This window comes from Pelodiscus sinensis, chromosome 24, assembly GCF_052426305.1.
Source record: "Pelodiscus sinensis isolate ZL-2025 chromosome 24, ASM5242630v1, whole genome shotgun sequence".
NCBI lineage: Eukaryota > Metazoa > Chordata > Testudines > Trionychidae > Pelodiscus > Pelodiscus sinensis.
In genome coordinates, this window is record NC_143075.1 from 23,990,591 (window position 1) to 24,274,114 (window position 283,524).

At 54.2% G+C, this 283,524-nt stretch overlaps 3 protein-coding genes across 3 annotated transcripts; 2 read left to right on the plus strand and 1 right to left on the minus strand.

Annotated features, from left to right (window-relative positions):
* Positions 1-31,052: 31,052 nt before the first annotated feature.
* EPHA8 (EPH receptor A8) lies at positions 31,053-153,883 on the plus strand. The gene is made up of 17 exons (XM_075906308.2): positions 31,053-31,269; positions 54,100-54,164; positions 80,080-80,743; positions 106,539-106,694; positions 120,099-120,434; positions 123,520-123,644; positions 123,801-123,963; positions 125,204-125,300; positions 128,130-128,197; positions 129,755-129,880; positions 130,730-130,915; positions 132,964-133,025; positions 133,916-134,125; positions 146,501-146,650; positions 147,201-147,391; positions 148,343-148,498; positions 151,726-153,883. Exons 1-17 carry the CDS (start codon positions 31,194-31,196, stop codon positions 151,838-151,840), a joined length of 2,946 nt encoding a protein of 981 aa, XP_075762423.2. The 5' UTR covers positions 31,053-31,193; the 3' UTR covers positions 151,841-153,883.
* A 53,541-nt stretch (positions 153,884-207,424) lies between these two features.
* On the minus strand, positions 207,425-220,916 carry LOC102460921 (uncharacterized). The gene is given in 7 exon segments (XM_089773044.1): positions 207,425-210,404; positions 210,406-211,628; positions 211,630-211,658; positions 211,875-211,988; positions 215,401-215,601; positions 218,604-218,713; positions 220,363-220,916. Coding segments are annotated over 5 exon segments (1,833 nt in total). The 5' UTR covers positions 215,588-215,601; positions 218,604-218,713; positions 220,363-220,916; the 3' UTR covers positions 207,425-210,124.
* Positions 220,917-220,949: 33 nt separating this feature from the next.
* ZNF436 (zinc finger protein 436) lies at positions 220,950-233,172 on the plus strand. The gene is made up of 3 exons (XM_075906115.2): positions 220,950-221,069; positions 224,428-224,600; positions 230,633-233,172. The coding sequence occupies exons 2-3, from the start codon at positions 224,462-224,464 to the stop codon at positions 231,826-231,828; spliced, it is 1,335 nt and encodes a 444-aa protein (XP_075762230.2). The 5' UTR covers positions 220,950-221,069; positions 224,428-224,461; the 3' UTR covers positions 231,829-233,172.
* The last annotated feature ends 50,352 nt before the right edge of the window (positions 233,173-283,524 follow it).

Here is a 283,524-nt window from a genome sequence, read left to right on the forward strand (position 1 = left end):
AGGGCGGACGCCTGAGGGCTGCCAGCAGGGAACACAGGGATAGGCCACTGGCCAGGTGATCTGCTGCAGCCAAGAAGAGACTAGGAAGGATGTATAAAGAGTCTATGTGGTCGACTCCATCTTGGTACTCAGCTCAGCACTTCATCCCAGAGAGCCTGCATCGAGAACTGGGAGATTCGATGCATGTAATGTACTATCCTTTAACAACCTTATCCTCAGGCTTTTCTTTCTTGTAGCAATAAACCTTTAGATGTTAGATTCAAAAGGATTGGCTCAGCGTGATTTGTGGGTAAGGTCCAGAGGGTAAATTGACCAGGGATCTGTGGCTGGTTTCTTGGAACCAGACAGAACTCGTCTGGGGTAGGTGGGATTGGGTTCTATAACCCCCCACCTGTGTATGAGATCCGGGGCCATCTGGGGCACGGATATTGCTGGGGTGTCAGAGGGGTTTTGCTCGTGAGGCTTCAGGCAGGCTGCTGAAGTGCTCTGTGGGTCTGGTTTGTGGCTTGTTTGGAGAGGTCACCAGTCTAGAGACTGTAAGGAGCCCCGAAGTTGAGCAATTTGCCCTGAGCGGACGCCCTCAGCTGTGCCCAGACACGGCCCGGTCCGTCACAAATATCTCCAGTAATGGAGATTCCACAACCTCCCTAGGTAATTTATTCCAGTATTTAACCACCCTGGCAGGTAGGAGTTTTTTCCTAATGTCCAACCTAAACCTCCCTTGCTGCAGTTTAAGCCCATTACTTCTTGTCCTATCCTCAGAGTCCAAGGAGAACAATTCTTCTCCCTCCTCCCAGTGACACCCTTTTTAGGTACTTGAAAACCACTCTCATGTTCCCCTCTCAATCTTCTCCTTTCCAAACTAAACAAGCCCAATTCCTTCAGTCTTCCCTCCTAACTCATGGTTTCTAGACCTTTAATCATTCTTGTTGCTCTTCTCTGGACCTTCTCCAATTTCTCCACATCTTTCTTGAAATGCAGTGCCCAGAACTGGACACAAAACTCCAATGGAGGCCTCATCAGCACAGAGCAGAGCGGAAGAATGACTTCTCATGTCTTGCTCACAACACTCCTGTTAATGCAGCCCAGAATCATGTTGGCTTTTTTTGCAACAGCATCACACTGACGACTCATATTTAGCTTGTGGTCCACTATGACCCCTAGATCCCTCTCTGCCGTACTCGCTTCCCATTCTGTATGTGTGAAACTGATTGTTCCTTCCTAAGTGGAGCACTTTGCATTTGTCTTTATTAAACTTCATCCTATTTACCTCAGAACTGAACTGTGTTTCTCAACCAGTGGTACAGGTATCCTTAGGTGTACTCAAGACAAGTCTGGGGGGGGGCGATGTCAACACATCTGAAATTTTGGAGAAAACTGAATTTTTGTTTTACGTTTTATAGCGCTTTATTATTTTGTACATTTTACACCCAAAAATTTCATTGCCTGCCTGGCTATGATTAAGTTATTTAAACAAATGTTTTGCAATGGTAGAAAAAAAATGGTGTGTCTGAAAACTGTAGGTATTGGGGGTACTTATAATTTTTTTAAAAAGGAGTACTTAATAAAAAAAAAGGTTGGAAAACAGTGCTCTAGTTTGTCCAGATGATTTTGAATTATGACCACAGCCTCCAAACAACTCGCAACCCCTCCCAGCTTGGGATCATCTGCAAACTTAGTAAGCGTCCTCTCTATGCCAGTATCTAAATCATTGGTGAAGATATTAAACAGAACTTGCCCCAAAACAGACCCCTGCGGAACCCCACTTGTTATGCCCTTACAGCATGACTGTGAACTATTAATAACTATGCTCTGCGAATGGCTATCCAGCCAGCTATGCACCCACCTTAAATGCTCATTGAAGTTGTATTTGCCTAGTTTATTGATAAGGTCATGCGAGACCGGGTCATGGACTGGAACACAGGAAGCAGGAGTTGAAAGCCAGGGGTGAGAGCCAGAGCCAGGCATCAAGGCCTGGGCTGCAGCTGGGGTGAGGCACAGAAACCGAGATCTGGACAAGACAGGACTCCGGAGCCAGTCAAGAACTCAGGATCTGCTAGAGCAGCCAGCCCGTCATTCACTCAGCTGCTCAGGCCATTTCCTGCACCTCTTTCCGGCATAAATAGCAAGTCTTATGCAATTGGAGAGGCCAGACATCTCCTCCAATCAGGGGCTTCCAGTCACATGGCCTGCTGGTCTCAGCAAGCTGTTGGGTGGGAGCCATTCTGAGGGGTGCATGGTCAAAATCTTCCAGTTACAAAAGGGCAGTCACCCTGGAAACCAGTTGGGGCCACGGGGAGCAAATACACTCCTGGGATGGAGCAGAGATAAAGTTCCAGAAAGTGGAAGACGTAACCAGGGACTGAGCACCGGGAGGAATCCGATGGGGAAAGAAAACGGAGGTGACATCGATCACGAAACGATAGAGCTCCTGAGTCTAAGGAAAAGAGGTGAGAGGAGCACAACAACTGGAGGGGACTTCAGAAAGGCCACCTCAGCAATCTCATGGTTAAAATCCAACAGCTCTCGAGGAAAGGAGATTAAAGGTGCAACTGCAAACTATTCCAACACAAAGGGAAGACGTGGGGAAGAGAAAGAGCCCACCAGGAGCTCTTTAATTACTTGAAAATAAAATAGAAATCCACAGAAAGTGGAAGCGCGGACAAACCACTAAGGGGAAAAAGCAGCACAAGCTGCAGGTACAAAACGTAAGGCTAAGGTGCAAAAGGAGTTGCACCGAGCAAGGGACGTGAGAGGCAATAGCAAGAGGCTCTTTAGACGTATTAGGAGCAAGAGAAAGATGAAGTGTGGGGCCTGTACTTAGCAGGAAAGGGGAGTTAACAGCTGAGACATCAGGAAAGCTCAGGTGCTCAACGCCTATTTTGCTTCAGCCATCACTGAAAATAGGAATGTTGACCAGAGACTCAACCCAGCCGGTATTAATGACAAGGGAAGGAAGTGAGCCACGGCAGGGAGAGAAGAGGTTAAAGACTATTCAGATAAGTCTGATGTATTCAAGTCAGCAAGGCCCGAGGAAGTTCATTCCAGGGTATTTGAGGAACTAGCTGAAGCAATATTGGTGTCATTAGCAATTATCTTTCAGAATTCCTGGGGGACCTGAGAGATCCCAGAACACTGGTGAAGGGCAAACTTAGCATCTATCTTTAAAAAGGGAAACAAACCAAACCTGAAGAATTATAGACCAGTCAGCCTGACTTCAGTACCAAGAGATACTGGAGCAAATTATTAAACAATCAATTTCTAAGTAGTGGAGGACTGATAGCATTATAAGGAATAGTCAGCATAGATTTGCAAAGAACAAATCCTGCCAAACCAACTTAATTTCCTTCTGTGATAGGGTCACTGACCTAGTGGATGGGGAAGCCGTAGAAGTGATGTGCCTTGCTTTTTTGTAATGTTTTTGACACAGTTTCCCATGTCAGTCTCATAAGCAGACGGGAGAAATGCCATTTGGATGAAATTGCGCTAAGGTGACTGTACAACTGGTTGAAAGCCGGCTCTCAAAGAGCCATTCTCGGTGGGTATCTGTCATGTGGGGAGGGTGTATCTAATGGACTCCCAGGGGGGTCAGTCCTGGGCCAAGTTCTACTCAATTTTTTCATTAATTCATGGCCAATGAAGTAGAGTGTGCTCACAGAAATGTGTCGATGACGCCAAGCTGGGATGGTTGCAAGTAGCTTAGGAGGACAAGCTTAACATTCAAAATGACCTTGACAAATTGGAGATTTGATCTGAGTTCAGTACGGTGAAATTCAGTAAAGACAAGTGAAAAGTACTTCACCTGGGGAGGAAAAGTCAAATGCACAGCTAGAAAATGTCTGTGTGGCCGTGCTGCTGAAAGGCCTCTAGGGGCACAGAGACCCAGACTGAATACGAGTTGTCAATGTGATGCAGCTACAAAAAAGGTGAAGATTCTGGCGTGTATTAGCAAGAGTGTGGTATGTGAGACACAGGAGGAAACTGTCCCTCTCGGCTCTGCGCTAATGAGGCCCCAGCTGGAGCCCTGTGCCCTGTTCTAGGCTCTGCTCTTTAGGAAAGATGAGGGCCCATGGACGAGAGCAGCAGAAACGAGAGCAGGGTTAGAAAGCAGGACCCGTGGGGAAAGGTTATACAAACTCTGTTTAATTTTGAGACTGGAAGACTGAGGGTACGTCTGCACTGCAGAGATCTTCTGGGACAGCTTATTTCAAAATAGCACGTCTACACCCAAAAAGCGCAACCAAGTAGCGATTTGCTATTTCAAAAGACCGTCCACATGGATCGGTTGCTCTCTCGCAGTTAAGGCCTCCCGGAACCCGTTTGGGCAGGGCATTGGGTCCGCAATGCTGCTTGAGGCTATCTGAGATGTGTGCTTAAAGAGAGCCCCCTGGACGGCCATTTCTCAGGTTCTTCTCCTGCTTGCCTACCTCTCGGAGGCTGCGTCTAGGCTGCAGGCTTCTTTCCGAAGAAGCTTTTCCAGAAGAGATCTTCCAAAAAAGCTTCTTCCAAAAGAGAGCGTCCACCCTGCAAAAGTGCATCGAAACAGCCATCTGCTTTTTCAAAAGAGTGTCCAATGGCCGCTCTCTCGCATGTCAGCTGTGATCGCTATGGGCAGAGTGGCCACCAGGGCACCTGTGCTTTTTCCTCTTTCCTCTTCCTCCGAAAGAACTCCTCTTCCCCGGCCACACGCGCCTTTTTGCGAAGGCTCTTTCGGGAAAAGGCTTCTTCCTCGCAGAATGAGGATTCCCAACGCCGGAAAACCCGCCTCTGTTCTTTCGATTTTCTTGCAGGAGAATGTGATTGCAACGTGGACGTTCCTCAAGTTTTGTCGGGGGAAAATGGCCGTTTTTCCAACAAAACTCTGTAGTGCCGACGTACCCTGAAGGGCAGGAAAGCATTTCCACTGTGTGCTTTGGTTGCCCTGTGTTTGGACTCCACAGCACTCCCAGCTATGGAGCTGGAGCTGCCTCTGGGCATGCGATACCTCTGACTGTCATGCTGCAGTTTCTGCCGTCTGCCCTCCGGGAACATGACCCTGAGTTGCTTGATGAGACCCTCGACATGTGTCTGGGAGCGCAGCTCTTTCAGACGCCCTCCACTGGTGCAGCGGGACACCAATTCCGACTGGTGGGACTGGCTCTTCATGGAGGGGTGGAAACCAGCAGTGGCTCCAGAACTTCCGCATGAGGAAGGAGACGCTCCTGAAGCTGTGTGCCCGGCTCGCCCCTGGACAGGACATGCAGATGAGACCCGCATCCCCCCAGAGAAGCGAGTCGCCATCGTGATTTGGAAGCTCAGCACACCAGACAGTTACCGATCCATCGGGAACCAGTTCGGCATAAGGAAGTCGATCATCAGGGCCCTCGTCATGCAGGTATGGGGCTTTCGGTCTGGGAGTACTGGAAAGGGGAACCCGGGGGTGGGGGATGGGGCGTGGGGGAAGCCTCATTCACCGGGTGGTTCTTCAGTCCCACCCTCACACAGGGAGGCAGGCTTCATGGGGGTGGCTCCTGGTGTGTTTGGAGGGGAAGGCAGGGAGGGCTCTGGGACCCCTTTGATTCTCTGGTTTGTTTGTTTGTTTGTCTCCTTCTGCAGGCGGTGAGGGCCACCAACACCGTCCTGCTGCGCAGGGTCATCTGCCTCAGCAACGTGGACCCCATCGTCGCCGGCTTTGCTGCCCTCAGCTTCCCCTTTGCAGGGGGGCTTTGGACAGTACCCACATCCCCATCTGGGGCCCTGACTGTACATCAGCTGGAAGGGAAACTTTTTGATGGTCTTCAGGCCCTGGTCGACCACCATGGCCAGTTTATGGACATCTTTGTAGGCTTGTCGGGGGAGGCGCATGATGTTAGTGTTTTAGAATCACAGAATCACAGAGCACTAGGACTGGAAGGGACCTCGAGAGGTCATTGAGTCCAGTCCCTGTCCTCACAGCAGGATCCAGCACCATAGACCATCCCTGACAGGTGTCTGTCCAACCTGCTCTTGAATATCTCCAGAGATGGAGATTCCACAACCTCCCTAGGCAACTTATTCCAGTGTTTAACCATCCTGACAGGTAGGAAGTTTTCCCTAATGTCCAACATAAAAACATAAGAATGGCCAGACTGGGTCAGACTAAAGGTCCATCTAGCCCAGTATCCTGTCTGCTGACAGTGGCCAATACCAGATGCCCCAGAGGGAGGGATCACAATAGGTAATCCTCACGTAATCCCTCCCTTGTTACCCACCTCCAGAGAAACAGAGACTAGGGACACCATTCCTACCCATCCTGGCTAATAGCCATTAATGGACTTAACCTCCATGAATTGATCTAGTTCTCCTTTAAGCCCTGTTATAGTCGAAGCCTTCGCAACCTCATCAGGCAAGGAGTTCCACGAGTTGACCTTGCATTGCGTGAAGAAGAACTTCCTTTTATTTGTTTTAAACCTGCTGCCCATTAATTCCATTTCATGGCCCCTAGTTCTTATGTCATGGGAACGAGTAAATAACTTTTCCTTATTCACTTTTTCCACACCAGTCATGATTTTATAGACCTCGATCATATTCCCCTTAGTCTCCTCTTTTCTAAATTGAAAAGTCCCAGTCTTTTTAATCTCTCTTCATATGGGACCTGTTCCAAACCCTTAATCATTTTTGTGTTGCCCTTTTCTGAACGTTTTCCAAAGCCAGTATATCTTTTTTGAGATGAGGTGATCACATCTGGTTTTATATAGAGGCAACAAGATATTTTCTGTCTTATTCTCTATCCCTTTTCTAATGACTCCTAACAACCTAAATCTCTCTTGCTGCACTTTAAGCCCATTGCTTCTTGTTCTGTCCTCAGAGGCCAAGGAGAACAATTTTCCTCCCTCCTCCCTGTGGGTACATCTACACTAGCCCCCTAGTTCAAACTAGGGAGGCTAATGAGGGTGACCGAAATAGCTAACGAAGCTTGGGATTTAAATATCCCACGCTTGATTAGCATATTCCCGGCCGGTCGTCATTTTGGAAACTGACTAGCCCGAAGTAACTGCCCGTGTCTACACGCGGCAGAGAAGCGCGATTCCAAGATAAACCCCTTAGTTCGAATTAACAGTTAAACCTCATGGCTGTGTCTAGACTGGCAAGTTTTTCTGCAAAAGCAGCCGCTTTTGTGGAAAAACTTGCCAGCTGTCTACACTGGCCACTTGAATTTGTGCAAGAACACTGACGATCTAATGTAAGATTGTCAGTGTTCTTGTGCAAATAGTATGATGCTCCCGCTCAGGAAATAGCCCTCTTGTGCAAACGCTTTTGCGCAAGAGGACCAGTGTAGACAGGTAAAAACTGTTTTGAGCAAAGAAGCCCCGATGGCGAAAATGGTGATCAGGGCTTTCTTGCGCAAAACCGCGTCTAGATTGGCACGGACGCTTTTCCTCAAAAAGTGCTTTTGTGCAAAAGCATCCGTGACAATCTAGATGCTCTTTTCTGCAAATGCTTTTAACAGAAAAACTTTTCCGTTGAAAGCATTTGTGGAAAATCATGCCAGTCTAGACGCAGCCATGAGGTTTAACTGTTAATTCGAACTAAGGGGTTTATATCGGTATCTTGCTTCTCTGCCATGTCTAGACGTGGGCAGTTACTTCGGGCTAGTCAGTTTCCAAAATGGCAACCGGCCAGGAATATGCTAATCAAGTGCAGGATATTTAAATCCCAAGCTTCGTTAGCAATTTCGGTCGCCCTCATTAGTCTCCCTAGTTTGAACTAGGGGGCTAGTGTAGACTTACCCTGTGACACCCTTTTAGATACCTGAGAACTGCTATCATGTTCCCTCTTAGTCTCCTCCTTTCCAAGCTAAACAAACCCAATTCCTTCAGCCTTCCCTTATAGCTCATGGTTTCTAGACCTTTCAGCATTCTTGTTGCTCTTCTCTGGATCTTCTCCAATTTCTCCACATCTTTCTTGAAATGTGGTGCCCAGAACTGGACACAAGACTCCAACGAGGCCTAATGAGTGCAGAGCAGAGCAGAAGAATGACTTCTCATGTCTATCTCACCACACTCCTGTGAATGCAGCCCAGAATCATGGTTGCTTTTTTTGCACCAGCGTCGCACTGTTGACTCGCTTGTGGTCCACTCTGACTCCTAGGTCCCTTTTTGCAGGACTCCTTCCTAGACAGTTTTCCACAGCTCCAGCCTATTCCACACACTGGAGGCCGTCACTGTCTTCCCCGAGCACAGCATTGGTGTCGGGGACATGGACATGCCACTTTGCATCATGGGGGATGCGGCCTGACCTCTCATGGCGTGGCTCATGAAGCCATATACTGAACACCTTGACCCCAGCAAGGAACACTTCAATGCCAGCCTGGGAGGGCCACGTGCAGGCAGCATGTGCCTTCGGGCATCTCAGGGTGAGTTCAGGTGCCTCCTGACCGCCTGGATGTGGGGGAGCAGAACATCCCCTGGTGGTGCCCGCATGTTGTGTGTTCCACAACATAGTGGAGAGGAGGGGGCAGTGGCCAGCTGGGAGGGCAGAGCTTTTGAGCAGCCACACACAGCTGCCATCTGGCAGGCCCATCGGGTGGGAGTGCACAACCGGGAGGCCTTGTGGGAGAGTTTCTCACAAGGACCCCAGTGACTCTCTCCCCACTGTGTCTTGCCCCTCTCTGCCTTTCCTCCAAAACCCCTCCCTTCCCCCTCTCACTCCCCAGCAGACACAATACAAAAACTGGCTGGTTGATGAAAACAGATGGGAGTTGTGATTTACTGGGGTAGAAGTACCGGGGGAGGGAACGGGGAAGAGAACTTAGGAGGGGGAGAAGCTCAGGGCTGGGGCTGGGAGTGGTGCATGGCTCAGGGACCTTGAGGGTGAGGGGATTTGGGGAGATTAGTGGGATAAGCAGGAAGGGGGCTGGAGCAGGATCAGGCATGGGAGGTGGGGCAGGACATGGAGCTGGGGCAGGGGCAGGACCAGGAGCTGGGGCAGGGGCAGGACCAGGACCAGGAGCTGGGGCAGGGGTAGGGGCAGCTGGGGCAGGGGTAGGGGCAGGAGCTGGCTCTGGGTGGATGAGGGGAGACTGCATGGTCACACACATGTTGCGTCCCTGCTGTAGCAACTCCCTCCAGGTCTTTCTCCACTACTGCGTGTCCTCCCAGACCTTCTGGGCCAGCATCTCATGCAGGTCCTGGAATATGGACACGTGCTTCCTCATCAGGTCTTCCTGGGCCCTCTGACACCTGTGGTTCCCCCGTGGTCAGGCGGCTGGCCTGGGTGGTGTTGCCCACCCCCCTCTCACAGCTGGTCTGGCCGGGGAGCATAGAGACGGTCAGTCGTCCCTGGAGACACCGTCCCTGAATCCCTGCCCTCATCAGGGAGCCGAGACCGACAGTTCTCAGGTCAGAGGAAGGTGATGTCCTGGGAGCAAGGCCATGTGTGGCCTGGACAACAGGCTCTGTCTTACAGGGTCCCAAACACCCCCAGGAACCATGCTTCCTGCCCCCCCCCCCCCAATCCCTGGGACAAGCAAGCATGGGAAATTGCCAGCCACACTGGGATCCGATGGCTGGGAGGGAGGCCTCGAGCTGCCTGCACTTCTATCGGTGCCGCACACACGCTGGCTCTGGCAGTGGTGGCTTCCCAAGGGAAGAGACCTTGTATCCCTGGCTGCTGGGGGAGAGGGGGGGAGCAGCAGACACACTGTGCCTGGCAGCGCTGGCCCCAGGAGTGGATGCTGCTCTTGTGTCGTGTGCAGCACTCCAGAGTCTCTCTGTGTGTCTGTGTCCTTGTCACCTGCCTCCTTCTAGCGGTGGCTCGTGGTAGGAGGGCGTGTCCCCCTGCCAGGGGTCAGAAGTGTGGGTGCCCTCCCGAGAGTCTGTGAGCAGGAGCCCAGGGGTGCTCCATGGCTGCCTCCTGGGGCTGCGTGGCACGGACTGGCACTGCCCATGCAACTACGTGCAAGTGCTGCAGCACGAGGTCCAGGCCAAGCGATGATCACACCACAGCCCCTCAGCACCCTCCACCCCTGCCCTGTGTGTGTGAGAAAACTAAGAGCGCTCACTGATGATCCCTCCCCAGCCTCGGAGGATGCCTGGGAGACATCCAGGCTGCAGGATGTCCAGGGTGAGCATGGTCACTGTGCTGGCCGTGTCAGGGTTCCCCTCCTCCTCCTGCTCTTTCTCATCCCTGGCTGTGACCTCCGGGTGGGCTACGATGGGTGTCTCAAGCCCCGAGTCCACTACCAGGGGTGGGGAAGGGGCTGCACTGCCCCTCAGGATGTGGTGCAGCTCTTCAAAATAGGGACGGGAGTGGGGCTCTGCCCCGGAGCGGGAGCTGTGTTCCCTCGCCATGGTGCAGGCCTGGCAGAGCTCTTTAACTTTGCTCCGGACCTGCTCCTCGGTGGCCAGGCTATCGGCCATCCTGCCGTAGATATCGGCATTGCACCATCTGAAGTGGAGATCCCGGAGTTTCTCTCCTCACCCCACACCTCGATGAGGGCCAGGATCTCCCCCCAAAGGCAGGACGGCGCATGCCTCTTACGGCAGCTGGCAGGCTCCTGGGAGCCGTAGAGTGATCCCTGGGATGGCCAGGAGACAGGAGGTGCTGAAGACCCAGGGGAGCTGGCCAGGAGACAGGTGGTGCTGAAGACCCAGGGGAGCTGGCCAGGAGACAGGAGGTGCTGAAGACCCAGGGGAGCTGGCCAGGAGACAGGTGGTGCTGAAGACCCAGAAGGGCCTGCCCCTGGTTCTACCCTTTGCTCTCTGTGCACCTTTGAGGGATGAACCAATAACTCGCATACTGTTGGGAGGATGTTTCTGAGTCACTGTCCTCAGCGACAGGTCCCAGGTCCCTGGGGGGAAGAGTAATAGAGATGTAGCCGTGTTAGTCTAGTCTTGCTGAAACAAAAGACAGGACTATGTAGCACTTTAAAGACTAACAAGATGGTTTATTAGGTGATGAGCTTTCGTGGGCCAGGCCGCGGAAAGGCCAAGCGGGGAGAAGGGCTGCCGTATGCTCTATGCCACGGGTTTGGCACCTAGCCATGGCTGAGAAACAGGAGACTGGTGCCCTGGAGTGGTTGGCCCATGTGGCTCTGCCCGGCGCGAGGGGCACACGTGTGTGGAGATCAACCAACAGGGGCCTGAGACGCAGCACAAGGACCCTCGTGGGCAGAGGCCCTGGCCATTGTCCCTGCCCTGGGCTCAGCCACGGCAAGCAGGGCAAGGGGTGGGTCTGGGAGCAGCATCTGGAGCTGAGCCAGCAGTGCGGGGCTGAGGGATCCTGTTGCCTGAAGCCCAGGTGCAGGAGGAGGCTGTGATCAGCCTGGTGAAGAACTGGGACTGCACAGCCACCCCATGTGTGTGACGTGATTCCACACCCAGCCACCCTGGGCTGCTGCCACCTCGGCACCGCCCAGCCATGTGCCCCGGGCTCAGTTCATATGACATGGGCACAGTCAGGACGGGCCGCAGTGACTCTGGTGCTCGAGGCGGGGAATTATCACCTGCCTGGTAAGTGCTCGGTTCACACAAGAGCGCTTCCACCCCAACGGCCTCGGCTTCACTCATCACACAGCTCAAATAGCACCATCCGAAAGCACCCTGAAAGATCATCCCAACACCACGGGGTGATGGGGGCAGCAGCAGTTTTCCGGTGGCCTGTCTCGGAGATTCAGATCCGTGTCGTCTTGCCCCTAGAAAATCTCAACTTCTCCAAAGCGAACTCTCTAACTAACCTTTTCAAAAGTCACTCAAAGAAAACATCACACCTAGTAACGTCTGACAGGCCAACCACTTCCCTGGCCCCCACACCGAGCTCCCGATTGCTACTGCTCGGTACAGCCGCTCTAGCCAGGAACGTACAGGCTCGGCAGCCACCCTCTCTTCATTCTCATGCATCCGTAGCGTTGTAGTTGTGCAGCTGGGGTTGTCTGCCTAAGCGAGGCCAATTGCTTTCTCGCTCCACGGCAGCCTCAGTTCCAGTGTCTGGGGCTAAATACACAAGCTGGCTGTGGGCTGTCAAGGCCAGCTCTCTTGGAACAGCCTCGTTTGCTTCTCGGTGACACAGCTGCAAATCAACCATTGCGCCCGGAGCATGTCCCCACTGCAGCTGAGAGTGAATCGGGACTGAGCTCTGTGACTGTACCAAGGACACCAGCTGTAAAAAAATACAGCCCACTCCCACCTGGTAGAGTCAGCACCAGATGCCAGCAGTCCTGCCTGCCAAGGCTGTGATTGAATTACAGGAGGCGGGAAGGACGTAAGGAGGGAGAAAACGGCAGCAGAGGAGAGGAGGGAGAGACAGCTGAGTGGAGCAGCAAGATGGAGTGCGTGGGGTACCTCTGCCATGTGGCACAGGAAAGGAAAGAACAGGCATCTCGCCACGAAAGCCAGAGAAAAGTGAGTGGAGAGAAGTGGAAGGAAGGGGAAATGGAGAGGAGGAAAGGGGAGGCCAGGGGACAAATGGGGCAGAACCAAATGAGCAGAGTTAAAGTAAATGTAGAAAACCTGACTGTTGGAGTCTCACTCCATGTGGCCCACCCCTTGGGATGGTTGATTTGACTGTGGGCCCCTGGCATCTGGCCCAGAGCTGTGGGCGGGAGGCAGGATGGAGAGCAGTAGGTTGTTGCTCTGGGCATTTGAGCCTTGGTGCTTTTTAAAGTTACGTTGTTGTTGTTTGCGGAAGCCCTTATTCAGACTGTCCGTCTGTCTGGCGTGTAGGGTGATTGGCCGGCAGCTCTCAGCTGATCAGTCGCCCCACATGTCAGACAGAGCAGAGCCACAATGGTAAAGACAAAATAGTTTCCTTTTGTAGACCACAGAGCTTTATGTTTTATGTGCTTAATGGGTAGTGTGGGAATGAATGTTAAACGACTGTAACTCTGCCGGCCGGCTGCCCTTCGCTGGAGTGCGGGGAAGAACAGGCTTCTAGGCCCTTCATACAGATCCATCAGGCAAACTGCTTGTGATTGTGTCTGATGTTGAGACAGAAAGAGATCAGCAGGGTCCTTGTGATTCAGCACAATCACACTGTTGCTCTTAGGTGTAGTTAGAAGATGGATTGTGTTATAAAGAAAACACAATGAATGAATTAAAAGTTTGTATTGGCAGAAGTTTTGGCTGAAAATAGATTGATCCCTTTGTATGGACAATTGAATCCCTTTTCCCATGTGTGAAGTGACTGTGTAGTGCCTGGGTAGTGGGCTTGAAATGTGAGTGTTTGGAGAAGAGGTTGTAAAATTCAGAGTCGCTAAGCTGCCATCAATTGGGCCCAATACAAAGCAGACTGATGGAGGACATATGGACGGCCTACTGGAAAGCCTTGAAATAACACTGGGAAGGAGGCACCAATACACTGATGTCAGATGGCAAAGAAGAACGACTTCCAGATAAACAGGTGTTAAAATGGTGATTAATGAAGAACTGAGGCAGCAAAATGTATAAACCTGAATGGGAGAAAAGTCCTATAAAAGATGGAGCGTCTTGATGAATCTCTGGGTCTTGTCTTGTCAACATTAGAGCATCGGTCCAGACTGAGAGAAGCCCCTGCTCCTCCCCGTCACATTTAACTTGCCTGGCCAGTGAGTTCATGTGAGTAACAAACTGGGAACTTTAAGCCATGACGAGACTTTGTGGCTACGTCTAGACTGGCATGATTTTCTGCAAATGCATTTAACGGAAAAGTTTTTCCGTTAAAAGCATTTGCGGAAAAGAGCGTCTAGATTGGCACGGACGCTTTTGCGCAAAAGCACTTTTTGAGGAAAAGCGTCCGTGCCAATCTAGACGCGGTTTTGCACAAGAAAGCCCCGATCGCCATTTTCGCCATCGGGGCTTTTTTGCGCAAAACAGTTTTTAGCTGTCTACACTGGCCCTCTTGCGCAAAAACATTTCTGGAAAAGGGCTTTTGCCTGAACGGGAATGTCAAAGCTTTTGCGCAAGAAGCATTGATTTCGGACAGTAGAACGTCAGTGCTTTTGTGCAAATTCAAGCGGCCAGTGTAGACAGCTGGCAAGTTTTTCCACAAAAGCAGCATCGAGTCCAGCCCCCCACTCAAAGCAGGACCAATCCCAACTAAATAGACCCAGCCAGGGCTTTGTCAGGCCTCTACGGCCCTGCTAGCCCACAGGGCAGAGCCAGGAACAAATCACTTAGAGGAGACCAAAGCCCTTGGGAGGCTGGAGAGTGTCTGGTTGCGCCGGGCTGGGCAGGGCAGGTTCATGGTAGGCGCATTCCCCAGGGTACCCCTTTGGAGCAGGCTATAATGCCCAGGACAAAGCATACCCTCTCCACACCTGGGTGCACGAGGGTTCTGCCTGGCACTTGCAGCCAGCAGCGTGGAGCTGCAGCCCTGTTTCAGAGGGGCAGCCCCACCCTGCTAGCGACTCTGTGCCCTCTCTGGCCAGCCCATTCCAGCAGAGAGACCGGCTAGAACTGACAACAGTGACATTGCTGGGGACTGTGGGGGCTGCTGGGCACGTGTGTAAGCTCTGGGTTCCCCCCAGCACATGGGTCCGTTATCTCCTTCCTGCAGGTACCTGGGCCTCCCGTTCTCTGGGCACGAAGGGCTTCTCCCAAGCAGGAGGACCCATCGTTCCCCCCTCTGGAGTTTCCTCCCTTTGTGTTGTTATTTCTCTCCCCCACCCTTGCTGCATGCTCCACTGCCACGTCCTTCCATCAGTGTCTCTCCCTGCCGAGCCCTTCGCTCCTGTCTCCCTCTTACCATAGCATGGAGAGACGGCAAAGCTCCCCTGCCCTGGCTACTGCGACTGAATGCTGAGTCCTCCCACTCTCAACGCAGCTGGCCCTCACTGCTGTCCAGGGGAGAGGCTGAGGCAGGATGGGAAGGAAGGATGCTCAGCTCTTGGCCTCCTGTCTGATCTGTCTGGCTGGATGTTCATCATCAAACTGCTTCACCAGCTGCCTGGCCTTAGGCTGGGACTGCCAAACCAGGAGTCGGGTTATTAACCCAGGCAGAGCTGGGTGGAGTGGGACATCTGACAGGTCTGGCAAGGTATGTCCCCTCTCTCCCAAGTCACCCTGATGCAGTGCAGGGTTGGTTTGGGGTGGGGCCTGAGACCTTTTCTCATGACTCTTACTGACATATCCTGGCTATGCTGCGTTAATAATACATCTGAGCTGCACAATCGCTCTCTAGCTTTAGCCCTAGCTCTAGCTTAGAATCATAGAATCATAGAACTGGAAGAGACCTCAGAAGGTCAAGTCCAGCCCCCTGCTCTAGGCAGGACCAATCCCAACTAAATCAACCCAGCCAGGCTATAAGTCTTTGTCAAGCCGAGACTTAAACACCTCTAGGGATGGAGACTCCACTACTTCTCTAGGTAACCCATTGCAGTGCTTCACCCCCTCCTAGGGAAATAGTTTTTCCTACTATCCAACCTGGACCTCTCCCACCACAACTTGAGCCCATTGCTCCTTGTTCTGCCATCTGTCACTACTGAGAACAGCCTCTCGCCAGCCTCTTTGGAACCTCCCTTCAGGAAGTTGAAGGCTGCTCTCAAATCCCCCCTCACTCTTCGCTTCTGCAGCTTGCTAAGCAGGATTATGCCAGAAACATTAAACACAAATCTTGTAACAGGGATAGAGGCTAAACTGAGCCATGCCATAATCCTGCTCACTTATGGTAATTCTTAGTGACCAGCAAATGAACTACCTGCATTTGCTGAAGCAAACATAACAAATAGACTTACCAAAATCAAGATATATTCATTCTGTGTCTTGGTACAAGACAGGGAATTAACTTCACAGACCAGTCCCTGCTATGCCAGTGCAAAGCAAAGCAAAGGAAGGGACAGAATAACACGTTGGGAACCTGTAACAAACAGGGTGGGGGTTAGTGGCTTATAGAGAGATGTGCAACTAGTTAAACCACCATATCAATAATACCATTGAAAAGAATAACTTGTGGAGCACACCTTCTATGTAAAATGAATGGAACATCAATGCATGAGAGAGCCTTCTGGAGACTGGTATCAAATGGAACCCTTTCCCTGTACTGAATTGTTATGCAATACACCTGACTGACACTAGCCTCACAAATAAATTTTATAATGAATCAAAATATGGTCAAACAATTTGCTATACTATTTATCAACAAATTGGCGAGCCAGCCAGGAGCCATCTAGCATACACATCGGTCATGCCAAACAGTGTGGATGCAACATAACTGCTTGGAAGGGGAGAACATTCCATAAGCCGTGAGATCCTAGTGGTCCTCGGGGAGCCTAAAAATCCATTTGCCATGAAAAACATGGTTAGTTGCATTTTTACAGAGACTCTTTAGTTTTTACATTTACCAGAACCTCCTTTATCTGGCTCAGCATGGGGCTGAGTTCTCCCGCCATTGTCATCCTCTGGTGGGTGATGGTTCAGTTAATATGGAGAAACAGCTAATGGAGGTTTAGATGTATGGGGTACACCAATAAAACATCATTTTCAGCTGATACTGAGATATCATGGGTAGGGAAACTAAAGTTCAGCATTTCATTTTAATTATGGAAAATGTGGAAGGGGGGTTCCAAAGAGGATGGAGAGAGGCTGTTCTCACCGGTGACAGGTAAAAAAACAAGACGCAATGGTCTCTAGTTGCAGTGGGGGAGGTCTAGGTTGTATGTTAGGAAAAACGATTTCCCTAGAAGGGTGGTGAAGCACGGAAATCGGTTACCCAAGGAGCTGATGGAATCTCCATCCTCATAGGTTTTTGAGGCCAGGCTTGACAATGCTGTCTGGGATGATTTAGTTGGGTTTGTTCCTGCCTTGAGTGGGGGTTGGATTAGCTGGCCTCCTGAGGCCTCTTCCAACCCTTGTCTTCTATTATTCTATGCACTGCATCTGGCCCCATGAACTTGTGCATGTCCAGCTTTTCTAACTAGTCCTTAGTTCGTTCTTTCACTATTGAGGGCTACTCCCCTCCTCCCCATACTGTGCTGCCCCGTGCAGCAGTCTGGGAGCTGAGCTTGTCTGTGAAGACAGAGGCAAAAAAAGCCATTCAGTCCTTTAGCTTTTCTTACATCATTTTTCACTAGATTGCTTCCCCCAATTTAGAAAAGGTCCTGCCCTTTCCCTGACCACCTTGTCATTTCTAACATGCCTGTGGAAACCTCTCGTTGCCTTTCAAGTCCTTTGATAGCTGCAATTCTGATTGTGCTTTGGCGTTTCTGATTACAACCCTGTGTGCTTGAGCAACAATTCTATCCTCCTCCTTAGTCATCTGTTCTAGTTTGCGCTTCTTGTAGGCTTCCTTTGTGTATGTAAGTGCATTGAAGATTTCTGTTCAACCAAGGTGGTCACCTGCCATATTTTATTTTCTTTCTGTACATCGGAATATGTTCCTGTGCCCTCCATAAGTCTTCTTTAAAATACAGTCAGCTTTTCTGGACGCCTTTGCCCCTCATGTAAGCCTCCCCATCAGTTCCCTGAGGGCATCAAAGTCTGTTTTCTGAAGTCCAGGGTCCGTATTCTGCTGCTCTCCTTTCTTCCTTTGGTCAGGATCCTAAACTCAAGCATCTCATGGTCACTGCTGCTCAGGTTGCCACCAATTTCTTCTTCCCCTACCAATTCCTCCCTGTTAATGAGCAGCAGGTCAAGAGGAACACAGCACCTGCTTGGTGTGACAGACCGGGCTGTGTCTGGGCAGAGCTGAGGGCATCTGCTCAGGGTGAATTGCTCAACTTCGGGGCTCCTTACAGCCCCCAGACTAGTGACCTCTCCAAACAGGCCACAAACCAGTCCCACAGAGCGCTTCAGCAGCCTGCCTGAAGCCTCACGAGCAAAACCCCTCCGACACCCCAGCAATATCCATGCCCCAGATGGCCCTGGGCCTCATACACAGATGGGGGGGTCCTAGCACCCAATCCCACCTACCCTGAAGGAGTTCTGTCCGGTTCCAAGAAACCAGCCACAGATCCCTGGTCAATTTACCCTCTGGACCTTACCCACAAATCACGCTGGGCCAATCCTTTAGAATCTATCCTCTAATGGTTTATTACCACAAGAAAGAAAAGCATTAGAGTGAGGTTGCTAAAGTATCGTACATTACATGCATTGAATCTCCCAGTTCTCGGTGCAGGCTCTAGCAGAGATGTTACAGCTGCTGGCTTAAAAGTCCTTGTTGCACATCCTAGATCGGGATGGGTCCACAGTTCTTTCCGGCCCTTCGGCCCTTTCCGGCCCTTCGGCCCATCCCTACACTGCTGCCTCTGGGATGAAGTGCTGAGATGAGTACCAAGATGGAGTCAGCCACATGGCCTCTTTATCCCTCCTTCCTCGTCTCTTCTTGGCTGCAGCAGGTCACCTGGCCAGCGGCCTATCCCTGTGTTCCTTGCTGGCAGCCCTTAGGTGTCAGTCCTCATGCTTTAGGTGTGTCCTTGGCCCATTGAGAGCCATTGTCCCACAGGGCCTCGCTGATTAGCATTTCCATAGGCCAGGCCCTGCCCAATGCTCAACCACATACAGAGAAATATTCAGTATCCACACAGATTACAGATTCCTACCTACACACACAGACATTATACAATCACATGACTAGCGTACATAGGATTAGCAGACAGTGAGCTTCTATTCAACACTTCACATGGCCCATTTTGGGGGCCAACACCCCCACCTATGGGTGCAGCAGTGATCTGGCTGCTTCCCTCAAATTCGGTCACGTGACACTTGGTTCCTCCAGCACTTGCACCAGGAAGTTATCCCCAACACTCTCCAAAAGTGTCCTGGATTCTCTGTGCGCTGCAGTACTGCTCTTCCAGAAGATGATTGAAGTCCCCCGTGATAACCAGGGCCTGTGATCTGGAAACTTTGTTAGCTGTCCAAAGAAAGCCTCGTCTAGCTCATCCTCCTGATCTGGTGGCCTGTGGCAGATGCCTACCACAATATCACCCTTGTTATTCTTGCCTATAAACTTAACCCAAAGACTCTCAACCGGCTTTTCTCCAGTTTCATTCTAGAGCTGTGAGCAATTATACTGCTCCCTTAGCTATAGTGCAGCTCCACCGCTTGTCCTTCCTGACCTGTGACAGTGCTCCAGTCATGCGAGTTACCCTCTCAGTCTCTGCTATTCAAATCACGCAATAGTTGACTGTGCCAGGACATCCAATTCTTCCCGTGCTTGTTTCCCAGGCTTCTTGCGTTCATGTACAGGCACTTACGATAACTAGCCGCTTGCCCTACTTTCTCAGTAGGAATCAGGAGGCCTCCCCTGTTGCACCCTTCCCCTGTGTTTCCTCCCAGTAGCCCACTTCCCCACTTCCCTCGAAGCTTATGTCTCCATTCCCTGGCAAACCTAGTGAAAAGCCCATTTCAGTAGGTTAGCAAGCCTGACTATGAAGATGCTCTTCCCTCTCTTCATTAGGTGGATCATAAGAACACAAGAAAGGCCAGACTGGGTCAGACCAAAGGTCCATCTAGTCCAGTGTCCTGCCTTCTGATGGTGGCTAATTCCAGGTGCCCCAGAGGGAGTGAACAGAACAGGGACTCATTAAGTGATCCCTCCCCTGTCATCCATTTCCAGCCTCTGACAAACAGAGGCTAGGGACACCATTCCTGCCCATCCTGACTAATAGCCATTGATGCAGCTAATCTCCATGAATTTATCTAGTTCTTTCTTGAACCCTGTTAAAGTCCTGGTCTTCACAGCATCCTCTGGCAAGGAGTTCCACAGGTTGACAGTGCGCTGTGTGAAGAAAAACTTCCTTTTGTTTGTTTTAAACCTGCTACCTATTCATTTAATTTGGTGACCCCTAGTTTTAGGTTATGGGAATAAGTAAATAACTTTTCCTTATTCACTTTTTCCACACCAGTCATGATTTTAGGGACCTCTATCATATCTCCTTTAGTCTCCTCTTTTCTAAGCAGAAAAGTCAGTCTTTTTATTTTGTCTTCATATGGGACCCGTTCCAAACCCCTCATAATTTTGTTGCCCTTTTCTGAACCTTTTCCAATGCCAATAGATCTTTTTTGAGATGAGGCGACCACATCTGCACACAGGATTCAAGACGTGGGTGTACCATGATAGAGGCAATATGATATTCTGCTTTGGTCTTAACTGTTTTGAGCCGTTTAGTATCATCTCCAAATTTTGCCACCTCCCTGTTTACCCTTTTCTCAAGATCATTTACAAATATGTTGAATGAAAGAAATAATATTTTTCAATTCACCTCCCAGAAGTAATGTAATGCAATCTCTTTATTATGAAAATGCAACTTGCAAATGTTGAAATGTTTTATACATAACTGCACTCAAATCAATGTAAAACTTTAATGCCTACAAGACCAATCAGTCCTACATTTAGTTCAGCCAATCCCTAAGACAAACAAGTTTGGGAGAGTATTCTATCCACTTCCTATTTCCCCTGTCCCCAAAGAGTTCCCACTCCGGTGTTTACGTGGCACTTTAACAGTTGGCATTGCAAGGTATTTACATGCCTGATATGCTAAACATGCCCCTCCATGCCCCTCTAAACATCCACCATACCAGAAGACATGTTTCCAGGTTGATGACTCATTAAAACACAGAATGTGTTAATTAAATGTGTGACTGAACTCTTTGGGGGAGAAGTGTATTTCTCCAGCACTGGTTTACCCGCATTCTGCCATATATTCCATGTGATCGTAATCTCAGATGATGACTCAGCACATATTGTTTGTTTGAAGAACACTTTCACTGCAGATTTGACAAAATGCAACAACGGTACCAACATGAGGTTTCTAAAGATAGAAACAGCACTCAGGGCTACAGAACCCAAATCAACAAAAAAGAAATTCAGCCTTCTGAGGGCGGCATCTGACTCGGATGATGAAAGTGAGCGTGTGTTGGTCCACATGGCTTTGAACTGTTGTCGAGCAGAACCCCTCATCAGCATGAATGCAGGTCCTCTGGAGTGGTGGTCGAAGCATGAAGGGGCATGTGATTCTTTAGCTCATCTGGCATGTATGTATCTTGTGATACCGTCTACACCAATGCCATGCAAAGTCTGCTCTCACTTTCATCTGACGTTCTGAACATGAACATTATCTCCTGCAAATGTAAACAAACTTATTTGTCTGAGTGATTGGCTGAATCAGAATTGGGACTAACTGGACTTGTAGTCTCTAAAACAGAGGCGGGAAAATTCCAGCTCGCAGATCAGATCTGGTCCACATGGTTACTCCCTGGCAGGCCCCCACCTCCATGTTTACCTGCCTCTCTGCTCTTGGTGGCCGCAAATCGCCATTTGTGGCCAATGCAAGTGGCAGGAAGCGGCATCCCGGTTCACAACACTTCCCGCCACTCGTATTGACCATCAATACCGATTTGTGGCCAAGCAGAGCTGTGATCCTCCGATACCTGCGGCGGCGCAGGTAAACACAGCAGCAGTGGCCACCAGGGACTAGCTCCATGGGCTACCATTGTTTTATTGAGCTCCCCTGCTCTAATGGTTTACATCATTCTATTTTTGAATGCAATTAATTTTGTGTCCCTAATTCTACATTTGTAAGTTTAATGTTCATGATAAAGAGATCGCACTGCAGTACTTGCATTGGGTGAACTGAAAAATGCTATTTCTTTTGGTTTTTTACAGTGCAAATATTTGTAATCAAAATAAATATGTGAGCACTGTACACTTTTTATTCTGTGTTGTAATTGAAATAGATGTATTTGGAAATGTAGAAAACGTCCAAATTTATTTAAATAAATGGTATCCTATTATTATTTAACATTGCAATTAATTGCATGATTAATCACAATTAATTTTTAATTGACAGCCCTAGATTTTAATAAACTTGTTTGTACCTTTATTAAATATTAAACTATAGTGATAAGTTATAAGTTTAACTCTTAAAAGCTTGAGTAAAAATTCTGTTGCTAACTTCTTTGCTAAAACAGAGTGCTTGGAGGGAGGAGCAATACATCTCACAGATGATTGTGAGCATTGTTTTAGCAGTCAAGCACTATATTTATTATAGAAAACTAGACATGCACAAGTTAAGGAGGTAAAAACGTTGGTGCAAAACCTACAAAAAGGGTTTCAAATGGATATTTGTGCTAAAGAACTGGGGAAATCAGAAGAGAAGCATAGCTGGTGTTATGCAAGATTTGGCACCTATTATGCTGTAAAGATACAAAGTTTCTCTGAGTATGAAGCAGGGCCAAGCAATTGAGCACTACCGTAAGCAGCACATTAGTAGAATGCTGCGGCTGGGTGGCAGCTGGCTGCGTCGGTGGCTGGCAAACGACAGGTGCTACAAGCGGAGCTGCACTTGGTTGTGTGGAAGGGGTAGGTCAGGTACTGCCTGGTGCTGGGCCACTCCAGGGCTCTAATTTCCTGGAGCCGCCTGGCAGAGGCCCTGCTTCGCTTCTCTGTGATGGAGCCAGGAGGCCTGGCGGGGTTGGCTCAAATATTGGCGCCATTACCTGAGCCACCCTGGGCTCGGCAGGTTCCATGTGGTGGCTCCCTCCTGTGCAGCACAACATGCAAGATGCAGCTGGACATGCAGCAGGGGCTTCCCCTTTCGCTGCTTGGCTTCAGGAGTGGTGAAGCAGCTGCATGCTCCCCCCCACGCCCCCCCAGGCTATTTTAGAGCAGTCCCATCCTACTACAGCCCAGAACGTGAGAGTTACTCCCCTTCCTGCCCCCAGCGCACCCGAGCACCTACTGTGCTCCCCAGGGAGATCCCCCAGACCACTGCAGCCCCATGGCCTGGCCTGTGCTCCGAACCCCCTGGGAAGCTCCACTCCGCAAGAGAGAAGATAAGCCAGGTGGGAGCAGCAGCGTGGTGGAAAGGCCACGAGCACCGTTACGATCCAGCAGTCAGCGTTTCTCCCCCCGAGAACACGGGATCCCCTGCTGGCTTGTCCGCCCTCTGCCCCGCCCCGTAATGGGAAGCAGGGCAGCCACTGAAGAGCTGCTGAGCATTTCAATCCGTTTCCTATCCTCGCTGACAAGGGAACGAGGGATGTTACCAAAAGGCCTCTTAGCCCCTCCCGCTTCGTCAGCCGGCACTCCGGGCTTCTGTTTGTCTGAGCTCCGATTCCAGCCCTCGCCGCTAACCAGGCGCAATTCCGATAAGATTCTTTTTAATATAAAGGACATTAACAGGCAGCGCGGCTGGTAATGACAAGGGAGAGGAGAGCGCCAGGCCTCGGCAGCCCTGCCTGAATTAATCATGTGCTGATTGAGGTGCTTGCCAAGGCCCCGCGCTCCCTGGAGAGCCCACCGGAGCAACGCCCGGGGCCTGGAGAAGGGGCAGCTCCCTCGCTGGGGGCGTTCATGAGAGGAGCAGGCTGCCTCCTCCCTCAGGGAATTGAAGGCCTGGGAAGGGAGCTGAGCGCACTCAGCAGGCACCTTCTGGGGCTCACGGGAGCAGCCGAGCTGGCGGGCCGCCCGCACTGCCGGGGTGACTCTCCCCCGTGACGGCGGCAAGGCCCCCAGGGGGAAACGCCGGCACTTCTTCCTCTCTGGCCGGAGCAGCTTTGGTGCAAGCAGGAGCCAGCCTGGCAGGGGGCACCTGGGACAGGCAGAGCGTCCCCGAGCCCAGCTAGCTCCAGCTGGTGGGAGGCTCTCTGAGGCCCCTGCAGGCTGGGTGCAAGGGCAGCGCGCCCCCACCCTGGAACCCAGCCAGCTCCTGGCCTGGCCTGGCCTGGAGAGGCACGTTGCTGCCTGCACGGGCGCCGCGCTGGCAGAGGGCGGCGTCCCCACAGAGCCCCCGAGGACCCTGCTCAGAAATGGCACTTTAGCCTGCTTGCATGGGGGAGGGGGGGGGGCTCTCGCATCTCCATCGGCATCCTGGTAGGGAAAGCTCCAGAGCAGCACGAGGCTTGTTTTCATTTAAGTCTTGCCTTTGCCCTGATGAGCACGCTCCTGCAGGCTGCTCCTTCCACCCAGCCAGGGGGGGGGCTCCTTTTGCAGGTCTGCTCCTGACAGAGTGTGACAGAGGCCAGCACAACCCGGAGAGCTCACACTCTGAGGGCCCCACGTCGGATCCAGGGTGATGTGGGGGCAGGGCTGCCACCAGCAGCAGTGAGCGATCTGGCCTCAGTCTGCTCTGCTCCGCCTCTTTCTGGCTCCCCGGTCCGTCCCCCGAGCAAGGCTGGACTCCCGCAGGTTGGGGTGGGGCGGGTGGGGCCAGACTACTTGCTGCTGCCAGCCCCAGGCCCCTGCGAACCCCCCAGGCTGTGCTGGACCCTGTGCCCCTGGAACCACGCGTCCTCCAAAGCGTGGAGCCTGGGGCCGTTGCCCTGGCTCTGCGTGGTCCAGTTCTGGGTCCCACCCAACATCATACAAGCCTGGGGCCAGGTCTGTGGAAGGTCACCATGTCTGCCCATAGGCATCCCATTTGGTTTGCCTATAAAAGCCGACTCGGCAGCCAAGACAGCACCGACTGCGCTGAGACGTGAAGCCAATGGACGGACGTGTATTAGCTGGTGTCAGCCAGGTCTCAGAAACAAGAGCTGGTGGCGAGACGCACCCTGGTCAGAGGGGGCCTCCTTGCCAGGTGACAGAATCTTCCAGAGCGTGGAACCAGGAAAATGAAGCCCCTATTGGGACCATACAATCCGGGTAGGGAAGGGAAAGGGGACAGAGCAGTCTCCGGAACAGACAAGGAGATGGAGAAGGCGGCGCTATTGTTCTCCGCAGCTCTTACTCCCCTGCGATGTCTTGGGCCACGCTCGGCTCTCGGGGCCCTTATTCTGCACTCTAGCCATGGTGGATGAATTTAGGCAAACGGAGCGCCGTTGCCTCAGGCCGCAGCTAATGCGCGAAGTGGAGGTTTCATGGTTCTAGATAGATTCGTATTCTGGATATTTTTCTCAGTGGCTTCCCACCCGGCAGCTGACCCTGTTCTGTGGGCAGTGGCATCCTGTGGGGTGTGGAAAACTGAAGGGAGAGGCAGGAGTGCCCACCCCTGGCTCCCAAATGAGAATCTCCCCCTGCCAGCGCCAGGTGGGAGCGTGTGGGACTCACGGGCGACTGCTGAAGGTCGCCTGGCTGAACCTAAGGTTGCATTGGACCGAAAGCAGCGTCGGGATGATCCTACGTGTGAACAAGGTGCTGCCAGGGTTGGATGGACCTGCCCCTGGCTCCTTCTGGGCTGGAGCTGCGCAGGATAGCTCTGGTGGCAGCAGCAGAGTTTGGGGTGCTCCCACCTGGAGGGGCTGACAGTTGTGGGGCTTGGGCAGGCTGGTGGGCAGACTCGGGATACTGTGTTTAATAAAATTCCAGGTTTAAAACAGTGCGTGGTGTGTGCCTGGGACGGGAAACGAGGGAGGGAGCCTGGAGAGATGGGGCAGCCCCTCTGTGCGCCCTCCACTGCGAAGGAGGCCCACGTCAGCGTGGCGAGGTGCAAGGACCCTTTGAGTGCAGCAGGCCTAAGGGGGCTCCTGCTCCCTCCCATCCCCAGCCTCTGTCCACCCAGGAGAGGATGGAGGCATGTCTCAGGCCCAGGGAGGGCAGTTGCCGCGGTTACCAGTGACTGGGTAAGAGCCTGGTGGCTCCCTGGTACTATGGGACTTGCCTCTCCACAGCCACGTGCTCCGGCTACTTCTCTAACTGCTCCTTGCTGGGCAGAGCGTCGGACGGGAGACCCAGCCAAGGAGCAGCCCGCACACGCTTTCCAACACAAGGGTCCCCAGTCTGCTACCGCACCCTGCAGACACCCCCCTCTCCACACCACTTGGACCCCCAGCCAGTGCTGCCCCATCCCCCTACAGACCAGGAATCCCACCGGAGCCTGGCGGGAACCCCCCGGTGCTGCAGCCTGGGAAAAGCCTCCTCAGAGAGCACGAAGAAGGCAGCGGGCGGGGATGGAGGATGGGGCTTTGCCTAGGCCAGGGCCACTCAACACACGGCCCGCGGGTGGGATCCTTTGAACGTGGCCTCCACGGGGAACATGCTGCACACAGCGAGGCGTCTCCCAGGCGGGGGAGCATTGAAAGACACAGGCGGACAGGCTGGCTGGAACAGACGGGTGCAGGGTGTCAGCGTGTCTAGCCCCCAGGAAGGAGGTGCCGGGAGCACCAGGGCATTGTGGGAAGTGTTTTGTATTCATGCCCAGCAGTGTGAAAGAAGCTATTTGCATATATTTGCATATATGTTTGCATGTATATGCAATCACACCTACGTTGCGGCCCTGAGTATCATTGTGGCCCCCGGGGCTTCCAAAGTTGAGTAGCCCTGGGCTAGGCAGCGAGCAGCCAAGCGAGGCCTGGAGCTGGTGCTGGTGACGTAAGGACTCAGTTCCCGGCTCCCATTTGCAGGGCCCAGCAGGAAGCTGGCTCCCAGCCTAGGGCAGGGGGTGTGAGCAGTGTGGGCAGGTGCAACGGAGCCAGATACTGCAGCTGTGCCCCCCACTGACCCTGGGACTGCTGACTCTCCCGCCTCTTTGCCCCCCCGCAACTCAGGGTTCCCAGCTTTCATGCCCCTTCACACACACCCCTCTGACCCCAGGGCTCCCAGTCCTCTTGCCCCTTCGACCCCTGAACCCCGGGGCTCCCGGCTCTCCTGCCCCTTCAGCCCCCACTGACCCCAGGGGGCTCCTGGCCCTCCTGATCCTGAGACTCCAGGACTCATTACCTCTCTCCCAACCCTCCCTGCTTGTGTCTGTCGGGGCCATCAGGCTATGGCCCAGCCTGGCTCTGTCCTCAGCAGCATCTCTGCGGCTGGGCTTTGGTAAGGCAAGAGGAGCTGGAGGGATCTGGCTCTCGGCCAGCCAGTCCCAAAGCTCTGGCAAGGGGCACTCAGGAGGGGGCTGGTGGACACCCTGCCCCCATCAGCACTGCAGTGGGGCCTGCTGGCGTCCAGTGAGCGTAGGGCAGGTTCTCTTGCCTGCCTGTCAGTATGGCTCAGAGGGAGGCCTGCTGTATTCTGGGGGAGAACTGGCCCTTTGCACTGAGTCATGGCTGTCGGCACAGGCCTGCCCATCAGCTGGAGCTCACAGAGTCCTGCTCCTTTGCAAACCCTGTCTGGGACATTCTCCAGGGCTGTGTCTAGACTGGCAAGTTTTTCCGCAAAATCATCTGCTTTTGCGGAAAAATATGCCAGCTGTCTACACTGGCCACTTGAATTTCCAGAAAAGCACTGACGATCTCATGTAAGATTGTCAGTGCTCTTGCGGAAATACTATGCTGCTCCCGTTCGGGCAAAAGTCTTTTTCCGAAAGACTTTTGCGCAAAAGGGCCAGTGCAGACAGCACAGGGCTGTTTGCCGCAAAAAAGCCCCGATGGCGAAAATGGCGATCAGGGCATTTTTGCAGAAAAGCGCGTCTAGATTGGCCACGGATGCTTTTCTGCAAAAAGTGCTTTTGCGGAAAAGCATCCTGCCAATCTAGATGTGCTTTTCCGAAAATGCTTTTCACGGAAAACGTTTCCGTTAAAAGCATTTCCGGAAAATCATGCCAGTGTAGACGTAGCCCCAGCTGTGCCCACAATAGGGAGGGGCAAGCGGAAATCCCAGTGCAGGACGAGCCCCCTCCAACAGAGGGAAGCAGTGACAGAGCAGGCCTCTGGGGAGGCATCGCCTGCAGCTGCCCACTCTCCTAGGGGCTGCCTGTGGGTGTAGATCACACTCCGGCTGTGCTGGGAAGACAGGGACCCTCCAGCAGCTGTCCGGGGGGAGGGCCAGGCTCAGAGGGCGGGATGGAGGCAGAGCCTACAAGGATGAGGTGGGTGGCCAAGGGAGCAGGTGAGGGCGTGTTGCTTGGGACAGATATTGGGTGGAAGGAATCCCTAGGTGGGTGCTGCCCTGCCCTAGGCTGGCTGGCTGGGTGCTCTACGGCCTGGCAGGCCTAGCTTCATCCGGCAACTCCAAAATGGGGTCTGAACATCAAGGCTACGTCCACACTGGCATGGTTTTCCGGAAATGCTTTTAACGGAAAAGTTTTCTGTTAAAAGCATTTTCGGAAAAGCGCGTCTAGATTGGCACGGACGCTCTTCTGCAAAAGCACTTTTTGCGGAAAAGCATCCATGCCAATCTAGACGCGCTTTTGCGCAAAAAAGCCCCGATGGCCATTTTCGCGATCTGGGCTTTTTTGCGGAAAACAAATCTGAGCTGTCTACACTGGCCCTTTGGCGCAAAAGCTTTGCACAAAAGGGACTTTTGCCCAAACTGGAGCAGCATAGTATTTCCACAAGAAGCACTGATTTCTTACAGTAGGAAGTCAGTGCTTTTGCGGAAATTCAAGCGGCCAGTGTAGACAGCTGGCAAGTTTTTCCGGAAAAGCGGCTGATTTTCCGGAAAAACTGGCCAGTCTAGACACAGCCCAAAAGTCTTCACCGGCGCGATCAAGTGCTGTGCACCTCCTCTCCACTGTGCTGTGAAGCCGGAATGGCACAAGGCCATGGAGACACCTCTTGGCTTTTGCTGTAGTGAAAACCAAGTGACCTCCAAGATCCACCACAAAAGAGCATGGGCCCCTCTGCTCTTGCACAGGGACGTGAAGTTCTCGTGAGCATCTGGCACAGCCCCATGAGCAGCCTGCATGAGTCTGACTTGGGACATGTCAAGTCCAATGGCACAATAAGCTAATGGCTTGCTGGGGTGGCTTATCCCTCCACTACTGCAGAGGGGTGGTGACATGCAGATGCCTCTGCTCTGCAGGACTGTGGGGTGGAGCTGAGCCATGCCACAGTTGGCTCGGCCGAGTGGGCACCTCCTAGTTCTACAGAAGGGAATGTTGGCAGGAGCCAGGGTTAGTGATGCTCCATCCAATGTAAGTACTGCCGGGGATCTCCTTTTCCCACATGCTCAGGCTGATGCCAAAGAGCATTATATGCCTAGGGAATTCTGTGCCACTGCGCACACACAGAATTCACATCTGGTGTATTCCCCTCCACAGAAGGTACAGTCTGTCCAAGAAGTGTTGCAATTCCACCATTTGCCCACCAGAGGCCGGACAGAACACCTGGCTGATGGAGGGTCACAGCTAACAGCTGGCTGCATTCCTTACCGCAGCCTGTCAGCGGGGCCAGGTTAGGAGGCAGAGTGGGGCACATGGGGCTCACAGATTGGGGTTCAGAAGGGGCAGACTGGAGCACAGGCTCAGGAGTTAGTGGGGCAACAGCTTTTAGCCCAGATCTGAACTGGAGTGAGGGCTCCAGGGCCGCATGAGAATGGGGAGCAGGGGCTTCAGGGCCACGGGGGAGGAGGGCAGGGATCAACATGCCTGACTGAATGGAAGAGGCTCTCAACTCCCTAACAATCTTCCCCTGGCTTTTCCCACCCACATTCCACAATGCTCAGGATCACTCCCAGGCCCTCTCTCCCTAAGCTCCTCTGCTACCCTACCCTGCTTCTGAGGGGTTCAGAAATACATTGCTGTGCTGCACTTCACAGGACTGCTCAAAGTTCTGCATTGACATGTCTAAAAAGGAATCAGTCACAAAAATCGGGATGGTTTTTGGCTGCACTGTTACAGACATACTGACTGACAGGTACTTTGAAATACACTCCCCAAATAATTGGAATGGCAGGTTCACGTGGGGTTATTTTGACAAAGAAAGTATGCAGAATGTTGCAGAATTTGTATAAATGTCTCTGGGGGCAAGAAGGAACTCCCTGCCCCGCAGTGCTGAGGCAGGAGGGATCAGCCCTGCCCCTGACATTCGAGAGGAAGAGAAAGGTTTTGAGTATCAGTAAATGAGCTGAGCTGGCTGATGGCCTGCTTGTCCCCCTGGGTGGCCATGGGGTTACTGCAGGGTGAATTGGCCCCAGACTCCATAAAGACGTAATGCAGAGGGAAGAGCTGAAAAGCCGCCCCTCCCTCATGAGCAGCCAAGCGACTCCTCAGATTGCTCCTAAAGACTCGTGTTCCATGAGACCAACCCAGACTGCGGCAATGGCCAGGGAAGGTCCTGGAAGTGGCACCGCAGCCACGTGCTGAAATAGGCTGAAAATAGGACCCTAATCATTGGACTAAAGATCCCAGCCATTCCCTTCTCTGGGCTTCCCAGCACTCCCTGTCCCCATCTGTGCCTGTCTGTCGTGTCCAAACTCTTTGGGATGCACATTAAATACCATGTCACAAGTCGAGGGATGGGAATGGTTAACTTGTAAGCAGCATCCTTACCAGGTGATGCTTCCTGGTTATGGTTAACCAGTGGCCCAAGGGAACCAGAGCAGTCCCTAGCACCATGGGCAGGGGCGCTCTAGTGGGGCCACAATAGCTCCTGGCTGGGGCTGGAGGCCAGGCCCATCACCCCTGTTTAGGTGGCTAACCAGCTAAACAGAACATTTAACCGATTAAACGGGATTTTCCATCCCTGGTCACAACTGGGATTGGCGCTGCCTTGGGCAGGGGGCCGGACTTGACGGGCTTCTAAGGCTCTTCCAGCCCTGTCATTCTACAACAATGATAGAAATGTCGCCGTGTTAGTCTGGGGTAGTTGAAGCAAAATGCAGGACAATGTAGCACTTTAAAGACTAACAAGATGGTTTATTAGATGATGAGCTTTCGTGGGCCAGACCCACTTCCTGGCCCACGAAAGCTCATCATCTAATAAACCATCTTGTTAGTCTTTCAAGTGCTACATTGTCCTGTATTCTAGAACAATGCATTCAAAAGGCAGGCGCTGCCAGTGTCGCTGCAGGTGCTGGCCCGGGGGGCACGTGCCAAGGCCTGGCCCTCGGGGCTGCAGGGGGAGCACAGCAGGTACAGGCTGGGGGTGGAGCCTGGGAGCCAAGGGTGGCAGCGGATGGCACGGGCTGGTGTTCAGGGCTGCCAGGCGCCAGCGGATAACTCCCCCTACACGCCCGCATGGCAGGGCAGCTCCATGCACAAAGCTCTGCCCGAGCTCCCTGGCACAGCGGCCTGGTCTGGCATGGAGCCTCGGCCGGGGGAAGGCCCCGTCTGCTCGGCGGGCGGGCGGGGCGGGGCACCCCAGGAACAGGGCAGCGGGGCTCGCCCCGTTTGATCAGCCGGGCCAGCTAAGCCGCTGCTCCTAGGCCGGGCAGACGCTGGGCTTGAGCGCTACCGGGCACCCGCCTGCGCAGGGCTCCGGCCAGGGCTTCCCCGGCTGCCTCGGGAACTGGCAGCGCCCTGCCCTGGGACGGGGCAGGCGGGGGCTGGGGCCGCGGGCTCGGGGGTCGCTGCGGGATGCGCGGGGGGAGGCTGGCACCAGGCAGCCGATTGGCTGGTGGGCTGTGACGGGCGGTTCGCTCCCGCCCCCCATGCAGCCGGCCCGGGAGTGCGCGAGCGGAGCGCGGAAAGTGCCGCCGGCTTGGCTGGGCTCTGCCCCGGCCGCAGCATGGCCCGGCCGCCCCCGCCGCCCCTGCCGCTGCCGCTGCTCGCCATCGCCGCCTGCGCCGCGGCCGCCAGCCAAGGTAGGAGCCCGGGGCCGCCCCAACTTCAGCGCGGGGACCCCGGGCACGTGCAGCCGGGGGGCCTCCCCGGGGAATGGCAGCAGCCCCCGCCCGCCCCTGCCCGGCTCCCCGGCAGCACGTTCCCGGGCTCGGCCGCCCTGCCGCCCCGTCCCCCTCTGCACGGCTGCGCCCCCGCCGCACCTGGCACCTCCCGCACCTGGAGGGCAGCGAAGGCGCGCGGCTCTGGGGCGCTCCGAGCCGCCGGGGCCCCCAGCGGTCCGGGGACTTGTCGCCAGCTCCCCCTGGGGGAGGGGTTGGTCCCTCTCCTGCTGGTGGGGGGGCTGCCACCCCGACTCGGGCTCCACCTGGGGCCAGGCTGCCCTTTCCCCGGGCCAGGGGCTCAGAGCTGCAGGAGAGCCCGAGCGGGGCTGTTGGCAGGGTGCTCACTTGACCCCGCTAAGGTGGGTCTTTCTACCGGGGCTGCCCTGGCAACATTCCCTCCCAGGGGTCAGCTGCCCCCCCCTCGCCCCAGGACGGCCTGTGCCAGGGCCCTTCCCCTGCTGAGCCAGGTCTCAGAGTCCCCACTGCTGCCCCCTCCCCGCACCAGCGGCTTTAAGAAGCACCAGAGCAGACAGCTGTGCACCCCGCTGGGTTTGCCAGCTGGGGGGCTCTGTGGCCCACAGCCCGGCCTCGCTCCTCCCTTCCCATGTTCATGCCCCAGCCCTGTGCCCTTCTGTGGATGCACCGTCTGGCAGGACCCTGCCCCCTGGCAGATCCAGAGGCACCAGGCCGTTGGCGCTGGCAGGCTTCTCGCTCACACCGCTCACTTCTCTGGGACCAGGGGCTGGGTCTGCCCCGCTATGGACTGCCCGACGGCCGCATTCCTCTGGCCTTGCTCAGCCCTGCCGCTTGCTTGCACTTTTGCCATGATGGAGAGCCGTGCCTTGGTGCTGCGGGACTCGCGCTGGAGGAAGGGGACTGGGTTGCGGGCGGCTGGTGGACGGGCAGGCCTGGTGCTGGGCAGTGCGGTGTCTGTGATGCTGTGGGCAGCAATACGGGGTTGGTGTGGAGGAATGCCAGGCAGAGTTCAGCCTGTTAGGGTTGGACTGGGCAGCAGATTGTCCACAGTGAAAGCACCAGGCAGTGCTGTCTATTGGTGACCCCAGGGTCATGCTGACCAGTGGTTTGCTAGCAGCACCATGGCTACCCCGGGCCCTCGTGCTGCAATATGCTGGTCTTGGGGCAGGGATGAGTCCGTGACACCAGACGTGCCAGTGGGGCTTGATAGTAGCTGGCAGTAACGTCTGTGTTGCCCGAATCCGAGCAGGCAGTACGTGCAATGCCGGGGCTGGCACAGTGCCAGGGCTACACGGGGCTGGGATGTGCCTGCAGTGGGCAGAGCGGTATGCGGGGCAGGTCCGTGTCTGGTGCTCAGAGCTGGGTAGTGATGGGGAGGGGTGAGCGCGCACGGGGGGCTGTGCACGGTGGCGCAGGGTTCTGGTGCGGCATTGGTCCCGGGCCATTGTGGGCAGCGTTAGAACTCTGGCAGCTCAGTGTGGGGGGGCAGGGGCGCATGTTTGGCCTCGGGATGGCTGGTACGTAACTCACATTCAGCTGCAGTGTAGTCCTGCTCCCCAGGTACCCTGAGCTAGAACCTGTTCCTGATGCCAGGGCCATTGAGGGCAGGGTCGTGCTGCCTGCGCATGGGGAAGTGATGGATCCATGTGCCAGGGCCACGGAGGGCAGGAGGTGCCTGTGGTGGCCAGTTCGACTGGGCAGCGGAGCCTGGGGTGTACAGGGCAGGGATGGGTTCGTGGGGCCTGGCCGATGGCTATGGGAGGCCTGGGTGGGGTTGTGGCGCAGGTGTGGGTGGAACCAGCGCTGCACTCGCTATGGGGTGGGTGGCTGGCATGGTAGTTTCCTGCGGCTGGGTTATGCAGGGTCTCAGAAGGAAGGTTATCTGGGGCAGAGGGAGTTCCCTGGGGAGAAGGTTACCAGGGTGAGGTTAGAAGGTGCGGGGGTAGGCCTGGCAGGGCCAGATTGCTTAGAGAGAGAGAATGTCCCGGCTGATTTTCATTGCCCACGTTTTGCTGCTCGGAGCCATCGGGCGCCCCTTTTCTGCCCCCCGCCGCCCCATTGTTCAGCTTCAGTCGTAGATAGAGGGCTTGGAGTGGTTGGTATCGTAGGGGCACTGAGAGCCACTGAGCCGTAGCCCATGTGTCATGGAAACCCCAGCGCTGCCGCACCCCCGCGCGTGAAGTGGTGTCCGTGTAAATAAAATCACAGACTGTTCCAGAGCTGCCCCCAGTTAGCTCTGTCTCCCTTCCTGTGACCCCATCCTGAGCCAGCCCTGTCGCCACAGACTTCCCAGCCCCCTTCCTCTCCCTCCTACATCCTGCCGCTCCCATCGCACCTCAGTCCAGCCCTCGCCCGCCGCATTCGTCTCCCCAGGCCCGTCCCAACCAGGGATTTCAGTCCCGTTGAATTAGTTACCTGGTTAAACGGGGCGAGCTGGGGACTACTCTGGCTGGAGACTTGTTTCTGGGACTGGTCACTCCATGCTAGGACCTGGCGTAAACCTAAAAGTTGGAAAATGCAGCCGCAGAGCAAAGAATCCTTCTCAGTCACATCAGCACCATTAGCTGAGTGTTGGGGGGTGGGTGGGCACACACTGGGGTGTGTGTGTGTGTGTGCGTGCGCGTGCGTTGGGGTATGGGCATGTGCTGTGGGGGGCACATACTGGCGTGTGGGTATATGGGGCGCACGTTGGGTGTGGGTGGGGGGGCGCATGTTGCATGTGGGGGGATGTGCTGTGGGTGTGGGGGTGCCTGTGTTGGATGTAGGAGGACGTGCGTTGGGTGTGGGGGGCACAGGTTGGGTCTGGGTGTGGCAGGGTGTGCGTTGAGTGTGGGTGGGAGGGCACACTGGTAGGTGTGTGCATGTTGGGATGGGTGTGGGTGTGCGTTTGGCAGTGTTTGTGTGCGCGTGTTGGGATTTGTGTTTGTGCACGTTGGGTTTGGGTGTGGGCGCGGGAGGGTGCATGTGTGGGCATGCATGCATGTGTGGGTGTGTGCTGGGGATGGGGTGTGTGGGGAGCGCACGTTGGAGCTGTGTGTGTATGCAGAGGGTCTTGTGTATGTTTGCGTGTGTAGGATGGAGAAGCTGCCTCCGTCTGCTCTTCCTCCTGTTCCACCAATATCTAACAAGCCCCCTCTTTCCCAGAGCTCACTGTTCCATGTGAGGGCTCCTCCCTACGGGTTCAAGGATTCTGCTTAAGTCTTGCAAAGACTGAGACTATGTCTACACTACGGGATTTTTCTGAAAAACTCCACCACGTCCAGGGGACACATCTGCTTTTTTTTGCGGAAGAGCAGATGCGCTCTTTCGGAAGCCCTGTTTTCCTCCTCTCATGAGGAAGAAGGGCTCTTCCAAAAGAGAAAGCTTTTCCGAAATTGGGCCCAGTGTAGATGGGCCACATTTCGGATATGCCTCTTCCGAAAAAATTGTCGGAAAAATGTACGCAAATTGTAGTGTAAACATAGCCTAACAGGAGTGTGTAACTTTATGTCTGTCTGGAGTTCTCTGAGCGAGGTCCCTGCAGAATCAGGACGTACGTACGTACGTGTGTGTGTGTGTGTGTGTGTGTGTGTGTGTGTGTGTGTGTGTGTTGGGGGGCTGATATTGCTTGTTCAGTAATGAACTTAAAACAGGCTGTTTGGGGAAGGCAAGTTCTTTTTCTGTGGTGCTGGAAACACTGACATTTCAAAACTCATTTTTGTTCCAAGTCAGAATAAAAAGCCAAAATTTCCCAGAGAACAAAAATTCTGAAATTTTTTTGTTCAGTATCATAGACCCATAATGTTTTAATGACACAAAATGTTTTGTTTGGATGATGTGAAAATATTATATATTCTATTAATAGTCAAAACGAAATGAATCCAAATGAGAGAGCTGAAATTAAACATTTTATGTTATTGAAACATACTGTACCGTTTTGCCCTTTTCAAAATGATATAAGACAGCTGCAAGATTCAGTTTGACTTTCCCCTATCAAACATTTAATAAAAAATGACATGTGCCTACCAAATATTTTGAGAAATCTGCATGTTCCTATGAAAAATTGTTCTGTCAAAAACTGTTCAGCCCACTCTACTTACAGTGTTTCCTCTAGGCGGAGAGCGACTCCAAGCCCTGCGTTCCTCAGCTCAAGCTTAGGAAAGATCTGTCAAAGGCACGGAGTCTTTCAGTCCAGCAGAGGTGTTTAAAGGGCTGGCTCCGTAGCCATGGATGGGTTTGCAATAGATCAGCGTCCCCTTGGTAACTTTGTCGAGGGCATTACGCTGACGGCTCTGTCTGTGCAGGCGGGTGCACACACACATCTGTTGTCACTCGCCACATAGCTTATGGGCCCCCCCGTGTGCACGTCCCTTGGCTGCAGGGAGAGATCTGTAAGTGGGACACCTATATGCAGCCTCTGGACAGCTCCACCGGCTGCCCAGCTTTTGCTCCAGTAGGTCGGGTTCTCGGTTAGGCTGAGAGAGGATTTCGGGTTTGACTTTGACGCTCTTGTGTCTCGCGCTGGCCTGTGTGAGCAGAGACTGCACGTTGCTGCTGCGCGGCCGGCTGTGTGCTAGTGTCACGGGCACCGACGCGAAGGGGGAGAGCTGCACGGGAACGGGGGGTACATGAGCACCCACTGCCTGGCTGCCTGGGGTCTGTCTTAAGCCAAGGTCAAGCCACCAGGTAGGAGGGGCAAAGGGGGATGGGCAGAGGTGTAAAACAGTAAAAGCCACAGAGAAGCCTGGCCGGTGCCAGACCATCCCCTCTTCCCTCCCCCTCCCCGGGGATCAAGATCCCAGACTCTCCATCCCCGGAACAGAATATGGTCACAAGGTGTGAGGCTGTCACTGGGGTGCGCCCTGCAGGGGTATTTCCGCCTGCTAAGGATGGGAATAGGGTAATGGCACACGGGGTAAGGGCTCTGGGGTGTAGGGGCAGGGGAGGGCACGCGGGGTAAGGGCTCTGGGGTGTGGGGGCAGAGGAGGGCACGCGGGGTAAGGGCTCTGGGGTGTGGGGGCAGAGGAGGGCACGCGGGGTAAGGGCTCTGGGGTGTGGGGGCAGAGGAGAGCACACGGGGTAAGGGCTCTGGGGTGTGGGGGCAGAGGAGGGCACGCAGGGTAAGGGCTCTGGGGTGTCAGGGCAGGGGAGGGCACGCGGGGTAAGGGCTCTGGGGTGTGGGGGCAGAGGAGGGCACGCGGGGTAAGGGCTCTGGGGTGTCAGGGCAGGGGAGGACATGCGGGGTAAGGGCTCTGGGGTGTGGGGGCAGAGGAGGGCACGCGGGGTAAGGGCTCTGGGGTGTCAGGGCAGGGGAGGACACGCGGGGTAAGGGCTCTGGGGTGTGGGGGCAGAGGAGGGCACGCGGGGTAAGGGCTCTGGGGTGTCAGGGCAGGGGAGGGCACGCGGGGTAAGAGCTCTGGGGTGTCAGGGCAGGGGAGGGCACGCGGGGTAAGGGCTCTGGGGTGTCAGGGCAGGGGAGGGCACGCGGGGTAAGGGCTCTGGGGTGTCAGGGCAGGGGAGGGCACGCGGGGTAAGGGCTCTGGGGTGTGGGGGCAGAGAAGGGCACGCGGGGTAAGGGCTCTGGGGTGTGGGGGCAGAGGAGGGCATGCGGGGTAAGGGCTCTGGGGTGTGGGGGCAGAGAAGAGCACGCGGGGTAAGGGCTCTGGGGTGTGGGGGCAGAGAAGGGCACGTGGGGTAAGGGCTCTGGGGTGTCAGGGCAGGGGAGGGCACGCGGGGTAAGGGCTCTGGGGTGTCAGGGCAGGGGAGGGCACGCGGGGTAAGAGCTCTGGGGTGTCAGGGCAGGGGAGGGCACGCGGGGTAAGGGCTCTGGGGTGTGGGGGCAGAGGAGGGCACGCGGGGTAAGGGCTCTGGGGTGTCAGGGCAGGGGAGGGCACGCGGGGTAAGGGCTCTGCGGTGTGGGGGCAGAGGAGGGCACGCGGGGTAAGGGCTCTGGGGTGTCAGGGCAGGGGAGGGCACGCGGGGTAAGGGCTCTGGGGTGTGGGGGCAGAGAAGGGCACGCGGGGTAAGGGCTCTGAGGTGTGGGGGCAGAGGAGGGCATGCGGGGTAAGGGCTCTGGGGTGTGGGGGCAGAGAAGAGCACGCGGGGTAAGGGCTCTGGGGTGTGGGGGCAGAGAAGGGCACGCGGGGTAAGGGCTCTGGGGTGTCAGGGCAGGGGAGGGCACGCGGGGTAAGGGCTCTGGGGTGTGGGGGCAGAGAAGGGCATGCGGGGTAAGGGCTCTGGGGTGTGGGGGCAGAGAAGGGCACGTGGGGTAAGGGCTCTGGGGTGTCAGGGCAGGGGAGGGCACGCAGGGTAAGGGCTCTGGGGTGTGGGGGCAGAGGAGGGCACGCGGGGTAAGGGCTCTGGGGTGTGGGGGCAGGGGAGGGCACGCGGGGTAAGGGCTCTGGGGTGTGGGGGCAGAGGAGGGCACGCGGGGTAAGGGCTCTGGGGTGTCAGGGCAGGGGAGGGCACGCGGGGTAAGGGCTCTGAGGTGTCAGGGCAGGGGAGGGCACGCGGGGTAAGGGCTCTGGGGTGTCAGGGCAGGGGAGGGCACGTGGGGTAAGGGCTCTGGGGTGTGGGGGCAGGGGAGGGCACGCAGGGTAAGGGCTCTGAGGTGTGGGGGCAGAAGAGGGCACGCGGGGTAAGGGCTCTGGGGTGTGGGGGCAGAGGAGGGCACGCGGGGTAAGGGCTCTGGGGTGTGGGGGCAGAGGAGGGCACGCGGGGTAAGGGCTCTGGGGTGTGGGGGCAGAGGAGGGCACGCGGGGTAAGGGCTCTGGGGTGTGGGGGCAGAGGAGGGCACGCGGGGTAAGGGCTCTGGGGTGTGGGGGCAGAGGAGGGCACGCGGGGTAAGGGCTCTGGGGTGTCAGGGCAGGGGAGGGCACGCGGGGTAAGGGCTCTGCGGTGTGGGGGCAGGGGAGGGCACGCGGGGTAAGGGCTCTGGGGTGTGGGGGCAGGGGAGGGCACGCGGGGTAAGGGCTCTGGGGTGTGGGGGCAGAGGAGGGCACGCGGGGTAAGGGCTCTGGGGTGTCGGGGTAGGGGAGGGCACGCAGGGTAAGGGCTCTGGGGTGTCAGGGCAGGGGAGGGCACGCGGGGTAAGGGCTCTGGAGTGTGGGGGCAGGGGAGGGCACGCGGGGTAAGGGCTCTGGGGTGTCAGGGTAGGGGAGGGCATGCGGGGTAAGGGCTCTGGGGTGTGGGGGCAGGGGAGGGCACGCGGGGTAAGGGCTCTGGGGTGTGGGGGCAGGGGAGGGCACGCGGGGTAAGGGCTCTGGGGTGTGGGGGCAGGGGAGGGCACGCGGGGTAAGGGCTCTGGGGTGTGGGGGCAGGGGAGGGCACGCAGGGTAAGGGCTCTGGGGTGTCAGGGCAGGGGAGGGCATAGGGAAGCTACCGGGAGCCCGTGGGCAGAGTGAGTTAATGCAGCCGGGGGGCAGGGGCGGAGATGGGGCACTTATAAAATGTATCAGGGGAGAGGGACATGCTGGAGACCAGTCAGCACTAGAGAGCCATGGATAAAAGAGAAAGGGGAAGAACCGAACGATCGCTCTGAAATAGCCGAGAGATGGAACTTTGACAATCTGCCTCCAGGCAGAAAAAGAGGGGAAAATATCCTGGTCAATTAGTGACTGAGGAAGAGCCTATAAAAATAGCGATTGACAAAGAATATAGGCCACATTATCTCATCTGGTTTTAATCACAGATCCCCGCTGATATAAATCTATCTTCCAATCTGCAGTCTGCTTCTACTCTCTTGGCATAATCGCACCCGAGGTGAGGAAGCGTTTGGGTGGTAGGAACGTACACAAATGAGCCGTCTGGGATGAAACGCATGCTGGGTATTCAGAGAAACAGCAGAGAAGCTTCCTTTGCTACTGATACTGCGGCCTCAGTGTCCCCAGGAAAGTGTTAGAGAGACGGGGTGGCAGAGGCCCTCTTTTTATTAGACCCATTTCTGATGGTGAGAGACGGCAGCTTTCGACGTCTTCAGGCCTGGAAGAGTTGCTCAGTCACAGCTAACCACCAGGCCCAGACTGGTTTGCGGGAACAGTTCACACACACGTCAGGGGACCAGTGGAGGTGAAGTGGCCCCGTGGCCCCTCCAGTCCTAGGGGAGACGGGAGGGGGAGAAGACAAGACCAGCGCTACTGACAGTCGTCTCTGAAAGTGGCGAGGTGCCAGGAGCTTCAAGACCCTTCTGTGCTGGGCTTCCAAAAAGGGACGTTCCTCCCGGTGATTCCCACTGTGCAGACCTCACCTGTGAGGCAGAGAGCAGGGAACCTGCGAGACAGTGACCAGCGGATTTGCTGAGTTGCCCGATGGGCTTTGCTTACCCGAGCAGATTTGCACAGAGCTTTGGGGCTGGGTTTCCAAGTGGTCCTTTCCTTCCCGCGGCTGGGGTTGCATTCGCAGAACTCAGCGTCGCGTGTGCTTTTGAAAACTTGGCTCTTTCTTGTGGGGACATCGGATGGCCCTCAGCTCAATAGAGAGATTGTTTCATGGACTCCTCTCCCTCCTAATCTTCCACTCGTAATCTCATTAATGTGCTCTGTGCTCAAATGGAAAACAAGGCATTGGATAATGTAGTCAGTATGCATTATTTTGTCAGCTCAGCTTCCAGCAGTGAGGGGGGACCCAAGGATGGTCTGTTAAATATCTGAAAGAGAGAGGAAATGGCTTTTCCAGCTATAATGCCTTGTGGATGTACAGTCATGGTTGGCATTTAGGAATAGGGAAAATAGCAAAGATTTCCTTCTTGTAGATTATTCAGGACGAAGTATTAGTGCAAAAAAGACTTGTAAATATCTGAATAAAAAGTGTGGATTGGCTTGGATAAAATTTGCAAACTCTTTTAATTTGTTTTCGATGATCATTTGCAGGAGTGATTTTTGTTTGTTTTATTTTGTTGTTTTCCGTTTGCAAGAAAGTTTGGTGGAAAACGTGTGTAAATATATGGGGGTGCAGAAAGGTTCATGCTGGAATGGGACCTGAGTGGATCTTGAAATCTCTTTAATTTATTTTCTCCTGGTCAGAATATTTTCTAATGCTGGTTCAAAATCAAAACCAAATGTTTACAAACATTTTGGAGTATTTTTCATCTTGCAAGATTCAAAGCTGACCTAGTTTTCAAGATTTTTTTTCACAGCTCTTGTTTTATTGAAATGGTTGTTAACATTTGTTGTGTACTGAAAATCTAGTTTTTGGTAAATGACAAATGTGGATATCTATTTTGATGAATATAAAAACATATAATGATAATTGTAAGTATAAATGCAACTTATGGACAAATTAAATTAATTACCAAAAGTGTTCTATTTATGGGTTATCAAAATCCCAGTTTTCAATAAATGAAAAATGTGAACCACCATTTTGATAATGAATTCAATATTGTTTCTTTTCAATTAATGTGAACAGTTTTGCAAAATAATCTGAAAAGTTGATAGCGTTGACAAATTTTGGAAAAAAAGCATTTAAGAGGTTCTTTTTCAGCAGGAAAAAAAAATCTTTTCCAATGAAAAAATTTCAACCAGTTCTAACAATTCCATCTTAAGCATAGAAGCTCCTCTGTGGGGCAATCAATTGCACTCTGACTACCACCAAGTACTCCATTGAAGATGTAATCAAAGCAAATAGTGGACAGACTCCAAATAGACAGAATCGCATTCACGAGATGTGTCCTTCCTATGATTATGATTAACAAATGTATTTGGAAAAATTCAACATTTCTCAGTGGCCAATCCACAGGCGGGGAGAAGTGACGAGGAGAGAGACTGGGGTGAGCGGGCCGATCGCAGGAGGACTACGAGCTAGCTCTGTGGAAAAGGCAAACATAGTCCCAGGATGTATCAGGCAAGGCATTTGCATAAGAGAGAGCGGTATTAATGCCATCATGCCTGGCACTAGAAAAGCCCCCTTTGGAATACTGAGCATTCTGGTCACTCGCCCTGGTCTCCCTTGGCCAGGGAGTCCTCCCTTTTAGCCACATAGGACACGAAGCTGTGCCGCCAGGAGTCACGCTCTCCGGGATCTGCCGTGCTCTGCTGTGTTGGGGCATGTTCTCTCTGAGCCAAGTCACAGCACTATTGGCCTGGCCACGCCTGGGTTCCAGAATGGGGGGGAGGGCTTCTGACGCGCAGCCTGTTGAACTGTAGTTTCAGCTGCTTGTAGACGTGTAACGTGGTTTTTGTTTCCCTGTGGTCAATGATTTAGGTTAAAGCGACAGGGCCCGATTCTCTGAGTAAATTCCCATCCCATCATCTGTAGCCAGTGGACTTGTGACCCTGTGTACTTTCCTCTCGAGGTCACCTTTTCGCTCTGTTCTCCAGGCAGGCCAGGGCCCCCCGGCTGTAGCAGTAGTTTTGTAAGCGAGGGTTAATAGCTACATCCCCTTTCTAGATTTTAGAAGTTGAGAAGGGGTTTGTGGTGGAATCTTCAGCTGGGTTGGGGCACACAGAGCAGCCAGACAGGGCTGATAATATGAGAGTCTAAAAGGGTCCAAAACGCAGTGACCCAGCCAAACTGACATCCTGACCAAGGAAATAGAAGGCAGTGGTACCTGACCACAAGTTCCCATTTTTCCCACTTCGGGGGACGTGCCCAAGAGGCCGTCAAGTGACCTTTTCATGCATATTCTAAAGGGTGTCCCAGTTTAATCATCTAATCAAATATGTGCACCCACAAACATCTTAAGGGGCAGAAATCTGGTTTTGGCCTTGAGGGGCTACAGGGACACCAAAAGGCCTAGAAGACCCTGTGGCAGTGGCTGTGCGGTGGGATTTTGCTTCCTCGTTAAGGGCTTTCTCTTTGAGGTTTGTCTGTCTCAAATGCTTTCCTTGACTTATTCTTTCTAAGTTTGCTCTGCTGTCATACCCTGCGTCACCCTTTCACTAAGATCCTCATCCACCGGCAGACGGAGGCTGGTCCTCCCATGCCCGGCTCTCCAGGACGGTGTATGCGGGGACGGTATTATTCCAGGTAACTGTAGCTGCCTAATTAGATAATTACAGCTGCATGCTCAGAGTGATTGAATCCATCAGCTCGTTGCCGTGTGTTCTGTATTGTTGGCGATCTTAACATCAATGGAATAAAAGCTGTTTTCTCACTGCTGTGGCTCCCCAGACCTGCCTCCGGAGCTCTCACCCCCGGGACCTGGGCGGACGACAAACCTAGAACCTTCAAGCCAGCCCCACGCACATCCTTATTCTTAACCCTGGGCGGCACAGTGGGGGCTGAGCTGCCTTGCGCCGTTATGGAATGTGGTTTGCCACTTCCCCATCTGTAGATGGGAGAAAAAGCCCAAGCAGGGGAGCAGGTTGAAAAGGCCAGGGCTCCTGCGAGTGGCAGAGGGAGAGCTGAGAGAGCCCATGGATAGCTGCATGGGACGTTACTAAGAGCTGCCTACTGGGGAAATGGGTTCCGGGCAAGAGCTACGGACATTGGGAACCGTGTTCGTGTTGCACGGGCAACGCGAAAGGAGCTGCAGCTCTAAGAAATTCCCCTAGTTGGAATTTCCATCTTGAGACAGCCTGATCGCATGCAGGCGCGTCCTGAGGGGGGCTGGCAGATGCACTGTGCAGGCATTACCCCCAAAACGGAGCCTCAGACACGTTTACCAGCAACAGCCCTGAGGCATGAACCATTTTCTGCTCTGCCTCCTGCCACGCCCCCCCCCACGACAACGGCACAGCCTCCAGCAACCGCGGCGCCCGCTCCAGCATGTGCGTAGTGAGGGGGTGGCATTAATGCTGCACCATGCCTGCATCAGCCAGACTGACAGGCCAGCTCCACTTTATGGACCTGGAATCCCATTCTGGGAGCTCCTGCCCCTGCAGAATCCATCCCCGGGGCACGCCCCATCCTTCCGCTCTCCCCTCCCACGCCTGCCCTGGCACCAGAACTCTCTTCCTGAGAGCGCCCACCTGCTAACCCCCCTGCACCCACTGTCCCCCAGAGCTGCCCATCCCACCGACGAGCCATGTCCTCCCCTGCTGACAGGGCAGGTGCAGCTGGGACCCTCTGCCCCCCCGGCAGCTCTTCCTCGCTGGCTCCATGCTCCGCAGTGCCTGTCCTCTCCCCTGGCGCTGGGGGATTCCTGCTGCCTCCCTCACCTCAGGCCTCCAGGCCCAGAACCCCGGAGGAGCCCACCAGCCTAGCCCAACCCTTCCTCAGCCTCCTGCCCTGAAGCCAGGGGAAGCCGGAGCCCTTCAGGGACATGCTGACGAGCTGGCCAGGCCGGCAGAGCACAGCCTGGGGTAGGGGGACAGCTGGGCAAGGCGCCCGCGTGTACCTTAGGGACGTTACATATCGGTTAATTGACTAGTCGATTAACCTCATTCATTCCTATTGGTTACTCGACGGCTCTGTAGTCCCTGGGGGTGGGGCCAGCAGCCAGCGCACTCCAGCCTCATTCCCGAGGAGCCCCCCCCGCCACTCCATGCTGCTGCCCCTGGATCAGAGGCAGCAGCCCCTGTCCGGGCGGGGTTTGAGCTCTCATGCTCGATGGGAGCCAGAACGGAGCCAGGCTGCCTGCCCGCCTAGCTCCTAATACACGTTAAATGCAGAGCCGCAGTGGGATAGGTCCCGGACTAAGCTGGGTTGCTGGCCAGCCTGCTAAAAATGTACTGGCTGGGGGCGGAATGTGTGGAGTCTGTAGCGTTAACCGATACGCTTCTGCTAATTGGTTAATGGGTTAATCGACTCCACTATTACATCCCTAGCCTGCCTTGGTCAAGCCCCTCAGAGGCCACATGCTGCTCCGACCCCTTTGTGGCTGCAGTGTTCAGCGTCCGCCTGGCTCTGGCAGTGCCCTGCGCAGCACCCAGCTGGTCCCAGAGTGCCAGGCCAGCGGGCGCATTGGGAGTGGGTTGCCCCGGCCAGGTCGCTGGCAGCAGGAATGCCTCGGCCCTCTGGAGCTAATCGGGGGCTCTTCTGCCTGAGTGAGGCCGGCTCTGGAGTGCCCTTGCCGCAGGCTCGTCCATCTCCTGTACGTGGCCTCGAGGAGTGGGGGCGACACGTTTGCGATTCACTTTTCATTGCTCTCCTAGCCTCAGGCCCCCAGGCCAGGGTTCCCACCGGCAGCCCTGCGGCTGCTCAGGCCTGAGCCGGGTTTCAACGTGCTCAGGGGCTGCAGCTCCCGTTTCAGGGCTCTGGGTGCTCAGCACCTTCCTGGGTCCGGCCCATTCGCTTCAGGCAACCAGGTCTGACCATTTGCTCAGCCGGAAGGGCTGTGATTAGCTCCACAGTCCACCGGCGGCTGCTGGTGTGGGCAAGCCACCCACTGCAAAGCCATGAGCACAGGCATCGGTGCCCTGTTCCCGACAGGATCCACCCCACAGCCAGCGACGCTGGCTCCCATGCTAAGTGCCAGCGTCTCTGTTTCCTTGGTTCCGAAGTCCTGGAGCCACGTGAGTCTGGGAGACTCACCCTGCCCCGAAAAGGGCCGTTCCTTGGCCTTCTCGTGGAGGAGAAGAGATTGAAGGAGCTTTCCAGGCTCCCCGCCCGCAGCCAGGGAAAGACCCAGCAGGCTGCCACAGTCTAAATCCCACGCTCTGTAAGCCGGGCGAGGGTGTTCGAAGGCTCAGGGTTGAGGGGGCGCTCAGCGGGCTAGCGAGGGAGGCTGAGAGCAGGTGTGCGGGGAGGCCGGGGGAAGCGTTTCATTAGCAATGCAAAAGGCGTCATTCCGCTCCGGAGGGAGCCTGGCTGGGAATCTGGGAGGCCTTTGAAGTTGAGATGATGAAGGAGGAAGCCCAGGGGGCTGGAGCTGCCTCCACTGACCCTTCCTCCCCGTGTGTGCCACTGCGATGGCTGCTGGGAGGGAGGGGGCCAGTCGCAGAACCGGGGACTGCGGCAGGTTCAGCATTAGACAGGGCCCTTGCTCCCTGCTGCCGTCACAGGTGAGTGACAGGGACCTCTTGGGAGGCAACCCAGAGTCTCTGCACTGCCCCCAGAGCTGGGGGTAGCCGCGCCCTGGCCCCGTGGCAGGCCTCCTGTTAGATATAGTGGGAGCTGTCCACTCGCTGGGCGCTAGGCCTGGGCTGTGGGTGACCCCCGCTGGCCTGTCTGTGAGCACTGCCCAGCAGGTAGACAATGGCCGGCTGGGGCGTCTCACCTGAGAAAGGAAGGGGTGTGGCTACCTGGGGGGCTTGGGGAGAGGCCGTCTTGGCTGGGAAAACATGAAGAGAAGAGACCAACTGAGGGTTCAGGGGCCTGTGGCCCCCAATCCAAGGGGTCTAGGGCTGCCAGCCCCTGACTCCTTATGTGCACATCACGCCTCTGCCGTGCTGTGTCCTGGAGACGCAATAACCCCTCCCTGTTCTACTGGCTATTGGGGTCCCCGCTGCGCCGCCACAGAGCCCAGGAGCACGGCGTGGTGGGAGCTGTTTCCTGTGCCTTTCAGTGATGCCAGTGTCTGTTGTGTGACTAAGTCACCTTCCACCGTGGCGAGAAACTTCCCTTACGGGGCTGGATCGTCTGTTCCAACTGGGGATTAATCCAGCTTCTTGACACACTGCCCAGGGCAGCATGGCGAGTGGTTAGAGCGCAGGCAGGGTCTGAAGGACGGCTCGCAGCGCAGCCAGCTCCAAGGGATTCAGCAACGTCCTTTGCCTCTGAGTCCCCAGTCCAACAAGATGCGTGTCCCATTCCCCGCCCCCCGACTCTGCCGCTCCCTCCCCCGCCCCCCGACTCTGCCGCTCCCCGACTCTGCCGCTCTCTCCCCTGCTCCCCGACTCTGCCGCTCCCTCCCCCGCCCCCCGACTCTGCCGCTCCCCGACTCTGCCGCTCCCTCCCCTGCTCCCCGACTCTGCCGCCCCGACTCTGCCGCTCCCTCCCCCGCTCCCCGTCTCTGCCGCTCCCCAACTCTGCCGCTCCCTCCCCGACTCTGCCACTCTTCCCCACTCCCCGACTCTGCCGCTCCCGCCCCCGCCCCCCGACTCTGCCGCCCCCCGACTCTGCCGCTCCCGCCCCCGACTCTGCCGCTCCCGCTCCCGCTCCCGCCCCCGCCCCCCGACTCTGACGCTCCCTCCCTGACTCTGCCGCTCCCGCCCCCGCTCCCCGCCTCTGCCGCTCCCCGCCTCTGCCGCTCCCCGACTCTGCCGCTCCCTCCCCTGCTCCCCGACTCTGCCGCTCCCCGACTCTGCCGCTCCCCGACTCTGCCGCTCCCTCCCCCGCTCCCCGACTCTGCCGCTCCCCGACTCTGCCGCTCCCTCCCCCGCTCCCCGACTCTGCCGCCCCCCGACTCTGCCGCTCCCGCCCCCGCCCCCCGACTCTGCCGCTCCCTCCCCATCTGCCGCTCCCGCCCCCCAACTCTGCCGCTCCCTCCCCTGCTCCCCGTCTCTGCCGCTCCCTCCCCCGCCCCCCGTCTCTGCCGCTCGCTGCCTAAGCTGGAATGAGAAGCGAAGGGGGCACTGTTCTTCTGGCTCCATGGGCCTGATTGCTGGTTGCATGGAGCCTGCCGTTCCTAGCCCTGCTTTCCGGAGTCTCCTTCCTGGCCTTGAGGGAGCACAGCGGAGGCAGGTCCACAGTGGTATTTATTGTTTATATTCCGGTTCCTACGGGCCCCAGCCAGGATCAGGCCCAGCTGTGCTAGGTGCCACACAAGCCTGGACTCCACACACCTTCCGTCCCAGTGCGGGGTGGCTCCACGCAGCCAGAGCACAGGGTTGTAGAGCGAGTGGTGGGCTGCGCAGAGCCCTTGGGGGGCCATGCAGGGGTGCTGGTGGGCGGGGCAGAGGCTGGGCCTTTGGTGGGCCACATGGGCAGGGGTGCTAGTGGGCTGTGCAAGGGTATGGGGGGCAGGGCAGTGGCGTGGGGGGGGCTTCAGGGGCATTGGGGGGGCCGTGGAGCGGCAGGGGTGCTAGTGGGCTGCGCAAGGGTATGGGGGGCAGGGCAGTGGCGTGGGGGGGGGGCTTCAGGGGCATTGGGGGGGCCGTGGAGTGGCAGGGGTGCTAGTGGGCTGCGCAAGGGTATGGGGGGGGGGGGGGGGGGGGGGGGGGGGGCAGGGCAGTGGCGTGGGGGGGGGGGGTTGCAGGGGCATGGGGGGGCCATGGAGCGGCAGGGGTGCTAGTGGGCTGTGCAAGGGTATGGGGGGCAGGGCAGTGGCGTGGGGGGGCTTCAGGGGCATTGGGGGGGCCGTGGAGTGGCAGGGGTGCTAGTGGGCTGCGCAACGGTATGGGGGGCAGGGCAGTGGCGTGGGGGGGGGCACGCAGGGACATTGGGGGGTTCTGAGCAATAACCCCAGGTTCTGAGCCCAGCGCTGGCGAAGTGCAGGGAATGTGGCAGGCCTGGGCAGGCCTGGCGAGGAGGCTGCCAAGGATGTGGGGGAGGCTGGAGAGAGCAGGTGGGAGGATCGATGTCTGGTCGATAGCAGCCTGGAAGGTCAGTTTGACCTGCTCCCGTTACGAGGCTGAGCCTGCTGAGTGATGCTGGGAATCCGTAATCTCTGCTTCGCCTTCCAAGCTTTATTGACCGAAGCGCCCAGGGAGCCAGAGCAGGTGCAGAGCAGGCGCGTCCCACAGCCCCGGCCTCTGCCCGAGTCCCGGCACTTGCTAAGCTGCTGGGTGCTGCAGCGATTCTGCCAGGCTCCTTCCTCTCCGCTCTGCTCCACAGCCCTGCAGTCCTGGCCTCCCCGGCCTCGGCAGGTTTCCTCTCCCTGGAGCAATTCGTCTGGTCGCCTCCTTGAGCTGGACTCCGGGGGCTTGAGGGGGACGTCTGGGGCCCTCGGGTCTCTCGTGTGGCGTTGGCGGCGGCTGTGGGCGGGGCAGCGGGCAGTGCTCGGCCGCTCACTTCACGCAGGACAGTGAGAAACGGCCAGTCCAGCCAGGCGAGCGCCGCGTCGTCCCGGGAGCACGTCCCGCCCTTCCTCGCGCCTTGCCCAGGGCGCCCATCCGGCCCCATTCCTGGCAGTGCTGCAGGCCGTGTTTTAAAAAGCGGGCACCTTGTCCCTGCAGCAAGGGGCAGGGAGGAGCCGCCAGTGCCAGTGGGTCCTGTCCCCTTCCCCGCCCTCACCTGGACTTCATCCCTGCAGTGGGGCAGGGTGGGCAGGCAGCCGCCGGTGCTCAGAGCTTCAGCCACGGAAGTCTCGAGTACCCTGAGTGCTGGCGGTGCCTCCCCCCATTGGGGGGTTGGAGCCCTGAGCTCCGGCGGCTCCTCCCCCCTCACTGTGGGGGTGGAGCCCCGAGTGTTGCCCCCGCACCCCGCTGCAGGGCTGAAGCCCTGAGTGCCACATGAAGCCCCAAGCACCAGTCCCCCCCCCCCCCCCCCGGGCATGGGGGAAATATGGTCACCCTGTCCTTGCGCCTCCTGCTCTCTGCGACCCCCCCATTGCTGCAGGGGGCTGAGACGTGGGAGTGGCTGCTGGGCCAGACGGAGCGTGGTTCCCATCGGCGGCTGTTTGCAGAGCTTGGATGAGCCCGCAGCCCTGTGCTAGCAGAACAGCCCGGCGCTAGAGCCGCGTCCCCCTCCCCGCCCCGCATGGGCCCGCCCTGGGAATGCGCCGTGACCCCAGGCGAGAAGGGTCTCTGCTGATGAGCCTGTCGCCCTCAGGCAGCTCCTCCCTGTCTGGCAGCAGAGCCGCAGACCCAGCACCCCAGAGAGCAAGACCCTGCGCCGGGTTTAAGCAGCTGCCAGGTGCTGCCCTGGGTGGGGACAGGCGAGAGTCGCAGCTCCCGAAGGTCCACACGGGCTGGCGTCGCCCTGGCTTGCGCTGCAGTCACCACCCACCTCTCCGGCCCTGCAGGCCCCTCCCTTGGGGGCAAGTGGGGAGGGGGCCCAGGGCCTCTTGTCCCCCCTCCCCCCCGCACCTGCCTGCCTTGCCCTGGTGAGGACGCAGGGCCCAGGGTCCTGAGGGCGGAAGCGGCATCCTGCCAAGGCTCCGCTCCCTTGCCCTTGCAGCCACAGCGGCGGAGGGTTCCTGGAGCAGGGCTGCTTTGTGGGGCCTGTCAGTAATCGCAGGGCTCACCATGGCATCCAGCGACCACCCCTACCAGAGAGCATGGCCCTCCCCGGCCACAGGGCTCTCTGGGGAGCAGGGACTCGACCAGGGCCTGGGCTGGCCGTGCGAGCGCCGCCGGATGCGAGCTCTGCCGAGTGTGTGCCTGGGCCATGCAGGAGGTCAGAGGAGGTGATCACAGTGGTCTCTTCTGGCCTTGGACTCCAAGGATCTAGCAGTGTACACGGATGTGGGAGCAAACAGCTTCATGGTGCAAGTGCCTGAGCCAGTGTGGCTTGTGTTGTGCCGTGGGGTGGGAGCACACAGCTTCCTGGTGTGGGTTCTGCTGGGCCGTGGGGTGGGAGCACGCAGCCTCCCGGTGTGGGTTGTGCTGGGCCGTGGGGTGGGAGCACGCAGCCTCCCGGTGTGGGTTGTGCTGGGCCGTGGGGTGGGAGCACGCAGCCTCCCGGTGTGGGTTGTGCTGGGCCGTGGGGTGGGAGCACGCAGCCTCCCGGTGTGGGTTGTGCTGGGCCGTGGGGTGGGAGCACGCAGCCTCCCGGTGTGGGTTGTGCTGGGCCGTGGGGTGGGAGCACACAGCCTTCCGGTGTGGGTTGTGCTGGGCCGTGGGGTGGGAGCACGCAGCCTCCCGGTGTGGCTTGTGTTGTGCCGTGGGGTGGGAGCACACAGCCTTCCGGTGTGGGTTGTGCTGGGCCGTGGGGTGGGAGCACGCAGTGTCCTGGTGTGGGTTGTGCTGTGCGGTGGGGTGGGAGCGTGCAGCCTCAAAGTGTGTGTTGTGCTGGGCCGTGGGGTGGGAGCACGCAGTCTCCTGGTGTGGGTTGTGCTGTGCGGTGGGATGGGAGCACGCAGCCTCCTGGTGTGGGTTGTGCTGACCGTGGGGTGGGAGCATGCAGCCTCCTGGTGTGGGTTGTGCTGACCGTGGGGTGGGAGCACGCAGCCTCCTGGTGTGGGTTGTGCTGACCGTGGGGTGGGAGCACGCAGCCTCCTGGTGTGGGTTGTGCTGACCGTGGGGTGGGAGCACGCAGCCTCCTGGTGTGGGTTGTGCTGACCGTGGGGTGGGAGCACACAGCCGCCTGGTGTGGGTTGTGCTGTGCAGTGGGGTGGGAGCACGCAGCCTCCTGGTGTGGGTTGTGCTGGGCCGTGGTGTGGGAGCACTCAGCCGCCTGGTGTGGGTTGTGCTGTGCGGTGGGGTGGGAGCACGCAGCCTCCTGGTGTGGGTTGTGCTGGGCCGTGGGGTGGGAGCACGCAGCCTCCTGGTGTGGGTTGTGCTGTGCGGTGGGGTGGGAGCACGCAGCCTCCCGGTGTGGGTTGTGCTGGGCCGTGGGGTGGGAGCACGCAGCCTCCCGGTGTGGGTTGTGCTGTGCGGTGGGGTGGGAGCACGCAGCCTCCCGGTGTGGGTTGTGCTGGGCCGTGGGGTGGGAGCACGCAGCCTCCTGGTGTGGGTTGTGCTGTGCGGTGGGGTGGGAGCACGCAGCCTCCTGGTGTGGGTTGTGCTGTGCGGTGGGGTGGGAGCACGCAGCCTCCTGGTGTGGGTTGTGCTGGGCTGTGGGGTGGGAGCACGCAGCCTCCTGGTGTGGGTTGTGCTGACCGTGGGGTGGGAGCACGCAGCCTCCTGGTGTGGGTTGTGCTGTGCGGTGGGGTGGGAGCACGCAGCCTCCTGGTGTGGGTTGTGCTGGGCCGTGGGGTGGGAGCACGCAGCCTCCCGGTGTGGGTTGTGCTGTGTGGTGGGGTGGGAGCACGCAGCCTCCCGGTGTGGGTTGTGCTGACGATGGGGTGGGAGCACGCAGCCTTCTGGTGTGGGTTGTGCTGACGGTGGGGTGGGAGCACGCAGCCTCCTGGTGTGGGTTGTGCTGGGCCGTGGGGTGGGAGCACACAGCCTCCTGGTGTGGGTTGTGCTGACCGTGGGGTGGGAGCACGCAGCCTCCCGGTGTGGGTTGTGCTGACCGTGGGGTGGGAGCACGCAGCCTCCTGGTGTGGGTTGTGCTGACGGTGGGGTGGGAGCATGCAGCCTCCTGGTGTGGGTTGTGCTGGGCCGTGGGGTGGGAGCACGCAGCCTCCTGGTGTGGGTTGTGCTGACCGTGGGGTGGGAGCACGCAGCCTCCCGGTGTGGGTTGTGTTGTGCAGTGGCGGGGAATACGCAACCTTGTGGTGCAGTTGTGGGCTGTGCCCTGGAGTAGGCACACATGGCTTCCTGATGTAGCTGGCTGTGCTGCGGTTTGTCCTGCTCACAGGCAGGGAACAAATGGAGCAAGTGCCCCGAGGCCTGGACCTCCTTGCTGCTGCGACTGTAGCGGCCAGAGCCCCAAACCCTAGAAATCGCTGCCAGAGTGGTGCGCGGCGCCCTCCAGGCAGCATGGGGCGGGGGAAACAGCGCTCTCCGGGCAGTGCTGAGGACTGTTGAATCCCACTCCTTCCGCCTGATGCCCTGCCCTTTCCTGGGGCACACAGCAGGGCTGTCCCTGTGCTGTCGACCCCTCTGGCTGTGGGGCATTAGTACGTGGCCACACGTGGGGGGGGGGGTGCTGTGGTATGGGAGCACAGGTCCTCACGGTGTAGTTTGGCCTGTGCTTTAGCTGAGGGACAGGAACACACAGTCTCCTGGTGTCGATGAGTGTGCCGCAGAGTGGGAGCACATGGCCTCATGGTTTAGGTGGGTGTGCTGTAGCAGTGGGGGAGGAACATTGGTCTTATAGTTGTAGGTTGTGCTGTTCTGTGTGTGGGAGCACACAGGCTCACAGTTTAAGAACACCACTTGTCATCACCTACAGCCCCCAACTTAAACCTGTCCAACACATTATCAATAAACTACAGCCTACACTGGAACAGGATACTAAACTCCGAGAGGCTCTGGGAGACAGACCCATAGTCTCCTATAGACAGCCACCTAACCTCAAGATGATTCTTACCAACAACCACAGGACATAACACACTAATACCAACCCTGGAACCTTCCCTTGCAACAAACCCCGTTGCCAGCTTTGTCCACATATTCACTCTGCTGACACCATTATTGGGCCTAACCAAGGGTATGTCTACACTACCACCCTAGTTCGAACTAGGGTGGTAATGTAGGCATACCGCACTTGCAAATGAAGCCCGGGATTTGAATTTCCCGGGCTTCATTTGCATAAGCCGGCCGGCAGGAACGAGGTGTACAGATAGTTCGGAATGGCTTGCTAGTTCGAACTATCTAGCCCGTGCCACGTGTAGCCGCGCGGCACGGGGTTCGAACAAGCCGGCATTTAAAAATGGCGCCGGCCGGCTTATGCAAATGAAGCCCGGGAAATTCAAATCCCGGGCTTCATTTGCAAGTGCGGTATGCCTACATTACCCCACTAGTTCGAACTAGCGGGGTAGTGTAGACATACCCCAAGTGAGTTATAAGATCAAGAACACATATTCTTGATTTATGCTCTCATGTGCCAAAAGTGTCCGTCTGCTATGTGCATTGGACAAACGTCTCAGACACTTCGCCAAAGGATCAATGCCCACAAAACAGATATTAGACAGGATCACAAAGAAAAAACAGTTTCTTGCCATTTCAACCAGAAAGAACATTGTCTCAACGACTTGATTACCTGCATCCTGCTTCAAAGACCTTTTAACACGAGACTTGAAAGAGAATCCTCTGAACTGTCATTCATGCTTAAATTCCACACTTTACACTTAAGTTTGAATAAAGACTCTAATTATCTTACCCATTACAAAGATAGCTTCCCCAATTATCACCTCTAATATCATTAGCTCACAGACATTTACCTCCTCCCCTCATCCCCCTTCTGTTCTAAAATTTGATTTGTCCTTTTCATATGTGTTCTTTTTTTAATTATATCCTTTGGTAGATATGGTTCTGCCAATTTTCTTCTACTATTTGATCTGAGGAAGTGGGTCTGGCCCACGAAAGCTCATCACCTAATAAACCATCTTGTTAGTCTTTCAAGTGCTACATAGTCCTGTTTTTTGCTTCTGTTTAAGTTGGGCTGTGCTGCAGGGTGGGAGCACGGGGCCTCACGGTGTACGTTGGGCAGTGCTGCGGGGTGGGAGCACGGGGCCTCACGGTGTATGTTGGGCTGTGCTGCGGGGTGGGAGCACGGGGCCTCACGGTGTACGTTGGGCAGTGCTGCGGGGTGGGAGCACGGGGCCTCACGGTGTACGTTGGGCAGTGCTGCGGGGTGGGAGCACGGGGCCTCACGGTGTACGTTGGGCAGTGCTGCGGGGTGGGAGCACGGGGCCTCACGGTGTACGTTGGGCAGTGCTGCGGGGTGGGAGCACGGGCACTCACGGTGTATGTTGGGCTGTGCTGCAGAGTGGGAGCACGGGGCCTCACGGTGTACGTTGGGCTGTGCTGCGGGGTGGGAGCACGGGGCCTCACGGTGTACGTTGGGCAGTGCTGCGGGGTGGGAGCACGGGGCCTCACGGTGTACGTTGGGCAGTGCTGCGGGGTGGGAGCACGGGGCCTCACGGTGTACGTTGGGCAGTGCTGCGGGGTGGGAGCACGGGGCCTCACGGTGTACGTTGGGCAGTGCTGTGGGGTGGGAGCACGGGGCCTCACGGTGTACGTTGGGCAGTGCTGCGGGGTGGGAGCACGGGGCCTCATGGTGTACGTTGGGCAGTGCTGCGGGGTGGGAGCACGGGCACTCACGGTGTATGTTGGGCTGTGCTGCAGAGTGGGAGCACGGGGCCTCACGGTGTACGTTGGGCTGTGCTGCGGGGTGGGAGCACGGGGCCTCACGGTGTACGTTGGGCAGTGCTGCGGGGTGGTAACACGAGGCTTCACGGTGTACGTTGGACTGTGCTGCTTCTCAGGCTGTTTGTGACAGTTGAGCATGTTTCTAACGTGTTTTTCCTCCTGTGTTTTCTAGTGAACTTACTGGACACGGCAGTGATCCCCGGGGACTGGGGCTGGCTGACACACCCGTCGCATGGGGTAAGTCCGAGGCTCCCAGCGGAGCAAACGGGCTACGGTGCGTGCTGCCTGTGCCCTGGTGGGCGCTGGGGGTGAGCGGAAGGAAGGGCCGTGCCGTCTCCCGGAGTGGCCCAGCACGGGGCTGTTGTGCCGGGGTGTCCCCTGGGCGTGGTGGAGGGTGCTGTGGTCCCCGGCCCACTCGGCTGTACTGGGCTGAGAACATGCAGGAGCTGGAGTCTCCTCTGGCTGTTGTCTAGCCCAGGAGGCCGGAGTCACCCCTCAGCGTCTCATCAGCCGCAGGAGGACCCCAGCTGGTGCTAGCAGCGCAGCCGTGAGTGTGTGGTAGATCACGGGAGTTGGCTAAAGGCGGTGCAGCTGGGGACACTCGCAGGTTTCTGCTCACAGCTGGGAACAGCACAACCTGCCACAATCACCCGGACCTGCAAGCCAGGCTGACGTGCCTAGATTCAAACACACCAACTGCCCTGCACGGGCATGCGCACACACGGACGCACCGAACCCCCTGTTTGACTGCTCCCACCCCCAGACACCCACTTTTAGAGCAGATCCAGAGTGGGAGCGAAATGCCAGCCACACCGATCCCTTTGCCCAGTTGCTGTTTGGCAGCCCATCTGCTCCTCTCCTAGGCGGCTGTGTCCCCGAGGGCCCCCGCCCGCTGGCCTATGCTGGCAGAGCAGCAGGCCAGCGTCAAAGCCAGTCCCAAGATGGAGAGGGCCCTGGGAGAGGCCCGGCTCTGCTGCGGCCGTAACCATAGCCCTGTAGTGTGAGGGGCTCGGGCTCGCGTCAGGACGGGACAAGCGATCAGCACTGCCCACGTGCGTGCACATCTGGGCCGGGGCAGATGCCATCCCTAGTCCCCACTGTGCTGGTGTTGGGGTTTCTGCTCTGAGACTTATGCTCGTCCAGTCTGGGAATGCACCCTTCCCACCGGGACCTACGGGACCAATCACAGCCAAGCAACACCGCTTCCAGTGCGAGTGAGTTGGGGTTGCAGTGGCCTTCCCGAAAGTGTCGAGTTTTTACTTTCCCCTCTGTCTTTTCGAAACGAAATGTCCTAAGGTTTTCCGTTCCTTCTCACAGAGGAATTGTTCCAAGCCTCCAGGAATCTCCTCTGGTCTGCTGCTGGAGTTCTCTCTCTTTGGCAAGGAGTGGTTAGAACTGTGAATTCTTAATAACGAGGCTGAAATTGTGTAGAGAATATTATCAAATATGTAAGTACATTGACTCATTGGCTCAGGTCTGATTTTGGCACTTAGAAACAATGTTCCTTCTAAGCTTTTCCATCCATGTGTGGAATAATTTTCATGCACTGAGGCATGTGCAGATGTGCACCACTAATATAAACACAAAAGCTGGCTGGGGTGCTCTGCTAATCAGCTGGTTGGCATTTGGATCTTTCCTGAGTGCTGCACAAGCACCCAGCTCACAGGGAACATAGTTAGAAACGGCCGTCAGGAGAGCCAGAATGTATCGCAGGCCAGTGGTCTCCAGCCTTTCTTTGCCCAATATCGCGTTTTACATTTCAGGGAAACCCAGGAGCTACCATCCCCTTCCCTGAGACCCCTTCCTTCCTCAATCCCTGCCCACTCCATTCCCCCCTCTCTGTCATTTGCTCTCCCCACTCCCACCTTTCCCTGGGCTGGGCCAAGGGGTTCTGGCGAGGAAGGAGTGAGGGGTGCAAGCTCTGGGAGGGGGCTCCAGGCTAGGATGGAGGTTGGGTGCAGGAGAGGGTACAAGGAGCTGGCTGGGGGGCGGGGCTCCATGCTGGGGCACAGTTTGGAGTGCAGGTGGCTCTGGGAGGAGGTGCAAGGTGGAGGCTCCGGCTGGGACTTGCTCACCTCAGCAGGGCCGCTGGGCTCAGACGGGCCCCATGCCGCTCCCCAAAGTGACCAGCTGCAGGCTCCTCGCAGGGGGAGAGGGACAGCATGTCCCCCCTCCCAGCACTGCCCTCCCAGCTCCCATTGGCCAGGACTCAGCCCCTGGGAGCTGCAGGCACAAGCATCCCCCTCCCTCCACGGGGCGCACAGAGACAAGCCTGCAGCCAGAGGCTTCTGGGAGCAGCCTGGGGCCGGGCGGGCAGGCAGCCCGTCGGAGCCCTGCTGGACTTCAGTGTCCGGAGATTGCACTCAACTGGCTGCGGCTCCAGGGTCCACCCGCCGGTCGCAAGGACCAGGTTGGCGATGGCTGCTGCAGATGGTCAGACCTTTCCCAGCCCTGCCCCGCCCCCCGCACGCCCGCACCCGGCTGTGCCTCGCAGCACGGTTCCCAGCGTGCTGCCCTGCCGGGGCTTCAGTGACTCCAGCAACAAGGCCTTTGCCGTGTCCTTCAGGAAACGTTGCCACATCTCTGGACTGTAAAGCCTCGCCGCCGGCGCTGATCCGGTTCTTTGTTCGCTTCCGTCCACTCCCTGCTCCTCGGCTCCTTCCCCCACAAGCCACTCGCGTCCCGGCTGCTCCTTTGCAAGCTCTGCCTGCTGCAGCCAGCCCCTTCCTGCTCTCCAACGGATCCCTTTGGCTAGTGCTCTGGGGCCTGGCTCCCGTGAGCGAAAGGAGCAAATCTCCATTGAGTGCAGCGGACGGGGCCCACTCTGGGGCCAAGGAGTGCCCTGCTGCGCAGTTCATGTTCTTATACTCCTGCAATCCCCTGCTGCTTGAGACAGCTGAGTGCGTCCTGTGCCTTTGCCCTCCTCCACTCTTCGCTTGGCCAGTGCCTCGGCACTCATCTTCCTGCTCCTCCGTCCCGTGTCCTTGCATGACCTCTGCTGCGCCCACGCGTGAGCCACTGTCTCCGGGCCAGGGACATCCAAGCCTCCTGCGCCAGGCTCCACTCTCTCTCCTCTCTGGTGGCGTCTCACAGGTGGCCTGCACCAGCTCACAGCCATTTGCTCCAGAATGAACTTTATCCGTGCTCCTAATCTGAGTCCCACTCAGCTCCACTGCCCGCCCGTCTGCCACGCTGGGGACTGTGATGGCCTTGACTTCCCCAGGAGTCAGACCTTGTCTGCACAGGCAAGTCCCAGCGCGGTGACTTTCGAGGCGTCCGTGCTGGTCAGGTTCTGAGAGTGCGCTAGCGCCGCAGATGCTGAGCTCCCGGGAACCACCTCGGTGAGAGGCGCAACAGCTACAGCGCCGAGGTGTCACAGCTACAGCCCGGGGTGTCAGGGTGTCACAGCTACAGCCTGGGGTGTCAAGGTGCCATAGCTATGGTGTTGGGGTGCCGAGGTGCCATGGCTACAGCACCAGGGTTGTGACGTAGTGGGGGGCTGTCTGCCCTGTAACCCGGGGTCCCCTACACTGGGCTGTGTGATTCCCACTGACTCACCCACGTGTGTGTTGGCCCAGACACCCCGTCCCAGCCTGAGTAGATAACAGGGCTCTTCCCAGGGACAGACAAAGGGAGGGAGGGGAGACGGACACCGGGCTGGGGGCAGGGCCTGGGAGCTGGGCACTTCTTGGCTGGGAAACATGAAGAGAAGAGACCAAGCTGAGTACTGGAGGTTCGGGGGCCTGTGGACCCCACCCCAAGGGATCTGAGGCTGCCTGGGCCCTCACTCCGATGCCCACCTCGAACCCAGGCTGTGCTGCGCCTCACAGAAGCAATAAACCCTCTGTTCTACTGGCTGGTGGAATCTCATCTTGCTGCAGATGGGGTGCAGGATCGGGGGGTCCCCGACTCACCGCCACAGGGGTGCTGGGTGCCATGGCTACAGCGTCGAGGTGCTGGGAGTGCACCACAGCATCATGACTGTTCTCCGGTGCCTGCTCTACAAGGCCTGGCCTTGCCTCTCTGGTCATTGGTTTGGACTCTCTGCCCTGCCCTCAGGTGACCCTCCCCCCCCTTGACTTCCTTTGGGATTGTGAAAGTCCCCTTGCGGGGGAGGGATGGAGCACACTTGGAGCCATGCTGAGGCGAGGAGGCCTGTCCGGTCCCAGCTTCACGCCAGCCCAAGGAGTCCCGAGAAGGGCAGCTCTCGAGGTGCGTGGCTGGAAGGGGCGGTGACCGGGACGCATTGCGCTGCAGGGTTGAAGTGGAGGAGCTGTGGACACCACCACGAGGCAGGGGACAAACTGCTGCTCTGGTGCTGTGCCCCTGACCTGCTGCTTCTACAAAGAGCTGGCGCCCTTGGGGACTCCCCCCTTGGAAGTCCCCGTGGATACTTTGGGGACTCGGGGGCCATCCGAGCGTCGACTGAGCCAGGAGGCGGAAGTCCTGGAGGGAAGGTACCAAGGGGGAGGCGGACCCAGAGCCAGGCAATGGCTCGGCGGCCCCAACTGCATGCAGTCAGGAGCTGTTCCCCCCCGGAGGAGGCCAGCTGGTCACAGCACGTGGAGGCTGGGGAAGCACAAACAGAAGAGGATGCTCCGGTAGGTGGCTTTGGTTTCTGGAAGGGCTGACGCGAGCTCTTGGGGCGGGATGGGGGCAGAGAGCAGGCTGGGTCTGTGAAGGGCTGGTGCTGACACAGGGACAGTCTGACGCGAACCAGGGTTTGATGGAATCTCTCCCTTCACGGTGCTTGGCCCCACAGATCTCATCAACAGTCTCATGCGGGTTCTGGGCAGTCTGCCTCTGCAGGTTCTTTGTGGGCGTGTCCAGGGTTCCAAGTTTAAATACGTGACATTCAGGGGATCACAAGCTGCCTTTCCATTACATGAAAACAAGCAACAGCCACCCAAGCAAACAGACACCATTGTGCTGAGTGCGCTGTAGGGACCGGTCAGTTGCCCATTGGCAGTGCAGCTGCTGTGCTCCGTGCTTGGCACAACTAGCACCGGCTTTCTGCCTCCAATGCCGATCCTTGTGGCCCTGCACTGCACTTTAAGAGCCCTGCTCGTCAGCTGTTCACACTCCGCCTCCGGGCGCTGTGCCTCACTGGTTCGAACTAGGGTGGCTAATGTAGGCAATCAAAGTTGCAAATGAAGCCCGGGATTTAAATATCCCGGGCTTCATTTGCATCTTGCCGGGCGATGCCATTTTAAAATTCCCGTTAGTGTGGACTCGGTGCCCGCGGCTACATGCGGCACGGAGTAGGTAGTTCGAATTAGGCTCTCTAGTAACGCACTAACGGGGATTTAAAAATGGCGGCGCCCGGCAAGATGCAAATGAAGCTCAGGATATTTAAATCCCGGGCTTTATTTGCAACTTCGATTGCCTACATTAGCCACCCTAGTTCGAACTAGGGTGGCAGTGTAGACATACCCTGAGAGACTTTCACCCTTCCCTTCACCAAGCATTGGGAAGTGTCCAGGGGAGTGAAGCGGACAGGGGGCTGCAGACGAAAGTTTAGGGGGGAGAGCAAGAGATCCCGCCACTGAACAGGCTGCCAGTTTCAGTTACTTGCGGAAGTTGGGACTAAGTGCCTGATCCTTTGTTCCCTTGATTGCCTTTGATCAGCCTCAGGATCAGCCTTCCCCTGTGTGACTCACGAGGGGGCAGGCCTGACCTGGGCGAGCAGGCTTTAAAAGCCGGGAGCGAAGCGGACAGGGGAGTTTGAGGGAGTTTGAAAGAGGGAGGCCTATGATGGTTTGGAAGACCCACAACACCTGTGCCAGCACTGCTGTCTCCTCCGCCTGCGCCTGTAGTCAGACAGACCACCTGAGTATGGATGCCTCTCCCCAGATCCTGGTGTGGTTTTGCAGGGCCTGTGGCTTGCAATTCCTCCTTACTGATCTCCAGGCTGGGGGACCAGCCAATGTGAAAGCTGCCTGCTGGTGGAATCTCTCAGGCAGCAGGTGGGAGAGCTACAGGAGGCGGTGGCTAGATTGAGGAGCATCCGAATCCACAAGCAATTCCTGGACCGCGTTCATGAGGAGACAGCTGAGGTAGCTGTCCCAGTACACAGGACTGCGGACACACCACTGGTGGAGGAGGAGATGGCTCAGGGCGTCATTGGCAGCTGGTTACTTCTGGTAGTAGGCACTGCTCCACCCCGCCGTGGTACTAGGAAACCATTACACTTTTCTTGATACAGGAGATAAGGAATCACCCCCTACAGCAGAGGAGAAGCCTTGTACCCCCAAGGCTGGAAGGTCTGCAGCCACCACTGTGAGGAGGAAACATAGGGAAGTGGTGGTTGGAGATTCCCTTCTGGGGGGAACGGAGGCGCCCATCTGTTGTGCTGACATGTCATCTCGGGAGGTGCTGCCTGCCAGGGGCCCATACCCGAGACGTTATGGCCCTCTGACTGCTACCCCACGCTACTCATCCATGTGGGCACTAGTGGTGCTGCGAGGCGTGACACTGAGCGGATCAAGAGTGACTCCAGGGCTCTGGGAGTGCGGGTGAAGGAGTCTGGAGCGCAGGTGGGGTTCTCTTCAGTCCGTCCTGTCAAAGGTCGGGCCCAGGCAGAGACAGGTGCATCCTGGAGGTGAATGCCTGGCTGCGAAGATGGTGTCACCAGGAGGGCTTTGGCTTCCTCGACCACAGGGTGCTGTTCCAAGAAGGACTGCTAAGCAAGGATGGGGTTCACCTTTCAAGGAAGGAGAAGACCGTATTTGGATGCAGACTGGCTAACCTAGCGAGGAGGGCTTTAAACTAGGTTTTACAGGGGCAGGTGACCAAAGCCCACAGCTAAGTGGAGAACATGGAGACCTGGGAGATGGGTCGGAAATGGGAGGGAGCGTGGGCTATAATAGCAGAGAAAAGGAGGGATAAGGCAGAACTGTGAGGCAAGATCAATCAGTATCTTAGATGCGTATATACAAATGCAAGAAGTATGGGGAATAAGCAGGAAGAACTGAAAGTGCTAATGAATAAACACAACTATGACATCGTTGGTATCAGAGAGACTTGGTGGGATAATACACATGATTGGAATATTGGTATAGAAGGGTCCAGCTTTCTCCAGGAAGGATAGGCAGGGGAAAAGGGAGGAGGGGTTGCCTTATATATTAAAAATGTACACACTTGGACTAACATGGAGATGGACGTAGGAGACAGACGTGGGTTCGGTTAAAAGGGGTAAAAAACAAGGGTGATGTCATGCTAGGAGTCTACTACAGGCCTCCTACTCAGGTGGAAGAGGTGAATGAGGCTTTTTCTAAACAACTCACAAAATCATCCAAAGCACAGGATTTGGTGGTGATGGGGACTTCGACTATCCAGATATATGCTGGGAAACTAACACAGCAGGGCACAGACTATCCAATAAGTTCTTGGACTGCATTGCAGACAAGTTTTTATTTCAGACGGTTGAAAAAGCTACCGTGCGGGGGAAGCTGTTCTAGATTTGATTTTAACAAATAGGGAGGAGCTGGTTCAGAATTTGAAAGTGGAAGGCAGCTTGGGCGAAAGTGATCATGAAATCGGGAGTTCATGATTCTAAGGAATGGTAGGAGGGAGAACAGCAAAATAGAGACAATGGCTTTCAGGAAGGCGGATTTTGGTAAGCTCAAGGAATTGGTAGGTAAGGTCCCATTGGAAGTAAGACTAAGAGGAAAAACAACTGAAGAGAGTTGGCAGTTTTTCAAAGGGACATTATTAAGGGCCCAAAAGGAAGCTATTCTGCTGTGTAGGAAAGACAGAACGTACGGCAAAAGTCTGCCTTGGCTTAACCAGGAGATCTTGCATGATCTCAAAATAAAAAAGGAATCATATAAAAATGGAAACTAGGACAAATTACAAAGGATGAATATAGGCAAACGATACAGGAATGCAGGGGCAAGATTAGAAAGGCAAAGGCACAGAACGAGCTCAAACTAGCTACAGACGTACAGGGAAACAAGAAGACCTTCTATAAATACATTAGAAGCAAGAGGAAGACCAAGGACAGGATAGTCCAGGAGTGGGCAAAAGGGCCTCTGCGGGCAGGACCCAGCCCACCAAGAGGGTGGATCTGGCCCGAGGAGGCCCTGCTGCTCCCCTGCCCACAGGCCAATTAGGACCTGGGGGCAGGGGAGCGCCCAAAGCCTTCTCCGCTCTGCCCCCGTCCGGCGAGCAGCGCACGGTGCTTTGAAGTGCCACGTGCTGCTTGCTGGGCGGGAGGAGGGGGTGAGAATGGAGGACGCTGGGGGGGAGGGAGCTGCGTGAAACTTCCTGCGCCCTGCACTGGCCCTGCGAGGAGCCTGTGGCACTGCTCCTCGCAGGGTGGGAGGAGGCTTCCTGCGCTCCCCCGTCCCCAAGCCCTGATTGGCCTGGGGGTGGGGGAGCGTGCCAAGTCTCTTCCAGGGCATGGGTGTCTCCCAAAGGGGCTCCCCCACTCGCAGACCAATCATGGACTGGGGGTGGGGTAGCCCCACCCCTTCTGGGATGGCCTGAGGTTACTTCAATCATTTTTGAAGTGGCCCCTGGGCAAATATTATTGCCTACCCCTGGGGTAGGCCCACTGCTCAGTGCGGAGGGGAAAACAGTAACAGGAGGCTTGGAATTGGCAGACACGCATCTTTGTTTTGGTCTTCAGCAAGAACTCTGATGAAGGATGCCTGACATAGTGAATGCTGGTGGGAAGGGGGGAGGTTTAGAAGATAAAATAAAAAGAGCAAGTTAAAAATCACTTAGGCTAAGTCTACACGGCGTCCCTCTTCCGCGAAAGGGTCAAGCAAATAAAGCACGGATTAGCATATTGCTGCACTTCATTTGCATAATTAATTAGGAGCCATTTTTGCGCAAAAAGGTGCCATCTACACAGCACCTTTTTGTACAAACCCCCACCTCTTGCTCAAGAGCCGTTCTTCCTGAAAAAAAATGAGGAAGAACAGCTCTTGTGCAAAAACCTCTTGCACAAAAATGGCTCCTAATTAATTATGCAAATGAAGCACAGCAATGTGCTAATCTTTGCTTCATTTGCATAGGCTTTAGCAGTAGAGGGAAGCTGTCTAGATGTAGCCTTAGAAAAGTGAGATGTCTGCAAGTCACCAGGGCCTGATGAAATGCATCCTCGAATACTCAAGGAGCTGATAGAGGAGGTGTCTGAGCCTCTAGCTATCATCTTTGAAAAATCATGGAAGATAGGAGAGATTCCAGAAGACTGGAAAAAGGCAAATCTAGTGCCCATCTATAAAAAGGGAAATAAGAACAACCCAGGAAACTGAAGACTGGTCAAAAAACAGGACTATGCAGCACTTTAAAGACTAACAAGATGGTTTATTAGATGATGAGCTTTCGTGGGCCAGACCCACTTCCTCAGATCAAATTATGGAAGAAAATTGGCACGACCATATATACCAAAGGGATACAATTAAAAAAAGTGAACACACATAAAACTGACAAATCAGATTTTAGAACAGAGGGGCGTGTGGGGGAGGTTAGTGTCTGAGATAATGATATTAGGGGTGCTAATTGATAATCTGATTTGTCAGTTTTATGTGTGTTCACTTTTTTTGATTGTATCCCTTTGGTATATATGGTTGTGCCAATTTTCTTCCATAATTTGATTTGAGGAAGTGGATCTGGCCCATGAAAGCTCATCATCTAATAAATCATCTTGTTAGTCTCTAAAGTGCTACATAGTTCTGTCTTTTGTTTCAGCAAGACCAGACTAACACGGCTACATCTCTATTACAGACTGATCAGTTTAACTTCTGTGCCAGGACAGATAATGGAGCAAGTAATTAAGGAATTAATCTGCACACACCTGGAAGATTATAAGGTGATAGGTAACAGCCAGCATGGATTTGTAAAGAACAAATTATGTCAAACCAATCTGATAGCTTTCTTTGATAGGATAACAAGTCTTGTGGATAAGGGAGAAGCAGTGGACGTGGTATACCTAGACTTTAGTAAGGCATTTGATATGGTCTCACATGATCTTCTTATCAATAAACTAGGCAAATACAACTTACATGGGGCTACTATAAGGTGGGTGCATAACTGTCTGGATAACCATTCTCAGAGACTAGTTATTAATGGTTCATAATCATGCTAGAAAGGCATAACAAGTGGGGTTCTGCAGGGACCTGTTTTGGACTGGTTCTGTTCAATATCTTCATCGCTGATTTAGATATTGGCATAGAGAGTACGCTTATTAAGTTTGCAAATAATCCGAAGCTGGGAGGGGTTGCATCTGCTTTGGAGGATATGGTCATACTTCAAAATGATCTGGACAAACTGGAGAAATGGTCTGAGGTAAATAGGATGAAGTTTAATAAGAAGAAATGCAAAGTGCTCCACTTAGGAAGGAACAATCAGTTTCACACATACAGAATGGGAAGCAACTGTCTAGGAAGGAGTACAGCAGAAAAGGATCTAGGGGTCATAGTGGATCTCAAGCTGAATATGAGTCAGCAGTGTGATGCTGTTGCAAAAAAAGCAAACATGATTCTGGGCTGCATTAACAGGTGTGTTGTGAGCAAGACACGAGATGTCATTCTTCCGCTCTACTCTGCACTGATTAGGACGCAGCTGGAGTATTGGGTCCACTTCTAGGCACCACATTTCAAGAAAGATGTGGAGAAATTGGAGAGGGTCCAGAGAAGAGCAACAAGGATGATTAATGGTCTAGAGAACATGAGCTATGAAGGAAGACTGATAGAATTGGGCTTGTTTAGGTTGGAAAGGAGAAGAGTGAGAAGGGACATAATAGTGATAGAAATGTAGCCGTGTTAGTCTGGGGTAGCTGAAACAAAATACAGGACTAACAAGATGGTTTATTAGGTGATGAGCTTTCGTGGGCCAGACCCACTTCCTCAGGTCAAATAGTGGAAGAAAATAGTCACAACCATATATACCAAAGGATACAATTAAAAAAAAAAGAACCCATATGAAAAGGACAAATCAAATTTCAGAACAGAAGGGGGATGCGGGGCGGGGGGGAAGGTAAATGTCTGTGAGCTAATGGTATTAGAAGTGATAATTGGGGAAGCTATCTTTGTAATGGGTAAGATAACTGGGGTCTTTGTTGAGACCCATGCGTAGAGTGTCGAATTTTAGCATGAATGACAGTTCAGAGGATTCCCTTTCAAGTGCAGATTTGAAAGGCTTCTGAAGCAGGATGCAGGTAATTATCTGTATGAGGCGTACAGATAGTTCGGATTAGAAGCCTAATCCGAACTATCTAGTCCGTGCCGCGTGTAGCCGCGCGGCACGGGGTTCGCACTAGCCGGCTTTTAAAAATGGCGGCGCCGGCTTTATGCTAATGAAGCCCGGGAAATTCAAATCCCGGGCTTCATTAGCAAGTTCGGTATGCATACATTACCCCCCTAGTTCGAACTAGGGGGGTAGTGTAGACATACCCTAGGAGACTATGGTTCTGTCTCCCAGAACCTCTTGGAGTTTAGTATCCTGTTCCAGTATAGGCTGTAGTTTATTGATAATGTGTTGGACAGGTTTAAGTTGGGGGCTGTAGGTGATGACAAGTGGTGTTCTATTGTTGGTATTCTTGGGTCTGTCTTGAAGTAGATGGTTTCTAGGTATTCGTCTGACTCTTTCAATTTGCTTTTTTATTTTTCCGGGTGGGTAGTTGAGGTTTATAAATGCTTGGTAGAGATCCTGAAGTTTCTGGTCTCTGTCAGTGGGATTAGAGCAGATGCGGTTGTATCGAAGGGCTTGGCTATAGATGATGGATCGTATGGTGTGTGCTGGATGGGAGCTGGAAGCATGTAGGTAACTGTATGAGTCCGTGGGTTTTCTGTAGAGGGTGGTGTCTAATTTTCCATTGTTGATTTGTACTGTGGTGTCCAGGAAATGGATCTCTCGTGTGGAATGGTCCAGGTTGAGGTTGATGGTGGGGTGTAGGTTGTTGAAATCTCTGTGGAATGTCTCCAGTGTCTCTTGGTCATGCGTCCAGATCATAAAGATGTCATCGATGTACCGTAGGTAGAGAAGGGGTGAAAGTGGACGGAAGTTGAGGAAACGTTCTAGGTCAGCCATAAAGATATTAGCATACTGTGGGGCCATGTGTGTACCCATGGCTGTGTCGCTGATCTGGAGGTATAAGTTGTTCTCAAACTGGAAATAATTGTGGGTGAGAACAAAGTTACATAGGTCTGCTGTCAGATTGGCAGTGGTGTCCTCTGGGATAGTGTTTCTAATTGCTTGTAATCCGTCTTCATGTGGGATGTTGGTGTATAGCGCTTCTACGTCCATGGTGGCAAGGATGGTGTTATTGGGGAGGTTATCAATGTTATGTAGTTTCCTTAGGAAGTCAGTAGTGTCTCGGAGATAGCTGGGGGTGTTGGTTGTGCAGGGTTTGAGGAGAGAGTCTACATAGCTGGATAGACCAGTAGTGAGCGTGCCAATACCAGAGATGATGGGACGTCCGGGGTGCCCAGGTTTATGGATTTTGGGAAGCAGATAGAACAATCCTGGTCGGGGGTCAGAAGCTGTTTCTGTGTGGATTTGTTCCCGAGTAGCTGTGGGAAGGCTTTTAAGGAGACAGGGTAGTTTCTTTTGGTATTCCAAGGTGGGATCAGAGGAGAGAGGTTTGTAAAATGTGGTGTTGGAGAGTTGTCTGGTTGCCTCCTGGTTATAGTCGGCCTTATTCATAATGACCACAGCACCCCCTTTGTCAGCTGGTTTGATTATAATGTCCAGGTTGTTTTTGAGACTCTGGATGGCATAGTGTTCAGCGCGGCTGAGATTGTGTGTCGCTTGTTGTCGTTTGCGAATAATGTCAGTCTGTGCGTTGTTGCGGAAGCTTTGTATATAGAAATCCAGATTGTAATTCCGACCGTCAGGGGGAGTCCATATAGAATTATTTTTCCTTTTGTGTTGATAGGGGTCAGATTGGTGTTCATTGGTGGTTTGGAAATATTCTCGGAGGCGGAGGCGGCGAAAAAAAGCTTCAAGGTCACCACAAAATTGTATCCAGTTTGTGGGGGATGTGGGGCAGAAAGAGAGACCCCGGGATAAGACAGACTCTTCTGCTGGATTGAGTTTGTAGCTGGAGAGGTTAACAATAGTATCCGGTGGGTTGAGGTAGTTGCTGTTGTAGCCTGTGGTGTGGAGCAGTTTGGAAAGTTTATTGTCTTTTCTTTGTTGTAGGGAATAGAAGTGTGTAGCGTAGATTTCTTGTCTGGTGGAACAAAAGTCTTGCAAGGTGTCAGTCGGTGTGGATGTTTGTCTTGAGATGAGACTCTCTAAGTTAGAAATGTCATTCTTGATGTTTTTCTGTTTCTTGTATAAAATACTAGACATAATAGTGGTTTTCAGGTATCTAAAATGGTGTCACAGGGAGGAGGGAGAACAGTTGTTCTCTTTAGCCTCTGGGGATAGAACAAGAAGCGATGGGCTTAAACTGCAGCAAGGGAGTTGGACATTAGGGAAAAGTTCCTACCTGTCAGGGTGGTCAAACACTGGAATAAATTGCCCAGGGAGGTTGTGGAATCCTCATCTCTGGAGATATTTAAGAGCAGGTTAGATAGACGTCTATCAGGGATGGTCTAGACAGTACTGAGTCCTGTCATGAGGGCAGGGGACTGGACTCGATCACCTCTCAAGGTCCCTTCCAGTCCTAGTGCTCTATGAACGGGGCAGTGAGCAGCACAGGGATGTTGTTCTTGGCTAGGTCCAGCTTCCCATTCAAACATCACCAGGGAGCTTTTAATGGCCCAAAGCTCATGCCACGGCCATTGGGCACCTGCTCAGCCAGCCATTGAACGGGTCCTTGATGCTCTGGGGCACCCCGTGTCTGGCTGCATGAGCTGTGTCATGAAGGGGTTACACAGGGTCTCCCAGAGTCACAATGGCGTTTTGGCTTCCCTGACAGTGATCCCCACTTGCAGGTCCCTGAACAGGCCACTGTTGGGAAAGATGTGTGTCACGCCCCTTTCCGGAGCAGCCTGTGCCTGGGGAACTCTGGAGAAATCCCCCTTCCGGGTACCGTGCTCGGAGGCTAGGTGATCTGGTGCCAGAGTGACATGTGCATCCCACCTATCACCCCCCGCCCCACAGTTTGGGAAGCCCGTCTGGGCAAAGCCAGCCCGCGTTCCCCACGGTCTTGCTGGGGTGCAAAGCGATGCACCAGGGGCATTGGGATAGGACGCAGGCTGCCCCGTGACCCACCCTTCTCTGCCTTTCCACCCAGCTCAGAGGCAGAAGAGGCCAAGGTGCATCGTTCTGAATGCTGCCAGTGCTGCACCTGTGGTCATGCAGCAGCATTGGCGCAGTGCCCCCTGGGAGCTGGGCGCTTGTGTGGCCACTCAGGAGAGATTCAGATGCCACTCAGCTGAATAGCAGAGCGCCCACAGCCAGGTTTTGTGTTTCTCCAGGTGGTGCACGTTCACATAGGCTCAGTGTGCAAAAAATTATTCCACACATGGGTGAAAAAAATCCACATGTGGACGGAAAAGATTAGAGGGACCATTGGCTGGCAGCTGACAGTGTGGACACAGCGGCAGTTTCACCGGCTGTGGTGTCCTGCAGGCATCCTTGGCTTCCGCATCACTGCTGTCTGCAAACAGCGCCTGCCTCAGGCTGGGATGGGCCGGCCTGAGCCAGTGGGCACGGTGTGTTGTCACGTGGGCGGAGCGGGACCAGGGGGTCATGAGCAGCTGCACATGGTGATAACTTTCAGGCACAACTGCTCTAGGTGGACCTTGGACTGGCAGCCCCAAGGGACCTCTGCTCTGGCCTTCAGCCGCGGCAGCGAGAGGAGGCCCGGTCGAGGCGCTGGCGTGGTGCTCTGTCTGGGCTGCGCAAAGGTGCTGGGAAGCAGACGCACAAACCCAGCGTCCGGAGTGTGCTGCGCAGGAGCCCCCTGCAGCCCCCGGGGTCTGGCCTGACGTTCGTCGGGGTGATGACCAGGTGTGCAATTAGCTGTAACGGCCACTCCAGGGTTTAATTACACCCAGTGACATGCAGGAGCAGAAAGGGCCACAGGCTTCAACTCCTCTCCATGAAAACTCCACAGCGTCCTGGAGAGAGTCACCGCAGCTCCCTGGAGCTCTCCCCTTCATGCTGACAATCGAGCTCTTCTCCGTGCCGACCAACAGCCCCTTCTCGCGCTGCCCAACGCCAGCCCTGCGACAAAACGCATGGCCCGTTGGAACAGAGAGCGCCCGATCGGCCAGCCTGCAAATTGCTTTTCTACTGACTAATTAAAGCGCTGATGAGATGAGTCAACATATCATTAATAATTATCGTGTCGTCTCTTTCGATTTGCAAAGTCAAACAGGGAACGGTTTGGTTCAGACCCTGAGGGTGCAAAGAGGCGGGATAAATCCAGCAATGCTAATTGTACAGGGGTGCCTGGAGTGCCAGCATCGTGGCCCGCTCCCCTGTACCCCCCGGCCTTGGCAGCTGGTGCGCCCGCCTCCTCCCTGCTCGGCCTTGGGAGGGGAAGGACCAAGCTTCTTGTACAGGTGGGACAATGCCCTGGAGACAGTGTTGTGCCCGAGGGGCGTGACTATGCAGATGGGCTCCAGAGACCTCCAGAAGCTGGAGCCGGGCCCTCAGCCAGGCTGAGGATCTGCCCCTCCACTGGTGAGCGCGGGCCCACGCCCTGTCTGGCCGATGGCAGCCACTCCGCCAGCTGCCCCCTCACCACGAGTGGCATCTTGTGGGCGGTGAGCAGGCCCTGCCATGCGTCCACGGCTGGGAGGGGGCGGGGGCCGTGCATACGGGACACTGCCTGCCTCTTTTCCGTTGGCCGCACTGTCGGAGCGAGGGGGACGGCCACGGCTCGTGTGTACCTCACGCCTGCCTGGTGCAGGGAGTTCCTGCCGTCTGCGCCCTTCCCCCTTGCTCCTGGGAGGGGAGCCATGGCAGGGCAGGCTCACCGCCCACGAACCCTCTGAGAGGTGCCTCCTGCCTGCCTTGAGAGGAGACCTGAGGGGGAGCTGGGACTAGTGGTGAGAGCAGGGGCAGGTTAGAGCCCGGCTTTCCTATTCACTTGCCATGGGCCCGTCATGCCTCATCGCCCCCTGCACAAGGGCCACTGCTGCAGACCTGCCCCTGGGGGGTGCGAGGGTCACTCACTCCTGATTGACGGGTGTGGCGAGGGCCAGGACACGTGCCCGGGTTATTGGCATCTGCTCATTAATGAGGGTCCTGGCAACTGCTCCACCAATGCGCACCCCTTCCAGGAGCCTGGCCGTCGGCTGCCTGCAGCGTGTTGCTCTGAAGAAATCGCTGCCTGTTCCCCACCTGATTTCCTGAGCTGTGGCAGGTGCCTTGCTGCCTGTCACTCTTGTGGGGGGGGGGGGGAGAGGATCCCCCACCCAGAGCACCTCTGGTTGCTCTGCTGGAGACTCTTGCCCTGCTCTCCAAAGGGAGTTGCTTCTCGGTGCCCTGACCGCAGCCAGGGGCGTACGCCCCCGACGCAGCCTCTGGAACAATGCAGGGGAATTGCAGGGCTGCTCGAACCGCCGGCTGGCGTGCCCGCCGCAGGAGTAGCTGCCCGCCGTGTCTGTGTGTTACCGAGGGACATTGCCTGCTGGCGACGCACCAGCAGGGTGGCCGGGGGCCGATCTCCATGGGAGAGCAGTCACAGCGCACGCAGCAGGCACCGCTGGCTCATTACCCTGCTAACGGCCTTTCCCCTTTTGCAGCTCCCAAGATGCTGCCAGGAAAAGCCAACGCGCCCTCCGGCTGTGTCCAGACTGCAGGCTTCTTTCAGAAGAAGCTTTTCCAGAAGAGATCTTCCAAAAGAGAGCGTCCCCACTGCCAAAGTGCATGGAAAACGCCATCTGCGTTTTCGACAGATAGTGTCCACGCTCTCGCATTCAGCTGTGATCGCTGTGGGCGGAGCGGCCACCAGGGCACCTGCGCTTTTTCCTCTTTCCCCGTCTTCCGAAAGAACTCCTCTTCCCCGGCCACACGCGCCTTTTTCCCAAAGAGCTCATTCGGAATAGTTAGGCCTTTCCAGCGGCCTGGGCCCCCTCCGCCTGTGTGAGAGCCGGGACGGGCTCTCACTGCGTGAGGATGGGCCCGAAAGCAGCATCCAGGCCAGGCCCGGTGGCCAGAGTGGAGCCTTTTGCAGACGTTAAACGCCCGTCTCCCTGTGAACACGGCACTTACTGCTAATTCCCCAGGCGCTACTGGCAGTTAGCGACTGCAGCCGAGCGCAGGGGAATTAACTGCCTCGCCGATTCCTCGTTGGACCCACACGATGCTTTATTGCTACGGCAACGGGCAAGGAGCCGCGGCTCCGCACCTGTCGGGAACAGTGCAGATTCCTGGGGGCAGCAGCTGGGTGGGACCAGCAGTGACAGGCTCTGTGGCCGTCCCCTGGGGGGGTGATCCCGGGATGAGGTAGGCCTGGGACCTCGGCTGTGGGAGCCGTTTGGGGGTTCTCATGGAAAATAACAAGGCTGAGGCCCTTTCGTGGAGCCAAACTTATCTCCTTGGGTGTTCTCCCCCTCGACTTCCCCTCCTCCGCCTCATCCCCCCTTGCACCATGCAGGCCCCGGGGGTTCAGAGTCCTTGCTCAGCTGCCTGCCTATCTGCTGTTTGCATCTTTTGCCTTTTGAGTCTGGGCTTTCCCTCTATAACGTGTGTTGACTTTCATTTAAACTGTTCAGCGAGCCCCTGAATGCAGACGGAATTGCGCTCCTCCCCCACCAGGCCCTTGCCATGCTAATTACGATGGCCTCGTTTTCGCCTCGCCAGGGATCTTATCGCAGGCAAGGGACGAGCTGGGCTTTGGCTAAGAAAAGCCCCTGGGAGCCAGCAGCAGGCGGAAGCATGTGCGGCTGGAGGGGCCAAGTTACTGAACTGATCCTCGGTCCCTGCTCCACGTCAGATCTGCCAGGCCCACGCCTCCCCAGGAGGGCAGCAAGCCAGGAGGCACCGTAATCCTGAGAGAGAGACACCAGAGCAGCTGCATATCGCTCCCTGGGGCGGATCCTCGCCTCGTGCCCAGGACAGGATCACGTCCAATGCACCCAACCTCGGCTTCAGCAGCACGGAGTGTAGGAAGATCCCAGGGGCGGGAGTGGGGCAGGAGGGATCCGCAGGGCAGGGGCCGGGAGCGGGTGTGACGGACCGGGCCGGGTCTGGGCACAGCTGAGGGCATCCGCTCAGGGCGAATTGCTCAATTTTGGGACTCCTTACAGCCCCAGACTGGAGACCTTCCCAAATAGGCCACACACCAGTCCCACAGAGCGCTCCAGCTGCCTGCCTGAAGCCTCACGAGCAAATATCCGTGCCCCAGATGGCCCCAGGCCTCCTACACAGGTGAGGGGTTTTAGAACCCAATCTCACCTACCCCGAACAAGTTCTGTCCAGTTCCAAGAAACCAGCCACAGATCCCAGGTCAATTTACACTCTGGATCTTACCCGCAAATCATGCTGAGCCAATCTTTTAGAATCTACCATCTAAAGGTTTATTACTACAAGAAAGAAAAGCCTGAGAGTAAGGTTGTCAAAATATCCTACATTACATGCATCGAATCTCCCAGTTCTCGATGCAGGCTCTAGCAGAGATGTTACAGCTGCTGGCTTAAAAGTCCTTGTTGCGCATCCTAGATCAGGATGGGTTCACAGTTCTTCCCGGCTTGTGATTCCCTGCGAGGCCGCATCTGGAGTCAGGAGCAGATCTGGAGACCAAGATGGAGTCAGCCACGTGGCCTATTTATACCTCCTTCCTGGCTTCTTCCAAGCTGGAGACAGTCACATGGTCTCTGACCAGGCACCTAGATTCCTTCATAGGTGGGTCTTGGGTACTTAAGAGACCTATTATCCCTGGAGCCTTGCTAATTAGCATGTCCATAGGCTGAGCCCATCGCTCAACAGAGAAACTTCCAGTCTCCATACAGAGTCATAACTCCGCACACAGACACTATACAGATCTATGAAGGGCAGATACAGAACCAGTAGAAAGTAGCTTTTGTTTGACACCTCACATGGCCCCTTTGTACCACTCGTGGGGCGAACACCCCCCCATGGGTGCAGCTGTGACCCGGCTGCTCCCCTCAAAATGCAGTAACGTGACAGCAGGGCAGGAGGGATCCTCGGGCCAGGAGTCAGGACCTTTCCACTCTAACGGCTGCTACACCGTGCTTCGACACCCTGCCGTTCTGTGGGTTGACGTTTGCCTGGCCTGTGTCTCTCCCTGTGCTCTCGGCTCAGGGGACGGCAAGTGCCTGAGGGGGCCCGGAAGCAGGAGCCCTGCCCTTCTCACCCTTGCAGCCTCCCCTCTTCTTCCCGGCTGCTCGGCCTTGCTGTGCTGCAGGTGCCGCAGGGAGCCGGGGGTGGGTCTGCGCTGCCCAGGGCTGTTCTCTCCCAGTCCCGGGGGTCGCTGCTGGTGACTCAGCCCTTTCTCCCCCTCGCTGTCCAGGCCTGCCACCTCCCCGCTGGGCTGGAGGCGCATTCTAGGGAGCTCTGGCACAGGCTGCGTGGTGCCGCCCCAGAGGCAGGCGATTCCTTTAGCAGGGCCCTGTGAAGCAAAGGCCGTTGCATGAGGAGTGGAGGCTGGGGCAGCCCCGTCCCTGTTTGCAGGCCAGTGTCTAGGTGGGTCCGATTCCAGGCGCTCTCCTTCACCCGCCTGACAACCCCCTGCCCCCTCCCAGCTCCCAGGCTCACCTGCCCCGCATCCCAGCAGCAGCCTGCGTGTCCGGCATGAGCCCCCTGCTGAGGGAGGGGAGCACGAGGCGCGGGGAAGGCCAGACCGGGAAGGTGGGGCCAGGTCTGCCCCATGTTGTGGCCTTGTTGGGACCAGGGCAAAGAGCAAGCAAAGACCATGGGAGAAGCAGGAGAGTTGCCTGGAGGTTTGATCTTGGGGTGGGGCCGGAAGGGGACAGGCTGGGTGAAGGCGCCAGCCCCGTTAGTGACAACCCCGAGCAGCAGTGCAGACCTTGCCATGAGGCGTGGCCAGGCTGGCTTTGGTGCAGCACGAGCAGGGTGAGTGTTTGTGACCCAGCACCTCTCGGTGCCAGCTGGGAAAGGGCACAGAGGGTTGCTGGGGGCACCAGGGGTCTCCTGGGTCTGGTGCACACAGGCTAAGAAGTGTCATGGGAGGTGTCTGGTGAAAGCCAGGGTCCCACCGCTCACCACAGTCGTGGCAAGATGCATGTGCGGATGGTGCAGAGGGAGCAGGCGGCATGTTCTGCCCTAAAGGTCTGTGCCCAGGGCCGGTGCCCCAGAAGTGTTTCTCTAGCTGGTGGCTCCTGGGGGGACGAAGCCTTGGCCAGGTCACAGGAGCGCCACCCGCCTGCCTGGAAGGCTGGCAGCGGTGGAGAGGCAGGACCCCGGCTAGCGAGGCTCGTCCGAGGTTGTCGCATGTGCTGGGGACCCTGGCAACCTTCGCTGTGGGACAGAGAGCTTGCTTGATAGAAGGCAGCATTTAATCCTGCAAGCAAGGCAGCAGAAGAGCCAGAGAGGGCAATACAGGATGAGGAAGAGAACTGGCAGCATGTAACTTCTAGAAGGAAAAAATAAGCCAGCACAGGAATCCTCCATTCCTACAGAGGTAAGGAATCGCTTTCAGGCTCTCTCCACAGGCTCTGCGGTGGTGAATGCTTTGGAAGGGACCTCACAAGGAAGGAATCGGAAGGGAACCACTTCTACTGGAAGGCATGGGATGCGTAGTCCTAGGGATGGGGGTTCCATGACCACCCCCCCCAAAAGAAGAAGGCGGGTGGTGGTGGTCGGGGACTCCCTCCTAAGAGGGACTGAGCCATCCATCTGCCGTCCAGACCTGGAATCTCGAGAGGTGTGCTGCTTACCGGGAGCTCGCATTCAGGATGTGACTGAGAAGCTTACAAAACAGATCAATCCTTCGGATCGCTATCCCTTCATGCTTCTCCATGTGGGAACTAACGATACAGCCAAGAATGACCTTGAGCAGGTTACTGCGGATTACGTAGGGTTGGGAAGAAGGATCAAAGAATTCGGAGCGCAAGTGGTGTTCTCGTCCATCCTCCCTGGTGAAGGGAAAGGACTGGGCAGGGATCGTCGAATTGAGGACGTAAATGCGTGGTTGTGCAGGTGGTGTCGCAGAGAGGGCTTTGGCTTCTTCGACCATGGGTCTCTGTTCTTGGCACAAGGATTGCTAGGAAGAGATGGGATTCACCTAACGAAGAGAGGAAGGAGCATCTTCGCGGGCAGGCTTGCAAACCTAGTGAGGGGGGCTTTAAACTAGGTTTGTTGGGGGACGGTGACCAAAACCCTGAGGGGAGTGGGAAAGTCAGATACCGGGAAGAAATGCAGAGAGGAACGAGCAAGAAAGGAGGACCCCTGATTCGAATGGAGAGGTTAGAGCGATCGACTGCTGTGTGTCTAAGGTGTTTGTACACCAGTGCGAGAAGCCTGGGCAACAAACAGGAAGAACTGGAGGCCCTGGCCCAGTCCAAGAAATATGATTTAATTGGGATAACAGAGACTTGGAGGGATGATTCGCACGACTGGAGCGCTGCCATGGATGGGTATAGACTGTTCAGGAAGAACAGGCAGGGGAGAAAAGGAGGAGGAGTTGCATTGTATGTAAGAGAGCACTACGATTGCGCAGAACCTCAGTATATAGAGGGAGAAAAACCTGGTTCTCGTGGGGGACTTTAATCACCCTGACATCTGTTGGGAGACCGATACGGCAGGACACAGGCAATCCAGGAAGTTTTTGGAGAATGTTGGGGATAATTTCTTGGTACAAGTGCTGCAGGATCCGACCAGAGGCCGTGCACAGCTTGACCTGTTCCTCACAATCACGGAGGAATTAGTAGGGGAAGTAGAGGTGGATGGTAACCTGGGAAGCAGTGATCATGAGATGGTCGATTTCAGGATCCTGACCAAAGGAAGAAAGGAGAGTAGCAAAATACACACCCTGGACCTCAGAAAAGCAGATTTTGACTCCCTCAGAGACCTGATGGGCAGAATCCCCTGGGATGTAACATGAAGGGGAAAGGAGTCCAGGACAGCAGGCAGTATTTTAAAGAAGCCTTATTGAAGGCACAGAAAGAAACCATCCTGATGCGTAGCAAGAGAAGCAAATATGGTAGGAGACCAGATTGGCTTACAAGGGAAATCCTTGGTTAATTTAAGCACAAAAAGGGAGCTTACAAAAAGTGGGATCTTGGACAGATGGCTAGGGAGAGGTTTAAATGTCTAGCTCGAGAATGCCGGGGAGTTATCAAGTAACCCTGGTCCCCAGAAGTGCAGAGCCACTTTCACCTGAGAACTCAGCTCTGCTCTGCCAAGCCCCTCGGGGCGTCTCACCCTGCTGGCTCCTTCCACAGCAATCGCACGTGCACGCGCCCAGCACACGGAGCAGCCACGGCGGGGGAGCGCCAGCACGAGGGGCGTTCCATTTCGTTCCATCAACTAATGGACCGGTCAACAGATTCTCCACGATCATGTTATTTCATCCAACCATCCCCTTATCATAGAACCATAGAACTGGAAGAGACCTCAGAAGGTCGTCAAGTCCAGCCCCCTGCTCTAGGCAGGACCAATCCCAACTAAATCAACCCGGCCAGGGCTTTGTCAAGCCGAGACTTAAACACCTCTAGGAATGGAGACTCCACTGCTTCCCTAGGTAACCCATTCCAGTGCTTCACTACCCTCCTATTGAAATAGTTTTTCCTAATATCCAATCTGGACCTCTCCCACCACAACTTGAGACCATTGCTCCTTGTTCTGCCATCTGTCACTACTGAGAACAGCCTCTCTCCAGCCTCTTTGGAACCTCCCTTCAGGAAGTTGAAGGCTGCTATCAAATCCCCCCTCACTCTTCGCTTCTGCAGACTAAACAGACCCAAGTCCCTCAGCCTCTCCTCGTAGGTCATATGCTCCAGACCCCTAATCATTTTGGTCGCCCTCCGCTGGACCCTCTCCAATGCGTCCACATCCTTTTTGTAATGGGGGGCCCAGAACTGGACACAATATTCCAGATGTGGCTTGGCACAGCAGAGCTGAGTTCTCAGGTGAAAGTGGCTCGGCACTTCTAGGGACCAGGGGGCTGCTTGCAGCCTGTGGGGTGACAGGACAAGGGCCATTTCATGGCCTCGGTGTCAGGGTTAGCGGGTTTGTGGCAGAAGCATGGCTGGGGGTGGGGGGGGACGGCTCACACGGGTTCAGGAGTTGGAGTCTGAAACACAAGGGACATTTCTATGGATTTGGTTCAGATCGGAAAGGCCTTTGCCATTGAGACATGTTTGCACCATGTGGGTCACATTGCCCCTCTAGTGACTCCTCCCCACACAGGGTAAGAGCCTTCTACTACTGCTCTCTGGAACTCCTCTGGCATTAGGAGCCAAGGGCTCTGCTGTAGGTCTGAGGGTCCTGGGTTCCAGCCCCACTGCTGAAGCAGCAGAGGGGTGCTGCAGTAGCCCCTTTGCGGCACGTCTCTGCGGGCCGTGTGTATGTGGGGGGTGCCATGCACACCCGTTTGCAGGGCATTTCTCACGGGTGCTGGTGCAGTCAGCAGGAACTCAGTGAGGATCAGGCTACGGGCTCTTGGCTGCGGTTGGCTTTGCGCCTGCCTAAGCTGTGCACCCCCTCGAGCCTCGTGTGCAGCGGGAACAGAGCGACTGGGTCGTTTTCACGCTCGTACAGTGCTCCTGACAGAACCGGGTTTCCAGCTGTGCTCGTCTCTGCTGCGGCGGCGACTTGTTGTGGGAGGGCCCGGCTGGGCACCAATAGCCAGGCTCCCAAGAACAGAGCGTAAGAACATAAGAGCGGCCAGACTGGGTCAGGCCAAAGGTCCAGCCAGCCCAGTGTCCTGTCTTCCCAGTGGCCAGTGCCAGATGCCCCAGAGGGAGGAATCACAATAGGTAATCCTGACGTGATCCCTCCCCTGTTACGCACCCCCAGAGGAACAGAGGTTAGGGACCCATCCCTACCCACCCTGGCTAATAGGCATTGATGGACCTAACATCCATGAATCCATCTAGCTCTTTTTGAACCCTGTTAAAGTTCTAGCCTTCACCGCAACCTCTGGCAAGGAGTTCCACAGGTTAACTGCACTGAGTGAAGAAACATTTCCTTTTGTTTGTTTTAAACGCGCTGCCTATTAATTTCATTTGGTGACTCCTAGTTCTCATATTGTGGGAATAAGTAAATAACTTTTCCTTATTCACTTTTTCCATACCAGTCATGATTTTATAGACCTCTATCCTGTCCCCCCTTAGTCTCCACTTTTCTGAGATGAACAGTCCAACTCTTTTTAATCTGTCTTCATATGGGACCCATTCCAAACCCCTCAACGTTTTTGTTGCCCTTTTTGGAACCTTCTCCAATGCCAGTTTATCCTTTTTTGAGATGAGGTGACCACATGTGTACTCAGCATTCAAGATGTGGGAGAGCCATGGTTTTATACAGAGGCAATAAGATATTTTCTGTCTTATTCTCTGTCCCCTTTTTACTGGTTCCTACCATTCTGTTTGCTTTTTTGACTGTTGCTGCTCACTGCCTGGATGTTTTCAGAGAACTATCCACAGAGACTCCAAGATCTCTCTTGAGTAGTTGTAGCTACATTAGTCCCCGTTATATTGTATGTGCAATTGGGATTATTTGTCCAATGGGCATTACTTTACATTCATCAACATTCCATTTCATTTGCCATTTTGTTGCTCAGTCACTTAGTTTGGGGAGATCTTTGTGAAGCTCCTCACAGGCTGCTTTGCTCTTAACTGTCTTGAGGAGTTTGGTATCTGCCAATGTTGCCCCCTCCCTGCTCAGCCCTTTCTCTGGATCATGTATCCGTGGGTTGAATAGGGTCGGTCCGTGGGGAGCATTCAGGTCTGGGGGCACCGTGTTGCTCTCACAGAGGCTGGGCCTCTTCTCACCGGCAGGGGCCAGCGGAGGCGGGGAGCTCGGGGGCCTGTCGCTCTCGTGCGAAGGGCAATGCAGCGTCCTGGGCGGGGCAGCGTCATTGCAAAGCTCCGTCCCTCTGTCTCGCTCAGCAGTCGCAGGAGTCTCTGCTGCAAAGCTGGCGCCTCCTGCTCTCTCCCCGCTTCCCGCAACAGCTCTGCCTCCGGGGATCAGGCCCTTCAGTCCAGTGGCTGGGCCCCACTGCTGCACCCTGCGGGGCTTCTGCTTGCGTGGCACCGTGGCGTGTGCTGGGACACGGGCGGGGCTGGGAGAGGGACGTGGGCAGGGGGGAGGAGGACAAGAGGGATGTGGCAAGGCAGGAGACTTTGTAAATGGAGACCCATTAGTGAGACAGTCTCCAGGCCGTGTTGGAGCAGAACAGAGCCCCGGGGCCACGGCAGGGGGATCTCTGGTCAGGGCAGCCACCCAAGCAACTTGGGGAAGGAAAAATATGAGTGAGCCCCAAGTCCCCTCTCCAGGGTGGGGCTCGCTCATTGCAGCCCCGGTGTTTGCTCCTTCGCTGCTGCCCCCGCTGGCCACAGCAAACGAGTCTCAGAGACGGGGCCTGGAGTGGGGATTATCACTGCAGGTGCCTTTGGCGCCCAGGCCTTTGTTTTATGCCAGGACTGGCCCCTGCTGGCGGCTCGGGCTGATTTCTGGGATCTCCTGCAGAAGTCAAACTTCAGCATGGCCTCTTGGCAGGCGGGGGCGTTGGCCAGAGGCCTCGTGTGCCAGGCCACAAGGAAATGGGCCACTGAGTTGGCAGGGGCAGGGGTTTGGCTAATGGATGGAATATGATCTTCCCAGGCCTGGGGTTCAGGGCACTGCAGGAAGAGCTCAGGCTGGCACCGGCATTGCTCGCCCGCCAGCTCTTTACAGTGTTTGTCATCCAGCCGGGAGCAGGAGCAGGCGCCGAAGGGACTAATCACACTGGCCGTGGCCAGTCCGGGAGCTTCCCAGGGCCCTAGGGCTGCTCCGTCACGGACAGGCAACATGCCCGGGGGAAGGGGGGGGGTTGCCAATTATTTACAAACAGCAAAAGGGCCCAAGGAAAAGGGGATTTTTCAGTTGCCCATGGGATTTAGGCACACAAATCCCAGCTGCTTTAAATGGGGCTTGTGCACCTAAATCCTGTAGACCCACAAAGCCCGCCCCCAAGTTCACAATCAGTTTTATTCACGAGATCGTTTGGCCAGCGGCCGTTCTCACCATGCTGCTGAGGGGGAAGCCGCGCACGCTCCCCCATCGGTGAGTGGCTGCCGTGCGCTCGCACTAACCTCTCCCCTCTGTCCCGCAGTGGGATTCCATCAATGAAATGGACGAGTTTTTCAGCCCAATCCACACGTACCAGGTCTGCAACGTCATGACCCCGAACCAGAACAACTGGCTGCGGACCAGCTGGGTCCCACGGGACGGTGCCCGCCGGGTTTACGCGGAGATCAAGTTCACCCTGCGGGACTGTAACAGCATGCCAGGGGTGCTGGGCACCTGCAAGGAGACCTTCAACCTCTACTACCTGGAGTCTGACCGGGACCTGGGCACCAGCACGCGGGAGAGCCACTTTGTGAAGATCGATACCATCGCCGCCGATGAGAGCTTCACCGGCGCGGACCTGGGGGTCAGGCGCCTCAAGCTCAACACCGAGGTGCGGGGCGTGGGGCCCCTGAGCAAGCGGGGCTTCTACCTGGCTTTCCAGGACATCGGGGCCTGCATCGCCATCATCTCCGTCCGGGTGTACTACAAGAAGTGCCCTGCCATGGTCAGGAACCTGGCCGCCTTCTCCGAGGCGGTGACCGGGGCGGACTCCTCCTCCTTGGTGGAGGTGCGGGGAGAGTGCGTGGGGCACGCGGAGGAGAGAGACACCCCCAAAATGTACTGCAGTGCGGAGGGGGAGTGGCTGGTGCCCATTGGGAAATGCGTGTGCAGCGCCGGCTACCAGGAGTACAGGGAGTCCTGCATGGGTAAGTCTCTGGGCTACTGGTTACCTCTGGCAGAGCTGGGGGCGGGGAGGCTAATTGCGTCTTAGAGGGGAGGGCTGGGGGCTCTCGCAGCAGAAACGGTCCCAGGAATATTCGGATGGATCCCGGTGGCCGGGGGCTTGTTTCTTCCCTCTCTCAGTAACAATCGGCCAATCCTGGGCCGCACTCGCAGTCCAGCCATTGCAGCGCCGGGCTAGGGCCCAAGCAGCTGACCGCGGCATTGGCCAGAAACTGACCCAAGAGAGGAGAAGCATGTTGGCCCAGGGGGCCCTTTACCCAGCGAACCCGCCATGGGAACAGCCGTCAGGAGGCTGTGGGACTTCTCCCCCTCCCTGTGCCTGCTAGCCCAGGCAAGGAAGGCTGGGACGTGGCACTGGACCTGGCCCTGCAGCAGCTGCAAGCTCCAGGACCCGCTGGAAGCAGCTCGCAACCCAGGAGAAGAGCCCTCCCTCCCGCGGACCTGAGCACCCAAGCTAGCGCTTTTCTTTGGCAGGGAGTCACAGCAAAGCCAGATGCTGAGGGTATGTCTACACTACCCCACTAGTTCGAACTTGCGGGGTAATGTAGGCATACCGCACTTGCAAATGAAGCCCGGGATTTGAATTTCCCGGGCTTCATTTGCATAAGCCGGGCGCCGCCATTTTTAAATGCCGGCTTGTTCGAACCCCGTGTAGCACGGCTACACGCGGCACGGAGTAGCTAGTTCGGATTAGGCTTCTAATCCGAACTAGCTGTACTCCTCGTGGAATGAGGAGTACAGCTAGTTCGGATTAGGAAACCTAATCCGAACTAGCTACTCCGTGCCGCGTGTAGCCACGTGGCACGGGGTTCGAACTAGCCGGGATTTAAAAATGGCGGCGCCCGGCTTATGCAAATGAAGCCCGGGAAATTCAAATCCCGGGCTTCATTTGCAAGTGCGGTATGCCTACATTACCCCCCTAGTTCGAATTGGGAGGGTAGTGTAGACACACCCTGAGCTCTGTCAAGCCAGGTTATCACCTTGGTCATGTCACCCGCCAGAGCTGCCACTGCACCGCCCGGGTAGAGAGGAGACTCCCCGCGCGCTCCCTGTCCCACGCAGGGGTTCCGGCTCCCTCTGAATAAACAGATGCGCAGGCTTGGTGAGTCGGGGAGCAGGCTGTGCTGCTGGCACAGGGCTGCATGTGGACTGAGCCCCTCCCGCGGAGACCCCTCTGCGGGGGCATTTGCTGCTGGTGTCGTCCGGCCAGGTACTTCGAGAAGCGGGGCTCCGGCTCCGCAAACAGGGGCCAGGGCTTTCTTTGAACTTTGGGGCCAGGTAAATGGGTTGTTTGTCTTACAAGACAGGAGACAAGGTGAGAACTTGCAAAGGCAGAACGGAAAAGACCCAGTTTTCCGCCCGGGGAGGCAGGATTTCTGGAGAACTGGGAGAACAGGCAGAATAAGTTACTGGCGTCAGTTCCACCTCTCGTGGTGTCCTTGGTTTGAGTGTTACCCTGGCATGCAGGCTATCGTTGGTCTGACCTGCTCGGGTGTTTCGCAGGACTTCTTTCGGCTGGTGCTACATTGTGTGAAGTAGGAGTGGGTGGGTTAGGTAGATGATCACCTTTGACTAGGTAATTTGGAACTAACTCTACTGTTCTTAGCAGAAAGCCATTGCACTGATCCAGTGTTGGATCTTCCGCCCTAGGTGCCTGGGCCCTGAGGTAGATCCCAGACAGGCAACAGCAGTAATAGATCTTTATTTATCTTATCAGAGCAAAGAGATTAGAATCTCCCTCTAAATCTGCAGTGCTGTGGGCCTCTCTTCTACGGCTCCTGCCTTGTGGCTCTTCACCACTACACACATTAACTGAGCAATTCGCTGGCAATCAACGTTACAAAGGCCATAGAGGAGTTTCTAAACTAAGGGCAGGGGGAAAGCTGGCAGGTGCGGAGGAGCCTATGGATCAGACAGAGATATCCCTTACAGGAGAGTCTATTAACAGAGATTCTCTGGGTCCTAGTAAAGAGGAGAGGAAGGAAGATGATAAAATATGAGTAAGGTCTGATGAGAAACAGTCAAATGAAAAATAATCACATTCAATAGCATCCTGTAATGGCAGAGAGCTAAATAGTGACAGGTTTGTAAAGTGCCTGTATACAAATGCTAAAAGTCTAAATAATAAGATGGGTGAACTAGAGTGGCTTGTGTTAAATGAGGCTCTAAAAGGCATCACAGAAACTTAGTGGAATGAGGGTAATAAATGGGACACAGAAACACATTTGAACCTCCTTAATCTGTGATCCAAGAACACCCATCGTCCAGAAAATTCCATAATCCATCATGGCCTTTGTCCCAAGGTTGCTGGATTAAAAAAAGGTTCAAGTGTCCCAGGGTACAACATATACCGGAAGGACAGACCAGGTCATGCTGGTGGGGCAGTGGCATTGTATGTGAAAGAAAACAGACTCAAATGAAGTACCAACCATCTGGCCAGGAAGGTGGTCGTGGCTTGGACATGCCCAGGGAGATTATAGAAGCGATAAAAAAACCCCAAAAAACCCTCAGTTATAATTGACTGGGTACATGTCACCTGCCAGTTGTCAGAATGAAGAGCGGTCTCTACTGGTGTCCCTCAGAGAACCATGCTAGGACCAGTTCTATTCAATTTACTCCTAAATGATTTGGAGAAAGAGGTAAACAGTGAGGGGGCACAATTTGCAAAGGATACAAAACTGCTCAAGATAGCTAAGTCCAAACAGGCGATGCAGAGCGTCAAAAGGATCTCACAAAACTAGGTGACTGGGCAACACAATGGCAGATGAAATTCAGTGTTGATAAATGCAAAGTCATGCGCATTGGAAAACAGAATCTCAACTATATGTACAAAATGCTGGGGAGTAAGTTAGCTGTGACCACTCGAGAGCGATCTTGGGGTCATTGTGGATCGTCTCTGAAAACATCCACTCCGTGTGCAGTGGCAGGCAAAAAAGCAAGTAGAATGTTGGGAATCATCAAGAAAGGGATAGAGAATTAGGCAGAGAATATTTTATCGCCTGTATAAATCCATGGTACGCCCACGTGAATACTGCATGCGGATGTGATCATTTCATCTCAAAAAAGATATCTTGGCCTTGGAAAAAGTTCAGAAAAGGGCAACAGAAATTTTAGGGTATGAACTGGCTGCCATATGAGGAGAGATTAATAAGATTGAAACTTTTCAGCTAAGAAAAGAGGTCTATAAAATCATAACTTGTGTGGAGAAAGAAAATAAAGAAGAGTTATTTATTCCTTCCCATAACTCAAGAACTAAGGATCACCAACTGAAATTAATAGGTAGCAGACTGAAAACAAACAGGAATTACTTCTTCAACTTTTTATAAATGATCTGGAGAAAGGGGTAAACAGTGAGGTGGCAAAATTTGCTGATGGTACCAAACTGCTCAAGATAGTTAAGAGCAAAGCAGACTGGGAAGAGCTTCAAAAAGATCTCCCCAAACTAAGTGATTGAGCAACAAAATGGCAAATGAAATTGAATGTTGATAAATGTAAAGTAATGCACATTGGAAAAAATAATCCCAACTATATATACACAATATGATGGGGACTACTTTTGCTACAACTATTCAAGAGGAGTCATTGTGGATAGTTCTCTGAAAACATCCACTCAGCGTGCAGGGGCAGTCAAAAAAGCAAATAGAATTTTAGGAGTCATTAAAAAAGGGATAGAGAATAAGACAGAAAATATCTTATTGCCTCTATATAAAACCATGGCACTCCCACATCTTGAACACTGCGAACCGATGTGGTCGCCTGATCTCAAAAAAGATATATTGGCACTGGAAAAGGTTTAGAAAAGGGCAACAAAAATGATGAGGGATTTGGAAAGGGTCCCATATGAAGAGAGATTAAAAAGAGTTGGACTTGTCAGCTTAGAAAAGAGGAGACTAAGGGGGGATATGATAAAGGTCTATAAATCTTGACTGATATGGAAAAAGTGAATAAGGAAAAGTTATTTACTTATTCTCACAATAAAAGAACTTCGTGTCACCAGATGAAATTAATAGGCAGCAGGTTAATTAATAGCAGCATCTACAAAAGGAAGTTTTTCTTCACTCAGCACACAGTCAACTTGTGGAACTCCTTGCCAGAGGATGTGGTGAACGCTAGATTCAAAAAAGAGCTGGATAGATGCATGGAGGTTAGGAGCATCAGTGGCTATTAGCCAGGGTGGGTAGGAATGGGTCCTTAGCCTTTGTTTCTCTGGGGGTGCATAACAGGGGAGGGATTATGTCAGGATTACCTATTGTGATTCCTCCCTCTGGGGGATCTGGCATTGGCCACTGTGGGCAGACAGGACACTGGGCTAGATGGATCTTTGGTCTGACCCAGTCTGGTCATTCTTATGTTCTTAAGACAAATGCAAATTGCTCCACTTAGGAAGGAACAATCCATTTCACACACAAAAATGATTACCTAGGAAGGAGCACTGCAGAAAGGGATTCGGGGTCATAGTGGATGATAAACTAAACTTGAGTCAACAGCACAACACTGTTGCATAAAAATCAAACGTGATTCTGGGCTGCATTAACAGGAGTGTTGTGAGCAACGCATGAGAAGTCATTCTTCCGCTCTACTCGACGCTAGTTAGATCTCAACTGGAGTGTTGTGTCCAGTTCTGGGAGCCACATTTTACAAAGTATGTGGACAAATTGGAGACAATCCAGAGAAGAGCAACAAAAAAGATGAAAGGTCTAGAAACCAGGGTCTTTAAAGGAAGATTGAAAGAACTGCACTTGTTTAGTCTGAAAAAGAGACGCCTGACTGGGGACATGAGAGCGGTTTTCAGGTATCTAAAAGGGAGAAGAATTGTTCTCCTTGGCCTCTGGGGACAGGACAAGCAGCGATGGGCTTAAACTGCAGCAAGGGAGGTTGAGGTTGGACATTAGGAAAAACTTCCTACCTGTCAGGGGGGTTACAGACTGGAATAAATTCCCTAGGGAGCTTGTGGAATCTCCATCTCTGAAGATTTTTAAAGGCAGGTTGGAGGGATGGGCTGGTTGGTGCTTGGTCCTGCCCTGTGGCGCCACCCATTGAGTTCAGGGGACCCGAGTGCTGCTGTCAGCATCGTATCACTGGCCCTGGTAGACCCCTGGCATTGTGGGGGGAAGAGTCGGGGCACCCGTCCCTCAGCAGGCTGGATTACCATTACTAACATGATACAAAAAGCAGAGCCGGTCTGAGGGGCGACCTCCCAAATCCTCCCCCCAGGTTTCCCTAGTTTCCCGACCCCCCCCCCTTTTTTTGCTTGACAAATTTTTGTCTGGTGTTTTTTTTAAAACCATCTGGCAAACCTATGGGCAAGGTTAGGACTGGTTAGGACTGGCCCTGACAAAAGGCCGACTCTGGGCTCGGGCTCAGGCCCAGGCCAAAGGAACCCCAAAAGGTGAATGCAGAGGGAATGGTGCCCAGAAAGCAGCTTGCTGGATGCCCCTCTGCCTCATCCTACACCTGGTTTGAGGGTCATCAGTCCCCAGCCGTGCTGCTCCGCCTCCCGGCCCCCAGCGCTGCCAGGCTCAGAAATGCATCGGCCAGGCTCCATTTTCCTGACCTGTCGTCCATCATTCGGGCAGGTACTTAGGAAAACAGGGCGAGGGGGGAGAAGTCATCCGCTGGTCAGACATCTTTAGCTTTGACAAATCAGGCGTCTGGCTGGGAAAGGCAACAGGAAATTAATCTGGAATCACATTTTAAACACTGCTATAAAGGCAAAGTCTCTCGTCTTTCATTTCTTGTCCCAGCCACAACGGAATTTCCCTGATATTAATATAAAGATGATTATGGCTCCACAGAGTGATTTATATTGTCTCGTCCCAGTGGCGGAGAATGAAAAATTGCTGGGGTGCTAGCCGCTGGAATCTGGCGCCTGCCCGCCTGACAATTAAAACGGCTAATTTCCAATTTCGACAAATTCATTCAGGTTATAAATCTTTCCAAAAGCCCTTTTCACTATGAAAAATTCACTCTGTTCATATCGAGCACACAAACCTTAGATGCAAAGATCTGTATCCGTTTTCGTCCATGTCCATGTAGTCTCTGGATACCCCTCCCCCGCCACTTGCAGGGAGGTGATTGACAGGATGAGTCAATTATTGCCTGTTGCACTAATATTGGGACTTGCTACACTCTCATTACAGAGCGCCCCCTGCTGGCACCATGTGGCTCAGCAGCCCCGCAATCCTGTTTCTCAACTGATCTTCCGCGGTTCTGCTACCCACCCACACCTCGGCTGCAGGGACTCAGCCCACCCTCTGCCCTTCCAAGGCACCCAAAGCACACGAGACTGAAGCAGCATAAACAAATTCTTCCCTTTCCCCTGGAGCTTGGCCAGGCACCTTGCCCCAGCCTTTTCCCCACCGTCAGAGCCCCCCAGTTCTGGCCGCTCTCCTCCAGCTGAGTAGATATCTTCTTTTTAAGCTGCTCCCTGAAAGCCTTTTCCTGCTCCAGGTGTCTTAATTTGGGCTAATTGGGCCTTTGGTAGCCCATGACCCTCCTTCTGCCTCGCCCAGGGTATGTCTACACTACCCCGCTAGTTCGAACTAGCGGGGTAATGTATGCATACCGCACTTGCTAATGAAGCCCGGGATTTGAATTTCCCGGGCTTCATTAGCATAAGTGGGGAGCCGCCATTTTTAAATCCCCGCTGCTTCGAACCCCGTGCAGCGCGGCTACATGGGGCTCGAACTAGGTAGTTCGGACTAGGTTCCTATTCCGAACTACCGTTACTCCTCGTGAAACGAGGTGTACCGGTAGTTCGGAATAGGCACCCTAGTCCGAACTACCTAGTTCGAGCCCCGTGTAGCCGCGCGGCACGGGGTTCGAAGCAGCGGGGATTTAAAAATGGCGGCTCCCCGCTTATGCTAATGAAGCCCGGGAAATTCAAATCCCGGGCTTCATTAGCAAGTGCGGTATGCATACATTACCCACCTAGTTCGAACTAGGAGGGTAGTGTAGACATACCCCCAGTGATTCATGGGCCCCATGATGCATTCCACCGCAGGGAGTTGCTGAAGAGCGTGGTGGGAAGTCACATTGAATTGGAACTTTCCGCCAGATGTCACCTGAAGATCATCCGTGTGTTTTAGCAGATTTCTTCTGGCCATGTGGTCTTGAGAGCTGTGTTGCTGAAGTCGGGTTCCCACACTCACCATCTCCCCAGTAAGCACCGTGATGTGGAGAGGGCACAAGACAGGTTCTACGTGTAGTGTAACAAAAAACAGGACTATGTAGCACTTTAAAGACTAACAAGATGGTTTATTAGGTGATGAGCTTTCGTGGGCCAGACCCACTTCCTCCGATCAAATAGTGGAAGAAAATTGTCACAACCATATATACCAAAGGATACAATTCAAAAAAATGAACACATATGAAAAGAACAAATCAAATTTCAGAACAGAAGGGGAATGGGAGGGAAGGTGAATGTCTGTGAGCTAATGATATTAGAGGTGACAATTGGGGAAGCTATCTTTGTAATGGGTAAGATAATTAATGTCTTTGTTTAAATCCAAGTGTTAAGTGTCGAATTTAAGCATGAATGATAGTTCAGAGGATTCTCTTTGAAGTGTGGTCTGAAAAGGTCTTTGAAGCAGGATGCAGGTAATCAAGTCGTCGAGACAATGTCCTTTCCAGTTGAAATGGCAAGAAACTGTTTTTTCTTTGTGATCCTGACTAATATTTATTTTGTGGGCATTGATCCTTTGGTGAAGTGTCTGAGACGTTTGTCCAATGCACATAGCAGACGGACACTTTCGGCACATGAGAGCATAAATTATATTTCTGGATGTGCAGGAATATGTGTTCTTGATCTTATAACTCACCTGGTTAGGTCCAATAATGGTATCAGCAGAGTGAATATGTGGACAAAGCTGGCAACGGGGTTTGTTGCAAGGGAAGGTTTCGGGGTTGGTATTAGTGTGGTATGCCCTGTAGTTGTTGGTAAGAATCATCTTGAGGTTAGGTTGGTATAAATGGTTGTGACAATTTTCTTCCACTATTTGATCTGAGGAAGTGGGTCTGGCCCACGAAAGCTCATCACCTAATAAACCATCTTGTTAGTCTTTAAAGTGCTGCATAGTCCTGTCTTTTGTTCCAGCTACACCAGACTAACACGGCTACGTTTCTATCACTAGTCTATGTGTAGTGTAGAGAGCCTTAAAAACGTGCCGAGTTTACCCTACAGAACGACCCCAAGCAGCCCCGAACGCTGGACACGAGGCAGCAAGTCCCCAGTACTTGCTGATTTAACTTCACAGTGAGGCCTAGGAAGGAATGGCAGGGGCAGTGGAGGTCTGGGAGAAGCAGGTTCACTGGATTCACGACACCAGTGTGAATAGAACCGTGCTGAGGGAGCACATGGGGAGGCGGGGCACCCCATCGACTCTCCCCGTGTGTGAAGCGGCCAGTCTGGCTAGAATCAGGCTTCGGTATCATCTCGCTGGAACTGACTCTGCTTTCTTCCGCTCTCGCTGTGCTGCTTTTCATGTCACGGGTCCCCTGCTACGGGTCGGGGGATGAGCCAGACAAGAGCCCGTGTATTATTCCCTGTTCCCAGACTAACCGGGTATGTTCTGGTTCCCACGCAGTTCGGTGCCCTCTGTCCTGTGCTAATCATTCCTGTGGCCTTCCCCTCGACCTCTCCACTTGCTGCTCTGAAGCTTCTCCAGGGGGAGGTTGGAACAGGGAGTCCAGGTACAATCAGTGTGGCTAGGAAGGGCCACATGGCCTGTGCCAGCACCGCTCCTGTCTCCTCCTCCTGCACCTGTAGCCAGACAGACCACCTGCTCATGGACCCAGGTGTGGTTTTGCAGGGACTGTGGTCTGCATTTCCCACTTGCAGAAATCCAGGCTGGGGGGACCATCCGATGGGAAGGTGCCTACTGGGGGAATCCCTCAGGAAGCAGCGGGGAGAGCTCAGGTGCATCTGTGCCCATCAGGAGTTGCTTGAGGGTGCTCATGTGGAGCCGTCCGAGGCTGAGGCCGACCAGCTCCAGAGGCCGGCGCACCACTGGGGGAGGAGGAGATGGCTCTGCCACAAGCCGCTGGTCACTTCTGGCAGCAGACAGTGCTCCACCCCTGCTCCCAATCCACCCTCCATGGTGCTGGAGATCGGTTGCACTGTCCTGGCTGTGAGAGATGAGGAGTCACCCCCAAGAGGGAGGAGGAGAAGCCGTGGACCCCCGAAGCTGGGAGGCTGCAGCCGCCGCCCCCAGGAGGCAACGTAGCGTAGTGGTGGTCGGAGACTCTCCTCTGAGGCGGGTGAGATGACCATCTGTCACCCTGATATGACATCCCAGGAGGTGCTGCCTGCCAAGCGCCCGTATCCGAGATGTTAGGGGGCGACTCGAGGATTATCTGGCCTTCTGACGACTGCCCCATGCTGCTCATCCATGTGGGCCCTAAGATGCTTCGGGGGTTGGCCTTGAGCACATCAGAAGTGCCTACAGGGCTGTGGGAGTGCGGGGGAGGGGGCTCGTAGAGCAGTGGGGTTCTCTCCATCTCGCCGGTCAAAGGTGACTTTTCAATCCATGGCTGGGTGCCCAGGCGAGTAGAAACGTTCCCCTGCAGGTTTCTGTGTGTGCCCATTTCTGACGCCCGTTAATCCTTTGTCGCAGACACTGCCCGGTTTGGCCAGTACACATGGCAGCGGGGCCTTGCTGGCACTTGCTGGCACAGATCACATCAGAGGATGTGCAGTTGGATGACGTGTTGGCTTACATCTGACATGGTGGCTTACATCAGCCTCTGACGTGGTGGCTTACATCAGCGGTTCCCAACCACCGGTCCACGAACCCCTCCCTGCCAGGCCATGGCACTCTGCCAGGCTGCACCCCCAGCTGTGTGCCGCTGCGGGATCCGGGACACAGTGAGGCTGACCCTACTGGGGCAGCCTCCCCATGGCCTGGTTTCAGCTCTGCGGCAGCCACGTGGCCTGGCCAGCAGGGCTACGTGGCAGGTGGCTGCTCTGGGGCCGTGAAGCTGCTTCTGGGGCAGCCAGGCTGCGTGGCAGAGCAGGGCTGTTCTGGGGGCCGGGGCTGCTCCAGGAGTGGCTGGCTGGCATGGTGGATCAGGACCTTCTGGCTGTATTGAGCCCTGGGGGTTGGCTTGGGGACCCCCTGGCGGGGCAACTGGGGCTGAGCAGGGGCTGCCACTAACCAAGCGGTTGGGGTGGGGCAAGGGGAGAAGGGGGGGAGAAGCCCTCCGAGCCGGAGTTAGCACCCTGCTGCTTTCAGCCCAGCCTCTCCATGGCTTGGTCCCCCTTTGCTTTTCTTTCCCTCCCTTCTTCGTCTTAGCCACAGCCTCCCTTCTCCTCCCCTTCCTGCTGGGCCCTTTGCCTCTCCAGAAATGAGTGAAACCAGAACTACTCTGCAGAGCACGCCGTCTGTTTCACAATGGCCGACTGATCTTCCAGTCCACACAATGACATGTATTGTGTGCATACAGCTGCAACGTAATAGAATACATGTCTGCTTACAATTAATTACCATAATGAATATGCAAATATGCAAACAAATTGATTACCATAATGAATATGCAAGTGTTTCCCTGCTGGTCCACCAAAAGTTTTTGAATGAGTTTGCTGGTGTGCAGTATAAAAGAAGTTTGGGAGCCACTAGCTTACATGGTTCGATCCTGTGCTGGTGTCGCTGATACGGCTGTGTGGACAGCGCTGGCCGTGGGGTTTGCTGCAGGGATGGGTGAGTGTGTCTGAGGTGTGATGTGTGGCCTCGGGTTGGGAGGGTGTCTGTAGGTGAGGACTGGCCTGTCTCCCAGGCCAGTGAGGGGAGGGATGGTTTTCCTGGCTGGGTTGTAGATTACCAATGATGCGCAGGAGGGGTTTGAGCTGGGGGCTGTAGGGGATGCCCAGTGGGGTTCTCGTATTTTCCTTGGTGAGCCTGTCGAAGTGGTTGATTTGTGGGTACTTGTCCAGTTCTGTCGCTCTGTTCCCTCGCTTCCCCAGCTGGGTATTTCAGTTTTAAGAATGCCTGATACAGATCTTGTAGGTGTTTGTCTCTGTGTGGGATTGACTCTCCCCGCTCCCTGCCAACACTTCCTGGAGACGCTCAAGAGCCTCCTGTCTCTGGGTTTAACCCTGACAGATCATTGAGTTAACCGAATGGCTGGAATGAGCCGAAAAGAGTCGTCCCCTCCCCCCCATCACACCATCAGTGGAGATTGTGAAGAGCGGGTTAGACAAACACCTATCGGGGTGGGTAAATGGCGCTTGGTCCACCCATGTACACAGGGCATTGGACTTGGTGACCTCTCGAGGTCCCTCCCAGTGTTCTGTCATTTTAAGCTGAGGAATCCAAAGCTGATAACAATGTTCAAAGTAACATCAAAGCGTCCGTTACAATTTGTCTTCCTAACGCGCACACACTGGATTGTCAGTTTTTAGCATCAGTTGTGCATGGAGGAGTCGACCCCTGGGCTGGCTGTGTTGAGGCTCACGGGAGAGGCATTGCCACCCACCTGCCAAGCCAACATGCGGCTGCTGTTTCTGCTTTCGTTCGGTCTGCCTGCTCGTGCTCCCATGTGACAGATTGTGCAGAACTTTCCGATTCCCTCTCCGGGTTTTTACCTATCAGACATGAGCAAGACGAGCTCAGTCCGTAATCTTCTCTTGGTGGACTTGGCCATGTCCAGCCGTCTTGGCTTCCCTAGAGATGGACCCACGGACTCCAGGGCTGAGTGAGGATGTGCTGGCCAAAGTCCTGCTGGGGTCGAGCAGGATGCGGAAGGGAATTTCCTTGCTCTGGGAAATGTGGATATTTGGGTCAGTTTCATCCCAAATTGGGATGAAAAGTTGAAGTATCAATATTTTAAAAAATACTGGAAATATTTAGATTCAGAACCATTAGAACATTTTGTTTCTATAGCAACAACGTGTTCTGACAGCTCCTGAATTGAAATGTCCTGGACCGACCTGAAACATTTCCTTTTCGCCATGGAACCGGCTTTGCCTGGGATCCGGCAGTGCCTGCCCGGGGCTGGACTTCTGCTCCTCCGTGCCACCATTGTGCCCTAGGAGCCGGATTGGCTGAGCAACATCTCCTATGAGCGATTGCATTGATGGGACTCCCATGCTGCCCTATGTGTCTCAATCAGATGAGAGATCACAGTGTGCCATGGGAGAGCTAGTTGGCCTGGGAGCCTGGTATAAGTGATGGTTGGGGGCATGAAACACCTGACCCACAACTCCCAGGAGGCACTGCAGCAACATGGACAGAGGCAGATGTTTGTCAAGCTGACAAATGGGCTGGGTTCCCTAGAGAGGGGGAGAATCTCCATCCCTAGGGATGTTTAAGTCCCAGCTGGACCAAGCCCTGGCTGGGAGGGTTGAGTTGGGCTGGTCCTGCTTTGGGCAGGAGGCTGGACTCGATGGCTCCTGAGGGCTGTAGCCCTGGGGTTCTGGGATCCTATGAAAATGAAATGTTTTACTTCAGTGCACAAAGCCAGAATTTGTTGCTTGGGGTTGAATCAGTTCGTTCCGTAGTCCCCTGTATTCCCTGTCAATAGATGTCTCCACAGGGACATTCTCAGCCACTCTGCTGTTGTATTCCCATCCCACTTGGCACTGGTGCAGAATCCTTCCCCACCGCCTGTCCCAAGCCATGGCGCGTTGCTGACCTGAGCCTGGTGCTGTGGGCTGAGCGGTGCCAGGACAGCTGTGGGGAGTTCTCCTGTCCCACCCCAAAGGTGGCGCCGCGCTGCTCGGGGGCAGGTGCCTTGGGATTATTTCATTGCCCAGCACCTCGCAGCAGCAGCCGGGTGCACAAGGTTCTGCCGTCAGCTTCCCAGCTTGTCCGTTGGGTGGCGGCCTGTCAGCACGATCTCTGTGCTACTTGCACACCCCTCTTCCCCCAGTCTGGCAAGGCCACGGGTTGTGCCCAGAGCCACCCAGGCTGCGCTGCTCCCCCTCGGTGACATCGCTCGGCTTAATTCCCGTGGTGTCAGTCTCATTATCAGCATCTTCCCAGCCCTGCCTGGGGGCTCCCGGTCTCCTCCCACCTGCAACCCCACTGCAAGCACCAGGGCTCTGGCTGTGGAGGTCCGCCAGGACAGCAGGTTGTGGGCTCTGGGACCAGTTGCACTGTGCCTCTGTTCCAGTCATTGTGTGGGCGCTGCACCAACGGATGCAACCACTGCTGCTCGCTAGGTAGGAGTCGGAGGCCTGTCATTCTGCGGAGAAATAAAACGGAGGCTCCAGCCATTCTCAGCCATCCAAGGGCCTGGGGCGCTCCCTGGAGGAGCTGGGAAGCTCTCTTGGTAGCACCAGTCACATCCTTTGGAGGCCATTACATCCTGCTGCCTGTGCTTACACCTCCAGCTGGAGTCAGGGTTCTCTGTCCTGTCTCCCAGGAGAAGTCCAGCCAGGCCAGCCATTCCCCGGTCCCACCCTGCAGGTGTCTGGAAATCCTCGTTTGCTACGTGTGGAGGGGCCCAGGGCTGTACACGTTCCGGTGACCATCACACACGGCCCAGGAGACAGGAGGAGGTGCTGAAATGGCCAGTCCTTCCAAATTCTTCTTCCCTGCAGCTTGTACCATTTTCAGAGATTAACCTCCTGCCTGTTTTCTCCTGGTGGCAGGTGGCAGGGTGCACACAAGCCATTGCAGAGAGTCTGTGTGGCAGATCGTACATTGCGTGCATGCAGCTGATCCATTACACCTATTATGCAGATACCATGTGATTTCAAATCAGGAAACTGACCTACATCCATTCATGCAGGTGGGGGAGCAGCCAGGCTGCCTGCTGTCTGGCTCTGCGGTGTCTGTGGGGCAGAGTTTGTGTCAACAAACGAACAGAAACGTGTAAAACACGAGGCGCATGAAACATGCCGATTTGCGGGGAGCTGGCTGCATGCTCATTAAGAATAACACCTGTGAAGAAATTAGGGCCCCGTTCTTGGCCTCGCCCAACTTCTCTGGTTCGCTTTGTTCTTTGTGCCTGCCTGTGGGGCGTGTGGATGCACAATCCCAGCCCCCAGGCCAGCGCTGAGCCGTGTGTCGGAGGTGCAGGTCGCCCAAGCGCTGTGGCATTGGCGAGCCAGGGATAGAATCGCAGGAACCCTGAGAAGTCATCAAGTCCAGTCGCTCTGCTCAGGGCAGGACCACGCACTGCTGGGAGCGGGGGTGGGAGGCTTTCTGGGGTCGTGGGCCGCTGACCCATTGGAAAACAAGTCGGGGGCTGCACAAAAGTGAGGAGCCAGAATCAAAAATCCACCTCACTGATGTGGTGCCCAACTGAGAAGCAGAAAGACCTCCCCCCCCCCCGCCGATTCCTCTCCCACTCCAGAACCGAGGGGGCCCCAGCCTAGCAGATTTTGTGTGTTCCAGCCCCACAGTGGGGCAGCAGGAGGGGAGGAGAGGCTGGAGCGCCAGTGCGGGCCCCCCAATGCTGGGGGGGGGGACCCTGAGCCTCGGGGGCTGGATCCAGGCAAGCCAGGGGCCTCATCCGGCCCCCAGGCCTGAGGTTCCGCACCCCGATCTAGATCATCCCTACAGGTATTAGTCTAACCTGCTCCTAAAAATCTCCAATAATGGAGGTTTCACAACCTCCCTAGACAATGTATTCCAGTGCTTAACCCCCCATTAAGAAGTGTCTCTTAATTTCCAACCTAAACCTCCCTCGCTGCAATTTAAGTCCATTGCTTCTTGTCCTATCAGAGGAGATTAAGGAAAATCATTTTTCTCTCTCCTCCTTGTAACAACCATTTAGGTACTTGAAAGTTGTTTTCATGTCTGCCCTCGGTCGTCTCTTTTCCAGACTATACAAACCCCAGTTCTTTAAATGTACCCTCCTAGGCCATGTTTTCATGACCTTTAATTGTTTTTGTTCCTCTTCTTTGTTCCAATTTGTCCACATCTTTCCTGAAATGTGGCACCCAGAGCTGGACACCATACTCCAGTTGAGTGTAATCAGCGCAGAGCAGAGTGGGAGAATGACTTCTCGTGTCTTGCTCACAGCACTCCCGATAATGCATCTGTGACCCTCTTCCCACGCGAGTCCCCTTGCGCCATGGACACGTGTCTGCCCGGTCTTGCTATTTCTTCCAGCTCTGGACGGGTGGTGTCTTAGTGCTCCCTTTTCTGGGTTGCTTTAGGACCAGGCTTCTTTCCCCCCGTAGCTAATGGGACTTGGGGGGGGGGGGGACCCAGGCCTAGGGATGTTAAATTTAGATTAATTGGCAAATCAAATGTTGAAATGTAGCAACAGCCCCAGCCAGGAGTCCCCAGCTGGCCCCAGCCACCACTTTTAAAGCATGCCCTCGTCTCCCTCCCCCCTTGCTGTCTCTTTGGGTACGTCTGAACTACATTGCTCAATCGATGGAGCCATGTAGATGAGGGTTGCAGGCAAAGGGAAATGAAGCCGCTATTTAAATGATCGCGGCTTCATTTACATTTACATGGCTGCCGCGCTGAGCCGACAAACAGCTAATCAGCTGTTTGTCGGCTCAGCGCGCTAGTCTGGACGCTCCCCTGTCGAAATGAAAGCCTTTTATCGACATCCCCGGTAAACCTCATCTTACGAGGCATAACGGGGATGTTGATAAAGGGCTTTCAGGTCGGCGCGGGAGCGTCCAGATTAGCGCGCTGAGCCGACAAACAGCTGATCAGCTGTTTGTCGGCTCAGTGCGGCAGCCATGTAAATTTAAATGAAGCTGCGATTATTTAAATCGCGGCTTCATTTCCCTTTGCCTACAACCCTCATCTACATGGCTCCATCGTTGGAGCCATGTAATTTAGACACAGCCTTTCTGATAGAGGCAGGAAGGGGGGGAGCAACTAGTTGACTAGTGTGTTGACTATCCGATAAGCATTTGCTTATCGGATAGTCGACTAGTCATTCACGTCCCTACCCAGTACTGTGGGTTCCAGCCCAGGGACCTCCAAAATAGCAGGTGTCTGTGGTATCTTTTTCATTAAAGTTCTGCTGCTATTCTGACTTCCTGGGCTACTTCCCCACAGCCCTGCTCCATCCTTGCCCTTACCTCGGGGTTTTGTCTCAATGAAGTCCCAGCGGTGCTCTATCCAGGGTTCCGTAGCTCTTCCCACCAGCCAGGCCCCAGCCTTCAGCAGCATTCTCTAGACATCAGTCCCCTCTGCAGTAAGCGCTTCACAGTGAGCTGTCCATGGTACTGCTGCTTCTTCAACCAGCCAGTCACCCAGACTTCACTCCTCCAGCTCCAAGGAGGAACTGCCTGTGGCCCAGGAGCCTTTTTTATACTGGTTTGCTGAGCCATGATTGGCTGCTTCTTACACTGCCACTCCAGGAGCTTGGAGAACTCCTGTACTGCTCCTTTCCTGGGCAGGGTAGGGCAGGGCCAAAAGCCTCCAAACCATGTCACACTGCTGACTCCTATTTAGCCTGTGATCCACTGTGACCCCTACGTCCCTTTCCACAGTACTCCTTCCTAGACTTTCACTTCCCATTCTGTGTGAACAGCGAATTGTTCCTTCCTAAGTGGAGAGCTTTGCATTTGTCCTTACTAAACTTCATCCTGTTTACCTCAGACAATTCTCCAGTTTGTCCTGATCATTTTGAATTTTAATCTGATCCTCCAAAGCACTTTCAACCCCTCCCAACTTGGTGTCATCTGCAAACTTTACAAGTGTACTATCTATGCCATTATGTAAATCATTGATGAAGACATTGAACAGAATTGGTCCCAGAACTGACCCCCGCAGAACCCCAATTGTTATACTCTTCCAGCATGACCGTGACCATGCAGCACTGCTCTCTGGAATGGTTTTCCAACCAGTTACCCACTTATAGTAGCTCTGTCTCATTTGCATTTCCCTGCTCTATTTATGAGGAAGTCATGCAAGACTATATCAAATGCTTTACTAAAGTTTAGATGTACCACATCTGTTGTTTCCTCCTTATCCACGAGGCTTATTATCCTATGAAAGAAACTCTTAGGTTGGTTTGACATGAGCTTATTATCACGCTGTTTCTTATCACCTTATTATCTTCTAGATGTTTGCAAATGGATTTCTGAATTATTTTTTCCATTATCTTTCTGGGTGCAGAAGTTAAGCTGACTGATCTGTAAGTCCCTGCATTGTCCTTATTTCCCTTTTTTATAGATGGGCACTAATTTGCCCTTTTTCAGTCTTCTGGAATCTCTCCCATCTTCCCTGACTTATCAAAGATAATCGTTAATAGCTCTGATATCTCCTCAGTCATCTCATTGAGTATTCTAGGGTGTATTTCATCAGGCCCTGGTGATTTGAAGGCTACTAACTGGTCTAAATAATTTTGATTTTTTTTCTATTTTACCTTCGCATTTTCTCCAGCATTCAGTATGCTGGGCATCCAATCACCACCAACCTTCTTGTTGGAAACTTAAATGGACTCTTTAAGCACCTCCATCATTTTCATGTTTTCTGTTATTGTTTTTCCCCCTTAGTTGAGTAATGGGCCTGCACTCTCCTTGGTCTTCCTCTTGTCTTTAATATATTTGTAGATTTTGTTTTTGTTTTTGTTTTTCTATCTCCAGCTAGTTTGAGCTCATTGTGTGCCTTGCCCTTTCTACTTTTGCTACTGTCTTCTTGTTACTTGTTTATATTCATCCCTTGTAATTTATGATAGTTTCCAGTGTTTCTAGGACTCCTTTGATTTTTAGATCATTCCTGGTTAAGCCAGGGTGGTCTTTTGTCATATTGCCTGTCTTTCTAATACAGTCACATAGTTTCTTCTTCTGGCCTTAATATCTCTTTGGGAAAACTGCCAACTGTCTTCAGTTATTTCTCCTCTGAGACTTGCTTCCCATGGGATCTTACCTACTAACTCCCTGAGTTTCCTCAAGTCTGCCTTCTGTTCTCCTTCCTACCATTTTTTAGAATCGTGACCTTTCATGATCACTTTCACCCAAGCTGCCTTCCACTTTTAAAGTCCCAACCAGTTCCTCCCTATTTCTTAAAATCAAATCTGGAACAGCCTCCACATAGTGGCTTTCTCAGCCTTTTGAAATAAAAAATTGTGCCCAATATAGTCCAAAAATTTGTTAGATAATTATCTGTGCCTGTTAACCCCACAAATTTCTCTATCCCTTCCACACTTTAGGGACACGCACCTTTACCCAATTTCTAGGGCTCATGGTGCAACCCTGTTAATTTATACACCCTCCCATACCCAGTTCCTAGGGCTCAGGGCGTAATTTCCTGCAGGTGTGCAGGATCTTTGGCCACTGAAAGAGCCTCACACGTTAATATTCTTATTCTCAATGTATTGACAATTCTCAAGCAAGCAGAATACCCATGCTAAGCACACAGTGTCATGCTCACCAATCCTGATAAAGGCAGGCAGCCTTCCCCTGTTGGCCAGGCAAGTTCAGTCTTTCTGGATCTTAGCTGCTGCACATCTCGGTTGTGCAAAGGAGTCTGGCAGCTCTGGTGTTAGGCTGAGTCTTGGAGGTGAGTTCTTCCAGATCTTCCTTTCCTTTCCTTTCCTGTCCTTTCCTGTCCTTTCCTTTCCTTTCCTTTCCTTTCCTTTCCTTTCCTTTCCTTTCCTTTCCCTTGCTTGCTTGCTGGTCTCCTCCTTGGACCCCAGCTTATATAGTGAAACCTGAGTCCTGCTTAGCTATACCTTAACCAATTATTGTAGTATAATATTACTAACCAATCATAACATACTGTAACAATTACCTAATCAACCAGACCCCACCACCTTAGTTGATTATACAGCAGACAGAAAGAGTTACAATCCAGACAGAGATCAGCCAAACAATAGGAAAGTGGGGACAATAATCATAGAATGCAGGTTCTACAATCTCAGCTCTTGGTAAACAGTTTCTTGCCAGATGAAATGCTGTTAACTGAGTTTTCTCTATCCATCTTGAGATCTGTTCCTTTATCTGGTGACAGTGGGGGTCATTAGAACAGGGTTTCATTCTCAGAGCCTAGTTTGACACAATTTTAATGCAAATGAAATGGAGTATGAGAATGTGACTCCAGGCTTTACAGCTCATGGCTGCTGCCCTTCAGTCTGGCTGCAGAAGAAGACTTTAGTTTAGGCCTTCCAATATGGCTACAGGCCTTTCAGGATGTCTACAGAAAAACCAAATTGTTACATGCCCGTCTGTGTTAATTTCCCCACAGATGTCTGGATAGTTGAAGTCCGGTGTCGCCATCATGTCCTGAGTTTGGATTATTTTGTTAGTTGTTTAAAAAAAAAAGTGCTCGTCCACCTCTTCTTCCTATTTAGGTGGTGTGACATGGTGGATCAGGCCTTGAGGTCCCACTGCCCGAAGCCCTGTGGCCTTGCCACACCTTGCTCCAGAGAAGCCATAGATAGGTCCTCCAAGCAGGCTAGGGTAGCTGCAAGGCACCAGAGAGTTGGCCAGAGAGGAGCTGCAGGACCAGAGTCAGTGTAGTGCTTCTGGAGAGCTCAAGCTGTGAAGACCAGGTGACTGGCTGGCTGAGGAAGTGGCAGCACCGCAGACGGTTCTGCATGGCGAGCTTCATGAGACTGATGGACTGCGATAGGACTCCAAGATAAAGGCCTGCGGCAAGGGCGAGGAAGCTGTCTCCAGGAGGGACACCACTCTCTTCCCAGTGGAGAGCAGACTGAGGAGTACTACAGTGGGCACTGAGACAGGCCCCTGTTGGATGTGTCCCCGGGCAGCAGTGTGTGCGATTGCACACAGGGTGTATGTAACTCAGCCAGGTTTTGGCTGATGAACGGAGAGAGTGCAGGGACACACAGTAAGCCAAAAAGGGGGCGCTCACAGTGTTGCTGGCAGTCTGTAGTAAACCCCTATTATGACATCACCCTTGTTTTTTACCTCTTCTGTCCTCACCTGTATCCTCATACCATGTCTGTCTCCTAGTCCCATCTTGACCTCAGCCCAAGTGTATACATATAAGACAAGACCTCCTCACTTTTTCCCTGCCTGTTCTTCCTGAGCAAGCTGTTCCCTTCTATACCCCTAGTCCAGTCATGCGTATTATCCCGCCAAGTCTCTGTGATGCCAAATCTATCATAGTTGTGTTTATTTATTAGCATTATAATTTCTTCCTGCTTATTCCCCGTACGTCTCACATTAGTATACAGACAACTAAGATAATAATTTGATTTCACACTTCTCCCCCCAGTTCTGTCTTTAGAGTCCTGCAAATCCGTGGATATCTGCTTTATAGCCGCGGGTATCCTTATCCATGGATGTAGATGTAGATATCCGCAGCTCATTTGTGCGGCTATGGATGCCAGTGCAGATACAAATTTTGTATCTAGAACCTTGCAGATTTGCAGATATTCTACTTATATCCACAGATAATTTTTGCAGATGCAGATATGTATTTTGTATCTGCGCAGGGCTCTTTCTGTTATATCTCTCCTTTGTGCCTTTATGTTATAGCCCCCGATTTTTTACCCTTCTCCCAGGTCTCCATGTTTTTTGCTTATCAATGGGCTTTTTTTCACCTGCCCCCATTAAACCTAATTTAAAGCCCCCTTCACTAGGTTAGCCAGTCTATATCCAAATACTCTCTTCTCCTTCCTTGATAGGTAGACCTTCTGGGCACAGACCAGTGCCTATCCATAGGAACACCATCAGGGTATGAGGCTCATAGTGTACACTGATGTGGTGTGGGTCAGTGCTGACCCATAGCAACCCTGACCAGAAACAGACCAATATTGACCCATAGCAAATACCAATGGGGTACAGGCCAGAGCTGGCCCATATTGAAAACTGACAGGGCACGCGGCATAGCTGGCCCATAGCAAATACCAACAGGGAGCAAGTCAGTGCCAATCCAAACCAAACATCGACAGGACACGGCCAGTGCTGACCCATGCCAAACATCAATGGGCGTGGGCCATGATCCACAGTGAGCACCGACTGGGCACGGGGCGTGGCTGACCACAGTGAACACTGACGGGGCATGGGACTAGCACATGGAGCCTCCCGACTCTCCTCCGCCTGGCAAGGTTACCTGACCCCATCAGCAATTCTGAGAGAGGCTTGGGGCTAATAGGAACTGGTCAGTCTGGGCTCTCAGGTCCACACAGAGCGAACAGGTTTCAGGCCCCCAGTGCAGGTTGGTTTTCGGGGGCGGCTGGAAGTGGCTTTGGGAGCCGGTTCATTGTTTTCCTGTCAGTGGGAACCATGGAATGGACACTCATTGAATGGACCTTCCACCTTCCTTGCGGACAGTTTGAACCGAGCAGTCAAAGCGTTGCAGCGTCCCTAGTTCTGAGAGAGCCCGGGGGTGGCAGTTAGGGGCTTGTCAATACAGTTTTGGGTCCATTGATGAACAAAGTCAGCAGAGGAAAATCAGCATCCCATGCCGGGCGGGAGGGGGCAGAGTGGGGAGCTCAGGAGCACGGGGTAAGGGCCCCATTGGACTGTCCTGGGTGAGGTGCCCCGGAGTGCTGCTTCCTGTGGATTTCTAGTGGCACGACTGTCTGCCATGTGGAAACCTGGGAAGCACTAGCCATATGGGCAAAGTGTCCTGGGCCAGCCCGCGGCTGCAGACATCGGCTCAGAAGTAGCAAGCAGCTGCCTTTTCCAGTTCTCCTCTGCGGGCTCCAGGGCGATCCCGGCGCCTCCAGCGGGGCTGTGGTCTGGCAGGCGGGAAGTGGGGCTGCGGGGACAGGTGTCAGGACAGCTCTCTGTTGCATTTGCAGGGCTTGGGACCGCTCCAGGACACTCCCCCAGAGCCCAGTGGGGGGGGGATTTTTGCCAAACTTGCGAGAGGCGTTTTCAGATTAATTTCCTTGCGGCTGGAAGGAGCCTTTTAGCTCGGCTCTGAGCAGACGGCCCAATGCCTCGGTGCGCCAGGCACGGCGAGGGGTTGTTTTCTGTGTCTAGGGCCCAAGCTACTCACCTCTTCTGAAGCGTCTCTAGCGCCCGGTTCACACTCGTTCCACAGGACCCTGCGCTCGGCGCACGGGAGTGTTGGTGAGTGAGGTAGGGAGTCAAGGCTCTGGCTCGTTCAGAGCACGTGAAGCCCCTGGGCTCCGGGGCTTTTCCTTCCTAACACCCTGTTCATGTTGCTGGTGAGTGGAGCCGCCTCCCCGTGTCTTTGGGCTCGTGGGGACGGGGTTACGGTGCCTGGGAAGCAGCCTGTGTTGGCCAGACTCCGACCTGCCAGGCCGATGACCGGTTCAGTGCACTGGGACCAGGGGTTGCCACGGGTTTCTCACACGCCCGCCCCGCAGGGAGCTGGGGTTCGTGACGCAGCCGCTCAGGGGGAAATGCGCATTAAACACACGTCTCCAGAACCACGCAGCTGGATCCGGACATGCCTGCGGAAACTTTCCGCTCTCCTACGACCGAGGCGGCTCTGCCTCCTGTCCGGGGGCTCCAGGCAGGCTCGCTGTCATTGTATCAGTGGGAGCGTGCTGCCTCCTATTGCGCACGAGCCTGATTCTTCATGTGCAAGCCGGCTGGGCTCACTCCCACCAGCGCCGAGGGCTGTGCTGGCAGAGCAGGGCTCTAACTCCAGCTCTGGAGGGTACGTCTACACTGCGGGGGGGGAGGGGTATCCCGGAAGAACTTTGCCGTGTCCAGGGAACGCGTTTGCTCCTCCGCTTTTTTTTGCGGCAGCCCTGTCTTCCTCCTCCCACAAGGAAGGGCTCTTCCAAAAGGGAGATTTTCAAAAAAGCCTCTTCCAAAAAAAAAATCGGAAAAAGCTATAGTGTAGACGTAGCCTAGGTGTGTTGGGCTGTCTGATGGAGAGGGGCTAACCCCCCTGTTAGCTTCCTGGGGCTACCCAGAGATGTTAGAGCAACACGAGTCTTGCTGGAGAGCTGTGAGGGTGCATGGCTGGTTCTTAACACTCCAAACAGGTACACACAGGAACCCACAAAGCAGGCTGCTCCCTGAAACAGGCACAATTCACCCTCACCAGCCTCTCACTCAAAGCACAGGACTTCTCAGAGCCCCTGGCCTGGCAGCAGGACCAAGGAATCCCTCACACTTCCAGTGATAGTGTGTTACATTTAACACTCTTTCCACTAGACTGCACAACATTTTGAAGGCTGCAGCCAAACTCTCATCATCTGCTCCCACTTGCAACTGCCGCCTTCCTCTGACCTCCCCTAGCCTTCTCCTACAGGAGGATCCCGCCCTGTGCTTTCAGAAATCCCGGTCAAGGCTCCTTGGCAGCTAGGCAGGTTTCTGGCACTTCTGACTGTACTGAGTGAGGACGGAGAATTCAAACCGCTTTGCAAATTCCCAAGTGCTTCTGTGCGTCCCTGGATCTGCCCTGTGGATTCACAGGAGCTCACAGCCCTGGAACCTACCAGGGCGAGAGTTCTGTATTGTCTCATGCGAATGGTGTTCCCGGGGTGTTGCAGGAGCCTGTTTAAGCAGGTGCTGATCTATGCAAAGGAGATTCAGGTCTCTGGGGAGAGCAGACAAGCCTCCTAGCTGACTGTCGTTTCACTCCTAGCCTGGGGTTGGGTTTTGAAAGTCAAGGAGCCCAAGATCTGGGAAAAGCGCGTCTAGATTGGCCACGGACGCTTTTCCGCAAAAAGTGCTTTTCCGGAAAAGCGTCCTGCCAATCTAGACGCGCTTTTCCGAAAATGCTTTTAACGGAAAACTTTTCCGTTAAAAGCATTTTCGGAAAATCATGCCAGTGTAGACGTAGCCCTCGGGTATCTGGCAGAATTTGGATGAGTTCCTGCCCCTCCACAGCGCCCTCCCACCTCCCTAATTAGCCTGGCCCGCGTGCTCAGTGGGCTCCCTAGTGCAGTAACGCTCATTCAGGCTTGTCCCATGTTCTTCGGGGCAGGGAGCAGTAGCGGGGGCCCCCCCCTCCAGCAGCTGCAGGCCCTAGCTGCCCTCTGTATGTCTCTGAGAAGTTGCTCAGGAGAAGCAGAAGAGAGCGGCTGCAGGACGTGCTTTGCAGGAGAGGGAAGGCCATAGAGCTGACCCTGAGCTGCTGTGCTCTTCTGCCCCCTCCTCTTCTCACCCGTTACCCCCAAAACTACTGGCAGCTTCTCCTGGGCAACTCTGCTCCCTGCCACACTGGCCTGTCAAAAGGAGAAGAAGGGAATTAGGAATCGGGGCCACTGCTTCCAGCTGTCCCCCCACCTTGCCTTGCGGTGCCAACGCAGCCCTGAGCATGCAACTCCGCTGCCTCTCTTTGAAACTCAGCCCCACACTGGATCAGTAAGGAGGGGCCAGTCTCCATGTGCCAGGTGTAGCAGCCCTGGAGGGAGGAGCTGAGGTTGCAGGAGGGCACAGTTTGGGGGAGAGCCAGGAGGTCAGTCTGTGCACATGGCTGGAATGTACGGGGAGCGCTGTGGGGGGCTGTGCTCGGGTATAGCAGAGCCCTGGGCGTGCCGTGCCTCCTCCTCCAGCAGGGGATGAATTCCTTCCCCCGCAGCTCGCTTGGGTGTCTCACCTACATTGTGCTGCTGCTCGGCCCATTTCCCTGCCTTGTGCTGGGAAGCAGCAGCTGGTGGACAACTCTAGCGGCAGGGCAGAGCCAGCCAGGAGACTGGGGCGCTCCCCACAGGCGGGTGGGGACTGTGAAGGGGAAAGGAGTGGGAAGGGCTTGTGAGCAGAGCTCCCCCCAGAGCAGGGGTCTGTCCCATCAGGGTGTTGAGCTCAGTGTCTAGATAAGGGATTGTCCAGGCCAGTGTAATGCCAACAGGCAGAATCGAACCTGGGCCCTCTGGAGCTTCCTGCATGGGCCTGTCCAGCTGGAACGAAAAGCCTGGGCAGTAGCGCACACTCGTGCATTCGCTCGGTAAGTGGGCTGCGTGCACTAGACGGGACAGTGAGCTACACCCAGTAGGTGTGTGGGCTTCATCTGCACTGGGTGCTCAGAGACTCACAGAGCACTAGCACTGGAAGGGCCCTCACAAGGCACCGGGTCCAGTCCCCGGCCCTCACGGCAGGATCCAGCACCATCTAGACCATCCCTGGCAGGCGTCTGTCCAACCTGCTCTTCAATATCTCCAGAGATGGAGATTCCACAACCTCCCTGGGCAATTTAGTCCAGTGTGTAACCACCCTGACAGATGGGAAGTTTTCGCTAATGTCCAACAACACTTCCCTGCCTGCAGTTGAAGCCCATTGCTTCTGGTCCCATCCTCGGAGGCCAAGGAGAACAATTTTCTCCCTTCTCCTTATAACGCCCTTTTAGGTACCTGAAAATAATCCACCCCCTGTCACCCAGGTTCAGCCCTGATAAGCAGAAGCTAATAGCTATTGATGGACCTGTCCTGCATGACTTTATCTAGTTCTTTTTTGAACCCCATTAAAGTCTTGGCCTTCATGACATCCTCTTACAAGGAGTTCCACAGGTTGACTTGTGTAATGTGGGAAGAAATGTTTCCTTTTGTTTGTTTTAAACATGCAACCTATTAATTTCATTTGGTGACCCCTAGTTCTTGTGGTATGGAAAGGAGTAAATAACTCTTCCTTATTCACTTTCTGCACACCAGTCACGATTTTACAGATCTCTATCATATCCCCCCCTTTTTCTTTTCCATGCTCAAGTCTTTTTAGTCTCATATGGCAGCCGTTCCAAATCCCTCCTCATTTTTGTTGCCCTTTTCTGAACCTTTTCCAATTCCAAGATACCTTGTTTGCGATGGGGCAGTGCCAGCCGCACCCAGGATGGAAGATGAGAGCGAGCCGTGCTTGTATGTAGCAGCACTATGATACTTTTCTTCATGAGTCCCAACATCCTGTTCAGTTTTTTTGCCAGAGCTGGGAGTGTTGCATCCCTGTGTGGAGAACCAGTGACCACGATGCCAACTCTGACTGCTGCCTTTTCCCCTCTCCTCTAGCCTGCGAGCTGGGATTTTACAAGTCAGCCCCTGGTGACCAGCTGTGTGCAAAGTGCCCCCTGCACAGCTACTCAGAGAGCCGGGCCGCACGGGTGTGCCGCTGTGACAGCAGCTACTACCGGGCAGCACAAGATCCCCCCTCTGCGGCCTGCACGCGTAAGTACCTGCCCATCGGCCTGGGGCTGCCCACACACTGTCCACCGCACGCAGGGGCCAGACCCTGGGCCTGCCTGGCTACAGCAGCAGAGGGCGAGTCCCAGGCCAGAGGGCAGGGCCAGAAGGTTGGTGAGGACGTATCTGTCTGGGATCAGAATGGCCTGACGCTGTCGGGGTGAATGTGTGAGGACCGCCGGGCTGGAGTCCACGGGGGATTTGCCGTGTGTGTGCGTGGATGCATGTGGCTGCTGGGAGTACGTAGCTCAGGGGCGCAGGTCTTTCCTGGAGCCGTGTCTGCATTAGGGCAAAGGTGTGTGTTCTCAACGAGATAGCTCATGTGTTAGAGTCCCCAAGGCCATTAAAGCATGCAGCTGTTGTGTTTTAACCATCCTTTTTCTTAGTGTAGATGGGCCCCCGTCTCTCTGCATGTGAAGGCCCTGGCTTCATAGAGACACAGGGACCAGGCCAGAAGGGACCACTGTGATCATCTAGTCTGACCTTTTGTGTAACACAGTCCAGAGACCTGCCCCAAGGTCATTCCTAGAGCAGAGCTTTTAGATCCAAAAAATCCAGTCTTGTTGAAAAAACTAACCGTGATGGAGAACACACTACAGCTGCTATTAGCTGTTCCGTTGGTTAATTACTCTCACTATTAAAATGAATACCTGAGGGTAACTGCCAGCCACTGGGTAATGTCAGATCTTTCCTTGCGAGGCTGAAGAGCCCATCGCTAAATATTTGTTCCCCGTATAACTACTTACAGGCTGTATTCAAGTCCCTCTTTAATGTTAAGCTAAATAGGCTGAGCTCTTTGAGCCCACCTCTTTCAGGCAGGCTTTCTAGCCCGTTAGCCAGTCTCACGGCTCATCTCTGCATCCTCTCCAATTTGTAAACATCCTCCTTGAACTGGGGAATCACACCTGGACACCGGGGTCGTGCCAATGCCAGGTCACCGCTCTGCTCCTGCCTGTCATTCCCCTCTTTATGCAGCCCTGTAGTGGGATGGAGCGGCCGCCCTCTGACCCGGAGGCAGAGGAACCACTCCGGTAGGCCTAACTGGCTACACATGGTGGAGAATGTGGGCACGACCCAACCCCTGATGTAAGGGGTTGAGGACGTGCCTCAGTAGTTCCAAAAAATTGTTTTTCTCTTTCTTTTGTAGTCATTGATGTGAGTTTTCCCAAAGTAGCCATGGATGTGGGCAAACTGTGTAGGGTTCTGGCTGAGCACCAGCATCAACAGCTGCAGCAGCTGGCCCAGCAACTCGCGGCTCAATACTGGCAGCTGGTACAGCCGCTGGACATCCAGCTCTGGCAGCTCCAGGATTTCCAACAGCACAGTTTCCAGCAGTTGACCGCCCTCTGGTCCCAACCCGAAGGGCAGCTGTCAGGACCTGCCAGAGAGCCATCCAGCCCCACCACGCCTGCCCATCTCATGAGGAGGGAGCCCGGGAGTGACCCTGAGGCTATCACTGGGAAGGAAGACATTTGAGCAACTGAAAACCTCATGGGGCTAGGATCCTGTACCCCGGAACCCGTGCCGAGAGCGCTCGCTTCTGCACCTACTATGTCACCCAGGCCCAGGGCAGCTCTGATTGCCAGACCCCTGCCAGCTGAGAGCCGGGGCGATGAGACGCTACGTCCAAGTGGGCCCCAGCAAGGTGGGTTGCTGGTATGGTCGGGTCTGCACAGTGGAGATAGAGTCTCCATCCCTAGAGGTGTTTAAGTCTCGGCTTGACAAAGCCCTGCCCGGGTTGATTTAGTTGGGATTGGTCCTGCCTAGGGCCGGACTTGACCTTCTGAGGTCTCTTCCAGCTCTATGGTTCTATGATTCTATGACCCACACCTGCCACTCTGGCCCTCTAAAACTCACAACCCCTGCACAGGTGGAGTCACAGGAGGTGGCAGCCCTCCTAGACTTGGGGTGTGGCCAGACCCTCATCTCTCAGGAGATCCTCCCTACTGGCACAGTGGCAGAGGGGGAGCTGTGTGTTCATGGCGATGTAAAGGCCTACTCCTGGGCTAGGGTCCTCCTTACCATCCAAGGGTAGACAGAGGAGTTGATGGTAGGGAAGGGGCCCACATTGGCCTACCGTATTATCCTGGGCTGGGATTGGCCAGGATTCAACGCCCATCAGAGAGGCGAGTCTCGGGGTACCCCCTGTCCCGACTGGCGTGGAAGGAGACCTCCTGGGCCCAACCAGGGGAGCCTGCTGAAGAAGAGGAACCCTGGGAATGGGAAATGGGTGAGCGGCCCAACACTTCCCACTCTTCTGCTGAGGAGAACACTGAGTCCCTCGCCCTGATGGACTTTCCTCGGGACAAGTGGGATGACCCTACACTGAGGGCGGCGTGTGAGCAGCTGGCATGTGTTGATGGTGCCGTGGTGGACCCACAGAGGGCTGTGCAGTGGCCTCCGCTTTGAGTTAAAGGCAGATCGCCTCTATCGGGTAATGTGAGACCCCCGAACCCAGGCGGTCAGGACTCAGTAGCTTGTTCCCCGGTGTCATCGCAGGGTGGTGCTACAGCTCACCCATGATGTCCCAGCAGCTGGCCATCTGGGATCGGAGAAGACTCTGGCCAGAGTACTGTCTCGGTTCTTTTGGCCCGGAGTACACCACAAAGTAAAGGACTATTGTCAATCGTGCCTGGACTGCCAGCTGGCTGCCGACCCTGTGGTGCCGAAAGCCCTTCCGGTAGTAGGGATCCCTTTTGAATGAGTGGCTCTCGATCTGATGGGTCCACTTCCGGGAATTAAAGCAGGGTTCTGCTACATCCTTGTCCTAATGGACTACGCTACTCGGTTTCCGGAAGCCATTCCGCTGTGGAATATCTTCACCCAGACCATTGCCTCAGAGCTTGTGAAAATCTTTGCCTGGGTGGGGCTTCCTCGGGAGCTCCTCACAGACCCGAGCACTAACTTTACCTCTCAGTTACTCTGACAGGTGTGTGTTTTGCTGGGCATCTAGAAACTGCAAACTTTGGTGTAGCTCCCCCAAACCGACAGGCTGGTGGAACGGTTTAATCGTACGCTGAAGGGGATGCTAAGATTTCCCCCAGCCGAGATGCACTAGTGGGACCAATTACTTCCCCCACTGCTGCTGGCTGTCCGGGAAATGCCTCAGGCTTCAACCTGATTTTCCCCATTTGAGCTGCTGTATGGGCATCATCCCCGCGGTATCCGGGACCTTATGAGAGAGACTTGGGAGCAGACCCCTTTGACTTCACAAGGCCTCCTCCAGTAAATCTTCCAGCTCTAGGAGCAACTAACTCAGGCGGGCGCTCTGGCTCAGGAAACCCTCCAAGCAGCTCAAGGAACCCAGGAGCAGAGCTACAACTGCCGGGCGCAAGAAAGAACTTTGAACCTGGAGATCGGGTCCTTCTGCTGCTCCCCTCTGAGGAGTCGAAGCTTCTTGCCCACTGGCAAGGACCCTGCGAGGTCACCCGCTGGCTCGGGCCCATAACCTATGAGCTCTATCAGCCCTACCAGAAAAAGAAAGAACAGACCTATCGTGTGAACCTGCTGAAGCCATGGCAAGACCAGGGGGCCTGATGATCCCGCCGTACCCACCTTAGGGCCCCAGATACCCAGCCTGACCGAAGATGGAGAGCCACAGCTTGGGGATACTCCCTCCGGGGCCCAGTTAAAGCGGCGGGCAACCAAAATGCTGAGGGGGCTGGAGCACATGACCTATGAGGAGTAGCTGAGGGACTTGGGTCTGTTTAGTCTGCAGAAGCGAAGAGTGAGGGGGGATTTGATAGCAGCCTTCAACTTCCTGAAGGGAGGTTCCAAAGAGGCTGGAGAGAGGCTGGTCTCAGTAGTGACAGATGGCAGAACAAGGAGCAATGGGCTCAAGTTGTGGTGGGAGAGGTCCAGGTTGGATATTAGGAAAAACTATTTCACTAGGAGGGTGGTGAAGCGCTGGAATGGGTTACTAGGGAGGTGGTGGAGTCTCCATCCCTAGAGATTTTTAAGTCTCAGCTTGACAAAGCCCTGGCCGGGTTGATTTAGATGGGATTGGTCCTGCCTAGGGCAGGGGGCTGGACTTGATGACCTTCTGAGGTCTCTTCCAGCTCTATGGTTCTATGATTCTATGACCTGCACAAGGCCGGGCGCTGGACAGTTTGCCTCTTCCCTGACTGAACAAGGCCGAGTTATTGAACTATTGACTTGGGGGGTTATTTTTCGTGTCTGTCAGTAGGGCAGAGTGACCGCCCACTGACCTGGAGTTGGAGGAACCTCTCTGGTAGGACTAACTGGCTACAATCCCAGAATCATATTCACCTTTTCACACTGGGAGCTTGTGTTCAGTTGATCACCCACCACAAGCCCCGATATTTTTCCAAGTCCCGCACCCTGCCAGTAGGCTGCCTTCTTTGTTCCTAGCACTGTATGTGCACAGTAGGGATGGCAAGATGTGGTCCACTCCATGATTAACCAATGAGCTTATCGACGACACACACTCCCCCGCACACGGCCTCTGTATCAGAGGCAGCAAGGCGGTGAGGGGAGCGGGACACAGGACCATGAGGAGCTGGCTTTAAGCAGGCTCCCCACGAGTGCTGGATCCGCTTGCCCCCCCACCCCAATGCTGCTGCCTCTGATAGGGTATGTCTACACTGCATCCCTAGTTCGAACTAGGGATGCAAATGGAGACAATCGAACTAGTTAATGAAGCGGGGATTTAAATATCCCACGCTCCATTAACATGATCTCGCCGGCGCGCTAGTTCGAATCACAGCTATGAGGAGTAACATTAGTTCGGACTAAGGGCTTTAGTCTGAACTAACGCGTCCCGGCGCGCACTTCCTGGTTTGAATCAGCTGTGATTCGAACTAGCGCGCCGGCGAGATCATGTTACTGGAGCGCGGGATATTTAAATCCCCGCTTCATTAACTAGTTCGATTGTCTCCATTTGCATCCCTAGTTCGAACTAGGGATGCAGTGTAGACATACCCATAGAGAGGCAGCAGTGCGGAGGGTGCGAGGGGCAGTCTGGAGCCGATACGCACAGGGAGCCGGCTTTTGTCTCTCCGTGCGTGCTGGCTCTGCAGACTTGCCTGCCCCCCTTGCTGCCTCCTACAGAGGTAGACAGGAGCTGGTGCTGGGGGGAGCTAGCTTAAAAGCCGGTTCTGCCCAGCACCAGCTCCGTGGTGCCGCCTGCCCCGTGGTGCCGCCTGCCCCACCCCTGCTGCAGCGGGGAGGGGCAGGGAAATGGGGGAGGCTACCCCAAAGCAGCGTCTCTCTGCAGGGGTCCAAGGTCCCCATGGATAGAGGTGCCTCTGTCCACAGGGAGCTCAGACCCCCCACAGATAGGGGCTGCTGCCAGGGACCAGCCTCTTTCCATGGCAGGCCCAAGCTTGCTGCGGATAGAGGCTGCTCCGTGGAAGGCGGAGCAGCCTCTATCCACAGGGAGCTCAGACTCCCCACAGACAGGGGCTGCTGCCGGACCAGCCTCTGTCCACAGGGAGCTTGGACCCCAGCTGCAGCCGGTTTGCGTTAGGAGCTGGTTTCTAAACTGGCTCCCCCTGCCACCCATGCTGCTGACTTTGATAGAGAGGCAGCAGCACTGGGTAGCAGGGGGCGCCCTGGGAGCGGGGCTGGCAGTGCGCTGGCTGCTGGCCCTGCCCCTGGGGACTATCGAATAGTCGTGTAACCAATAAGATTTCATGTGGTTACATGACTAGTCAATTACCTGGCATCTAAGGGTGTGTCTAGACTACACCTCTCTGTCGACAGAGGGATGTAGATTAGGCACATCGAAATTGCTAATGAAGCTGGGATTTAAATATCCCGTGTTTCATTAGCATAAACATGGCCGCCACTTTTTTCCAAATGGAGCTTTTTCAAAAACACATGGCAGTCTAGATGCAGATCTGTAGAAAATAAAGCCTTTTTCGACAGATCCTGTATTCCTCAATAATACTAGCGACAGAGAGGTGTAGTCCACACACACCCTAACATCCCCAATTCACACTCAGTTGTCTGAAACACATTGTTTGCTTGTACTGTATCCAGTTTACCAGGGGACACAGATTGCTCCATAGTGGCGACCTGTCTTTTGTGATTATTTACCACTCTCCCAATGTTTGTGTTAGCCACCATCAGTAACCATTCTGTTTTCCTCCAGCTCACTAGTAAAGATGTTGAATAACATAGGGGCAAAAGCAGATCCTTGTGGGATTCCGCTCGAAGACCATCTACTGAGCAATGATTCCCCACTTACAACTAGATTGTGAGAGCTGTCCGTTAGCCACCTTTTAATCCATTTAACATGCGCCAAGTCAGTTTTTGAATCAAAATATTGTGCAATATCAAGTCATATACCTTATCCAAGTCTGATTAAAGCGCATCAACCCTATTTCCATTTCTCTCTCATAAATAGACGAAATTTGTTTAAATGTGTTTTCCATTAAACAGTGTTGATCGGCATTTATCATATTTCCCCTCCTTTAGTTCTTTATCGAGTCTTGTATCAGTGCTCCAGTATCTGACCCGGGATTGATGTCAGGCGGATAGGCCTGTACCTACCTACATCATCCCAGTCCCCCTTTTAAAATATTGGTGTAATGTTAACTTCCTGCCAGTCTTGTGTCACTTCCCTGGTGTTCAAAAACTTACTAAAAAGCAGCATTAATAATCGACACGGCTCCTCAGCCTGCTCTTGTAAAACTGCTGGTTAGAAGGTTGTTCAGACCTGCTGATTTTAAAATGCGTAAGGTTCGTAGCTGCTGTTCAACATTCTCCTGCGCTACTAGTGGATGGAAGGAGCGTTATCATATGATATGCCTGTAAGATCTGTCTCATTCCAAATATAGAAAAGAAATACAGAAAACACCTTAATGGTTAATTCTACCATTTTCATCTAGCAATGGAGGAATACCGTTCATAGGCTTCTTTTTGTTCCTAATATACGTTACAAACTCTTGTTGTCTTTAACTCTGCTGGCCATATATTTCTTTCTGTGTTCCTTTGTTTCCCTTATCCATTTTCTACAGTCCCTAGGTTCTGATTTATATTCAATATTATCAGATCCCCCTTTCTTTTATTTGTTATATACTCTGGTTGGGGTGCTCATATCCCTCCAGAAAGGGTGTGTGTACAGACATAGATCACTAGAGTTGTATGCATGTTTGTAGGTCTGTCTCTATGGGCTGAGTCCATGTCTGTGTCTTTGGGGCTATTGTGTCCATCTGAAGGAAGAGTGTATGGGTATGTCTACACTAGCCCCCTAGTTCGAACGAGGGTGGCTACTGTAGGCATTCGAACTTGCATTGCAGGAGGAGTAACAGTTAATCCAAACTAAAGACTTAGTTCGGATTAACTTCTGACTGCCGCGTGTAGCCGAGGGCAGTCAGTTCGAACTAAGGAGATTTAAAAATGGCGCCCACCCGGGAACATGCAAATGAAGCCTGAGATATTTAAATCCTGGGCTTCATTTGCAAGTTCGAATGCCTACATTAGCCACCCTAATTCGAACTAGGGGGCTAGTGTAGACATACCCTATGTGTGTTTCTGGGCACACGTGCCTGTCCATGTATGTGTTTTTAGGGGCATGCATATCTGTGTGTATCCATTTGTGTTAAGGGAAATAGTGCCTTTAAATCATTTGTGATCCCAATCCTGTGTTAATTCCCCTAACTCGCACCCTAACATGTTCACTGTTGTCTCTGCTCACGTCAGATGAGGAAGAACTTTCCCCGTCCGCCCCTTTGCAATTCCAGGGCTGTCCAGCGTTTGGAGCCATCGGGGTGGTGAAATGTCACTGGGGAAGGCAGGCAGATTCTGCAAGTGGCACCCGCTGGAGCAGCCCCGTCCAACCCATTGGCAGAAAGGGCTCCCCCGGAGGGGCCGCTTGGTCTGCCGGGAAGGGGTTAATGCTCAGACTGGTCGAACGGGCGTAAACCAGGCCAGGTGCCAACTGCTGCTGGGCGAATGCCCCCGCTGCTTTGCCGGCACATCGTCCTTGCAGCCCCTGCCACGGCCGGGATCCCCGAGCGAAGCCCTGCATGAAAGCAGGCGGGTGGCGGCTGAGAACGGCGGGCTACCGAGGGGCTTTGGCCGGGGGTGCTGGGGCAGAGGGAGCGTGACTCTCTCCTCTGTCAGTGCTGAGCCGGCTGCTCCAGCACGATGTCGGGGCTCCTGGATGAGGGAAGCCGGAGGTTCTGCCTGGACGTTTGGGGTCGCCCTAGCCAGCGAGTGCCAGGGGCCAGCGTGCTGCGAGGCTCGGCTCAGTTCCCTCACGCCACAAGCACAAGTCTCGCCCTGGCTTCCTCAGCCTCGCCCCCGTCCCGTCCTGCATCTCCCCCAGCACCCTCGGCTCTTCCGTCCGGTTTGTCAGCCCGGAGCCACGAACCAGCCCCCGGTTGGCGTGCGCCCGCCACACAGTTCGCGCAGCGGAGGCCTGCTTGGGAGCAAGGTGAAGCACAGGGCGTGTATGGCAAACCCACACGTGAGGAGGAACTGGCAAGGGGAAAGCGACAGCGACAGCAAACTAGACGCAGCCGCAGGCTTGACGCGTTCCTGCCCTGAACCAGCTTCCCAGCATCCCGCCAGCGAGGGGAGGGGCCAACGTTCCTGGGCTGCCCCCTGCCTCAGGGCTGCCTTCCGGGTCTGGATGATCGAAAGGGCTTGTGGGTGTTTTCTCCCTCGGTCGCTGCACATGCTCACTGGGGGACTCTTCTCAGGGCCTGTCCGCGCTTGAGATGCTACAGCTGCGCCACATGGAGCTTCCCACAGACACTGGCTCCACCGGCGGGATGGGCTGTCCTGGTACCCGGTAACCCCCCTCCCCAAGAGGTGGCAGCTACATGGATGGAAGAATTCTCCCAACCCGGCGCTGCCTAAGCCGGGGCTAGCCTGGAGCCCCTGCGGGTCTGATTTGTGCCTCCCCTGCGCAGCAGCGTTAAGATGACTCAGTTTCCTCGCGTAGGGCAGGCCTGAGTTTCCACGGTCATGGGACCTGGTGCACTGAGCCCTCTTGTGGCCTTTTTGCCCACGGCGATGGCAAGTTAGGCTTTGGGCTGTCTCTGTCCAGGCCCTGGCTGGTTCTCAGGGGCGCAGATGACTCGTCTCTTGGGCTCGCCTCGTAGATGATTCTCTCCGTCGCTCAGCCGAGATCCGGTCTCTGCGCGGTTCCCTTTCTCTCCGGGACTCCCGTTCACACCCGGACCGGCTCTCCGTGAACTCATCCGCCAGTCTCCCGTCCTCCTGGGGGGTCTCTGGTCTTCGGTCCTTGAGCCACAGCCTCAGTTTGGGTGGGCATGCTTCATAGAACTGCTCCATCATGAACAGCCTGAACAGCTCCTCTGCGGTCTGGGCTCTGACTCCAGACACCCACTTGCGGCCGTATTGCGCCAGGCGGGAGGCCAGGTCCACATAGGTCTCCCGTGGCTCCTTCTGCACCCCCCGGAACTTCTTCCTGTACATCTCGGGGGTCAGCCCGAACTTGTGCAGCAGGGCCTCCTTGACTCGGTTGTAATCCCCTGGCTGTAGGTCCTCCAGCTGACTGAGCACTCCAGCCGCCTCCTGGCTCAGTGCAGGAATGAGCTTCTGCAGCCAGTCAGCTGGGGGAACCCGTTGCAGTCCACAGGCCCTCTCAAAGGAGCCGAGGAACCCGTCTATGTCGCCCATGTCCTTCAATTGGGCCACCTCAAGCCTCTCCAAGCGTCTGGCAGTCCCGGGACCCTGGGGCCCATCCACTCTTGGCGCAGCCGGGGCCCCGCAGGTTCTCTGCTCTGCCATGGCCAGCTCATGCTGTCGCTGCTTCTCTCGGTCCTGTACTTCCAATTCCTTCATCTGCAGCTGGATCTCCAGCCGCCGCAGCTCTGCTGGGCTGGCTCCTACCCTAGACGGCCTACGGCTTGCAGGCCTCCCGGGAGAAGCTGTCTCATCTCTCCGGCAGGCTCCAGTGCTCTGCCTCCTCTCAGAGCCTGACACACTCCCAGGGGAGGTCTGGCTGCTTCCCGTGGGGACAGATTCCTGGCCCTGTGGCTGGTCATTCTCTTCCAGCTGGGCAATCAGCTGGGCCTTGGTTGCTTTCCACACAGGCAAACCCCTCTCTCTGCACAGCTTCACCAGCTCTGCCTACAAGAATCGGGCGTAGGCCATCTGCCCGCTGGGCCCCTCGGTGCAGACTCACCAGTCTAGTGCTGCAGCGCCCCACGATTCCCAGGAACCGCTTTGCTCTGTCTCCAGCACACCTGGCTCCAGGGCTCTTGCTTCTACTGCACCTTGTCGCTCGCCGCTGGAAGCTCCATCCACGGGGTGCAGTGGATCCCACTCCTGACACCAGTGTGATGGCGCGTTGGGGTCCCCCGCCTCCTGCACCCCTGAAATGGCACGAACAGACTCCACCAGCCGGTAGAACAGAGGGTGTTTATTGCCTCTCCAGAATACAGCATAGCACAGATGTCACCAGGTTACAGGACAGGCCTAGGATGCCTAAGCCCCCCTTGATATGGGGGGGGGTCTCGGCTTCTAAACCCCCCAGCCTGTTGCTGAGGCTGCTTCCTCCATGCTCCCAGACAGACACTAACTCACTCTCCTCCAGCCCTGCCCCCAGCCAGGGCAGCATCCACCTTCCTTTGTTTCTCCCTATGGGGGGTAGCTGGTCGGACAGGTTGAGATACCCTCTGTGCATAATGTCTCACTCCCTGTCCTTCTGGGCCATGGTACCGGCAGCAGCCAGTGGGGTTACCACAGAGCCAGCATAGAAAGCAGCCCAATACCCCCACCACGGCACAACGTGTCACATGGTTTCCCTGGCTCCTTTTGTTACTTCCCTGGAGGCGTTTTGTCACTGTGCAGCCATCCATGGACACAGGCTCCCCAGTGGTGCCGCATCAGCTCGCAGTCCTTCCCTTCGGGCGCCCGCCCAACGGCCGTCGATGGTCACCGCTTCCCTGCTCCAGACGATTGGCTGGTCAGGCTGCTCCGGTTCGGAGGTGACTCAGCAGCACGGAGCTGCCGTGCATCTGCGAGTCCCTGGGACTTCTGGGGTGCAGCGAGTCTACGCTCGTCCCGTTCCAAGGGATTGGATCCTTGGAGCAGGGCCACCGTGGGGCCTAATGTCCCCTCACCATGGCCAGGGCCTGCCTTTGCCTCCTGGGGCACAGATACCGCTGGGCATGACCTGGCCTGCTGGGGTCCTGTCCCCTTTCCAGATGGGGACCCTGCCTGTGCTCTTCCGCAAGCCGCACTCTGGCCTGCAACTAGGAGCCTACCCAGCCCTTCCGGAGCAGACCCAGCTCTGTCACCGCTGTGGCCGGCTTGAAGGACCTGCCGGTGCCCCCGCAGCCAATCTCTAACTGGATGGCCGCATGTACACACACCCGCCACAGCTTGGCAGGGTGCCCACAGCCCTGGGGCCCAGACCCCCGAGGTGGCTTTCCCGGCACTGGTACTCATCCGGAACATCTGCAGAGCCACGGCCCGATCCTTGGTCCACATGTTTACGTCTCGTTGTGCTACCCCTCCGCAGGCTGAGACACTGGCTTTGGCAGAGCCGGGAGCGCCTGCCCGCCCCCACGCTGAGGTAGGCGCCACCCACGGGGGTGGACACGAGCAGGCACTCGAGGAAGAAAAGACGTGTCCCTGTGTCACAGCTGGTGCTTGCACGCATCCCCGGGCCTGGCCCCGCCCCCGTCGTCTCGGGGAAAGCGCCGCTCAGGAGTCCCCCACGGGGGCTGCTCAGGGGGAATCTGCTGCCTGCTGACAGGAGGGGGAAAAGGGGGCAGTTGCCCCAGGACCTGGAGTTTCAGAGGCCTGGAGCTCCCAGCTGCCGCTGCCGCTGCCGCTGCCGCTGCCGCTGCTGCTGTGGTGGCTGCAGCTCTGGGCCCGTTTGAATGGCCACCAGGGCCACTGAGCACTGGGGCGGGGCCGTGGTCTGGGTGGTGCTAAGGGCTGATTGGTCTCAGCCCTGCCCCCTCTGCCCTCAGCCCCCCCCTTTCCAGGGCACAGAGCCAGACCTTGCCCTGGGGCCCACTGTGCACACCTGTGTGCAATGGACACGAGCAGCACCTCTCGCAGAACACCTGTTGCAAAACGGCAACTTACCCGCCCCTAGATCTGTACCTCGGCGTGCACCGGGCGCCGGCCGCATTCAGCACAGAGTGTAACAATGACACGGCCTCGGCAGGCCTGCGCGGCAATGCTGGCCCCATCCGCTAAGCACCTTAGCGCTTCTTGCCATTGCCGCAGTAAACATTTGGCACACGCAGAGAGGAAATTTGTCATAATCCAGAAACATCCATTCGTTCTGGTCTCAGTCCCAGCGAGGGAAGCACCTTCCCAGCCCAGCCCCCGGAGAGCTAGAACTCACACAACAAGGCAGGAAGGGTAAGTCTACACTAGCCACCCTCGTTCAAACTAGGGTGGCTAATGTCGTCATTCGAACGTGCAAATGAACGTCCTCATTGCAGGAGGAGTAACGGTACTCCCAATTAGGAGCTTTAGTTCGAACTACCTAGCCCGTGCCGGTTCGAACTACTGGGCATTTAAAAATGGTGGCGCCCGGGAACATGCAAATAAAGCCTGGGATATTTTAATCCTGAGCTTCATTTGCACGTTCGAATGACGACATTAGCCACCCTCGTTCGAACTAGGGTGGCTAGTGCAGACTTACCCTAACAGAAGAGCAAGTCAGGGAAGTGGGACGGGGGGTGGAGTATTGTAGTGACTTGGGGATCACACTTCAGGATGGGGGAAGGGAACTTTGGAGACTGGTATTGTCTAGAATCGTTTTCCTGCACCGGATTAGTAGCCCTGGCTGAGGGGGCATTTCGTCTCTCAGGTCTATTTCCTAGCAAACCAGAGTGTGGCCAAGCAATGGGCCGTGCGATCGCTCACCAGGTCTGTTCTAGTCGGGGTTAAGGATGTGAACGGGAACTGTCACCGTTAACCTCAGCAGGAAATGGCTAACGATTACCCCGAAGCAACCCACCGGCTGAGAGCTGTTCCAGCCCCACAGGGCTGCTGGCTCCAGCCCCTAGCCTGCACGGGCACACAGGCGTGGAGTCGGCAGCCTCGTGGGAGGCCGGGCAGCAGGAGGGCTGCCAGCCCTCAGTCCCTGCTTGCTGTGTGGGGGCCGCTCCATCCTGGCCATGGCGGGCGGGGCGGGGGGAGCACTCCAGATTTAATGTTTAACCAGCTAACTAATTTCACAGGATTTTACATCCCTACTCAGGTTCTCACGGTGCATGTCACCCTCAGATCAGCCTGTATCTCAGCTGGGTCATTCCTTCCCCTCTCCCTCCCCATACCACCCACGGCATGTCACCCTCTGGTCAGCCAGTACCACCCTGTTCCCTCCTACAGATCACATCTCCTTCCCATGGGTTCTCTCCCCGCCCCCAGCACAGCACCCCACCCCACCCATTTGGATGAATCTCTGCTTCCTTCCAGGGCCCCCCTCTGCTCCTGTGAACCTGGTCTCCAGCGTGAACGGCACCTCAGTGACACTGGAGTGGGCCCCACCCCTGGACAAGGGGGGACGCGCTGATATCACATACAACGTGCTCTGCCGACGCTGCACGTGGGGCCCGGGTCAGTGCGAGGCCTGTGGCAGTGGGACCCGCTTCATTCCCCAGCAGATGAGCCTGGCACAGGCTGCCCTCACTGTGGCCAACCTCATGGCCCACATGAACTACTCCTTCTGGGTGGAGGCTGTCAACGGCGTGTCCGACCTCAGCCTGGAGCCCCGGACGTTCGCCGTTGTCAACATCACCACGAACCAGGCAGGTAGGAGGAGCAGATAGCCAGAGAAGGCAGGGCCCAGGGTCACTGGTGTGCACATCCCCGCTGGGTGCGGCTGGGCCTTCTCCCTGGCGGCCAGCCTTTGCCTAGCGGCCTTGGAGGGAGTGCTGTCCGCGCTGGGTTCCCTGTGCTCAGAAGGGGTGTGAGCTGTGGGCGACGTGTGGGGACTGTGGCAAATGCTGGCTTGCTCATGGTGACCAGTAGGGTTGCCTGATGGTTGAAACAAAAATACCGACCCCCCTCCCCCCAAAAAAAACACCGGGAAAAAATTCTGTTGAAGCAAAAAAAGGAGGGGAGGAGACCAAAGTTGTGTGATGGTAAAGAATGGTTCCCGGTCACCCCGACAGCTGCCCCGCTCAGAGCAGTGAGGGACTTGACTCCCATTTGCACGTGCAGGAAAGCCAAGTCCCCTCCCCCCACCGTAAGGTTTCTAAGGCAGGTTGTGAGCTGGGAGCGGATTCCCTCCCCGTGCGCTCTGGGCAGGGCAGCGTGACTTGGTGCAGCGGGGAGGGGCCAGATGAGCACTGTGTTAGACAGACATCACAGCGGGGACAAGGGACCTTTTCTGGGTCAAGGTCGCTGAGCCACAGAAAACTCAGAGCTGGGGGCCAGAAAAGTGAGAAGCAAACAACCCCAAAGCCCCCCCACTGATGTGGCCTCCGACAGAGACAGCAGACTAAGGGTACGTCTCCACTTACTCCCTAGTTCGAACTAGGGATGCGAATGTAGGCAACCGAAATTGCTAATGAAGCGGGGATTTAAATATCCGGTGCTTCATTAGCATGATCTCGCCGGCGCGCTATTCCGGCCGCCAGCCGATTCGAACCAGGAAGTGCGCGCCGGGACGCGCTAGTTCGAATCAAACCGCTTGGTTTGAACTAACGTTACTCCTTGGAGTAACCAAGCGGTTTGATTCGAACTAGCGTGTCCCGGCGCCCACTTCCTGGTTCAAATCGGCTGGCGGTCAGAATAGCGCGCAGGCGAGATCATGCTAATGAAGCACCAGATATTTAAATCCCTGCTGCATTAGCAATTTCGGTCGCCTACATTTGCATCCCTAGTTCGAACTAGGGAGCAAGTGGAGACGTACCCAGACAGAGCCTAGGCGAGGGGCTCAGGGCGAGGACGGGCTGCTGGGAGGTGGGTTTGGGGTGGCAGGGGGGTGCAGTAGCCGTGGGGGCTGGATCCAGACAAGTCGGATCGGATGCTCCCCGCCCCTGCAGTATGTTCAGACTCCCACTACTCCCACCCAGTCTTTCCTGGGCTTGCCAGGGTCTCTCCGCTCCCGGGGGCCGGGACTGCCAGGGTCTGCTGGGAGTGCTCTGCCCCTGGGGATTGCTTGGACTTGCATTCCCGGCTGCTGTGCCCAGCAGGGCTTCCTGGGGCTGGAGCGCGGCCTCGCTACCGATTCCTGCCTTGCAGCTCTGCCCACTAGGTCTGAGGCCCCACGGGCTAGTCCGGATGCTCCCCGAATGTTTGCTGTGGGTCAGCGTTGCTCACGTAGCCTTTGGGTTGCTCTACCGCGGTCCAGTGGCAGCCGTACTGCAGCCCATGGGCCGATCCCGGCATCCACGCTATGGCCAGGAAGAAACACGGGGAGCATCCCCAGGTGCTTTGACAAAGGCACTGGCGGCGCCAGCTCCTCTGTGTGAGCATCAGCACGAGAGGCCCCGTGCGGCCCAGTCACGGCTGCGTCACTGCAGCGCAGTGCATGGCGCGCGGGGGCCTGGACGCCCCACCTGGCCGGGCCGCAGGGGGCTACAACGAGGTAAAACTGCAGCCCTGTGTCTCCATGGACATAGCGCAGCCGGTGCCCCCTGGCCCCGCCCCCTCCCACGCTCCGCCACCAGCGGGGCTGCAAGTTGAGGCTTCTGAAAATGACAAGTCCTCTTCCCCTGCAGCCCTGGGGGCGGGGTAATGTTATTGCCCCCCCCCAAACCGGACTCTTCCATTGTTGCTGCGACCCTCCCACCTGGCCCCCAAAGCCAGAGTATTCTATGCCCACCGCCCACCCACTCCACCAAACAATGGGATGTTCCATCATTGCTGCCCCCACCAACTGAAAAACTGGACTATTCCATTCTGGCCCATCTTACCCCCCAGTGCAAGCAGGGCCATGAATTGCCCTGTGCCCAGGCCCTCGCAGAGCAGAGTCTGGGAGCAGGGCCCGGCGATCCAGCTGCCCCGGGCACAGGAAGACCCAGCGTCTGGAAGCCAAGCTGGATAAAGTCACAGTGGAAATGGGCTAATGAAGCCCTGGACCAGCTTGCTGGGGGCGGGGGGGAGAGGGGAGGAATCTCTGTCATTTGGAGCCTTTTAATTGAGACTGGACATCTCTTCTCGCAAAGCTCCGGGCCAGATGCAAGAGCCGTGGGGGGCAGGGGGGACTGTGGCCTGGGCGTCCAGGGCTGCGGGATCAGAACGGTCCCTTCCATCCACCCACGATGGCCCAGGAGCCTTTCAGCGGTGCCCTGTCCCTGTGCCAGGCACGTTCCCTTACGGCTCCCTGCATCCATCCGTGCACAGCAATGGAGTGACGAGACAGGCAGCAGCGTGCCCAGGGCCTGTGTGGGTGGGGCTGTCCCTGCCCCGCCCCGTAGTCTGGCCTGGCTGCTGGTGGGCTAGACAGACCTGAGTTGAAAATTGGTCCCCGAGCCCAGCTGTGCTCATCTGCACAATGGGGCTGGGCTGGCAAGGGTGTGACTGGGGCCCCATTGACCAGAAAGGGGTGTGAATCTGCTGTGCCTTTGTGAACCCCAAGTAAGTCCCACGGCCTGGGACCCCCTCACTAGGGAGCGAGGGGGGGCTGGCACAGGCTGTGCATAAGTGGGGGGGGTCTGAAGGGTCAGTGCTCCACCGGGCGCCCGGCAGCTGGACAGCACTGTCCTGCTCTGAGGGACGTGCTAGACAGCTGGGCTACCTTTGCCAGAGACCCCAAGATGGGGGCAGTGGCTGGGCTCTGCACGGGCTCCCGAAGTCCCAGGGACCCTGAGGTGTCCCAGGCTGCAGCATGTCGCTGTGTCCCTGCGGGCAGGCCCAGCTGCTGACGTGCTGCCCTCTGCACTCTCAGCCCCATCCCAGGTGGTGGTGCTCCGCCAGGAGAACACGGGTCAAAACAGCGTCACGCTGCTGTGGCATGAGCCGGACCAGCCCAACGGCGTCATCCTGGAGTACGAGGTCAAGTACTACGAGAAGGTAACCGCCCCGCAGCCTGGCCGTGGGGCATGGAGACAGGGTTATTGCCGACCTTCTAGTGAGCGGGTGTAATCTTCCCGGCCAGACACACAAACAAGGGAACTTCTGGGCCCTCCCAGCCTGTCTCAGGGAGACCTTTCCCTTGCTCTGCAACAGGACAAGGAAATGCAGAGTTACTCCACGCTGAAATCCAAAGGCACCAGTGCGACTGTGTCTGGGCTCAAGCCTGCAACCCGCTACATCTTCCAGGTTCGGGCCCGGACTTCTGCTGGCTGTGGGAGGTTCAGCCAGACGGTGGAGGTGGAGACTGGGAAAGCGAGTGAGTGCGTTGGCCGGAGGGTTACAGGGCTGCGTCCACCCGCCCAGCGATTAGCCGAGGCTGTTTGAGACCCACTGCTCAGTCACTGGGAGGCCGAGGGGAGACGAGTGCATGGACAGGCTGTGTCGGAGGGGGCTGGTGGCTCTAGTGGGAAGCCAGGTGCTGGCGGTGGCGATGCACCAGCTGGCGCCTGGATGGAGGTTTGCTGGGGGGATTGGGAGCAGCGGGAAGTGGGAAGGGCCGGGAGCGATTCTGTCACAAAGGGGAGCCTGGGGGTGCACCTGTGGGATGGGGTGGGAAAGTGGGGAGGAGGCTGAGACGTGACATCGCAGACTTGAAGGGCAGAAGAGACCCCCTTGGGTCTGCCTTCCCTGCAGCCCCTCGGTGGGTGTTTTACACCCTGCGCCCCATCCACACACTGACCCTCTGACCTTTGGGGGCTACTGAGGCCTCCCCAGAATACAGGGCAGCCCCCTGCGTGGGCCCACCCCTGCCAGTGCCACCCTTCCCAGAGCCACCTCCCCCGGCTCCGCCAGCCCCTCCTGCGTGCACGTTCTCTCGTTTCCCTGGACAAAGGCACAGCTGCTGCTGAGTCCCTCCACAAAAGCAGGGCTCTAAGCCGAGCGAGTGGCCTCCCAACACGTGACGCCAGGGGATCACTGCGGCTTGAGCCTCCAGGGCCTCCAGACAAGTGACCACCCTGTGGGGTGCCCCAAAGGACAGAAACGTTCTCCCACAATGCACTGGGAGAGACTCACCCAGCGCACCAATTACTGCAGCGGAAGCAGCCATGGGGCGTGCCCCCAGGATCCTAGCGACCTGCATGGGGCAGGAATCCAAGCGGGGCTTTGCAGTGCGCTCTGCTCCTTGCAGGAATAGCGGGGTCGCTGTGTGGGCGGAGCGACGCCGCCGCCCAGCCGAGGGAGCACACCTGGGCTGCTGCCGCTCAGCGCAGTGATTAGCGCAGGCGCGTGGCAGCCGACACGCCTGGGTTCTGCACTCACTTCTGCCACGGGTTTGCTATGCCACTCCCACTGGCCCACCCTCATGCCTCAGTTTCCCCTGGAAAGAGATGACCGCATAGGGAGTCAGGACAGTTAATGCCTTTCCCATCAGGATCCTCAGTAGAAGGCTTGGCAGTGGGACAGCGTATTCTGTGTCTTGACAGAGGGTGGGTTAGTGGGTACCTACACCAGGCCCATGTGCCCACAGGTCCCCGTCTGTGCTGTTTCTTTTCCAGTAGCTCTCAGGTATGACACCATGACAATCATCTGGATCTGCCTGACCCTGATAACGGGCCTTGTACTCCTGCTCGTGGTTCTGATCTGCAAGAAGAGGTAGGAGACCCGCAGCGGTCGCTGCATGCTCAACTCAAAGGCGCATCCGGTTGGCTGCTCCCCCTAGAGCTGGGGCAAGAGGCTGCATTAGCGCCACCTCTGCCCCGCCTGTTGGGGAGTGGAGCGCCCTCGAGAGCAGCCAAGAAAATGGGAGCCTTGGATCAGGCAGACGAGAACAGGGCTCCCGGGCACCTCAGGAGCCTGACACGGCCGTGAGGGTTGTGGCACTCAGTGGCCATAGGCCTGCTGGGAAGGGCCTTGCTAGGGCTGTATTCCAGCATCCTGCCAGGCAGGAGTCAGACAGCAGGCAGCCGTCGGGCCAAAGGCTTGGGTATCACTGCCGGGTGCTTTGACCACACCTCGACGTCTTTGTACGTATTATCGTCATTGCTGGCTTTATTATTTTCTCTGACATGCGGACTGGACAGTAGCTGCTTTTTTTTGTTTTTGGTCTCTGCTGCTGGAGTGCCTGCTTCTGGCTTCAAGCCGGGGTGTGGCCGGCCAGTTCGTCACTCTGCTGTTTGCAGATCGGAGGTTCTCCTGTGCCAGAGCTGCTCTCGGCAGTGTGCCGTGCTTCGCAGCCCTTCCTGCTCTGATCAGAGACATTAGAAATCAAACACAGCACAGGAGTCCGGAGCCACCGGAGATGGCTGCAGATGCCATGGACAGAGGAGCCAGGAGTCAGGCACTAGAGCTGGGCATTGACCCCGCCCAGAGGCTGCTGCACACACTAGCAGTAGCAGAGGCACAGCCAGCAGTGACGGTCGGCAAAGCACTTACGAGCAGTGAATGTGAAGGCAGCTGGCCCGCCCCGGGGTCAGTGACAAGACACAGCAGCAGGGGGAGCAGAGACGCTGGCAGCAACAACAGCTCAGTCCAGCAAAGATACTTGGTGCGGAGCTTATCTCGGGAAGAGTGATGGGCCTGTAGGCACGTGCGTGGGGGCGATGCCGAGAACCTGCCCTCCACGCTCACTGCCTCTGCTGACGCGCTGCATCCCAGAGAGAGAAGCAGCCCCAGAGGCACCGGCCGACGCCCCTCCTGCGAATCCCAGCACATCCGTGTTCTGCCAGCAGGCGACACTGTGCAGGTGGTTGCACCTCACCCGGGACGGGGCAAGCCCTTGGGCACAAGGAGAGTCACGACATGGAGATGGCGGCGGAAGCAGGCAGCGTGCAGCAGCTGCCTCCCCAGAAAGTGGCCTTGACAGTTAATGGAAAGAAGAAAGAGCTCGACTGAGTTGGCTGGTGAGAACTCCCCGTGTGGGACGCTGCGTGAGCCACATGCGCTTGCCTGAACCACTTAGCACAGGCAGAGAAAACACCTGAGCCGCACACAGCCAGGGAGGGTTGATGCTCAAGAGAGGAAGCCAAGGACACCTTCCTACAAGCCGCGACGGCTGCCAGGAGCCAGTATTCCCCATGGCCACTGGTGTGCGCGCCTTACTCTCGCGCCAGCTCCTTGCTCAGAGCCCGACAGACGTGGTGACTGTGGAACCCCCAGGCCCAGAGAGAGCTGTAATCGCCCTCCGGGCTACTGCACTGTGCTGCAGCTGTAGGGTCCATGCTCTCTCCAGCAGCTTCCTATCAGGCCTGAGTAGCCGTAGTCTGGTGCAAATTCTGCAGGCTGGAGACTCTCTCTCTGCTGGTGGCGCAGTGCAGCAGTGCCTGCTGTCACTGAGCAGGCGATCAGACTCATGGCTGAACGCTACAGACAACCAAACCGTGCCCCAGCTTAAAGCGTGGCAGAAATCCTGGGCAGACTCGGCAAAGGTGCCGCCTCAAAAGCGAGCTCAGCTCCTTACCGCCCCAAGGGAGCTCTGCTAGGAACTGTCGAACAAGCCCAGAGTCAGGTGCTTTGGATCCAGCTGCCCCGCCGCTGGATTCACAGCAGTCCGGCTGGTGCCCGGTGACAGTCCCAATGCCAGTATCGGAGAATGGTGCACAGCTATTGGGAAGTAAATCGAAGGTGATGCATCTTCTACGTCTATGAGCCGAGCTGCCGTGGACTGTGTTCTGGGCATGCTAAGGGGGTTGTGGTGTGTTGCAGCGACCTGACAACATCAGCGTTAGCATTTACAGGTAAAACCGCCATGGGGAGTAGCGAGGTGTATTTCTAACACTGGGGCACTGGACTGTGGTTGGAATGAGACCGAACACCGTTGCTCACATACGGTGACGCCACAGGGAGTCTCTGCTTACAACCATGGTTACGTTTATAATTTTGCTGCACAGAGATGTTTCTGGCTTGGTGACTGTTTTTCACATCAGAAGAAGTGGTTGCTGTGTTAAATGACAAGTAAGGTCCATGCAATCCCCCCAGCCCTGTGACTCATGGGCCCTATTCAAATACGTGCAGTTATTGATGGATATTGAACTGGTAAATATACGGATCTCATCTATTAGGACTCTTCTGCCTGGATTTTGTCTGCTCCACATCACACGGGCTCCCGCTGGCCAAGGGGCGGCGAGGGTGGGGTGAAAGGGCGATATTTCACAATGCTACACAGTGGCAGTGGCGTTAGGTGGGCACCTGCTGTGTGGGGTTGACATACAGAAACCACAAAAGCAGGGCCGACCGCAGGGGCTACAGGCCGGGTGCAGTGGGCAAACCCAGAGCTCTGGGAGAGCAGGGACTGGAGGATGCTGTTCTCCGAGCTGGTGCCCTTGGTGCACCTGTTGGGTGTCCTGAGGCTGCGAGGGGAGGGGTGCAGCAGTGGCAGCCCGCCCCAGCTCAGTTTGGGGGTGAATCCCTGCTACTGCGCCCTGGGGAGGGTGAGATGGGAGACAGAGCCGCTGTATCAGGAATCCCCTCGTGTCTCCCTGGCAGGCACTGTGGCTACAGCAAGGCTTTCCAGGACTCGGACGAGGAGAAGATGCACTATCAGAATGGCCAGGGTAGGTGCATGGCTGGCTCCTGTCTTCAGTGCACCGAGCACATGGCGCCTCAGCTGCCAGCGTATGTCTGGGTCTGGCAGCAGCCGGGGGCTGGCTGTTCACTCAGCGCCAGAGCCACGGTGTCCAGCAGCCCCTCGCTGGTGAGAGTAGTGAAAGCAGCTGCGCCGGGGCCCGGCTGCCAGTGCTAGTGGGGCTGCCAGTGCTGGGCCTCACGGGGGGAGGGGGGTCGGTGACGTATCGGTCCATGGCATGAGAGGGGGCTGAGCAGGTGGAACTCACGTTCTCACAGCGCCCCCATGGAGATGTGACTGGGGTGAGCCGCTCTCTGCTTCTCAGCGGGGGCTGAGTTCTCATCCCTCGGGGCCTCGGCCTTTGGGCGCTCTGGGGAGTGTTATGTTCGGAAGGGGGCATCTGGGTGCCAGAGACTGGGGCATTTTTCTTCTGCATGAGGCCCCAGGGAGTCGGCATCACCGTGTAGAATCCAGCCGCCTCCCTGCCATTGGGGTCATCTCCCCTTTGCGATTGGGGGTCATCTCCCCTTTGCGATTGGGGGTCATCTCCCCTTTGCGATTGGGGGTCATCTCCCCTTTGCGATTGGGGGTCATCTCCCCTTTGCGATTGGGGGGTCATCTCCCCTTTGCGATTGGGGGGTCATCTCCCCTTTGCGATTGGGGGTCATCTCCCCTTTGCGATGGGGGTCATCTCCCCTTTGCGATTGGGGGGTCATCTCCCCTTTGCGATGGGGGTCATCTCCCCTTTGCGATTGGGGGGTCATCTCCCCTTTGGGATTGGGGGTCATCTCCCCTTTGCCATTGGGGGGTCATCTCCCCTTTGCGATTGGGGGTCATCTCCCCTTTGCGATGGGGGTCATCTCCCCTTTGCGATTGGGGGGTCATCTCCCCTTTGCGATTGGGGGGTCATCTCCCCTTTGCGATGGGGGTCATCTCCCCTTTGCGATTGGGGGGTTATCTCCCCTTTGCGATTGGGGGGTCATCTCCCCTTTGCGATGGGGGTCATCTCCCCTTTGCGATTGGGGGGTTATCTCCCCTTTGCCATTGGGGGTCATCTCCCCTTTGCGATTGGGGGTCATCTCCCCTTTGCGATGGGGGGTCATCTCCCCTTTGCGATGGGGGTCATCTCCCCTTTGCGATTGGGGGGTCATCTCCCCTTTGCGATGGGGGGGTTATCTCCCCTTTGCGATTGGGGGTCATCTCCCCTTTGGGATTGGGGGTCATCTCCCCTTTGCGATTGGGGGTCATCTCCCCTTTGCCATTGGGGGTCATCTCCCCTTTGCGATTGGGGGTCATCTCCCCTTTGCGATGGGGGGGTTATCTCCCCTTTGCGATTGGGGGTCATCTCCCCTTTGGGATTGGGGGTCATCTCCCCTTTGCGATTGGGGGGTTATCTCCCCTTTGCGATTGGGGACATCTCCCCTTTGCGATTGGGGGGTCATCTCCCCTTTGCGATTGGGGGGTTATCTCCCCTTTGCGATTGGGGACATCTCCCCTTTGCGATTGGGGGTCATCTCCCCTTTTCTTTCCCGCTGACGTGGAACAGTGAAGTTCCCCGAGGCAAAGTTCTACGTGGACCCCCACACGTACGAGGACCCTGCCCCAGCCGGGCACCAGTTCCCACGAGAGATCGAGGCCTCCAGGATTAAAATTGAGAAAGTCATTGGGTCTGGTGAGTGCGCTGGCTCCGGGCATTTCCCCCACTTAGAGCGTCCTTCGGAAACCCCGTCTGCCCCGGCGCTGCGCTGCTGTTTGGGCAGGGCTCTGGAGAAGCGAGGGGCTAACTAAATGCAGCTCGTGCTGCGTGTTACGCTGATCCCCCGTGAGGGCCCGAGCCGTTCTGTAGCTTGCAGAGCTCGCGGAGCATGTGCAGAATTTTGTAATGTTAGAAATGAGCCCTCCCGAGCCCGGTGCTCAGCTGGTGTTAATCGGTAATGCTCAGCTGCAGGAACGGAGCAGCGCCAGCTTGTGCTAGCTGCAGCTCTGCCCAGCCATGCGGGGGTGTCTCCAAAGCTGCCACTGTGAATTTCACACCGCTCCCCCCTCCGGTTCACATTCAGGCTGAGGAGATGCTTGAGCCATTTCAGCAAAAATGTCGATTTTTATCCTGAAAAGTGAGCAGCTGAGGATGGGGGCTTGGAAGGCAAGTGCATGCGGGAGTGAGCGAGCGAGCTGTCAGCTGCTGGTGACACCCCTAGTATCCAGAGTCTGGGCACCTTCCTGCCTGGCACTTGCACAGAACCAGCCAGGACACGAGGGCCCCGACAGCTTCCAGGGGGCCCAGCCTGGGAGGCGTCCGGAATTTGCCCTGCAGTTTTCCTTACGATGCGTGGGTTGTGTGAGGTAGAGCCCAGGAGCCATGGCCCCCTAAGCACAGACCATGCTGCAGCTGTATTGGCTCTAGAAAACCAGCCCCTGCCTGTGGCTCAGACATCAGCTTAGCCCAGCGGCAGACGGGGAGGTTGAGGGGGTGCGAGGAAGCTGCCGTGAACTGAGAAGCTCGTCTTTCCGTGCCTTGCAGGTGAATCGGGGGAGGTGTGCTACGGCTACCTGGAAGTGCCAGGGAAGAGGGAACTTCCTGTGGCCATCAAAGCTTTGAAGGCGGGTTACACGGAGAAGCAGCGACGGGACTTCCTGAGCGAGGCCAGCATCATGGCGCAGTTCGACCACCCCAACGTCATCCACCTGGAGGGCGTGGTCACCAGGAGTACGTGGCTGGGTGCAGCAGCAGAGAGTCACACAGTGCAGTGCTACGGGCACCAAGAGGGAGCTGATCTCTGGCAATTTCCTCCCCCAAGCTGGGCAGGGACCCCGCTCCCACTAGGTCCCAAGAGGTCAGCCAGCTGCTGCACAAGGCGTATCTCCCAGAAGGGAGCCTTGCACTTTCCTAGCCCTTGTCATCCCCAGTATAGCAAGCCAAACTGCTAACTGCTGGGCAGAGATCCCCTGTCCACCAGCCACATGCAGCCACCTCTGGGTGGAATGAGGCAGTGTGGGACTCTTGCAACACCCCCAAAGGGCTTAGGGCAGGAGTAGAGAGGCTCCCGTATCCAGAGGGAGCTGCAGAGGGAATTCAGGAAGGTGGGGCACAGATGGCCAATATGAAATGTGTCCAGGCCGTGGGGGCAAACATCTCATGGGTGGGCTCTCCCACCAGTTCCCAACAGGCTGGTGGCACATCAGGGTGCCAGCTGCTAGGCTGGGAACCCAGCAGCAGGCCTACCAGAGGAAGGTGGAGCTAGCTGGTCTGTCCCCTGCTGGAGGGCTTGCCTGGCACTGCCCTCGCCATGCCTGCCTGGGGGCTGCATTGCTCAGGGCCATGCACGAGCCCTGAATCCTGGCAGTGTCTTGGGCTTGCTGCTGGCCAGGACCCAGGATAGAGTCTGACCCTGAGCTGGGGGCTAGGCTGCTCGACTGAGGCTCCGGGAGCCAGCTGCCCGGCCCAGCAGCTTTCTCTTGTTTTGACATTCCCGACTGGCATTGTGAGAGGGAGCCCGCTGGTCGCTTGCAGGACCGGGGCTCTTCTCCGCTCCCTGGGGCTGCATCAGAGACAGGAGGGGCTCGCTCCTGGCTGCAGCGCACACAGGAGAACACTGTGAGATGGGGCGCCTGACAGGGCCTCTGTAGCAGAGGGGTAGTGTGATGGCTCCCCTACCCGGCTCCGCCCTGCCCTGCCCCTCAAGGCCGGAGAAGAAGCACTAGGCATTAGCGTTTGTCCTGTTCAATTATAATGAGAAGAGTTAGTTTTAAAAGGCACACTGAAATGCAAAGCATTATGGTAATGGGATGCAAATTTCATTTTGACAATGAAACTGACTTAGCACCATCAATGGTGCATGTAGAGCCACTGAGTTGGATATGTGAGTGCAAGTGGGATACATGATTGCAAAGAGGACTTGTTAGTGCCAGTTGGATGGGTGTGCATGAGTTGGTTGTGTTAGTACCAGTTGGATGGGTGTGCGTGAGTCGGTTGTGTTAGTACCAGTTGGATGGGTGTGCGTGAGTTGGTTGTGTTAGTGCCAGTTGAATATATAAGTGTGAGTTGATTGTGTTAGTGCCAGTAGCATGTGTGTGTGTGTGTCGGTTGTGTTAGTGGCACTTGGATATGCGTGGGAGTTGGTTATATTAGCGCCCGTAGCATGTGTGTGCGTGACTTGGTTGTGTTAGTCTTAGTAGATGTGGGAGTGGGAGTCAGTTGTGTTAGTGCCAGTAGCATGTGTGTGCGTGACTTGGTTGTGTTAGCGCACAAGCTGGATGCATGAGCGGGAGCTGGATGTGTTGGTGTTGTGCTCACACAATGGGGTGGTTCACCCACGGCACCAGAATGCAGAGCCACTGATGGGGGGGGGGGGGGAAGGGGACAGTGGCCCCGAGCTCCCAGCCAACCCTGTTCCTGTGGCAGCCAGGAGCCCTGGGCCCTTTACATTGGTGCCAGCGCACCACACAACACGCCAATCCACCCTGGGGACTGCCCGGGCAGGGCAGCGGCATGCTCCAGGCAGTGCTGCTGGCCGGTTTCCTCTGGCCCAGCCCCCTTTTCCCAAGGCCCCGCCCCTTCCAGCAGCAGAGCCCAGCCCCCGCACCTTACCAGGGGCCCAGCACGGTGGGCCCACCCTACGAGAGCGGGCACTCACCTTCTGTCTGCAGGGCTGTGGGAGCACTGTGGTTGGCCATGGCCCTGGATTGGCACCAGGCACTGGGACTCCTGGGAGAAAGTGAATTCTCTCGTAACTTGACCTCTCTTGTCTCCCGCAGGCAAATTGGTAATGATTGTGACAGAATACATGGAGAACGGCTCGCTGGACTCCTTCCTCCGGGTAATCAGCTCCGTGGTTTTAGTCGTGCACATTCCTCTGGGCTGAGAGGCTGAGGGAGAACAGGGTGAGCCTCGCTCTGCAGCCTCGTGGCCACTCTGACCGCTGAGGAAAAGGTGCAGGCCCTGAGCATCCATTAGCTGCAGGGGTCTGGCCTTGCTCTCCTGAGGACCAAGAGGACCACCTGTTCTTGAGGCACTGGAGCATCGGCCAGGACTGTGGAGAGGGGAGAGGAGGTGGCAGGAGTTCAACCTATCCGTTTCCCCATGTCTGGCCAGGCTTGCTCCAAGGGGCGTCGAGGTTAGGAGCCTGAGTGTGGGAGTGTGTGACGGCGCGTTGGGGGTTCCCCGTCTCCTGCACCCCGAAATGGCACAAACAGACTGCACCAGCCAGTGGAATTGAGGGTGGTTTATTGCTCCTCCAGCACAGCGCAGCACAGATGTAATCTGGTTACAGGAACTGGGACTAAGAGGCCTCAGTGCCCCCCCTTGAGATAGGGGAGTCCCAGCCCCCTCCCCAGCTCCTTATTCCCTGCCTTCCAGCCAGGAACTAACTAACCCTCTTCCAGCCCTGCCCCCCAAGCCAGGGCAGCATTCCACCTTCCTTTGTTCCTCTCCATGGGGGGTGTCTGGCCACTGGTTCAACAAGTTTGGCATTACCTCTGCCTAGTGAGGCTTTCCCTGCTGGGTCTTGCTCTAGACAGCAGGGGTCACCACATCCCAGCAAGTACCCCCACTACGTCACAGAGTGTTACAGGTTGCAACAGGGGAGCTGGGTGAATGCAGCTTCCTGAGGCCCTGCAGGTTGCTGGGAGCACCTGAATTGCCTAGACTCGGGGTTTGTCAGGTGCCGGTGAGAGGCCAGGAATAAAGACTGGGTTGTTCTTGCTCCAGAGACACGATGGGCAATTCTCCATCATCCAGCTGGTGGGCATGCTGAGGAGCATTGGCGCCGGCATGAGATACCTCTCCGACTTGGGCTACGTGCACCGGGACCTGGCTGCCCGTAATGTTCTCATTAACAGCAACCTGGTCTGCAAGGTGTCTGACTTTGGCCTCTCACGAATCCTTGAGGATGATCCGGAGGCTGCATACACCACCACGGTATGTTCCACGTCTTTCCTGCTGCTGTTACACGTCTCTTTCTCTGTGCTGGGTCTTAAAGAACAGCAGCCATTCCACACAGTCTTCAGGGAGAGAAATCAGACAGTCTAAAGTCAAGGAATGTAGCCTTATCTCCATCGCGTTAGGTATTGGCACTGAGGGTACACTGTTTAAATTTGCAGATGATACCAAGCTGGGAGGGGTTGTCAGGGGTCACAGACAGCAGCAGCAGCAGCGCAGGAGCCAGAAAACAGAGCTGTAAACAGGGGAGTTTGAGTGGGAGTTTGTAAGGGGAGTTTGGATTGTGGGACTCGTTTAGGGTTTGTTTTTGCCTTAGGGGGGTGTTTTGGTTTGCTTTTGTTTTTGTTTTTGCCGAACTAACAGGATTTAGGTGAGAAGGCTGAGATAGCAGTGGCCATAATCCAAGCAGTGGAGGACACAATGAGACTGAGTGCATGTGGCAGCTGTGGTATGTATATGATTCTGTAGGGGGTACATGAAAGGAGTTTTGTTTGTATGAAATGCCGCGTAATAGAACTGATAGAAGAAAAGATCCGAGGATTGGAGATGCAGGTGGAAACTCTGGTCGAGTTTAGACGGGAGTTTGAGCAGATGATGGAGCAAAGGCATGAGGTGGTTGAAGGGGAAAGCTTAGACATGCAGATGGAAGCAGGATCAAAAGCCTCTGAGGGGGGGGACTGCTGGGCGAAGAAAATGGACAGTGGAAGCATGTGACTATGAGAACCAGGCAGAGGAAAAGATGGACCAGTGAAGGAGAAATAGAGCTCAAGAACAGGTATGCGGAGTTGGAGAATGGAGAAGGGATACAGCAGGTGGCCACTGAAGATGGAAGGGTAAGGAAGAAGAGAAGACTGGCTAGTCCCATACATAAAGGAGAAGAGTCAATGGAGACAACACTAATAATGAGCACCAGAAGGATACAGGATGGGTTGAAGAGGATTACAAGGGAAGATAGGAATGGCAAGGACTTGCAGCCAGAGGAACCAAGAGATAGACTAGAGAATCGCACTGTCACCAGGAAAAGGCAGGTCTATGTGATTGGGGACTCCTTATGGAGAAGAAGAGACAGGCCTGTAACCAGAGCTGACCCAGAGAACAGAAGGGCGTGCTGTCTGCCAGGTGCTAAGATACGGGATGTGGAACTAAGGTTGAAGAGGATCCTAAAGGGAGCGGGAAAGAATCCATTGATCATCCTTCATGTAGGAACAAATGATACGGCTAGATTCTCGCTGGAACGAATCTGTAAGGAGGGCTTTGGGATGTATGGTCACTGGGAGGCATTCACGGACAGAGGACTGTTCTCTCGGGATGGACTTCACCTAAGTAGGGAAGGAAACACACTTCTAGGATGGAGGCTGGATCAACTGATTAAGAGAGCTTTAAACTAGGAATTTGGGGGAGACAGTTGGGAGATGTCCAGGTAATCTCTATGCCGGATTTTAGCATTGAGAGGGAGGAAAACGAAGTAAGAAAGGATATAGCCGGGGGTAGGAGATTGTACATAAGGAGGGAGGGCAGAGTGGATACTAGTCTAATAGGTCATATTGGAGGTACAATGTCCGGGCCAAATTGGGTAAAGAATGTGAGTGAGGTGAATCAGCAAAAATTAAGATGTTTGTACACCAATGCGAGGAGCCTAGGTAACAAATGGAAGGACTAGAGCTATTGGTCCAGGAAGTGAAACCAGATATTATAGGAATAACAGAAACATGGTGGAATACTAGGCATGACTGGAGTACAGGTATTGAAGGGTATGTGCTGTTTAGGAAAGACAGAAATAAAGGTAAAGGTGGTGGAGTAGCACTGTATATCAATGATGACGTAGATTGCAAAGGATTAAAAAGTGAAGGGATGGAGAAGACAGAGTCTGTCTGGGTGTCACAGAGAGGGCTTTGGTTTCTTCGACCATGGGACTCTGTTCCGGGCGCAAGGATTGTTAGGAAGAATTGGGATCCACCTAACGAAGAGAGGAAGGAGCATTTTCGCGGGCAGGCTTGCAAACCTAGTGAGGAGGGCTTTAAACTAGGTTCATCGGGGGACGGTGACCAAAACCCTGAGGGGAGAGGGAAAGTCGGATACCGGGAAGAAATGCAGAGAGGAAGGGGCAAGAAAGGAGGACCCATGTTTCGAATGGAGAAGATAGGACGATCAACTGTTTCACCTCACTCACATTCTTTACCCCATTTGGCCCGGACATTGTACTTCCAATATGACCTATTAGACTAGTATCCACTCTGCCCTCCCTCCTTATGTACCTGAAGTGTTTGTACACTAATGCGAGAAGCCTGGGCAACAAACAGGAAGAACTGGAGGCCCTGGCCCAGACCAAGAAATATGATTTAATTGGGATAACAGAGACTTGGTGGGATGACTCGCATGACTGGAGCGCTGTCATGGAAGGGTATAGACTGTTCAGGAAGAACAGGCAGGGGAGAAAAGGAGGAGGAGTTGCACTATATGTAAGAGAGCACTACGATTGCTCTGAACTCCAGTATAAAGAGGGAGAAAAACCTGTTGAGAGTCTATGGGTTAAGTTTAAAGGAGCAAACAACAGCAGTGATGTTGTGGTTGGTGTCTGCTACAGGCCACCGAATCAGGTGGATGAGGTAGATGAGGCTTTCTTCGGACAACTGAGCGAAGCTTCCAGATCGCAGGCCCTGGTTCTCGTGGGGGACTTTAATCACCCTGACATCTGCTGGGAAACCAATACGGCAGGACACAGGCAATCCAGGAAGTTTTTGGAGAGTGTTGGGGATAACTTCTTGACACAGGTGCTGAAGGATCCGACCAGGGGCCGTGCGCAGCTTGACCTGCTGCTCACAAACAGGGAGGAACTAACAGGGGAAGTAGAGGTGGGTGACAACCTGGGAAGCAGTGATCATGAGATGGTAGATTTCAGGATCCTGACCAAAGGAAGAAAAGAGAGTAGTACAATACAAACCTTGGACTTCAAAAAAGCAGATTTTGACTCCTTCCGAGATCTGATGGGCAGAATCCCCTGGGATGTTAACATGAAGGGGAAAGGAGTGCAGGACAGCTGGCAGTATTTTAAAGAAGCCTTATTGAAGGCACAGAAAGAAACCATCCCGACGCGTAGCAAGAGAGGCAAACATGGTAGGAGACCGGACTGGCTTACAGGGGAATCCTTGGTGAACTTGTTGGAAATAAGCCAGGACACTCTGGATGCAGGTGAAAACAAGCGGAGGATTTATTACACCAGCTGATGGAGTGACACGCAGGGGTTACCCTGGTGAACACTGGTTAATTAACACAATACAATAGGTTATATAGTCAGCAGGTGGACGGAGGAAAAATGATTTGATAGGTCTAGCAGCAAGACGAAATGAGCACATAAGCCAATAGAACTACTAAAGATTACATAATATCTCCGCCCATTGCAAAGTAACAGCTCGTTAATTAATATACAGGTGGTTATTGTTCAAATGCCAAAACATGTCAGCAAAACAGTAATAACATTTTAGTCTGCATAGATGATGATGTTGCTATAGCAGGCGGGTATGGCCTTGAGTTGGTGCAGCACTTGGTTCTCAGGCTTATTATCTAGGAGTGAAGCAAGACAGTTTAAGCAGATTTTATGAATGTTATCTTAAGCAAAATGTGTTACGTTACCAACTGAGACCCTGTCCGAGTGTTTTAGAACGTGGTTGCTATGGTGCCCAGGGTCGTTCCACTGTCTGCAGCTCTTATCCTGACTGTGGTGTTCCCAGGCCTTAATCCTAGAATGGAGTTATGCTGTTTAGAGGCCTACTAGCACACTTAGGGCTGCCTCAGTTTACCCTACAAACTTAAGCACAAAAAGGAAGCTTACAAAGAGTGGAAACTTGGACAAATGACCAGGAAGGAGTTTAAAGGTATAGCTCGAGAATGCCGGGGGGTTATCAGGAAGGCGAAAGCGCAAATGGAATTGCGACTGGCTAAGGATGTGAAGGAGAACAAGAAAGGTTTCTACAGGCATGTTAACAAGAAGAAGGTGATCAGAGAGGGTGTGCGGCCCCTAATGAATGAAGGAGGTAACCTAGGCTGTGTCTAGACTACATGCCTCTGTCGGCAGAGGCATGTAGATTAGGGTTGTAGGCAAAGGTAAATGAAGCCGCGATTTAAATGATCGCGGCTTCATTTACATTTACATGGCTGCCGCGCTGAGCCGACAAACAGCTGATCAGCTGTTTGTCGGCTCGCCGCTAGTCTGGACATTCCCCCTGTCGACATCAAAGCCCTTTGTCGGCAGCCCCGTTATTCCTCATGGAATGAGGTTTACCGGGGCTGCCGACAAAGGGCTTTGATGTCGACAGGAGGAACGTCCAGACTAGCAGCGAGCCGACAAACAGCTGATCAGCTGTTTGTCGGCTCAGTGCGGCAGCCATGTAAATGTAAATGAAGCCACGATCATTTAAATCGCGGCTTCATTTACCTTTGCTGAATAAACAAACCTACATGCCTCTGCCGACAGAGGCATGTAGTGTAGACGTACCCCTAGTGACAGATGATGTGGGGAAAGCTGAAGTACTCAATGCTTTCCTTGCCTCTGTATTCACGGACAAGGTCGGCTCCTGCACTTCTGCGCCAAGTGACGCAAGATGGGTTGAAGATGGACAGCCCGTGGTGGGTAAAGAACAGGTTAGGAACTATTTAGAAAAGCTAAAAGTACATAAATCCATGGGTCCGGACTTAGTGCATCCGATGGTACTGAGGGAGTTGGCAAATGTCATTGTGGAGCCTTTGACTATTATCTTTGAAAAGTCATGGAGATCGGGAGAAATCCCAGATGATTGGAAAAAGGCAAATGTAGTGCCCATCTTCAAAAAAGGGAAGAAGGATGATCCAGGGAACTATAGGCCGGTCAGTTTTACCTCCGTTCCTGGAAAAATCATGGAAGGGATCCTTAAGGAATCCATATTGAGGCACTTGGATGAGAGGAAAGTTATTAGGAATAGTCAACATGGATTCACAAAGGGCAAGTCATGCCTGACCAATCTGATTAGCTTCTATGATGAGGTAACTGGCTCAGTGGACATGGGGAAGTCAGTGGATGTTATATACCTTGACTTTAGCAAGGCTTTTGATACTGTCTCCCACAATATTCTTGCCAGCAAGTTAAGGGATTGTAGATTGGATAAATGGACGGTAAGATGGATAGAAAGCTGGCTAGAAGGCCGGGCCCAGCGGGTAGTGATCAATGGCTCGATGTCAGGATGGCAGTCGGTTTCTAGCCGAGTGCCCCAAGGTTCGGTTCTAGGACCGGTTTTGTTCAATATCTTTATTCATGACCTGGATGAGGGGATGGATTGCACCCTCAGCAAGTTTGCGGATGACACTAAGCCAGGGGGAGAGGTAGATACGCTTAAGGGCAGAGATAGGGTCCAGAGTGACTTAGACAAATTGGAGGATTGGGCCACAAGAAATCTGATGAGGTTCAACAAGGACAAGTGCAGAGTCCTGAACTTGGGACAGAAGAATCCCAAGCATTGTTACAAGCTGGAGACCAACCGGTTAAGTAGTAGTTCTGCAGAAAAGGACCTGGGGGTTACAGTGGATGAGAAGCTAGATATGAGTCAACAGTGTGCCCTTGTAGCCAAAAAGGCTAATGGCATATTAGGTTGCATTAAGAGGAGCATTGCCAGCAGATCCAGAGATGTCATTATTCCTCTTTATTCGGCTCTGGTGTGGCCGCATCTGGAGTATTGTGTCCAGTTCTGGGCCCCCCACTATAGAAAGGATGTGGATGCATTGGAGAGGGTCCAGCGGAGGGCAACCGAAATGATTATGGGGCTGGAGCATATGACTTATGGGGAGAGGCTGAGGGACTTTCGTCTGTTTAGTCTGCAGAAGAGAAGAGTGAGGGGGGATTTGAGAGCAGCCTTCAACTTCCTGAAGGGAGGTTCCAAAGAGGATGGAGAGAGGCTGTTCTCAGTAGTGACAGATGGCAGAACAAGGAGCAATGGTCTCAAGTTGTGGTGGGAGAGGTCCAGGTTGGATATTAGGAAAAATTATTTCAATAGGAGGGGGGTGAAGCACTGGAATGGGTTCCCTAGGGAAGTAGTGGAGTCTCCATCCCTAGAGGTGTTTAAGTCTCGGCTTGACAAAGCCCTGGCTGGGTTGATTGAGTTGGGATTGGTCCTGCCTAGAGCAGGGGGCTGGACTTGATGACCTTCTGAGGTCTCTTCCAGTTCTATGATTCTATGATTCTATGGGCAAAAATCACATTGGGAAAGAAAGCTATTAGATCCTCCCCTGGGATAGTGCTTGGGCTGTGTTATAGACCACCAGGATCTAATTTGGATATGGATAGAGACCTCTTTAATGTTTTTAAAGAAGTAAATACTAATAGAAACTGCGTAATCATAGGAGACTTCAACTTTCCAGATATAGACTGGAGAACAAATACTGGTAATAATAATAGGGCTCAGGTTTTCCTAGTTGTGATTGCTGATGAATTCCTTTATCAAGTAGTTGTTGAACCAACAAGGGGGGAAGCCATTTTAGATTGGTGAGTAGCGAGGACCTCATAGAAGAAATGGTTGCGGGGACAACCTTGGCTCGAGCGATCATGAGCTAATTCAGTTCAAACTAAATGGAAGGATAAACGAAAATAAATCTGGGTATGTCTACACTACAAAGTTAATTCGAACTAACAGCCGTTAGTTCGAATTAACTTTCATAGGCGCTACACTAGTGCTCCGCTAGTTTGAACTTAATTCGAACTAGCGGAGCGCTTAATTCGAACTAGGTAAACCTCATTCTACGAGGACTAATGCCTAGTTCGAATTAAGTAGTTCGAATTAAGGGCTGTGTAGCCACTTAATTCGAACTAGTGGGAGGCTAGCCCTCCCCAGCTTGCCCTGGTGGCCACTCTGGGCACAACTAGGGAAACTCGTCTGCCCCCCTCCCGGCCCCAGAGCCCTTAAAGGGGCATGGTCTGGCTACGGTGCCCGTGCCAGGTGCAAGCCTGCCAGCACCCAGTCAGCAGACCCTGCACCTGGCACGGCACAAGCCAGCCACCCGCTGCTACCCAGCCCTCCACCTCTTCCCAGGACCAAGCTGGTGGCTCCCAGGAGCCTGCCTGGGGCTGCAAGAGGTGGGCACTCACCTGGTCTAGTGCGGAGATCGTGGACCTCATCCAAGTTTGGGGGGAAGCCTCCCACATCCACGACCTCCGCACTGGGCACAGGAAAGTGGCCGTCTAGGGCAGGATAGCTGCCAGCCTGACCACCAAAGGCCACATGCGAACCCAGAAGCAGGTTTGCATGAAAATCAAGGTGGTCCAGTAAGAGCCCCGACCCTGAGCCCTGAGCTTAGAACATAAGAACGGCCGTACTGGGTCAGACCAAAGGTCCATCTAGCCCAGTAGCCTGTCTGCCGACAGCTGCCAACACTAGGGACCCCGGAGGGGATGGACCAAAGACAGTGACCAAGCCATTTCTCTCGTGCCATCCTTCTCCAGCCTTCCACAAACAGAGGCCAGGGACACCATTTCTACCCCCCGGCTAATAGCACTCCATGGACTCAACCTCCATGACTTTATCTAACTTCTCTTTAAACTTTGTTAGGGTATGTCTACACTACCACCCTAGTTCGAACTAGGGTGGTTAATGTAGTCATACGAACTTGCAAATGAAGCCCAGGATTTGAATTTCCCGGGCTTCATTTGCATGTTGCTGGGTGCCGCCATTTTTAAATGTCCGCTAGTGCGGACTCCGTGCCCACGGCTACACGTGGCACGAACTAGATAGTTCGGATTAGGCTTCCTATTCCGAACTATCTAGTTCATGCCGCGTTTAGCCACGGGCATGGAGTCCGCACTAGCGGACATTTAAAAATGGCAGCGCCCAGCAACATGCAAATGAAGCCAGGGAAATTCAAATCTCGGACTTCATTTGCAAGTTCGCATGACTACATTAACCACCCTAGTTCGAACTAGGGTGGTAGTGTAGACATTCCCTTATAGTTCTAGCCTTTACAGCCTCCTGCAGCAAGGAGTTCCACAGGTTGACTATTTGTTTTATGAAGAAGAACTTTCTGTTATTAGTTTGAAGCCTGCTACCCATTCATTTCATTTGGTGTCCTCTAGTCCTTCTATTATGGGAACTAATGAAGAACTTTTCTTTATGCACCCTCTCCACACCACTCATGATTTTATAGACCTCTATCATATCCCCCCTCAGTCTCCTCTTTTCTAAGCTGAAAAGTCCCAGTCTCTTTAGCTTCGCTTCATATGGGACCTTTTCCAAACCCCTGATCATTTTAGTTGCCCTTTTCTGAACCCTTTCCAAGGCCAAAATATCTTTTCTGGGGTGAGGAGATAACATCTGTACACAGTACTGAAGATGTGGGTGTACCATAGTTTGATACTTCCCCTCCTCCTTCTTCCCCTGGCTTCCCCCTTCCAGCTCCCTCCTCCCAGGTTTCCCCCTCCCCTCTCCCACCCTCTCTCTTCCCTCTCCCACCACCTTTTCCCAGTCTCCCCAGAGGTTAATCCCCCACCCACCCCCAGTTTTGTTAAATAAAGAGAGTTTCTATTTTTGAACACACGTGTCCTTTATTTTGTACATCAGGAAGGGGGGCTAGGGAAGGGTAAGTGGAAGGAGGTGAGGGAGGAATGGGGTATGAGCCCCCGATCGGGAGGACTGGGGTGGCTCTGTGGGCTCCTCGGGGTGGAAACTCTCCTGCAGCCCCCCAATTGACCCCCCCCCCCCCGGACGGCAGCTTGCAGCAAGTGCAGCCGGGGTGATGGCCGAGTGCTGTGATGTGCCGAGTGCGAGCACTCAGGGCACTCCAAGGCAGGACTGCTTTGCTGTCCCTCATCGAGGTAGACAAGCAAGCGGGAACCCTGAGAACTGTCTGTCTGGGTGGGGGTCGGGTCCCTTAAAGCACAGCCCTCGGCTAGCCTGAGGCAGCAGCTCCATACTCTAAGTCCTAACCTGATGCCCTGCCGGCACTGCTTCCAGCCATCCTTAACTTTGGTTCAGGGTCCACTCAATGTGGACATGCTAGTTCGAATTAGCAAAATGCTAATTCGAACTAGTTTTTAGGTCTAGATGCACTAGTTCGAATTAGCTTAGTTCGAATTAACTAATTCGAATTAAGTTAGTTCGAATTAGCGCTGTGGTGTAGACATACCCTCTGAGACTAGGGTTTTTGATTTCAAAAGGGCTAATTTTAATAAATTAAGGAAATTAGTTAGGTAAGTGGATTGGACTAAAGAATTTATGGATCTAAAAGTGGAGGAGGCCTGGGATTATTTTAAGTTAAAGTTGCAGAAGCTGTCAGAAGGCTGTATCCCAAGAAAGAGGAAAAAATGTATAGGTAGGTGTTTAGACCAAGCTGGATGAGCAAGAATCTCAGGGAGGTGATTAAGAAAAAGCAGAAAGCATATAAGGAGTGGAAGATGGGAGGGATCAGCAAAGAAAGCTCCCTGACTGAGGTTCAAGCATGTAGGGACAAAGTGAGAAAGGCTAAAAGTCATGCTGAGTTGGACCTTGCGAAGGGAATTAAAACCAATAGTAAAAGGTTTTATAGCCATATAAATAAGGAAGAAAACAAAAAAGGAGGAAGTAGGACCGCTAATCACTGAGGATGGAGTGGAGGTTAAGGATTATCTAGGCATGGTCCAATACCTAAACAAATAGACTCATAGACTTTAAGGTCTGAAGGGACCATTATGATCATCTAGTCTGACCCCCTGCACAGTGCAGGCCACAGAATCTCACCCACCCCACCCAGAATAATCCTCTCATCTATATCTCAGATATTGAAGCCTTCAAATACTTTGAAGACCCCAAGATGCAGAGAATCCTCAAATACTTTGCTTCAGTATTTAATGAGGCTAATGAAGAACTTAAGGTCTGTCTACACTACAGCACTAATTCGAACTAACTTAGTTCGAATTAGTTAATTCGATCTAAGCTAATTCGAACTAGTGCATCTAGACTTAAAAATTAGCATGTCCACACTGAGTGGACCTTGAACTGAGGTTAAGGATGGCCGGAACAAGTGCCGGCAGGGCATCAGATTAGGACTTAGAGCGTGGAGCTGCTGCCTCAGGCTAGCCGAGGGCTGTGCTTAAAGGGACCCGACCCCCACCCCGGACAGACAGTTCTCAAGGGTTCCCCGCTTGCAAAGCAGTCCTGGCTTGGAGTGGCACATCACAGCACTCGGCCATCAGCCCGGCTGCACTTGCATATGATAGAGGTCTATAAAAGCATGACTGGTGTGGAGAGGGTGCATAAAGAAAAGTTCTTCATTAGTTCCCATAATAGAAGGACTAGAGGACACCAAATGAAATGAATGGGTAGCAGGCTTCAAACTAATAACAGAAAGTTCTTCTTCACAAAACAAATAGTCAACCTGTGGAACTCCTTGCTGCAGGAGGCTCGGCATGTCTGCTGGGGAACCTGCCAACATGGGGGCAAAGGGGCCAGTTGCCATAGCAGCAGTGGCCACCAGAGCCTTGAGCCCTCTCCAGGTGGCTCTGAGGGCTCAACGGGCGGGGAGGGGGGAGGACACCACGGCATGCTGCAAACAGCACTGAGGGCTGGCTGGGGGGGGGCTGCAGTGACCACGGTGCGCTCCAAGCAGTACTGAGGGCTGGCCGGGGGGCGGGGGGGCTCCAAGCAGTGCTGAGGGCTGGCCGGGGGGGGCTCCAAGCAGCACTGAGGGCTGGCTGGGGGGGACGCTGCAGTGACCACGGTGCGCTCCAGGCAGTGCTGAGGGCTGGCCGGGGGGGGGGGCTCCAGGCAGTGCTGAGGGCTGGCCGGGGGGGGAGGGGCTCCAGGCAGTGCTGAGGGCTGGCCGGGGGGGGGAGGGGCTCCAGGCAGTGCTGAGGGCTGGCCGGGGGGGGGAGGGGCTCCAGGCAGTGCTGAGGGCTGGCCGGGGGGGGGGGCTCCAGGCAGTGCTGAGGGCTGGCCGGGGGGGGGAGGGGCTCCAGGCAGTGCTGAGGGCTGGCCGGGGGGGGGGGCTCCAGGCAGTGCTGAGGGCTGGCCGGGGGGGGGAGGGGCTCCAGGCAGTGCTGAGGGCTGGCCGGGGGGGGGGGCTCCAGGCAGTGCTGAGGGCTGGCCGGGGGGGGGGGCTCCAGGCAGTGCTGAGGGCTGGCCGGGGGGGGGAGGGGCTCCAGGCAGAGCTGAGGGCTGGCCGGGGGGGGGGGCTCCAGGCAGTGCTGAGGGCTGGCCGGGGGGGGGGGCTCCAGGCAGTGCAGAGGCCTGGCCGGGGGGGGGGGGGCTCCAGGCAGTGCAGAGGGCTGGCCGGGAGGGGGGGGCTCCAGGCAGTGCAGAGGGCTGGCCGGGGGGGGGGGCTCCAGGCAGTGCTGAGGGCTGGCCGGGGGGGGGGGCTCCAGGCAGTGCTGAGGGCTGGCCGGGGGGGGGGGCTCCAGGCAGTGCTGAGGGCTGGCCGGGGGGGGGGGCTCCAGGCAGTGCTGAGGGCTGGCCGGGGGGGGGGGGCTCCAGGCAGTGCAGAGGGCTGGCCGGGAGGGGGGGGCTCCAGGCAGTGCAGAGGGCTGGCCGGGGGGGGGGGGGCTCCAGGCAGAGCTGAGGGCTGGCCGGAGGGGGGGGGGGCTCCAGGCAGTGCAGAGGGCTGGCCGGAGGGGGGGGCTCCAGGCACAGCTGAGGGCTGGCCGGGAGGGGGGGGGGCTCCAGGCAGTGCTGAGGGCTGGCCGGGAGGAGGCGCTGAGGACTGGCTGCCCCAGCCCTGCCCCTTCTGCTCAAGGCCCTTCCCCTTCCAGGGGCATGAAGCTGCCCCCCCCCCACCCGCCAGGGTGCCCAGGGGCCCAGCAGTCCTGTCAGCCACGCTGTGGCACGTGGTGGAAATGCCTGGCCCTGTCTACACTAGTGCACCTGCTCTTGCTTCCCGTGGGGACCCGGGGGTCCTGCTGGCTGGTGCAGACAAGCCCAGGGGGACGGAGCTGCTCACAGTCCAGTCAGAGGAGCTCTCCGGCCCAGCGAGCGAAGGGGGGGCCGTTTACATTCAGGCCCGGCTGGGACAAGTTCCTAGGGTCTGGGGGGGAGCTGCCTGTTCCAGGCTCAGTCTCTGTCCATGGCGCCCGCCACGCTGCCTTGGGGAATGCTCCCGCCAGGGCCCATTGCCTCTCAGGGCTGCTGTGACTGGCTGACGCCGTGTCCCTAGTAGCTGTGGGTCAGGCGCTCAGAGCACGGAGAGCCCTGCCTCGGAGCCAGGCTGGGGGGGGCTGCTGTGGAAGCACACAGGATTCAAACGTGGGTTCCCATAGCAGCCCGGGGAGCACTGGCTGTCGCGGAGAAGCGCTGGCTCTCCACCGTAACCCCGAGGGCCCTTTCTGCCCTGGATGGAGCCTGCGCTGGAGGGTGTCCCTGTGTTCTGTTCCAGGGGGGGAAGATCCCCATCCGCTGGACAGCCCCCGAGGCCATAGCGTATCGCACCTTCTCCTCAGCCAGCGACGTGTGGAGCTACGGCGTCGTCACCTGGGAGGTGCTGGCCTACGGGGAGCGGCCCTACTGGAACATGACCAACAGGGATGTAAGTGAGCGTCAGCCGGCTCCTCCCTACAGGTCCCTCCCAAGTTGGGAGGGCTCCTGGGGAAGGGAGTCCAGAGCCAGAGTGTAGGTCTCTGGGCAGAGGCGTCGCTGCCTCTGGGCAAGGGCATGTTGGTGACCTCGGCCCGTCCTGGGCGAGATGGTCTCTTGTCTGGGGAGGGCAGAGCAGGGGCCAAGCGGGGAGCAGGGGGGGCTTTTGCCAAATGTCCCATGTGAAAGATAAATGCTTGGGGAGCCCTTCTTTCCTCCCCACGGCATGCTATGGGGTATCCCGCCCCTCCCCCCACGCCACTGGGCGTCCCCACCCCGCCAGGGACAAAGCAAGGGAGGGGACAGGAGCGTGAGGGGTTTGGCACAAAGGCCAGTCAGCCCAGGGGATGGTGTGTCCAGTGCGGCTCCTCCACAGAACAGGTGCATCATGGGCCACTGGCTGCTGCTCCTGCAGCTGCTCGGCCAGCGTCAGCCCGTGGCTGGCTCCCATGGAGTGCGCGTGTGCAGGGCTGCGTGCTCACCCAGAGCACGTTCTCTTTCAGGTCATTAACTCAGTGGAGGAAGGCTACCGCCTGCCTGCCCCCATGGGCTGCCCCACAGCCCTGCACCAGCTGATGCTGGACTGCTGGCAGAAGGACCGCTGTGAGCGGCCGCGCTTCTCCCAAATCGTCAGCCTCCTGGACAAGCTTATTCGCAACCCTGAGAACCTCAAGTGCACAGCCACAGTGAACCGGTAAGGCCGTCCACAGCCCCGGCGAGCCCATAGGGCCGGCCACAGCCCCGGCGAGCCCGTAGGGCCGGCCACAGCCCCGGCGAGCCCATATGGGCCGGCCACAGCCCCGGTGAGCTCAAAGGGCCGGCCATAGCCCCGATGATCCCATAGGGCCGGCCACAGCCCCGATGAGCCCATAGGGCCGGCCACAGACCCAGCGAGCCCATAGGGCCGGCCACAGCCCCGGCGAGCCCATATGGGCCGGCCACAGCCCCGGTGAGCTCAAAGGGCCGGCCATAGCCCCGATGAGCCCATAGGGCCGGCCATAGCCCCGATGAGCCCATAGGGCCGGCCACAGACCCAGCGAGCCCATAGGGCCGGCCACAGCCCCGGCAAGCCCATATGGGCCGGCCACAGCCCCGGTGAGCTCATATGGGCCGGCCACAGCCCCGGTGAGCTCAAAGGGCCGGCCATAGCCCCGATGAGCCCATAGGGCCGGCCACAGACCCAGCGAGCCCATAGGGCCGGCCACAGCCCCGGCGAGCCCATAGGGCCGGCCACAGCCCCAGCGAGCCCATATGGGCCGGCCATAGCCCCGATGAGCCCATAGGGCCGGCTACTCTAAATCTGTAAGGCCAGCGACAGCCATGGTGATCTGGTAAGGCAGGTCCCAGTCAGAATGAGCCAGTTATAGCTGCACAGGTTACCGCATCTCCTGCTCATGGCCGTGGTTAGCCAGAGACACACCGAACGCACCCGGAGTGCCGACGCTGACCAGAGAGCTCCTAGGCTGTGGGGAGTGGGGGCTCTGCAATAGGAGAATAATGGGAATGCGGCAGCGGGGAGTGCGGGGGGGGGGGGTGCAGGCTGCCTCCCAGCTGTACGCCCTGGGTTATGTCTGCTTTGCAGTTGCCTTGGTTCTACTCACTGACCCCCACCCCCGGCCCGTTTGTCTTGTCTCTTGACGGGTAGCTTCACCCAAAGGCCGGTTGACAACGGCTGCTTTGATTTCACAACCTGTGTGACGGTGGAGGACTGGCTGGAGTCCATCAGACTGGGACGCTACAGAGAAAACTTCGCCGTGGCCGGGTATTCCTCGCTGGGGGCAGTGATGCGGATGAACGTTGAGTGAGTATGAAGGGGAGGAGTGGCTGATGTGGGCCGTGATGGGCTGGTACCACCCGTTCGGCATCAGGCGTAGTTGGCATGTGGAGGGGAGGCTAGCGCAGAAAATCCAAATCCTGAAGGAAGGGGACTTGACGCATCTCTCCACGGCGTCTCCTTGATGAGTCGGTCCAGAGCCAGCGCTCCAAGGTGATGCTGAGCTGTGTGTGTGTGTGTGTGTGTGTGTGTGTGTGTGTATGCACACATATGCACAGGGCTCAGTGTGTGTGTATGTGCGCACGTGTTTGCATTGGGCTGTGTGTGTGTGTGTGTGTGTTTGTGCGCGCACATGAGCATAGAGCTCTCTTTGGGTACATCTATACTACATGCCTCTGGTGCCAGAGGCAGGTAGATTAGGCTACCCAGCATAGGAAAATGCAGCGGCGATTTAAATAATTGCCGCTTCATTTAAATTTAAATGGCTGCCGCGCTGAGCCGATCAGCTGTTTGGTGGCTCAGCGCGCTAGTCTGGACGCTTCACGGTCGACATCAAAGGCATTTGTCAACCTCCCTGTTATGCCTCCTGGGATGAGGTTTACGTGGGAGGTTGACAAATGCCTTTGATGTCGACCTCGGAGCGTCCAGACTAGCCCACTGAGCTGACAAACAGCTGATCGGCTCAGCGCGGCAGCCATTTAAATTTAAATGAAGCAGCGATTATTTAAATCGCCGCTTCATTTTCCTATGCCGGGTAGCCTAATCTACATGCCTCTGTCACCAGAGGCATGTAGTCTAGACGTACCCTGGGTGTGTACATGGTCACACCATAGGGCTCGGAGTGCATGTGCATAGGGCTCTGTGTGTGTGTACACACCTCTGTAAAGGGCTCTGTGTATGTATTTGTGCACAGGGCTCTGTGTTGTATGTGTTTGTTTATAAGACTCTGTGTGTGCATGCACATGCAGAGGGCTCTGTGTGAGTGTGTGTGCACACGCGCACATAGAGCTCTGTATGTGTAAATACATTCAATGTGTAAATGTGTAAAGGGCTCTGTGTATGTATTTGTGCATAGGGCTCCGTGTGTGTGTGTGTGTGTGTGTGTGTGTGTGTGTGTGTGTGTGTCTGTACACAGAGGGCTCTGTGTGTGTGTACGTGCATAGGACTATGTGTTTGTGTGTGTACATGCAGAGGGTCTGTGTGTTTGTGTGTGTGTGTGTGTATATATGCATAGGGCTGTGTGTGTGTGTGTGTGTACGCACATAGGGCTGTGTATGTGTGTGTGTACACGCAAGGGCTGTGTGTGTGTGTGTATGCACAGAGGGCTTTGCGTGTGTGAGTGTGTATGTGCATAGGGCTCTGTGTGCTCGTGTGTGTGTATGCGCAGAGAGCTCTGCGTGTATGTGAGTGTACGCACAGAGGGCTTTGTATGGTGTGTAAAGCAGGGTCGACTGGACAGCTCCATGGCGGAAGTTCAGCCACTGGCCGACCAAGTGTCTGGGCAGACACAGCCTGATTGCAGAGTGAGGGTTGAAGCTTGGTGTTCCAGGGACACAGCAGAGAAGCTGCTGAGTGGAGAGGGCTGTCTGCCTGTCCGTCTATCCGTCCGTCTGCCTGCTCCTCTGTCTGCCTGTCCGTCTATCCGTCCGTCTGTCTGCCCGTCCGTCTGCCTGCTCCTCTGTCTGCCTGTCCGTCTATCCGTCCGTCTGTCTGCCCATCCGTCTGCCTGCTCCTCTGTCTGCCTGTCCGTCTATCCGTCCGTCTGCCTGCTCCTCTGTCTGCCTGTCCGTCTATCCGTCCGTCTGTCTGCCCGTCCGTCTGTCTGCTCCTCTGTCTGCCTGTCCGTCTATCCATCCGTCTGTCTGCCCGTCCGTCTGCCTGCTCCTCTGTCTGCCTGTCCGTCTATCCGTCCGTCTGTCTGCCCGTCCATCTGTCTGCTCCTCTGTCTGCCTGTCCGTCTATCCATCCGTCTGCCTGTCCGTCTATCCGTCTGTCTGCCTGCTCCTCCGTCTGCCTGTCCGTCTATCCGTCCGTCTGCCTGCTCCTCCGTCTGCCTGTCCGTCTATCCGTCCGTCTGTCTGCCCGTCCATCTGCCTTCTCCTCCGTCTGCCTGTCCATCTATCCGTCCGTCTGTCTGCCCGTCCGTCTGCCTGCTCCTCCGTCTGCCTGTCCGTCTATCCGTCCGTCTGTCTGCCCGTCCATCTGCCTTTTCCTCCGTCTGCGTGTCCGTCTATCCGTCCGTCTGTCTGCCCGTCCGTCTGCCTGCTCCTCCGTCTGCCTGTCCGTCTATCCGTCCGTCTGTCTGCCCGTCCGTCTGCCTGCTCCTCCGTCTGCCTGTCCATCTATCCGTCCGTCTGTCTGCCCAGTCCATCTGCCTGCTCCTCTGTCTGCCTGTCCATCTATCCGTTCGTCTGTCTGCCCATCCGTCTGCCTGTCCGTCTATCCGTCCATCCATCTGCCCGTCCGTCTGCTCGTCCGTCTGTCTTGTCCGTCCGTCCCTTGTCTGTGGGTCAGACTGGATTAACTGGGAGCAGCTCACTAAAGAAGAATCCAATTTCAGAGCAACCTTCTTGCCTGCACTTAGCCTATGGGCAGCTATTTCCCCTCTGCCCCCTCCCCCCAGGGACAGCCTGGGGCCATGGCGCTGTGGGGCCCTGGTGAACACAGCCAGACATAGAACCAGAACCAGAACCAGACAGCAGCCGCTGCCCCATTGGCAGGCAAGGGCCGCAAAACGACTAGGGGAGCCCCAGGGCCCAGCTGTTTGGGGAGTCCCGGTGCCCGGCTGTTTGGGGAGCCCCAGGGCCCGGCTGTTTGGGGAGCCCCAGGGCCCGGCTGTTTGGGGAGCCCCGGTGCTGAGCTGTTTGGGGAGCCCCAGGGCCCGGCTGTTTGGGGAGCCCTAGGGCCCGGCTGTATGGGGAGCCCCAGGGCCCGGCTGTTTGGGGAGTCCCGGTGCTGAGCTGTTTGGGGAGCCCCAGGGCCCGGCTGTTTGGGGAGCCCCGGTGCTGAGCTGTTTGGGGAGCCCCAGGGCCCGGCTGTTTGGGGAGCCCCAGGGCCCGGCTGTTTGGGGAGCCCCGGTGCTGAGCTGTTTGGGGAGCCCCAGGGCCCGGCTGTTTGGGGAGCCCCGGTGCTGAGCTGTTTGGGGAGTCCCGGTGCTGAGCTGTTTGGGGAGCCCCAGGGCCCGGCTGTTTGGGGAGCCCCGGGGCCCGGCTGTTTGGGGAGCCGTGGCTCTGACGTTGCCTTTGTTTTCACAGTGACGTGCGGAGCCTGGGGATCACCCTCCTGGGGCACCAGAAGAAGATCCTGAGCAGCATCCAGATCATGAGGTCCCAGCTGCTGAACCCCAATGGCCCCTGGCGCCACCTCTAATCCCCAGCTCCCCAGGCCCAGCAGCTGACGTCTGAAGGACTGGTCCTGGCAGAGCGGCAAGCAACTAGCTGGAGCCACCTGAGCCAGGCCCTCCTGCTCTGCGGCTTCCCATGGCCTTGCTGGGAAGCACTTTCCAGCTCCGTTGCTGAATCTGCCGCCTCCTTCCTCCCGCTAAAGGTGGGAGCAGCCTCCAGAACAGGGCAGGCCCCTTCGTACTCCGTCCTGCATCCCTGCGGGCTGAGGCTGCTCCCTGGCCTAGGGGCTCCAGCGTGCTAAGCACGTGGGCTTGCTGCTCAGGCTGGCCCTGAGCTGTTCTGCCAATGGAGTTGCACTGACAGCAATGGCGGCACAGCTGGGCAAGTCTCTTCCGTGGGCTGCTGCCACCGGCATGGCCTGGAGCCGTAGCGGGAGCCCTGTAGGGCCTCCTGCACCATGGCATGGCAGAGCGAGCCCATCGCCCGCATCCGCCACACTGGGATGGTGCCTGCCCTGCCCAGGACCTGCAGACCAGTCCCTCCCTCAGCCCCCAGCAGGGCCAGCCCATGTGGGACTGGAAACCGACAGTTGTGAACCCGCTGGAGGTTCTGCTGGTGCTGGGAGCGGAAGGGACCTTCCCGGAGCTGGGGAGAGGGGCCTGGGGGCTGCCGTGTGCCTGGGCAGGTGTGAGAAGGGCTGTCAAAGGAGAACCCAGAACCAGCTAGGAGGTCACCACTTCCTGAAACTAGCACCAGCAGGCCGAGGCCGGGGGGGAGGGGGGAGCATTCATCTTAGGGCCACGCACTCAGGTTTGCCCCAGGGCTGCAAAGATGCTGCACCTCTTCTTTGCCTCCCCCGAGCCACAACAGTGAGCCCCCTCCCTCGTCACTTCTTCGTCAGGGCCTGAGGTGGGGCTACTGAACTCCGCTTTGCACTTCCATGGCCCCAAAGCAGCCAGGGGCAGACTCCTGGAGCCCGGCAGCACGTGCAACCGCCGCCCGGCTGTCAGACCCGGGCTGCCCAGCGCAGAAGGCGTCTCTAGGCCACCCTGACAGGAGCCGGCACAGCTCCCTTCTCACGCCCCCTGCGGGGGAACATGCCCCTGGCATGTGGAGGGCCCGGGAAGGTGGCAGGCTAGCGCGATGGGTTTGTTGGACAGGCGGAGCTGTGCCTAGAGGCAGAAATGGGCTTGAAGAGGCCAGACAGGCGCAGGCTGGTGAGGAAAGCAGGCCCCTTGCTCCCCTTTGTAAATACGATTTTCTACTGTGTCCAAAGCCAGGCTGCTGCATCTCAGTTAGACACTGCACAGAGGGGTGCTCACGCAGCCAAGAGCCCTCGAGGGGCCACGTAGCCGGAGTGCACCGAGCTGGCCCGTGCCTGCGATCCACGCCGGTTCGGTGGCGAGGCCAGCGTCTGCCCTCGGTTCCGGCAAAGGACTCCAGACTCAATCCCGTTCCAGTGGGGATACTGCGGCTTGACAGTGGAATCTGGCCCAGTCGCCTCCTTCCAGCAGCAGACGAGCTGGAGGCGGTTGGGATGTAAGGCCATTTTCCAGTCGGCAATAATTCTGGCTCTGCCAGGCCTGGCTTCGTTTTCTATCCAGGGGATCGGTCCTGCTCGGCGTGGGCCTGGGCTCTCCTGCTTCCTATGGAAGCTCTTCCTCCTGAGGGCCACACGCAGCATGTGGCTCCACTTCCGTTCTCCGGCTCAGCCCCCTCGTGCCAGTGCTAGGGTCAGTCAGTGAGTGACGGGGTCGTGTACTCGGCGCGTGGCACAGCAGCCCTTCCTGCGCCCACGGAGAGGGCAGGGGATTCTGGACAGATCCTGAGTTGCTGGAAGGATCCTGGGACCAGGGAGGAGGGAGAGGTTGCTCGACAGCCCCAACCCCGGGGATGGGAATGGCCGGACAGGCCCTGGCCTGCAGAGGAATGTTACTAGATGGACCCTGGTCTCCAGGGGTGGGGGGTTGCTAGCTGGGCCCTGCCTCTCTCTTCCTTGCCACTGCTCCGTGCTCAGAGTGTGCACCTCTTCCAGGACAATAAAACTCTTCCATTGCCCCTTTCTTTGGTTGTCATTGACTCATGCGCTGGGCAGCACTGCTCTCTCGGGCATGAGGGCTGTTGTTACAGGAGCCGCAGGCTGCTTCTGCCAACCCTTCTGGCAGGCCTGGGGCTGCCACGCTGCACTGTTGCCATATTCAGGGCTCCTCAGTCCAAAAGCAAGCACCCGATCGGGGGGGGGGGGATTACATGTGTTAGAGACGGGCCCAGGTAGCCCAGTGCCATCGGTATGCGAGCTGGCACAGCCATGGGCACGTGGGGATACTAAAGCCCCCTGCTCAGCTGCAGGCTCTGAGAATTAAACAAGTGTCCATGCCAAGAGCCCCTCTCTGGGAAATGCCCCCACAAAACCCCGGCGCGACAAGGGACCTGTCCCTCCCCCCCTGTAAGAGGTGCCTGTGGCCAGGCTCGTCCACCAGAGCCAGTGGCTGAGCCCAGCTGAGTTTTTTCTCCCAGCAACTCCCAGTGGGGGCTGAAGGCAGAAGACACATTTGAGCCTCCAGGCTAGCTGAGTCCTTGCAGCACAGGGGCCAGCCTGGGTCGGGGGGCTGCATGTCTACACTGGCTTCTTGCACAAGAACAGTTGCACAAAAGCGCTTCTTCCTGAGCGGGAGCATCATAGTTCTTGCACAAGAAGCCCTGATTTCACACATGAGAACGTCAGTGTTCTTGCGCAAGAACTGCCCGCCAGTGTAGACAGGCAGCAAGTTTTTGCGCAAAAGGACCGCCTGGGAGAGGGCTGGAGTGGTGGAGATGTGGAACCAGCAGCTGAGTGACCCACAGCCTGTCTTCATCTCTAGCCCCTGTCTCAGGGGCAAACTGCAGCCTGGAATAGCCACTCATCATAGGCAAGGGGTGTGGACTGGCTGCCCCCCTGCAGCCCTAGTACTCCATTAGGGCCCAGCTGGGACTATCTAAATAAAGGCTCCTAGCTGGGGAGCAGGAAGGACCTGGCTGCCAGGGAAGCTGATGGCTTCCTGACTTAGAGCAGGGCTGGGGAAAGGCAGGCAGAGCTGGGGGGGGGGGGGGGGGGGCGGCTCTGGCCAGGCAAGTTCCCAGGCTGCAGGGTCTGAACAAGGCCTGGGAGTACTCAGGCTGCAGGGGGGCAGCCAGTCCACACCCCTTGCCTATGATGAGTGGCTATTCCAGGCTACAGTTTGCCCCTGAGACAGGGGCTAGAGATGAAGACAGGCTGTGGGTCACTGAGCCAAGGTGGGCTTAGGGATGGGGGTTCCCAAAGAGGGAGGACCCCGGAGTGTGGGCGCATTGCAGGGCAGTACTCAGAGGGGAGGGCCCCACAGATGAAGAGGGCTGTGGGTCCTAATACACAGAGGTGGAGGAAAAAGAGGTAACAGCAGGTGAGACACCAGACAAAAGAGGACGCTCCAGAGCTGAAAATCTAATTCCCAGAGTATCCAGCTGGAGGTGCCCTTGGCGGTAAGTCCCACCTTGTTACTCTGCTCCACTATGGCTACGATTACAAAAATTACAGGAGTTTTCTTCTCTCCTCTTGTCTCTCCCGGCCAGTCCTTTCCCCAGGCTGTTCCCTGCACTCTCCCTATTCAGCACACTGCTCGACTAGCCTTCTTCCTCCTCTCCAGCCCCAGGCTCTCCCTGTGGAACCTCACCTTCCGCTTGCAATCTCTATCCCCCGTTTGCTCCTCCAGTCCCCTTTGTTACAAGAGCAACCTATCCCATGGCGTAGGAAGCTAGACAGAATCGCAAGAGACCACCCTGGCTTAACCAGGAGATCTTGTAAGATCTAAAAATCAAAAGAGTCCTACACAAAGTGGAAACAACTTCAACATGCAAAGGATTGATATAAACAAACAACATACCGATAGGATGAAAATTCAACATGATCTGAACAAAGTGGAGAAATGGTCTGAGGGTGAAATTCAATAAGGACGAATGAAAAACACTCTACTTAGGAAGACGGTCCAAGACACACATACAAAATGGGAGGTGTCTGTCTAGGAGGGAGGGCGTTCTGCAGAAAGGGACCTGGGGCCATTGTGGACCACAAGCTAAATAGGAGTCAACAGTGTGACACTGTTGTGGGGGGAAAAAAGCAAACATAGCTCTGGGTGCATTAGCAGGAGTGTTGTGAGCAAGACACGTTACGTGATTCTTCTGCTCTACTCTGCACGGAGTAGGCCTCAGCTGGAGTCTTGTGTCCAGTTCTGGGCACCACATTTCAGAAAAGATGCAGACAACTGGAGAAAGTCCAGAAAAGAGCAAAAAAATGATTAAAGGTCTAGAAAACATGCTCTATAAGGGAAAATTGAAAAATTAGGATTGTTTAGTCTGGAAGACCGAGAGGGGACGTGATAAAAGTTTTCTAGTATCTAAAAGGTTGTTACAAGGAGGATGGAGAAAAAATATTCTCCTTAACTTCAGATGATAGAACAAGAAGCAATGGGACTAAATTGCAATAAGAGAGGTTTAGGTTGGATATTAGGAAAAACTTCCTAACTGTCCGGGGGTATGTCTACACTACCCCGCTAGTTCAAACTAGCAGGGGTAATGTAGTCATCCACAATTGCAAATGAAGCCCGGGATTTGAATTTCCCGGGCTTCATTTGCATAAAGCCGGCCGGCATAAAGCCATTCCACGAGGAGTACAGCTAGTTCAGATTAGAAGCCTAATCCGAACTAGCTACTCCGTGCCACGTGTGTAACCCAGGGAGGAACGCGGGGGTTACACACTTGTGAGGGGTGGTCTAATAGTCCTGCCATGAGACTCTAAGGCTGCGTCTACACTGTAGCGTTATTTCAGTGTACTGGAGGTATCCCAAAATAGCTATTCCAAGTCTTTTGAGCATGCCTGGTATTTCAAAACTTAATGGGCTCATTATTCCGACGTCCCTGTAAACCTCATTCCACGAGGAGTAAAGGACGTTTCGGAATAGCGATTTATTTCAGAATAAGTGCTGTGTAGACAGCACCACATTTCAAAATAAGCTCAAATTGTGCATAGCTCAAATTGTGTATCTTATTTCGACCTATGGTACTGCATAGCCTCACCCTAGAGGAAGAATAACTGGGAAGCCATCTGTCATTTAACCTGAGATGGAGGACCCACAGGCTACGGAGCCACACCAGTGGACTGTGGTAGGAAATAGCCCAGGAGAATTAGGCATTAGTCAAGTTGTGCTGTCACAGTACAAGTCAGAGTGTTGTAGTGGGATCTCCCCTGACCCCATGGTGGGACCCCATGACTGTCAGGGCCCAAGGGATTTTTTTGAGATCCAATCGGGTTTGTAAATACCACCAGCATGCCTTTGCAAAGCACAGTCAGCTCGTCTGCACCTGCTGAGCCCGGAGCTGGATCTCTGCTTGGTGCTGTCAAGGTGATCAGGGAATCTCTTTGTGAGTCAGGGGAGCAAGGGGCCAGCGGGTCTCCCAGAATCACTCCTGTTTTCAATATTGACCAGCAGGGGTAATCTGCTGCTCAAGTCAGAATGTCTCTGCTGGCAGGTTTCTGAACTCACCTGCATCTCGCTCCTTCCAGGGCCAGCCCATATTGGTGTGAGCGAAGCAGCCCCTGATGATGCACCAGTGCTGGCCTCGCACCCTTTCTGTTGCTATGCTCTGTTGCAAGGTGGGCCGGTGCGAAATGGGGGTGGAGGTCCCATCGATTGCCTCGCTGTGATGCAGGCGCCTCCTTGCTGCAAATCCATTCGCTAGGACGTGCATGGTGCTAAAGGCCCAGTCCTGTGCAGCAAGAGACAATGAATGGCCCTGTACACGGGCATGATAACAGCCCCCATGGTGGATTTTCCAGTCCCAAATGGATCCCGTGTTCCAAGCTTTCCGAGTGTGGTTGCCACTCACTTCACTACTGTCAGGGCAGCGCTCAGCCTGCTGCCCCGTCCAGCAAAGCTGAGCTCGCTCACAGACCCAGGAATGGGCCCTTTGGCATCCGGCAGCTCATCATCCCAAACCTGCATTGCAATGTGATCCCACAGTCAGGGCTTCGTTCTCGGCCCCAAAGTGACTCTCCACCACCTGCAGCTGCTCTGGGAAAGCCGCCAGCAACCTCACGTTGTTCTCCTCTGTGTTCCGCAACAAACTGTCCTTGAAGGAACATCCCATCCCCTATGGAGGGGGTCCTTCCTGCCAATCTGCAGAGACAGGAGAATCCCGTGCCGTATATGTGCCACGTCCACGAGAGCAGGGCAGAGTTCCGTGGGCACCGTGCTTCTGTCAGAGATGGGGGAGATGGAAAAGTGCCACTTGGGTCTGTGGGACTAAAAATGAAAAAGACACAAAGACGATGAGACATGCATGGCCGAGGGCCCAAAGGCCCCTGCTGGGTCCTGTCACACGCACCCCAGAAAGGAACAATGCGGGGCTACGTCTACACTGGCGTGATTTTCTGGAAATGCTTTTAACAGAAAAGTTTTCCGTTAAAAGCATTTTCGGAAAAGAGTGTCTAGATTGGCAGGACGCTTTTCTGCAAAAGCACTTTTTGTGGAAAAGCGTCTGTGGCCAGTCTAGACGTGGTTTTCCACAAAAAAGCCCCAATCGCCATTTTCACAATCGGGGCTTTTTTGTGGAAAACACTGCTGTGCTGTCTACACTGGCCCTTTTGCGCAAAAGCCTTTCGGAAAAAGACTTTTGCCCAAACGGGAGCAGCACAGTATTTCCGGAAAACCACTGACAATCTTACATGAGATCGTCAGTGCTTTTGCGGAAATTCAAGCGGCCAATGTAGACAGCTGGCAAGTTTTTCCGGAAAAGCGACTGCTTTTCCGGAAAAAATTGCCAGTCTAGACACAGCCAGCATGTCCTCCCAACAGGCTAGAGAGGCTGCAGGAGAAGCAGCCAACCGGATAAGCTGCAAAAAGTATCCAGGGAGAGCCCAGCAGGCTCTTATAAAAGGAGCTGCAGGGCTGAATGAGTGGAGTCTGCTAGCACGCACTGGGGAAGCAAGAGGCTTCCTGACTGGCTAAGGCAGGGAGTTGCTGGCAGGAACCAGGGACGTGGAAGAGCTTCCAGCTAGCTGCTAGGACTCGCTTAAGACAGGCGGTGGGAAAGTGGCCCCAGGAAATTCAGTTAGTTAAAGGGATGTAGCATGTGGCTGGGTCTGTGAGCTGGAACCTGAAGTGGCCGAGCCTGGTTCCCCCCCAACAAAGGAGTGGAGACCGGCCCATGGAAGGGACTGTCCAGGGAATTGTTAATCCCCAGAAGGGAGCTGCTTTAGACTGAGCGAGCTGGTGTCAGAGGACAAAAGGGCGGGTGCAAACCCCCCAGGAGTGCCGCTGCACCCCGGGTCCCATGAGTAAGTTGGTGTCACGTTACTGGATTTTGAGGGGAGCAGCCAGATCACTGCTGTACCCACGGGGGGTGTTGGCCCCAAAAGTGGCACAAGGGGGGCCATGTGAGGTGTCAAATAGAAGCCTACTGTCTTCTGATTCCATATATGCTATTCATGGGATTGTATAATGTCGGTATGCGAAGTTATAAGCATGTACTTTGTGTGGATACCGAATGTTTCTCTAGATGTGGTTGAACTATAGACAAAGCAGCTCAGCCTATGGACATGCTAACGAGCAAAGCTCTGGAACAGTAGCCCTCTATAGGCCAAGGACACACCTCAAGAGTGGTGACTCATACCTAGGGGCTACCAGCAGGGGACACAGGGATAGGCCATGGGCCAGGTGACCTGCAGTAGCCAAGAAGAGACCAGGAAGGAGGGATAAATAGGCCATGTGATCGACTCCATCTTGGTACTCAGCTCAGCACTTCATCCCAGAGGCAGCAGTGCAGGGATCGAAGGGCCGTAAAGAACTGTGGACCCATCCTAACCTAGGATGTGCAACTAAAGACTTCTAAGCCAGCAGCTATAACATCCCTGCTAGAGCCTGCATCGAGAATTGGGAGATTTGATGCATGGAAAGTATTATCCTTTAACAACCTCACTCTCATGCTTTTCTTTCTGGTAGCAATAAACCTTTAGATGTTAGATTCTAAAGGACTGGCTCAGCGTGATTTGTGGGTAAGATACAGAAGATAAATTGACCTGGGATCTGTGGCTGGTTTCTTGGAACCGGACAGAACTTGTTCTGGGTAGGTGGGATTGGGTTCTAAGACCCCCCCCCCCCCCACTTGTGTATGAGGCCCGGGGCCATCTGGGGCATGGATATTGCTGGGGGGTCGGAGGGGTTTTGCTCGTGAGGCTTCAGGCAGGCTGCTGAAGCGCTCTGTGGGACTGGTTTGTGGCCTGTTTGGAACGGTCACCAGTCTGGGGGCTGTAAGGTGCCCCGAAGTTGAGCAATTCGCCCTGAGCGGATGCCCTCAGCTGTGCCCAGACCAGTCCGGTCCGTCACAGTTGGCCAACTAGAGGACTGAGGCCCAGAGCTCAGGCAGGGCTACAGAGACGCTGGCATCCGGGGAGGGCTACCAGGCATGATGGAAGGCTTTGAGATGAGCCCGGGTGGCCAGTGCACCCTGGCAAAGGGCACAGTGTAGGTGGCTCAGGACATCTCTGAACTCACCAAGGAATCCCCTGGCAGGAAAGGGGGCGCCCCGAGCCGAGACACTGCCAGCACTGTGAGCCACAGAAAGGGGCATTCATGAAAGGCGGGTGCTGACCCTGCTACAATGGCATTAGAGGCTAGAGAAAGTGTCACTCTAGCTCCCAGAGATCCCCGGGTGACTCATTTCGGCTCCCAGATGGCACTGCCCCCACTAGGGTTGCTACACGGCTCCCCCACATATCTGCCCGTGGTGTAGGCTCTTGGCAGCCACGGGTCTGAGCACCCCTCCAGGCCACAGACAGCCATCGGCAGGGCAGCTCTGCAGCGATGTCTCAGGTCAGGCGAGCGCTGTGGAGTCGCGGCCTCGGTCCTCTCTCGGACACAGCTGCCCGTGAGGTCCCTGAATGAACACTCAGGTCTGGTTTCCAGCTGAGAATCCAGACGTTCAGGGCTGTGCAAAACGCTGAGTCCTGGCTGTGACTGGCACGCTGACTGGCTCCAGAACAGCAACCCCCTTCCACCACCGGAGCAAGTGTCCTCATGCCGGCGCTGCAGCCACCCTTCCGTGGATCCCCCACAGGTGACAAGCCTGGAGCTTTCTCCTCTCTCGGGGACGATTTCCCCATTCTTAGGGCTGGGTGTAGGGCACAGGCCCCTGGGCACCAGCGGGATTGCCCCAGGAGGGCAGTTCCACCTTCAGGAGCTGGGGCCAGTGATAGCCAAAGAGTGACCCAACAGCCTTTTCCAGACAGGACGTTGCCTGTTCTCAACCCTGAGAACGCTGTGATTGTCTCAGAGCCATACACACCATAAAGCTGTGAATTTGAGCCTGGCCTTCTGGAGCTTACCAGAGTCCCCCAGCATCAGCTAACTTCAGACCCTCTGCCAGCCGGGGCCCGAAGCAGCCCCTGACAGCTGCCCATCTCTGGAGAGTCATTTGCTAAGGCTGAGCGCACCCTTTGGCTCTGAGGCCTCCAGCCTGACACAGTAAGGGTTGGGCTACACTTTCAAGGGAGGCCACCATAGCTGCTCTGAAAATCTGCACTCCCGGCTGGTTGACGTGCAGCTTTCAGGAGTGTGAATTCCTCCACCCCCAGTGTAACAGACCAGCCCTACAGCCGCGCACGCAGCTTCAAAGGATGTAGCTACTGTTCCCCGGGGAGGCAGCGTCATGACATGGTACCACCCTGCAGTGGGGCTGATTTGTGTCTGCCCTAGGAGGCTTTGCCAGTGTGCCCCAGCGGGGTCTTCCCAGACAGTGATCTCTTAAGGGCCATGAAGCGTTTCACCCCCAAGGCATCTTCTTCCCAGGCATTGGCTCACTTCCTGCATCTGTCTCCTGACAATCCCTGATGGCCCAGCGAGAGCGACCGTGGGAAGGGGATATTGCTTAGGGCACGGCTAGACTACCCTCAGCTTCCGAGAGATGATATGCAAATTCAGCATGAATTTGCATATCTTCTTCCAAACCCTTTTTTGGAAGAGGTTATTTAAAAAAAAGAAAAGCAGTCTACACAGGGTTTTTCACACACCCCCTCCCTTTTTCAAAAGAACCCTGTAAACCTCATTTTTTGAGGAATAAGGGTTCTTTTGAAAAACGGGGGTGCGCAAACCCCACCCATCTAAACTGCGTTTTGTTTTTCAAAAAAATCTCTTCTGAAAAAGGGATCAGAAGAAGATATGCAAATTCACGCTGAATTTGCATATCTTCTTTCGGAAGCTTAAGGTAGTCTAGATGTGCCCTTAGTGGCCCAATGTCAGTTGGTGAGCGAGATGCATTGAATGGGCACTTAGGAGGTTTGCTGTGTGCACCATGAGGGTGTGTGGGTACAGGCAGTGAGCAGAGGCAAGTGTGCAAGAGAATGGGTGTGTGCAATCTTTTCCAGGGCACTGTGGTGAGGAGGCAGGGCACTGTTTTCCATCCATGTGCGGAATACATTTTTATGGGCACTGAGGTATGTGAGAATGTGCACCACCAGGAGCAACAAACACCTACCTCTGAATCTCAAGTGCAGAGTGGCACTTGAATCTCTCCTGTGTGGCCACACAAGCGCCCGCTTGCAGGGAGCACTGGGTGAGTGTGTAGCTGAATGTGCAGGTGACTGGAAGTGCACACGCATGCAGCCAGACATGAGCACCCTGACAGGTATGAGCAGGGATGCAGGAGCAGTCCCTGGCCCTGGAGGGAGGGTCTGGTTCCTGCCTGTGCTCTCCCTCTGGTGTAGAGCAGTGAGGCCAGCAGCCCCCTCTGTGCAGGGCCCTGTACACCAAAGGAGAGGCGCCTCATTAGAATTCCTCGATGTCTCTCCCATCCTGCGCTGTCAGGGAAGGGTCAGCAGCACTTATGAAATTTTCCATTCCCAGAGGTTTTGCATTTACATGTTTTCTCTGTGTCTGAGCTGCAAGAAGATTATGAATAAAAGATTAAACTTGGAGGTCTCCAGTCAGTTAAGAGCCGCACGACAAGCATTTATTCCGGGCGAGCAGAGCCCAGCGCCGCTGCATGCATCCCGAAAATTAGCCGCACTTCAAACGGGGAATAAACAAAAGGCTCCGGCCTTTGATGTGGCATTTTGCCTGGGAGCTGTGAAGAGGGAGACATGACGCTGGGAGGAGCAAACTTGTGGGGCCGGCAGCTAAGCTGAGAGAGCTGCTGGGGCTTGTCCACCAGTGGAGCGAGTGCGGGGGTCTCAGCAAGTGAGGGATCCGCGCAGTGGAGCAGCCTGGAACCTCACACCTGGTTGCTGCCAACCTCCCATGGCCTTACCCCCTCTGCCCTGGCCTCCACTGGGGACCTCCGTGTCCAAGCCATTAGCTTTCTGCCCTTGTCCAAAAGCCACCGCCAGGATCCCCGGGCACGCCTGGCGTCCCCCTTGTCCCCTGCCTCGCTGCTCGGTGAGTTTGGCTGAGCAGTGTGCTTAGTGGGAGCTGCCTTCCAGGCACATTACAGTGGAGGCCTGTAAGCACAAGGACGGGGTGAGCAGCTCAAAATACAGAGCAAGGAAACAGCAACAACATTAATACAGAGCAGCAGAGCCATGCATGGGGCCCAGCTGGACAGAGCTGGGCCAATAGGACAGTCCCTGGACTCTTTCGGAGAGACTTGGGCCAATACGACAGGCACAGAGCCCTGCCTGAGAGAGCCGGGCAGTCCAACGGGCCCAGGCCCTGCCTGGGAGAGACGGGCAGTCCAACGGGTCCAGGCCCTGCCTGGGAGAGACGGGCAGTCCAACGGGTCCAGGCCCTGCCTGGGAGAGACGGGCAGTCCAACGGGTCCAGGCCCTGCCTGAGAGAGCCGGGCAGTCCAACGGGCCCAGGCCCTGCCTGGGAGAGACGGGCAGTCCAACGGGTCCAGGCCCTGCCTGAGAGAGACGGGCAGTCCAATGGGTCCAGGCCCTGCCGGAGAGAGCCGGGCAGTCCAACGGGTCCAGGCCCTGCCTGAGAGAGACGGGCAGTCCAATGGGTCCAGGCCCTGCCGGAGAGAGCCGGGCAGTCCAACGGGTCCAGGCCCTGCCTGAGAGAGACGGGCAGTCCAACGGGTCCAGGCCCTGCCTGAGAGAGACGGGCAGTCCAACGGGTCCAGGCCCTGCCTGAGAGAGACGGGCAGTCCAACGGGTCCAGGCCCTGCCGGAGAGAGATGGGCAGTCCAACGGGTCCAGGCCCTGCCGGAGAGAGATGGGCAGTCCAACAGGTCCAGGCCCTGCCTGGGAGAGACGGGCAGTCCAACGGGTCCAGGCCCTGCCTGGGAGAGCCGGGCAGTCCAATGGGTCCAGGCCCTGCCGGAGAGAGCCGGGCAGTCCAATGGGTCCAGGCCCTGCCTGGGAGAGATGGGCAGTCCAATGGGTCCAGGCCCTGCCGGAGAGAGCCGGGCAGTCCAATGGGTCCAGGCCCTGCCTGGGAGAGACGGGCAGTCCAACGGGTCCAGGCCCTGCCTGGGAGAGACGGGCAGTCCAATGGGTCCAGGCCCTGCCTGGGAGAGACGGGCAGTCCAATGGGTCCAGGCCCTGCCGGAGAGAGCCGGGCAGTCCAATGGGTCCAGGCCCTGCCTGGGAGAGACGGGCAGTCCAATGGGTCCAGGCCCTGCCTGGGAGAGACGGGCAGTCCAATGGGTCCAGGCCCTGCCGGAGAGAGCCGGGCAGTCCAATGGGTCCAGGCCCTGCCTGGGAGAGACGGGCAGTCCAATGGGTCCAGGCCCTGCCTGGGAGAGATGGGCAGTCCAATGGGTCCAGGCCCTGCCTGAGAGAGACGGGCAGTCCAACGGGTCCAGGCCCTGCCTGAGAGAGACGGGCAGTCCAACGGGTCCAGGCCCTGCCTGAGAGAGCCGGGCAGTCCAATGGGTCCAGGCCCTGCCTGAGAGAGCCGGGCAGTCCAATGGGTCCAGGCCCTGCCTGAGAGAGACGGGCAGTCCAACGGGTCCAGGCCCTGCCTGAGAGAGCCGGGCAGTCCAATGGGTCCAGGCCCTGCCTGAGAGAGCCGGGCAGTCCAATGGGTCCAGGCCCTGCCTGAGAGAGCCGGGCAGTCCAATGGGTCCAGGCCCTGCCTGGGAGAGCCGGGCAGTCCAACGGGTCCAGGCCCTGCCTGGGAGAGACGGGCAGTCCAACGGGTCCAGGCCCTGCCTGAGAGAGCCGGGCAGTCCAATGGGTCCAGGCCCTGCCTGAGAGAGACGGGCAGTCCAATGGGTCCAGGCCCTGCCTGGGAGAGACGGGCAGTCCAACGGGTCCAGGCCCTGCCTGAGAGAGCCGGGCAGTCCAATGGGTCCAGGCCCTGCCTGAGAGAGACGGGCAGTCCAACGGGTCCAGGCCCTGCCTGAGAGAGCCGGGCAGTCCAACGGGTCCAGGCCCTGCCTGAGAGAGCCGGGCAGTCCAACAGGCCCAGGCCCTGCCGGAGAGAGTCAGGTGGGTCCAACAGACCCAGGCCCTGCCGGAGAACCTGTGTCTCCAGCAAACAGCAGAAAGGAGAATCGTATTGCTCCTGTAAAACAGATTTTTAAAGGTTGCCAATTTTCCCGCCGGTCACCCCTGTGTCCAGGGGCAGCAGCAGGCCTGTGTGTGATGAGCGGTGCGCCCTGGAAGGAAGGTTTTGGGTGCTGCCGGAAAGCAAAGGTGTGTGTGTGGGGGGGGATGCTGAAGCTGCCCTGGGGCTGTCACTGCAGCAGGACAGGCTGCGCAGCAGAGGGGCAGGGACACAGGCCAGAAAGCTGAGACAGGGGAACCTGGCCCTGCTGCAGGGGAGAGGTGAGGCCTGCTGGTGCCAGGACCACAACGCCTAGCAGCAGCCAGGGAGCCCCAGCCCTGGCAGCAGAGCCCTGCACCTGGCACCTGGGAGCAGGCAGCTGAGGCCTCTTAACAATTCCCCTCACACACTTCACCACAGGCAGGAAGGGAACTGATTGGGTTTTATTTCCCCGCTGCAACGCGCCTGGCAGGGAGGGGAGCTGGCTGGACGTGGCGGAGCGGGAGGATTTCTCACTCCAGGCTGCACAAAGCTCCCAGAGTTTTGATAAGTCCCCTGGCACCGGTGCTGACAGCCACGGCTGCCCTCACAAAGCTGTTCCTTCGCTTTGATCTTCTCCCAAGGCTGCCGTGTGGCCCCTTCCCTTCCTGGGCTTTTCGCCTCTGCGTGTCCTCGCTCCGGAATGAATTTCCTGGCAGCAAAGCTGCCCTGAACGCTCCCATCCCACCTCTGCTGTCTGCGCCTTTGTCACGCTGGGATCCCAGGGCCGGTCCCTCCTCAGCTCAGCAGAGCCGATACGGCACCATGTGTGCACTGACTGGCAGGCGAGGCGGGAGCTATTACCCAGCCTTTGCCCCAGCACGCTCTTGTCTTTCGGCACGCTGACTTGCTAGAGGTACTGGGGTCCCAAGTTGCTGGTGTCAGTTTGACATGAAGCAATAATTTCGTTTCCGGGGGGATGTCCTATAGATAGCAGCTCTGCAGCTAAGGGATCATTTTGAGTGACTCAGGCAATGAATAAACTTTTCCTGGGGACATCGTCCGCTCATCCTCCTCCCGGCCAAAGAGACCAGCACTGCAATCCATGCAGCTTTCCTCCAAGATCTGCCTCCACACTGGGTTCAATGTCCCTTGTAACAAGCGTACCAGCGCCGCCTTGTGACGCCCAAGGATAATGCACCTTCTGGTAGAAGAGAAGAGACAATTTACCAAGTTTACTATTGAAAGAGCAGTAGCACCTTCATAAGTAGGGGTGCATCTACACAGCACCCTAAACTGCAAATTGCATATCTTAGCTTGAATCTATTTTGAAATCGCATATTTTGAAATTTGGCTCATTTACACAGCACCAGCTTTCGACACAAGGCGCTATTTCAAGCCATTCCTTAGCCCATGTGCAACGAGGTTTACCAGGATGGTGAAATAGTGCACCTATTATTTTGAAAAATATTTCAGAATAACGGGCAGCTTGTGTAGACGCAGGGTAGCTATTCTGGGATACCCCCAGTATCTCGACATAGCTGTGCAGTGCAGTTAGAAGGACAGATGGGACCTACGAGGAGAGGCTGAGAGACTTGGGTCTGTTTAGTCTGCAGAAGAGAAGAGTGAGGGGGGATTTGAGAGCAGCCTTCAACTTTCTGAAGGGAGGTTCCAGAGAGGATGGAGAGAGGCTGTTCTCAGTAGAGACCAATGGCAGAACAAGGAGCAATGCTCTCAAGTTCCTGCACTGCGGTGCGCACACCACTCTCCGCGCCCTCAGCTTCTCCGCTTGGCGACAACAGCCTAGAAGCATTGGGGGGTTGCTGTCTGCAGGGGGAGAGCATTTGACGACCCTCCCATCCCAGAGTGTGTGCATGCCCCCCACACCAGAGTGTGTCCCCCCACCCGCGTGTGTGCCCCGGAACCGTGTCCAGTCGGCCTCGAGGGTCAGCTCAAACTTCACAGCAAGGCCTGTGTGAACAGCTCATGGTCCCCAGTCTCAATCCCGTCCACCTGGTCGAATGTCGCTATGGCCTTGGGCCCAGCAGGGGGCGGTCAGGCTGCAGAGCCGTCTGCAGGGTCGATCCGGTGCAGAGCACAAGCCCTCTCAAAGGCTGTGAGGAAGGCATCCATGTCATCGCCCTCCCTCAAAGGGGGGAGGGATAGCTCTGTGGTTTGCACATTGGCCTGCTAGACCCAGCATTGTGAGTTCAATCCAGGGACCCTGGGGGGGGCCCTTTAGGGATCTGAGGCAAAATCTGCCAGGGCTGGTACTTGGTCCTAGGAACTGTGAGAGCAGGGGATTGGACTCAATGACCTCTCAAGGTCATTGTAAGAGGAATAAGGGATCTTTCAAAAAGGCTTTATCTTCTGAAAGATCCGCATCTAGACTGGTGCTTTCTTCCGGCAAAGCTCCGAGCCAGAAAAAAGCGGCAGCCATGTTTATGCTAATGAAGCAGGGGGATTTAAATCCCCGCCTCATTTGCAATTGCAATATGTCTAATTTGCATCCCTTTTACGGAAAAGGGATGCAGTCTAGACACAAACAGGCTGTTTACTGGTGTTACTGCAAAGAGACGATGCGGGAATGTCATTACGGAGACAAATGCCCCCAAGTTCGAGAGCCTGACCTCCACCAAGAGCTAGCCTCTTGCTTTGGTAATGTGGGGCAGCAGCTGTCCCAGCATGCAGTGCACTGCTGTCCTGGTGGGGGCAGTGTGAGGGTGTGGGGAGCATGAATGAGCCCATCGGCTCTCAGAATGTCCCCCCCCCATGCTCACCCACTCTACCCATATCTGATGGGCGGGGTCCTTAGTCTTTGGGGGGGTGAAGGAAGCATGTCTGCGGCCTGCCCCTCAAGGGTGGGCCCAGGAAAGCCCCCTCCCTTTAGGAACAGGGATTCCAATGATGCAGCACCCACTGCTCTGCACGAAGGCCCTGTGACCAGTCACACCTAAAAGGTGGCAGAAATGATTACAGCAAAGCACCAGGGTTCTGGCTGCCAGGGGTCACTGAGCAACACGGTGAGCACAACGGCCTGCGGACTTGTGGGGCTTTCTAGGCGGGTGCTACGCCAGCTCCCTGTGCGGGCTCACCACTGCGCTCCTCCAGTTTATACAGTGCGGCTCCCTGAAATCGGGGAGCAGTGAGCCAGGCCCAGCTCGTTCATCCAGCTGTGCTAGATGGAAGGGCTGCTCCTGATCTGCCCACGGTGCTACCAGCCTGCCTGGAGCGGCACCCAGCAGGGGTGGGGTGGGGAATCAGCCCTAAGGCAAAGAGGAAGAGCCACTACCAGGGCAGAGAAAGGAAGGGGACGCTGTGTGTCTTGCTCCCAGCACAGCGCTGGCTGATGGTGCTGATGTAGGATCAATGATGTAGATACTGGGATAGAGAGTACGCTTATTAAGTTTGCAGATGATACCAAACTGGGTGGGGTTGCACCTTCTTTGGAGGATAGGGACATAATTCAAAATGACCTTAGCAAGTTAGAGAAATGGTCAGAGGTAAACAGGATGAAGTTTAATAAAGAGAAATGCAAAGTGCTCCACTTAGGAAGGACCAATCAGTTCCATACATACAAGATGGGAAGCGACTGTCTAGGAAGGAGCATGGCGGAAAGGGATCTAGGGGTCATAGTGGACCACAAGTTGAATATGAGTCAACAGTGTGATGCTGTTGCAAAAAAAGCAAATATGATTCTAGGTTGTATCAACAGGTGTGTTGTAAGCAAAACTCGTGACGTCATTCTGCCGCTCTACTCTGCACTAGTTAGGCCTCAGCTGGAGTACTGTGTCCAGTTCTGGGCGCCACATTTCAAGAAAGATGTGGAGAAATTGGAAAGGGTACAGAGAAGAGCGACAAGAATGATTAAAGGTCTAGAGAACATGACCTATGAAGCCAGGCTTCATGAACTGGGCTTGTTTAGTTTGGAAAAAAGAAGATTAAGGGGGGACATGATAGCGGTTTTCAAATATCTAAAAGGGTGTCACAAGGAGGAAGGAGAAAATGTGTTCCTCTTGGTTTCTGAGGACAGGACAAGGAGTAATGGGCTTAAAGTGCAGCAGGGGAGGTTTAGATTGGACATTAGGAAAAAATTCCTAACTGTCAGGGTGGTCAAATATTGGAATAAATTGCCAAGGGAGGTGGTGGAATCTCCCTCTCTGGAGATATTTAAGAACAGGTTAGATAGACATCTGTCAGGGATGGTGTAGACGGAGCTTGATCCTGCCTTGAGGGCGGGGGGCTGGACTCGATGACCTCTCGAGGTCCCTTCCAGTCCTATTATTCTATGATTCTATGATTAGTAGAGGCGGGAGCAGTCACCCAGCATGTGAGAGGGAAGGATACGGGGGATAGCACGCTGCAGTGCCTAGAGACTGGGCGGGTTTGAGGATGGGGGTGGCACACTGCAGTGCCTAGAGACTGGGCGGGTTTGAGGATGGGGGTGGCACACTGCAGTGCCTAGAGACTGGGCGGGTTTGAGGATGGGGGTGGCACACTCCAGTTCCTAGAGACTGGGCGGGTTTGAGGATGGGGGTGGCACACTGCAGTGCCCAGAGACTGGGCGGGTTTGAGGATGGGGGTGGCACACTGCAGTGCCCAGAGACTGGGCGGGTTTGAGGATGGGGGTGGCACACTGCAGTGCCTAGAGACTGGGCGGGTTTGAGGATGGGGGTGGCACACTGCAGTGCCCAGAGACTGGGCGGGTTTGAGGATGGGGGTGGCACACTGCAGTGCCCAGAGACTGGGCGGGTTTGAGGATGGGGGTGGCACACTGCAGTGCCCAGAGACTGGGCGGGTTTGAGGATGGGGGTGGCACACTGCAGTGCCCAGAGACTGGGCGGGTTTGAGGATGGGGGTGGCACACTGCAGTGCCCAGAGACTGAGCGGGTTTGAGGATGGGGGTGGCACACTGCAGTGCCCAGAGACTGGGCGGGTTTGAGGATGGGGGTGGCACACTGCAGTGCCCAGAGACTGGGCGGGTTTGAGGATGGGGGTGGCACACTGTCCTGCGGGTGCCAGAGCATAAAGGCCTCCAGCATCTGCTTTAGGGTCCCCTGGAACCTGCTCACCAGCCCGCTTTGCCAGGCGCCAAACACTGGGGCCCGGGTGAGCTGGGCTCTGTGCTTCTTCCACATGCACCGGAGCGGGGCTGACATGAAGTGGGATCTCTGGTCCGTGAGGACCTCCTGGGGGAACCCTCCCTGCTGAAAATGGCCAGCAATGCGTCTGCCACTGTGTCTGCCTCGAGAGAGGGCAGAGCCACGGCCTCAGGGCAGTTGCTAGCCGTATCCACGGCTACCAGGATGTATTTGTTCCCTGTCCGGGTCGCCTGGCCGACAGGCCCCACTATCTCTAATGCTGCCTTCCAGAACCGCTCCTCTATACGGGGTAGGGGGTCCCAAGCAGCTTTCCTCCCATCTTGGGCCTTCCCGCCCCTCTGGCAGGAGTTGCAGGACCGGCAGTACCGCTGCACGGCCTCAGATACCCCCGGCCAGTAGAAGTGTTGGAGCAGCCTCAGCCGGGTGCGCCAGATCCCCCGGAGGCCCGCAAAGGGGACGTCGTGGGCCAGATACAGCAGCTTGCAGAGATACTTTTGGGGGACGACCAGCTGCCGCTGGACCCCCCATGCCCTCACCTTCCTGGGGGGAAGCCATTCCCGGAACAGGAATCCCCGCTCCCACAGGAATCTCTCCTGGTCTCCTCTCCCCAGGGGCTGAGCTGCACGGAGGCCAGCCTGGTCCGTTAGCCTCTGCAAGGAGAGGTCTGCCTGCACTGCAGCCTGGAATTCAGCCACTGGGGCAGGGATTGGGACCTGCTCCCCACCCGTGCCTAGGTCCGGACTCCCAACCTGGCTGGACCCCGTATCCCCTGGGTCAGGGTCGCCAGCCCCTTGCTGGCTCTGGCTACGGGTGGTGACCAGGGCCCTGTGGGGTCCATCTGGCCATTCCTCTAGGTCAGCCCCCATCATCATCTCCGTGGGCAAGTGCTGGTGCCCCCACTTCCTTGGGGGCCCCCATTTCAGATGCACCCGGACTACGGGCACCTTAAACGGGGTCTATGCCCCTCATGGTCAGCTGAGTGTTAGGTACCACGTGGTCTGGGGCTATTACCTCGGGCTGGACCAGCGTCACCTCCGCTCCCGTGTCCTAGTAGCCCGCAGTGGCATGAGGCACTCACTTTGCAGGGGCCGACCTGCCCCCACCCGGTACACAGAGAAATCCTAGGATCAGACCTCCCAGGGGAGGTGCACTGAGCATCCTTCCCCCCACTCTGAGCTGAGGTTTACCTGCTGCCCCTGCCTCTGGGGCAGCCTGTCCTTCCCCCAGCCTCAGCCAGTTAACCCTGGGAAATCCCAGGTCTTGGTGCCTGGTGCACTGAGTCCTTTTGTGGCCTTTTTGCCCAGAGCGATGGCAAGTTCTGCGGGTCCCTTTGGGCCGGCTCTGCCCGGGCCCTGGCTGGTTCTCTGGGGCACAGACGGTTGGTCCTTGTCTCTTGGGCTCGCCTCGTAGATGACTCTCTCCACCGCTCAGACGAGAACCGGTCCCTGTGCGAGTCACTTTCTCTCCGGGACTCCCGTTCACTCCTGGACCGGATCTCCGTGAACTCGTTCGCCAGCCTCCCAGTTTCCTGGGGGTTCTCCAGTCTTTGGTCTTTGAGCTACAGCCTCAGTCTAGGTGTGCACGCTTCATAGAACTGCTCCATCATGCCCAGCTTAAGCAAGTCCTCTGCGGTCTGGGCTCCAGCCCCGCACACCCACTTGCGGCAGTATTGCACCAGGCGGGAAGCCATATCCACATAGGTCTTCTGTGGCCCATTTTGCACCCCCCGGAACTTCTTCCTGTACATCTCGGGGGTCAGCCCGAACTTGTGCAGCAGGGCCTCCTTGACCCGTTGGTAATCCCCTGGCTGTAGGTCCTCCAGCTAATTGAGCATCCTGGCAGCCTCCTGGTTCAGGACGGAGATGAGCTTCTGCAGCCAGTCAGCTGGGGGGACCCATTGCAGTCCACAAGCCCCTCAAAGGAGCTGAGGAACCCGTCTATGTCACCCATGTCCTTCAGTTGGGCCACCACAAGCTTCTCCAAGCATCTGGCAGCCCCAGGACCCTGGAACCCCTCCCCATTCAGCGCAGCCAGGGCCCTACCACTTCTCCACTCTGCCATGGCCAACTCATGCTATCGCTGCCTCTCTCAGTCCTGGCAGTCCCTCGCTCGATCTTGGCGCTCCTTCTCTCGGTCCTCTACTTCTAATTCCTTCATCCGCAGCTGGATCTCCAGCCACCGCAGCTCTGCTGGGCTGGACCCTCCCCTGGGCGGACTATGGTTTGCAGGGTTCCCCTGGGAGGCTGTCCCGTCTCTCCAGTGGGCTCCATTGCTCCACCCCCCCCCTCAGAGCCTGACACGCTCCCGGGGGGCACACTGCAGCACCCAGAGAATGGGCGGTTTGAGGATGGGGGTGGCACACTGCAGTTACTGGGCTCCTTGGAGGACAAGGCATGTGGCACCCTGCAGCACCTGGGGATTGGTGGGTTTGAGGAAAGTCGGGGTAACTGTGGATTCCAGTACCGGGCAGGTGACACACTGCTGCACCCAGGGACTGGGCAGGGTTTACAGTCAGGGAGTGTGATACTCTGTGAGGAAGTCAAGTATCAGAGGGGTAGCCGTGTTAGTCTGGATCTGCAAAAGCAACAAGGAATCCTGTAGCACCTTATAGACTAACAGATGTATTGGAGCATAAGCTTCCGTGGGCAAAACGTGCATCTGACGAACTGGGTCTTTGCCCACAGAAGCTTATGCAGGAGGAGTAACGGTAGTCCGAATTAGGGGCTTTAGTTCGAACTACCTAGTCCATGCCACTTGTGGCCGCGGGCAGGGGGTTTGAACTACCGGGCATTTAAAAATGGCGGCGCCCGGGAACATGCAAATAAAGCCTGGGATATTTTAATCCCGGGCTTCATTTGCAAGTTCGAATGCCTCCGTTAGCCACCCTAGTTCGAATTAGAGTGGCAGTGTAGACATACCCTTAGGTGCTACAGGACTCCTTGTCACTTCTGTGAGGAAGTGTGGAGCTTTGGGGCCTCAAATGGGCGGTTTCATGCAGCGGGGGCACTTAGTGCAAAGGGATATTAGTGGTTCACCATGGCAAGGGGAGAGGGAGTTTGTTGTTGCAGAGAACAGCCCAGAACTGGAGCCCCAACGTCTGGTGCCCACGTGCCCGGCATTGCTCACCCAGAGGACACAGCCGGGTCTGGGTAGATGACAGACAATGGGCTGCAGGGAGGGACCTTGGGACCGACCCAGCTGGCTCCAGCGAGGGGAGAACAATGGAGTGAGAAGAGGAGGAAAGAATAGGGGCCCAGGCAACCCTGTTACCTGGATAGAGGCAATTGCCAGGGGAGGGGCTGTTGCCAGGGGATATTGAAGGCTCAGCTGGGACAGAGGGGGAGCAGGCAGGGCTCACCTGGCTGCAGGGAGACTCAGATGTGGGAGGCTGGGGGGCCAGGCCTGAGAGATCCTTTGCATGCTAAGCTCAATAAACCCTCCTGTTTGGTGCTGGCTGAGTCTCGCTCTGGAGACCAGAGGGAGGAGACTCACGTGAAGGCAGGCGGCTGGAGGCCCTGAGAGGCGCCGTCCCGGAGGCGGAAGGGCAGACCCGCCAGCTGAGAGGGCTACGGCACTGGAGTGGACTCCCTGAGAAGGGGGATCCACCCAGGGACCGACAGGCATGACCTGTGAGCCATGACACTCCCCCACTGACCCTGCCAGTTGTTCTGTGCCTGGGAGCTGAGCCACGTTTTCGTGCTCGGGGGTAACTGCTGTTCCCTGTGAGTGGAGCTGCCCCAGTCACTGGGGGAGATCTGGCAACCGAGCCAGCAAAGCCCAGGCTCCCGCACTGCACCGGACAAACCTGCCAAATTTGGTCTGCGTGACTCACCCCCTGGCCGCCTCCGGGCCTGCCGCCGGCCTGCTCTGCCGAGGTCAGTGGTTGTCCCCATGCACCGGCTGTTTGGGGGCATCTGTCTGGGCCTCAGCTCCACAAACAGCCTTGCGCTTGCACCAGAACTGGCTCTTTGGGGGTCAGGACATGGGGTCTTGATCGCAAGTTGGGGCTTTTTGCCAGAGCCCCTGCAGTGGGGGCTTCCTTTGTCTCTCCCACCCGCCCGCCTGTCCACACAGAGGGGTGAGTTCAACCTGTCTGGATAATACGCTGCAAACCCCTGTGCATTGCCGAACGCCTGCCGGGAGCACTGAGCTCCGGGGAGGCCGTGCTAAGCCCCATCGCGTGAGCACCACACACAGCAATGCAGGCTGCGAGCGGGGGGTGGGGCCAGCTCTTTAAATCCCGGCCCTGCAGGAGGCCAGGAGCTTGTCAGTTTCAATCAGTTTTTAACTGGCTTTACCATTAGCCCAGCATCCTGAAACGTCGTCCGTGCTCATGGGTGCAGGGCAAGGGGTGCCCAGCTCAGTGCGCTGCCCTCCCCAGCGCCAGCCCCGTGAGGCTCTGTGCCTCGCTCCATCTGAGTCACAGGGACCCAGCTCTCACCGAGGTGACAGGGAAAGAACAGTCCTCACGCTATCCCGGCAGGAAACCACGGCCTGGGAAACATGCAAACAGATCAATACCTCTTGCTCTGTGACCCAGCCCTGCACACGGCTCCTCCGCCCAGGCCCGGGGCCGGCCACAAGCACAGCAGCTGATCCTGGGGTCTGCTCATCCCGGTGCCTGGGCTCCCCTCCTCGCTCCTCAGAGTTTCAACGTCCACCCTCTGCCTGGCGCTTCCCATGCACCTGACCCTGGCCGGGGGCTCAGAAACCAGCCCCCGCCAAGGCACAGATGGGGACAGGATGGGGTGACTGCCTGCAGGAAGCAGCACTGGTGGAACCAGACCTGTCCCTGGCGCCTGACTGCCTGCAGCGTGCCCTGCGTGTTATTGCCAGACAGAGCATGACTCCACTGCCCTCCCAGTCGGTCCCCTTTCCCAACGGGCCTGCTCTGCGCTGCCAGGAGCCGCTGAGCCTGGCACAGCTCTTCCCTTTTGTATAGTCTGGCTGGAGACGGGGACGGTCCTGCCCTGGCCCTGCAGCGCTCCAAGCCGGCCGAGACCAGGGCTGGCACAGTGTTGTCCCCCGTGGCTGCACACCCACCCACCGCCTGTAGTGCTGTCAAGCTGTGCGGCTCCACACGTGACACTGCTCAGCCGAGAGTCCAAGCCTCCTCACTCATCCTAGCCCAGAGGAGACCAGCCCTACCCCCCAGCCTGGTGCAGCCCTGCCTCTCCAGTCTCCCTTCTCTGGGCAGGGGTTGTGATCTCCTGAGTCTGGCCCTCAGGTATCTGGACCCAATACACAGCTGCAGTAAGTTCTCAGGAATCACACATCAGGAGTCATCAAGTCCAGCCCCCTGCCCAAAGCAGGACCAGCCCCAAATCAATCAACCCAGACAGGGCTTTGTCAAGCTGTGATTTAAATGTCTCTAGAGCTGGAGATTCCATCCCTCCCTAGGGAACCATCCCAGCGCTTCCCCACCCTCCTAGGGAAATATTTTTCCTAATATCAAACCTAGACCTCTCCCATTGCTCCTTGTTCTGCCATCTGTCACCACTGAGAACAGCCTCTCTCCAGCCTCTTTGGAACCTCCCTTCAGGCAGTTGAAGGCTGCTTTCAAATCCCCCCTCACTCTTCTCTTCTGCAGACTAAACAAACCCAAATCCCTCAGCTTCTCCTCATAGGTCATGTGCTCCAGCCCCCTCAGCATTTTGGTTGCCTCCCACCGGACCCTCTCCAATGCATCCATATCCGTTTTGTAACGGGGGCCCCAGAATTAGCCATAATACTCCAGATGTGGCCTCACCAATGCTGAATAAAGGGAAAAATCACTTCTCTAGATCTGCTGGCAACGCTCCTTCTAATGCACCCTAATATGCCGTTGGCCTTCTTGGCTACAATGGCGCCCTATTGACTCACATCCGGCTTCTCATTCACTGCAATCCCCAGGTATGTTTCTGCCGAACTGCTACTTAGCCAGTCGGTCCCCAGCCTGTAGCAGTGCTTGGGATTCTTCCGTCCTACACTTTTCCTTGTTGAACCTCAGCAGGTTTCTTTTGACCCAATCCTCTAATCTGTCTAGATCACTCTGGACCCTAACCCTGCCCTCCCCCCCTAGCTTAGTGTCATCTGCAAACTTGCTGAGGGTGCAATCCATCCCCTCATCTAGGTCATTCATAAAGATCAATTATTGCTTCTCTTTAACTACCCAATCTTCAGATACTTACTGGCTCCCAGCTCTACCTTCCTGTTTTTCCCTTTGATTTTCCATACCCTCTGCTCCCTGTCTCCACCCCCCTCCTTTTTTTTCCTTCCTCCCTTCCCCTTCTCCCCTATTTATTTTGGGTCTGCACATCCTAAATTCAAAACTCCGGTCATCTGAAGAAGTGGGCTGTGCCCATGAAAGCTCATGATCCCATCTACATTTTGTTAGTCTATAAAGTGCTACCAGACCATTTGTTGTTTTTTCCTGTACAGACTAACCCTGAAGCTTCCATTAATAAAGATGCTGAACAAAAACAGCCCTTGAACCGACCCTTTGGGCACTCCTCCAGAAACCGACTGCCAACCTGGCACTGAGCCGTTGATCACTTCCTGTTGGGCCCAACAATCTATCCAGCTTCTTATCCATCTGACAGTCCATTTATCAAAACCATACTTCCTTATCTTGCTGGCAAGAATATTGTGGGAGACCGTATCAAAAGCCTTGCTAAAGTCAAGGTCTATCACATCCACTGACTTTCCCATGTCCACAGAGCCAGTTACCTCATCATAGAAGCTAATCAGAGTGGTCAGGCACGACTTGCTCTTTGTGAATCCATGCTGACTATTCCTGATCACTTCCCCCTCTTCCAAGTGCTTCAAAATGGATTCCTTGAGGATCCCCTCCATGATTTTTCCAGGGAGAGGGGTGAGGCTGACTGCTCTGTAGTTCCCTGGATCGTCCTTCTTCCCTTGTTTAAAGATGGGCACGACATTTGCCTTTTTCCAAGCATCTGGGACCTCTCCTGAGCTCCACAAGTTTTCAAAAATAATGGCCGGGCAAAGGTGCTGCAATGACATTTGCCAACTCCCTCAGTACCCTCAGATGCATTAAATCTGGGCCCATCAATTTGTGCATGTCCAGTTTTACTAAATAGTTCCTAACCTGTTCTTTCTCCACTGCGGGCTGCCCACCTCTTTCCCACACTGTGTTTCCCAGTGCAACCGTCTGGGAGCTGACCTTGTCGGTGAGGACCAAGGCAGAAAAGCATTGAGTCACTCAGCTTTTCCCACATCATCTGTCACTAGGTTACCTCCCTCATCCAGTAAGGGGCCCTCACTCTTTGAGAGCACCTTCTTATTGCTACATGCCTGTAGAAACCTTTCTTGTTCCCCTTCACATCCTTGCCAGCTGCAGTTCCAATTTCACGAGCAGGCTTCGTCCTGTTCAGTTCCGGGGGGTTTTAGGAAGGGCCAAGTCTACGAATTCAAGCTGGGAACTGACAGTGATGCTGGGCTAGGTTGGGCTTGTGCAGGTGTCACACACACTGGCTCTTGGTACTTTGAATCAATCCTAACTGAGTTCGCCCACTTTCTTTGCCATGTTTCCTGTTTGCTTTTGCAAGCACTCAAGAGTTCTTGGGGAGGGGAGGGAGAAGCAGTGAGCCCGGGCCCAGAGGGACATTTGACACGCTATTCCTCTCGCACGGTCTGCACTTTACACGCTACTGTTGGCACAACAGAGCAAACAGCCAGGGGCTGCAGCCCTGCGCTGCCCCCACCAGCTGCCTGAGAGTGCCTTCCGTGCCTCACACCTCACCGAGACAGCTACTTCCCTGCGGCCCCGGGGAGGCCTCTACAAGAGAGAGAAACACTGAACATCCCAGGGCAGCAGGAGAGTCTGCTCATCTCTCGGCTACTGCTGCTTTTCAGCCCTTCTCTTGCCTTTCCCCTGGTTTTCTGTCTCTCATCCAGCCTGTGCCCACGGTCCGACTGGAGGAGTCCTCGCCCGGCCTGTGCCCACGGTCCGACTGGAGGAGTCCTCGCCCGGCCTGTGCCCACGGTCCGACTGGAGGAGTCCTCGCCCGGCCTGTGCCCACGGTCCGACTGGAGGAGTCCTCGCCCGGCCTGTGCCCACAGTCCGACTGGAGGAGTCCTCGCTCGGCCTCTGCCCACGGTCCGACTGGAGGAGTCCTCGCCCGGCCTGTGCCCACGGTCCGACTGGAGGAGTCCTCGCCCGTCCTGTGCCCACGGTCCGACTGGAGGAGTCCTCGCCCGGCCTGTGCCCACGGTCCGACTGGAGGAGTCCTCGCCCGGCCTGTGCCCACGGTCCGACTGGAGGAGTCCTCGCCCGGCCTCTGCCCACGGTCCGACTGGAGGAGTCCTCGCCCAGCCTCTGCCCACAGTCCGACTGGAGGAGTCCTCTCCCGGCCTGTGCCCACGGTCCGACTGGAGGAGTCCTCGCCTGGCCTGTGCCCACGGTCCGACTGGAGGAGTCCTCGCCCAGCCTCTGCCCACGGTCCGACTAGAGGAGTCCTCGCCCGGCCTCTGCCCACGGTCCGACTGGAGGAGTCCTCGCCCGGCCTGTGCCCACGGTCCGACTGGAGGAGTCCTCGCCCGGCCTGTGCCCACGGTCCGACTGGAGGAGTCCTCGCCCAGCCTCTGCCCACGGTCCGACTAGAGGAGTCCTCGCCCGGCCTCTGCCCACGGTCCGACTGGAGGAGTCCTCGCCCGGCCTCTGCCCACGGTCCGACTGGAGGAGTCCTCGCCCGGTCTCTGCCCACGGTCCGACTGGAGGTGTCCTCGCCCGGCCTGTGCCCACGGTCCGACTGGAGGAGTCCTCGCCCGGCCTCTGCCCACGGTACGACTGGAGGAGTCCTCGCCCGGCCTCTGCCCATGGTACGACTGGAGGAGTCCTCGCCCGGCCTCTGCCCACGGTCTGACTGGAGGAGTCCTCGCCCGGCCTCTGCCCACGGTCTGACTGGAGGAGTCCCAGAGCAACAGACTGGCCCTACTTTAGCAGGAGCAGGAGCAGGAAGCATCCAACCAACTAGGCTGCATCTTTGCCAGTGGCCAGCATCTCTGAAACGGGACAGAATCCAGCACTGGCAGTCACGGGCGAACGTGTGCCAGGGGATGTTTCCTCCTGATCCTTGTTCTCTCATGGCTCGAAGCAGGAAGCTTCCTTTCCCCTTAAAACTCCTTCTTGATGTTTTTAAAATCTGTTGTAGATCTAGATTCTCCTCGTACTCCTGTGATGGACCGGGCCGTGTCTGGGAACAGCTGAGGGCGTCCGCTCAGGGCGAATTGCTCAAATCCGGGGCTCCTTACAGCCCCCAGACTGGTGACCTCTCCAAACAGGCCACAAACCAGTCCCACAGAGCGCTTCAGCTGCCTGCCTGAAGCCTCCCGAGCAAAACCCCTCCGACACCCCAGCAATATCCGTGCCTAAGATGGCCCTGAGCCTCATACACAGGTGGGGGGTCCTATCACCCAATCCCACTTACCCTGAACATGTCCTGTCCGGTTCCAAGAAACCAGCCACAGATCCCTGGTCAAATTACCCTTTGGACCTTACCCACAAATCATGCTGGGTCAATCCTTTAGAATCTAACATCTAAAGGTTTATTATCATAAGAAAGAAAAGCATGAGAGCAAGGTTGTTAAAGGATAGTACGTTACATGCACCGAATCTCCCAGTCCTCGATGCAGGCTCTAGCAGAGATGTTACAGCTGCTGGTTTAAAAGTCCTTGTTGCACATCCTAGTATCAGGATGGGTTCACAGGTCTTTCCAGCTCTTCGATCCCTGCATTGCTGCCTCTGGGATGAAGTGCTGAGCTGAGAACCAAGATGGAGACCACCACATGGCCTATTTATCCCTCCTTCCTGGTCTCTTCTTGGCTACAGCAGGTCACCTGGTCCACGGCTTATTCCTGTGTCCCCTGCTGGTAGCCCCTAGGTATGAGTCACCACTCATTCTTTAGGTGTGTCCTTGGCCCATTGAGTGCCATTGCCCCACAAGGCCTCGCTGATTAGCATGTCCATAGGCCAGGCTCTGCCCACTGCTCAACTACATGCAGAGAAATATTCAGTATCTACACAGATTCCTAACTACACACACAGACATTATACAATCATATGACTAGTGTACATAGGATCAGCAGACAGTAAGCTCCTATTCAATACCTCACATGGCCCCCTTCTATACCATTTTTGGGGCCAACACCCCCACCTATGGGTGCATCAGTGATCTGACTGCTCCCCTCAAGATCCAGTAACGTGACAACTCCAATAAATGCTCCATCCTTTAGAAGCTCACTACATCCTGAGGCACTGAGTTCCACATGCTAACTGTGGCAGGTGTGCAAAATATTTCCTCTGAGATGCTTAAATTTGCCCCCTTTCATTATCATTGAATGTCCCTTGTTCTTGTCTCCAGCCAAGGGGAATGGAAGTGCCCATCTAAGGTCTCTATCGAGTCCATCTCTTCTCTGGAGGCGTGTGACAGCTCCTCTGGCTGCCCTGGAGACGAGTGAGTGGGTAGTTCCCTGGGGTTTTCCTCTGGGGGCTGAGCACAGCGCAGCTCACTGTGCTGTGAGGCTGAAGGACACCTCGAGTTCTCTTCTTCTCTCAAGGATGAGCTGACTCCTTGTGACGTAGTGGGGGTACTTGCTGGGCTGTGGTGACCCCTACTGTCTGGAGCAAGACCCAGCAGGGAAAACCTCACTATGCAAAGGTGATGCCAAACTTGTTGAACCAGACACCCCCCATGGAGAGGAACAAAGGAAGGTGGAGGCTGCCCTGGCTGGGGGGCAGGGCTGGAAGAGGGTGAGTTTAGTTGGTGTCTGGGAGCATGGAGGAGACAGCCTAGGGAAAGGGGCTGGATTTTAGGGGCCCAGTCTCCCCCCATCTCAAGGGGGCCTGAGGCATCCTAGCCCAACTCTGTGACCAGATTACATCTGTGCTGTGCTGTATCCTGGAGAGGCAATAAACTTCCTCTATTCCACCGGCTGGTGCAGTCTGTTTGTGCCATTTCGGGGTGCAGGAGACGGGGGACCCCCAACACGCCGTCACATTCCTCTCCTCAGGGCTCCTGGATGATTGCCAGATGATTTTTGCCATTGAAGGGAGATGTCCTGTGTCCACTCCCCTATCTCCATTGGCTGTGTCTAGACTGCATCCCTTTTCCATAAAAGGGATTGTCACATTACCGAATTGGAGGGAAGCAGCCAGATCGCTACTGCACCCCTAGGTGGGGGTGTTGGCCCCAGAAATTGGTATAAAGGGAGCCATGTGGGGTATTGAATGGGAGCTTATTGTTTGTTGATCTTATGTACGCTATTTATGTGAGTGTATAATGTCTGTGTGTGTAGGTAGGAATCTGTAATCTGTGTGGAAGCTGAATATTTCTCTGAATGTGGTTAAGCATGGCTATGGACAGGCTGAGTAGCGAAGCCCTGTGGGACAATGGCTCTCAATGGGCTATGGACACACCCAAAGAATGGGGTTTGTCACCTAAGAGCAGCCAGCAGGGAACATGGAGATTGGCCTCTGACCAGGTGAATCGCTGCATACACGAAGAGGCCAGGAAGGAGTATAAAGAGGCCATGCGGCCGATGCCATTTGTTTCTCAGCTCAGCACTTCATCCCAGAGGCAGCACTGCAGGGATTGAAGAGCCCGGAAGACCTGTGAACCCATCCTGATCGTAGGATGTGCAATAAGAACTTTTAAACCAGCAGCTGCAACATCTCTGCTAGAGCCTGCATCGAGGACTGGGAGATTCGGTGCATGTAACGTACTGTACTTTAATAACCTTACTCTCATGCTTTTCTTTCTTGTGATAATAAACCTTTAGATATAGATTCTAAAGGATTGGCCCAGCGTGATTTGTGGGTAAGGTCCAGAGGGTAAATTGACCAGGGATCTGTGGCTGGTTTCTTGAAACCGGACAGAACTTGTTTGGGGTAGGTGGGATTGGGTGCTAGGACCCCCCACCTGTGTATGAGGCCCGGGGCCATCTGGGGCACGGATATTGCTGGGGTGTCAGAGGGGTTTTGCTCGGGAGGCTTCAGGCAGGCAGCTGATGTGCTCTGTGGGACTGGTTTGTGGCCTGTGTGGAGAGGTCACCAGTCTGGGGGCTGTAAGGAGCCCCGGATTTGAGCAATTCGCCCTGAGCGGACGCCCTCAGCTGTGCCCAGACACGGCCCGGTGCGTCACAGGGATGCAAATTAGACATATCGCAATTGCAAATGAAGTGGGAATTTAAATCCCCCCCGCTTCATTAGCATGAAAATGGCTGCCCCTTTTTTTGTCGGCTCAGAGCTTTGCCAGAAAAAAGGACCAGTCAAGACGCGGATCTTTCAGAAAATAAAGCCTTTTCCGAAAGATCCCTTATCCCTCTTAAAATAAGGGATAAGGGATCTTATGGAAAAGGTTTTATTTTCCGAAAGATCCGCATCTAGACTGGCGCTTTTTTCTGGCAAAGCTCCGAGCCGAAAAAAAGCGGTAGCCATTTTTATGCTAATGAAGCGGGGGAGATTTAAATCCTCACTTCATTTGCAATTGCGATACGTCTAGTTTACATCCCTTTTACGGAAAAGGGATGCAGTCTAGACACAGCCATTGTGTCCAGGCCCCAGTGTGGAGCACAGCGCCGTGGGACAGTCCTGGCTCCCAGTGGGCCTGTGGGAAGGGCAGGTATCAGAAGCTCTGGGGCAGGCATAGAGGAACAGGATGCTGCTCTGGGTTCCCCAGTGAGCAGGTTTGAAGTGACACAGTCTCACTAACTCATCTTCTCAATCCCGACTACTGGGGGGGAGAGCAGCTGAAACCCAGGGGCCAGGCGCAAACAATGGGGAGGGTCCTTTCGCCCCTCTGAGCACTCGCCTGGCCAGAGCTCATGGCCCTCAACCCCGATCCTGCTGCCTTCCTGCCGACACCCTGACTCTAAACCTTCTGCCTTTTCGCCGATACCCGGACCCTGATCCGGCTGCTTTCTCGCTGATACCCCGAACCTGATCCTGCTGCTTTAGCACCTTCTTGCACAACACCCTGCTCTAATCCAACCTCGTCTGTGGTGGATGCTGCACGCTTGCCTGCAACTTTGTGTGCACAGCGACACCCCCGCCCAGCCACGCCCTGCACCCCCAGAGTAATGGGGGGCTCCAACCAGTCAGATTCTGGACCAGGCAGTGGGCCCGCTCTTTGATAATTGTAATTTAGCAACAGGAAACCAGTTGTGCTCTGAAATGAAAAAGCCAACAAGCTCCCCTCAGACCAGGAAATTATTTCTACATCATTTGTCATTTTCTGCTCCGTTAATTCCCTTCTAGTCCGTCATTTTCCTCATTTGTCCAAAGCCCCCTGGGGCTGGCGATGGGCCACGTGCATCCAGGAGCGTGTGTAGACACCAAACAAGTCACTGTTCCCTCCCTGGGCAGCTCAGCTCTTGGCCTCTCCTGGATCCTTTGGGGCTCCTGACCCCGTGAGGCCCCCAAGCCCTCCCCCGACCCTCAGAGCAAAGAGGCCACTGGGGTGCCCAGCTGTTCTCTGGGAACATCCCCTCCCCCTCTCTTCAGACCAATCACTAGCAAAGCCAAAACCCACTGGTCCCTTGCAGGGCCTCGGGGCTCACAGCAGCTCACCGGCTCCAGGGCAGGCAAAGGCCAGCAGACTGCACTTTGCCCCGAGGAAGGGGCAAGATGATGAATGGCAATGGGTGACAGGATTCCCGGGAGGGGAAGGCCCAAGAATGCGCGTGCTGCCACAGGTCAGAACCCAGGGGCAGGGGCACCGTGGTCTGGGAGGGACATGGGCCTGAGGCAAGAAGGTGGGGAACTGGGAAAAGACAGAGAATAGTGGGCGAGACATCGGCCTAGAGGCATTCTGAAGAGGAAGAGTCAGTTCCGGGACTGAGTGGCAAAGGTTTCTAAGCATAAGCAAAGGATCCCCAGGGAGGCGGGGGAGGGGGGGAGGGTTGCGGCTCTATTTTAAGCTTATAAATCTCTCTCATTTCTTTTTCCTAGTTACTAAATCTTGCTACAATTGGCCACGAGTGTTGTCTTGCATTTGAGAACTGCAGTTCAGCTGAGCAGCAGGAAAAGACTGGTCCTTTGGGACCGGGAGCAACCTAGCTATTGTTGTGATTTTTGGACTTTGGGGCCATCTATTGCCAAGACAGCTTGCCTGGCTGAAAGGCTAGACCGGCGTGCTCCCGGGGACTCGGACTCTGTGCTTGAGGATTTCACATGTTGGACGTAGTCGGTGAAAACTGATTGAGGAACCACAAGAAAGTTGGGGGTTGTGCCCCTTGCTCTGTGATTGGCACCCATATTAATGTGTCCCTCTGGATAGCTCGACAATCAATAGCAAAACTTTAGCACTGATGATTTTATGTTTTCTTCAATATCACTGAAGAAAATGTGAAAATGGTGAAAAGCCAAAAATCAATTCCACCAGGACCCCTCTGGACATTGACCTGCTGGCTGATACCCAGTTACATGTCGAGATCTATCAGTTAGCCAGGTTTAATCCATTTAATATTTTATGAAAATTTCTTATGGTACCTGTGAGGAAGTGGGGAGTTTTGGGGGCTCAAAGGGGGTGTTGCATACAGGGGGCACTCAGTGCCCAGCAGTTACTGGTTTAATGTGACGGGGGGGGGGGGTTGTTGTTTTAGAGAACAGCCCAGAGTTGGAGCCGTGGTGTCTGGGACCCTGGTGACCCCAACCCTACTTAGAGGACATAGCCAGATGACAGACAATGAGCTGCAGAGAGGGACCCTGGCAACCAGCCCAGCTGATCCCAGTGAGGGGAGAACATTGGACGGAGGAGAGGAGGTGGAGAAGAGAGAGGTCCAGGCGACCCTCGTACCTGGAGAGAAGACAATGGACGGGGAGGGGCTGTGGCTGGGGATATTGGAGGCTCTGCTGGGAGACTGGCGGCTGTTTTTGGGGGAACTGAGGGAAAAGCAGGCAAGGCTTAGCTGGCTGCAGGAGAGTCTGACGTGAGCGGCCTCTTTTGCGCAAAAACTTGCCAGCTGTCTACACTGGCCGCTTGAATTTGCACAAGAGCACTGAGGGTATGTCTACACTACAAAGTTAATTCGAACTAACAGACGTTAGTTCGAATTAACTTTGATAGGCGCTACACATGCAAACTGCTAGTTCGAACTTAATTCGAACTAGCGGAGCACTTAATTCGAACTAGGTAAATCTCATTCCACGAGGACTAACGCCTAGTTCGAATTAAGTAGTTCAAATTAAGGGCTGTGTAGCCACTTAATTCGAACTAGTGGGAGGCTAGCCCTCCCCAGCTTGCCCTGGTGGCCACTCTGGGCACCACCAGAGAAACTCGTCTGCCCCCCTCCCGGCCCCGGAGCCCTTAAAGGGGCACGGGCTGGCTACGGTGCTCGTGCCAGGTGCAAGCCTGCCAGCACCCAGCCAGCAGACCCTGCACTTGGCACGGCTCAAGCCAGCCACCCGCTGCCACCCAGCCCTCCGCCTCTTCCTAGGACCAGGCTGGCGGCTCCCGGGAGCCTGCCCAGGTCCTCAAGAGGTGGGTGCCTGCCTGGTCTAGTGCAGACATCGTGGACCTCATCCACGACCTCCGCACTAGGCACAGGAAAGTGGCCGTCTAGGGCAGGATAGCTGCCAGCCTGGCCACCCGGGAGCAGGTTTGCATGAAAATCAAGGTGGTCCACTGAGACCCCCGACCCTGAGCCCTGAGCTTAGAATGGCCGTACTGGGTCAGACCAAAGGTCCATCTTGCCCAGTAGCCTGTCTGCTGACAGCAGCCAACCCTAGGTACCCTGGAGGGGATGGACCGAAGACAATGACCAAGCCATTTGTCTTGTGCCATCCATCTCCAGCCTTCCACAAACAGAGGCCAGAAACACCATTCCTACCCCCTGGCTAATACCACTCCATGGACCCAACCTCCATGACTTGATCTCACTTCTCTTTAAACTCTGTTAGAGTTCTAGCCTTCACAGCCTCCTGCAGCAAGGAGTTCCACAGGTTGACTCTTTGCTTTGTGAAGAACTTTCTGTTATTAGTTTGAAGGCTGCTACCCATTAATTTCATTTGGTGTCCTCGAGTCCTTCTATTATGGGAACTAATGAAGAACTTTTCTGTATGCACCCTCTCCACACCACTCATGATTTAGAGACCTCTATCATATCCCCCCTCCGTCTCCTCTTTTTTAAGCTGAAAAGTCCCAGTCTCTTTAGCCTATCTTCATATGGGACCTGTTCCAAACCCCTGATCTTTTTAGTTGCCCTCCCCTCTTCCACCCTCTCTCTTCCCCTCTCCCACCTCCTTTTCCCAGTCTCCCCGAGTTCTGTTCAATAAAGAGAGTTTCTATTTTTGAACACACGTGTCCCTTATTTTGTACATCAGGAAGGGGGGCTAGGAAGGTGTAAGTGGAAGGAGGTGAGGCAGGAATGGGGTACGAGCCCCCAATGGGGAGGACTGGGGTGGCTCTGCGGGCTGCTCGGGGTGGAAGCTCTCCTGTAGCCCCCCGATTGCTCCTCCTCCCCCGGCAAGTGCAGCCGGGCTGATGGCCGAGTGCTGTGATGTGCCGAATGTGGGCACTCAGGGCACTCCCGGCCAGGACTGCTTTGCAAGCGGGGAACCTGCACAAGAGGGCCAGTGTAGACAGGCACCTTAATTTTTTGCGCAAGAAAGTCCGATGGCTAAAATGGCCATTGGCGCTTTCTTGCGCAAAAGCGCATCTAGATTGGCATGGATGCTTTTGAGCAAAACCACTTTTTGTGCAAAAGCATCCTTGCCAATCTAGACGCTCTTTTGCAGAAATACTTTTAACGGAAAAACTTTTCCGTTAAAATATTTCCGCAAAATCATGCCAGTCTAGACGTAGCCATGTTGTTTTGCACACATTACATAATTCTTCTTTAGGTCTTGATTATAGAATCGAGTCCCATACTAGCAATTACCTTATCTTGCCAGGGTCATTGTCAGGCTGACAGGCCTATAATTATCCTGGTCATCTCATTTACCCTTTTTAAAAACTGGCCCCCAACATTAGATTTTTTTTGATGGCTTCTGGAACCCAGCGCTCCAACACATGTTGAAAAAGCAACATTATCAGTGGAGCAAGCTGCTCGGACAGCTCTTTTAAACCTTTTTGTATCTGCTGTTTAATCTCTTCGGGTATGTCTACACTACCCTCCTAATTCGAACTAGGAGGGTAATGTAGACATACTGCACTTGCAAATGAAGCCCGGGATTTGACTTTCCTGGGCTTCATTTGCATAAAGCCGGCCAGCGCCATTTTTAAATGCCGGCAGTTCGAACCCCGTGCCGCGCGGCTACACGCGGCACGGAGTAGCTAGTTCGGATTAGGCTTCCTAATCTGAACTAGCTGTACTCCTCATTCCACGAGTAGTACAGCTAGTTCGGATTAGAAGCCTAATCCGAACTAGCTACTCTGTGCCGCGTGTAGCCGCGCGGCACGGGGTTCGAACTAGCCGGGATTTAAAAATGGCGGCGCCCGGCTTATGCAAATGAAGCCCGGGAAATTCAAATCCCGGGCTTCATTTGCAAGTGTGGTATGCCTACATTACCCTCCTAGTTCGAATTAGGAGGGTAGTGTAGACATACCCTCGGTCTTTGAGGTGCCAGAGGATTCCTCGTTGTTTTACAGAATCAGCCTCTTCGCAGCTCAGGGCACCACCTTTTCCCCATGCAGGCCACACACTTGAAAGCCACACTCCTGGGCCACTCTCTCCACCCAGTGCTGCCCTTGCTCAAACCTATACCCCCACATCCCGTTCTCCCTGCGTTAGCTCAATGCACCTCCACCCCCACCGTGTTCCTGGCTGTCCCGCTGCAGGCTCCTTCTTGTCACCTCTCCCAGACAGTGATGCCTGGCTGCCTTCCACGCATTGCCCCTTGTGCCTGGTGTCCAGGGTCCCCCTCTGGTGGGTCTTCACTGAGGGCTCCATTAGCCACCACCCTGGGCAGTCTCCTAACACTGTCTTCCCATTCAGGGGCAACTGCCCTTCCCTGCTACTTCCTCCCTTCCCCCGTTCCTTGCCAGCCACTGTCTCCCAGGAGGCAGCAAGCCGGGACTGGAGGGCCCTGACCCGGGTGCACCGGAGGGGCCACCGCCAGCTGTTCTGGCACCAGAGTCAGCAGGGTTGTCCAGGGAGGCCATACCAGGTGTGTGTCACCACTGTCCCCTGCCCGGGGGGGAGGCAGGGAGGGAGACCAGGGACCGCGTGTATGGCCCATGCCTCCCATGGATCACGCAGCCACCTGTGCACGTGCGAGCATGTGCCATGCCACCCTTGGGCAGGTGGCTCCAGCTGCATGACACCCAGGGGCCGTGGCCCAATAGGCACGTGTGTGTGAAGAGACCTGACACACTCCTGACCCCGGGGCGGCACCCAGCAAGACACCCTCCCTTCACACGCCCCCTCTACACAGAGGCGGGGGACATCTCCCCCCCCTTCGCCCCGGCCACACTATACACGGCACAGGGGCATGGGTGCGGTCTTGAGGCAGCTCCCAGTCCCGGGGAGGGCCAGACATCCTGACCATGGCCTCTGTGCAAGCACAACGGCTCTGACGGTGCAGGGCACGGTCGCCCTCACGTCACGGGGGGGGGGGGGCTGGGCATCATCCACTGTGTTCCCAGGGAGACTGACCATTTCTCTTCTTTCTCTACAGCTGCACCAACTGCTCGTGCAGAGCGCACCACCCCGCCCGGGACATGCTCCCGCACCCGCTGCCTGGTCTGGAACACCACCACGTGGCAGGAGTTCTGGGACCAGCACCTGGGGGCCCTGCGAGCCCTGCACCGACTGTCCAGGCCTGGATGCTGGAGGACCTGCAGCTCCACTGGGAGCAGCTTTCAGAAGACTGAGCAAGGAACTGTCACCTGCAGGCCCTGCTGCAGAGCATGGTGCCCTGTGCCGGTCCTGTGCCTGCTGCCCCCCCAACTACTGTTCCTCCTCCCACTCCTGCCCCCCTCCTCTTCCTCCTCAACCTCCACACCCTCCCCCTCAATGTCCACACCCCCCACCTCAACTTCTGCACCCTCCTCCCCATGCCCTCAGGGACACCGAGGCTCCCTCCCTTGCCATGCTGGGAGGTGGTTGGCCCAACGAGACCCCCAGCCCTGAGTGCTGAGCTTCCCCTCCCCCTTCTTCCCCTTGCTTTCCCCTTCCAGCTCCCTCCTCCCAGTTTTCCTCCTCCCCTCTCCCACCCTCTCCCGCTTCCTTTTCCCCGCCTCCCCACAGTTTCATCCCCCTCCCAGTTGTGTTCAATAAACCCAGTTAATATTTTTGAAAATATGTGGCTTTATTTGACATCAGGAAGGAGGGCTAGGGAAGGGTAAGTGGAAGGACGAGAGGGAGGAATGGGGCACGAGCCCCCAGTGGGGAGGACTGGTGTGGCTCTGAGGGCTCCTCTGGGCTCCTCCTGGATCCTGACAGCCCCCCGATGAACCCCCCAGATGGCAACCTGCAGCAAGTGCAGCCGGGCTGATGGCAACAATCCCATGAGATGCACCAGTGTGCCCAGGGACAGGTCTGGTTCCATGTTGCAGAGTGCCATGGTGTCCTGAGTGAGGGCAAGCAGAGCACTCCGAGACACGAATGCTTTGCTGTCCCTCAGCAAGGTGGCCCAGCAAGCAGAGAAACCTGAGAACTGTCTGTCTGAGATGGGGGGTTGGGTCCCTTTAAGCACAGACCTCAGCTAGCCTCAGGCAGCAGCCCCACACACTAAGTCCGACCCTGATGCCCTTTTGGCACTGGTTCCGGCCAGCCTTACCTTCGATTCAGGGTCCACTCAATGTAGACGTGTAATTTTGAATTAGAAAAACAATATTTTGAATTAGTTTTTGAGTCTAGATGCATTATTTCAAACGAGTTTAATTTGAATTAACTACTTCGAATTAAGTTAATTTGAAATAGTGCTGTAGTGTAGACATACCCTTACAGTTGCGGCTTTTTTTTTACATGCAGAGGCGTTTACAATGCATTTGCTGGTAGGAACAGGTACTAATTTTTTAATTACAGTAAGTAAGGTAGTGAGGACCCCTTATCCAATCCCTTTCACTATGTTTTTTACATCTATATTTATACTCGGCCTGGTTATTTTAATTACATTTACTAATTAAGTACATATTGCGTAAGGCACCTTTTATGCCCATTTTTTGGGGTCCATCCTGCTACTCAGGATGTTGCAAAAACTATATGAGTAGTTCAGTTTTATGCTGTATTTTGTTTTCTTTGTTTGTTTTTGCTTATTAGAAACAGAAGTACCAGTACCAGGTTGCTTGGCATATGTTTTGATGTGGTCTCGCTGTATCTGCAATGTTATCCCAAACATTCCTGCCTTTCAAAGCTTTTTTCAGCCTTGCCTGTGTGATTACGTGCACCAGACTTGAGACAGACCTGGGTTTTGCTTATTAGATTTGCACTTCGGTCAAGGCCGGCTCCCCTATAAGCAGACCCCCTGTGGCTGGTCCATGGAGGGGAAATACAAGTACTGGGATGCTGCCTTCTGCCGGCCGGTGAAATATTTTGCCTACAAGAGTCCATCCCTGGTGATGAATGACTGTGTTGTACCAAGAGAGCTGCAGCCGTTCTCCAGGATCTGCCTTCCACCCAGTCCATACAGTGATGCCGTCCCATTGGGCATATGGGCCAAAGTCCCATCACACAGAGAACTGAGTCCAACTCTCCCAGCAGGCTATGCCAGTGGGACATGAATCTGGCTTAGTCTTGGCTTGTGCTGAGTGTGTTCCCCTGGATTTGGGCAGTACCTTGATGGACAGAGCTGAACCCTTCAGAGGTCACAAGTTAGGGTGGAAGGAGATCAGTGACCCCCAGGCACAGCAAACTCCAGGGAGACTTTTGTGCAGTCTGAAAGAAAAACGCAACGTTGTCTGGAAAAGGGGGGCTTTAAATAGGAGCATAAACTCTGGCCACATCTGGCCAAGAGGGAAAACATCAAATTTCAAATCTAGGGAAGGCTGCAGCAGCCGCAAATCTACTGGGGCAAATGATTGTTTGCACAATGTCAATGACTGCAGTTAATTTGCAGTGTGATACACTGGCCTTCCTGGGGACCAGGCACACTGTGGACCATTCCTCCTCCTGCAGAACTCGGCACCTTCAATCTGAATGGGCCTCAGGACAAGCAGATGGCCCAACAGGAATCAGGGTTCCCCACCAGGGCTTTGACCTTGCCCCACAAATGCAGTGCTCCTGAGATAGCATCAGTATCTAGCCCAGTTTATACTTCCCTGGGGACCTGGTGCTGCTGGGGACCTGCCCTGCCCTGCCAGGTTTGGGAAGGAAGCAGCTCTCCTGGGTGGCCAATGTGCAGTACCTGGATTGTCTCTGTGGAAAAGCCCATGTTCAGGTGGGATCAGGTGAAGGCAGCAGCCAAAGGACCCTGAGGGAGGCTGGTGCTTTACCCCGGAGGCAGGAAGCAGCAGATGGGTGGGGAATGAAATGCCAGGGAACAGGGTCTGGGGCATGTCAGAGTCCTTGGGGGAGGGTGGACAGGGTTACCCGAGAGCTGCCTTCTCTCTGACTGCTACACACCTGCTGCCCCTCCAGAGCCTCTGTACAATGCTGAGCTGGGGACTGAGGCGGCAGAGTTCCCAAGATGGATGGAAGGAAGCTGGGAACAAAGGGTCAGTCTCTAGGTCAGCTTCTCTGTGGCTCACAAAACGCGCAGCTCAGCCTCAGCTGTAGGCCTGGGGGCTCAGCCAGAGGGCAGCACCCTCATACCTAGGCCTGGCATCCGACTTGTGAGCTGGGTCCCCTCCTTGCAGGCAGCGTGCCACACGGCCACCAGAGCTGCTAACTGAACCCGCAAGACACTTAGATCCCCTTAATCTGCGTCTCGCTTCCTCTCCCCCTCCTCCCACCGACTTCAGCTCATTCCAGTGATGCTCTCCTTCAAGGAAGCACCCCAGTCTCCCACAGGGATGGGGGCTCGGCTCAGGATGTGCCTTGCCGATCCCAGGTTTGCAGGGAAATCATTTCAAACACATCTTCAAAGCCAGTGCGTTTGAGAGAGGTCACGGTAAGGCCTTCCTGTCTCATTCCTTCACCATTTCTCCCCGCAAACACAAGGTGAGTTGTTTTCAAACAAATTCAAATGATTCACCTTTTGCTCCTCAGACAAACTTCCACCCACTTCTCCTTTGAAGATGCTCACAACATGTTGGACTTCTCAAGAGTAATTTTAGAGCAAAACAGAAAAAAATATGCAAATGACAGACTTAGCTCCCCGAAGCCCACAAGACTGTCGAAGAGTTCTTCTTAAGTGTGCAGACGAGGCGGGCCGCCTTGCCTGGGAGTATGAGCCACGTAACGAGGGACTATTCCCCATCTGCTGCATAAATCTAACGCTACTTCAGGCAGAATGAGAAATCAGACGATACTTCAAAGGCGCTGGAGCGGGAGATGTGTGTCAGACCACAGCTCTCAGCATTCTGGGTTGCCCTCCCATTAAAGATGAACTTCTGTACTCTGCTAGACATCTTTAAAGAGCATCAAACAAAAGTTCATTTGCTTCTCGAGGTTCGTCCTCTGCTGCCCTGTTTCCTTTGTCAAAATAACAAGTTGCTGGGCTGTTCGTGACCAAACAAGTGCTAGTTTTGCTGGGAAGTTCCCTTCATCCTCCTTGGAAATACCAAGCAGGCTCCGCAAGTCACTGTGGGGCAGAAGAGGTTCTCCCTGGGCCCCAAGCATCAGCAGAGGAGGTGTCCTCCTAACATCACCATTGCTGAGCCTGCGTCCACCCTTGGGAACTGTTTGGCTCCCACCTGACAGGAAAATGCCTTTTCTCTGTCTGAGGCACCTTGGGTCCCCTGGGACACCCGTCGGGAAGGCGGCAAAGGGAAGAAGAAATCGGGCCGACCGATGACAAATTTCAAATTCAACGTTTTCCTGTCCGAAAATGAGGGTTCACTGAAAGGGTTCGTGGAGACAGATCTCTTCGGGCTGAAGGGTTTTCGTTGACAATTGAAACAAAACGTCCTGTACATCTTCAGCCTTGATCCTGGCATCTGCCTGAGAAACTGTGGTGCCCCTGGGAGCCCCTTCTCCCCAATGGGTCCATGCCCAGTGTGCTCTCCCTGTGGCTACTGACTCAGATTTAGCTTATTTGAAATCATCTGAAAAGCATAAATAGGTTGATTTCATCCCTGTTCCCCTCTCCTGGCCTTTCCCATGGGCACAGCAGGGAATGTAGCAAGAAGCCAGACCAGTGCAGCTTGTCCCACCCTCCTTAAAACCAGCGGCGGGTCCCCGCAGGAAGGACTATCTCCCACGGACTAGGAGTCGGCCCGCTGGCTCACCCTGAGTTAACATTCCCATGGGCAGCCCAAGGCAGCGAGAGCAAAGCCTCTTCCAGGATGTGGCCGGACACAAGGCTGAGTGCAGTGACAGGCAGAGGCAGACGGGCCAAAATTCCTCTCTGGCAGGGTGGAAAGGGAGCCTTTAGGAAACGGAATACAGCCCAAATCCACCGTGGGTTCACTGCTCTGAGGGGAGCTGTGGCGGAACCCCCACCCCCATGCTGTATGAAATAGTCTTATGGATACAACTATGCATAACTCAAAAATGCTTTGGACAAAATACCTGGTGCAACCCTATCCCTGTTAAGGTCCCAGTCTGCTGGATCTGTCTGTCTCACTTTGGGGTCTGCATCACTCTTGTATGTAAAGTTGCATGGAATTGTTTATGGTTTTAAATGTGCAAATGAAAGCCATCAAGGGTGTCTCCAAAGCTCTGACAACCTCCATCACTGGCTGGATCGATTTCATTGTTTTGTCCCTTACGTTTGAGCAGTGGTTGGTCCTGGAAAGGCATGTGACTTACTTATACTGGTATACTAAATTAACCAGGTCATTTTTCCATGGAAGAGGGGGAAGGTAGAAACAAAGGATTCCCGCCTCAAACGAAGTCTATTTAAACTGGAAAGTGAGCAGTCTCTATGTCTTTGACAGGCATGAGACACCTAGGCAAATAGGCAGGGACCCCAGAGAAAAGAGAGCTTCCGTGGCCTGGAGGTTTAGTCAAAATAAGAACAGTTTTAGGCTGAGGTTGTAGTAATTGTGTTAGCACCAGCTGAGCATTTTTTTTAATTTTAATTTGTAATCTGCTTTGCTCTGCCTGTTTTCACTTGCAGCCACTTAAATCCCACTGTCTGTGCTTAATGAAATCACTGGTCTTGACTATCAATAATTGTTGGGGGAGGGGGGGGAGGAATCAGTGTGCGCCTCCTCCTTTCAATGTTAATCATAGAATCATAGAACCATAGAGCTGGAAGAGACCTCAGAAGGTCAGCAAGTCCAGGCCCCTGCTCTAGGCAGGACCAATCCCAACTAAATCAACCCGGCCAGGGCTTTGTCAAGCCAAGACTTAAACACCTCTAGGGATGGAGATTCCACCACCTCCCTAGGTAACCCATTCCAGTGCTTCACCACCCGCCTAGTGAAATACAGGCAGTCCCCGGGTTACATGGATCCGACTTACATCGGATCCCTACTTACAAACAGGGTGAGGCAACCCCGCACTAGCTTCTTCCCCCCAGCAGACGCGAAGCTATCTCCCCCCCCCCCCAGCAGACCAGGGAGACGCGGAGTGGCTTTTCTCAGCAGACACCTCAGCTTGAGAATAAAGGACTGAGGGAAGTGAGGTATGGGAGAATAAAACTGAGCACTGGAGAAATGTTTGGCTAGAGTTTCCCCTACAATATGTACCAGTTCCGACTTACATACAAATTCAACTTAAGAACAAACCTACAGTCCCTATCTTGTATGTAACCCGGGGACTGCCTGTAGTTTTTTCTAATATCCAACCTGGACCTCTCCCACCACAACTTGAGATCACTGCTCCTTGTTTTGCCATCTGTCACTACTGAGAACAGCCTCTCTCCAGCCTCCTTGGAACCCCCCTTCAGGAAGTTGAAGGCTGTTCTCAAATCCCCCCTCACTCTTCGCTTCTGCAGACTAAACAGACCCAACTCCCTCAGCCTCTCCTCATAAGTCATATGCTCCAGCCCCCTAATCATTTTGGTTCCCTCCACTGGACCCTCTCCAAACCTTTTTGTAGTGGGGGGCCCAGAACTGCACACAATACTCCAGATGTGGCCTCACCAAAGCCGAATAAAGGGGAATAATGACATCTCTGGATCTGCTGGCAATGCTCCTCTTAATGCAACCTAATATGCCATTAGCCTTCTTGGCTACAAGGGCACACTGTTGACTCCTATCCAGCTTCTCATCCACTGTAACCCCCAGGTCCTTTTCTGCAGAACTACTACTTAACCGGTTGGTCCCCAGCTTGTAACTATGCTTGGGATTCTTCTGTCCCAAGTGTAGGACTCTACACTTGTCCTTGTTGAACCTCATCAGATTTCTTGTGGCCCAATCCTCCAATTTGTCTAAGTCATTCTGTACCGTATCTCTGCCCTTAAGAGTATCTACCTCTCCCCCCAGCTTAGTGTCATCCGCAAACTTGCTGAGGGTGCAATCCATCCCCTCATCCAGGTCATTAATAAAGATATTGAAGAAAACCGGTCCTAGAACTGAACCTTGGGGCACTCTGCTAGAAACTGACCACCATCCTGACATCGAGCCGTTGATCACTACCCGCTGGGCCCAGCCTTCTTGCCAGCTTTCTATCCATCTTACTGTCCATTTATCCAATCCACATTCCCTTAACTTGCTGGCAAGAATATTGTGGGGGACCGTATCAAAAGCCTTGCTAAAGTCAAGGTATATCACATCCACTGACTTTCCCACGTCCACAGAGTTATCTGTGAAGAGTTAGGCACCTCTACATTTCCCAATACGAGTTTTCTTTGCAAGACACTTTTTCACTCAATTACTTATATTACCTCAGAAATGCGTGAAAAACCTGGCATACGTTCCAGAGAAAGCAAAAACTCTCTTCATCTACAAGATTTGCTTAGGTGAGACTTACGTGCAGAAAACTTAATAGCTAATTACAACGGAGATCAAAGTTTTCACTAGATCTATATGTCAGCATATTCCATCACAGATGAAGTTCATTTCCAGACTTTTGCCTGCAAAAATCTAAGGTGTTTAAACTGCCCAGTTTTATGTAGTTGTCATGGTTATGCACCTCTAATTCATTAGCCAATAAGAATTTTCTTTCTGAGACAATTTTTCGCTCATTATTACCTCAAAAATGCGTGAAAAAGCTGTCACATGTTCCAGAGACTGCAACAGCTGTGTTCAGCTACAAGACTTGCTTGGGTCATACTTTCATGCAGAGAACTTAACCACTCATTAGAGTGGAGATCAACTTTTTCACAGCTGCTATACCTTTCAGCAAGTTCTCTCATTAGCTGAAGATCATTTCCAGACATTTTCCAGCCAAATCTAACATGTCTGTACTCATGAGTTTCTGTGAGCTCTGAGGTGTTAGGCACCTCAACAGTTCCCAATGCAACTGTGCAGCAATACTGCCGGTCTTGCAACTCCTGCCAGAAGGATGGGGAGGCCAAAGATGGGAGGAAAGCTGCTTGGGGGCCCCTACCCCATATAGAAGACCCCCTGGGCTTGCTGAGAGAGTTATGGGAGGGGAAGACCTCCTGGATGGAGCATCGGGGATGGAAGATGTCCTGGCTTTCCGGGAAAAGCTTGCTGGGCTCATGGGCTCAGCCAGAGAGTCCCGGGCCAGAGATCAAGGGCAGTGGAAGGGCTAGTACAGCCACCAAAGACAGGCCCATGCCAGGACACCCCTCCCCCCCCCCCCCCCGGAGCTGTGCAGCAACAGAACAGGGGAGAGTTGGCCCCTGCAGGGCATTGCCACAGCCAACCCGAGCCATGGGGTGTGCCAATGTCACCACGGCGGCTTTCCCAGGCAGAGGACCCGAACTTCCCTAGGTCACGAGTGGAGTGACCCTGCTCAGTTCGCTCTTGGAGAGGGGAGAACTGTGACGTAGTGGGGGTACCTTGCAGGTTGCTATGCTGGGCAGTTGGTTGTGAGTGACCTCCACTGCCTGCTGGCTGCTGCACGGCCCAGCAGGGCAGGGGATGAGTCATTATGCAAGGGGGCTTCGAACCTGTCTGACGAGTTATCTCCCAGGGAGCGGAACAATGGGAAGATGGGGAGTGGAGCCCTGGCTGCGGGCAGGGCTGGAAGTGAGTTAGTTAGGTTTCTGGCTGGTATCATAGAGGAAGCAGCCTAGCCAACAGGCTGGGATTTAGGGGCCCAGTCTCCCCCATCTCAAGGGGGGCTGAGGCATCCTATGCCTGCCCTATAACCAGATTACATCTGTGCTGCGCTGTATCCTGGAGAAGCAATAAACTCCCTCTATTCTACTGGCTGGTGGAGTCTGTCTGTGCCATTATGGGGGTGCAGGAGACGGGAAAACCCCAACGCACCATCACAGAAGGTTACTGGTGGTAGCATTTGGGGACACCAGCTCCCATGCCCCTTTCTAAAGTTTCTAAATAGTGTGCCCCCTCCGTCTGCAGTTGCCCCTGGGGGAGGGGCTGCCCCATCTAGCAGCCAGAGGGGAATTTTTTCTGTGAATTTTTGTGTGTAGATATCTGCAAACACTGATCTGTTAGGGACTGGTAACATTTTAATGAATATGCAAATAAAATGTTACTGGTCTGCCAAAAGTTTGTGAATGGGTTTGCTGGTCCATGGTATAAAAAAGATTGGGACACACTGGGCTGATCCACTTGGGGCCGTCCAAATGCAAGGCCGGGAAAACACTAGGTTAAGGGGGAATTTCCCCCTACTTTGACCTTTCTCCCTTGGAATTCCTGGGAATATTGGCTTTGGGGTTTTTTGGTTTACCTTTTCCTTGCTTCTCTCCTCACTGGCGGGGAGGGAGCTGCTCTCTTGCCCTCCCAGCAGGAAGCCCTGGCACAGAGATGGGATGGGCAGATGCTCTGAGTGTGTGTCCCTGGGACGTTTGGCAAGAGAACTTTCACACTTCTGCCCTTCCCACAGCCACCAGGATGGCCAAGTGGTTAAGGTGCTTGACTTAAGAGTCAATAAAGGTTTGCCTGTGTGGGTTCAAACCCTACTCCTGGTAGTGCCCATTTTGACTAGACATCAATCAGGAATGATCTAGAGTGTGCTGGGTCCTACCCCCACGGCAGCCAAACATTTATTGACTCTTAAGTCAAGCACCTTAACCACTTGGACTCCATAGCCTCCTGAGGTCCCTTCCAGTTCTATGATTCAGTCTCAGTGCTGATTGGCTGAGCAGTGGGCCAGTGACAGGAAGGAGACTTGGGACTTTGTTGTTTTCCTTAAGTCCCAGCAAATGAACCAGAACCACTTGTTTGCTTGAGGAGTTGTTCTACTTCTCACCGTTGGTTGTTGCTGAGCAGTTCCTGAGTCTCTCTAATGTCCCAGTGCTTCTAACGGACTGGCTGAGCAATCCCTAGGAAGGGCTGTGGGTCTGAGCTCATTTGAGACACTTTATTCTGATCAGGCAGGGTGTGCAACTCCAGACTGAGGGTGAGTTTCAAAGTCCAGGCTCCTGGGGCTACGTCTACACTATGGCTACGTCTACATTGGCCCCTTCTCCGGAAGAGGCATGTTAATTTCCAACTTCAGAATAGGGAAATCCGCGGGGGATTTAAATATCCCCCGTGGGATTTAAATAAACATGGCCTCCGCTTTTTTTCCAGCTTGGGGAAAAGCCGGAAAAAAGCGTCTAGACTGGCGCGATCCTCCGGAATAAAGCCCTTTTCCGGAGGATCTCTTATTCCTACTTTCCCTATTCCAAATATTTCCCTATTCCAAAGTTGGAAATTAGCATGGCTATTTCGGAATAGGGGCCAGTCTAGACGTAGCCTGAGGGTTTTGCGCAAAAACTGGCAGAGCACCCACACCTCAAGCACACTTTTGTGCAAGTAGATTGGCAGAAGAGAAGGCTTTTTGTGGTACAGTTATTCCTCTCCCCACAAGGAATAACTCCTTTTTGCCCTATAGCTCTTGCGCAAAAAGGCAAGTGTGGATGCTCTTCAGGGGTTTTTGCGCAAAAACTGGCCTCTGGGAAAAAACACAAGTAGCCTCTTGGATGCTCCATAGCAGGCAATCACAACTCTCTTGTGCCTGTCTGCTGGCCCCGTTTAAAGCTGCAGGCACCATTGTGGCAGGAAGCTAGCCCACAGCCAGCTGCCTTGCTACATAGCTCTCTGTCAGCACAAATAGCAGAGGAAGAAGGTGCCCGAGACACCCCTGACCCTGACTGGGAGCAGCCACAAGGCTCCCAGGACCCCCCTGGGGTGGCAAGCGCCGGGCACCAGCCTGGTCATCTGGAGAAATCATGACCCTCCTCCAATTGCAGGGGGAGGAGTTACTCCAGGAATCCTGAGCAAAGAGGTGCAATGCCGGAATCTATTCCCATAGGGCCATGTCCCTGACGGAGCAAGGTCACCCTGCCCAGACCATGGAACAGGTCCGGGCAAAGGTGAAGGAGCTCCATCAGGGATATGTTCGGGCGACGGAGCCGAGGGGGCACTCAGGGGCACACCTGCCCCTACTACAAAGAGCTCCACCACAACTTTGGGCTCCACCACAACTTTGGGAGTGGGGGGAACCCTCTTCCCCCTCCATCGTAGTGGACTCCCGCCTGGAGCAGCTGGTACTCCAGTGTGTCCGGAGCCTGTTCCCAACCTGGAGGAGATGGAGGGGCAGGTCCAGCCCCAAAGGAGGAGGAGGACAACGACCCGGACAGCGGGACCGTTACCGTGTCCCTGGAGACAGTCTCTGCCAGCCTAGACATCTCCCAGGCCTCCGAGGAGGCTTGGGAGGGATCTTCGGGTATGTTGGCACACAGGGTGGGGGAGGTGGCCGCACAGGGGGCGGGGGGCACAGTGTCGCACATGCTGCTGCAGTCTGGGCACGGGTAACAACGTGCAGTGGGAGGGCGCGGCACATGGCCACAGCAGCCAGCCCCTCAACATTCCCAGGAGCCTGCTGCCAGCCTCATGCCTGGTCACATGAGTCCTGCCCCCAGGGAGAGGGGGGTGCACCCAGCTGCAAGCAGGCTAGCCATAAGGGTGCAGGCACAACCCCACACATGCCCTGGAGCACTGCACACAGCACACAGGCATGCTTGCATGTGCGAGGAAGCAGCTGCTCCCCCACACAGCACAGCGAGCTGCAGCTGTGTGTGCACCCCCCAGGGAGGGGCAGGCTGCTCACAGCTCCTCTGCTGCCCATCAGGATCCCACTCTGGCCACACACTTCTCTTGCCTGCCTGGCCACTGTGTATGTGCGGATGGGCGGGCAGCATGGTCCTGTGGCCATCTTGCATGCCCTGTGACACAGGGCATGCTGTGCAGGCCACACATGGCCTTGCACCCAGGACATCCCCCTCCTGCAGGCAGCAGATTGGTGCAGGCACAGCCACAGGGAATGTGTGTGCAGGGAGGACTGACCGCCCCTCCCTCTTGTGTGTTCTTCACAGCCAGACCAGCTGGGACAGAGGGCAATGCCACGCCACTGCAGCCACCAGCCACAGTCGACCCACAGATGAGCCAGGCCTGGGGAGGAGCTGATGCACCAGCACATCAGGATGATGAGCGACATCCATGCCACCCTGTCACGCAGGCTGAACGCCAACCTGGAGTGACCTCATGGCGTGCTGCAACACCATGTGCGGCATCCTGTCTACATGGGGGAACAGCCACTTGCTGCCACTGCTCCTCCCTTTCACCCTCCTGCCCCCTCCATGCCCCGCCCATCTGTTCATCCTGCCATGCCTCTCCTCCTTTTCCTATCCTTCCTCCCCCAATCATGCCTACGGCCCCTCCTCCTGCCCCCTGCAAACCGTGGCTCCACTCCAGCCACCCTTCCTGCCCACCCCACTGGTGGTCCCCAGACACGCCCAACCCCAACAACATGCACATAGCTCAGGGTGCTCAGCAAGCTGCCCCAACACTCCTCCCAGTCATGGTCCCCCTTCTCAGTTCACTGATCTCCCCTCCCAGGTCAGACAGCTCCCTCCTGCCCATCCCTCCTGCCCCGGGGCCGACCGGTTTTGGCCATCCCAATGCGGGGGAAGTAGGACTTGAACCCACAACCCTGTCCTCCTTAGGCAAGTGCCCTATCCCCTAGGCCCTCATTTCTGTTTAATAAAGAAAGACTCGTTTTGTTGGAAAACCAAGCAAGTATGCTTATTCGTAGAGGCAAGAGAGAGGGGGGCAGGAAGGGAGAGAGAAGAAAGGGCAAAACCCGTTGTGGAAGCCCTGGGGAGATTTACAGTGGTTCCTGAGAGAATATCTCCCTCAGGGCCTCCCGGATGCGCACCTCGGCCTGATGGACTTGGAGAGTCGCAGGTGTCCAGGGCTGCTAAAAGCCCCGGCCCTCGTGGGCAGCCTCTGCCACCCACCCCATGAGGAAGACCTCCTCTTTGTGCTCCACCAGGTTGTGGACCACACAGCAGGCTGCCACCACTTTGGGGAAATTCTGCTCCCCAAGGCCCAGGTGGGTGAGGAGGCAACTGAACCATCCCTTCAGACAACCTGAAGGCCTGTGGCCACCGCCAGAGCAATTGTCTGATCACAGAAGAGCCGAGGACTGGGAGGGAGGCCTGGGACACATGAGGAACAGACCGTGAACTTCCAAACATTGCAGAGATGGGGGGTGTGATGTCCCCAAGCCACAGAGCAGGGCTGCATGTTTTCTTTTAACCTTTCCCATTTTCCCTTATTCTGTTACCCTATGAGTCTATGAATAAATGTATGTCTACACTACCACCCTAGTTCGAACTAGGTTGGTTAATGTAGACAACCCGAGTTGCAAATGAAGCCCGGGATTTGAATTTCCCAGGCTTCATTTGCATATTGCCGGGCGCCGCCATTTTTAAATGTCCGCTAGTTCGGACTCCGTGCCCGCGGCTACACGCGGCACGAACTAGGTAGTTCGGATTAGGCTTCCTATTCCGAACTACCGTTACTCCTCGTGGAATGAGGTGTACCGGTAGTTCAGAATAGGAAGCCTAATCCGAACTACCTAGTTTGTGCTGCGTGTAGCCGCAGGCACGGAGTCCGAACAAGCGGACATTTAAAAATGGCGGCGCCCGGCAATATGCAAATGAAGCCCGGGAAATTCAAATCCCGGGCTTCATTTGCAACTCCGGTTGCCTACATTAACCACCCTAGTTCGAACTAGAGTGGTAGTGTAGACATACCCATAGACTTTAAGGTCAGAAGGGACCATTATGATCATCTCGTCTGACCCCCTGCACAGTACAGGCCACAGAATCTCACCCGCCCCTCCTAGAATAATCCTCTCACCTATATATCAGATATTGAAGCCTTCAAATACTTTGAAGACCCCAAGATGTAGAGATCCTCCAGCTGTGATCTGTACCCCATGCTACAGAGGAAGGCGAAAAACCTCCAGGGTCTCTGCCAATCTACCCTGGAGGAAAATTCCTTCCCGACCCCAAATATGGCGATCAGCTAAACCCTGAGCATGTGGGCAAGACTCACCAGCCAGACACCCAGAAAGTTCTCTATAATAACTCCTATCATCCCTCCATGCTGTTTAATGAATGGCCCTTGCTTTGAGCTGTATCCAACCACAGAGGCTATGTCTAGACTACATTCCTCTTTCGAAAGAGGAATGTAAATGAAGCAAATCGAAAGTGCAAATGAAGTGCGGATTTAAATACTCCGTGCTTCATTTGCATATTTGCACCCGAGCGCTTTTTCAAAAGAGGGTTTTTCTAAAGTGAAAGTGCAGTCTAGACGGGATTCTTTTGGAAAAAAAATCCTTTTTTGAAAGAACCCATACTTCTGAAAAAATGAGTACGGGTCTTTTGAAAAAGTTTTTTTTTTTTAAAGAACCCCATCTAGACTGCACTCAGACACAAATATGCAAATGAAGCATGGGTATTTAAATCTGAGCTTCATTTGCACTTTCGATTTGCTTCATTTACCTTCTTCTTTTGAAAGAGGAATGTAGTTTAGACGTGCCCAGAAGCACAGAACTGAACGGGACCTTGAGAGGTCATCAAGTCCAGTTCCCTGCACTCATGGGAGGACCAAGCACGATTTAGGCCATTCCTGACAGATAACTGTGTAATCTCCTCTTAAAACATCTCAAGTGATGGTGTCAAGGCTGTTCCCCACTATAGTACTCAGAGTGCAGAAGGAGAGTGCAAGAGACCTTAAAAATACTGTCTCTCTGTAGGCTTCTGCTTAAAGCTCCCCAAAGTTACAGATTCCCTGGCCTTGGGAGGTAGCTGCCACCACCAAGTGAAAACCCCTTTCTTCTGGAACCCAGAAAGAAGCACTGGGAACTTCTTCCAAAGAGGTAACCCCAAGCTCTTCTACCTCAAGAGAGCCTGAAAAAAAGAGAAAGCCTGAAATCTCTGATAGCTGACCTCTTAGTCTAGGCATGCACACACAGACCTCCTATTGCCTTCTAGGACACTAGAATCAAATCATCGCCTTAAAAAACACAAAAAAATATACTTGGTATAGGATAGGTATTTTAACGCAACTGAGAAACTAACAAATTAAAAACCCTGGGAAATTCATCCCTGGGATGTTGTACCTAAACCAGACCCTTTCAAAATTCACTAAGAAGGCCTCTGCATCATCTCCTACCTCGAACACCGGGTACTTCTTGGGTTGGGGAGCATTAGTTGGAGGAGGGTGGTTAGTCGGTGTAGTTGGAGCATCTAGCTTCTCAGCTTTCTCTAGCTCAAAGCACCTCTGCTTTTCCCTCTCCTCCACTTCCAAATGCTTCACCTCTAGGAAGAACTCCATCTCGCCCTTAGTTAGAGGTCTGCCTGCCTTAAGGACACTCTCCCACCCTCAGGACTGTGGTACTGGAGGGACATGTCCATCACCCTCTACCGCTACCCCAACATGGTTATATTCTGGTTGCCTTTATTTGCCTTTTTCCTGAGTCAGTAAGGAGAATTAACTTCCTTATTTCTGAGCTGTCTCTACCCAGCATCCTATGTTCAAAAACTGTCAAATATTGCTAGAACCATGCCAAAATCATGAGAGCTGGTGATACTTGTGATAGGTATTTCACACCTTGACACACATAGTATATGTATCAGCGGCAATACCTGCATGGCAGAAAGTTACAGAATTGTTCAATAAATTTTCTGGATCCAGGCCTTTGCAGTCTGATTCTGCATCCATTGCTTAGTGACCTAGTGTCTGGCTCCAGAGATAACCTCCTGTGCATTATGGGGCACTGGGGATCAGCTTCTCTCCCCAACATGTGCTTCCTATCTGCTGTGGATCAACTGTTAAGGATCTGCTAGAGAAGAGGGGCAGAATGGGTGTGAGAAGAGAAGGGGCTGGGGTGGATTTTAGGGGAAAAGATGGAGCTGGCAGCAGAGTCTAAGGTGGAGTGGGAGTCGAGCACCCCTTAGAATTAATGTTTGATTAAATGCCTGCCCTACAGACAGGTGGCATATGTGTGCACTCAGCGTAAGGAACTTCTGGCCCTCAAAGACCATGTGCCGGGTTTGGAGATCAGGGTGGCTGAACTGGAGAAGCTAAGGGAGGCAGAGAGGTACATAGATGAGACTTTCTGGGACAGAGCAGAACAGTCCCACCCCCAGTCAGACAGCCTCTGTGCTGCTGAGGTGGGTGAAAGGTTCAGGGAGGGAAAAAACCCAACTGGAGCAGAGGAAATGATTGCATAGTTGGGAGCCTCCTTCCAGATGATGTCATGGTCTCCTCTCACACTGAGGATACCTCTGCAGGAGAGGGAATGCCAGTTGTTAGGAAAAGACAGGTGTTAGTAATAGGGGATTTGATCATTAGAACATGGACAGCTGAATGTGTGATTGTGACGGACCAGGCCGTGTCTGGGCACAGCTGAAGGCATCTGCTCAGGGCGAATTGCTCAAATCCGGGGCTCCTTACAGCCCCCCCTGACTGGTGACCTCTCCAAATAGGCCACGAACCAGTCTCACAGAGCGCTTCAGCTGCCTGCCTGAAGCCTCCCGAGCAAAACCCCTCCGACACCCCAGCAATATCCGTGCCCCAGATGGCCCTGGGCCTCATACACAGGTGGGGGGTCCTAGCACCCAATCCCACCTACCCCGAACAAGTTCTGTCCGGTTCCAAGAAACCAGCCACAGATCCCTGGTCAATTTACCCTCTGGACCTTACCCACAAATCACGCTGGGCCAATCCTTTAGAATCTATATCTAAAGGTTTATTATTACAGGAAAGAAAAGCATGAGAGTAAGGTTATTAAAGTACAGTACGTTACATGCACCGAATCTCCCAGTTCTCGATGCAGGCTCTAGCAGAGATGTTGCAGCTGCTGGTTTAAAAGTTCTTATTGCACATCCTACGATCAGGATGGGTTCACAGGTCTTCCGGGCTCTTCAATCCCTGCAGTGCTGCCTCTGGGATGAAGTGCTGAGCTGAGAACAAAATGGCATCGACCACATGGCCTCTTTATACTCCTTCCTGGCCTCTTCTTGTATGCAGCAAGTCACCTGGTCAGAGGCCAATCTCTATGTTTCCTGCTGGCTGCCCTCAGGTGACAAATCCCATTCTTTGGGTGTGTCCATAGCCTATTGAGAGTCATTGTTCCACAGGGCTTTGCTACTCAGCCTGTCCATAGCCATGCTTAACCACATTCACAGAAATATTCAGCTTCCACACAGATTACAGATTCCTACCTACACACACAGACATTATACACTCACATAAATAGCATACATAAGATCAACAAACAATAATCTCCCATTCAATACCCCACATGGCTCCCCCCACACCAATTTCTGGGGCCAACACCCCCACCTAGGGGTGCAGCAGCGATCTGGCTGCTTCCCTCCAATTCAGCAACGTGACAGTGATGACTAGGAGAACAGTATGGTAACTTGCCTGTCTGGTGCAAGGGTAGCGGATCTCTTGAGACATCTATCTAGATTTAGGTGTAGAGGTGGGAAGGAGCCGGTGGTCGTTGTACATGTAGGTACCAGTGATATAGGGAAGGGTAGGAGAGAGGACCTGAAGAAAATTTTTAGGTGCTAGGTAAGAGAGTGAAATCCAGGGCCTCAACATTATTGTTCTCTGAGGGTATGTCTACACTACCCTCCTAGTTCGAACTAGGAGGGTAATGTAGGCATACCGCACTTGCAAATGAAGCCCGGGATTTGAATTTCCCGGGCTTCATTTGCATAAACTGGGCACCGCCATTTTTAAATCCCTGCTCGTTCGAACCCCGTGCCGCGCGGCTACACGCGGCACGGGGTTCGAACGAGCAGGGATTTAAAAATGGCAGAGCCCAGTTTATGCAAATGAAGCCCGGGAAATTCAAATCCCGGGCTTCATTTGCAAGTGCAGTATGCCTACATTACCCCGCTAGTTCGAACTAGCGGGGTAGTGTAGACATACCCTGAAATACTTCCAGTTCCACAGGCCAGGTAGACAGGCAGAACTGCAGGGTATCAGTGCCCACATAAGACAATTGTGTAGCTTATTTCAGAGGGATCGTTGTATTGCCACCTTTACTTCTGCCCGGCCTTCAGAGCAAGATGGCCAGAGAGTGGTGGCTGCTAGCCAGGTGCCCAGCTCCCAGTGCAGCACAGAACAGTAGCAATAGCACATCTTCTCTAACAATAACCTGTATTGTTATGCCTGTATATTTATACCTGCCTCTAGAATTTCCAACACATGCATCTGACGAAGTGGGTCTTTGCCTATGCAAACTTATGCTCCAATAAATCTGTTAGTCTATAAGGCTGTGTCTAAACTACATGGCTCCATCGACGGAGCCATGTAGATTAGGGTTATAGGCAAAGGGAAATGAAGCGGCGATTTAAATGATTGCCGCTTCATTTAAATTTACATGGCTGCCGCGCTGAGCCAACAAACAGCTGATCAGCTGTTTGTCTGCTCAGCGCGCTAGTCTGGACGCTCCCCTGCCGATATTAAAGCCCTTTGTCGGTAGCCCCGTTATTCCTCGTGGGATGAGGTTTACCGGGGCTGCCGACAAAGGGCTTTGATGTCGGCAGGGGAGCGTCCAGACTAGCGCGCTGAGCGGACAAACAGCTGATCAGCTGTTTGTCGGCTCAGCGCAGCAGCCATGTAAATTTAAATGAAGCAGCGATTATTTAAATCGCCGCTTCATTTCCCTTTGCCAAAACAACAAATCTACATGGCTCCGTCGACGGAGCCATGTAGTTTAGACGTACCCTAAGATGCCACAGGACTACTCGTTGCTTTTGCAGATTCAGACTAACACAGCTACCCCTCTGATACTTAACAAAAAACTTTAAACACCTCTTCACACCCCACAATTCCTTTAGTGGTTAGGACCCCAACACTTACACCACCGTGACATTTCAAGTTAAAATATCTGAAATAAGTGAAATTTATGGTTTTTAAAATCATCTGACTGCAACATTGACAAAAATGGACCACGAATGATAACGGATACTTTTGTCTTTAGAATATTTTTTGTACTCGTATGCATGTATCATTTTTTACTTGAAGTTATGAGTATTGGCTCAGTACTTATATTTCATATGTTTGTTTCTGGGAGATTATCAACAGGTTTCATCCAGCTATTGTGAAAGAGTTGCTAGTCAAATGAATAACAATACTTGACTGAAAATACAGCTCAAGTGGTACCAATTCACAGCTGAAAACTTGTTGTGTAACTTCACACCAGCACATAAGACACAGCTACTTATCTAAAAGGACTGAGTCATGCATGGACAGGTAACTTGGTCTTGTGACAAACTCCATTTTTGGAGGTACTTTCACACAGAGAGAACAATGGAATTCCCTCCACAAGGACAAGGGTATAAAGAGAGCCCTGGGGTTCCTCTATCTTTGTCTTCATTCTAGCTTATCACTTCAGGAGTATCTTTGCAACAAATTGAGCCCAAAAGGACTGATGACCCACCCTAACAAAGGATGTGCTCCAGAGATATTTAAGATAGCCATTTATTCCATCTCTACTACAAGCCTGCACCAAGAACATTGTAACTAGTATATGTAATTAACAATTTTACTCTCAACATTTTCTTTCTTTCTTTATTGATAAATCTTTTGATTTTAGATTCTAAAGGACTGGTACAGCATGCTCTTTTAGGTAGGATCTAAGGTCTAAATGGACCTGGAAATGTGGCCAATCTTTGGGGATCATAAGGACCTGCTTGGATTTAGTGAGATGCAACATACCATCTCCATATTGGTAAACAGAACTAAGTTAATGTGGCAGGACTGGAGACCAGCAGTTTGGATTGTGCAAAGGAGGCTCAGGGTTGGGGCAAAGAGATCAGTTGCAGGAGAGAGGGCTGGCTCTGGGTGGGGCTGGGAATGAGGGCCTCAGGGATGAGATACAGGTTTGAAATGAGGAAGGTTGAGGGCTCCAGCTGGGGGTGTGATCTCAAGGAAAGAGGGGATTGAATGTAGGCCACTGAAAGGCTACATCCAGGAGAGAAGACTTCCATGAACTCTGTCTCCCTGTTCAGGTGCTACTGTGAAAGGGGGTGGGGAGACACCTCTCCCTGCCATTGCAGCACTGGGGCTGGGGCTGTGGGATAGCCAACTGTCCTCTGGCCAAGGCAGCTCTGGGCCCGGGTTGAGATCAGTGGGTAGACATATCTCTCCCCAGCAAAGCCCTAAGAACTCACATGGCATTGAATAGGCTGCAGAACAGCCACATGGCCACACAGCTTAAAGCAGTGGTAGGCAATAATTTTTGATGGGGGGTCATTCCAAGATTTTGGAAAGTGGTCAAGGCCCGCACTCTTCCATGATATTAATGGAAGAGGTGGAGGATTGGGGATGGAGGTTGGGTGCAGAAGGGAGCTAGAGGTAAGGGATTAGGGTGCAGGAGGGAAAATGGAGTTTGGAAGGGAGTCTGGGTGAAGGAGGTGGTTGTGACCTAGGGCAGGGAACTGGGATGCAGGGTTTTGGGATGTGACCTAGGGTAGGGAGGTGATTGTGACCTGGGGCAGGAGACTGGGGTGCCAGATCTGGGAGAGGGTAAGGGGGCAGGAGGGGGGGAGGGCAGAGGGTTGTGGAAGGGAGGGGCTGGAATGCCAGAGGCAGGCTCTAGCCAGGAGACAAACCAGCCAGCAGCCAAGTCTGCCTACCTGCAGAGCACAGAGCTTAAAATGTTTCTCAGCCAGCTTGCCTGGACATGTGCTTGTGTGAATAGCTGAGCTGAGCCAGAGGGGTGAGGGTGTGGTGCTTTGTGGCTGCCTGTTATTTAAACAGGCAGCTCCCATGGCCAGTTTCTGTCCAGAACCCAGATAATGGTATTGTGCTAGGAGCGGGGGTAGCACCTGAAGTTTTCTACCTCCCCACCGGGATTATAGTTTTAAAGGGAAATGGGACCTGGCAGGATGTAAGCGAACAGTAGAGCATAAGCTTAATCTTATCAGATAGTCAAGTAGGCCCTCAACTAGGTGCTCCCTCCCACCTTGCTGCCTCTATTAGAGGCAGTGTGTGTATGTGTGGGGGTGGGGAACCAGGAGCTGGTGCTACAGGAAGCTAGCTAATGAGCCTGCCGCCTCTTAATACATTTAAAAGGCAGAGCTGCAGCGGGGTTAGCTCCCGGGGCTGGGAGCTAATCCCACCGTGGCTCCCCCGCTTATTGACCAGTTCATGGAAATTCCATCAACTAGTCCATTAGTTGATTAAATTGAATTTAACATTCCTATTGCTAAGTGGCTTGAGGGGCAGCGGGAAAGCAGGGGAGCCTTTCTAGGGCTCCCCACTGCTTCTGCGGGCCAGATCCTGTGGCTTGGCGGGTTGGATCCGGCCCACGGGCCATATTTTGCCCAGGCCTGACTTAAAGGGAACTCAGGTTATACGATGTCTCCTCTGTGTGGATTCTCCAATGTCTAACAAGATTTGAGCTCTGACTGAAACTTTTTCCACAGTCAGAGCAGCTAAAGGGTTTCTCCCCTGTGTGGGTTCTGCTATGTTTAATAAAATCTGACCTGTGTTTGAAGCCTTTTCCACAATTGGTGCAGTTATGGGGTGTCTCTCTTGTATGTATTATCTGGTGATCAATAAGGTGTGAGCGCCGACTGAAGCATTTCCCACAGTCAGAGCAGATGAAGGGTTTCTCCCGTGTGAATTCTCTGATGTCTAACAAGATTTGAGTGCAGACTGAAGCTTTTCCCACAGTCAGAGCAGGTGAAGGGTTTCTCCCCTTTGTGGCTTCTCCAATGTTCAATACGGTGTGAGCTGCAACTAAAGCTTTTCCCACAGTCAGAGCATCTGAAGGGTTTCTCTCCTGTGTGGCTTCTTTCATGCTTAATAAGGTCTGACCTCTCCTTGAAGCTTTTCCCACAGTCAGAGCAGCTGAAGGGTTTATCCCCTGTGTGCGTTCTCCTATGGATAACAAGGTGTGATCTCTGACTGAAGGTTTTCCCACAGTCAGAGCAGCTGAAAGGTTTCTCTCCTGTGTGGGTTCGCCTATGTGCAACGAGGTTTGAACTCCGACTGAAGCTTTTCCCACAGTCAGGGCAGCTGAAGGGTTTCTCCCCTGTGTGGGTTCTCTTATGTTTAACAAGGAGTGCGCTCTCACTGAAGCTTTTCCCACAGACAGAGCAGCTGAAAAGTTTCTCTCCTGTATGGGTTCTCCTATGTGCAACAAGGTTTGAACTCTGACTGAAGCTTTTCCCACAGTCTGAGCAACTGAAAGGTTTCTCCCCTGTGTGGGTTCTCCTATGTCTAACAAGATCTGAGCTCTCACTGAATCTTTTCCCACAGTCTGAGCAGCTGAAGGGTTTCTCTCCTGTGTGGGTTCTTTCATGTTTAACAAGGTCTGACCTCTCCTTAAAACTTTTCCCACAGGCGGAGCAGCTGAAGGGTTTCTCCTCTGTGTGTATTCTCATATGTCTAACAAGATTTGAGTTCTCACTGAAGCTTTTCCCACAAGTGGAGCAGCTGAAGGGTTTCTTCCCTGTGTGGGCTCTCTTATGTTTATCAAGGTCTGAGCTTTCTTTGAAGTTTTTCCCACAATCAGAGCATTTGAAGGGCTTCTCTCCTGTGTGGGCTCTTTCATGTTTAATAAGAATTGCACAGTCACTGCAAGCGCAGGGTAACTGCTGATGGGGGATTTTCTGTTGAACAGTTTCTGTGTTTGTTTTCACCCCTCTGCTTCTGTGACTGGATTTACCCTGTCCCTCTCCTAAATGGTTTCCCTGCTGCCTTTGTGGGCTACACTGACTTTCACAGGTCTCTCCTTGCTCAGGACTCTGAGAGACATGCCCCTCAGATCTTCCCACTAATATCCAACGTGGAGCCATTTGCTTCGGTCCTTCCTGCTGAAGACTCTTCTCATGGGTCTGTCTCTGTTAGCGTCCCATCACCTGCTGGGACAGAGAGAGAATCCAGAGAGGAGTCATTCCCTGTGCTGAGCTGAAAGAAAACTCTAAAAGAGGAACAGAAAGGGGAACACGCCCAAAGAATGGCTGGAGAGGTTGAATAATCATGAGCTAAGTTCACCCTCCTTCCCCATAACTTTTTCCCAAAAGGGAGAACCAAGCCTTCATCTCCACCATCTGACTGGAATTGAAGACAGGCCTCACCTGTGTGGGTTAGTCTGATGATCTCTCCTTCCTCACAGCCCTGGAGATCTGGGATCTGTAACTCCTCCCCACGTTCCACCCAGGAGATCACATGAGCTTTGGAGATTGGAAATCCTGCTCGGGGTGCAATTAAACAAGTGACGTTCTTGTTCATTAAGATCTGTGCCATTACTGCTTCCAAACCCAGGATCTGAGTTGCCCACTCAGAGAGGCTCCTTCCCCGCCTTGCAGAGACTGGGCTCTGGCTGGTACAAGATCCCAGGTCACACTCACCTGCAGTAAAGGTGCATCCGCCCCCCCGCCTCGGGAATGGCCCAGCTCATTCTCTGGGGGAGCTGAGTGCTCTGTTGCACTCTCTAGGGTACAACTAAGTCTCCCTCAAGGCCTGTTCCATCCCCCTCATCCCAGGGAAGGACAGGAACACACTGCTCAGAAGGGGAGCTCTAGTGAGGGTTGGCAGGTCTGACACTGAGGTCCCCAGGCAGGGCTCAGATTGCAGCTGCCACACGGCAGGTCACTAGGACTTGGAGAGAAAGGATACAGGAGAACTCAAGCTCCCCAAGGGCTCTGTCCACAAAGCTCCTGGCTGGGGGGCTCAGCTTGCCCCACTCTTTGGCTCAGATACTCTACTAGAGCCAGAAGGAGGCAAAAGAAGTTGCCTGCGCAGCTAGAGTGAACCTTTGGCTGGCTGCTTCAGGCCCTGCCTATGCTCCTGACCCCAACTGCCTGTGCCTTCATGGGCCCTGTCAGCTGCCCACAACAGCTGCTGTTCCAGCAGCTGGCCAGGGCAGTGTTGGGCTGCTCCCAGGGCCAGCAAGGGCAGTGCTGTGCTACTTCTCTGGTGCTTGTGGCTGTTGCTCAGCTCCCCCTTTGCAGCCTCGGTTCTTTTCTGCCAGCAGCAGCAGCCTTTGTGTGGTTTCCCAGCCTTCCTCTTGTGGCCCTTCTGGCCTGCCATTTGGTGCCCCCCTTCCCTACCTCGGGTTGCACAGAATCTACCACATTTGTACCTTGTGAGCGTGCTCCTCACAGCATCGGCCCGACCCCTTCTTGGACCATCTTTTAGTGTTTAGAAGATCCCCCTGGGATGTCATGTAATTAAATTGTGACCATGGAGATCATTGTGCTACCACTCTTAAACAACTCCAAGAAACCTTGTGCAAAGTGTGTTGTGTGCCGTGTCAATGGGAATGTTCTGATGTGATGACTATGATTATCTTGTTTATGTCCATCATTTTTTAACCAGAACAGGCCAGGCCTTGGCAGAACGGTAGGGCACTGGGTACCAACTAACCAGGCAAGCATATTACTGAACGGTGAGGAGGGCAATAAACACACCGATCTCTGCAATAACTGCAAACACACAGTCCTAAGAGATGGTTCAGAAACACACTGACCCTTGTGCACCTCAGAAGGGATGAGGAGATAATGGATACGGATGTTTTATTCAAACAAACAGGCAGAAGGCTAAGGGGGTAGCAACACATGGAATGTAACATTCATCTGTTTGTGTCAATGTATGAGAGGAAAAGTCACAGGAGGGGCTGGCTGAGGGGCAGCGTTCTGGCTGTTGACTGAGCTGGTACCATTGTCGGGGTGCATCATGGCTCCTTCCCCACTCTGGCATGATAAATGCAGAAGTGGGGGCCAGCAAAAGTACCTCAAAACTTTATGTTTCCAGGCTTTAGTATAAAACTTCCCCCCAAAATCTTAACAACCTAGATTTTGGGGATAAAAACTTTGCTGCCACCACCCAAGTAATGATAAGAAAATCAGGGGAGAGATCACTTGGGAAATCTCACCCCTAAAATACAACCCAGGACACAAAAATTAACCAATAGCAGGTTAATAAAAAGAAAAGAGAAAGAACTTTTATCATCACCACAATATTCCTGTTGCAAGCATGACTAGATGGGAAAGTAATAACGTAATATACTCATGGAGGAACCCCACCATGGGCCTAGAACTTAGTTACAGAGGAGAGCAAAAAGACATTTTTAAATGCACAGACATCAGATCCCATTTTCCAAACCATACAACAATAAAACCTAATGGATTTATCTAAACTCTACCCTACTTACAGATAGTGAAGAAAGAGTCTTTTCTTGGAGGGAGACATAGTGTCTGTTCCCCCTCAATAGCTAGAGAGAAAACTGTCCAGACACAAAGGAAGGGAAAACCCCAAAATTCCTTTGTCCCAGTTTGAAATTCCTACCTACATTCCTATTAGCCAACTCTACCTGGGTTAACCCTTTAGTCCCCAGGCTGCTGGCCATCTCTCATGATCATGACAGGGTGGGACAAGTCTCACAGTACCTGTGCCCGAGGAGCTGGGACACTAGCACCCTGCTCTTTTCACAATAAACCTGGCCAAGCACCTTAGCCTCCGAATGGAGCCTGGGTCTTTCTTTAGCAATGACCCTGAGCTGTGCTGCATGGGCAAGCCACACACGCTGCCAGTGCCGCTGGCATTAGAGCTCCAGAAAGAGGCACCCTGAGCAGCCGTAACAATGCTCTATGGCGCTAGCAGCTATTCATATGGCACTGCAGTCACTACAGGAAACAAAATTATCAATCACAGCAGCACCTGGGAAGTCCAGTAAATCAGGACACCACTGTGCTATCGGGGTACTGATATGGAGCTAAGCAACACCCCTCTTTAGTGTAGGTATCCTTTCCCAGCCCTGTGAAACAGGGACACATCATAATAGCTATCGCAGAGAGAGGCAACTGCACACAGAGAGTCTAAGTGACTTGACCAATATCACACAGGAAGTCTGTGGCAGGGACAGAGACCTGAACACAGGTCTCCTGAGCATGAAGCTAGACATTCATATAGGAAGAAAAAGTCTCTACCCAAAGATATTTCACTCTAAAAAGACAAGACAGATGAAGTGATTATCTCCATTGCACACAGAGACAAGTGAGCCCCTGAGAGAATAAAGCTGGACTTTTGAAAGGAAACCCAGCCCGTTCCTGAAAGGCAAGGACAGCTCTGCTCACATTTATCTACTACAGAGCTACCCCCACAGAACACCCACAGAGCATGAACTGCCTCATCCACCCTTCCTCAGCCCCAGCCCCTCTCACTGGGAAGACCAGCATGTTACAGATCAGCCACAGCTAGAAAAGGACACTGAGAACTGCACCTTCCATCCAGGGGCTCAGTCCACTGGCACAAGGGGGACCCCACAGGCACTAACAGCAGCTAGACCCAGATCTATGGTACCTGCCGTTCCTGCCTGTGGCCTTCCACTGCCACCTCTGGCCAAAGCACAACATGGGCAAGATGGTGCAGAAGCGCACTGAGATCTTGGGTGTGGGAAGAGCAGAACCATTGTTATGTCCCTGAACCTGCTTCCCCTGGGAGGGGACGAGGAGGGGACAGTCTTTTGCACAAGAGCCAGGATTACTGAAGCTGATATTCCTGACATTGGGGGGCAGGCTCACTGAGGGACTCTGAACCAAACCCAACCCAGCTGCTCCAAAGCCCACCTAGCCCGATACCCGACGGGATAGGAATCCTTACCCAGCCAGCTCACAGACTCATAATTCTCCTGCATCACATCCCAGCAGAGGTCTCTCTGACTTGTGTCCAGCAGAGCCCATTCCTCCTCAGAGAAATACACAGCCACTTCCTTGAAGGTCACTGGCTCCGCCACAGCCATTTCCTGTCTCAGGCTCTTCAGGCCATGGGCTGAGCTGGAGACAGACATGGGTGTCCTGCAGCCTGTCAGGGGAGAATGGTAATTGGAGACATTTCAGAAGGGGCTTTAATCCTTTCCACACCTCCATTCTCCCCAGACTCTGTCCCTGGTGACACACATGCTAGACTCTGCCATTGTGGACAAATGCTTGAGTCTAGATATTCTACAAACAGCACACGCAAGTTAGATCCCAAATCCATATTCATTTCTCCTAATACCTGAACTTCTTCAAAGCATATTTTCTATAAAGGCCATTACTGCACCTGTAACAATGAGATTCAGTTCTGAGTGTCCAGTGTTTCTGATAAACAAGCCACTACAGAAAGAACGTGGATGCACTGGAGAGGGTCTAGCAGAGGGCGACCAAAATGATTAGGGGGATGGAGCACATGACCTATGAGGAGAGACTGAGGGATTTGGGTTTGTTTAGTCTGCGGGTGTGTGTCTAGACTGGCAAGATTTTGCGCAAAAGCAATTACTTTTGCGCAAAAACTTGCCAACTGTCTACACTGGCTGCTTGAATTTGCGCAAGAGCACTGACTTCTAATGTAAGAATTCAGTGCTTGTTGCGCAAGAATACTTGCGCAAGAAGGCCAGTGTAAACAGGCACCTTAATTTTTTGCGCAAGAAAGCCTGATGGCCAAAATGGCCATCAGAGCTTTCTTGCGCAAAAGCGCGTCTATACTGGGCATGGATGCTTTCGCGCAAAAGCATCCGTGCAAATCTAGACGCTCTTTTGCGGAGATACTTTTAGCGGAAAAATTTTTCCGTTAAAAGTATTTCCACAAAATCATGCCAGTCTAGACGCAGCCTAAAAGAGAAGAGTGAGGGGGGATTTGAGAGCAGCCTTCAGCTTCCTGAAGGTGATTCCAAAGAGGATGGAGAGAGGCTGTTCTCAGTAATGACAGATGGCAGACTAAGGAGCAATGGTCTCAAGTTATAGTGGGGGAGGTCTAGGTTGGATATTAGGCAAAACTATTTCCCTGGGAGTGTGGTGAAGCACTGGAATGGGTTCCCTCAGAAGGGGGTAAAATCTCCATTCCTAGAGGTTTTTAAGTCCCAGATTGACAAAGTCCTGACTGAGTTGATTTAGTTGGAGTGAGTCCTGCTTTCGGCAGGGGGCTGGACTTGATGACCTTCAGAGGCCTCTTCCAAGCTCTATGATTCTATGATATGTAGGTGTCTAAATTGAATCTGCTTTATTGAAAGCTCCCAGTCTTCCTCTATTTATCTGCAGAACAGATGTAGGCCCTCTCATCAGGAGATGAGATACTTTATAAACCCTCTCCACAACAGAGATTTAAATAAGTCAATGCAACCATTCAGATGGTTATTATTAAACATGTGTGGTGAATGTTTGCAGGATCAGATCTTAAAAATCTCACTGTCACGGTATCCAAGGGGAATGTTAGCCCTGCAGTCTGACCTAGGGTTGCCAGGTGTCCGATATTTTCTAATTAAGTACATTTTATTATTATCATGAGTATCAGCACATAGTTGCATACTGCCTGGCTGATAGACACGCTCACGCTGCGTGAGCGTGTCTACTGCCAGGCAGTACGGAACTACACAGTAGAGAAGAGGGAGGGAGGAAGGAGGTGGGGCCGAGATGAAATCCTCAGGGTCGGACTGGCTCATGTGCCCCGCAGGGACAGTGCGTGGGATGGGCAGCACCCCAGGATCTGTGTGCGCCTGTGCCAGCCCCGCTCCCTGGCGGCTGGTTCCCACTGGCCCCCTCCAGGCCAGCCCCGCTCCCTGCTGGCCGGTTCCCCCACAGCCAGACCTGCTCCTCCCAACCCCCTCCCGGCCAGCCCTGTTTCCCACCGGCCGGTTCCCCCCTCTGTTCCCCCTCTGGCCAGCCCCACTCTCCTCAACCCACTCCCAGCCAGCCGTTTCCCACTGGCCAGTTCCCCTCTCCATCTCTCTCAGCCAGCCCCACTCCCCCCAACCCCTCCCCCCACCAGCACTGCTTCCTGCTGGCCAGTCCCCCGTCCTCCCATCTCCCTTGGCCAGCCCCGCTCCCCTGACCCCCTCCCGGCCAACCCCACTCCCACCCAGCTGGTTCCCCCCTGACCAGCCCCGCTCCCCCGCAATTCTCTCCTGGCCAGCCCTGCTTCCTGTCAGCCATTCCCTCCCCCCCATTTGAGATCAAGTGTGTCTGGTATTTTTTTTTAAATCTGGTAACACTAGTCTGACCTCCTCTGTGGAACAAGCCCTTACATTTAGTCCAGTTACCCAGGCACAAAGCTGTTTCCCCACAACATGTTTTCTAGAAAGTCACCCAGTGTTGATTTGAAGACATCAAGAGATGGAGAATCCACCATTTCCTGTGGCCATTGGTTTCAGTGGCTAATCATCGTCCCTATCAAACATTTGTGCTCCTTTCTAGCATGAAATTGCTTGGCTTCAGCTTTCAATTATTAGTTCTCACTGAGTCATTTCCACTAGACTAAAGAGCCCATGGGGATCCAGCAATTTCTCACCATGAACAGTCTGGCTGTGTCTAGACTGGCAAGTTTTTCCGCAAAATCATCTGCTTTTGCAGAAAAACTTGCCAGCTGTCTACACAGGCCGCTTGAATTTCCGGAAAAGCACTGATGATCTCATGTAAAATCATCAGTGCTCTTCCGGAAAAACTATGCTGCTCCCGTTCGGGCAAAAGTCTTTTTCCGAAAGATCTTTGTGCAAGAGGGCCAGTGTAGACAGCATAGTACTGTTTTCCGCAAAAAAGCCACGATCGTGAAAAAGGCGATCGGGGCTTTTTTGCGGAAAACTGCGTCTAGATTAGCCACGGACGCTTTTCCGCAAAAAGTGCTTTTGCGGAAAAGCACCCTGCCAATCTAGACGTGCTTTTCCGAAAATGCTTTTAACGGAAAACTTTTCCGTTAAAAGCATTTTCAGAAAATCATGCCAGTGTAGACGTAGCCTCTATGAATAGCCTTTCAGACTATTTATTGTTTGAAACCAACCCCATATTGAAACTGAACTGACTGAGCAGTGAAATCTGAGATTGAAGGTGCTGTACCTTGTGTGCTTTAACTTCACACCTTTAGCATGTTGCCCTGCAGAAACTCCCTTAATGCTCCTTCTCCATAACACACAGACAGGGAGCTGCAGACATCCCAATGCAAATACCTGTCATGGCAAAACAGCAGTGTTAGCCGCACAATCAACACCAGAGCTCTTAAGATAATAACGTCTGATTTTGTATCTCAGTCAGCGTTATAGTCTGTGGCCCGAGTGTTCAGCAAATGTGTGTTTTACAGACATGGATGAAGGAACATGCATTAGCTGTTCTGCTGCAGAAAAACAGGAGGGAGTCACCTCTGGTGAGGTCAGTATGGTGTCCCAGACTTTGCAAAACAAACAAACAAACAAAACCCCACACTACCAACAAAAAACACCCAAAGCGAATGCATGGATTTTGGCAGCATCGAACAGTAGGACTGCCAAAATGAAAAGCACCATTGGCATATACAGGCAGTCCCCAGGTTACGTACAAGATAGGGACTGTAGGTTTGTTCTTAAGTTGAATCTGTATGTAAGTCGGAACTGGCATCCAGATTCAGCCGCTGCTGAAACTGATCAGTTTCAACAGCAGCTGAATCTGGACACCAGTTCTGACTTACATACAGATTCAACTTAAGAACCCCAGGCGTCCCCAAGTCAGCCACTGCTGAAACTGATCAGCAGCTGATTCCAGGAAGCCCGGGGCAGAGCAACTCTGCCTCGGGCTTCCTGTAGTCAGCCACTGGTCAGTTTCAGCAGCGGCTAACTTGGGGACGCCTGGGGCAGAGCAGCTCGGGTGCTGCTGGGTTGGTCCAGTAGCGCGGCCGCTCCTCAGCGCTACTGGACCAACCCAGCAGCACCCCAGCTGCTCTGCCCCAGGCGTCCTGATTCAGCCACTGCTGAAACTGATCAGCAGCGGCTGAATCAGGACTCCTGGGGCAGAGCAGCTAGGGTGCTGCCGGGTTGGTCCAGTAGCGCCAAGGAGCGGTGCTGCGGGACCAACCGGCAGCGCCCCATCTGCTCCACCACAGGCCCCGGGCTTTGCTCCACGTCTCCCTGGTCTGCTGGGGGGGGGTACTAGCTGCGTCCCCCCCCAGCAGACAAGGGAGACGCGGAGCAAAGCGGCGGAGGACCTGGGGCCAGACTCGCAGCCGCTTCCAGATCAGCTGGAAGCGCCGCGGGTCCGGCCAGGTCCTCCGCGGCTTTGCTCAGTGTCTCCCTGGTCTGCAGAAAATTAAAGTGAGTGCTTCTGTGTATGCATAATGGGACATTACTTATAGAAATACAGTTTTTGTAAGATTTCAAGTACAAAATTGTTTTCAAAAGTATCTCAGTGCTTTCACATTTAATAATCTGGCCTGAAGTCAATATTCAGGAAGGAAAATTTACCCAAGGGGCTGGTGCTCTAGGCCGACCTATTTCTCTATATCGAATACCGGACTCCTGGTAAAATCTGCTCATGTTCAAGTGAGCTCAAAGGTAATCAATCAGAATTCAGCAAAACTACGATTAAGTTCCTGTTAAACATAATTACTGTGTAGGGATGTAAAATTTGGATTATTTGGCTAATCAAAGAGTCACTGAATCGACTATTGCTACACTTCAAAGGTGAAAGCCCTGCGGGCGCCGGGGGCCAAAGGGAGCAGTCCCCCACCGCCCCGTGGCATTTCAGAGCAGCAGGTGCTGCCGCTTTGAAGCCCCCCCCCCGATAGTGGCAGCGGGGAGCGCGGCGAGTCGGTCACATCCCCATCGCTGTGTAGCTGGAGCCTTCTTACCTGTAAGGCTTTAGGTGTCGTGGGGGGGCACTTCCCTACCCCCCCCCCCCCAGCGGAGGGGACCGGTCCACCTGCCTCTCCCGGCTGGGGCTCTGCTCCCGCCCTGCCAGAGGACATGCCCCTCCCCTGGGACCTGGCAGCACCCGGGCCGGGTCACCCCCAGTGGGAGATGGGGGGGCGCTAGAGGCACGAAGGGGCAGAGCCGGGGGGGGATGCAAAAGGCCGCTAGGGGGCAGCAGAGGGAACGCGGCGGCCATTGCTGGGAGCGCGGAGCCCTGCGGGAGCAGCCACCGCCCCGCCCCCACTACTCCTAGGGACCTGGCCACGCTGGGGGGAGGGGCCGAATACGGGACACTTGGCCCGTTGGGGAGAACGAGGCGGGGCCCTGCTACCAGCGGCCAGGCCCGAGGAGCCCAACCCCGCGGGGCTGGGGCGTTGCCAGGCAGCTCCGGCTGGAGCGAAACCCTGGCGCTGGCCTGTGACCGGAGTGACTGACCTGCTGCGCACGCGCAGTCTGACCCCCCCCCATTCCGCTACGCTCCGGCCGGGTTTGCCGTGCGTCCCGCCCCTCCGTCACTCCCGGCACGGGCACAGGCCCCGCCCACCCTGCTGCGATTGGTCATTGCGCATGCGCCGCTGGCTGTGGGGGAGCCGTTGGTGCTGTTAGCTCAGTTCCCGGGGGGGCAGGAAGACTCGGAGGCGCCGAGGTGAGGCGGGGGTGCGGGAAGGGGACTTATGGGGGGGGGGAGATGTCAGCGGGGGGGTCCGTGCCGATAAATCGCTGGGGGGGGGCAGGGTTTCTCCATGTGCGCTTGTGCACCACGAGTGTGCAGCTCAGTTGGGGCCGCCCCTCCCCCAGTCCCTAGCACCCGCCCGAGGCGGGGCGGGGCCGGAAGCGCCGGTTTCCCAGGCAACCGAGCGCGCGGGGCTTGCAGGAGTCCGCCCGCGCCGCCGCCTGCCGCCTGCCGCGGGGACCCAGCGGCTGTTCCGCCGCCAGGGGGCGGGCTCCGCAGCTGTGTGTCCCGTCCGCTCGTTCCCCGCCCGTGCGCCTGGCGTTCGGGGCAGGGGCAGGCCGGTAAACTGAGGCAGAGCGGTGACGTGGCTTGTCCGAGAGCACAAAGGGTTCTACTCGCACTTCCGGATCACGCCCCGTCCAGGCGCTGGGATGGGATTTTGGCATTTGGTAGCATTCGGGCCTTCTCAGCAGGTGTTCGGACCAGGCTATTAGCAAGAACGAGTTATCGTGATTCTCTTGCATCTCTTTCTCTAAGTATTTACAAACCAGCAACCCTTCCCCAACCAATGTTAAAAAGAAATCAGTGAGTGAAATTTCCTTGCTGAAAAAGTTGCAGAGATCTGTTAGATTCATCTGTTAGTATCAGAATTTTGAAGATTTTCTTGGTGGAGAGGATCTGGAGACATCTTGGGGGAGGGAGATTCCAAAATGCCTGAGAATCTAAATTGTATTGACATATTTAATGGCAGTAAATAAAAGAAAAATGCATTTATTTTAAAAAAACATCATAAGAACGGCTCTACTGGGTCAGACCAATGGTCCAGCTAGCCCAGTGTCCTGTCTGCTGACAGTGGGCAATACCAGATACCCCAGAGAGAGGGAACACAACAGGTAATTCTCACATGATCCCTCCTCTGTCACCCATTTCCAGATGCTGTATAGATGTTTCTCTTCTATCTCCTTATACACCAGTGTGTTATAGTATGTCCAACTATATCATTTTGTCTCCTGAATATCTTGGATAATGATTTAAAACTAGACAACTTTGAACTGTTACCAAAATATTAATTTGACTGCATATGGAAATTAGGTTAAAATGGTGAAAATCAATTTTTATGGTTACACCAAAATCTAATATCTATTATGTGAGTATTTATCATAAAAAAGGAAGTGGACGCATTGGAGAGGGTCCAGCGGAGGGCAACCAAAATGATTAGAGGGCTTGAGGATATGACCTATGAGGAGAGACTGAGGGAGTTGGGTCTGTTTAGTCTGCAGAAGTGAAGAGTGAGGGGGGATTGGAGAGCAGCCTTCAACGTCCTGAAGGGAGGTTCCAAAGAGGATGGAAAAAGGCTGTTCTCAGTAGTGACAGATGGCAGAACAAGGAGCAATGGTCTCAAGTTGTGGTGGGAGAGGTCCAGGTTGGATATTAGCAAAAACTATTTCACTAGGAGGGGGGTGAAGCACTGGGCTGGGTTACCTAGGGAAGTAGTGAAGTCTCCATCTGTAGAGGTGTTTAAGTCTCGGCTTGACAAAGCCCTGGCCGGGTTGATTTAGTTGGGATTGGTCCTGCCTAGGGAAGGGGGCTGGACTTGATGACCTTCTGAGGTCTCTTCCAGCTCTATGATACTATGATCCTTTCTATAGTGGGTGGCCCAGAACTGGACACAATCCTCCAGATGTGGCCTCACCAGAGCCGAATAAGGGGGAATAATCATTTCTCTGGATCTGCTGACAGTGCTTCTCCTAATGCACCCTAATATGTCATTAGGCTTCTTGGATACAAGGGCACACTGTTGACTCATATTCAGCTTCTCATCCACTGGAATCCCCAGGTCCTTTTCTGCAGAACTGCTACTTAGCCATTCAGTCCCCAGCCTGCAAAAATGCTTGGGATTCTTCCGTCCCAAGTGCAGGACTCTACACTTGTCCTTGTTGAACCTCATCAGATTTCTTTTGGCCCAATCCTCTAATCTGTCCATCAGCCGCTTTTCCGGAAAAACTGGCCAGTCTAGACACAGCCAAGGAGGAATGAGCAACAAGGGAGGACCCCTGATTCAGATGGAGAAGATTGGGCGATCAACTGATTATCTTCTCCATCCGAATCAGGGGTCCTCCCTTGTTGCTCATTCCTCCTTGGCTGCGTCTAGACTGGCCAGTTTTTCCGGAAAATCAGCCGCTTTTCCGGAAAAACTTGCCAGTTGTCTACACTGGCCGCTTGAATGTCCGCAAAAGCACTGACTTCCTACTCTAAGAAATCAGTGCTTTTTGCAGAAATACTATGCTCCTCCTGTTCGGGCAAAAGTCACTTTCAGCAAAAGAAAAAAGAAGAAGAAAAAAAAGCCACTGAAGCAAATGAGCAAAAGAAGTGGTGGATTCTCCATCTCCTGATTTTTTCAAATAAAAACTTGACAGCTTTCTTGAAAATGTGCTTTAGGGAAATAAAGTTTTGCCATTTGGTGATGGTTTTAAATATAATGGCTTGTGATACAGGTTGGACAAGAGAATGTGATCTAATGATCCCTTCTGATGCTGTGACTCTGTGATCTTAGGATATCATCCTGTAAACATTTAACAAGTGTGTTTAGTTTTAAATATCTGAATGGTCCCTTTGACTTCACTTAATCTCTGTTCCGGAGAGGGATTATAAAGTCTTTGTTGGTTTAACCTGATGAGAGGACCTAGGCCTTTGCTAACAAATAAATGGAGGAAGACACAGTGGTCCCCAACCTTTTTGGGTGGTGTGTGCCGCGCGGGGCTGCCGGGCCGCCTGGGGGCGGGGCCGTGCATTCACCACGCTCTCGGGACGGGGGCCGCGCATGTGCTGGGTGCTTGGGGGTGGGACCTCACATGCACTGCAGTCCCGGGGGCACCACTAAGCAGGCACACATAAATGCCCTGGTTGGTGCCATGGTGCTCACGGGCACACGTTGGAGACCACTGGACTAGGGGTTTTAAACACAGAGCCTAAATTTAGACACCTGCATCCGTATTCAGGCAGGTGAAAGTGGCTTCTTTATAAGAAACACTGGGTGCTCCGAATTAAATCCCATTGTTTCAGGCGTATTAATGTTGAAACTCAAGCCAGATATTGAGAGAAATGAATATGGATTTGGGACCTAACTTGTGTGTGCTGTTTATGGAATATTGAGACGCAAGGTTTTGCCCACAATGTGTGTCACCAGGGACAGTCTGAGGAGACAGTATGTGTGTCACCAGGGACAGTCTGAGGAGACTTGGGGTGCGGAAAGGATTCAAGCTTCTTTTGAAATGTCTTCAGTTGCCTGTCTTATCCTAACAGTCTGCACAACACCCATGTCTTTCTCCAGCTCAGCCTGTGGCCTGCAGAACCAGGGAAAGGAAATGGCTGCGGCGGAGCCGGTGACCTTCGAGGAAGTGGCCGTGTATTTCTCTGAGGAGGAATGGGCTCTGCTGGACCTGGGTCAGAAAGCCCTGTACTGGAACGTGATGCAGGAGAATTATGAGTCTGTGAGCTGGCTGGGTAAGGATTCCTGTGCCCTTGGGTATCAGAGGCTGGATGGGCTCGGAAGCAGCTGGGTTGGGTTTGGTTCAGGGGCCCCTATTGACCCTTGTCCCTTAATGTTAGGAGTCTCAGCCCTAATAAACCTGGCTCCTGTGTGAGAGACTGTCCCCTCCACGCCCTCTCCCTGGGGAAGCAGGTTCAGGGACATAACAATGGTGCTGCTCTTCCCACACCCAAGGTCTTCATGTGGTTCCCCACAATCTTGCCCACGTTGTGCCTTGGCCAGAGGTGTCAGTGGAAGGCCCCAGGCAGGAACGACAGGTACCATGGGTCTGGGTCTGGCTAGTGCCTGTGGGGTACCACTTGTGCCAGTGTGCCGAGCCCCTGGAGGGAGGGTGCAGTTCCTGGAGTCCTTTCCTGGCTGTGGCTGATCTATGTCATGCTGGTTCTTGTCCATGAGGGGGGCTGGGTTCTGGGGTTGAGGGAGGGTTGATGAGAGGCAGTTCATACTCTGCAAGTATTCTGTGAGGGGCAGCTCTGTAGGATGGTGTGGCCAACTCATTAAAGGCAAAGAGCCACAATAGTTGGGTATATAGCACCAAAGGGCCGAAGGAAAAAAGTTGTCGAGCAAAAAAAAAGGAAAGCCCCAGCTGTGTTTGGTCGAGCAAAAAAACAGCCCCAGCCACATGTGGTCGAGAAAAAAAGGAAAAAAAGAGGATGCTGCCCCTTTTAAAAAAACTTCAGTTGGCTTTTTGGCCACATCAGGCTCCTGTTGGCCGCACCATCTTGTTGGTTCCATTTTGCTCCACCGCACGGATGGGGAGCACAGGGAACAGGGGGCCGTTTTTAGGAGCGGCGTGAGCCACAGGCGAGGCTTTGCGAGCCACAGTTTAAGAGGGGGAAGAGCCACATGCAGCTCATGAGCTGCAGGTTGGCCAGCCCTGCCGTAGGAGATGAACAGGAGGAAAGCTCTTCTTGCAATGCAGACTTAGGGCTGGGGTCCCTTTAAAAACTCTGGCTTTGTTCTCTTGGGGGTTCACTTGCCTCTTTGTGCAATTTTGATAATCACTTCATCCGTCTTGTCTTTTTAGAGTGAAATTTCTTTGGGCGGGACTTTTTCTTCCTCTGTGAATGTCTGGCTTTGAACCCAGGAGCCCTGCGTTTAATTTCCTGCCCTGCTACAGACTTCCTGTGTGATCTTGGTCAAGTCACTTATCATAGAATCATAGAGCTGGAAAAGACCTCAGAAGGTCGTCAAGTCCCTGCTCTAGGCAGGACCAGTCCCAACTAAATCAACCCAGCCAGGGCTTTGTCAAGCCAAGACTTGAACACCTCTAGGGATGGAGACTCCACTACTTCCCTAGGTAACCCATTCCAGTGCTTCACTGCTCCTAGTGAAATAGTTTTTGCTAATATCCAACCTGGACCTCTCCCACCACAACTTGAGACCATTGCTCCTTGTTTTGCCATCCGTCACTGCTGTGAACAGCCTTTCTCCCTCCTCTTTGGAAGCTCCCTTCAAGAAGTTGAAGGCTGCTCTCAAATCCCCCCTCACTCTTTGCTTCTTCAGACTAAACAGACCCAACTCCCTTATCCGCTCCTCGTAGGTCATATGCTCCAGCCCACTAATCATTTTGGTTGCCCTCCGCTGGACCCTCTCCAATGCATCCACATCGTTTTTGTAGTGGGGGCCCCAGAACTGGACATAATATTCCAGATGTGGCCTCACCAGAGCCAAATAAAGGGGAATGATGACATCTCTGGATCTGCTGGCAATGCTCCTCTTAATGCAACCTAATATGCCATTAGCCTTCTTGGCTACAAGGGCACACTGTTGACTCATATCCAGCTTCTCATCCACTGTAACCCCCAGGTCCTTTTCTGCAGAACAACTACTTAGCTGGTTGGTCCCCAGCCTGTAACTATGCTTGGGATTCTTCCGTCCCAAGTGCAGGACTCTGCACTTGTCCTTGTTGAACCTCATCAGATTTCTTGTGGCCCAATCCTCCAATTTGTCTAAGTCACTCTGGACCCTATCTCTGCCCTCAAGCGTATCTACCTCTCCCCCTAGCTTAGTGTTATCTGCAAACTTGCTGAGGGTGCAATCCATCCCCTCATCCAGGTCATTGATAAAGATATTGAACAAAACCGGTCCTACAACTGAACTTTGGGGCACTCCGCTAGAAACCGACCGCCATCCTGACATTCAGCCATTGATCACTACCCGCTGGGCCCGACCTTCTAGCCAGCTTTCTATCCATCTTAACCGTCCATTTATCCAATCCATATTCCCTTAACTTGCTGGCAAGAATATTGTGGGAGACTGTATCAAAAGCCTTGCTAAAGTCGAGGTATATCACATCCACTGACTTTCCCATGTCCACAGAGTCAGTTACCTCATCATAGAAGCTAATCAGATTGGTCAGGCACGACTTTCCCTTTGTGAATCCATGCTGACTATTCCTAATCACTTTCCTCTCTTCCAAGTGCCTCAAAATGGAATCCTTAAGGATCCCTTCCATGTTTTTTCCAGAAACCGAGGGAAGACTGAATGGCCTATAGTTCCCTGGATCATCCTTCTTCCCTTTTTTGAAGATGGGCACTACATTTGCCTTTTTCCAGTTATCCGGGATTTCTCCCGATCTCCATGACTTTTCAAAGATAATGGCCAAAGGCTCCTCAATGACATTTGCTAACTCCCTCAGTACCCTCGGATGCATTAAGTTCGAACCCATGGATTTGTGTACGTTTAGCTTTTCTAAATAGTTCCTAACCTGTTCTTTACCCATCAAGGGCTGTCAATCCCTTCTTGCGTCACTTAGCGCATTAGTCCGGGAGCAGACCTTGTCCGTGAATACAGAGGCAAAGAAAGCATTGAGTACTTCAGCTTTCCCCACATCATCTGTCACTAGGTTACCTCCTTCATCCAGTAGGGGCCCCACATCCTCTCTGATCACCTTCTTGTTAACATGCCTGTAGAAACTTTTCTTGTTATCCTTCACATCCTTTGCCAGTCACAGTTCCACTTGTGCTTTCACCTTCCTCTCTGTGTCCAGTCCTATGTCTTTTCAACAGCTATTGCAGTATGTCCCTGTTTCGCAGGTCCAGGGAAGGATAAATACATTCAATAGGAGTGATGCTCTGCTCCATATAAGCACCCGATTGCACTGTGAGGTTGTAATTGACATCAGAGATCCTGGGTGATGCTGTGACTGATAATCTTTGTTTCCTGTTGCAGCTTCAGTGCTGTATTAATTGCTGCTAGCTCCACAGAGAGTAGTTACAGTTGCTCTGGATGACTTTTTCCAGAGCTCTGATGGTAGCTGCATTGGCAGAACGTTCAATTAGCCCATGCAGCACAGCTCACCATTGTTGCTAAAGAAAGACACAGACTCCGTTCATGCCCAGGTTTATTGGCAAAGTGGCAGGGTACTAGTGTCCCAGTTTCCTGGGCATAGGAACAGTGAAATATGTCCCACCCCGACAATGGTACCAGCTCAGAAGGGAGCACAGGTCACTGCAAGTTGCTGCTGAGAAACAAACCCCATGTACTGTCTTTTAAACACTGCTATCTGTCCTGCTCTGTCCCTGAGCTTTGTCTTCCTGCCCTGCTCTGTGCAGGTGGGGTACATGAGCAGGGGAAGGGGGAGAGTATGTGTGTGCATCAGACAGATTATGTGAGCTGGCTGCTCAGACATCTCACACACAAAGCACTGCCTCTGGAAGCAAGGCAGACTGTGATAGTTCAGACTGAAGCAGCTTGGAGTTCTTCTGAGCCAGGCTGTCGTCCCCCCTCTGTTGTGCTTTGTGGAGTCAGGGTACAGGGGCAGAAGTCACTCTGATATGAGTACTGCCCCTGCCCTCGCTCTGCATAGTTAGCCAGAGCGGTTGCAGGATGGTGTAAGGTGGGAGAGGGGCACTTGAGCACATGCTGCCAGCTGTGTGTACTCTGCTGATCAGCTGGGGGCCCATGTGAATCTCTGCTGCATAACCGCATGTATGCTCCAGTGTTGTCTTCAAGTTGTCATTGTCATGTCAAAGTTGAGTCTCAAGTCACTACAGTTCAAGTCTCAAGTCTTAATTTAAAAAATGTCCAGTCACTTTTGTATAAGCCATCAATATCGGCATTTGTGGACAGTTTTTTCACCAAGCCGATTTAACAAAATTAGCAAGTCTCAAGTCGAGTCTCAAGTCACAAACAATGAACCCAAGTCGAGTCTCAAGTCGAGTCACCTAGGCGACTTAAGTCGGACTTGAGTTCAAGTCGTGGGACTCAAGTCAACAACTCTGGTGTGCGCCGCTTACAAGGAGCACAGGCAGAGCGGAGCTCATTGTTCTAAGCCAGCCTTTTTAAGCACAAGATCACTTTTTGAATTTAAGTGCAATCCAGGATCTACCTCAAACCCAAACACCCTTGCCTCGCCTCCTTCGTGCCCCTTCTTCAAGGCCCTTCCCCTGCTCACTCCATCCTTCCTCCTTTTCACCAGGCAGTTCTAAAGCAAACCCCCCCAGCACTGAGAGCTAAAAAGCGCAACGACCATATGAAGTTTAGTGTCACATGAGCTGGTCACACACCCTTGCCTGCTCTGATGAGCCATGGCAGGCATTACCCACCATCTGGCTGGAAAGTCCATGGGAAAGTCCATTTGGTTGGGATGAGATTTCCATGACTTGTAGTTTTGTTGATGGACCATCAATCTGAACGTTCCACTCAGTGTGCTGGCTGGATTGGATGGATACTACCTTGTGGGTGTTTCCACAGCAGCAACCATCTTTGAAATACAGGTGCATGGTCCATATTTGTAACTTGAGGCACAAAAATGATGTCCACGTACAGACAGGATAATCATAGTCACCACATCAAAACATTCTCATTGACACCGCACACAACCCACTTTGCACAAGGTTTGTTGCATCTGTGTAACAGTGGTAGCACAATGATCCACATGATCATATTTTAATCCTATAATGTCATAGAGGGATCTTCCCAGCACTAGAAGGTCCAAGAAGGGGTCTGGCTGAAGGTGTGCAGAATGTGCCCACAAGATGCAAAAATGCAAATGACCGATTCTGTGCAGCCGGGGGAACAACAAATAGGAGGCCAGGCTGGCTACAAGAGGAAGATTGGGAAACCACACAAAGAGGCTGCTGCTGCTGCTAGGGGAGTAGAACTGAGGTAGCAGAGGTGGAGCTCAGCTGCAGCAACAACTGCACACCTTGAAAAAGCAGCACATCCCAATGCCACCATGGCCAGCAGCGATTGTGGGCAGCTGGCTGGGCCCACGGAGTCACAGGCAGTCAGGGCCAGGGGTCTGGAGCATAGGCATCATTTGAAACAGCCCCCCAAAGATTCATTTAGCTGCTCAGAGAACTTCCCCTGCCTCCTGGTTCAAGTAGAACATCTGAGCCAGTGAGCAGAAGGAGCTGGGCCCCTCAGGCAGGAGCATTGTGCACAGAGCCCTTAGGGAGCTAGAATTCTGCTGGGTCCTTTCTCTCCAAGTCCTAGTGACCCAGCATGTGGCAGCTGCAATCTGAGCCCTGCCTGTGGGCCCTGTTGTCAGATTTGCCAGTCCTCAGTAGAGCTGAGGGAATGAGCTGGGCCATTGCCAAGGCAGAGGGGATGCACCTTTACTGCAGGTGAGTGCGTCCTGGGATCTTGAAACCTCTCTGGGTGGGTGACTCAGATCCTGGGTTTGGAAGCAATAATGGCATAGACCTTAATGAACAAGATCAGCACTTGTTTAATTGCACCCCGAGCGGGATTTCCAGTCTCCAAAGCTCATGTGATCTCCTGGCTGGTGCAAGGGAAGGAGCTGTGCAGGAATTTCCAGGATTCTGAGGAAGGGAGATGATCAGAGACTACCACACGTGTGAGCAATCTACTAAACTCCCTTGGGAAAGGGTTATGAGAAAGGAGGATGAAGTCAGCTCATGAATATTTAACTGTTTCAGCCATTATTTCGGTGTGTTCCCCCTTTCCTATTCCCCTTTCAGAGTTTTCCTTTCAGCTCAGCACAGAGAATGACTCCTGTCTGAATTCTTTATCCCAGCAGGTGATGGGATGATGAGTGCGAACAATGAGAAGAGTCTTCATCAGGAAGGACTTCATCAGCAAGTGGTTTTGCGTGGAATGTTATTGGAAAGATCTGAAAACCATGTTTCCCCGAGAGCAGAGCAGGGAGAGACTGGTGTGAGTCAGCATACCCCAGAAAGGCAGCAGGGAAACCATGCAGTGGAGAGACAGGGTAAATCAAGTCAGAGGAGCAGAGGGGTGAAAAGAAACACAGAAACTGCTCAGCAGAAAATCCCCCATCAGCTGGAATCCTCCACTTGCAGTGACTGTGCAACTCCTATCGAACATCAAGGAACCCACACACGAGATAAGCCTTTCAAATGCTCTAACTGTGGGAAAAGCTTCAGTAGGAGCTCACATCTTATTAGTCATGAGAGAATCCACACAGGAGAGAAACCCTTCCACTGCTCTGACTGTGGGAAGAGCTTCAGGGAGAGGTGTCACCTGGTTAAACATAGGACAGTCCACACAGGGGAGAAACCGTTCAGTTGCTCTGAGTGCGGGAAAACCTTCAGTCAGATGTCAGACCTTGTTAGACATAGGAGAATCCACACAGGGGAGAAACCCTTCAACTGCTCAGATTGCGGGAAAAGCTTCAGTGAGAGCTCTGATGTTATCAAACATAAGAGAATCCACACAGGAGAGAAACCCTTCAGCTGCTCTGTCTGTGGGAAAAGCTTCAGTGACAGCTCGCACCTTGTTACACATAGGAGAATCCACACAGGTGAGAAACCTTTTTATTGTGCTGACTGTGGGAGACGCTTCAGTAGGAACTCACATCTTGTCAGACATCAGAAAAGCCACACAGAAGAGAACCGTTTCAACTGCTCTGACTGTGGGAAAAGTTTTAGGAGGAGCTCACTCCTTTTTGGACATAGGAAAATCCACACAGGAGGGAAACCCTTTTACTGTTCTGACTGTGGGAAAAGCTTCAGTACAAGCTCAGACCTTGTTAGACACAGGAGAATCCACACAGGAGAGAAACCCTTCAACTGTTCTGACTGTGGGAAAAGCTTCAGAGAGAGGTCAGGCCTTGTTAAACATAGGAGAATCCACACAGGGGAGAAACCTTATAACTGCTCAAACTGTGGGAAAAGCTTTAGTCAGCGCTCAAATCTTGTTACACATAGGAAAATCCACACCGGGGAGAAACCCTTTGATTATTCTGACTGAGGGGAAAGTTTCAGTCAGTGCTCAGGTCTTAACAATCATCATACGGTCCACACAGAAGAATCATAGAATCATGGTATCAAATCATAGTACACTAGAATTAGAAGGGGCCTCGAGGTCATTGCGTCCAATCCCCTGCCCTCGTGGCAGGTCCAAGCACCATCTGTTATCCCTGATAGATGTCTATGTAACTTGCTTTTAGATACCTCCAATGATGGAGATTCCACAACCTCCCTCAGCAATTTATTCCAATGTTTAACCACCATGACAGTTGGGAAGTTTTTCCCAATTTCAAACTTAAACCACCCAGGCTGCCATTTAAGCCCTTTGCTTCTTCTCCGATCATCAGAGGTCAGGGACAACAATTTTTTCCCCCTTCTCCTTCTAACATCCTTTTAGGTATTTGAAAATTGCTATCATGTCCCCTTTCAGTCTTCTCTTTTACAAACTAAATCATCCCAATTCTTTGTCTTCCCTCATGGGTAATGTCGTCTTTACCTTTAATCATTTTTGTTTTTCTTCTCTGGACCCTCTCTAATTTCTCCACATCTTTCTTGAAATCTGGTCCCCAGAACTGGACACATTACTCCAGTTGAGGCCTACTCAGTGCAGAGTTGAGCAGAAGAATTACTTCTCGTGTCTTGTTCACAACATGGTTGTTAAAGCAGCTGTATAAATTCTCAGACTGCAGGATAAGGTTCATTCAGAGCTCAGACCTTGTTAGACCTAGGAGAATCCACGCAGGAGAGAAATCCTATAACCTTTGAGATGCATAACCATATGGCCATGCAATAGACTATTAAGTGCCATGCAAGCAATTAGGGCTGTGGTGAGGAGTGATGCCTGTACCCACTGGTCTGAACAGCGGCTTAGACTTGCAATGGGCTGACAGACAATTGTCTATCCCATGGCCCCAGCCCCAGAGCTGCCATGGCAGGGAGAGGTGCCTCTTTTCCCCCCACTCCTCACAGCAGCATCTGAGTGGGGGAAAGAAAGCTGGTGGGAGTCTTCTGTCCTCAGTGTATCCCTTTGGTGGCTTGTCCCTCAAACTCCACCATACGTTGGCCTCCTCCCAGAGATCAAACTCCTAGCTGTAGCCTTCACCACTCCATAGTTCAAACTTCAGTCTCAGCCCTGAGCCCTTCATTCCTGGCCCTACCTCAGCACTAGTCCTCACACACCTGCTTCCCAACTCTTTGCCCCAGCCTTGCACCTCCTTCCCACAATTCAAGCCCCCTGTGCCCTCCTGCTTTTACATGAATTATGTTCTATGCACGAATATGGAGATGTCACACATCTCCCTCCATATTGGTGCCTCTAACAAAATTCATTCTGCAATTGAATGGGAAAGATTATATGGAACAGTGTGTATAACTGCTCTGACTGTGAGAAAAGCTTCAGTGAGAGGTCAGACCTTATTAGATATAGGAGTATCTGCACAGGAGAGAAGCCCTTCAGCTGCTCTGACTCTGGGAAAAGCTTCAGTGAATGCTCATACCTTATTGCACATCAGAAGTTCACTGAAGACAGAATCGCTATAACTGCTCAGACTGGGTAAAGGTTCAATGGAACTGAAACCTCCTTGAACATCTGTTGGAAGAGAAAGGTAAAAGCTGTAGTTCAAACAGAGAGAGCTTTAGTCAGTGCCAGTGTGCCTTATAAGCTTCACAGGTGATTAATCAGCCTTGCCCAGTGAGCTCTTTGCATGGAGCCATGAGCCTCTGACTGGGTGGGGCTGATTAATCACCAGTGAAGAAGTGCTGCCATGCAGCTTACAGGGAACACTGGTCAGTGCTCACACATTTTGTCACATTGGAGAACCCAAGGATGAGACAGACCCTTTTGTAATATAACAGGGAGTCTGGGGGCACTGCTGAGAGGATCAAATCAGGGTGAATTGCTTAAGACAAAACTACTTATAGCCCAAGTTTGGGGGTCCTCTGCTATAAAGCGCCCCAAACCAGTGACAGAGAACACTTCTTGCTGGCCACTATGGCAAATAAAAGACACACAAGCAATCCCTTTAGGTACATCAGCTCCTGCTGTTTCACAACCAGTACCACACCTTGCACAGAGAAGAGGTTATGAAAACCAGTCTCACCAAATCTGAACAGGTTCTCTTGATACCAACGAGCCAGACACAAATGCAGGTCAATTTATACCTTAGATCTTACGCAAAAGAGCGCACTGCCAGTCTTTTAGACGATACAATTGAAAAGCTTAATAATAACAGAGAGGACATTTTGAGGTAAAATTGTTAAAGGAAACTAATTAAATACACCAATTACAATGTGCCTGGTGCAAACTTGAAGCAGAGATGGAATAAACTACTATTTTACACAAGTCCTTTTGGGCTCAATTCATAGCAAAGATGCTCCTGAAGTGGTGGAATGAAGACAGGAATGAAAACAAAGAGGGAGAAACCTCTAAAGCCATCTTTATATTCCATGTGGAGGAATTCTGTTGTTCTCACTGGGTGAGGTTCTGGAACGGCCTTCCAAGGGAAGTAGTGGGGGAAAAAGATCTATTTGGCTTCAAGATTAAACTAGATGGCTACATCTACACTGGCACCCTTTTCCGGAAATGCTTAAAACAGAACAGTTTTCCGGAAAAGCGTCCGTGGCCAATGTAGAAGCGCTTTTCTGGAAAAAAGCCCTGATCGTCATTTTCGCGATCGGGGCTTTTTTGTGGAAAAGACTACTGTGCTGTCTACACTGGCCCTTTTCCGGAACAGTTTTTCTGGAAAAGGTCTTTTGCCTGAACGGGAGCAGCATAGTTTTTCCGGAAAAACACTGACAATTTTACAGTAAATCGTCATTGCTTTTCCGGAAAAGCAAGCGGCCAGTGTAGACAGCTGGCAAGTTATTCCGGAAAAGCAGCTGCTTTTCCGGAATAAGTGGTCCAGTGTAGACACAGCCGATGGGTTCATGAAGGGGATGGTTTGATGAGATAACATGATCTTGGTAACTAATTGACCATTATCAGTGGTAAATAGGTCAATGGAGGGATGATAGGAGTTACTATAGAGAACTTTCTGGGTGTCTGGCTGGTGAGTCTTGCCCACATGCTCAGGGTTTAGCTGATCGCCATATTTGGGGTTAGGAAGGAATTTTCCTCCAGGGTAGATTGGCAGAGGCCCTGGAGGTTTTTTGCCTTCCTCTGTAGCATGGGGTGCAGATCACAGCTGAAGGATTCTCTGCATCTTGGGGTCTTCAAACTATTTGAAGGCTTCAATGTCTGAGATGTAGGTAAGAGGATTATTCTAGGAGGGGTGGGTGAGATTCTGTGGCCTGCACTGTGCAGGGGGTCAGACTAGATGATCATCTATGTGCAGGCCAGTGAGTGTGGGGGCGGCGGAGCCACTGCCTGTCCCCATTACCACCGCTTGCAACACATCCTGGGGGACACAGTGGCCAATCCCCTGCTGGCCCAGGTGGACACATCGGTGGCCACCCCAGTGGTCTGGCCCAGGGAACCGGAGGAAGAGGAGGGCGACCGTTACGCTGAGGAGGAGGCGTCAGAGGATAGCAGCCAGACCCCACCACCCTGGCCCAGCAGCAGTCAGGATGTGTCCTGGGCATCCTCAGAAGCTGGTGAGGGATCGTTTGGTGAGTGCAGTGGCTACCATTCACAAGTGTGCTGGGGACATGGGGAGCCACAGGGTGGGGGAGAGGGAGCAGCACATGGCACAGCCTGGCCACATGCTGTGCAGAGGCATGCAGCACGAGCAACCTCATGCAGCTAGGGTTGCCAGGTGTCCATTTTTGAACCGGACAGTCCAGTATTTGAGCTTTCTGTTCGGGAAACAAATTGAGAAAATATAAATGAGAAAATACAAATGTCCTGTATTTTCTAACAAAGATGTAATGTAGATTGTGATGTAATGTCAAGTGTGTCTGTTATTCTTGTTGAAACCATCTGGCAACCCTACAAGCAGCCAGACCAAGTGGCACACAGAAGCAGCAGCTAGCCCCAGCACATGCCTGGGCCCCCACGGATTCTGCACAACCAGACCTTGGGGGAGGGAGGCGTTTCTGGACAGGAGTAGGCCAGCCCCAAGGTTGCAGGCCTGACCCCACACAACCTAAAGGGTGCTGAACGCAGCACACATCCATGGCCACCTCTGGGACACTAGCTTCCCCTGGGGAAGGCACAACAGGCCCCCCCAATCACATGCAGCCCCCCCCCGGGGGCTCCTGGGCCACCTTGGAACTCCCCCCTCCCGCTGCCCCAAGGGAATTCCTGCTCGCCAGTCACACCTGTCCCCGGGCATCATGGCCTGTGAGGTGCTAGGAGGAGGGCACGGGGCGCCCGGAACACCATGGGGCAGGGCTCACTGACCATGTTGCTCTCCTCTGCTTCTCCTGCAGTGGGACCCCCTGCCAGAGAGGGACCTTCCAGCCCCATCCTGCCGGCACCAAGGATCCAGGGCCCGTTGCAGTGCTCCCGGGACCGCCACCACCTGCTCCGCCACCACGTCTGCATGATCGAGCGCATTGAGTACGCGCTCACAGAAGATCCGCGCAGATGCAGAGTGGCGGGAGCAGGTGTGGGGCCAGTACCTGGAGCACTTTGACCGTGTGTGCACTATCCTGGGTATGATCACAGAGCAAATGGGCCCTGTGCAGCAGCCCAATGATGCCAGGCCCCCCTCTGCCACCCCCAGCTCTCCCCCCGCCTTGCCCATGCCCCCTCCTGAGGTCTCCCACCCTCGGCACCTCCTGGTGCAGCCTGCCCCAAAGGGGCACCGACACCTGCGCACCCATGGAGGAGGGAGAAGCCTCCCTTCCCACCCATGAGGCCTTCCCACTTCAGACCCCCCTCCTCCTTGCTCCCAGTTCAGACCCCCCCTCCTCCCTACAGTCCACCCCCTTCCCTTAAGAAAAGGCACTTTTATTTACAAACTCAGTGCATGCTATTTATTGGGAAGTGAGGGAAGAGTGGCGAGAAGGGGCGGTGATGGGAGTGGGAGGTAGACGCATGGAGAGAGCTCTGCGCTTGGAGGCATAGGCGCAGCCTACTGTGGGGCCTGGTCCAGCATCACCCGGAGGGCTTCCCGGACCTGCATCCCGTAGTGGTTCACCTGTCAGGTGGCAGCCGTCTGGGGCTGCTGGTAGGCCTGGCCCTCACCAGCCATCCACCCCAGGAGGAAGGCCTGCCTTTTCCCCTCAATAATGTTATGCAGCACACAGCACACTGCGATGACCTCCGGGACATGATGCACCCCCATGTCCAGGTGGGTCAGGAGTCACCTGAAGTGTGCCTTCAGACTCTGGAAGGTGCACTCCACGGGGTTGTGGGCCCGGTCCAGGTGGGCATTGAAGGTGGCCTGGCTGTGGTCCAGTCAGCCCGTGTATGGCTGCATGAGCCAGGTCATCAAGGGGTAGGCCGCATCCACCACCATGCAGACCGGCATCCTGAAGTCCTGCTGGGGGAAAGAGGTGCCCACCTCCAGCCTATGACACAGCCCTGCATGCCGGAAGATTCAGGCGTTGTGGGCCCAGCTGGACCACCCCACATATATATCCATGAACCGGCCCTGGTGGTCCACAAGCACCTGGAGCACCACCTAGCAATAGCCCTTCCGGTTAATGAACCAGGCCACTCGGTGCTCCAGCGGCCGGATGGGTATGTGGGTTCCATCCATGGCTCCCCGCAGTTCAGGAACCCCAGGCTGGTGAAGCCGGCAATGGTGGTGTCCAGGTCATGAGGGCGGATGATCCTCTGGAGCAGGACATCACTGATGGTGCGGACAGCCTGCAGAGGGGCACGTGGGAGCACGGGATGCAAGGAATGAGACACTAGGTACATGGGCCCTTGGGATGTGCTGCCTTCCCCCCTTTGATGACTCCTACCCCCATATAAGCCAGGGCCCTCTGCCCCTGGGGGTTTCCTCTACCAGTGGAGCTGTGTGTGGGAGGAACAGCATGACCCCCCCTAGGTGTGGGGCTTCCTCCTCCCCCTACAGCCTCCCCTCCAAGGTCTGGCCCCTTCTAGCCCCCCCCCCCCGGGTGAGCCCGTGGTTCCCCGGGAGCCTTACCTGCTGGATGACTGCGCTGATGGTGGACCTGCCCACCCCGAACTGGTTTCCCATGGAGCAGTAGCTGTTGGGAGTGGCCAGTTTCCATAGAGCAATCACGACCCTCTTCTCCATGGGGATGGCAGGGAGCAGGCAGGTGTCCTGCCTCCAGAGTGCAGGGGCGAGCCAGGTGCAGAGCTCGTGGAATGTCCCCCGGCGCATCTGGAAATTTTGCACCTATTGCTGGTCGCCCCATTGTCCCAGCACCAGATGCTCCCACCAGTTCCCACTAGTGTCGTAGCTCCACAGGCACCTGTCAGTGGTGGGGTGCGGGTGCCTGAGCCCAGCTGCAGCCATGGTGAGGTCCTGCACATGCTGCCCAGTCTCCAGCTCCTGGAGCAGTGTGGCTCCCTGGTGGAGGAGCTCCAGAGCCTCTATGATGACTGAGGGTACACTGCTGGCTGGGGCCTCCTCCGGCTCGATGGCTGTGAAGGTGGCAGTGATGGTGCCCAGGGGCACTTGCCAGAAACAGAGGTGACAGGCTCAGCTGTGGCTCTCGCTCCCTCGAAAGGGGTGCCTGAGCATGCAGCCACAGGGAAACGGCCGTCCAAGAGTCCCTTTAAGCACGTTTCCCAGTGGGGGTCCAGCGCATGCCCACAAATGCTGCTGGTGACCTCTTGACATAGCCAAATTTCTTCCGGAGACACGTTCTTGTGCAAGGGTTTCCCACCAGTGTGGGCGCTTTCTTGCACAAGAGCTCCAGTCCCTGCTGTCTGCCTAGCTTGGCTCCATTCTGTCTGACCCAGGCAAGCGCAGCTCACGTGGCGAGCAGGACCCTCCTCCTGCAGCTTAGCTCCATTAGCCGACCCACCTTGTCCATTATACTGCCCTGCAGCCGTGGCCTCTCCCCATTGGCCCCGGGGACTGTCAATTTCAGGGTCCAGCTTCACATAGACTTTTCCCATTGGTGCTGGTGGCTATTTCACTCCCCCGAGTTTTAGTGAGGGGCCAACAGTCCCCTTACACACAACAGCACAGCAATACCATTGGCTGTTCCAGCTGTGACACGGCAGAGCCCCATTGGTCACATCGAATTGGGATGCGCCCAGATCAGATCATCGAGCATCCCATAGTCAGGAGAGAGGGGACGTGGGAGACTGCAGCACCATCTAGCGGCCAGAGAAGGAATTGCCTGCTTCTGGCCCTGTGTGCACTCGCTGCGGAGGGGTTCACATGGGATGCAGCACAATGGAAGGGGGGGGAATGGGGCTCTGCTACCCCCTCCCACCATGTCTGTACTGATTCCAGGTGATAGGGCACATTCACTGCTACTAGTGACACCCTCCCACAGCTCCTCAGCTCCCCAGCCACCCCTGCTCTGGGGCAGGCAGGAGAGGGTTGTTACACCCAACTGGCAGACGGAGGAACAAAAGCCGAGATAGGCAAAGGGCCTTGTCTAACGTCGCCCAGCCAGGCCAGGCCAGCAGTGGGAACAGGGCCCAGAAGCCCTGCCTTTCAAACTCACCATCAGTGACTGATCAGAACTAAGTGTCTCCGATGAGCTCAGGCCTACAGCCCTGCCTGGGGATTGCTCAGCCAGTTCAGAAGCACTAGAACGGGGGTCAGCGCTGTTCCGAAGGGGAGGGTGCAAAGCTTTAACCCTCCTGCCCAGGGCCATGCCACGCTCCTGGGATGGGAGGAGGAGCGCTCTCCACCGCACACCCTATGGACCACCTGGGTCGATGCAAACCTTTCCATGGGCTACCAGTTGTTAATGGAAATTCACCGTTAGTTCCATAATTGCACCCAAGCCATTTTGCTAGTGCTGCAGCTGGGGAGAAAAGTTTAATGAAAATTGTTAAACAGATTAAGCATTTTGCCTTTCTCATGTTACTTTATCAGACTTCATTTTAAATAAAACATTATGCGCAACACAGAAGGTTTCAATGTTTTCTTTAAGGCGGGGTGGGGAACCATTTTGGGGTTGGGGGTCACTGACCCACTGAAAAATAAGTTGAAGACCACACAAGTGAGAAGCAAAAAAAGCTCCTCCCAAACCCCCAGCCCTCACTGCTGTGGCCCCCAATTGAGATTCCTCACTTCTGTAGCACTCTAGCTTCCGTGGGCTGAGGGAACAGACAGGCAGGCCAGAGGTTCAGAGCTTCCCATAGGCCAGATTTACTTTCCTGGGGTGCCAGGATTAGTGGATTTTGTGGACCTCCTTAGGCTCTGGCATGGGAACAAAAATGGGTTCAATGTGTGGGACAGGGCTGTCAGCGAATGGGCTAGGGCTCTGGGGGAAGGGGGTGCAGGATGGGATAAGGGGGCAGGGTCTGGAAGGGCGTTCGGCAGCAGGAGAGGGTGTGGGGTTGGAGGCAAGAGGGGCTGGGACAGTAACAGAAAAGGTGAGAGGGTGAGAATGCAGCCAGATAGCTAGTTGGGGAGGGTGGCAAAGTGGGGGAGTAAAGGAAAGTGCAGCTTCTGCAAAATACATTTATACCCCCCACATCTTCCCTCAGCCCCCTGATCCCCAGCATCACCCCATGCCCCTCAGTGCAACCCCTGCCCCCTCCCATACTGCCCTGGCATCTTCCTTCACCCCTACTGCTCCCTATACCATTGGCTGGGGCAGTGCTGGAACAAGGAGGGGGCAGAGTCTCTTCCTTGCCCAGCCCAGCCCTGGGACAGGCAGACTCCAGCCTGGCCAGGCACAGCAGTGTGCTGAGGAAGGGGCTCCCTGCTCCACCCCCAGCCCACGGGCAGCTGCACAATGCACCTGGGCCCCAGCATGCCACGTGACTGGCCACCCAGCCCTGCCACGCCAGCCCCTAAGCAGGAAGCAGAACCTGTAGCGTGGGGGTGGAGTTAACCCCTCAGCTTCTGGGAGCTGCATGCTCAGGCCAGGCACAGGAAGCCCCAGGGATGTGCGCGTGCACTTCTCCCATCCTACCGACCCAGCAAGAAGTCTGAGATATTGAAGTGTGAAAGTTCTCTCCCCAAACATCCCAGGGACTCAGAGCATCTGCCCAGCCCATCTCTGTGCCAGGGCTTCCAGCCGCAAGGGCAAGAGAGCAGCTCCCTCCCCGCCAGGGAGGAGAGAAGCAAGGAAAAGGTAAACCAAAAAACCCCAAAGCCAATGTCCCCAGGAATTCCAAGGGACAAAGGTCAAAGTAGGGGGAAATCCCCCCTTACCCTAGTGTTGTCCTGGCCTTGCATTTGGACGGCCCCAAGTAGATCAGACCAGTGTGTCCCAATCTTTTCTATACCACGGACCAGCAAACCCATTCACAAACTTTTGGCAGACGGGTAACATTTTATCTGCATATTTGCATATTCATTATACAAGTAATGAATATGCAAATATATTGTTGCCGGTCCGTAACAGACCAGGATTTGCAGATAAAGGCCACTTTTGTCGTCAAAACCCTGTAGTCTAGACACACGCTTTGAGTGCTCCGGGCTGGAATTCCAGTTGGTGATTGAAAAGCAGCACTCCAGGTGACGCTTGAACTCCCAAGCTCAGTATGGCTCTGTGCTGTGCACCCCCCACTGGAAGAGCTGCCGGAGAGATTTCTCCAAAGGCCTTAGATCGAGAAAGTCAAGAAGCACAACATGGAATTGAGCGAGAGGGGAAAGAAGGCGAAAGCATCGATTCCCAAGGAATGGCAACAAACCAACATCTCACCAGCAGGTCCCATGGAGCTCTGAACTCAGACTGCAGGATTCAAAGTCCCGAGTGCTGCCCATTACACCCTGGGGCCTCAAAAACTGGTTTTCTCTGCTCACCTGTGGCTCTTGACTGGCGGGCTCACACTCTTTTTTGGGGGTTGGGGGGCTGCAGACCCACAGAGAAATCAGTGGGGAGGGGTAGCACACAAGTGAGAAGGAACCCCCCACCCCCAAAACAAACCAAATCTTCACTGACAAAAAGAAGCCCCCAAATTCCCATGAACAAACGATCTGGAGTAATCCAGAAAAGCCTGCAGACAGAACCAGGGCTGTGAGATGGGACCAGTCACACTGTGCTGGGAGGTTCATTAGGATTTTCCTGCCCATGCCCAGGTCTGTGACTCTTTCTCCTGCCCTCAGGAGCCTGACTTAGGAGCCCAGAAATCACACTGGGATCCCTGTGCACAGAGTGCCCAGGCGGCTGTGGGCAGGGACCCTTGGGGAGGGGCGGCAGTACCACAGGGAGAGGATAAAACTCTCCATGGCTAGGACAGAATTCCTGTGTCTAGAGAGGAAAGTGCTGGTGATGGGGGAAGGAGGGAACCCTCAGACTGACCCATCCCCCTCCAATGGCACTGGAGGGAAAACACGTTTCACTGTCCCACGTTTGAGCATGTGGAGGCAGGAAAAGGGAATAAGGGAATTTGTGAGCAGCCATCTTGGTCTTGTTAACAAGAGAGCAAGAGTCAGGCTAAGTCTGTAGCCTGACAATGCGAGATCTGTAATTAGACGCTGCCTTCGCCTCTCGCCTCCATACGGAGATAAGGATAGAACGCTGACTCTGGCAGGGACCTTGAGATAAGGAGCATCTGGGTGGAACTAAATAACTGTTAGCCATTGGTGTTTGTAATGGGAAGGAGACTAATTGTTGTTGTTATTATATCTAATGGACAGTATATAAACTGCTTCATAATTGCTTGTATCCGAAGATCTGCTCCGCCCCCCCCCCCCGCCGTCCGAACCAGTTTTTCCCTTGCTGCAGCTCGTAATAAAACTGCCTCTGGCTACTCTTGCCCTCTTCCTCCCTGGTGCCTGCCCCCTCACCACCCTCTGCCCCAGTTCTCCTCATGCTCCTCTGTGTCTTCACACATGACTTGCTCCATCCCCTGCCTTCCTCATGCCCTCCCTTCCTTTCGGGTACGTCTAAACTACATGGCTCCGTCAACGGAGCCATGTAGATTTGTTGTTTTGGCAAAGGTAAATGAAGCCGCGATTTAAATGATCGCGGCTTCATTTACATTTACATGGCTGCCGCGCTGAGCCGACAAACAGCTGATCAGCTGTTTGTCTGCTCAGCGCGCTAGTCTGGATGCTCCCCTGCCGACATCAAAGCCCTTTGTCGGCAGCCCCGGTAAACCTCATCCCACGAGGAATAATGGGGCTGCTGACAAAGGACTTTGATGTCGGCAGGGGAGCGTCCAGACTAGCGCACCGAGCCGACAAACAGCTGATCAGCTGTTTGTCGGCTCAGCGCGGCAGCCATGTAAATGTAAATGAAGCCGCGATCATTTAAATCACGGCTTCATTTACCTTTGCCTATGAGTCTAATCTACATGGCTCTGCCGACAGAGGCATGTAGTCTAGACACAGCCTTCAATCCCTCTTCTGCCAGCACCCACTCCTCCCCTCCACGCTTCCTTCCTCTTGCCCCAGTGCCCCTCCCCTCTCCTCACCCTGTCCCCTCACCCTGTCCCCTCACTTGTTCCACCCCCACTGACACCTTCCCCTCTCCCCACCCCCACTCCTCCTGCCCTTTTCCTCACTGTCTCCTCTTGGCCCCCTGGCATTTGTCTCTCCTCCACCTTGCCCCTTAGTGCCTGCCCCTTTCTTCTCCTGCCCTGGCCCCTCCTCTCCCCTCCTCACCCACGTTCCCCTTAGTTCTCCCCCTGCCCCTTCCCTCCCCACTTCTGACTTCCTGACACCTGCACCCGGCAACCCCCTCGTGCCAGAGCCAATGCTGTTACCACAATGTTTTATTCTGCACATTATACACCCACCAGAGAATTTCCAATCCCACAACTTCATTCCTAAAGTGGACAGAGGCAGGAGCAAGCCCTATCCCATCCCCCTTCCTCCTCCCCACCGAACATCACTCCCGCAGCTCTCCTTGGGCTGGCAGCCAGCGCTCTGCGAGCCCCTCAGCAAGGCACAAAGAACCAAGTGCGCCCTCGCTGGGAGGAAGGGAAGGAAATGGCTGTGGCAAAGCACCCCTCTCCCTGAGCACAGGCAGAGCAGCCGTGGCTGGCGTAGAGCGGCCACCAGGCACACTTGGCATGTCAGAGAGCAGGAATTGCACATGCCACAGAAGCCTGCTCCCCTGGAGCGGGTCTCCACATGCCCCGTGTTCTGGGACTGGAGCCAGGGCTGCGGTGCTATTTTTAATACCATCCAGGCTCCAGCTCTGGCAGCCGCCTGCTGCTCCTGGGGTGGGGCAGCCGCCCACCACATGGCCCCCGGGGGCAGCTGTGGCTCCTCTGCTGAGGAGGTGGGCAGGACTGAAATTCTTGGCGTGTGCCCTGCACAGATACGCACCTTACAGGGACCACTGCTGCTCCCTGGTCTGGATTATACCCTGGAGATGTCCTTTATACTCCCTGGTCTGGATTATACCCTGGAGATGTCCTTTATACTCCCTGGTCTGGATTATACCCTGGAGATGTCCTTTATACTCCCTGGTCTGGATTATACTCTGGAGATGTCCATTATACTCCCTGGTCTGGATTATACCCTGGAGATGTCCGTTATACTCCCTGGTCTGGATTATACTCTGGAGATGTCCGTTATACTCCCTGGTCTGGATTATACTCTGGAGATGTCCTTTATACTCCCTGGTCTGGATTATACTCTGGAGATGTCCGTTTTATTCCCTGGTCTGGATTATACCCTGGAGATGTCCGTTTTATTCCCTGGTCTGGATTATACCCTGGAGATGTCCGTTATACTCCCTGGTCTGGATTATACTCTGGAGATGTCGGTTTCAGTTTGGCTCACTAATAATCAGCCTGCCAGCATGCAGGTCACACCTTGAATGCAGATACAGCTCTGGTCCAGCCACTCGGATCCCAACAGCTTATCAGCACACCCCAGAAACAGTCTGGGTTCCACCAGCCTTCCTTGCCATTTGCAGGGTGACTCCCATGCACCTCCAGTCCCATAGTTCCCACCCTGGACATGGGTGGTTTGTGGTGTCCAAAACGAAGATTTCCACATAAGAATAGCCTGGCCCAGAGCAAAGGTCCACCCAGCCATGGGTCCTGTCTTCCCTCAGTCGCTGATGCCAGGTGCCCCAGAGGGAGTGAACAGAGAATGAGGAATGAACATCAAGTCAACCTTCCCCTGTTGCCCAGTCCCAGCATGTGGCAATGAAAGGCCTCGGGATCCCCACAACATGGGTTAGCATCTCCGGTCATCTTGGCTAATAGTTCTCAATGCACCCATCTTTCATGAATTTTAATTAATTGGGTGACCCTTGGGTCTTGTGGTGTATGAAGTCTAATTAACACGTCTTTATTACCACACCAGGAGTAATTGTATCGACCTCTATTTTATCTCCCCCTAGCTGTCAAAGTGGAAAGGCCCCATCTTTTTAATCTCTCCGTATATGGAAGCTGGTCCATACCCTTAGCCTGTGTGCGCCTTTTCTCTGCACCTTTTCCATTTCTACTATTTTTTTTAGATGGGCAACCAGAACTGCACACAGAATTCAAGGGCTGAGTGTACTGAGGATTTACATAGCAGCATTGTGGTGTTTTCAGCCTTTCTAGCTGTCCCTTTCCTAATGATTACTCACTTTCTGTTCATAGCAGGCTGCTAGGCTCAGTCCCCACCCCCTACTCTAACCTGACCACACTATACACTACAGTCAAGCAGTGAGCACACACAAAAGTTAAATAAACTCATCCCAATGGTCTCCTTCAGCTAGAGCAGTCCCTTGTAAAAATCTCACGTTTGCTGCTCCTGTGCAGTAGCTCCTCTGGCCGCTTTGTCTCACTCTTGCGGTCTCCAGGGCCTTGCTTACTGCTTCCTGAGGTAAACACGCGTGTCTTCATTTAAGACAGACTGCTTGAATAGTTCTGCCAAATCAGAGCTACATGGGTTTGAACGTGCGCCGTGAACATGAATTCAGGAGAATTCATAATTTGGCTTATAATATTTCTACAGACGTTTTTATCACGATTGACAGGCTGTTAGTTTTCACCTGCCCCCTGTCGCAAACCCACAGGAATGCTCTGGAAACACACAAGGGGCCCCGTGTGTCTTGCCACCCCTTATCAGGTGGTGGTAAAGCACTGTGGCTCAGTGGGTGGGTAGGGCAGTTGAGAGAGGAGAGGTCTAGGTCCCCTCCAGTAAGTCAAAGCATTCTGCAGACTCCAGATCGTCTTCAGAGGTGCCCCAGCCTGTCCCCCAGCTTAAAGCTTCTAGTGGCAGCTTAGAAACCTGTTTTCCTCAGGGAAGGGTTCCACTGAGGCACTGTTATGACACACTCCTCTCCCAGCTCTCAGTGAAGCAACATAGCAATTGCCACACACCATCAGGACAATGCTACAGCCAGTCCAGTGTGTCTCTGCTGAAAGCAGCCAGCACAAGAAACTCAGCTAGAAGATGCCAGAAACCCTGCAATAGCTAATGTGCCCTATGGAACAGTTCTTCCTGTTCCTCAGTAATTAGAGGCTGACTCACACCCTGAAGCAGGAGGGTTCATCCCCCAGCTAACGGTTCTGATAACTCTTTCACTGTTCACTGCTGTAATAACTCTTTATCCATACAGGTATCTAACCCTTCCCTGAACCCTGCTAGTCTCTTGGCTTCTATGGCAGGGGCATAGTTAGCAGAAAATGGGTGCAGCCAAGGCAGGAAAAGGTTCCAAAAGCTCTTACATGACGTAGGTGCCTAATTCTCATTGAAAGCACATTTGAAAGTGGGACTTTGCCTCAGCCACAACAGGCAACAGGCTTAAGGCCTTCTGGGGGAGGACAGGGCTGTCCAGACGCCAGGGGCTATTTTCAAAAGCATCCACCTCTTTAGGGGTCAAACACAGAGCAGCCCAGACACGCAGCAGCCCGGAAGCCGTTGAGAGCTGGCCCCAGACATAGCAAGGGGCTAATAATGGCTTGCTGCCAGCTCCACCTTCCTTTGGGGAACCAAACAAAATGGTTCCCTAGGAGAGCTCTGGCTCAGTAGCATTTCATGCCCACATTGCACAAGTGTAAAGGGCAGCCCCAAAACAAGGCAGAGGTGAATTGCTCCCTCGGAACCACATCCCTTCTTTCACCAATAATCTGCTGGTTTCCAGTGGATGCCCGGGAATTCAGATAAGCACAAGTAAACACACTAAAGGGAGAGACAGGCGATCTTCACAAATGCAGCTTTAGGGACAGGATATACTGACCATGAGGCAATCGGACATGAGGATAAAAGCCAGCTAACTCTCTGCTAACTCAACAGCTGTCAGGGCTACAGATGTCTTTCGAAAAAGCGAGAGAATCGATTTTTTGGGTATCTTCAGTGTTGCACACCCAAATCCACTGATTCCCCAGTTGCTGAAAGGGAGTCTTTCTGGACACTGAATCCATTTGTGGTCTCCAGGCTCCCAGTAGTAAATTGTGTTATAATATTCCTCTTCATTTTCCCCATCATGGCTATTGTATAAATATTTATTTTCTCCGCCCAGCACGTAGATCCTCTTCTTCCAACGCACCACACCAGCACCAGCAATTTCAACTGGCAACTTTGGGACCACCACATCCTTGTGCACTCTGCCATCTTCGCCCAGGAAGAAACTCTTACGACTGCAATGCAGGTTCCCTGAATCAGGCCACCTCTCATTACGGTGTCTCACCCTGCTCCTAACATACCCGCCAATCACATATATCCCGCTGTTCATGGATACAGCACCGGACCAGTAGCACTCGGCATCCAGAAGCACTTGTGTCCACACGTTGGCGTTAACTTTGTAGATCATAACCTTCTTGGAGACACACCAAGATCCCAGTGTGTCTGTCACCCCCCCTATCAGGTACAGTTTATTTTTAAGAACTGTGGCAGCAAAATGGCTCAGTGTGTAGGGCAGCCGTGCGATGGGGGTCCAGCGCCTTACCACTAAGTCAAAGCATTCTGCAGAATCCAGATAATCTTCATACCTGCACCAGCCCCCTACAGCATAGAGCTTCTGGCTGCAGCTTAGGAAGCCGTGAGAGGCGCGGGGCGTGGACATAGACGGGAGCTGCGTCCAACGGCCTCGGAAAGAGCTGTACTCATGGAGTGTGTCTGAATACGAGTCATCAGTGTGCACACCCCCGGCTACGTACAGCTTGTCTGCCACGGCCACGCAGCGAGTGCAGTACAAGCACTTCAAAGGCGGCAGCTTCTCCCACTTTTCTGTCTGAGGGTCAAAGCAGCCTACTTGAAAATCCTTCGTTTTCAGCTCAGGGCCCTCCATGCTGAACAGGTCCACGCACACAATACATGGGCTGTACATGCCCTGCCTCAGGCCTCCGCACTCCTGCAGCCTCTCCTGCCTGTTGAGACGCTTCCATCGCAGACGCACGTCCCCCTCACACTGCAGTTCTAACTGGGCCTCCCGGAGCTCTTCCTGGGTAAGGAGCGGGAGGCGGACGTGCCTCATTACCTCACGCAGGAACGGACGGCGGCTGGAGGCCTGAAACTTCATCCAGCGCCACACTGCCTGGTAGACAACCCACTCCGAAGGCACCACCAGGCTGTCTGAGGAGATGATGCTAATCAAAGTGCTGGGTTGCAAATTGAGGAAACTTTTGTCCTCCCGAGCGAGGTGTCTAAAGTTCAGGCTGACGTGTCTCATGGCTACTCGGAGCAGAGCTTGGTCTCCATGGGCATAAGCCAGTTCATAAAGCGCTAGGCAATTCTTGAGGGAAACATGTTCCAGAAGAAAGCTGGGAAAGTAAAGGGATAAATGTTACTGGCGATGTCACAAGGTGAAACCCTTCTCCCGTACACACTGAGCTAGTAGAAACACTTCACGTGGGGAGCTAAAGTCATTCTAAGGGAGAGGCTCAAATGCCTCAGTTTCCCATTTGCACAATGCAGAGAACAACCCTGCCTTACCTCGCCGGTGTGTTGGGAAGATAAATCAATACAATCACGCGAGGTGCTCAGATAGCATGGTGAGGCTGGATATGTATCGAAGCTACGACACTCTTCCACTGATAGCAATGGGAAGGTTGTGCAAAGATCAGGCTTAGCGCGTGGCTCTTAGGGGCTGTCTACACTGCACGCTTATTTCGAAATAGCGCATCTGCACACAAAAAACGCATTGAAATAGCTCTGAGCTATTCTGAAACAGAGCGGCCACACAGATTGGATGCTAACTCGCATGGCAGGCCCCTGGAAACCACTTCAGGCAGGGCATCAGGTCAGCAGTGACTTCCTGGAGCTGCTGCCTGAGGCTCTCTGAGACCCGTGATTAAAGAGACCCTCTTGGGAAGCCGTTTCTCAGGTTCTTCTGCTTGCCTAACTCTCCGAGGGACAGCAAAGGGTATTCCCTGTGTGCTCTGGTTGCCCTGTTGGACACCACAGCACTCCCAGCTATGGAGCCAGCGCTGCCTCTGGGCATGCGACGGCCCCTGATGGTCATGCTTCCTCATGGCCCTGCAGGACATGACCCCCAGCTGCTGGAGGAGACCCTCAACCTCTGGGAGCGCAGATCTTCCAGCTGCACCCATTGGGCACTGTCGTTTCTGGCGACTGGACACCAGCTGGCTCATGATGGAGCAGTGGGGTGACCTGCAGTGGCTCCAGAATTTCCACATGAGGAAGGAGACATTTCTGGAGCTGTGTGCCTGGCTCGCTCTGCCCTCACCTGACGGGACACCCAGATGTGATCTGCCCTCCCCTTGGAGAAGCAGGTGGCCATGGCTGTGTGGAATCTCGCCGCGCCGGCCAATTACCAGTCCGTCAGGAACCAGTTCGGCGTGGGGAAGTCGACCATTAGGACCCTTGTCATACAGGCATGGCACTCTTGGGCCACAGTTCCAGGAGGGGGTGGGTGGCGTGCTGGAATGGGGAACCCTAGGGAAAAGAGGTTTTGGGGGGTGGAGTGGGGATGGGGGAAGACCCCAGGCATTGTCCAGTCTCGCCCTCACACAGCCCTGCTGGGGGGAGATGGGCTACATAGGGGGTGGCTCCTGGTGTGGTGGGGGGACAAGGGGGGGACTCGGTAATCTTCCAAGAGCTCTAGCTATCCTGTGATTCCCTGTTTGTTTGTTTGTGTCTTTTTGCAGGTGGTGAAATCCATCAACACCGTCCTGACGCTGCCACATGGACCCCATCATCACCGGCTTTGCCGCCATGGGCTTCCCCAACTGTGGGGGGGGGGCTATTGATGGTACCCACATCCCCATCCAGGCCCCCAACCACCAGGCATCTGTATTAGATATGTAATAGTGCAGTCGATTAATGCTACAGACTCTGCACGTTTCCCTCCCCCCACCAACCAGTAAATATTTTAGCAGGCTGGCCAGCAGGTCTGGTTCACTCTGAGTCTGGGACCTACCCCGGCTGTGGCTCTGCATTTAGTGTAGTAGGAGCCAGGCGGGCAGGCAGGCTCAGTTCCAGTTCACAACGGGTCCGGGAACTCAGACTGCCCACTCCAGGCAGGAGCTGTTTCCACCATGCACTTTATCAGAGGCAGCAGCAGGACAACAAGCAGCCAGTCCGCAAGGGGAGCTGGTTTTTAAAGTGGCTCCTCTTGCAGACGAACTCCCACCTGGCACCCTGCGCTGCTGCTGGCCCCGCCCCCAGAGGCGAATGGTCGACTAACCAATAAGAATTCTTGAGGTTACTCGACTATTCAATTAACCGATATTTAACATCCCTACTCTGTATACATAAACTGCTAGGGCTGCTTCTCCAGGGCGAAAGTCCGCCTTGGCTTAACCAGATCTTTCGTGATCTAAAAATAAAAAAGGAGTCCTATAAAAAGTGGAAACTAGGACAAATGACAAAGGACAAATATAAGCAAACAATACGACTGTGTCTAGACTGGCCGGTTTTTCCAGAAAATCAGCCGCTTTTCCGGAAAAACTTGCCAGCTGTCTACACTGGCCGCTTGAATTTCCACAAAAGCACTGACGATCTCATGTAAGATTGTCAGTGTTCTTGCGGAAATACTATGCTGCTCCTGTTCAGGCAAAAGTCCTTTTGCGCAAAACTTTTGCGCAAAACGGCCAGTGTAGACAGTTCAGATTTGTTTTCCACAAAAAAGCCACGATCGCAAAAATGGCGATCGGGGCTTTTTTGCAGAAAAGCACGTCTAGATTGGCACAGACAAAAAGTGCTTTTGCGGAAAAGCTTCCGTGCCAATCTAGACACTCTATTACGAAAATGCTTTTAACGGAAAACTTTTCCATTAAAAGCATTTCCGGAAAATCATGCCAGTCTAGACGTAGCCCATAAGTATTCAGTGGCAAGATTAGAAAGGCAACTGCTTAGAGAGTAGTTATTAATGGTTCACAGTCCTGCTGGAAGGGCATAACAAGTGGGGTTCCACAGGGGTCCGTTTGGGGACCGGTTCTGTTTAATATCTTCATCAACGATTTAGGTATTGGCATAAAGTACGCTTATTAAGTTTGCAGGTGATACCAAGCTGGCAGGGTTTTCAAGTGCTCTGGAGGATAGGGTCATAATTCAAATATGATCTGGACAAATTGGAGAAATGGTCTGAGGTAAATAGGATGAAGTTTAATAAAGACAAATGCAAAGTGCTCCACTTAGGAAGGAACAATCAGTTTCAAACATACAGAATGGGAAGCGACTGTCTAGGAAGGAGTACGGCAGAAAGGGATGTAGGGGTCATAGTGGACTAATAGACGTTAGTTCGAATTAACTTTGATAGGAGCTACACATACAAACCGCTGGTTCGAACTTAATTGGAACTAGCGGAGCGCTTAATTCGAACTAGGTAAACCTCATTCTACGAGGACTAACGCCTAGTTCGAATTAAGTAGTTCGAATTAAGGGCTGTGTAGCCACGTAATTGGAACTAGTGGGAGGCTAGCCCTCCCCAGCTTGCCCTGGTGGCCACTCTGGGCACAAACAGGGAAACTCTTCTGGCCCCCTCCCGGCCCCGGAGCCCTTAAAGGGGCATGGGCTGGCTACGGTGCCCGTGCCAGGTGCAAGCCTGCCAGCACCCAGCCAGCAGACCCTGCACCTGGCACGGCACGAGCCAGCCACCTGCTGCCACCCAGCCCTCCGCCTCTTCCCGGGACCAGGCTGGCGGCTCCCAGGAGCCTGCCTGGGGCCGCAAGAGGTGGGCGCCCGCCTGGTCTAGTGTGGAGATCGTGGACCTCATCCAAGTTTGGGGGGAAGCCTCCAACATCCACAGCCTCCGCACTGGGCACAGGAAAGTGGCAGTCACTTTACCCTCTCCTCATATGGGACCGGTTCCAAACCCCTGATCATCTTAGTTGCCCTTTTTGGAACCCTTTCCAAGGCCAAAATATCTTTTCTGGGGTGAGGAGATCACATCTGTACTCAGTACTGAAGATGTGAGCGTACCATAGTTTTATACTTCCCCTCCTCCTTCTTCCCCTGGCTTCCCTCCTCCCAGGTTTCCCCCTCCCCTCTCCCACCCTCTCTCTTCCCCTCTCCCACCTCCTTTTCCCAGTCTCCCCAGAGGTTAATCCCCCCCCCCCCACCACCGCCAGTTTTGTTCAATAAAGAGAGTTTCTATTTTTGAACACACATGTCCTTTATTTTTTACATCAGGAAGGGGGGCTAGGGAGGGGTAAGTGGAAGGAGGTGAGGGAGGAATGGGGTACGAGCCCCCAATGGGGAGGACTGGGGTGGCTCTGCGGGCTCCTTGGAGTGGAAGCTCTCCTGCAGGAGACAGCAGACCAGGGAGACGGGGAGCAAAGACAGCCGCGGCGCGTCTGGGCTTTCCCGCTGCCCGCGTGCTCCGCGGCTTTGCTCAGCGTCTCCCTGGTCTGCTGGGGGGACTCCCCCCCCAGCAGACCAGGGAGACGCGGAGCAGCTTTTCTTGCCCCAGAGGACACGGGCGGCAGGACCGCGGTGCATCTGGGCGTCCCGCCGCTCCCGTCCTCCGGGGCAAGAAAAATCCCGTTCGTAACTGCGGATCCGACATAAGTCGGATCCGCGTAACTCGGGGACTGCCTGTAATTTGAATTAAGTTAGTTCGAATTAGTGCTGTAGAGTAGACATACCCTCTGAGTCAACAGTTTGCTCTTGCAAAAAAAAGGCACACATGATTCTGGGCTGCATTAACAGGAGTATTGTGAGCAAGACATGAGAAGTCCTTCTTCTGCGCTGATTAGGCCTCAGTTGGAGCACTGTGTCATGACATTTCAATAAAGATGTGGAGAAACTGGTGAAGGTCCAGAGAAGAGCAACTAGAATCATACATATAGTAGCCCAATGTCTGTAACAATGAAACGCTGGCTGTTCCCTCTGGGCAGCGCTGTTGCCTCCTGCTATGGCGCTCGGCTGACTTCTGCACCACTCAGCCTGGCCACCGCGAAGGAGCAAGCGGCGCAAGCCACTGTTTGGGATCCACGCTCCCCATGCAGCATGGGAGTGCTGCATGGGGAGCTCGGGGCCCAAACGGCCGCTTGCACTGCTTCCTCCCGTGCGGCGGCCCGGCTTAGTGGCAGAGAAGTCAGCCGAGCGCTACGGTGGGATGCAGCAGCGCTGCCCAGAGGGAACAGCCAGGGGACGGGGCCTAGATGAGCACATGTCTCTGACGTCAGGAAAGGGTGCTGGATTCAAAAGGAGGAAAGCGGGGCAGACACAGAGGACGCGGCGGAGGACAGAGAGAGAGAGTGAGAGAGACGCAGCAGGAGGAGGAGAAGAGAAACAGAGTGAAAGGTGGGAGAGGGAGAAGAAAAAGAGAGAGAGACAGAGAGAGGGGCAGGAGGCGGACGAGAGCTGAGAGAGAGAGAGGGCGAGGCAGTAGGAGGAGGAGAAGAGAGAGAGAGGCCGTTTGAGTCACTTGCTCCTGCACAGCAGCCCAGCTGAACAGCGCAGAAATCAGACGAGTGCCATGGCAGGAGGTGAAGGAGGGCGGGGCGGTGACGTACACGTCTGGGAGGCGGGGCCTGGATGAGCGTGCATCCCTGATGGAGACAGAGGAGAGCAGAGAGAAAGTGAGAGGCAGGAGGGGGAGAAGAGAAAGAGAGAGACGGAGAGAGAAGCAGAAGGAAGAGGAGAGCTGAGAGAGAGAGGGGGAGACAGTAGGAGGAGGAGGAGGAGGAGGAGAGAGAGAGAGAGAGAGAGAGAGAGAGAGACGGAGACAGAGCCAGAACCAGAGCCTCAGCAGAGAAGACCAACTTGGAGGAGAGACCTGAAAATTCCGTCTTATAACGGGCTAATTGGATAGTGATCAAAGATTTAGAGAACATGACCTATGAAGGAAGACTGAAAGAACGGGGCTTGTTTAGTTTGGAAAAGAGAAGATTGAAGGGGGGGACATGAGAGCGGTTTTCAGGTACCTAAAAGGGTGTCACAAGGAGGAGGAAGAAAAATTGTTCTCCTTGGCCTCTGAGGATAGAACAAGAAGCAATGGGCTTAAACTGCAGCAAGGGAGGTTTAGGTTGGACATTAGGAAAAAGTTCCGAACTGTCAGGGTGGTTAAACACTGGACTAAATTGCCCAGGGAGGCTGTGGAATCCCCATCTCTGGAGATATTTAAGAGCAGGTTAGATAGACGTCTATCAGGGATGATCTAGATGGTGTTTGGTCCTGCCATGAGGGCAGGGGACTGGACTCAATGACTCTCGAGGTCCCTTCCAGTTTAGTGTTCTATGATTCTATGATTCCATGGTCCTGCAGGCCCTGGTCAACCATTGCTGGTAGTTTACCAACATCTATATTGCGTGGTCGGGGAAGGTGCATGACACCAGCATCTTCAGAAACTCCAGCATCTTCCAGAAGCTGGAGGCCGGTACTTTCTTCCCCGAGTGCCGCATCAGGTCGGGGATGTGGACATGCCACTGTGCATCGTGGGGGATGTGGCCTACCCTCTCATGCCGTGGCTTATGAAGCCCTATACTGGACACCTTGACATCAGCAAAGACCACTTCAATGCCATTTCTGATGCCTCCTGACCCAGTTGGATGTTGGGGAGGAGAACATCCCCCAGGTGGTGGCAGTGTGTTGCATGCTCCACAACCTGTGTGAGAGGAAGGGGGAGGCCTTCCTCCCTGGGTGGGAGGCAGAAGTTGGCTGGGAGGGCAGGGCCTTTGAACAGCCGTGCACAGCTGCCATCTGGCAGGCCCATCAGGTGGGGGAAGGTGCATCTGGGAGGCCCTGCAGGAGAGTTTCTCACAAGGACCTCAGTCCACTCTCCCTGGGGCCTCCCGCAGTAGGGGCCTGTGCCTTGCCCCTCTCTGCCTTTCCTCCAACACCCCTCCCTTCCCCCTCACCCCTGCAGAAACAATAAAATGAACTTTTTATTTTTTTTAAAAAAAAAGAGAACTTTTTGGTTATTTATTTGGGGGGTAGAAGTTACTGTGGAGCGACCGGAGAAAGAACCTGGAAGAGGGAGGGTGGACGGGAGGGGAAGGGATGAGAACCTTGGAGGGGGGAGGAGGAAGCTGATGGGGAGGAGGGGTGGGAAGAGGCTCAGGGCTGGGACTGGGAGTGGCACCTGGCTCGGATGGTTCCTCCATCTCGTGTGCAGGGACCTCAGCAACCATGGGGCAGGGGAGAGGCTGAGGCTGGGGGAGAAGCAAGAGGTAGGGTTGGGCATGGGAGGAGGGGCAGGACTAGGAGCTGGGACTGAAGCAGGAGAGCAGCCGGTGGGCGAGGAGAGACTGGACAGTCGCGCACATGTTGTGTCCCTGCCTTAGCATCTCCGTCCACACTGCACGTCCTCCCAGAGCCTCGGTCCAGTGTCTTGTGCAGGGCCCAGAGTACAGAGATGTGCTCCCACAGCAGTTCCTCCTGCATTCCCCAGTGCTTGCTGCTCCCCGGTGTCGGGCGGCTGTCCCCAGGAGGTGTCATCTGGCCCCGTCTCACAGCTAGTCGGCTGGGGAGCATAGAGACGGTCAGTCGTCCCTGGAGACCCCGTCCCTGAAGCTCTGCCCTCATCTGGGAGCCGAGACCGACAGTTCTCGGGTCAGAGGAAGGTGATGTCCTGGGAGCAAGGCCATGTGTGGCCTGGACAGTGGGCCCTGTCTTACAGGGGCCCAGCTGTCCCCCCCACATCCCAGGGACAAGCAAGCTTGGGAAATTGCTGGTCATGCTGAGATCCTACAGGTGGGAGGGGCCATGGGCTGGCTGGGTTTGCCTTGATGCCATGAACATGCTGGGTCTGGCAGTGGTGGCATCCCAAGTGGGGAGACCTTGTATCCCTGGCCACTGAGGGATAAGGGGTGAGGGGGGAGATGCAGGAGGGGGGAGCAGCAGATTCATGCAGACCTAGCAGCGCTGTCCCCAGCAGTGGGTGCTGCCTCGAGAGAGCAGGCCTGTCCATGTGCAGCACTCCTGAGTGTGTGTCCTTGTCCCCAGCCTCCTTCTAGTGGTGGCTTGTGGCAGAAGGGTGTCCCTCACGGGTGTCTGAAGTGTGGGCGGCCTCCCCAGTCCTGTGAGCAGGAGCCCAGGGGTGCTCAGGGGCTGCCTCGTGGTGCTGTGTGTGTATCCCTGTGCACGGACTGCAGCGCGATCCCCCGGCCACGCCTCAGCACCTCGCCGCCTGCCACCTCCACCCCGTCTGTGTCATGTGCCTGAGATCACTCACCTGATGTTCCCTCCCCGGCCTCGGAGGATACCTGAGACACATCGAGGCCATGGGATACTGGCTCTAGGATCACCGAGGTGACGGTTCTGACCGCATCAGGGTCCTCCTCCTCCTCCTCCTTACAACTCTGCCCCCTGGCTGGGTGACTACAGGCATCTCCATCCTGAGTCACTCACCAGGGGTGGGAAAGGGGGTGCACTGCCCCCAAGATGCCGTGCTGCTCCAGATGATAGGGCCGGGAATGTGGTTCTGCCCTGCAGTGGGAGCTGAGCTCCCTCATCCTGGCACAGGCCTGGCAGAGCTCCTTCACTGTCATCCAGACCTGCTCCTGGGTCTGGATGTGGCCCTTGGTGGCTCAGCTATTGGCCATGTGGCTGTAGGTATTGGCATCGCATCATCTGGAGCAGAGATCCTAGAGGTTTTCCACCTCGTCCCCACACCTCACTGAGGGTCAGGATCTCTGCCCCAGACCAGGAGGGTGCATGCCTCTTGTGGTGCATGGAAGGCTCCTGGGTGCCACCAGACTGTTCCCTGAATCATCGAGTCATAGAATCCTAGGACTGGAAGGGACCTCGAGAGGTCATCGAGTCCAGTCCCCTGCCCTCATGGCAGGACCCAGCACTGTCTAGACCATCCCCGATAGACATTTATCTAACCTGCTCTTAAATATCTCCAGAGATGGGGATTCCACAACCTCCCTGGGCAATTTATTCCAGTGTTTGACCACCCTGACAGGTGGGAAGTTTTTCCTAATGTCCAACCTAAACCTCCCTTGCTGCAGTTTAAGCCCATCGCTTCTTGTCCTGTCCTCAGAGGCCAAGGAAAACAATTGTTTTACCTCCTCCTTATGACACCCTTTTAGAAAATGGCTATCATGTCCTCTCTCAGTCATCTCTTTTCAAAACTAAAGAAGCCCAGTTCTTTCAGTCTTCCCTCAAAGCTCATGTTCTCTAGCTCTTTAATCATTCTTGCTGCTCTTCGCTGGACCCTGTCCAATTTCTCCACATCTTTCTTGAAATGTGGTGCCCAGAACTGGACACAATACTCCAACTGAGGTCTAATCAGTGTAGAGTAGAGTGGAAGAATGACTTACCGTGTCTTTCTCACAACACTCCTGTTAATGAATTCTAGAATCATGTTTGCTTTTTTTGCAACAGCGTCACACTGTTGACTCATATTTAGCCTGTGGTCCACTATAATCCCTACATCCCTTTCTGCCGTACTCCTTCCCAGACAGTCGCTTCCCATTCTGTATGTGTGAAACTGACTGTTCCTTCCTAAGTGGAACACTTTGCATTTGTCCGTATTAAACTTCATCCTGTTTACCTCAGACCATTTCTCCAATTTGTCCAGATTAGTTTGCATTAGGACCCTGTCCTCCAAAGCAGTTGCAACCCTCGAAGCTTGGTATCATCTGCAAACTTAATAATGCCAATATCTAAATTGTTGATGAAGATCTAGAACAGAACCGGTCCCAAAACAGACCCCTGTGGAACCCCGCTTGTTATGCCTTTCCAGCAGGATTGTGAACTGTTAATAACTACTCTCTGAGAATGGTTATCCAGACAGTTATGCACCCACCTTATAGTAGCCCCATCTAAGTTGTATTTGCCTAGTTTATTGATAAGAATATCATGTGAGACCATATCAAACCTAAAGTCTAGGTATGACATGTTCACCACTTCTCCCTTATCCACAAGACTCAATATCCTATGAAAGAAAGCTATCCGATTGGTTTGACATGATTTGTTCTTTATAAATCCATGCTGGCTCTCACCTATTACCTTACTACCTTCCAAGTGTTTGCAGATGATTTCCTTAATTACTTGCTCCATTATTTTTCCTGGAACAGAAGTTAAGCGGACTGGTCTGTAGTTTCCTGGGTTGTTCTTATTTCCCTTTTTATAGGTGGGCACTAGATTTGCCCCTTTCCAGTTTTCTGGAATCTCTCCTGTGTTCCATGATTTTCCAAAGATGATAGCTAGAGGCTCAGATACCTCCTCTATCAGCTCCTTGAGTATTCTAGGATGCATTTCATCAGGCCTTGGTGACTTGCAGACATGTAACTTTTCTAAGTGATTTTAACTTGTTCCTTTTTTATTTTAGCTTCTAAACCTACCCTCTTCCCACTAGCATTCACTACGTTAGGCATTCCTTCATCAGACTTCTCAGTGAAGACTGAAACAAAGAAGTCATTAAGCATCTCTGCCATTTCCAAGTTTCCTGTTACTGTTTCTCCCTCCTCACTGAGCAATGAGCCTACCCTGTCCTTGGTCTTCCTCTTGCTTCTAATATATTTATAGAATGTCGTCTTGTTTCCCTTTATGCCTGTAGCTACTTTGAGCTCGTTTTGTGCCTTTGCCTTTCTAATCTTGCACCTGCATTCCTGTGCTGTTTGCCTATATTCATCCTTTGTAATTTGTCCTAGTTTCCATTTTGTATATGATTCCTTTTTATTTTTAGATCATGCAAGATCTCCTGGTTAAGCCAAGGAGGCCTTTTGCCATATTTTCTATCTTTCCTATGCAGTGGAATAGCTTGCTTTTGGGCTTTTAATAATTTCCCTTTGAAAAACTGCCAGCTGTCTTCAGTTGTTTTCCCCTCAGTCTTGCCTCCCATGGGACCTTACCTACCAGCTCTCTGAGCTTACCAAAATCCGCCTTCCTGAAATCCATTGTCTCTAAGTTTGCTGTTCTCCCTCCTACCCTTCCTTAGAATCACGAACTCTCTGAGAGTGGGGGAGGGCTCTTGGGGGGGGGGCTCAAGGGACAGTCAATGTGTCCAGACAATGTGCTCAGGCAGCAGCAATGTGGCTGGATGCTGCCAGAGCCGGCTTCCTGCCACAAGCTCTTTCCCCTGTGGCTGCAGCTTTAAGGGCTGCAGGGGAAGGGGAACTATAGAGTCCTGAGGAGTGTGGATGGAGTGGCCAGCAGGGCACCTCTGGGATTTCCTGGAGGCCCCTTATTTCGAAATGGGCGTTATTCTTCATGCAACGAGGTTTACAGATTTCGGAATTAACCATCCGTTATTTTGACATTATTTCAAAAGTATGGAATTGCTGTGTAGATGCTCGGTTTGTTAGCTCAAAATAACGGTGCAGTGTAGATGCTCCCTTATATAGTAATGATACGTCAAGTTAGGAAACTAACTAGGTACTAGAATATGCTGGATCCAGCTTTTCTGGCTGGGTCAGGTTATTCCACAAAGGCATTATGCTGACACTGAAAAACCTTCATGCAGACCTTCTGTGTCCTGAAATACTATATCATATATGGTATCTGGTGCCAGTCTCACAGGCTGTGTCCAGACTCAGGGGTTTTTTCGAAAAAACGTCACCTGCGTCTAGACTGCAGCCGCGTTCTTTCGAAATTAAATCGAAAGAATGCGGCTTTTCTTTCGACGGCGGTAAACCTAATTCCACGAGGAAGAACGCCTTTTTTTGAAAGTGCTCTTTCGAAAAAAGGCGTTCTTGAAAGCAAACAGGGCTTTTTAGAAAGAGAGCATCCAGACTCACTTGCTGCTTTCTTTCAAAAAAGCGGCTTGCTTTTTCGAAAGTTCCGCGTGCAGTCTAGATGCTCTCTTTCGAAAGAGGCTTGCAGTCTAGACATATCCACAGGGGGCAGTGTTATTACATGATTATCTGAGTTTATCTGCGTTTGCTATCAATAGGCCCTAAAATACCCTAACTTGACAGGGGCCTACATCCATGAGAGGGATTGAGTTTAGGACACAGCCCTCTCATTGGCATCTTCCATTGGCTAAAGGCAGACTTTAGAGAATTCAGGAAGTTGGTAGCTTGAATCCCATGGAAAGCAGGTGGAAATAGAAAAACAGTTCAAAAGGAATGGCAGTTTTATTAAGGACACTCATTATTAAGGACACAATAGCAAACTATCCCACTATCAGAAAGATAGGAAGCTGGGAAGAAACCAACCAGGAGATTTTAAATTATCTGAAACTCAAAAATTAATCCTAGAAAGTGGAAATTGGATGAAATTACCCAGGGACGTAGGGACAAAATTAGAAAGGCCAAAGCACAAAATGAGATTAAGCTAGCTAGACACATACAGGCTAATAAGAACACATTTTACAAAGACATTAAAAGCAAGAGGGAGACCAAGGATGGAGTAGGCCTATTACTCAATGAAGGGGCAAAAACAAGAACAGAAAATGTGGGAATGGCAAAAGTGAACATAAGAGCATCCATACTGGGTGAGATCAAAGGCCCATCTAGCCCAGTATCCTGTTTTCCGACAGTGGCCAGTGCCAGATACTCCAAGGGAGTGAACAGAACAGGGAATCATCAAGTGATACCTCTCCTAGCGTCCATTTCCAGCTCCTGACAAACAGAGGCTGGGGACACCATTCCTGCCCATCCTGGCTAATAGCCATTGATGGACCTAACCTCCAGGAATGTATCTAGTTCTTTTTTGAACTTTGTTAAAGTCCCGGTCTTCACAACCATTGCTAAATGACTTCTTTTTCCAGTTTTCCAGAAGTAGTAGATCTGGCATATCTGTGGGCTCCTCTTACTTCCAGTACTTGTCTCTGGCTTGTATCCCTTGCTGCATCAACCCACACCCACAGATTAAGCCACGAAGCCATTGCCTTCACCAAAAGACAGGGGTGGTGACTCTACCCACCCTTCAGCTGGCAGCAAAGGCTGAGGCTACGTGGCTGTCTGGCGGCCAGGAAGACTGTGGCAGCAGTGCAGCTGTGGGACATGCAGCCTGGCGTTCTGGGATGAGGGAGGAGCTGGGGTTACTTGGAGCTCCGGGCCAGGGTGAGGGCTGGGGTGGCACAGTTGCACAACTGGTGCTAAGGTGAGGAGGCGCTAGCCTTGAGCTGGGGTCAGAGCCCACAATGGGGGCTTGCCTCTTGTGGCCTGGAAAGGGTGGGCCCTTGGGCAGAAGGGGCGTAGCTTGGGCCACTTCTCCCTTTGCTCTGCCTGTTCCCAACGTCCCGTCTTCATCCAGGAGACCCTCCTGGCCAGCGCACACAGCGGTCTCCTTAGGAAGAGCCCTTTGACCCCAGTTATCCAAGGCGCATTCCTGCTTTAATTTCAATGCTTGGCAGCTTTGTCCTGCATCTATTATACCAACCGGTACAAAATAGAACGATCCAGAGAACCGAAGCCCCACGTGGGCAGGAAACATGTGACCCAATAGCCCGCTCTGGTGCAGTTGTAGTTGTTTGCCCATCAGCGTTACCTGGAACAGATCTCCAGCAGAGGGAGGATCTGAAGCCTGCTGGCTGCGGTGAATACAGCCTGAGCTGTCTCCAAAGTAACTGAGATCTCCTCCGTGTAGAGATAGTGCAGGATGGTCTTCACGGTGGAGGGGGCCATGTCTTGAAGCAGAACTTCTCCATCCTGGGATTCTTTGAAGGAGTTGACAAACATGGCCCGGAAGTAGGGATTGACAGCTGCCAGCAGAATCCTGTGCCGAGAGAGAGGAGACGTTGTCAGTGGGGCAGATTCATGGCCCTGGAAAAGGATCTCCATGGCTTCGGCACGGATCAAGCTGGCCAGCAAGGACATGCTCCAGACCTGCCCCTTTACTTGCTGATAACCCTTCTGATGGGAGGCCAGCTAGAGGTATTCCCAAAATGGCTTTGTGCTCTTGTTTGTTTTTTTTTTCTTTCTGGGATTCTTTGAAGCTGGCTTGTTATAGACCCTGAGGTCCTGCCACGTTATCCATGAATCCAAGCACATGTCAGAAATGAGCTGATCAATTCCCAAATGGGCAGGCATGAGGCTGTTACTAGGACACTATATTCGAGAAGGTAGGTGTAATGCTCTTTACATCAGGGTCCTATCACACAGACTGGGTCCCGTCTGTGCAACAGTCTGAGGATGCTGCCTTGGTCTTGTCATGGTCACGAAAGAGCACGACTGAGCTGAAAACTACTTGCAAATGTTATTCATCCCTTTAGTTTTGCTAAGTAGTGGGAGAGAGCAACACTGATGAAGCATCGCTGGGGATGGTTTATAGTCAGCTGTTTATCCTCAGGATGAGACAAACTCATGTTGAAGGGCAAAGTTCCCGCCCGCAGCCTGTTCTGTGTTGCTCTGCCCCAAACTTGGAGAGAACCTGAACAGAAGAAAGAAGGAAATGTAACAAAAATGAGTAAAGGTCTAGAAAATATGGCCTGTCAGGGAAGACTGAATGAACTGGGTGTGTTTAGTTTTGAAAAAAAAAAAACCTGAGAGGGGACATGACAACAGCTTTCAAATACCTAAAAGGGTGTCACAAGGAGGAAGGAGAAGAAATATTCTCCTTAATTTCTGAGGCTAGGACAAGAAGCAATGGGCTTAAATTACAGCAAGGGGGGTTTAGGCTGGACATTACGGGTATGTCTAGACTACACGGCTCCATCGACAGAGCCATGTAAACTAGTTTACCCGGCATAGGCAAAGAAGTGGGGATTTACATAATCCCCACTTCATTAAAGAAAACATGGCCGCCGCACTGTGCCGACGATCAGCTAATCCGGCACAGCGCAGCAGTCTAGACATGGATCTGTCGGCTGGGGAAGCCTTTGCCGACTGATCCCTTATGCCTCATGAAACGAGTTTTATGGGATCAGTCGGCAAAGGCTTCCCCAACCTACAGATCCGCGTCTAGATTGCCACGCTGTGCCAGATCAGCTGATCGTTGGCACAGCGCAGCGGCCATGTTTATTTTAATATTTGCCTATGCTGGGTAAACTAGTTTACATGGCTCTGTCGACGGAGTCATGTAGTCTAGACATACCCTAGGAAACACTTCCTAACTGTCAGGGTGTTTAATCTCCATCGCTGGAGATATTTAAGAGCAGGTTAGAGAAGCACCTATCAAGGATGGTCTAGATCAGGGTTTCCCAACCTATGGGTCAGGACCCAAATATGGGTCGCCATTACATTTCAAAAGGGTCACCAAGTGTCTCCCCAGGTGGCTCTGCCCTCTCTCTTCCCCCCATTTTTAATTGCCTTAGGTCATCAAGTCTTCCTGAATTGTCAAAATGGGTCCCCATCTGGAAAAGGTTGGGAACCGCTGGTCTAGATGGTGCTCGGTCCTGCCATGAGGGCAGGGGACTAGACTTGACCTCTCAAGCTCCCTTCCAGTTCTAGTGTTCTATGATTCTGTGATTCAGCAAGCCTGGAGCCTGGCACGTTGAGCACTGCAACATAACAAAGATCGACAGTAACTGGGATGGAGAGGCAGGACTGTCTAAGATGTAGGACATCTCAGAAGGTGATGGAGGAGCTGGGTATAGTGAAATTCTCTGTCCTTTATAAAGCAGGGGGTCAGACTAGATAGCCAAAGTGATTCTTTCCCTCCTTCAGATCTAGGAGTGAATTCAGGACCTCATGGGTCAGGATTTTGAACTTATGAGGACCGAAACGGGATACCAATTCCTTGGATCGTGGAGGTCCCCCTTCTTAGGCAGCAAGGTGAGCACAGCTCACCTGCACTATAAAAGGAGGACTCTCTTCTCCAAGGAGTTGGCCCAGACACTGGCAAGGTCCCGGCTGAGGACGTCCTAGAACATGCGGTAGAACTCCAAGGTCAGCCCGACCATGCCTGGGTACTTATTGGTGGAATGAGATGGAGGGCTTCCAAGAACTTGGCAAGAGAGAGAGAGGCCACTCCAGCCAGCCCCAGTCACCTGCACTGACTGTTGGGAGTTCATTCCAGAGAACTCTGCAGGAGTCGTCAGATCCGGGGAGATGGGAGGCGTAGAAGACTCGAGCCCTCTCATGCATTTCCACTGGATCCATGAGGGGGATGCAATCCTCTGCCAGAAGACAGATGATTTGCTTTTTAGCCCCCCTCTTTTTCTCCAGGGACTAGAGGAAGTGGGAGCCTCCATCCATCTCTCAGAGGAGGTGGAAGCAAGAAAGAACAAAGGCACCCCACTTCTCCTAGTATGTTCTGCAGAGGGATGGATCTCTGGGACCAGTGGCCAGCCACCTCTCTAGCTCTAAAATGTCCCGTTCCAACTGCTCTATCACCGCATGCTGCCACCAGCTGCACCACTAGGGGCAAAAGAGCTGTGTGTGCCCTTTCCCCACATCCCACCACTGCTGTGCCGAGGGAAAGGTGCACTGCTGCCCACGCCAGGCCAGCCAGAACTCCTGGAAGGATGCTACAAAGCCCATGTCCTCCAGCAAGCTATTGTTGAAATGCCAGTAGATGGCCCTTGCCTCTCCGAAGACAGAGAGGCTGTCAGGGCCAACAAGTGGTGGTCTGAAAACGGGGCTGGCTGGATGCTGGAGGACAAGAAAGATAAACGCTGTCCAACCAGTAGTGAAACAACCACTGACCCTGCACCTGGACAAAGGTGAAGGCCGTGTGCTCAACTGAGAGGTGGTCATGCCAGTCATCCACCAGGGAGCGTTGGTCTATTGTCTCCCTGAGGACGTTTGAGGTGGCCTGGCACTGCTCGGTCCCCATGTGGTCCCGTTCCTTGAGGGTGCAGTTGAAGTCCCCACCCAGGACCAGGCACTCGCGAGGCTCCAGAAAGCCGAGAAAAGCAGACACCTGCTGGAAGAAGTGGAGCCTTTCCGGGCCGGACGTCGGGGTGTAGATGTTAATAAGCTTTAATGTCAGTCCCTCCACCTGAACCTGGAGGTGCAGCCAGTGGCCCTGTACAACCTTGGTGATCCCAGCCCTTCGGGCTGTAGGCCCAGGGAGAACAGGGCTGCCACTCTGCCTTGACCCTGTCCCCACACTCCAGCCACCTGCTAGCCTGTGGTCGGAGTGGTATGAGCGTCCTGCACAAAAATGACAGGCGCTTCTGAAGGAAGGAGAGTACCTGACACCTGCGGAGACCCAGCCTACAGCCCCTGTGTTCAGAGTGGCAAGGATGAGAGGGCTGGGGAGGATCCTTGCTGGCGGGAGTGCTGGCAGTCCCCACTGGGCCCCGCAGCAAACCGGGACCATACCCTAACATGAGCTGAGCGTCATGGAAGCCACAGACCCTCTGGTAGGCCGCAGCCTCCCGCCGCACAGTCCCTTTACCCTCCCCTAAAATGGTCCTTATGGTCTGGAGGATGAGATGGAAGTCTCCTCAGCACTGAAGGGCGAGAGCCACTTTGTTCTTGGAGCCACAGATGCTCTTCAAGAAGCTGCACATCTTGCCCTTCAGCACATCAGGCATCGGGGCCTCAGGCCGCGAAGCGTCCTCGGGCCAGACCCCCCTACGGGCCCTGTAACTGACTGACATAGGAAATCAGGGACCCTGAAGGCGGTGGCAGAGGGAGACCTGGTCCAGACATGTGGGGAGCAGGAGAAACGAAAAATGCCTCCCAGGGGCCATCGCCTGATCTAAACGTGGTGCCCCCAGGGGCAGCAGCAATAGGGTGAGGGGAAGGAAAGAGGTCAGGGAGGAATCGGGGAGTGGAGGAAGCAGAGTAGGGGCAGGTGGAGGGGAATTAGGAAAAGGAGTAGGAGGAAGGGGTGGAGGCGGAGGAGTGGGAAATTCAGTTGGGAGAGGGGCTGAGCAGGGAACAGGGGTGGGACAGGTGTTGGGAGTGGAAACAAGGTCAGAAGCCTCAGTGGGAGAGGCACTGGGACATGGTGCCTCCTTGCGGGTCAGGGAATCGGTAGTGGTGGCAGGTTAGTGTTTCCCCCGCGCCGGGCCCCGGTGCCACAGGGAGTGCAGCACTGGAGGCCCCAGCACCAGGGGTAATGAGGAACAAGGGGAACTCCTGCCCACTAGAGGCGCCCAGGGGCTCAGAGGCCACGGCCGAAGCGCTACTGACAGCCGGAGAGATGGTTTCATCCTGGGGCAACTCGGAGGAGGGAGAGGGGAGGACAGCGGGTCAGAAAGAGAAGGACAGGACAGCTTTCATCCCTCCGGGACAAGATGATCCCCCTCTGAGGCAGCCAGGGTCAAACCTAAGCCCTCAACTTCCTGTGAGAGGAAGGCGAATCCGCCGCCTGTGGGTGGCAGGGTCTGCAGTTTCCTCCATACAGTCGAAGTGGGGGCAGTGGGAGTATCCTCCGTGGCCTCCCCATGCAGGGACTTGGCGAGGGAGACCTTTATTCCCTCCACAACTGCCACGGTCACCTCAGCCACCTCACAGCGCTGTGAAGCATCCAGGGGCTCAGAGGGAAGGCCGGCTCCAACATCCATGCTCTGAGGAACGAGGAGGGCATCCTCCCTTTTCGTAGGCATGGTGGAGCGCTGGGCCCACTTGAGGTGCCTCCCCGTGGCAAGCTCCCAGCCCTCAGAGGAGGAGGTTTGGACGTTAGAGGAGGAAGAGCCAGGGGACAAGGCAGCAGTGGGAGTGCAATGGAAGAAGGGGGCTGGGCAGTGGGGGAAGGAAGAACCTCCCCCTGAGGTAGGCCCTGTCCAAGTCTCGTTGCTGACCCCACCACCCTCTTCTCCATGGGCCTGGCCTTGCCACTTATTGCAGTGACAGCAGCACCCACACGCTCATGTGGGCTCAGTGGAGCCAGAGTGGGACTGACGACGGCTGCGGTTGGAGGAGGATCCGGATTGTCAGGGCCACCGGCGATGGTGGGGCTGGTGCCCTCCCAGGTGCTGGGGGTCCTGAGTGCCCCTCTGGGCTGGACCAGGAGGCAGTCCCTTTGGACGTGTCCCGGTACCCGACAGAGAAAACACCGGACTTCCCCCACTGCGTAATACACCCAGTACTGGGCCCCTTGATGGGGCATCAGAAACGACCCTTCTAGGGCTTTTCTGCCCCACCCCATCCCACCGGCAGTAGTTGGACTTGAATCTGCCGGTGGAAGGAGAGGACATGGTGGAGGGAACCATGGAGCCCAGAGAAAGGGGACTTAGGACTGACAAGGGCCTCCCCAAAGTGGAGAGGAAAGACAGTAGGACAGAGTTGGGGAGGAAGAGAAGAACAGAGGAAAATACCACCCATACACCCAGGTCCTCCAGCAGCTTGAGCAAGACGTGGACTTCTCCCACCGCCAAACCCTTCTCCACCACCTCCTGGGTGGTGGTCTTGGATGCCGGGAAGAATATTACTTTCCCAAACATCTTAGAGGCTGCCAACAGCGGGGGCTTTTTCGGCAGATCCTGTACTCCTCGTTTTTTGAGGAGTACCGGAGCTGTCGGCAGAAACGCGGCAGAACCGTGGTTAGACTTTACTTTCACTTTCGACACTGAGCCTGATTGGCACAGTGTCAGAACGTGAGTATGCAAATGAAGCCGGGAGATTTAAATCCCGGGCTCATTTGCACTTCCAAAGTGCTTGATTTGCAGCCCTCTGTCGGCAGAGGGATGCAGTCTAGACATAGCCTGGGGGCTGGGACACTGTCATCATCAGAGCTGGTGGAGAAAACAGGGGGTGGGAAAGAGGGGAAGCCATGGCTGGCACTGGGGCTGTGCCAGGGGGGTGAGCCACCATTGCAGGAGGTTTAGTGCAGGTTCTCTGGTCCTTCCTGCCCTTCAGAGGGACCTTTTTCATGGTGACACTGGTGGCAGAAGGTGCCTTGCCAGGAGCAGTCAGGGTCCCAGAATCCCCATCTAGGTTCACCACCACCGTTGTATGAGCGGCTAGCCCGGCAGCCTCAGGGGTCAACATTTGCAGAGGGAGATGTGAGGACAGGAGGAGAAGGGGTGGCAGGAACGTCACACGACAGCCCCTTCATCGTAGTCATGGGCGTGGAGGGAAGGACAAGATCAAACAATTGGGAGAAGACAAAAGTGCCATGGGAGGGAGCAAGAGGAAGAAGTGGGGAGGGGAAAAGGAAGGTTCCTCACACCTCCCACCCCCACTAGGCTGGAAGCAGGGTGGGAGGGAAGTGATACAGAAAGGAGGGAGGGGATAAAGGAATAAGAGGTACAACTCCCAGCACAGGATGGTAAGACCGGCTCCTCCGGCTGCACTAGGGAAACGGGGGGAGGGGGGAGGTAGATTATATTAACAACAACATGGGGGAATTGAAACTGCATTGAGGGAGGGTAACTAAGAAAAGAAGGGGAGACTCAGGTGCCAAACAAGAGAAGCGGGGGGAAGGGCACACAGGAAAAGCGGGGGGAGCAGTGGAGAGGGAGGGCAGGCGGCAAGAGAGAGCCTTCTGCTGTTTTGGTCTTCACCAAGAAGTCTGATGATGAAGGATGCCTGACATAGTGAATGCTAGTGGGAAGAGGGTAGGGTTAGAAGATAAAATAAAAAAAGAACAAGTTAAAAAGGCAAATGCAGTGCCCATCTTTAAAAAGGGAAGAAGGACGATCCAGGGAACTACAGACCAGTCAGCCTCACTCCCTCCCTGGAAAAATCATGTAGAGGATCCTCAAGGAATCCATTGTGAAGGACTTGGAAGAGGGGAGTGTGATCAGGAATGGTCAACATGGATTCACAAAGGGCAAGTCGTGCCTCATCTATCTGATTAGCTTCTATGCTGAGGTAACTGGCTCTGTGGACGTGGGAAAGTCAAGGTATATCACATCCACTGACTTTAGCAAGGCTTTTGATACAGTCTCCCACCATATTCTTGCCAGCAAGTTAAGGAAGTATGGATTGGATGAGTGGACTGAGGTGGCTGGAAAGCTGGCTAGCCTGTTGGGCTCAACGGGGAGTGATCAGCGGCTCAATGTCAGGTTGGCATCTAGCGGAGTGCCCCAAGATTTGATTCTAGGACCGGTTTTGTTCAACATCTTTATTAATGACCTGGATGAGGGGATGGATTGCACCCTCAGCAAGTCTGCAGATGACACTAAGCTAGGGGGAGAGGTAGATTTGCTGGAGGGCAGAGATAGAGTCCAGAGTGACCTGGACAGATTAGAGGATTGGGCCACAACAAATCTGATGAGGTTCAACAAGGACACGTGTTGAGTCCTGCACTTGGGACGGAAGAATCCCAAGCATTGTCACAGGCTGGGGACCAAATGGCTAAGTAGCAGTTCTGCAGAAAAGAACTTGGGGGTTACAGTGGATGAGAAGCTGGATAGGAGTCAACAGTGTTAGATATTAGGAAAAACTATTTCCCTAGGAGGGTGGGGAAGCACTGGGATGGGTTCCCTAGGGAAGTAGTGGAGTCTCCATCCCTAGAGGTGTTTAAGTCTCGGCTTGACAAAGCCCTGGCCGGGTTGATTTAGTTGGGATTGGTCCTGCCTAGAGCGGGGGGCTGGACTTGACCTTCTGAGGTATCTTCCAGTTCTATGATTCTATGTGCCCTGGTAGCCAAAAGGGCGAATGGCGTATTAGGTGCATTAGGAGGAGCATTGCCAGCAGATCCAGAGAAGTGATTATTCCCCTTTGTTCAGCTCTGGTGAGGCTACATCAGGAAGATTGTGTCCAGGCCCCCCACTATAGAAAGGATGTGGACGCATTGGAGAGGGTCCAACCAAGGGCGACCAAAATGATGAGGGGGCTGGAGCACATGACCTATGAGGAGAGACTGAGGGATTTGGGTTTGTTTAGTCTGCAGGGGTATGTCTATACTACCACTCTAGTTTGAACTGGGGTGGTTAATGTAGGCAACCGAAGTTGCAAATGAAGCCCAGGATTTGAATTTCCCGGGCTTCATTTGCATCTTGCCGGGCACCGCCATTTTTAAATCCCCGCTAGTTCGGACTCCGTGCCCGCGGCTACATGCGGCTACACGCGGCACGGAGTAGGTAGTTCGGACTAGGCTTCCTATTCCGAACTAGCTGTACGCCTCGTTCCACCAGGGGGGTGTCCAACCTGTAATTCAAACTAGATTGCAACTGCAATTCACCTGTGCCCCTTGCCATCCTACCTCTTGGCTCCCTTCTTCACTCTGGTGGAACTCCAGTGGAATTATCCCTGACTTACATTGGTGTAGGTCTGAGAGTGGGATGGGTTGAAATAACCAGCTCAGAATTAGAAAATCACATGGCTAAGGGACTTCTCCAAGGAAATCTCCAAGGAATTCAGAGACAAATAAAGCCAACCAGGAGGTAAAGACAAATGAAATGTTTAAATGACGTGATTAAGAAATGCCAGGTTATTGTGTTAGGTTTATATAATGATCTTTTTTTAGATGGAAGATTTTAAAATGTACATAAGCAGAAACTAACCTGTGGCATGGGAACCTCTTTCCTCCAGCCACTATGGTGGCATCACACAGTTGCTGGTCCTGGTACAACTGCTTCAAGCCTGCAGAAATGGGAAGAGAAAGCCAAAGCTGCATCAGAACAGACCTTGCAACAAATATCTGGGGACAAGAGAGAAATAACTTTGTCTAAAGGCATTTTTAACTAGTATCAAATCTCAGGTCAGTTGTCATCAGATGGAGTAACAGCCCCCGGATAGCAAAAGTGGTTCCCATCTGATTGCTCTTTGGCGGCCTATGTAAAATAGTCTCAGACGAGCACCTATTACACAGAATGAAAGGGATCCACTTACTGCTGGGACCCTTGTTGGCACCCCAGCCAAGAGGCTAAGGACTGAACGCACCATGGGGTCCACACTTCCTTCTTTCTTCTGTGCAGGCTCCCTCCAAGTCTGGGGCAGGGCTACACAAAACAGGCTGCGGGTGAGAACTTTGCACTTCAACCCAAGGCTGTCTCATTCTGAGGATAAACAGCTGACTATAAACAGTCTCCAGTGATGCCTCATCAGTGTCTCTCACTCCCACCACATGTACTGAGCAAAGCTAAAGGGATGAATAAAACCTGAAAGTAGATTTATTGTAGCACAAGCTTTTGTGGGCAAAGACCCACTTTGTCAGATGCATGTAGAGAAAATTGCAGAGGCAGGTATAAATATACAGGCACATGAAAAGAAAGGAGTACCAATCATGAGGAAGGCCAGAGATAATGATGTCAATTTAGTCAGGGAGGATGAGGCCTACTACTAGCAGCTGATGTGGAGGTGTGAATACCAAGAGAGGAGGAACTGCTTTTGTAGTTGGCTAGCCATTCACAGTCTTTGTTTAATCCTAAACTGATAGAGTGCGTCTAGACTGGCAAGTTTTTCCGCAAAAGCAGGCGCTACGCTGGCCGCTTGAATTTGCATAAGAGCACTGACGTTGTAATGTACAAAATCAGTGCTTCTTGAGCAAATACTTTAACGCTCCCGCTCAGGGATAAGCCCTCTTGCGCAAGAATACTTGCGGAAGAGGGCCAGTGTAGACAGGCACCTTAATTTTTTGCACAAGAAAGCCCAATGGCTAAAATGACCATTGGGGCTTTCTTGCGCAAAAGCACATCTATACTGGGCACGGATGCTTTTGCGCAAAAACATCCATGCCAATCTAGACGCTCTTTTGCGGAAATACTTTTAATGGAAAAACTTTTCTGTTAAAAGTATTTCCACAAAATCATGCCAGTCTAGATGCACATAGTGTCAAATTTGCAAATGAATTGTAGTTCTGCAGTTTTTCTTTGAAGTCTGTTTTTGAAGTTTTTTTGTTGCAGGATGGCTACTTTTAAATCTGCTACTGTGTGTCCAGGGAGATTGAAGTGTTTTGTATGTTACTATTCCTGATATCTGATTTGCGTCCGATTATTCTTTTATGTAGGGCAGTGGTCCCCAACCATTTGAAGCTGCCGGGCACCATGGGATGTGGCTGTTCGCCTGCCAGGCACCAGAGGGCAGGGACACTCGTGCACCCGGGGGCAGGGCCGCGCATATGCCACACCCCTATGAGCCACGTGCCTGGGGCCAGCAACCCTATGCGCCGCGTGGCCGCACACCTGGGGCCGGCGCCCCCCATAGCCACGTGCCTGGGGCCAGGGCCCCCCGTAGTCATGCACCTGCTATACCCCCATGGCTGTGTCTACACTGGCCACTTATTCCGGAAAATCAGCCACTTTTCCAGAATAACTTGCCAGCTGTCTACACTGGCCCCTTGAATTTCTGGAAAAGCACTGACGATCTAATGTAAAATTGTCAGTGTTTTTCTGGAAAAACTATGTTGCTCCCATTCGGGCAAAAGTCCTTTTCCAGAAAACTGTTCCAGAAAAGGGCCAGTGTAAACAGCACAGTAGTGTTTTCCGCAAAAAAGCCCTGATCGCGAAAATGACGATTGGAGCTTTTTTGCGGAAAAGCGCATCTACATTGGCACGGACGCTTTTCCGGAATTAGTGCTTTTCCTGAAAAGCATCCTGCCAATGTAGACACGCCTTTTCTGGAAATACTTATAACGGAAAACTTTCCATTTTAAGCATTTCTGGAAAAGGGTGCCAGTGTAGACGTAGCCCGATGTGCTTTGGATCATCGGAGGACAGGAACCCACAACTTTGGAAGAACTGCCAGAAGTGACAGCACAAGGTTTGGGGGCACTGGATGGTTGTGCAGCCAAAGCCCCAGTGGACTGCTGGATACACGGCCTTCGCACTGGACACTGTCCAATCCTCTGCAGTAATTTCAGGGGGAAGGTGTGACGGACTGCCCTCCCCTCCGCATGCTTTATGAAATGGACTCATGGACAGGTGGAAGCTGTGAGCTTCTAATCAGGGTTTGAAATCATGAAGCCTCTACTCATTGGTGGAGCCTTAAATGGGGGAGGGGCTATCAGGCAGTCCAGGGCTTTATAAAGGAGTGAGTCAGCAACCAGGGAGCTTGCGAACAGGAGCTGCTAACAGGGAGATTGGAAGGGGATGAGAGACACTCGCCATTCTTTACAATCTTTTCACTACACTCCTGCCCTTCAAGTAGACATTTAAGAACATCTGAGGAATTTCTCCAAAGGAAGGCAGGTATGGATGGTGATAGGTCTGCTGTTGTTATCTGCACAGCATGTGCCATGTTTGTCTTCCTCCAGACAAAAGAAGGGATTTCATCTGCACTAAGTGCAAGCTGGTCACCATTTTGGAAGAAAAAATTACAGGACTTGAGGCCCAAGTATCGACCCTACGTTCCATCAGAGAGGATGAAGACTTCCTCGATAGAAGACTAAGTGCTATGTAGCACTTTAAAGACCAACAAGGTGGTTTATTAGGTGATGAGCTTTTGTGGGCCAGACCCACTTCCTCAGATCAATATGTGGAAGAAAATCGGCACAACCATATACAGGCAGTCCCTGGGTTACATGGATCCGACTTACATCGGATCCCTACTTACAAATGGGGTGAGGCAACCCCACACTAGCTGCTTCCCCCCAGCAGACCAGGGAGACGTGGAGTGGCTTTTCTCAGCAGACACCTCAGCTTGAGAATTAAGGACTGAGGGAAGTGAGGTATGGGAGAATAAAACTGAGCTCTGGAGAAATATTTGGCTAGAGTTTCCCCTACAATATGTACCAGTTCCGACTTACATACAAATTCAACTTAAGAACAAACCTACAGTCCCTATCTTGTACGTAACCCGGGACCTGCCTGTATACCAACGTGATACATTCCCTCAATGACGTTAAAACATGCATATTGCTTCAAAGACACTTTAACTCCAGATTTCAATGAGAAGCTTCAGAACTGTCATTCATGCTTAAATTTGACATTTTATGTATGGGTTTAAATAAAGACTCTAATTATCTCACCCATTACAAAGAGAGCTACCCCAATTATCACCCCTAATGTCATTACCTCACAGAAACTTCCCCTATTATCACCCCTATGTCATTACCTCACAGAAACTTCCCCTATTATCACCCCTATGTCATTACCTCACAGACACTAACCTTCCCCCCTCACCCCTGCTCTGTTCTAATATTTGATTTGTCAATTTCACATGTGTTCATTTTTTTGATTGTATCACTTTGGTATATATGGTTGTGCTGATTTTCTTCCACATATTGATCTGAGGAAGTGGGTCTGGCCCACGAAAGCTCATCACCTAATAAACCATCTTGTTAGTATTTAAAGTGCTATACAGTGCTACATCTGTCTTTTGTTTCAGCTAGACCAGACTAACACGGCTGCATCTCTATCGCTATTCCTCGATAGAAGGCAGCATTTAATCCTGCAGGCACTGTAGGCTGAAGAGCCAGTCAGGGCAGTACAGGACAAGGAAGAGAACTGGCAGCATGTAACCTCTCAAAGAAGAAGGCCAACTCTTCATTCCTGTAACCGCTTTTAGGCTTTCTCCACAGGCACTGCGGTGGAGACTGCTTTGACAGGGACCTCTCAGGGAAGAAATCAGAAGGGAACACCATCTACCAGAAGGCATGGGATGTGTAGTCCTAGGAATGGGGAGGACTACGGCCTATAATGGCAAAGGAGGGTCAGGGCACAACAGGGAGGCAAGATCAAATCAGTATCTTAGATGCCTATATACAAATGCGAGAAGTATGGGTAATAAGCAGGAAGAACTGGAATTGCTAACCAATAAATACAACTATGATATCATTGGTATTACAGAAACCTGGTGGGATGGGACGCATGATTGGAATGTTGATATGGAAGGGTACGGCTTGCTCAGGAAGGACAGACAGGGAAAAAAGGGAGGAGGGGTTGCCTTGTATATTAAAAATGTACACACTTGGACTGAAGTGGAGATGAACGTAGGAGATAGCTGTGTAGAGAGTCTCTGGGTTAAGCTAAAAGGGGTAAAAAATGAGGGTGATGTCATGCTAGGAGTCTACTACAGGCCACCTAGCCAGGTGGAAGAGGTGGATGAGGCCTTTTTTAAACAATTAACAAAACTATCCAAAGCCCAAGATTTGGTGGTGATGGGGGACTTCAACTATCCAGACATATGTTGGGAAACTAACACAGCGAGGCACAGGCTATCCAATAAGTTTCTGGACTGCATTGGAGACAACTTTCTGTTTCAGAAGGTTGAAAAAGCTACCAGAGGAGAAGCTGTTCTGGATTTGGTTTTAACAAATAGGGAGGAACTAGTTGAGAACTTGAAAGTGGAAGACAATATGGGGGACAGTGATCATGAAATAATAGAGTTCATGATCTTAAGGAAAGGTAGAAGGGAGACCAGCACAATTGAGGTAATGGATTTCAGGAAGGCAGATTTTGATAAGCTCAGAGAACTTGTAGGTAAGGTCCCATGGGAAGCAAGACTGAAGGGAAAAACAACTGAGGAGAGTTGGAAGTATTTCAAAGGGACGTTGTTAAGGGCCCAAAAGCAAACAATTCCGCTGTGTAGGAAAGATAGAAAATATGGCAAAAGACCAGCTTGGCTTAACAAGGAGATCTTGCATGATCTCAAAATAAAAAAGGAATCATATAAAAAATGGAAACTAGGACAAATAACAAAGGATGAATATAGGCAAGCAACATGGGAATGCAGGGGCAAGATTAGAAAGGCAAAGGCACAAAATGAGATCAAACTAGCTACAGGCATAAAGGGAAACAAGAAGACCTTTTATAAATACATTAAAAGCAAGAGGAAGACCAAGGACAGGGTAGGCCCACTGCTTAGTGAGGAGGGAGAAGCAGTAACAGGAAACTTGGAAATGGCAGAGATGCTCAATGACTTCTTCGTTTCGGTCTTCACCGAGAAGTCTGGAGGTGTGCCTAACGTAGTGAATACAAGCAGAGAGAGGGTAAGTTTAGAAGATAGGATACACAAAGAACAAGTTAAAAATCACTTAGGAAAGTTAGATGTCAGCAAGTCACCAGGTCCTGATGAAATGCATCCCAGGATACTCAAAGAGCTGATAGAGGAGGTATCTGAGCCTTTAGCTATGATTTTTGAAAAATCATGGCAGACAGGGGAGATTCCAGAAGACTGGAAAAGGGCAAATATTGTGCCCATCTATAAAAAGGGGAATAAGAACAACCCAGGAAACTACAGACCGGTCAGTTTAACGTCTGTCCCAGGGAAGATAATGGAGCAGGTAATAAGGAAATCATATGCAAACACTTGGAAGGTAATAAAGTGATAGGGAATAGCCAGCATGGGTTTGTGAAGAACAAGTCATGCCAAACTACTCTGATAGCTTTCTTTGATAAGATAACGAGCCTTGTGGATAAGGGAGAAGCGGTGGATGTCATATACCTAGACTTTAGTAAGGCATTTGATACGGTCTCGCATGATATTCTTATTGATAAACTAGGCAAATATAACTTAGATACGGCCACGATAAGGTGGGTGCATAATTGGCTGGATAACCGTAGTCAGAGAGTTGTTGTTAACGGTGCTAAATCCTGCTGGAAAGGGATAACAAGTGGAGTTCCTCAAGGGTCTGTTTTGGGACCCGTACTGTTCAATATCTTCATCAATGATGTAGATATTGGGATAGAGAGTATGCTTATTAAGTTTGCAGATGATACCAAACTGGGTGGGGTTGCAGCTTCTTTGGAGGATAGGGACATAATTCAAAATGACCTTAGCATGTTAGAGAAATGGTCAGAGGTAAACAGGATGAGGTTTAATAAAGAGAAATGCAAAGTGCTCCACTTACGAAGGAACAATCAGTTCCATACATACAAGATGGGAAGCGACTGTCTAGGAAGGAGCATGGCGGAAAGGGATCTAGGGGTCATAGTGGACCACAAGTTGAATATGAGTCAACAGTGTGATGCTGTTGCAAAAAAAGCAAATATGATTCTAGGTTGTATCAACAGGTGTGTTGTAAGCAAAACTCGTGAAGTCATTCTGCCGCTCTACTCTGCACTAGTTAGGCCTCAGCTGGAGTACTGTGTCCAGTTCTGGGCGCCACATCTCAAGAAAGATGTGGAGAAATTGGAAAGGGTACAGAGAAGAGCGACAAGAATGATTAAAGGTTTAGAGAACATGACCTATGAAGCCAGGCTTCATGAACTGGGCTTGTTTAGTTTGGAAAAAAGAAGATTAAGGGGGGACATGATAGCGGTTTTCAAATATCTAAAAGGGTGTCACAAGGAGGAAGGAGAAAATTTGTTCCTCTTGGTTTCTGAGGACAGGACAAGGAGTCCTGCTTAAAGTGCAGCAGGGGAGGTTTAGATTGGACATTAGGAAAAAATTCCTAACTGTCAGGGTGGTCAAATATTGGAATAAATTGCCAAGGGAGGTGGTGGAATCTCCCTGTCTGGAGATATTTAAGAACAGGTTAGATAGACATCTGTCAGGGATGGTGTAGACGGAGCTTGGTCCTGCCTTGAGGGCAGGGGGCTGGACTCGATGACCTCTTGAGGTCCCTTCCAGTCCTATTATTCTATGATTCTATGAATGGGGGTTCCCTGACCACCACCCCCAAAAGAAGACGGGGTGGTGGTGGTTGGGGACTCCCTCCTAAAATGGCATAAGGGATTGGTCGGCAAAGGCTTTCCTTGCCAGCTGATCCCTGTCTTGACTGCTGCTTCGTGCCAACAAACAGCTGAGCTGGCACAATGCGGCAACGATTTTTATTCTAATGAAGCAGGGGATATTTAAATCCCTGCTTCATTGACTATGTCGGTGTGTCTAATTTACATGCCTTGGTTGGCAGAGGCATGGAGTCCAGACATACCCATGGAGTGGGGGTTTCAAGTGTGTGAATGGGAGACATGGAGGGTGTTACCTTCAAAGTCTTGATGAGCAACCGTTAAACTATCCCTTAAGTCTGAGCAGTGGTTGGTAGGGAGGGGCCTCAATTCTTTAACAAAAAGAATAGGGAAGCAGAGGCCTGGGCCTTTTCACTGGGCTGCCCTTGAAGGAAGGGGCCGGAGACCCCAGTGTGGGGAGACAGCCCTGGTTTGGAGGGGAAGCTTGAAAAGAGGTTTTAGGGTGAGTGTGAAGGGGTGCAATTAAACCCCCCTCCGTTTTTGGGGGGTCTGCCCCCCTTTCCTTTCTCTTTTACACAGAATGCCAGACAGCGATTCCTTGATTAAGACCGTCATGACTCTGCCTTATCTTGTTACCCCGAGTGGAGTGTGAGGGGGGCCTGGGCCCGCCCTCTCTCCAAGCCCCAGCCCAGGGCCCTAAGGTGAGAGTGTCCTGCCTGTCCACCCCCCACCTGGCTGACGGGGCTAACCACTGTAATACGTCAGCCCACAACTGGGGCTCCAGCCGCCCGCCCTGGGCTACTTCCTCACCCCCGCTCATCCTGTCTTACCTCCAGCAATGCCTCTAACCGGCTTCCAGCTCCCCTCCTCTCCGGCCTTCCTCCCCCTCTTCCTCCTCCCCCCTCTTGCACCGTCCTTCCTTCCTTTTGAATGTCCCGCCCCCCTTCTGCGCAGGCGCCAGCGTCTTGCCTCCCGCCGTCTTCCCTGCCCCCCGCAGTCACTCGCGGGGCCGCGCGCTCCTGAGCATGTGCCGGCGTCTTCCTCTCTGGTGCCCAAGGCGCATGTGCGACCGGCGGATGGGCCGCCGCTCCCTAGCTCCATCTTCATCACCGGCTTTTCTCGGGGCTTGGGGACAGGAGGGATCGCCCTTCTGCCACCCTCTTCTGGGTCCCGCCCTGGAGTCGTGCAGGGTTCTAATACCCCGTCACAGTGAGTTTGAAGAGTTTGTGCGGAGGTTTCAGTGGAGAATTAGCCGAGTGTTTTTGTTTCTTTTGATTTGTAACCTACTTTGCTCAACCTGTTCTCACTTATTTCCACTTAAACCCTACGGCTTCCATGTAATAAAACCATTTTTATTTTCTATCAAACCAATTGTAAAGAATTGTTACCTGGGGGAGGCAACCAGTGTGCACATCCCCCTGTCATTGTTACAGGTGGCTTACCCGTACCTAATTCTTTGGGGTCTGATCCCATCTGGGGAGTGGGATCCAGGAGGCTGGGCCCTGAACTGCACTCTCCTTGGACCTGAAGCGGGTCAGTGTCTGTGCTGCTTTTCGGTGGGGGCAGGGCCTTGTCTGGGGGAGATCCAGGGGGCTGGGCCAGCAGGACCAGGTGGTGAGGAGCCCCAGAGAGCAGAAAGGCAAGTGGCAGCGGCTATGTCAGCATCCCTGGAGGCCCTCCCGAGGGGTCATCTGTGATCGCTCCCATGGCAGGGACAATTTATACCTTCAAACCAATGGCACCGCTATGGGCACCCGCATGGCCCCACAATATGCCAACATTGTTATGGCTGACTTGGAGCAACACCTCCTCAGCTCTCGTCCACTAGCGCTCTCCTCTACTTATGCTACGTTGATTACATCTTCATCATCTGGACCAGGGGAAGTGGGGAAATAGATTGACAGAGCCAGATGTGTACCCAGAAGCTTCCTGCTACAAGAAAGGCCCAACAAAGAAAATAACAGAACACCACTGGCCATCACTTGGGGTACGTCTACACTACAGGCCTCCGTCGACGGAGGCATGTAGATTTGTGTATTCGAAAAAGGGAAATGAAGCGGTGATTTAAATAATCAATGCTTCATTTAAATTTACATGGCTGCCGCGCTGAGCCGACAAACAGCTGATCAGCTGTTTGTCCGCTCAGCGCGCTAGTCTGCATGCTCCCCTGCCGACATCAAAGCCCTTTGTCGGCAGCCCCGGTAAATCTCATCCCACGAGGAATAACGGGGCTGCCGACAAAGGGCTTTGATGTCGGCAGGGGAGCATCCAGACTAGCGCACAAGCCGACAAACAGCTGATCAGCTGTTTGTCAGCTCAGCGCGGCAGCCATGTAAATTTAAATGAAGCTGCGATCATTTAAATCGCGGCTTCATTTCCCTTTGCCAATCAGCCTAATCTACATGGCTTCATCGACAGAGGCATGTAGTCTAGACATAGCCTTAGAGTCCCCAGCTAAAACCTCTCCAATGCATCATCAGTGATCTACAACCCATCCTGGACAATGATCCCCCACTCTCACAGACCTTGGGAGGCAGGCCAGGCCTCGCACGCAGACAGCCCATCAATCTGAAGCAAATTCTCACCAGCAACTGTACACAACATCAAGGTAACGCTAACTCAGGAACCAATCCCTGCAACAAACCTCGGTGCCAACTCTGCCCACATATCTACACCAGTGACACCATCACAGGACCTAACCAATCAGCCACAGCACCACTGGCTCATTCGCCTGCACATCTAACAGTGTAATATACGCCATCATGTGCCACCAATGCCCCTCTGCCATCTACATTGGCCAAACTGGACAGTCCCTACGTAAAAGAATAAACGGACACAAATCAGGTATCAGGAATGTAACATACAAAACACTCCAATCTCCCTGGACACACAGTAGCAGGTTTAAAAGTGACCATCCTGCAACAAAAAAACTTCAAGAACAGACTTCAAAGAGAAACTGCAGAGCTACAATTCATTTGCAAATTTGACACTATCTGTTTAGGATTAAACAAAGACTGTGACTGGCTAGCCAACCACAAAAGCAGTTTCTCCTCTCTTGGTGTTCACACCTCCACATCAGCTGCTAGAAGTGGGCCTCATCCTCCCTGACTGAATTGACCTCGTTATCTCTGGCCTTCTTCTTGATTAGTACTCCTTTCTTTTCATGTGCCTGTATATTTATACCTGCCTCTGGAATTTCCACTTCATGCATCCAACGAAGTGGGTCTTTGCCCACAAAACTTATGCTCCAATATGTCTGTTAAGGTATGTCTACACTAGCCCCCTCGTTCGAAGTAGGGAGGCTAATGTAGGCATTTGAACTTGCAAATGAAGCCCAGAATTTAAATATCACAGGTTTTATTTGCTTGTTCCCGTCTGGTCGCCATTTTTAAATTGTGGAATGAGGACTTAGTTCGAATTAATGTTTGACTGCTGCATATAGCCGCGGGCAGTTAGTTCGGACTAGTTGGATTTAAAAATGGTGACCAGACGGGAACACGCAAATAAAGCCTGGGATATTTGAATCCCGGGCTTCATTTGCAAGTTCAAATGCCTGCATTAGCCTCCCTAGTTTGAACTAGGGGGCTAGTGTAGACATACCCTAAGTCTATAAGGTGCCATCGGACTGCTCATTGTTTATGCAGATTCAGACTAAGACGACTACGACTCTGATACTTGCAAATAGGTTTTAGCTCAGTCATGCTCTTTGGTGACCATGACAAGACCAATGCAGCATCCTCAGACTATTGCACAGACAGGACCCATTCATAGAATAAAGTCATAGGGCTGGAAGTGATCTCAGAAGTCCCAAATATAAAGATTGTTACACCTACCTTCTCGAATATAGTGTCCCAGTGGTTTAGGTGCCTCTTCTGAAACATCCTCGTTCCCACCCATTTGGGAATTGATCAGCTCACTTCTGAGATGTCCTTGGATTCCTGGATAACGTGGCAGGGCCACAGGGCCTATAACAGGCCAGCCCAGCTAAAGGAATAGAATAGTAAGCTGATCACAGGCTGCATCTCTTTTAATATCCTGTCTCTGCAGTTCTGTTTCTGCAGTGATGTCTCATGAGTACCCCAATAGCTCCCAATCCATCAAGCACACCCCTGAGATCAATATTTTCTAGCCTCCTGTCTATGGTAGTTGAGCAGGTAACCTCGTAAAGATTCCCTTATGTCCTGAGGCAGTGACAACCTCAGTGTCCCCCACTTCTCCTGCAGCCAAGTGACGGCTGCTGATGTGCAAACGAGCCAGTGTCTCTAATGGCCCCAGTTCTTCCTGCAGGTGCGGCAGGGAGGAGGCTCCCTAGCTGCCTAAGCGAGGGTGCGTCTACACAGCACTGTTAGTTCGAAATAGCAGAGAGCGTCTACACAGCAAGTCTGCTATTTCAAAATAACGTTGAAATAATGGACGGCTCCTTCTGAAATCTGTAACCCTCATTCCACGCGGAATTATGCCCATTTTGAAACAGCTGGTTCAGAAGAGGGTGCGTGTGGATGCGGCAGCTGGAGTTATTTCGAAATACAGGCAGTCCCCGGGTTACGTACAAGATAGGGACTGTAGGTTTGTTCTTAAATTGAATCTGTATGTAAGTCAGAACTGGCGTCAGCCGCTGCTGAAACTGATCAGTTTCAACCATGGCTGAATCTGGATGCCAGTTCTGACTTACATACAGATTCAACTTAAGAAACCCAGGCGTCCCCAAGTCAGCTGCTGCTGAAACTGATCAGCGGCTGATTCCAGGAAGCCTGGGGCAGAGCAACTCTGCCTTGGGCTTCCTGTAGTCAGCCACTGGTCAGTTTCAGCAGCGGCTGACTTGGGGACGCCTGGGGCAGAGCAGCTGGGGTGCTGCTGGGTTGCTCCAGTAGTGCGGCTCCTCGGCGCTACTGGAGCAACCCAGCAGCACCCCAGCTGCTCTGCCCCAGGCGTCCTGATTCAGCCGCTGCTGAAACTGACCAGCAGCGGCTGAATCGGGACGCCTGGGGCAGAGCAGCTAGGGTGCTGCCGGGTTGGTCCGGAGCGGTGCTGCGGGACCAACCCAGCAGCCCCCAGCTGCTCTACCCCAGGGGTAGGCAAGAAAAGCCTGGTCTGCTGGGGGGGGGGGACACTAGCTGCACCCCCCCCCCCAGCAGACCAGGGAGACGGGGGTGGCGGGACCGCCCAAGTCCTCCACGGCTTTGCTCCGTCTCCCTGGTCTGCTGACCTGGGAGACGCGGAGCAAAGCCGCAGAGCACGCGGGCAGCGGGACAGTCCAGGCACGCTGCAGCTGTCCCACTGCTGGCGTGCTCCGAGGCTTTGCTCCCCGTCTCCCTGGTCTGCTGGTCAGACCAGGGAGATGTGGAGCAAAGCCGCAGAGCACGCGGGCAGCGGGACAGTCCAGGCACGCTGCAGCTGTCCCGCTGCGGGCGTGCTCCAAGGTTTTGCTCCCCGTCTCCCTGCAGACCAGGGAGACGGGGAGCAGCTTTTCTCGCCCCGGAGGATGGGGGCGGCGGTCCGCGGCTCATCTGGGCGTCCCGCCGCTCCCATCCTCCGGGGCGAGAAAAGCCCCGTTCGTAACTGCGGATCCAACATAAGTCGGATCCGCATAACTCGGGGACTGCCTGTAAGGGGCCTCCAGGAAATCCCACCAGTGCCCTGCTGGCCACTTCGCCCACACTCCTCAGGACTCTGTAGTTCCCCTTCCCCTGCAGCCCTTAAAGCTGCAGACACAGGGGAAAAGGCTTGTGGCAGGAAGCCGGCCCTGACAGCATCCAGCCACATTGCTGCTGCCACAGCCAGCACTTGGGCCATCACAAGTGACCTTCAAGCCCCTGAAAATCCCTCCACCGCTCCCAGGAAGCACTCTGATGGCTCCCAGGAGACGGCCAGGCACTCCAAGAGGTGCGCACCGTCCTGGTCCTCATTGAGGTGTGGGGCAAGGAGGAAAACCTCCAGGATCTCCGCAGGAGACGGTGCAACGCTGATATCTACGGCCACAAGGCCAATAGCCTGGCCACAAAGGGCCACATCTGGACCCAGGAGCAGATCCGGACGAAAGTGAAGGAGCTCCACAAGGCCTATTCCAAGGCAAGGGAGCGTGGCTCTTGCTCCAGGAGCTTCAGAAAGGTATGTCTACACTACCCCCCAGTTCGAACTAGGGGGGGGGGGTAATGTAGTCATACGGAGATGCAAATGAAGCCCAGGATTTGAATTTCCCGGG

What these genes read in the sequence shown, in the direction of transcription:
- ZNF436 (XM_075906115.2), top strand. Translation starts at nt 224,462, where the DNA reads ATGGCTGCGGCGGAGCCGGTGACCTTCGAGGAAGTGGCCGTGTATTTC. An exon ending in TGAGTCTGTGAGCTGGCTGG is followed by an intron (nt 224,601 to 230,632) that starts GTAAGGATTCCT and finishes TCTTTATCCCAG; the next exon opens with CAGGTGATGGGATGATGAGT.
- EPHA8 (XM_075906308.2), top strand. Translation starts at nt 31,194, where the DNA reads ATGGCCCGGCCGCCCCCGCCGCCCCTGCCGCTGCCGCTGCTCGCCATC. An exon ending in GTTCTGATCTGCAAGAAGAG is followed by an intron (nt 125,301 to 128,129) that starts GTAGGAGACCCG and finishes TCTCCCTGGCAG; the next exon opens with GCACTGTGGCTACAGCAAGG. An exon ending in AGGCTGCATACACCACCACG is followed by an intron (nt 134,126 to 146,500) that starts GTATGTTCCACG and finishes GTTCTGTTCCAG; the next exon opens with GGGGGGAAGATCCCCATCCG.